Source organism: Homo sapiens, chromosome 12 (assembly GCF_000001405.40).
Source record: "Homo sapiens chromosome 12, GRCh38.p14 Primary Assembly".
In the NCBI taxonomy this organism is placed as follows: domain Eukaryota; kingdom Metazoa; phylum Chordata; class Mammalia; order Primates; family Hominidae; genus Homo; species Homo sapiens.
The window spans coordinates 15,816,693-16,105,050 of record NC_000012.12 but is presented as its reverse complement, the minus strand read 5'-3'; the positions used below and the strand labels follow the sequence as shown (position 1 = coordinate 16,105,050).

General features: G+C 38.8%; 2 protein-coding genes, 1 long non-coding RNA gene and 1 pseudogene across 9 annotated transcripts, besides 12 other annotated features; 2 read left to right on the top strand and 2 right to left on the bottom strand.

Moving 5' to 3' along the window:
• Window positions 1–67,669: 67,669 nt before the first annotated feature.
• Window positions 67,670–193,719, bottom strand: DERA (deoxyribose-phosphate aldolase). Of its 3 annotated transcripts, none has more exons than XM_024449001.2 (9): window positions 188,735–193,719; window positions 148,018–148,115; window positions 146,716–146,863; window positions 145,127–145,222; window positions 142,104–142,238; window positions 122,615–122,743; window positions 72,397–72,509; window positions 68,670–68,819; window positions 67,670–68,361 (listed from the first exon to the last, which is right to left on the bottom strand). In XM_024449001.2, the coding sequence occupies exons 3-9, from the start codon at window positions 146,726–146,728 to the stop codon at window positions 68,305–68,307; spliced, it is 693 nt and encodes a 230-aa protein (XP_024304769.1). In that variant the 5' UTR covers window positions 146,729–146,863; window positions 148,018–148,115; window positions 188,735–193,719; the 3' UTR covers window positions 67,670–68,304. The 3 variants fall into 3 exon arrangements, with proteins under 3 accessions (XP_024304769.1, NP_057038.2, NP_001287708.1); NM_015954.4 differs by having other exon boundaries at window positions 193,637–193,719; NM_001300779.2 differs by lacking the exon at window positions 122,615–122,743 and having other exon boundaries at window positions 193,637–193,719.
• Window positions 73,882–74,176: a silencer, noted in NCBI's record as "tiled region #3277; HepG2 Repressive DNase matched - State 9:DNaseU". NCBI's record gives its function as "represses a minimal TATA promoter and a strong SV40 promoter by Sharpr-MPRA in HepG2 cells {active_cell/tissue: HepG2}" and the evidence as "EXISTENCE:reporter gene assay evidence [ECO:0000049][PMID:27701403]".
• Window positions 86,161–87,395: an enhancer, noted in NCBI's record as "VISTA enhancer hs798". NCBI's record gives its function as "enhancer in: neural tube[8/9] | forebrain[9/9]" and the evidence as "EXISTENCE:transgenic organism evidence [ECO:0001131][PMID:17130149]".
• Window positions 132,249–133,233, top strand: EGLN3P1 (egl-9 family hypoxia-inducible factor 3 pseudogene 1; annotated as a pseudogene).
• Window positions 156,269–156,469: a silencer, noted in NCBI's record as "peak1581 fragment used in MPRA reporter construct". NCBI's record gives its function as "represses an SCP1 promoter by STARR-seq MPRAs in K562 erythroleukemia cells {active_cell/tissue: K562}" and the evidence as "EXISTENCE:reporter gene assay evidence [ECO:0000049][PMID:32103011]".
• Window positions 167,419–168,618: an enhancer, noted in NCBI's record as "BRD4-independent group 4 enhancer chr12:16089367-16090566 (GRCh37/hg19 assembly coordinates)". NCBI's record gives its function as "activates an origin of replication core promoter dependent on BRD2, P300/CBP, MED14 and CDK7 cofactors, and independent of BRD4, by STARR-seq in HCT116 cells {active_cell/tissue: HCT116}" and the evidence as "EXISTENCE:reporter gene assay evidence [ECO:0000049][PMID:35650434]".
• Window positions 188,361–188,574: a silencer, noted in NCBI's record as "fragment chr12:16069411-16069624 (GRCh37/hg19 assembly coordinates)". NCBI's record gives its function as "represses an EF-1alpha promoter that drives an FKBP-Casp9 reporter gene in an ReSE screen in K562 erythroleukemia cells {active_cell/tissue: K562}" and the evidence as "EXISTENCE:reporter gene assay evidence [ECO:0000049][PMID:32094911]".
• Window positions 192,541–193,284: an enhancer, noted in NCBI's record as "OCT4-NANOG-H3K27ac hESC enhancer chr12:16064701-16065444 (GRCh37/hg19 assembly coordinates)". NCBI's record gives its function as "activates a minimal SCP1, AML or CMV promoter by ChIP-STARR-seq in naive H9 embryonic stem cells {active_cell/tissue: H9 hESC(naive)}" and the evidence as "EXISTENCE:reporter gene assay evidence [ECO:0000049][PMID:30033119]".
• Window positions 193,285–194,029: an enhancer, noted in NCBI's record as "H3K27ac hESC enhancer chr12:16063956-16064700 (GRCh37/hg19 assembly coordinates)". NCBI's record gives its function as "activates a minimal SCP1, AML or CMV promoter by ChIP-STARR-seq in naive H9 embryonic stem cells {active_cell/tissue: H9 hESC(naive)}" and the evidence as "EXISTENCE:reporter gene assay evidence [ECO:0000049][PMID:30033119]".
• Window positions 193,432–193,781: a silencer, noted in NCBI's record as "silent region_4282". NCBI's record gives its function as "represses an Ori minimal core promoter by ATAC-STARR-seq in GM12878 lymphoblastoid cells {active_cell/tissue: GM12878}" and the evidence as "EXISTENCE:reporter gene assay evidence [ECO:0000049][PMID:35858748]".
• Window positions 193,802–193,861: a silencer, noted in NCBI's record as "silent region_4281". NCBI's record gives its function as "represses an Ori minimal core promoter by ATAC-STARR-seq in GM12878 lymphoblastoid cells {active_cell/tissue: GM12878}" and the evidence as "EXISTENCE:reporter gene assay evidence [ECO:0000049][PMID:35858748]".
• Window positions 201,573–222,664, bottom strand: STRAP (serine/threonine kinase receptor associated protein). Its single transcript, NM_007178.4, has 10 exons — window positions 222,232–222,664; window positions 221,375–221,510; window positions 215,042–215,123; window positions 214,382–214,454; window positions 210,908–211,004; window positions 209,555–209,692; window positions 207,033–207,169; window positions 204,998–205,147; window positions 204,039–204,104; window positions 201,573–202,134 (listed from the first exon to the last, which is right to left on the bottom strand). The coding sequence occupies exons 1-10, from the start codon at window positions 222,341–222,343 to the stop codon at window positions 202,073–202,075; spliced, it is 1,053 nt and encodes a 350-aa protein (NP_009109.3). The 5' UTR covers window positions 222,344–222,664; the 3' UTR covers window positions 201,573–202,072.
• Window positions 222,587–222,706: an enhancer, noted in NCBI's record as "active region_6072". NCBI's record gives its function as "activates an Ori minimal core promoter by ATAC-STARR-seq in GM12878 lymphoblastoid cells {active_cell/tissue: GM12878}" and the evidence as "EXISTENCE:reporter gene assay evidence [ECO:0000049][PMID:35858748]".
• Window positions 222,753–287,982, top strand: LOC102724146 (uncharacterized). Of its 5 annotated transcripts, XR_002957404.2 has the most exons (7): window positions 222,753–222,788; window positions 223,852–223,944; window positions 259,611–259,692; window positions 267,327–267,478; window positions 268,219–268,382; window positions 276,679–276,870; window positions 287,941–287,982. It is a non-coding gene; the product is annotated as an uncharacterized LOC102724146 (long non-coding RNA). The 5 variants fall into 5 exon arrangements; XR_007063230.1 differs by lacking the exon at window positions 268,219–268,382 and having other exon boundaries at window positions 222,753–223,271; XR_007063229.1 differs by lacking the exon at window positions 287,941–287,982 and having other exon boundaries at window positions 222,753–223,271; window positions 276,679–277,145.
• Window positions 223,017–223,246: an enhancer, noted in NCBI's record as "active region_6071". NCBI's record gives its function as "activates an Ori minimal core promoter by ATAC-STARR-seq in GM12878 lymphoblastoid cells {active_cell/tissue: GM12878}" and the evidence as "EXISTENCE:reporter gene assay evidence [ECO:0000049][PMID:35858748]".
• Window positions 225,362–225,656: a silencer, noted in NCBI's record as "tiled region #5867; HepG2 Repressive non-DNase unmatched - State 24:Quies". NCBI's record gives its function as "represses a minimal TATA promoter and a strong SV40 promoter by Sharpr-MPRA in HepG2 cells {active_cell/tissue: HepG2}" and the evidence as "EXISTENCE:reporter gene assay evidence [ECO:0000049][PMID:27701403]".
• Window positions 287,983–288,358: the final 376 nt, after the last annotated feature.

The window sequence follows — 288,358 nt, the reverse complement described above, 5'->3', positions numbered from 1 at the left end:
CAGCACTTCTGTGAGTTGTGGGACACCTTGAACTGGCTTAATATACGTGTAATTGGTGTCTACAAAAGAGAAAGGGCAGATAAAACATTTAAAGGTATCATGGTCAATTTTTTTCCAAATTTGATAAAAACTATAAACCCACAAATCCTAGAATCTCAATGAATCCCAAGTACAATAAAAATTAAAAAAAAATACATCAAGGAACATCATAATTAATTTGGTCAAAATGAGGGATAAACTTTTAAAATTGGCCAGGCACAGTAGCTCACACCTGTAATCCCAGTGATTTGGGAGACCACAGCAGGAGGCTCTCTTGAGGGCAGGAGTTCAAGACCAGCCTGGGCAACATGGCATGAACCTATCTCTACAAATTTTTTTTTTTAATCAGCCAGGCATGGTGGTATGTGCCTGTAGTCCCAGCTACTTGGGAGGTTGAGGTGGGAGGATCACTTGGGTCCAGGAGTTTGAGGTTGCATGAGCTATGATGGCACCATTGCACTCCAGCCTGAGCAACAAAGCCAAATCCTGTCTCACAAAAAAAAAAAAAAAAAAAAGTAAAAAGAAAAAGTTGTAAGGTATCCAGAGGTGGGGGAAAGCATATTATATACAGAAGAACAAAGATAACATGACAGCAGACCTTTTATTAGAAACAAGACAAGCAGGAAGATAGTGGAACAGTATCTTTTTTTTTTTTTTTTTTTAAGACAGAGTCACACTCTGTCACCTAGGCTGGAGTGCAGTGGTGCAATCTCAGCTCACTGCAACCTCCGGCTCCCAGGTTAAAGCGATTCTCCTACCGCAGCCTCCCAAGTAGGGGGGACTGCAGGTGTGTGCCACTATGCCTGGCTAATTTTTGTATTTTTAGTACAGACAGGGTTTTGCTATTTTGGCCAGGTTGATCTCGAACTCCTGACCTCCAGTGATCTCCCCATCTGGGCTTCCCAAAGTGCTGAGTGTGAGCCACTGCACCCAACCCAGTACTTTTTAATAACAAGAATAAAATTGTCAATCTAGAATTTTATACCCAGCAAAAATATCTTCCAAAAAATGAAGGCAAAATAAAGACTCATTTAGGTGCACAAAGCTGAAATACTGCATTAGAAACTATGTAGCTAAATATAACATCTTTTTATTATTATTAAAATCCCCCCCCCAAAAAATAGCACTTAAAGCGAAAATAATAAAAATGTATTAGATCTTAAACATTAGTAGTTAAGGAAATGCAAATTAAAACCACAATTAAATATAGTATATACCTATTACAATGTCCAAAATTAAAAATACTGATGATGTTGAGCAACTGGAACTCTTGTACACTGCCAGAAAAATGTAAAATGTTACAACCACTTTGAAAAAGTTTAACAATTTCTTAAAAAGTTAAACATACACCTGCTAGCCATTCTCCTCTCAGGTATTTATATAAAAGAAATGAAAGCCTATATCCACACAACTCTTCACAAATGTTCACAGCTTTATTTGTAATAGTCAATAACTGGAAACAATCTAAATGTCCATCAGCAAATAAATGAATGGGCAAACAATGTGAAGTATCCATACAAAGAAGTTTTATTCAATAATACAAAAAATGAACTACTGATATATGTACCAACAGGAAGGAATATCAAGATAATTATGATCATAATAATGGAAGTCCTAGCCAGAGCAATCAGGCAAGAGAAATAAATAAAAAGCATTCAAATTGGAAAAGAAGAGGTCAAATTATCTCTGTTCACTAATAACATGATCTTATACCTAGAAAAATTTTAAGAGTCCTCCAAAAGACTTTTAGACCTGATAAATCACCTTAGTAAATTATTGGGATATAAAATTAACATACACAAATCAGTTGCATTTCTACACAACAACACTCAAGCTAAGAACCAAATCAAGAACTCAAATCCATTTACAATAGCTGCAAAAATAATAAAATAGCTAGTAATACATTTAACCTAGGAATACATTTAACCAAGGAGGGGAAAGAGCTCTATAAGAAGAACTACAAAACACAGATGAAGGAAATTGTAGATGACACAAACAAATGGAAAAATATCCCATGCTCATGGATTGGAAGAATCAATATTTTTAAAAATCATCATACTACCCAAAGCAATCTAGAGATTCAATACAATTCTTATCAAATTACCAAAGTCATTTTCACAGAATTAGAGAAACAATTCTCAAATTCATATGAAACCAAAAAAGAGCTGAAATAGCCAAAGCAATTCTAAGCAAAAGAAAAAACGAGAGGCATCACATTACCTGACTTCAAAATACACTACAAGTCTATAGTAATCAAAACAACATAGTCCTGGTACAAAAATAGACACATAGATCAATAGAACAAAACAGAGAACCCAGAAATAAAGCCTCATATGTACAACCAACTGATCTTCGACAGAGTCAAAAAAAATAAACAATGGGGAAAGGACACTCCAATAAATGTGCTGGGAAAACTGGCTAGCCTTAAGCAAAAGGTTTACCATATACAAAATTTAACTCTCTTATCATATATAAAAATTAACCCTACACAAAATCCATATACAAAAATTAACTCAAGGTGGATTAAAGACTTAAACATAATACCTGAAACTGAAAATCCTAGGAAAAAAAAAAAACCTGGGAAAAACTTTTCTAGACATTGGCTTAGGCAAAGAACTTACGAGAAAGACCTCAAAAGTAATTGCAACAAAAACAAAAATAGACAAATGAGAATTAAATTGAAGAGCACAGCAAAAGAAACAATCAGCAGAGTAAACAGACAATCTACAGAATGGGATAAAATATGCATATGACATATGAATCTAACAAACTATGCATCTGACAAAAGTCTAATATCCAGAATAAGGAACGCAAACAAATCAACAAGAAAAAAAGCAAATAACCCCATTAAAAAGTAGGCAAAGTAAATGAACAGACATTTCTCAAAAGAAGACATATATATGGCCAACGAACATATGAAAAAATGTTCAACATCACTAACCATCAGAGAAATGCAAATTAAAATCAAAATGAGATACCATCTTACACCAGTCAGAACGGCTATTATTAAAAAGTCAAAAAATAACGAAGTTGACAAGAATGCGGACCACAAACACATTTACACTGTTGGTGGGAATGTAAATTAGTACAACATTTATGGAAAACAGTACGGAGATTCCTCAAAGAACTAAAAGTAGAACCATCATTTGATCCAGCAATCCCACTACCGAGTATCTACCCAAAAGAAAAGAAATTAGTATATCAAAAAGACACCTGGCATCACATGTTTATCACAGTGCTATTCACAGTAGCAAAGTTATAGAATCAACTAAATTTCCTTCAATGGTTGATTGGATAAAGAAAATGTGGTATATGTACACCATGGAATACTAGCCATAAAAAGAATGAAATTATGTATTTCGCAGCACCATGGATGGAGCTGGAGGACAACATCCTAAGTGAAATAACAGAGAAACAGAAAACCAAATACTGCATGGTCTCACTTTTAAGTAGGAGCTAAAACAGTGGGTACACATGGACATGGTGATGGAGATAACAGACACTGGGGACTCCAAAAGTGGGGATGTTGGGAAGGGAGTGAGGGTTGAAAAATTACCTGTTGAGTACAATGTTCACTACTTGGGTGATGGGTTAACTAGAAGCCCAAAGCTCATCATCACACAATATATCCATGAAACAAACCTGCACATGTATCCTCTGAATCCAAAATGTAAAAATTACTATTACTATAATGTTGAGAAAAAGAAGCCACCCCAAATAACAGTACACATATATTAAATTCCAGAAAATACAATGAAATCTATATTGATGAAAAGTGGATCAATGGTTGTCTGGGGATTAAATAAGGTAGGGAGAGGATGTCTCCAGGTTATACATATGCTAAATTATATTTAAATGAAAGTTAAATAATATACTTTGAATGTAGGCAGTTTATGTATGTCAATTACATTTCTATAAAGCTGTTTTTAAAATATAAAAGAATTGCATAAAATATAAGTGCTATGAATCAGGGTTTTTTTTTTTTTTTGGTCTATCTTAATTGTGGTATCCCAAGCATAGACATATAATGTATACTCAATTCAATATTTCTTTAAGCCAAAGTACTAGAAAAACTGGCATGTGGTTACAGTTGTCACATATATCTGCGCCATGTTGCCTTTTCACAGGGCCATGTGCAGAAGATGCCCATCTATTACGATATGCCCCTGTTACAATTTTTTACTAGCTGAGCTGGTGGCATTCTGTGATTCGGAAAAGCATTAAGTTTACCAGCACTTCATTTTGACTCTTCTCATTTGACTATTGGGGATTATTAAATAATGAATATTTTAAGATATTGACTCATATGTTTCAAACATGGAAATTTTAAACTTGGGTGGCAGAGATTACTGGCTGTCTGCCAAATATTCATGATCATCTTCCATAAGGTAGAGATGATATTGAGAAGGGGCTGCCCTGTTAAAGCCTCAGGCTCTGCTATATGATTTGTGCAGACTAGTACAAAATAAAGATGATAAAAATGCAGACCCCTCCTTAAAAATATATGTATTAAGAATTTCAAGTGGTAATAGCAGAGCATTAAACCAAACATGGAACCCTTCTAAGTGTGGGGCCCTGTCCTGCACAGGTCACGTGACCATAAAGCCATACCTGCTCAGCCCCTGTTGCATATGGGGTAGGAGTTAAGGAAAGGATGTGATTAGTTCTCGCCATCAGAATGTGAGCAGAAGTGATACGTATCACTTCCAGCCAAGATGTTTAAGAAGCAAGTGTGCCTTCTCTATCCTCTGTCTTCTGCCAGTTGGATATCCTTGATCAAAGTGATCTCAGATGCCTTGTAGTGAGCGTTTCAGAGCCTCCATAGTCGAGTCTCAGAATAACTGCAACCCACAGAGCCTGCCCTCCCCTCCTCCACTTGAACTAGTACCAACCAAAAGCACTGAATGTTATTTTAGTGAAAATAAGTGTCTGACATGATAAGCCCTTAAGATTTAGGGATTTCCTGCTACAGCAGCTAGCATTAACTTAACTAATACACGAGTTGATAATGTAAGACTTTTAGCTGAAATTCCTTAAAATCCAGAGAGACAAAAGAGTTTGCCGTTCCACTCATATCAAGTCTCAATCTCTAATTCTCCTCTCTGTTCTAAGCTCTGAATAACTTTGGACACATAGTAGATGCTCAAAGCACATTTACCCATTCATTATTTTAACAAACAGTTTCTGAGCAACACCTATGTGCCAGGTATTGGGTACTATGGATTCAGCAGTGAATAAAATAGATGAAGTCCCTACCCTCATAAAACTTACATTTAAAAGGAAGACTCCATAAAATAAATGAATGAATGAAGGGATGAATGTATCAGGAGGAAAGTAGACAATACCAGGTAACTGTAAGGAATTTTACTTCCCAAAAATTGTCATAATACATACAAAATTGCTATATCAGTTAAGGCTAACTTATACATCCATTGTAGGACTTAACTGCCTTTGAGCAGAGAATTCCCCTGTAAAGGAATGTGTTTCAAACCATCACTCAGTAGACCTGCAATCATTCATGGTGGCAGGGGAGTAGTAGAAAGTGGGAGAATTATTCATTCTCTTCTTAACCCAAAATGAAAAGCTTAGAGAGATGCCATTTAAAAGAAATCCATTTTTGCCCATTAACTAGATTGTATTGCACTACCATCACCTTTGGCAGATAGAGCCCACATTCTCTAATCATAAAAAATACAGTATTTTGGATCTTATTGTAAAACTCTTACAGAAATACCTGTAACACTACCGTATAATAGTGAACTTAAAGTGCTATGATAAGCATACACGGCTAACAGGGCTTTCAAGTTCAACATTTGAAGCAATAATCATTTTCTAATTATTGTAATTATTTTACATCTAAGTAAGCAATTTTAAGGGCAAAATATTTTAATTAACATATGCAGAAGCTATACAATTTAACTGAAGCCCTTATTTCCCAAAACTCAAGAGATTTCTGAAGGCCTTGCCCAAGCACAGACACAGCTTTACATTAGTCCAGCATTTTACCTACCCTTTCCAAATTTCATCCCAGTAGAAATAAGGTTTTCTAAAATGTTAATTCTCTACTCTGTCTTTTTAAGTGCAAAATACGTATAAAATATGCACAAATAATAAGTATGAGACTCAGTGATCTATCTCAATGAAACACGCCCATGTAATCACTTCCCAAGTTAGGAATCAAACAATCCCAGACCTCATCTGTGTTCCCTGCCAATCACAATCCCTTCTGTCCTCCTCAAAGGTAACTTCTAACACCACAGATTATTTTTGACTATTTTTGAACTCTATATAAATGAATCTTATAATACATATTCTTTGTTTTCCGAACTTTCTATTTTAAAAACTTTTAAACCTACAAAAAAGTTATAAGAATATTACCAAACAAACCCCAGATATTATTAACTTATGTTTTCTAGTTGTTAACATTTGCCTACACTTGCTTAACCTACCTCTATCTCTCTTGATAGATGATAGATAATAGACAGATGATAGATAGATAAATAGATAGTTGATAGTGATAGATAGATAGATAGATAGACAGACAGACAGACAGATAACTGAATCACTAGAGGGTAAGTTTCAGATTATGGATATGATACTCCATTTTTAAATACTTCATCCATATCCCAAAAATAAAGCCATGCTGTTATATAACCATATTACCACACCTAAAAAATTGATAATAACTCCATAATACCTAATATCCAGTCCATATTTATTTTCTTCAATGATACCAAAAATAACTTTTATAAACTTTTTTTCCAAGAGGTCTCATTACATTTGGTTGTTAACTGTCTCTTTAGCTTCTTTTAATTTAGGACCTAACCCCTACTTCTTTTTTATCCACAACATTTCCTTTTCAGAAAATCCTGACCAATTTGTCTTTTTAGGGTATGTCACACTCTGGATCTGTCTACTTCTTTATGGTGTTGTTTAGCTTGTGTCTCCATCATCTGTATTTTCCCTACATTGTAGGTTTGATCTGGAAGGTTGAGGTATTTAAGTTAAATATTTTTTGAAAATTATACTTCATAGAAGGACATTCTATCTGTACATCTAATCAATACACTTTGATATCCATTCTTCTCATGTAACTTCCTTCCTAATTCTCTGTGGCCATTTCCAAGAATAGCAGCAGTTAAGCCCCAGGAACCCTTCAGTAAAACTGAAGACATTAACAGAATATATGGAGGAGCGATGCTTGTCCATATACACATGGCAATTTGACTCAGCTGGCCATAGCATCATTTTCATTGAAGACTTAGTTCCCTGATCCTCATGATTGGCTGCTATAATCTGAATGTGTGCCCCTTAAATTCATATGTTGAACTTCTAACCCCAAAGGTGACAGTTTGGGAAGTGGGCCCTTTGGAAGGAGATTAAGTGATGAGGGCTCCACCCTCATGAACAGGATTAGCAGTCTTATAAAAGAGATCTGAGACCCCTCATTCCTTCCCTATGTGAGGTTACAGTGAGAAAATGGCTGTCTATGAGAAAGTGGGCCCTCACTAGACTCCAAATCTGCCAGTGCCTTGATCTTAGACGTCTCAGCCTCCAGAATGGTGAGAAATAAATTTCTGTTGTTTATAAGCCACCCAGTGTAAGGTATGATTATGGCAGCCCCAATGAACTAAGACAATGGCAGAACAGAATCTTTAATTCCATGAAAGAAGGACAACATACTTTTCAAAAAGTTTTTTTACAGAGAGGAGCCAAGCCTGTTTTTGCAGTGACCATTTATTAAAGACAAATATCTCTCCCTAGCACATTTCATGTCTATCTGACATCAAAAAAGGCAGGAAAATAGAAGTAAAATGAAATTAGAGAATCAACAGGGAGACAATGATAGTATTAGAGAGGTGGTTCTCAAACTTTTTAGGCCATGACTTACAACCAGTTATACATGAGTATATATAAACTGAAATAAACATTTCACAAAACTTATCCTTACTACATGTGAAGAAACATATCTTAGCCTATGTCATTAAAAAAAAAAGAATCTGTGTTTATCCATAAAATGTTCATAATCCCCAAAGGTTCATGAGTTGGAGCTGGAGGGGAAAAATGCATTAGATTAGCTAGGCTAAGTGTTTAGCAAAAAAATGAGGAGGAGTTAGAGTAGTAGCTTACCTCAGTTAAGAGTTAGCTGTTATATCTTAATTATTCAAATCCACTTTTTTTCTCAGCTACAGCATCATGCAAAGACCAATTGGAATCAAAAGACTTGAGTTTGAATTCCTACGTATCTGCTTTTAGCCAGAAGACCTTGGGCGTGTTCTTTGGACTTTTCTGGAAATGTGGAAATGTATTCTTCCTCTTTGAAACAGATAATGTCAAGTTCACAGAGTTGTTGCACAGGTTAAAGGAGGAAAGGAATGTGAAAGTGCCTGGCACAAAACAAGCAAATACTGTTTTATGTTTCCAGGGGGTAAGCTCTAAAGCCATAGTGCAATTTCCCTTTTGCTTGAAGAAATCAGAGTAAGTAAACTAAGAGAGCTTTCTCAATCATTTTCAAGTGTGTACCATCACCTTGACAAACCATCACTTCCTGTATTTCAGGCAGTCTGTGAAAAGAGTAGGTTGGACAGGGAGAAGCACTAGGCAAAAAAAAAAAAAAAAAAAAAAAATCTCAGTACATGTCTAAATCCTCCAGAGTAACACAATTCTTGGATAAAGAAACAGTGAAAATTGGCACAAATGACCAGCTCAGACTATATAAAATTCATGCCATGAAAACAGTAACTGAAAACCAGTAAAATGGTTTAGGTTTGTGCTGGTTTATTCCTCTAAGCGGATGTATCTCGCTTATCATTTGTTTTCATTATTCCTGATGTGTTGCCTATCACATCACAAGCTTCTTCAAAGGGAAAGGAATAAGCAGTTGTCATAACAACAAAGCTCTTCATTACCCTGGGAACCTTCGACAGCTTTATTTAAAATGAAGGAGAAAAAAGAACCCTAACCAATTAGCTTTATCAGTCTGATTCATGTTCTTCTTAAACTGATAACTGTTTCCTGAAGAACTTACAATTTGATGGGGAATGTGTCATGAATATTTATGCTAACATAAAACTCGGAGAAAAATTGGCAAGCTAATTATCACTTGGAAGGTGTTTCTGGTCAAATTCCTGCCCAGTGATCCATTTGATTTTTTAAAATGACTTTTATTAAACAAATCAAAGAATTAGTGGGACTTTTGCCAACATCTATCCATTGGTTCAAGAAGAGCAATGAGACCTATTTAGGTTTAAACTTTAAAGCCAAGGCTTCACCCTCACTAATTTGATTTGCGTTAACTTTTCATTCAGTTAAACCGGAAATGTTATTGCCTGCCTTCCTCCCTTCCTTCTCTGTGCCAGAGATACAGTGGAAGTCCCTAGACAGTTTTAATTCTGCCCTTCTCTGCAGAATTAAAAAAGCAGATGTTTTCTTCTGGCTGCTGGAGATAAGACTGAGAAGTAATTATTGTTCTAGTCCCAAATCCCACAGGTGTTTTCATTCCTGCCCTGTGACCACAGGAAAAATAAATAGTAAATCTGAGATGGTCTTGTTGGGGTGCTCTCCAGGTTCAGGCTTAAAGGCAAATCTTTGAATATCTCCCACAAGTGAAAAACTATGCAAGAGTCAGCAAGCTTCTTCTGTAAAAAGCTAGATATTAAATATTTCTGACTGTGCAAGACATAGGGTCTCTGTCAAAATATTCAGTTCTGCCATCTTTGAGTCAACCAGCCATAGATAATATGTAAATCAATGAATTAGGCTGGATTTGGTCCAACCATAGTTTGCTGACCTCTAAGGCTTCCCAAGAGATTAGCTATCTACCACAAAAGAAACAAGTATGTAAGTTACTTAAATAAACAATAGTGAACACCTAGAAAGCAGGCTCACAGGCCGGGTGTGGTGGCCCACACCTGTAATCCCAGCACGTTGGGAGGCCGAGGTGGGCTGATCACCTAAGGTCGTGAGTCCGAGACCAGCCTGACCAACATGGAGAAACCACGTCTCTACTAAAAATACAAAATTAGCTGGGCGTGGTGGCGCATGCCTGTAATCCCAGCTACTCAGCAGGCTGAGGCAGGAGAATTGCTTGAACCTGGGAGGCGGAGGTTCTGGTAAGCAAAGATCGTGCCATTGCACTCCAGCCTGGGCAACAAGAGTGAAATTCCGTCTCAAAGAAAAAAGAAAAAGAAAGCAGGCTCACAAACGTTTTCACAAATACTATTTCATTTAATCCTGAAATGAAGATTACCCTAAGAGATAGTAATAATCGTTTTCTTATCTTACACATGAGAAAGTCATACTTGAGTTGCTCAGGTAACTCCTCTGCTACATCAAACAGCTGATATCTTGATTTCAGTTTCAGTGCTCTTTCCACCACATACCCAGCTGTCTAGTAAGCAATGCACAGTATACAGATCAAACAGAAAGAAATGTAAGTGATAACAATTTCTATAGATACAGTTATTGGTCAGCAGAGTGCAATATATCAACACTCATCTAGCCCCATTGAGTCTCCCATGATACTAACTCAAGCATTAGACCAAGCTGTGAGTAACCAGAAAGCCAGAAAATTCTGTGTGCTGGTCACAGGGTTATTTCTGAAGTAATCATAGAGGCCTAATACACTCTAAACTGTCTGTTCTCTCAAACTGAAACCAAGAAAGACTTCAGCAATTATTTGGAGTCAAGGGAGGAATGCCATCCAGAAAGAGTCTGTGCTGAATCAAATTCAGGAACAGTATGGATCAAGCTTGGAACATACTTAGAGTCTACATATAAGTAAGAGTCTTCAGTTATGGAAGATTTTGCATGCAACTATTACTTAATTATGACAACTCTACACAGTCAGAACATTGCATTAGGAAACACAGATGCACCATCTGTTAAGAAAACATGATTTAACTGATTTTTTCATTAGACTTTAGCCTTGCAAATATTAACTCTATATTGTCCAGCTCAAACAAAAGTCTCAGTGAAAAATACTGCTGATGAGGCATCTGTTAAGTGATACCCTATGTATCTAATTCAATTAAATTCTATACCTGACACCTAGGCATTTACTGAGTGCCTAGGTGTCAGGAATAGTAAAATAATCTCTGCTTTCAGGGAGTTCACAACTTTAGCAATAAGAATAAAACATCCATAAAAATGAATATGATACAAGGAAGAATTTAGTTTGGAAAGGATTTAGTATTACCTGGATTCAAAAAAAAGCAGAGACCTGGAGAAAGACAAGGGAGATTTCATAAAGCAACATGTCTTAGTCTGTTCAGACTGCTACAAAAATACTATAGACTGGGTGCCTTACAAACAATGGAAATTTATTTATTCCAGTTCTAGAGGCTGGAAAGTCCAAAATCAAGACATCAGGAGATGCGGTGTCTGATGAAGACCTCTTCCTCATAGACAGCCATCTTCTCACATAACCTCATGGATGAAAGATGTGAGGAGGCTCTCTGGGATCTCTTTTGTAGGGACCCTAATCCTATTCATGAAGCCTCCACTCTCATGCTCTAATCTCCTCCAAAGACTCCACCTCCTAATACTATCACTGATATGGTCTGGCTGTATGTCCCCACGCAAATCTCGAATTGTAATCCAAATCATAATCCTCACATGTTCGAAGAGGAACCTCATGGGCAGTTCCCCCATACACTTCTCATGATAGTGAGTTATTATGAGATCTGATGGTTTTATAAGGGGCTTCTCCCACCTTTGCTCTGCACTTCTCTCTCCTGCCACCATGTGAAGAAGGACATATTTGCTTCCCCTTCCACCATGATTGTAAGTTTCCTGAGGCCTCACCAGCCATGCAGAACTGTGAGTCAATTAAACCTCTTTCCTTTATAAATTAGCCAGTCTCGGGCAGTTCATATATATATATATATATGTGAATATATATATTCACATATTCACATATATATGAATATGACTATATATGACTATATAGTCATATATAGTCATATATAATATATGTGTATATATGAGTATATATATGAATATATATGAATATATGTGAATATATATGAATATGTATGAATATATATGAATATATATATGAATGAATACATATGAATATAAATATGAATATATATATATACACTTTAAATTCTGGGATATCTGTGCAGAACATGCAGGTTTGTTACATAGGTATATACATGTTGGGCAGTTCTTTATAGTAGTGTGAGAATGGACTAATATGGTAAATTCATACTGAGATAGTGGGGTGCAGCTGTAAAGATACCTGAAAATGTGGAAGTGACTTTGGAACTGGGTAACAGACTGAGGTTGGAACAGTTTGGAGGGCTCAGGGGAAGACAGGAAAATGTGGGAAAGCTTGGAACTTCCTAGAGACTTGTTGAATGGCTTTGACCAAAATGCTGATAGTTATATGGACAATGAAGTCCAGGCTGAGGTGGTCTCAGATGGAGATGAGGAACTTGTTGGAAACTGGAGTAAAGGGCACTCTTGCTATGCTTTAGCAAAGAGACTGGCAGGATTTTGCCCCTACTCTAGAGATCTGTGGAACTTAGACCTTGAGAGGGATGATTTAAGGTATCTGGCAGAAGAAATTTCTAAGTGGCAAAGTGTTCAAGAGGAAGCAGAGCATAGTTTGGAAAATTTGCAGCCTGATGATGCCATACAAAAGAAAACCTATTTTCTCGGGGGAAGTTCAAGCCCACTGCAGAAATTTGCATAAGTAACAAGGAGCCAAATGTTAACCAACAAGACTATGGAGAAAATGTCTCCAGGGCACCTTCACAGCAGCCTCTCCCATCACAGGCCCAGAGGCGTAGGAAGGAAAAATGGTTTCCTGGACTGTGCCCAGGTCCCCCCTGCTCTGTGCAACTTCAGGACATGGTGTCCTGTGTCCCAGTAGATTCAGCTCCAGCCATGGCTAAAAGGGGCCAAGGTACAGCTCGGGCCATTGCTTCAGAGGGTGCAAGACCCAAGCCTTGGCAGCTTCCACGTTGTGTTGAGCCTGTGGGTGAACAGAAGTCAAGAACTGAGGTTTGAGAACCTCCACCTAGTTTTCAGAGGATGTATGGAAATGCCTGAATGTCCAGGCAGAAGTTTGCTGCAGGGGCAGAGCCCTCATGGAGAACCTCTGCTGGGGCAGCGTGGAAGGGAAATGTGGAGTTGGAGCCTGCCACAAAGAGTTCCCACTGGAGCACTACTAAGTGGAGCCATGAAAAGAGGGCCACTGTCCTCCAGACCCCAGAATGGTAGATCCACTGACAGATTGCACTATGCACCCAGAAAAGCTGAAGACACTCGATGCCAGCCCATGAAAGCAGACAGGAGGGGGGCTGTACCCTGCAAAGTCACAGGGGCAGAGCTGCCCAAGGCCATGTGAGCCAACGTCTTGCATCAGTGCAACCTGGATGTGAGACATGAAGTCAAAGATCATTTTGGAACTTTAAGGTTTAATTACTGCCCTGTTGGATTTCAGATTTACATGGGGCCTGTAGCCCCTTTGCTTTGGCCAATTTCTCCCATTTGGAATGGGTGTATTTACCCAATGCCTGTACCCTCACTGTATCTGTGAAGTAACTAACTTCCTTTTGATTTTACAGGTTCATAGGCAGAAGGGACTCACCTTGTCTCAGATGAGTCTTTGGACTTGGACTTTTGGGTTAAAGCTGAAATGAGTTATGACTTTGGGGGAACAGTTGGGAAGGCATAATTGTGTTTTGAAATGTGAGAAAGATGAGATTTTGGAGGAGCCAAGGGCAGAATGATATGGTCTGGCTCTGTGTTCTCACCCAAATCTCATGTTGAATTGTAATCCAAATTGTACTCCTCACATGTTGCGGGAGGGACCTTGTGGGAGGTGATTACGTCATTGGGCAGCGGGGAGGGGTTAGTTGATGTATAGTTTGCCACAGAGGTTAAAATTGGGAGTCCATGGATGATATTCAGCCTGGTAACTTTTTGTTTTCTTTCTTGGTCTACACAGTTTTTTTGTTTTTTGGGGATTTTTGTTTTTTGTTGTTGTTGTTTTGTTTTGTTTTTTGATTTTGTTTTTGCTTTATTTAAATGTATTGCCAACATTAAAAAGTTGGAAGATTTTACATAAGAGTTAGATTTAGGACTCCTCTTAAAAAGTCAGATGATCTAACAACCAGGGGCATTATTACATGTGAACGATTGGGGCTGTGTAGAGGCTGACCTCTAACACAGGGTGTGACCTCTCCTCTCATGTCCTTGTATTCCTTAGGACTTTACCACCGGCCTAGGTCCCCTCCAGACCCACTGCACCCATTTGCATTACTTATGTGGCCTCGGTAGGCATTTGAATTTACAACAACTAATTCAAAAGAAACACACGAGATATAGTCTAAGATAAGGTAAGAGAACTTGAAATAATTTCAATATGATTAGAAAGGTGCCTGAAATTATCCAGTTCACTTCAAAAATAAGTGACCAACTATTAAGTTATAAGCCATGAATTGCTGAAATAGGAAAAGCAGATTGAATCACCTATACTGTGAAGAAGATAATTGAGTTGCCTATAAGCTGAAAATTATGAATTTGATTCAGTAAACAATGCTGGGCAATCAAAGGTTTTTGCACAGAAGAGCGATATACCACAGCTAATTTTGGCTTTTCCAAAAAACGTTAATTCTGACGAAAATAAATTTTAAAAATTTATATGCTTTGCTTCAACAAGTAAACAGGTTATTTTATGAACTATGTTGGAACTAAATGTACTGTGAAATACATTTATGTTTTGATTTATAACTTGGATGACCTCAATTTGAACATGTGTCCTATAACTTTTTTTCAGTGTTCTGCATGAATTTCAAAACACTTCCCATAAACTCAAGCATAAATATATGTGGAACCACAATCATTAAAAGTTTTATAAGTTGTGTGTTTGCCTGTCACTTTTCTTTATACCACTTAAAGGCAATTATTTTCAAGTAGAAAATAATTCATGTTGAGTGTATTCTAAAGCACATTTATAAACAAAAAACAATCACTTATGAGACATATATATTCCAAAATTCTTCACATTTACTGTTGACTTTTTTTGAGGTTCACAATAAAATGCCAGCTGGGCATAGTGGCTCATGCCTGTAATCCCAGCACTGAGGTGCACAGATCACTTGAGACCAGGAGTTGAAGACCAGCCTGGCCAACCGAACGAAACCCTGTCTCTACCAAGAAAAAAAAAAAAAAAAAAAAAGCCAATATGTCAGTTGATGACATTAAGGAGTTTAAAGCTATTTCTTACATAACGTTTATATAGGCATAGTCAGCCTTTTGAGTCAATAGTATCTCTAGCAAGGACTATTTTTATCCTATATTTAAAATATTCATATTTCCTTTATATATTCATATAACAATTTCAGTAACTTGTGGCTTATAATGAGCAGTTATATTTTTTGAAGTAAAAAAGGTAATTTTAAGCACCTTCCCAATGATAAATTAGTTCAAGATCTCACCTTTTCTAAGAAACAATGTCACTGGATGGACACATCTCACCCTTTAGCTATTTTTTTTTAATTTCGCTTTTCTATTCTATTACCTTTCTTCTCCGAAGGTTATTAGTCAACTCTCCATTTAAGATAGTAATACATTTATTAAAAATTTCAAGCCCTTAACTTGGGCTATTGGCCAAGAATAAGTCCAGCAAAAACTATAGTTATTTATCAGCTAAGGTTATATTTCATTTCTATTATCACCATATTGCCACTATAACCATTTGTTTTTAGAACTACAGTCTCCTCAGTTTATTATAAATGAGCTTGAATTTGACAACTGCATTAGAATTACATGTATTTTTGTTTTATTTATAGGATCTGCCTGATGACAAAATAATCTTCTCTTCAAGGCATAGGATCTTACTTAAGCGAATAAACACTTGTCCCTCCCAACACAAGTACAAAGAAAACTAGTTATCTTAATAATCACTGGGTTTCTGCAAGAGATACCCACATATATGCATATATTTAGGTGGTGGTTGTGCCATTCATGCCTCATAAATCAATCTGGCAGGTCTTTATGTTAACTTGTGCTTTCATGCTTGAATCTCCTTTGTTTTTCAATGTCTTCATTGCACCGAAATCCTGAGATCAGGTGTACTTTCCAGAAGTGTTTTCATCAAAGAGACATAAACAGACTGACCTGTGTTCTTCTTGGCCTGTCATGTGATTTCTTTGCTTAGTCTTCTACCTAAAGTCATTTTGCCTTTTTTTTCTGCACCCCTTATGTTACATGCTCATCTGAATTTGTTGCTGGTTATCACCCCAGTACACTTAGCCTTACTGCTTTCCGCGTTTCCCCTTCTATATAAGTGTCAATGTTTCATTATATGTTCCGAAATAGATTCACTCCTTATTATCAAAACATCACTATTCAGAATAATCTTCTACATATCTTTAGTCAGCAAATTTTCTTTTCACATTTTATGCTCATACACATCTAATAGAAATTTGGTGATGATTTTTGAGAGTCCCTCTAATCCATAATTGAGTCAAATTCCAAATATGTTACTGATACTGAATTTATCTTATGTAGTCATTTGTATCACTAACTCATCCTTGGTCAAGTTATTAAGTTCATCTAGCAATTTTGGAATTGGGTGATTTCTACATCTACACAATCCAGAGAGTAAAGCTATCTCGTAAAGCTATCTCTATGTGAAAGACAAAACCAAAACTCCTAAATTATTCACAACAGAGATTGACAATGTGATAGGCTAAGTTGGTAAGGACAATCATTGATCGCATATCTTAAGCAGCCTGGTACATATCTTACTATAGGGTCTTGTACTGCCATTAAAATACTACACTTAAGTTTTATGCCTTATCTCCTCCAATGATTTTAAATACTTGACAACATGGAGTGTGTGTGTGTGTGTGTGTATGTGTGTGCACGTGTGCACATACACATGTGCATTTCTGGGATTTTTCACAGCTTCTAGCTCTATGCAGTTTATATAATAGGGGCCTGGAAATTTGTGAAGAAGGGAACAAGGGAAGGAAAAGGGGATCAACTAAGCAATGGGAATGAGGGCCCTTAAACAACACCAGGATAGAAATACCAGGGATCAAGGGCTTCCTGATTACCCCACCAACTCACTTAGCACTAAAATTCCTGCAGGGAAGGGGAGGATGATAGGAGAGGTAGCCCAATCTTATACTGTCCATGTTTTTTGGAAGAAAAAAATAGTAATATTGCAGAGAGAAAGAAAATTATCAACTTTTAGAAGGTGAGATAACATGAAATATAAAATGTGGCTAGACAGCTCTTGTTAAATATTCAGCACATTTTTCTTTTTTTTTTTTTTTTTTGAGACAGAGTCTTGCTTTGTTGCCCAGGCTGGAGTGCAGTGGCATGATCTCAGCTCACTGCAACCACCACTTCCTGGCTTCAAGTGGTTCTTGTGCCTCAGCCTCCTGAGTAGCTGGGATTACAGGCATGTGCCACCATGCCCAGCTAATTTTGTATCTTTAGTAGAGATGGGGTTTCACGATGTTGGCCAGGCTTGTCTTAAACTCTTGACCTCAAGTGATCCTCCCACCTTGGCCTCCCAAAGTGCTGGGATTACCAGACATGAGCCACTGCCCCCAGCCAATATTCAGCACATTTTTGATAGTCACTCAGTATATAGCAGGGACTCAACACCTGTTTGCAGGATCTATTAATATCTTACAATTTGTATGAACTCGATCATGTCAGTCACTGTGCAAAGGGCTTTATGCATACTACCTATTTTGAAAAACTAATAAAATTTATATAAGTGAATAATCAATTCATTTAATATAAATATTTCATGAATGTGACTCATCTTATTGAAATCTTACTACAGCTGTATGTCGTAAGTACTATTATAATCCCCATTTGCACATTTATACAAATGAAGAAACTTAGGCTGAAAATTATGAGTAACTGGGCCAAGCTTTTACACTAGCTACCTAAGTGGCTGTGCAGAGTTCAAACCCAGGCATTCCAACTCCAAACCTGCATTTAGGCACTACTCCAGCACCTCAGGAACTCTGCTACACAAATATTATGCCTTATTAAGACAGAATTATGCAATTCTGTTTGGCTTCTCTGACCCATGCTAGGCACCATAATAATGTTAACACTAATCGTCAAGTCCTACATGTAACAGTACCCAAAGGAATGATGTAGCTTCAGGACTTCATTAAGCGATTTCTGGGGGAATGCCTGAAATCATACAGAGTAACAAGAGCTACGTACATTATGCTGTTCTTAGACCTAATGGCAGACAACAAATTATAAACACTATACCGTGGTGATCACATACCAATTCCTCTTTGTTTGCTTTTGTGAGACAAGGCCTTGCTCTGTCACCCAGGCTGCAGTGCAGTGGCGCAATTATAGTTCACTGCAACCTCGAACTCCTGGGCTCAAGCAATCCTCCCACCATGGCCTCCTGAGTATTTGGGACTGCAGGCATGTGCCACCACGCCCAATTGCTATTTTTTTTAACCAAGTCCTTTTTGGAAACTTGAGCCTGTGTGAGGAAACGAATAGCTTATCTCTGTTTTGTCCTGGTCTCGATACTTGTCTGTCTGTTATCCCAGATATTCTACACTCTTGAGCTCTAGGATGGTCTTTATTGTTTGTTTTTCAGGTCTCTGGGATAAAGTATTGGTCTTTTCATTTACAAATGCCCAGTTGACTTTAGGTGCCCCTTTTGTAAGTTTCCTTGTGACTTTCCTCCCCTCCAATGTGTAGAGTTCAAGGTGTTTGCCTTCCTCATTTGTTTTTTGGCTCAGAGCAGTCTGTCCTGCTAGAGCTCTCTTTGCCATTTACAGTGTCTTTACCTCTTTGATAGGATCAAAGTACAGATTTTAAAGTCCACATTAATTGGCCACCAAAACAGCTTCCTGTTTTGGACACATTATTTCCCAGTGTCCCCTGCCATGATACTCTCTGTCAGTCTGCTGTTGGAAGCAGTGGTTCAGAGACATCACTGCTTATTTCCTATCCAATATTGTGACAGCTCAATATCTACTTTGTAATCCACCTTTCACAGCCTCAAATACTTTCCCTGTTCCTTCGGATGTTACCACTGGCCTATGTCAGTATATTCCTTTTCCATCCTTTGAGATTCCCCAGTACTGTGGTCCTGGAACAGAGAATAAGCCTTAGAAAAGCCTAAATTCCAATCTGTGGCACATCACCCTGTAAATCTCTGATGTGAATAATTCAGTGAATCTGCAGTGGTTCCTATCCTTTCATTCACACTGAGATTATCTTTCATTCATCGTTTGGGTGTTGCAAAAATTTGAAATACTCCAAATGCTTTATTCTGAAATGAGTGAGAATATTTGTGATCTGAACTAGAGAAGCTGTAACTTCAGCCATTCAACACAATTTTTAAGCAAAGTTTATGTTCTAGAGAAATAGCAGTGAACGAGATAAGCCAGGGCTCTGTCCTCATGGAATTCACCTATTACTTTGTCATTAGTTAATATTCATCAACTACATTTGATATGGAAAACATATGTTAGGTGTTTGGGAATGGCCAATAAATAACATTCCTTTTTCCCAGTTGAATTCAGAACCAAATTAGAGACAGAAAAGATAGACAGATGGAGATCAAACCAACAGCTTTATAACTGTTAAAGCTGATCGGAGAATGTGACTCTAAATCTGCCTTTATCATGGAATTTAAGAAACGTGTTTCCTCTCCAGTGTAGCCTGACAGCTGCAGGGCATTGTCTCTAGAAACAGAACCCTTAATGTGTGTCAGAGGGCTGACAAGAAGGCATGAACCCTGTGGACATATTCACCCTGAAAAAGAAATTTAGAGGGGACCTGGTCCAGCATGTTTGGTTTCTTCTCTTGAACTTACAAGTCAGATAGTGACATTAGAGGCTAGGAGTTTTTGTTTGTTTGTTTGTTTGTTTTTTGACGGAGTCTTGCTCTGTCATCCAGGCTGGAGTGCAGTGGCGCGATCTCAGCTCACTGCAAGCTCCGCCTCCCGGGTTCACGCCGTTCTCCTGCCTCAGCCTCCCGAGTAGCTGGGACTACAGACGCCCACCACCACGCCCGGCTAATTTTTTGTATTTTCAGTAAAGACGGGGTTTCACCATGTTAGCCAGGATGGTCTCGATCTCCTGACCTTGTGATCCGCCCGCCTCGGCCTCCCAAAGTGCTGGGATTACAGGCGTGAGCCACCGCGCCCAGTTGAGGGGAGGAGTATTAATCGAATAGAAATCCCGTCACATGAAAACACGAGGCCAGAGTGATTATACTAATAATAAATTAAACTGAAAAAACTATAGTTGAGTCAGGGAAAACTTATTTGTGCTTCGAACACTAAAGATTTATTGAGACTTAGGAAAAACTTTTCTTAAGAGTCATGGGTCCACAGGTTAATTAACGGCGATTGTGAGAGTCTGTGCTATGCAATGATTTCAGTAATGGTCATAACACGAACGATGACTTTCATTTTGAAAGCAAAAATTGCAGGCGAGGTAAAGATATGTAGATTAGGAGTTGCACACTTTGCATTCACATCTGAATTAAAATAAATAGCAATCTGAAATACAGTTTTTATAACAGTGACGAGTAATTATGACAATAATTGAAGGAAATATATTTAATGAAGCATTACATGTAGAGACAAGTTGTTTGAATAAGCCTATCAACCGAAAATTCAGTATCACCTTCTTGCAGGTTAGGATTTATTAAGCTATTTTCCAATATAATCTAAGAAGAAACAAATGGTTTTCAACCATAACAACTAGAGTAATCACCAATAAGACCTCAAGTAATGTTGGATGATGACTCCCTCACTCTGGAGGCTGCTGCAAACATAGGAATCACTTATATTCCAAAGCTGTTGCTTGCTCCTAAGAGATCAGGTCACACTGGTGAGTCCCCCAATTTATTTAAACATGTTATTTTATTTCAAGTGCTAATTGTCTCTCATAACAAACAGAGACTCCTCTCAGCTGCAATTATTGGCATTACAATAGACAATCAACAGGAAAGCTTGAAAGCACAGAAAGAAGAGTTGCCTTGGTTACAAACCTGAAATGCTTTTGGTATTACAGTTACAGCCATATTTCTAAATTTCCCGAAACACCTCAAGAGGAAAGTGTTGCATTTATTTTCTTCTTTGTGGCCCAACCAAGTCAATTTTAACCAACATGGAGACCTGGTCTTATACAAATGGTTTTACAAGGTCTCTTCAATAAATAGCCCCACAAAATAGGGCTTTCATTTAATTAGAACATTTCTATATACATGTTCATGGATTTCAGAATAATAATAAGGAATCAGAGGGTTTTTTGTGCTAAAGTAGCATGTTATTATATTTTCTCCATCCACAACTATAATATGCAGCCATTACTCTACATTATACTCTCATCTCCTTTTTCTTAAAAGCAAATGGAAAAATAAATCACTTTATGGCCCATCTCTAGTCCAGTCTCAAAATGCTATTTTCCCTCTTGAGTGCAGATTGAGTGAGGCTAGCTGGGCAGACCAAAAGGTAGACCTCCATAACAGGGCTCTGCTAGTAACTGTTTTGTTTTGTTGCTTCCCTATCTATACAGTAAATTGAGGTTTTAAACATTAGGATAATTATTCAGATAATGATCCACTGATATAACTAGCAGTTTAGAAAGCACATAAGAAAATTAATGCTATACTTCATAGGACATCTTACTGTTTTTATCAGGCTGCTTTAGTGGTCAGTATGACTTGTCCCTCCACCCATTTATCTTGGTTATGGGAAATTTTCTTGTTTACTTTTGAAATACCTTGTGCATACTCAGATGCCTTACATTTCACTACCTCAGTGAAGGTATTCAGACGTACTAATAACTACCATTTATTAAGGCCTTAATACATGACAAGCACTGTATTAGAACTTTTAACAAATAGTGTACTAGCTACAATGTGCAACATTACAATCTAATATCTACAATAAATAACAATCCCCTCATGCAAAAATTATTATCCCTATTTATAGATAAGGAAACTAACTTGTGACTTGAAGGGATTTGGGGGATTTTTTTTAATGCTTTATTGTATATTTATTATAAAGAATTAGCCAGTTTCAAGTGATGTGGCTTTAATGATAATGTATGTGAACCTTCATAGCTTGGCTTATATCTATTGCCCACCAGATTAAGTCAACACTTTTATTTTCTGGCAACGATATTCACTCTCGAGGCTGTGTTAGTTTTGTGGTGCTATAAGGAAATACCTGAGACTGGGTAATTTATAAAGAAAAGAGGTTCATCTGGCTCAGAGTTCCGTAGGCTGCACAAGAAGCATGATGCCAGCATCTGCTTCTTGGTGAGGGCCTCAGGCTGCTTCCACTCACCGCCAAAGGTGAAGGGGAGCTGGCGTGTGCAGAGATCACATAGCAAGAAAGAAAGCACAAGGGGTGGGAGGTGCCAGGTTCTTTTTAACTGCCACTCTCTCAGGAGCAATAACTTCCTACCACGAGAATGGCATCAAACCATTCATCAGAGATCTGCCCCCATGACCCAAAGACTTCCTGCTAGGTCCCATCACCAACATTAGAGATCAAATTTCAACATGAGGTCTGGAGGGGACAGATATCCAAACTATAGCATAGGCTTTCAGTAAAGATAATATCTTCTGCTGTTATTTATTTTAAAGGTCCAGCAATCATTACTAACTATTCTGTTTTGTGGACCTGCCTGTCTATGCTGAATCTCAAGCTATGTTCCCATTCTACTCAGTTTCAGCTCCATCTCTTGGCTGTTCTCTCACACCCAGCTCACACTCTGGACAAAAATTTTAATTTCCCTAATGAGATTTCTTTGTCACATTTCCTCCTGTTTAGGAAATCCTTAGACATTAGGAATTGCCCCTCTGTCCGTGACTTTAATCTTGTTTACCCATTCTCCGAGTTCCCTCCTCACAGTCCTGCATTTCCAGTGCTCACATTACTTGTTTTGTATGCTGTCACAGTCTGTCCCATTGGTAACCCCCAATGAACCACACCTTGTTATATGTACATCCTTGTATAGTCTGCTTTCCTGGAATCTTCACTGGCGCTGTGACTCGCAGGCAAGAAGATGTAGCAGAAGTGACTCCGTGTCGGTTCTCAGCCTAAACCTTAAGAAAGGCTGACAGCTTTCCCTCTTGCCCTGAGACTAGATGAAGACAGATAAAAGTCCAGCTTCCCTAGCTGGGCCCAGATTCCAGACATTCTGCCCTCTGAGTATGGCCACACAAATCACCACTGGCAAGACTGGCAGAAGACCATCCGGCTAAGCCTAGCCCAGCTTGCAAAATAATGAACACATGAAATGGTTATTATGTTAAGCCACCGAGTTTTGGTACGGCTCGTCACACAGCAATAAATAACAAACATACACTAACTGGTCCCAGGTTGGGTCCTCTTTGCTCTTACATACCATGCAACAAGTTTAGTTGTGCCATCTGAATCTGGCCTGACCCACTCTTGCCTACAACCCCTTACTGATACCATTGTGGTGACACAGACACAACACATATACTGTTTTCATCAATACATATTGACTTATTTTGCCACTTGGACTTTTGTGTTTTGCTGCATATCTTTGCTATTTTCCAATTTTGTCACTACTATGAGATTATCATCATCCTTGCTTAACTCATTTGTCTAATCTACTATGGATGTCTTCCTCCCTTGCTGTCTTTGTCAGGCTTCTCCAGAGAAACAGAATCAATAGCTTGTATACAGTACATACATGTATACTATGTAGAGAGATACAGATATAGATATATAAATAGATGTTCTGTTTCTCTGGAGAAGCCTGACAAACACAGCAAGGAAAGAAGGGAAGAATATATAGGTAGATTTATTACAAGGAATTGGCTCATAACAACGTGGGGGCTAAGTTCCAAGATCTGCAGGTTGAGTCGGCAAGCTGGGGAGACCCTGGAAGAGCCAACGTTTCAGTTGAAGTCAGAAGGCAGAAAAAAGCCAATGTCCCAGTTTAAGGGCAGTCAGTAACGAGGAGTTTTCTCTTGGGGGAAAGTCAGCCTTTTTCTTCTGTTTAGGTCTTCAGCTGATTGAACGAGGCCCACTCACATTAGGAAGAGCAATCTGCTTCACTAAATCTACAGATTTCATTTCAATTTCATCCAAAAACACTCCCACAGAAATACTCAGAAAAAGGTTTCACCAAATACTGGGCACCCCATGGCTCAGTCAAGCTAACACATAATAAACCCCTAGACTTGCTAATGAACTAAGTGATCAGTCAAGATTTTGTCCATGGTCAACTCAAATATCTGTAATTAAGAAAGAACACTTTGAGGTGATCAGCATTCACCCCAAGGTTTTGTCCTCCACTATGCTGCTGCCTTGTGAACTCCATTGTGTTTTTCCTTTATGGAATTTTGTTCCTGTCTGTCAGGCTTTCTGTATCTTTCTGTACTGCTGGAATGGCTTCTCAGTCCTGGGCCTCTGCAGTCATGAGTCGCGCAAGTCAGCAGCAAAGCACTAGGAAAACTTAGAAGAAACCAAGAAGTGTCTTTGGAACAGTGGACTGAATAAGGAGGAGCAGGATCATATTAAAATATACATGTATGTGTGTGTATGTGCATGTGTGTGTGTGTTTTATATTTTTAAAAATGGACAGTGAATTTTAAGAGTATATAGTCTTTTCCACGGGAACTGTACTAATCCAGTTAGGATACTTTCGGAAAAACTTAGACTAGGAATCAGCAAAATGGACTTCTTCATTAAGAGTTTTTTGATTACTCTTTCCTTTGTTATCTAAGTCATGTCAACAGCAAGTAAAACACAAGCTCTAGTGGTATAAAAAAATTTTAATTATTCAGAGATTGGTTGTATGGCTTCTGAATTACTATATCTCCCTTCATATCTCACACTTCCCATATCTTTTAGCATCTCCAATAAGAGTGTGGCTTCAAAAAGTGCAATTCATAACATGGGATCTTTTCAGTCTAAAAGAGACTTAGAGGCTAACTATGCCTATTTCTTAACTTTGTGGGTTAGCCAACTGTCTTAAGAAGAGAAAGTTGGCCAGGCACAGTGGCTCATGTCTGTAATTCCGGCACTTTGGGAGGCCGAGGCAGGTGCATCACCTGAGGTCAGCAGTTCAAAACCAGCCTGGCCAACATGATGAAATGCCATCTCTACTAAAAAGACCAAATTTAGCCAGGCATGGTGGCGCACGCACCTGTAATCCCAGCTACTTGAGAGGCTGAGGCAGGAGAATCGCTTGAACCCGGGAGGTGGAGGTTGCAGTGAGCTGAGATTGTGTCACTGCACTCCAGCCTGGAAGACAAGGGCAAAACTCCATCTCAAAAAAAAAAAAAAAAAGAAGAAGAAGAAGAAAAGTAAGTAAATTGACAAGGCAAGTGAGTGAGTTAGTGGAAGGGACTAAAATTAGGCAATCTGTTACTTGCAAGCAGACTTGCTAACACCTCTAAGGTGTTTCCAGAAAAGAATATGACAATAGTAATAAAAATAGGATTGGATGATTATATAAGGATGTTTATTTTCTGTCTTATTCCTACTCCTCCTATAGAAAATTGGAAATTGACTTTAATGGATTGCTTCCGTTCCTGAAAGAGTCAGAGAATGTTTCCTAATCCAGCCAGTGTCCCAGGCCTAACTGATCGATAAATGTATATGTGTGTGTGTGTGTGTGCGCGTGTGTCTGTATACATATATATATATGGAGAGAGAGAGAGATACACTGCTGTCCATTACCTTTGAAAATGCTAATGTTGACAGCATTATTTTCCTTGTTTATGAGGACAGCTAAAAAGACAGCATCCCCAGATGATCTGCCATGCTGACACATGAATAAAATGTCCTTTCAGAATGATGTCCCTTGACTCAAGCGCTGTCACTGACTGAAGCTGATACCATTTCGTGTGTCTCTGGCCAGAGTCCCTACAACACCCACAGCAAGCCAGCAGGTCCACACAGGGCATTTGCCATCATGACTGGGGAAAAGTGGAACGTAGCCTCTCAGTTCACACTGGCCATGCCCTTATGCTTCAAATGTGTTTAAGGAGAAAAGAACTGGAGAAAGAAAAGAGAAGAAGCCAGGAAATGCATACAGAAAGTGATTGACTCCACAAAGAAGAATTGGAAATTAACACTGCAAAAAGTGCACTGAATTTGGATGGCTTCCTTTTGAGGTGCAGGTACTAAGAATAATTACAGTCTGTCTGTGTGACTGCCCTTATCCTGTAAAAGGAAAAATGCCAAGCAAGGTTCTTTATGACTTTACCTTTGGTGATTTATCCAGCCTTACATTATTTCTCACTGAATTCACCCAGCACCAACTTCCTATCTCTAAACCCCAAATCCTACCACAGAGTGATACCCCACTACTTCTCATTGCTCATTCACTTTCCCATGGCTTTGCATGTGATGATGCCTTTGTTTGCAACATTCTTCTGCCCCACTTCGCTTTTTAAACTCTGACTGCCAGACTCACCTCCAGTGCTCTCTGCTTCAGAAAGCTTGCCTCTCTCCAGTTTGTTCTAGGAGATCTGGGGTACCCAGCCTTCACAATGGCCCCCAATGGTTTTTACTTTCTGATGGTAAGGTCTCCAGATGGTCTCCTCTCCCACTGAATAAAGCTGACCTGACCTATGTAATCTATGCAAAATTGTCAAATGTCTGACTTTTGAGTCTAAGTCATAATAAAAGTAGTAAGTCCTACCTTGCTCTCTCTTCAATCGCTTACTCTGGGGAAAGCCAGATGCCATATCTTGAGATTATTCAGTCATCCCTATGGAGAAGTCAGTGTAGTAAGGCCTTGTGCCAACCACCAGCATCAACTTGCCAGCCATGTGAGTGAGCCATCTTAGAAGCAAATTCTCCAGCCCCAGGCAAGCCCTCAGTTGACTGCAGCCCTGGCTGACATCTTGACTATAACCTCATAAGAGATCTCATGCCAGAATCATTAAGCTAAGCTGCTCCCAAATTCCTGACTCGCAGAAACTGTGTAAGGAAACTTCTTAAGTCTGTTTAGTGCTGCTATACTAGATTACCTGAGACTGGGTAATGTATAAAGAAAAAAAATGTTTATTTGGCTTATTATTCTGATGGCTAGAATGTTCAAGATTGGGCATTTTCATCTGGTGAGGGCCTCAGGCTTCTTCCACTCATGGTGGAAGGTGAAGAAGGACTGGTGTGTGTGGAGATCATATGGCAAAAGGGAAAGAGTCAGAGAGAGGGGAAGGGGAGTGCTAGACTCTTTTTAACAATTGGCTCTCACAGGAACTAACAGGGCAAGAACTTACTACAATGAGAATGGCACCAAGCCATTCATGCGGGATCCAGGCCAAAGACCCAAACATCTCCCATTAGGCCCCACTCCCAACATTGGGGACCAAATTTCAACATGAAGTTTGGAGAGGACAGACATCCAAACCATAGCAAATAAATATTTATTGTTGTTTTAAGTCTCCATGTTTTGGAGTGATTTCTTATGCAGCAATAGATACAGGGTCTGTCCTACATTTTTCCATAGTATCCTACATTTCCCTCCATTAAAACCTATTTCCCTTTGTCTGTTTACTTCTCTGTCTCTTCCACTAGCCTGAGATCATCTTAAGAGCAGAAACATAGCAATTCATCTTTCAATTCATAGAGCTTCAGTGGCCCCAGGAAGGGCAATGGTTGTACAAGCTGTGCACCTCCTCAAAGGTGCCTGTCCAATGTACACAAATGGAGGCTGAAGTCCAACTCTCATCTGCCCAAGAAGTTGAAGGTCTTGGTGAGAGCTGCTGTCACTGGCAGAGAGAGGCATTTATTCTTTTGCACAAAGGCACCTTTACTCAGTAAATCTTGTCAAATGGCCACTATTGTAACTCATTCACTGTGTCACTCAAGGTTCATTCTAGAGACAGAAACCATAAATAAATAATTAACTGCAACAGTAGATTGGAGGAACAGAGGGTTAGCTATTAAGCATCGAAAGAACTCTAAATACAAGGATAACAGATTTAGGGAGCAGACACTATCTCTAGGACACAGGCAAAGCACCCAAATAAGGAATAAATTAGACAAAAGACCCCTGCCTACCAGGGCTGAGATACAGGCTTTATTATAGAGAGGATGGTGGGGTCCACTGAATGTAGACAAGTTTGCTGAGGTGCAGCAAGAGCCGAACTTACTGGGAAGCCCTCTTTTGGAAAGCTGGGGGAAGATGCCAATGCAGAGGCAGAGGTGCCATAGATGCCAAAAGAGCACACACTCGAACCAGGAAGAGAAGCTCCTTCTTCCTCCAGTGTTCCTTCAGTGCCCTCTATTGACAGCTTAACTTAGTGTCAGCTGGCAAAGGAGAAATGCTCTAGTATCATTAGCAGGGCAATGAAGAAGGGATTAGTGGTTGAGTGGATGGATAACTGGCACAGTCCACTAGAAATCAGCCTTTTCCTAATATGTCCATCCAGAAGGAATGCCCTTTCCAGACTTTCCCAAAGGCACTCTATGGCCCTGGTGGGGTTTTTTTAGAGTCATGAAAACATGGTTTGGGCTACCTGGTGCTCAAGGGTTGTTCTTAGTCAAGTTTGCTCTTAGCAAACCGTTCTATTTGGATGGATGGCTCTCAAAAACAATTTATGTTAACATAATCTCCTAGCTATTTCTATTGGCCATGCCTCCAACCTGAACTCAGTAGACACTGGGCACTACTTCATGTCTCACTTCTGACTGAGTTCACCTACATGGCAACTGATTTCCTATGCTGGTGGCTCCCTCTCTGATAACACAGCAGCCTGTACTTTCTGAGCATTGATGTCAACGGAACACCTGGACAACTTGTTCTTACAAATGTGGTGCTTCCAACTGATGTTATGTACATCAAGTAAGTGTGACAGATAAAACACAAAACCCTTCCCAGTGCTGGATCTGATGAGGATACAGGACTTCTGTCATTTTGAGACTGACTGGCTGTTAAAAGCAGTTTGGCTTACAATATCTGTCAGAGAGAGGTGATATTTTGTGACATCAAATCACAATAGAATCTCCACTAAAAGGGATATAATCATAATAGAAACTTGCATAGAGTTACACAGCATGAAACTGTGGCTTGTCATCTACTCCTGTTTGTAATATTTTTCTGTGAAATTAAGTGATAGCATTACTAAAAACACCTAGCAGTCTGTTTATCCTGCTGCTCTGAAGAAATATGCTAATTATATATAGAAGAAAAACGTTCAATTTCCAATGTATTAAGGATAGAACTAAGGTCAGTTAATTTGGTCAACATTTATTGAGTGTGGTGAAGTTACAAAGAAAGAAGATATTATATACTTACATATATACTTACTATATATGTAAAATCTAACATTTCCTGTCATATTTTCTGTTGGATTCTATACACTTCACTTTTTAAAATTATTTCTCCTCTTTTCTCTAATATTTTGATATTAAATGAAAGCAGAAAAGTGGAAGAGCTGTACCCTATGATGACCTGGATTTTGTTGAGCATCACTATAAACAAGCCTTGAGAGGGACATCCTCATTTACTAAAAAATCGAGGAAAAAGTAAACAGTTGGAAAGAAAATTCAAATCTAGTACTATTAAAATGTCTTTGCTCAACAATTCCCATATTCTAGAAAAGTGTCACACAAAATAAAAGTCTATGAAAAACCTTTGAGTGTGTTGCTGTATTTCTTGGAGAAATGCTGAAAAAATTAGATTTGCAAGCAAATAAGAGGTAAAGGGCCTAACAATCATTACTTTTAAGAGAGGAAAAACAGACAGCTATTGTAAGTCAAACGTACTAATGATGTCTTTCCACAGAACTTAAAGAATATTCTTGGTTGGTACCAATCCAAAGAATGTAGGAATTATGCTGTTGAGAAGGGTCAGAGGCATAATGATGATAATAAAATGATAATTAATGCAAACATTCCCTGAACTCTTTCAGTGAGCCAGCCACTGCTCTAAGCCCATGAGGTGGGTTCTCTTGTTGTCAGCTGGCCTGACTCCACTTTTAACCACACTGCCTCACTGCACATTTCCCCAACTGAAAATAGAGACACACGCTTTAACAGCAAAGTTAACATAATTCTGCAAGAGTTAAAATTTCTATTTGTATTAACCTATAAAATACAGAACCAAGAGTTGCTATAATTTTACTGAATAAATAGAAATGAAGGAAAACAAACATTTTTCAAGACACTTACAGTAGGTCAGTTGACATATACTATCTTGTTAAAAGCCATTCCCGATCTTGTCGGTAGTAAGCAGTACTTGGCCTCTTTTTTTACTCTTTGTCAATCTTGCCTTCTGCTAACAATATCAATACCGGGGGTAAAGGGGGATAGATGTTTTGGGAGGCTGTGAATGAACACGCATTTTGATGTAACTATTCAGAGTGGTTTGGTCTGATACAGAACAGGAGAAGAATCATAATTCAAAGAAGAATCATAATTCTTAAGCATAATTTGGTTGTATTTAACAGAAACTTGCTCAAACATGGTTAAGAAGAAATTTTAAAAGGTTTTAGTAGAAGGCCATAGGGGTTTCCCATGGAACTCCATCACAAGTAGTACATCAGATCTCCTGCAGACAAGAGCTGGGGAGTAAAATGTTGACAGTTGAGTTTGCTCTTTCCTTCTCCGGCCCCTCACTCCCACTGCCCTCTATGGTGGTCCTTTCCTGGATCAGCCAATGGCCTCTTCTGCTTGCTCAGGTGCCTCTGGGTCACCCCAAGCCTAAGATAAGTCCCACAGGAAAAGAAATGTTTGGCACAATCTAGACTTTGTATAATATGATCCACCCTTAGATCCAATTTCCTATGGTCTGAGAAGAAGGGTCATAGTCAGAAACCACAAAGGTGGACTGTAATGGCTCACCTTAGGGCTGGTGAGTGTATGGGGACAGGGGCAGGGGTCTCGAAGGTTTTGCAGACAAATTAACCAGTTTCTACTCTACATCAATACTAGAAGGAGGTAACTGCTATACTCCTTCCCCAGGGACCTTAAATAAGGTGCTTGACCCCTCTGTGCCTTAATTTCCTCATCTGTGAAATGGGGATAGTAAGGTTTTCTTGCTTTTGTAAGGATTATAAATTTGAATTCACATGACATGTTTAGAATATAATACATTTTACCTATTATTATTGTTGTTGTTTCTTGTTATTATCTGAGATCAACTCCTAACACCTATAAGTTCAAGAACCTAAAATATCTGAAGAGATTCAACACCATTCACCCCACTTTCTTATTTTACTGGCTATTTCTCATTTCATACATGAAAACATATCTAGGATCCCATGGACTGGGGGGTAAAATTACTTAAAGATTCCAGAATGAGAGGAATAGAAGGTTCCACTTAAAACAAACAAACAAACAAACCCATTATTTTAGGTTGCTCACACTTTCTCTGCACCCTTTAGGAATAAATAAAAAATTTTGTGGTTGAAGAACAATGGAAAGTTTTTGGATTCCAAAGAGGAATGTGGAGAAATGAGCTTTGGGCAGTGGTCCTTAGGGCAGTTGGTTGAACTATTGTTATGAAACTGGTCAGTCAATTAGTTCTAGCAACCACTTTCACTGGCTTTTCCATTTAATTGACTGGTCTCTTGACCACTGTAGAAACACTCTGGAATGTGGGCACTAATGAACAAATCAAGACAATGTGCCCACTAAAACAGATCGCAATGAAAGAAACAAGGCTCTGCTGGGAACTGGTTTTAAATAAACTGCCCCATTTTGGATAGCAGAGGCTTTATTTTCAAACCTTCATCATTTGGGGTTAAAACATCTGGGATAAAATATCATTTTGTCACCATTCTATATCTCATGGAACAATTATCTCCTTCATTTCTAAACTTCTGTGTAGCATAGTTGACAATTATTCCCATTCTAGCAGTCTCTTAATCCTTATTTTTTCTCTGAAACCTGACATTATACACTCTGTTTTCAGAATTCAGATAATTTCCTAGTTTTTCCTATAAAACGGAAAACTGCTTCTTTTCTTTTTTTGCTAGATTGGTGTCTCTACTCCTCCACCTCCTTGTATTAACTTATCATTCACTTTGTACTGCCTTCTCCTTGTCAAAAAAAAGCTATTTTTTTAGTTCTTTCTCTCTGTACTGTCACTTCAGATTCACAGTTGCTAAGTATTCCAGGAGCCCACCAGAGGGACTTTCTCGTGGTGTGATTTGCAAACTTTGAAATAACACCCACCAGCAGAAGCACCATATGCTATGGAGTTACACAGTAAACTGACAGGAGCATCTCATTTGTCATTTGAAATTCAGAAAATGTCAGCAGTTTTCATACCCAGAGATTGCCTAAATGCCTCTCTGGTTAGCAAGGAGTAACATTTACTATAAATGCACATAAAAATACGAAACTTCATATTGTGATTCTAGAGGAATAATAATAGCAGAGCCAGTATTAAGATCTTCACAACTCCATGAGCATATGGACAGACATATCAAGTTTCTATACTCACTTTATACCCTACATGTGCATCTGGAGGTGAATGGTTCTATCCATACGGTTTATGGCATTTGGACTCTTCACATTCTATAACATTGGTGATTCAAATATACCTCTTTATGATAAAATATTCTACCAAAGAATATTTTTAATCCATTAAAGGCAAATTTAACATAAAACACAAGCTGTTTCCTTTGTGATTAATTTTTATTCAGCCTCACTTAGCTACCTATAACCAAGCCAAGAGAGAAAACTACTTGGCAATTCTTTCAAATTAAAGGATATTAACTACTGCTAAATACTATACACTTTCTATGTTATAAAGGTTCACCTAAATTAATGTTATTACAGTACTAAAGAAATTAATAATAATTTCAAATCTAGTAAGTGTGGCCAAACTACCCATTAGTTCAGACATTAAAATGACGTCACAATGAAATCTCTGAATCGGCACCGTATAAAGCTTGGAATTCTCAAGCACATCTTTCATGTATTAATCATAGTACCTGATAATGTCTCTTCTTCATAACTAAATGTGGATGATGTGATAGAAGCAGGAGCAAAGATTGCATGAAAACAAAGAATGGAACATAATAAGACTCTGGGTTTTTCCTTTACTCTGAATTCACTTTTGCCAGTATGGCCTCCCTGGAATAGAGAGTACTGGACTGGGTTCTGCACTACCTGTATAACCAGTAAATCATGATCTGTAGGGACAGGGAAACTAACATTTACTGAGCCCCAGGTTTCTCTCTCATTTGATACAACAGTCTTTCAAGGTAAGTACAGATACCCTTCTTAGCATATGGAGACTTTGAAGCTTAAAAGTGAAAGTTGCCAAGTTTACCCAGTTAATAAGTCGTACAACTACACTTAAAATCCAGTCTCTCTGACTCAGTACACAAGCGCTTTCCACTAAATTATGTTCCCTGTTATGTAAAGGAAATCTGAAAACCTCATTCGCTTTATAATCCAATTTTCTTCCATCCCTTATCACTTGACCATAAGTGCTGCTATATTTATTTCAGTTTTGGCACAAGAGGTGACTTTTCTAAGTTCATTTGTGCTGCTATGACAAAATACCTGAGACTAGGTGACTTATAAATAATAGACATTTATTTCTCACAGTTCTAGAGACTGGGAAGTCCATGATCAAGGAGCAGCCAGTAGGTTCGGTGTCAAATGAGGGCTGGCTGTCTCTGCTTCCAAGATGGTGCCTTGTTGCTGTGTCCTCATTTTGTGGAACGCAGAAAAGCAAAAAGGGGCAAACAGCTCTCCCACCTCTTTCATAAGGTCACTAATCCATTCATGAGGGGTCTTCTTTTCAGTATTTCCTTCCTCATCAGTAAACCAAAGATAGAGAGCATCGGAAGAATGTGCACATCTCAAGAAGTTCAATAAAAACACTGAAGTTAGTTTTGTGCAGCACCCGGTAGAGGTTAGCTACTACAGATGATTGTTTCTGAAGGTGTATGTTATTAAAATTATGGAGTTGCAGAAGAGGGCAGAAATTAAGAATGCATGCTCTGGAGTAAGAATGCCTATGTCTAGGTTAAAATCTATGTTCTTCCATGTTCCAGCTGTAAGATCTTGGCCAAGTCACTGAACCATTCTGGGCCTCACAACATCACAGTACAGATATCATAGGACTGTTGTAGAGAAACAGTGAATCAATATGCCCAGACTAATGCCTATAGGATATGTAACTGTTCATTAAATTTTTGCAACTATGAATTGTGTTGTTGTTGGAATACAGAAAATAAATTAATTATAGCTTGGAGAAATCAAGGAAGGCTTTACAGAGGAGGTAAAATTTGAGTTGTCCCCTAAAAACTTCACATTAATAAGTAAAGGTAGTGGAAATAAAAAGTCAGCCACATAAATGGCTTAAAAGAACCTGCACCATTTACTGACTTTGATGGCCAAACCACACTAATCAGAGCTATCTACAAACTTCAAATAACTTCTGTAAAACTATTTAGGCTGGCGTGCTATTCTCCTTATATGTTGATTTATGTTCTTAGAAAGACCACTGTAAGAAAAAAATAAAGCTTTTTAGAAACACATAGTTGTCAGAAACAATCAAAGATTCCCTCTCTGGAAGCCTGCATAAGAGAACCGCTTAGCAGAATAAACTTATTCCGAATGTGTGGGCATACACAGGAATCAATCAGCCCTTTCCTGCAGCTCTTGTCTGTTCATTTTATATAGTTGCCCAGTTTGACAAGAAATCCAGGAAAGGGCTGAGAAGTGTTGTCAGCATAAAGATGGGAGAGAAGTGATGTACTAGGCTAATAAAAGGACTCACAAAGGTCCCTGAAGTCATAAATCCTTCTCACGACTTTTAAAAGCTGTTTCCTTTGTAGGATTGCTGTGATGGAGGTTAGACAGAGTGCCCTTTCCATCTTCTCCCCTGCATGTTGGAAACCCCAAGCTAAGTGCGTGAAAGGAAGACAAAATGTAATACGACTTTCTGCCTTAACTATTCTTCTCTTCCCTCCACGTGATTATGTTCCAGCCTTGCCCATGGAGAAAGGGGCTCTGCTGCCCGGGCCTCCCCAGCCCTCTCCTGCCTGGGCTGACCTGCCCTCCCTATCAGTTCTGATGATTACTTCCTTCCCCATGCACTTGGAGAACTACCAGATTCTCTTACACATTAATCTAAATCCTGGCACTCATCCTTAGCATTTTTATTAAATAGATAATTTTTCTTGTTGTTTTTAAGTCAATTCTTCAGGTGAATCTGGCATGGGAAATATTGCAAATGATGCATTGGATTTTTGACATAGGCTAACATATGAACAGTATCCAGGTCATCTTTGAGCATGAACCATAACAAACACAGCTTCCCATCTCTATGTTTGGGATAATCTGCTTTCCCACACTGGGGAAATATAAATTCATTTTATATTAATTAAGGCAAAGGCAGCTAGGAAAATAAATTGATAAATGCTACTATAAAAATGCACTATCCAAAAGAAAAGACTAATGTATTTTAATTATTGCAGTTTTTATTTACCCATTCATTACTTTTCTTTGTACAGTGTAAATACTTTAAAGTTGTTGGAGATATATAAGAACGTGCTCTCACCCTACTAAAGATGTTTAAAACAATTAATTTTTTAAAAAGCTATCTTTTTAAATAAATTTAGTTTTCCCTTCAAGCATCTATGGCAGGCTGTATACTTAGTCTCACTCTGCCATCAGTGACCCTAAACATTTGTGAGTGTGTGTTTCACCACATCTAATTTTCCTCTATCAGGAGATGAGTCCCATCCGCAGAAGTCCCAGAGCGAAGATGACATGGAGCAGAGGTACAACTGACCTGCTGGTAGTAGCAGTGAGAGCTGAACCTTCACTGCATGTGAAAGCGGTATTCCCTACTTCACGGCAAATGATTCAATGCAGCATTCAGAGCCACAGGATAAATCCAGTCTCATTACTTTATAGCCACTTTGTCATTCTTTGTCTTCCATATACAGCGTGGGTTCAAGATGTCATTCATCAGATTTGGTACCAAATGACTTTAGGCTGTTTTAACAAATAAATTTTGTTCTTAAGGGATGGTGATGAAGTGCCACTGAGTCTTTGGACACTGCTCATGGGGATGAAGGGTGCAGTGGGTGGGTAGTCTTATATCTAGGGGTTTAGCTAGGATAATTGCTCCAGGTGTCAGGCTACACCAAAAGGTTTTTACTTAGAGCTGCCTGAAGCTGTTAGGCAGAAGAAAAATCTGAAATGTGGTCAGGAAGAGAAGTGAAGAGTACAGCTAAAATTGTGGAGCTAGTGGTCATGTCAGAACTATAAAATAAGCTGTGAATGGGAGATTGAAGAATGGATTAAAAATCTGGAGATCAGAATTGGGTAGAGGGTTTGGAGTAAGGAGACTCAGAATAAGAAGACTAAGACTTAAGGCACTAAAATGGTGAGAGTATATGTGAAGCATCCTTTTTTATAGAGCCACAGAATCCTGAAAATATTTAAAAAATGTTCCTAAGCTCTAAAGGCAATTCTGAAATAGCAATTCCAAAAGTGTTTCTATCAGTGACAAAGTGACATTGAAGTAAGCGTATACATCCCAAGATGCCTCCTTTGAGGAAAACAGCACCTATTTGGGTGTGTGGATTCTGGCATATTTGTTAAACATCAGACATATTACTTTAGAGTGACTCTTTAAATATGCAGTATGTTCAGATACAGGAAAAACCAACCTGGAACACCGAAGTGTTTTATTTCTTTGTTGCCAGAGTCCTGTACTTTTCTTTATTTTTTAATCAAAATGCAGTCTTCTTATTTGAAAACATTTATGTGTGTATGAAAGGATAGGAGATTTTGTGTACTGTTCTTTGAAACCTGTTTTTTACATTACTGCATTCTCACACATCTTTTTCTGTGGGGCAGAATGACTCTGTTTTTCTTTAAAACCATCAGTTCACAAATCCTTGGGGAGTCTACATGGCACGGCTCATGATAACTTTTTAGTTCTGAAAGATTTGGGGCGGAGAGAACTATATTAACTTTATACCAGCAGATGAAGCCACTTGACTTTATTTGGAACTTTTATCAGTCTGACCCCATTAGGAGAGGTAACTTGGTTTGTTAGGTTAAAGTAGGTCTGGTGACACCTCTGATGACTGTGATTCAAGTGACAGTCTGAACTTCATTGGTTTACTTTAAGATTTGGGCTAAGTTGCTTTGCCTTCTGGAATTTCAACTTCTCCCAGTGCTTCCTACCCACTTCACAAAGATGTTGTGAATATTAACATCAAAGGGCTTTGAGCACTCCAGAAGAAAGACATGCTCCAAATACAAGGCATTAAGAAATCTGAAGGCTCTACTTCATGATTATCATACAAATTATCAGGAGGATTTTACCAAGAGAGTAGTTACTTTATGCTAAATCCAGCCAAATAATGGAGGGAAAATGCACTGAAGAGACAGAAACTAACATGATGTCCTAAAGGTGTGTATAAAATAACACTTCAACCAGGTGGGATTAAAGGTTAATCAACATGTAAACTATTTGTAGCAGGTATTTTACAGTGCCAATGTGCTTGATTTTTAATTACAGCATTCCCTTTTGATCATGGACATAGAGTTTAGTGCAGAGGACAAAAAATTGATGGCAAAACGTTCAACGTCATTACTCAGCAGAGAAACGCAAATTAAACCACAATGAGGAAGCAACACACCCAGTTCAATGGATAAAATAAAAAAAGATTGACATTACCAAAGGTTGGTGAAGATGTGAAGCAACCAGAACACAAATAAGTTGCTAGTGAGAGGATGAAGTAGAACAGCTACTTTGGAAATCAGTGTTGTGTTTCTTATAAAGCTAAACATAACCTACACAATGACCCTGCAATTCCATGTCTACCCAACAAAAATGAAAACAAATATCCACAAAAAGGCTTGTACAAGAATGTTCACAGCATATGTATTCATCATAGCTCTAGACTGAAAATAACCCACATGTCCATCAACAGGTGAATGAATTACTAAATTGTGATATCCACACAACAAAATATTATTCTGAAATAAAAGGGACAGATTCCTGATTCAGTAACAATGTGGCCACACCTCACAGACATTATCTTGAGTGAAAGAAACCAGACAACAGAGTGTATCCGGTTGGCAAAAACCCTCTGCTATTATGTCCACAAAAATGGTTTCCAGTTTCTAGCCATATAACATATCTATTCACACACACACAACTTGGGACATGTTGGAATGTAAATCCATTACATTAAGAATAAATCTACAAAAATAATTTAAAATTTTTGAGTGCTTTCTATATGTCAGGCATTACCATAGGTGTTTTATATGCATTGTATCATTTAATGGGGAAAGTATTAATATCCCCATTTTATAGACCAGAAGACTGAGGCTTAGAGAAGACAACTGCAATCACACAGTTAAAAATGAATAGATTTGGACAAGTAAATAATAAATGTTTGAGATTATGGATATGCTAATTACCTTAATATGATCACCATACATTATATGTATCAAAATATCACTATGTACCTCATGAATATGTACAATTATTTGTCAATTTTAAAAAATTAAATTTAAAATTGTGAGAAAAAAATGAACAGAGTTGGTTACTCAAATTCACATCCATATGAGTCCAAAGCCTGTGGGAAAAAACAGTGTCCTCAGCTGACTCACTGTTTAGTGCTTGCTTTGTTTTTATAAGAATATGGAACCTAATCTATCAGCCCTTATAAACCTATAATGGTTTATATCACTTTGTGATGAAGAAGAAATAAAATATAGACCATGGATTAGCTCCTGATAAATATCTGTGTTTATCAGGACCTAGTAGTCCAGAAGGAATAAAAAGCTCTGTCCAATCTGGAAACAAAGAACACAGGTTGCTTGCAAGAAAAGATATCAATATTGATGACATAAGTTTTCCACGTTTTGTTTTCCACTTTCTTTTGTACTACAGCTCTACTGGAGTCAGTCCCTGGGCTGCCCATTTCTAGGTTTTACCCGTCTACTTTAGTTTCCTACTTTCTTCCTTCCCAAAAAACTCACAGCTATGTCAACTCATCTGCATTTGCACTCTACACAGCTAACTCAAATAACCTTTGTTCCCACATACATAAAAAGGACTCAAACTTCAGTTCCCCCAGGAATTAAGGCAAGATATAAGAAATAGGTAAATAGCCTCAATTCCATTCCTCCTGTAACACAAATACAGATACACATACATATATACATACATATGTGTATATATACATATACACATTTAGTCCCACATTTAGTGGGACTTAATATCCATCATTCTCCCATGTACTGCAGTGCTGACCAATGGGATTTCCCACATCCCTCTCTGCTCATCCTAACTGGAGATCTGGCAACCCAGAAATAACTACTGTCATTTCTTTTACTACCTTGGCTGAAACTTTCCTTGCCCCCATGTATCAGGTGTTAGGAATGAGTTGCCATCGTGGTTCTTTCTGCCCTGTTCTGCTCTTCCTAGGCCTCTTTTCTTGGGGACTAAAGTCTTGCTTATGAGGCTCATAAAATGGCTAGTGCCCTGCAAAACCATGGAGACACAGCCTAGTTAGTCATGCTCTCTGCCTACCTGGCCATAAATACCCCAAACCAGATTCCCTCCCATGAGTTTCTATGCAAGCCAAAGGTACTCTCTTTTTGAGGGCGGTGGTGTTCTTGTAAATGTTTAAAAATGGGTTCTCTGCCGGGCATGGTGGCTCACACCGGTAATCCCAGGACTTTGGGAGGCTGAGGCAGGTGGATCACAAGGTCAGGAGTTCAAGACCAGTCTGACCAATATGGTCAAACTCTGCCTCTACTAAAAATACAAAAAATTAGCTGGGTGTAGTGGCATGCACCTGTAGTCCCAGCTACTTGGGAGGCTGAAGCAGGAGAATCACTTGAACCCGGGAGGCGGAGGTTGCAGTGAGCCAAGATCATGCCACTGCACTCCAGTCTGGGTGACAAAGCAAGACTCCGTCTCAAAAATAAAAACAAAAAAAAAAGGTTCTCCTGGGAAAAAATATCTGATTTGTTGCATTTACCAATTTCAATTTCCATGGCAAATGCCTTCATTTCTAATAGCTTTATTTGTAATACAATTTCTTTAATTGTATGTTCATATAATTTAATTCTTTACCAATGGCTCTGTTTAACAACTGGCTTTCAAAATTCCTGAAAATTGAACAACTGACTCACAAAATCGAATACAAGATGGCTCCAGTACACCACTGCTTGAGGGCATGAGTCACCTTGCTATTTATCACTAATCCCTACTTTAGGGCACATATAGGCATTTAATAAATGTATACCAATCCATGAATGAACACATGAATGAGTGGCTAAATAAAAAAATTAATACCTTCTGTCTAGGACAATAAAAGGAGGCTTCAATTTAGTATGCTCTTTGGGGGTTGTGTTACTAAACATTTCAAATGAGTAAATACTACATTTAACATTTGTTCATTCCATAAATATGCAATGAATATATATCTACCCTATGTATGCACTGTTCTAGGATCTGGAATGCAACTGTGATTAAGACAGACAGTGCCTGCCCTCAAAAAGTTTAGATCCAGTGGGACAGTAATAAGTACACATATGTCAGCAAGTTTCCTATTTCCTTTTCCACTATGATGTACAACTTTTCTTCCTAATTAGAGCAGCTCTCCTTCACTCACAAAGCATCTCTTCCATTTCAAAGTCTTTGTTAGCACCCTTCTTCGGCTCTCTCAACAACCACCCCACTGCCACCTGACTCCAGTTTGTTATAAGCTATGACTTCTTACGTCTTCATTGTTTTTGCTTTTCTCCCTTCAAACTTTCCAAGATACACTACCTTTATTACCACGACGAACAACTATTGAATATATTCTCTATACTAGGCATTTATGTACTTTATTTCATTTAATTCTGATTATAGCTCACATGATGTAGGTATTATTAGTCCCATTATTAAAGAAAAAAACTAAAAAACAATTTTTCAGAGACAGGGTCTCGCTATATCATCCAGGCTGGTCTTGGACTTCTGGGCTCAAGCAATTTCACCTCAGCCTCCCCAGCCTCCTTGGGATTACAAGCAAGCACCACTATGCCACCCTCACCTCCCACTCTGAACTTTTCTGCCTTTTTTTTAAATAAGGTCAGGACTTAAGGCCAGGTCAGATTTGACTGACTGCCAAGTTTACATTCCTGTGTTTACTTAGACTTTCTCTTGCTCTGATATTAGCTTTATTTGATTATATAAATGTTTAGGTGTTCCTTACATCTTATATTTGCTTGTCTGTTAGATTACATGCCTTAAAAATATAAAAAAGTATGTATATCTGTATCAGCCAGAATAATGGGATTTTAACAAATTTGGTTGACTTATTTTTATAAAATACATTTTGTTGTTTTCTTTACAAAAGTAATACATGAGCAACATTTAAAAATGAAAATCTTGGGCAATCACAAAGAAGAAAATAAATCACACATGTTCCTCTTAGGCAAGGATATGCAATTATTGCTATTTTGTTATTTCAGTATTTTTCTATGTAGTACAACCTTCGGAAATATAACTGGCATCATACTATATATATCTTTGCACATTGTTTTTTTAATTTGATTTTTTGATACTTGACATATTATTTTCCCATGCCATTTAATATTCTTTTATAAGGATAGTATTCCCTTGTATTTATTTAATCATTTTTCTATTATTGTTCCTATGACTTATTATAAATAATGCTTGATGAACATTCTCACAGATATATCTGCACACATCCTTATTTCCTAAAGTAAATTCCTGTATATGAAATCATACCTTTCTGTGACAATCTGTGTGTTATCAAATTGGTTTCCTACAAAATTGTGCCAAGTCACCCTGGTAGCAGCAGTAGATGGAGTACCCAATTATGCACACAGTTGACAACATTTGTTATTACTATGTCCACTGCTCATCATTACCAGTCTGATAAACAGAAAGTGGTATGCCCTCTATTTGCTGTTTCTAGACTGTAAATGAGTTTGAATAATTTTTCACAAATTTAGCTGCCGTGTTTTACAAAATATCTACTTATACCTTTTGCCCATTTTACTACTGGGATGGCCTTCTTATTGATGGGTACGCTTTTTTATAGCAAGGCTATGAAATTTTTCCCTCCTTATGTTGCAAATGTTTTTTTCTAGTTTCATTCACTTTTTAAAAAAACTTTATTTTGAAACAGTTATAGACTCACAAAAAGTTGCAAAATATAGTCAGAGCTCCTGCATCCCTTTTATCCAGCTTCCTGCATTGATAACTAGTTACATAACTGTGATGAATCATCAAAACCAAGAAACTGACTTTGGTACAAGACTGGTAAATAGACTGCAGACCTTATTTGTATTTTAGTGTTTACTTTTAAATTTATTAATGGAGATTTTAACATAGATTTTATACATTTCTTCTTATTTTTATAAAATCCTTTATGGTTTGCTAGCTTGTATTATTTAGACTATACAGTTTCCAAAATTACATACATAACTTACCTGTACTTTCTCTTAGATTTGTTATAATTGTATTTGTGCATATAACTTCTGAAATTTGTTTTGATAAAGCTGTATGGCCAGAGTGTTAGTTTTTCTCAAATAGTTAGACATGTAATAATCCTTTCTTACCATTAACGCTTAAGTAGAGTTTACTGTGTACCAGTCACTGTTTTAAGCATAATAAAAACACGCTCATTTAACCTCATAACCCCATGAGGTAGGCCCTTCTAGTATCCACACTTTACAGATGAGGAAGCTGAGACACAGAGAAGTTTTAAGCAACTTGCCAAGGTTATGAAACTGGTAAGTGATAAAGTTGGGATTTAAATTCAGTTAATTCAGCTCCAAAATTCATTCTTTTCTACCATTAGGCTATGCTGACTTACTTGCTGATTTGAAAGAGCATATTTGTTTTTGTTTTAAACAGCACACCCTTTTTTTATTCTTAATTTAGCTCTCCAAGACATAGTGGAATAGTGAATAGTTCCAGGGCACTATTTTCATAGACCCTGGTCCCTTTTTACCAGAGTTTCTATTATTTTCCATGCTTTGTTCAAGATGCTTGGGTAGGAAGAATAAAAAGACATGGCTCCCTTGAGGAGCCTTCTGACTGCTAGAGACAGACTTAGACCCAGAGCAACTATGTCTGAACCCTGACAGGGACCACTGAGTGAACAGCTTTGAATCCCAAACTGGAAGGTGGTCCCAGGCCCAGAACTTAAAACGATGCTATTTCAAACAAAGGAAGGTACTTCAGAAGCCCTTCCTTTGTTTGAAATAGCATTGTTACATAGCTAGAAGGGAATTCTATGGGCCTCAAACTCCTCAGTTAAAAAACAGTAATATCTTGATTAAGAATTCTCCCTCAATCCTCTCTCCAAATTGGTTCCTGGGAAATTTATAACCAGTGGTCCCTCGTGCATAAAGCAGCTTCCAGTAGAGTATCTTTAATTTAGATTGGGACCTTGTGTCTATTTGTGTATATGTAAGATTCAGACATCTCCCAGTAAGCAGTCAACTTGTCCATCACTGATTAAATCCTCATTTTATCGAAGTTTAATGGAAGGAATATGTGAGAAGATACAGGATACTATCCGGGAAGAGACAAGGAGAGTGGAGAGTTTGTATGGATGGGTAATGAAAAGGAGAGGGGGGAATATCCCCATTTGTGCTAAAGGCCTCTGGCTAGATCCAGATTAAGAAACTGGTGATACAACTTTGGAGTTTGTACTGAATTTTTTAAATACCGATTTTTATTCAAAAATACAGCAATCACAATTTATGTTATCGCTGTAAGGATTTTAAAAATAAAAAGAATCATAATATGACTGTGTAAAGGAAATAATATGTTGTCTGCAAAATACAGAAAGTGGAATAAAAAATAAGACACGGGGATCTCTACAAAAATTGTCTGAAGTTGTCTTCATGCCCCTAATCTGAATTTATGTGTCTAAAACGAAACTCATCACTTTCTTAAATCTGCTTACCTTCTGAATTTCTCATCTCAGCCAAATTCATCACCATCTACACAGTCATCCAAGCTAAAATTCTCAAAATGTTACCAAGCTCCTCCTTGTTCCTTTAATCCTCTTAACATAAGTAATGGGTGAAGTCCTTTTCCTTCTCCCACATTAACACCTTTCTTTATCTTTCCCCTCTTGACTCCCATGCTGCTTCAGTTCACAGGCCCTTGCTCTTCTTTCCTTGAGTTATTTTGGTTTCCTCTTGTAATAGATGCTTGCTGTTTGCTACCCAGTCAATATTTCCTCTCCTTCATGGCATGAAACTCTGTTTTCTTTGGGGGAGCTGCCCCACCTCCACTCTCGGGGAGGTGTTAACTGGCTTAAACGAATCAGCCAATCACATTCCTGCATTTTGTGATTGGTTCAGGTTCAGGCCCTGACCTAAGCTGGTCCAGTCAGAGTGAACTTTTTTCTGGAAATGCTGAGACATGGGCACTCTGTTCTCCCCTACTAGATACAGCCTAGGAATCATGACACCCAAGGAGCTGTAGGCAAGGGATAAGTTATTTCAAAGAGGAAAGCCTGCCTGAAATTGTAGCCAACACTGAGAAAAAAGAGCTGGAAAAGGAGAAAGAGGAACTGGGCCTGGGTCACTTCATTGGACCCTGGATAAAGCCTCCTCTGTATTGCTGTAGCTCTGCAGGCCAATAACTATTCCCATTCTGGCTTAAGCCAGTTGAGACAGGTTTTCTAAAATAATTCTAAATACAGGTTGAGTATCCCTTAACCAAAATACTTTGGATCAGAAGTGTTTGGGATTTCAGTTTTTTTTTTTTTATTCAGGGATATTTGCATATACATAATGAGATATTTTGAGATATTTTGAGGATGGGACCCAAATCTAAACACAAAATTCAAGTTTTATGTATGCTTTATACCTATATCCTGAAGGTAATTTTATACAATATTTTTAATAATTCTGTACATGAAACAGTTTTGACTACGACCTGTCACATGAGGTTAGGTGTGGAATTTTCCACTTGTGGCATCCTATCGGTGCTCAAAAAGTTTCAGATTTTGGAGCATTTCAGATCTTTTGATTAGGGAGGCTCAACCCATACTTAATGTTTTAATACATCCTACCTGGTGGCCTTGCTTGATTCTCTCTGCTTGTAGTATGATGAAGTGGAGAAATACAAATTTGGAGTCATAGAGCCCGGGTTTGAGTCTTGGCAATTATTTTCCTTCGCCTCAGTTTCCTGGTATATATGTAAGGACTGAATGGCATAACACCTCTGACTAAACTCTCCTCTCCTTTTAAGTGCCTTCTGTTTCCTGGAAGGAAGCTACCTTAGGTACTACATGAGAGGCCCCTGGCACAGCATCTGACTGTCCGTTTTCAAAAGTAGGGCTGTCTGTTCCTTTCCCCTGACCTTCCCCATCCATCATCAATCTCAAAGTTACTTTTCTTTTATTGTTAATTTTTGTTGGTTTTTACTTGTAGTCTTCATTTCCTTATTACACATTACAGAAAAATCAGAAATGAAAAGTAGGCAAAAAGAAAATTTTAACATGTATCTGTAATCATTCAACCTAAAGATAATTGCTGCTGACATACTGGAAAAATCATCTTCCACAGTTTTTTCTACACCTAAATACACATGTAAATATATTTTTAATGAACAGTCCAAGGCTCAAAATGTCATACCATGCCCACACCCTTCTTCCAAGGTACTCTATCCTTATTCCCTTGCTGAGAAAACTGGCTGTAAGTGACTTCTTAAACGTAGGTAGCTGTTTTCTGTGCCATATAACCTTACTTCACACAACCCATCCACAGGCTATACAGTAGCTTTTTAGTGGTGTGATTCAAACAGAGAAAACAGATATTAACTCGCTTGACCAGATTTTCTCTCAAGAATTTGAATCATAAATATGAGAAGAGAGTAATGGAGTTGAGAAAAAGGTAAGTACTGGTAGACATATAACTAAGGTACGATACATATGCCATGAAGAGGTAGAAATAGAAATTAAAGGCATGACTCAGAGAAAACAGTTACCCGTGGAGGGTAATGTAACCACTAGAGTACAGAAAATGGAGCTGGATTACACTAAGAGCATGAGAAAAAGAAGCAACACTACTGCTGTAGGGCCTGTTTCAGGCTCCATGAAGCCCAGCAAGAACATAGGTCCTTTCTTGCCTGTGAAGCCTGATTGCATGGCTGTGATTCCCCTGCTTATCTCCATGTATTGAAATAATAATAAAGTCTCTCAATACTTGACATAAGCTGAGTTTCTGTTCTCTACAACCAGAGGAGCCCAATGCAATATATAGATTAATATAACAATTATGTAATCATATATGCATATTCTTTATTATATGCAATTTTTCTACATTTAACATCATATTGTAAACCTCTTACCAAGTCTATAAAATCATATCTACATTCTCATTCTGGAGGTTACTAGAAGACTATTGTATTTACATACCATTGTGTCTGGAATTGGTGGGTTCTTGGTCTCACTGATGTCAAGAATGAAGCCGTGGGCCCTCAAGGTGAGTGTCACAGCTCTTAAGGTGGCGCGTCTGGAGTTTGTTCCTCCTGATGTTCGGATGTGTTCAGAGTTTCTTCCTTGTGGTGGGTTCGTGGTCTCGCTGGCTCAGGAGTGAAGCTGCAGACCTTCGCGGTGAGTGTTACAGCTCTTAAGGCGGCGCGTCTGGAGTTGTTCGTTTCTCCCGGTGGGCTCGTGGTCTCGCTGGCTTCAGGAGTGAAGCTGCAGACTTTCCCAGTGAGTGTTACAGCTCATAAAAGCAGTGTGGACCCAAGGAGTGAGCAGCAGCAAGATTTATTGCAAAGAGCGAAAGAACAAACCTTCCACACTGTGGAAGGGGACCGGAGCGGGTTACCACTGCTAGCTCGGGCAGCCTGCTTTTATTCTCTTTTCTGGCCCCACCCACATCCTGCTGATTGGTAGAGCCGAGTGGTCTCTTTTGACAGGGCGCTGATTGGTGCGTTTACAATCCCTGAGCTAGACACAAAGGTTCTCCACGTCCCCACTTAGATTAGCTAGATACAGAATGTGGACACAAAGGTTCTCTAAGGCCCCACCAGAGTAGCTAGACACAGAGTGTGGATTGGTGCATTCACAAACCCTGAGATAGACACAGGGTGCTGATTGGTGTGTTTACAAACCTTGAGCTAGATACAGAGTGCCAATTGGTGTACTTACAATCCCTGGGCTAGACATAAAGGTTCTCCAGGTCCCCGCCAGACTCAGGAGCCCAGCTGGCTTCACCCAGTGGATCCCGCACCAGGGCTGCAGGTGGAGCTGCCTGCCAGTCCCGCGCCCTGCGCCCGCACTCTTCAGCCCTTGGGTGGTCTATGGGACTGGGCGCCGTGGAGCAGGGGGCGGTGCTCATCAGGGAGGCTCGGGCCGCACATGAGCCCATGGAGCGGGTGGGAGGCTCAGGCATGGCGGGCTGCAGGTCCCGAGCCCTGCCCCGCGAGAAGGCAGCTAAGGCCCGGCGAGAAACCGAGGGCAGCGCCGGTGGGCTGGCACTGCTGGGGAACCCAGTACACCCTCCTGGCCCGGGTGCTAAGCCCCTCATTGCCCGGGGCCGGCAGGACCGGCCGGCTGCTCCGAGTGCGGGGCCCGCCAAACCCCCGCCCACCCGGAACTCCAGCTGGCCCGCAAGCGCCGCGCGCAGCCCCGGTTCCCGCTCACGCCTCTCCCTCCACTCCTCCCTGCAAGCTGAGGGAGCCGGCTCTGGCCTTGGCCAGCCCAGAAAGCGGCTCCCACAGTGCGGCGGTGGGCTGAAGGGCTCCTCAAGTGCCACCAAAGTGGGAGCCCAGGCAGAGGAGGCGCCGAGAGCGAGCCAGGGCTGTGAGGACTGCCAGCACGCTGTCACCTCTCACCATAATTTTTACCAATTCCTGATTCCTTATTATTGACTCTTGCTGGGGATTCTTAGGGAAATCTCAAATGGGCTTGAAAATTGCAGTGCTGACCATGCAATTTTTTTTCTTCGTTTGGGAACAAATCTAATATTGTCAAAGGTCATTGTGTTCTTACACTAAGAAATCTACAATTGCCCTGTTGAAAAATGAGCCACTTCTGTGAATCTTTTATTGAAGTTTGTATAGTTTATAAACCATATTGATTTTTAAAAACAAACATGTCTTCATAATAAGTTTTGGGAAAACTCATATTTTTCTATCCCAAATATGGCAATAGGAAGATGTAAAATAATTTTACTGTAGACTTACAATTTTCCCAGGTAGGGTACCCAGTCAAATCTGCAAACTTCGAGCTGTGTGGCCATGAAAAACTGCTCCATCACTGCTGTCTCCTGGGCCCTTGGGGGAACAATATCAGTTTTGGATTTTAAAGACTTTTACCTTCAGGAGGATGCCTGAAATCAGTGCAGGTGAGTTTGAAATATTATTTGGGTGCTGAAGTTGATAGAGAATAAAAGGCGTATAGATCCTTTGATCAGCCTCTGTCTCTTAAAATGTAGAACTCTCTATCTCATTATAATGAAATGTATTAAGGCTCAGTCTGGCCCAGGCAGTGAAGTGATTCCCAAAATAGGCAAAACCTAAAACATGGGTATTTAAGTTGTTTTCTATTTTTTGATCATTATAAACAATACCACAGTAAGTATTCATAGTATTTATTGTACAAGTGGAAATTCTGGGCCAAAGGGTATGCACTTTTTTCTCTCTTTTTAAAAATTTATTTTATTCATATATAACAATTGTGCATATTTATGGGTTACATGTGATATTTTGATATATGCATATAATGTGTAATGATCAAATCAGGGTACTTAAGATATTCATCACCTCAAATATCTATAATTTCTTTGTGTTCGAAACATTTAAACTCTTCTACCTATTTTGAGATATACAATGAATTATTGTTAACTATAGTCACTCTACTGTACTATCGCACACTAGAACTTATTCCTATCGAATTGTGTATTTGCACCTATTAACCAACCCTACTTCATCTTCCCCTGCCCCACCCCCAACCTTTCCCAACCTTTGCTAACCATCATTCTATTCTGCCTCACTGAGATAAATGTTTGTTTTGTTTTTAGCAACCACATATGAGAACATGTGACGTTTTTCTTTCTGTGTCTGGCTTATTTAACTTATGTCCCCAATTCCACCCAGGTTGCTACACATGACAGAACTGCATTCTTTTTTATGTCTGAATAGTATTCCATTGTGTACATTTACCACATGTTCTTTATTCATCCATTGATGGACATTTAGGTTGACCCTGTATCTTGGCTATTGTGAATAGTGCTGCAATAATCATGGGAGTATAGGCATCTCCTTGATATGCTTATTTCCTTTTCATTGGATAAATACTTAGTAGTGAGTTTGCTGGATTGTATTTATTTCTTTTTTTCTTTTCCTTTTCCTTTTTTTATTTTTATTTTTATTTTTTTGAGATGGAGTTTTGCTCTTGTTGCCCAGGCTAGAGTGCAATGGCGCCATCTCGGCTCACCACAACCTCTGCCTCCTGGGTTCAAGCGATTCTCCTGCCTCCACCTCCTAAGTAGCTGGGATTACAGGCATGTGCCACCAGGCCTGGCTAATTTTTGTATTTTTAGTAGAGATGGGGTTCTATTTGTAATTTTTTGAGAAGGCTCCATAATGTTTTCCATAATGGCTGTATTTACTAATTTAACACCAACAGTGTATAAGAGTTCCCTTGTCTCCTGTCCTCACTAGCATTTGTTACTTTTGATCTTTTTCATAATAGCCATTCTAACTGGGGTGAGATGATATCTCATTGTGGTTTTGATTTGCATTTTCCCTGATCATTATTGATGTTGATCATTTTTTCATATAATTGTTGGCCATTTGTACGGCCATTTCTTTTGAGAAATGTCTATTCAGAGTATCTGCCCACTTTTTTTTTTTTTTTTTTTGGTTTTAATTTTTTGAGACAGGGTCTTACTTTGTTGCCCAGGCTGGAGTGCAGTGGTGTGATCACAGCTCACTGCATCCTCAACCTCCTCGGCTCAAGCAATCCTCCTCGCTTAGCCTCCTGAGTAGCTGAGACCACAGGCACGTGCCACCACAACTGGCTAATTTTTTTAACTTTTATTTTTAGTTCAGGTTTGTGCAACAAACCTACATGTGCAAGTTTGTTACATAGGTAAATTTGTGTCATAGGGGTTTGTTGTACAGATTATTTCATCACCTAGGTATTAAGCTTAGTACCCATTAGTCATTTTTCCTGATGCTCTCCCTCCTCCTACCCTCCACCTCCACCATCTGACAGGTCCCAGTGTGTGTTGTCCTCCTCTATGTCTCCATGTGTTCTCATCCTTTAGCTCCCACTTATAAGTGAGGACACGTGGTATTTGGTTTTCTGTTCCTGTGTTAGTTTGCTAAGGATAATGGCTTCCAGCTCCATCCACGTCTCTGCAAAGGACATAATCTAATTCTTTTTTATGGCTGCATAGTATTCCATGGTGTTTATGTACCACATTTCCTTATCCAGTCTATCACTGATGGGCATTTAGGTTGACTCCATGTCTTTGCTATTGTGAACAGTGCTGCAATGAACATTCATGTGCATGTGATAGAATGATTTACACTCTTTGGGATGTATTCTATGATGTAGATGTATCATAGATGTACTCTATGATAGAATGATGTACACTCTAGTCATGGGATTGCTAGGTTGAAAAATATATCTGCCTTTAGGTCTTTGAGGAATTGCCACAAAGGCTGAACTAATTTACACTCCCACCAACGGTGTATAACTCTTCCTTTTTCTCCACAATCTTGTCAGCATCGGCTTTTTTTTCTTTTTTTTTTTTTTAATATAATAGTCATTCTGACTGGTGTGAGGTGGTATCTTATTGTGGTTTTGATTTGCGTTTCTCTAATGATCAGAGATGTTGAGCTTTCTTTTGTATGTTTGTTGGCCACATGTATGTCTTCTTTTGAAAACTCTCCGTTCATATCCTTTGCCCACTTTTTAATAGGGTTTTTTTTTCTTGTAAATTTAAGTTTCTTGTAGCTGCTGGATATTAGACCTTTGTCAGATGCATAGTTTGTGAAGATTTTCTCTGATTCTGTAGGTTGTCTGTTTACTCTGTTGATAGTTTCTTTTGCTGTGCAGAAACTCTTTAATTAGCTTTTTTGTTGCAATTGCTTTTGGTGTCTTCATCATGAAATCTTTGCTTTTGCCTATGTCCTGAATGGTATCACCTAGGTTGTCTTCCAGTGTTTTTATAGTTTTGGGTTTCACATTTAAGTCTTTAATCCATCTTGAGTTAAATTTGCATATATGGTGTAAGGAAGGGGTCCCGTTTTAATCTTCTGCATATGGCTAGCCAGTTATCCCAGTACTACTTATTGAATAGGGAATCCTTTCCCCATTGCTTGTTTTTGTCAGATTTGTCGAAGATCAGATAGTTGTAGGTGTGTGGTCTTATTTCTGTGTTCTCTATTCTATTCCATTGGCCTATGTGTCTGTTTTTGTACCAGTACCATGCTGTTTTGGTTACTGTTGCCCTGCAGCATAGTTTGAAGTTGAGTACCATGATGCCTCCAGCTTTGTACATTTTGCTTAGGATTGCATTAGCTATTTGGGCTCATTTTCAATTCCATATGAATTTTAAAATAGTTTTTTCTAGTTCCGGGAAGAATGTCATTGGTAGTTTGATAGGAATAGCATTGAATCTATAAGTTGCTTTGGGCAGTATGGCCATTTTAACAATACTGATCGTTCCTATCCATGAAAGTGTAATGCTTTTCCATTTGTTTGTGTCATCTCTCATTTCTTTGAGCAGTGGTTTGTAGTTCTTTTTGTAGAGATCTTTCACCTCCCTAGTTAGCTGTATTCCTCAGTATTTTATTCTTTTTGTGGCAATTGTGGATGGGGGTTTGTTCATGATTTGGCTCTTGGCTTGACTGTTGTTGGCATATAAAAATTCTAGTGATTTTTCCACATTGATTTTGTATCCTGAGACTTTGCTGAAGTTATCAGCTTAAGAAGCTTTTGAACTGAGATAATGGGGTTTTCTAGATATAGGATCATGCCATCTGCAAACAGGGATAGTTTGACTTCCTCTCTTCCTATTTGAATGCCCTTTATTTCTTTCTCTTTCCTGATTGCCCTGGCCAGAACTTCAAATACTATAGTGAATAGGAGTGGTGAGAGAGGGCAACCTTGTGCTGGTTTTCAAGGGGAATGTTTCCAGCTTTTGCCTATTCAGTGTGATGTTGGCTGTGGGTATGTCATATCCGGCTTTTATTTTTGTGAGGTATATTCCTTCAATACCTAGTTTATTGCGTTTTTAACATGAATGGATATTGAATTTTATCAACTTTTCCGCATCTATTGAGATAATCATGTGGTTTTTTGTTTTTAGCTCTATGTGATGAATCACATTTATTGATTTGCGTATGTTGAACCAACCTTGCATCCCAGGGATAATGCCTACTTGATTGTGGTGGATACGCTTTTGGACTGGCTGCTGAATTCAGTTTGCCAGAAGTTTTAAAATAATTTTTGCATCAATGTGCATCAAGGATATTGGCCTAAAATTGTCTTTTTTTTTGTTTTAATCTCCGCCAGGTTTTGGTATCAGAATAATGCTGGCCCCACAGAATAAGTTAACAAGAGGCTGGGCACAGGGGCTCATGGCTGTAATCCCAGCACTTTGGGAGGCTGAGGCAGGTGGATCACCTGAGGTCAGGAGTTCAAGACCAGCCTGGCCAACATGGCAAAACCCCACCTCTACAAAAAACACAAAAATTAGCTGGGTGTGGTGGCACACACCTGTAGTCCCAGCTACTTGGAAGGCTGAGGCATGAGAATTGCTTGAACCCGGGAGGCAGGGATTATAGTGAGCTGAGATCGCACCACTGCATACCAGCCTGAGCAACAGAGCGAGACTCCTTGACAAAAAAAAAAAAAAAATTAAATTAAATTTTTTAAAAAGCTTAAATTAGGAAGAAATCCCTCCTCCTTAATTATTTGGAATAGTTTCAGTAATTCCTAGACTCAAGCGAACCTCCTGCCTCAGCCTCCCTAGTAGCTAGGACCACAGGCATGCACCACCATACCCAACTAATTTTTAATTTTTTTTTTTTTTTAGAGATAGGATCTTACTATGTTTCTCAGGCTCGTCTTAAACTCTTGGCCTCAAGAGATCCTCCCACCTTGGCCTCCCAAAGTGCTGGGATTACAGGTGTGAGCCACCATGCCTGGCCAGGTTGTGCACTTTTATTGCCAAAAGACCCTTCTTAAAGGCTGTATCAATTCATATTTCTACCACTGGAATACAGACATGCCAATTTCCTACATCTTTGCCAACACTAGGTATGCCATTCTTTGTAACTTTTAAAGAATTAGGTATCTAGTATAAATTGTGTTAACTCCCTGCTATAAAACCTCCAAGGGCTCTCAGTAGGCATTCTCAAACTTTTTGGTATCAGGACCTCTTTATAGTCTTAATAATTATTGAGGGCACCAAAGATCTTTGGCTTATGTGGTTTGTACTTATTTCAAATGGAAAATAAAAAAAAAATCCAACTAGTGAGACGTGGCATTGCTTTACATTTTCACAAAGCTCTTTAGTGACTGGCTTATTCTATTATAGTAGAAGTGGAAATCTCATATCTGCTTCTGCATTTGATCTGTTGCAATCATGTAGTCTCCAGAAAACTCCCTAGCACACTCATGAGAGAACAAGAGCAGAAAAAGTAAATCATGTCTTAGTATTATTTGAATGCAATTTTGGCTTCGTGAACCCCCTGGTAGGTTCTTAGGGGCTCCTAAGGGTGTCCAAAATATATGTTGAGAACCATAAAGTCCAAAAAAAAAGTCTCTTTAAAATGTCATATTAGTCCTTTCCTTCCTTTTTCCTTTTTTTTTTTTTTTTTGAGACGCAGTCTCGCGCTGTCGCCCAGGCTGGAGTGCAGTGGTGCGATCTCGGCTCACTGCAAGCTCTGCCTCCCAGGTTCACGCCATTCTCCTGTCTCAGTCTCCCGAGTAGCTGGGACTACAGGTGCCCACCACCACGCCGGGCTAATTTTTCGTATTTTCAGTAGAGACAGGGTTTCACCGTCCTTTCTTGATTTAATACTAAACCTTCCTCAATTATCCTCTCTAGCATGGTCCTTCGTAAAGCCATGCAAAATTCTGACTACTTCTCAGAAAGATGAATTTTCAGTTCTATATATTTTTGCACTTACCATTTTCTCTTCCAAGAATGCCTATCTCTGGCTGCTATATTGGTGTTTGAAGGAACTCAATATCTTCTCCAAATTCAGATTAAACTGAGACAAAGCAAAAAAGCAAGCAGATAGAATCAAGTAATGCCTTTATTACCAATAAAGTTGATTTTGAAGAATGTGAGCTAATATATGGTAACAATGGGTTTCCTGATACTCCATACCCAGAACTTTACAGACCCACCTACCCAGGTGCAGAAAGCACTAGACAACTGCAAGCTTCCCCCAAGTACAGTTCCCTGCCCCATTATTATTATTATTAGAGACGGAGTTTCACTTTTGTTGCCCAGGCTGGAGTGCAATGGCACAATCTCAACTCACTGCAACCTCCACCTCCTGGGTTCAAGTGATTCTCCTGCCTCAGCCTCCCAAGCAGCTGGGATGACAGGTGCCCACCACCATGTCTAGCTAATTTTTTGTATTTTTAGTAGAGATGGGGTTTTACCATGTTGGCCAGGCTGGTCTCGAACTCCTGACCTCAGGTGATCCACCTGCCTCAGCCTCCCAAAGTGCTGGGATTACGGGTGTGAACCATTGTGCCTGGTCCCCATTATTAAATTTTGATAATGAAGGCTCACTACAAAGAAAAGGGAGGAGGAAAGACTTCAGCAACATACAAACACCCAGTTCCTTATCCTATAGTCAACAAGGTAAATCACTCCATCTTCCCTGGGAAGTGTTGATCAAAAACACCACCACCAACAACAAACTCTAAAATATTTTTAAAGGCTTATTCTGAGCCAATACGTGTGATCATGGCCCAGGAAGCAGTCTTAAGAGGTCCTGCGAAAGTGTGCCTGAGGTGGTCAGGTTCCATGTTGGTTTTACACATTTTAGAGACACAGGAACTGCAGGTAAAATCTTAAATCTGTACATGAAAGGTATACATTCTTTCAGCCTAAAGAGGTGAAGCAGCCTTGCTGTCTGGAGTAACACCCAATGTTCGCTGTCCAATGGCCAAGAACAAGGACACAGACATGCAAAGAGTGAGATTAAGAGTGAAGTTTAATAGGCAAAAGAAAGCTCACTGCTGCAGAGAGGGGTCCCAGAGAAATGGGTTGCTGGATCCATGGTGAAATTCAGGGGGGTTTATAGATGAGCTAGTGAGGAGGCAGTATCTGATTTACATAGAGCGCAAAAGACTGGTTGAACCAGGTGTGCCATTTGCATAGGGTGCAAAAAACTGGTTAGGAGTAGGTATCCCATTTGCATAGGGTGTGAATTTCTGGCTGCCCCCACCTGAATCTTTTATTATGCAGGCAGGTTCTCTGCCTGCGCTGCACCATGTTGCCCATTTCTCTGTTACTGTACATGTAGTAAAAGGAAGATGGAGCTTCCATGTTGGGCATGCCTGGCCCTCAGGTAAGCCCTTTTCTATTGACACAGCTGCCGGCATCCCCCCGTGCAAGCTTCCAGCTTGCTTATCTATGTTTGCAGCTCTATTTTTCAGGCTGCTCTTTGTTAGAAAAGAAATGACTTGGGGGCTGCTTATTGTTAGAAGGGAAGCTCTTCCAAGGGAAGCTCTGTTGCCCTCACTATCTGCCTAAATAATTTCTTTCTACCTCCTGTATCAGAGGCACGGTATCTTGAAGTTGAGGGGTATATTAGTTCATTCTTGCACTGCTATAAAGAAATACCTGAAACTGGGTAATTTATAAAGAAAAGAGGTATAAATGGCTCACAGTTCTGCAGGCTGTACAGGAAGCATGATGCTGGCATCTGCTCACTTTCTGGAGAGGCCTCAGGAACCATATAATCATGGCGGAAGGCAAAGGGGTAAATAGCACTTCACATGGCTGGAGCAGAAGGAAGAGAGAAGTGGGGAGGTCCACAAACTTCTAAACAACCATGTCTCCTGAGAACTCACTCACTATACAGTACCAAGCGGGGATGGGGCTAAAACTCCACCCCCATGATCCAATCACCTTCCACTAGGCCCCACCTCCAACACTGGGGATTATAATTTGACATGAGAGTTGTGGGGACACAGGTCCAAATCATATCATGGGGCATATGGATCATAGACAGATTTAAAGATTTTCTGTTTGGCCATTGGTTAAGCTTCATGTAAAGAGGATGTCAATAGACTGGAATGTTTGGATTAAGATAAGGGGGGTGTTGTGGAGACCAAGGTTGTCATGTAGATGAAGCCTCCAGATAACAGCCTTCAGAGAGAATGTATGGTGAATATCTCCTTTCGTACCTTAAAGAGTGTCAAACGCTTAATCTCTCCTAGATCCCAGAGAGACCTGCCATATTAACAGAGATTCTCTATAGATGCAAATTTCTCCCACAAAAGACAGCTTTGCAAGGCCATTTCAAAATATGCCAAAGAAATACATTTTGGGCTAAAGCATTTTTATTTCCTTCAGGGTCTGCTATTTGTTATATGATGTTATATCAGAATCAGGTTTGAATTTGGTATCTTACTGCCACAAAGAGTGTGTTTTGTCAGGCTTATGATCTCTAATGTTAATGCTGCCTAGTTATGCCTAAACCTTAGAAGGGAGGGGGTTTGAGATGTGTCCAACCTCCCTTCCTTTCACGGGTGGGAATTCAGTTTTTCAGGTATCTCTGAGATCCCCTTGGCCCAGATGCGGGCCATTCAGTCGGTTGGGAGGCTTAGGATTTTATTTTTGGTTTACAGGAAGGATGACTGAAAAAGCAACCAGGAGTGGTACCCTAATTGCTTTCTTTCACACAAAAGGAAACAGGAATGGAGATGAATCATATCTCCCACTGCCGCGTCTCTCTCAGCCACTCCCCACACATACACACAGTACAACCAATATTCTCTACCTACAAAATGCCTAGTCATACTTAAGCGTGACCTCTTGTATGAAGCTTTAACCTCCTGATGTCTTCTCCCCTCCACCCGTAGAGCATTTTTTACATATAAATAAATTCAAGTCATATTAAGACATACATACATGGCACCGAGGATACAAATACAAATAAGATACTATTTCTACTTTGAAAAAGTTTGGGAAAAGATATCTATGACAGCATCTCTGATACAGTTGTCAGATTTTTGTTCCCTACATTTATTCTTTCAACAAATTTAGAAGCACCAAGTACACAGACACCCTTATTCCACCGAATAATAATTTACGCATGTCATTGCACCATCTGAAATCTTTCTACACCAGTTGACCCTCACAAATCTCTACTCAACTTTCACCCTGACCCTGAAATTACTCTCATTTCCTGTCAAGATCTAGCCAGACCAAGGTCACCAGTAATTATCTCCCAAGCCCAACAATTCATTTTTTCATCCTTCCTATCTCCCTAGTAATTTTATACTTGGGTGGATGCCTTTGAGTGTTTGTGTGTTTTGTATTTACAGCTATAATGGTAGAAACCTGCAGTACCACGGCTCATTTTATAAGGCTTTGGAAATAACATGGGCCGAATCCCAGATCCTAAGACCCAGCAGTAAATATAATAAAAGCCTGATAGAACATGTTTAACCTGGAAGGAGGGCATTGTTTCTGTCCCTTAACAGCTCATTATAGAGATTCCACTTCATTGCTATTTCTCCCCATCTCCATGGCAGCCTGCAGACTGCTTGAGAACATGATCATTGGCTAGATGTTTAGATTAAATGACCTTTGGGGGTCTCTTTTTACCCCCTGAAATGCTATAATTCTGGTGAGTTTCCTTTTCTTAGAAGTGTGGTGCAAAAGCATCATTTCAAAACAATGCCTAGCTCATAGTAACTAAAAACACAGAGACAGGAGGCAGAATAACTGGCCTCAGATCTTGTCTATATACATGGCCTTAAGACAAAGTATTTTAATTTCTCTACCTTCGTCAACTCATCTATAAAATGATGATCATAATCATACCGATCTCACAGGCCTGTTGTGAGGAGCAAATAGCTGATATATTTAAATCACTTAGAACAGTGCCCACCACTTACTAAGTGTGCAGTAAATTATGAATTACTAGTTAGCAAATACGTGTCCAAGGAATTCTACAATTCCATGAACTCCCAGTAACTTACAATATGTTACTAGGCACTCACAAAACACTGGAACCTCTTCTTAGGTCTGAATTTTATAGACCTCATTCAAACCTTTTAAATACCTGGTCTCATCAAAACAAAAAGATCTTTTAAATTAGAACGGCAGTCAGGATTTTTTGAAAACTAATTCTAAGCATAAATACCAGGTATATACATACTAAATCTACCAACTGAAATTCCATTACAAGACCATGTTTGCATAATTCTATTATATTCAAAAAATTCACATCCATTTTTTTAAAGCTCAAATCAAGCATTCACACAACTGTACTATCTCTTCTTTGCAAAATCTTACTCTAGGTGTGTCAACAGTTCTAATCAGTCCACCAGGATACAGACACTGACTGCAGTTTAAAAGACATAATCCAATAACATATTACCTAGTTCCATAAAGCTTGGAAACGGAAACAAACTTTCAACCTTGGAATGGCTTAAGCAGTGGGTAAATTTGGCACATTTACTCTTAAGTCATTTTAAAAGCATTAAAACATATTTCAAAGATTTCAAACATGCAATTATTTTTGCTGCCACTCAAAACATGAAATAAACATTGGTTTAAAAAAGACGTGTTTTTTTTATCTATCAAAACAAACAGCTTAATGAATAAAAATTGTTTCCGCAAACTAAACCATTTTTCATACATTTGCAACGTATCCAGCAGGTTTTAGCAGACTGAACTTAGAAAAGCCATTGGTAAATTGTAGCCCCCTCCCATATTAATATATATCAAACTTCAGGTGTGGTTATTTTATGAAAACTCCTCTAAAAACATGTCTCACACGTATACTTTGAAAGTTAATTCACTAGCAAAGCTGCACTTTTGTCTACCTCGATGGTACTAATATTTATGGTTATCTTGTGGACTGGGTCTCACATTATAATCACATCTTCCCTGTATTAGTCCCAAATCATAATTATCTTTTAAATTTGCTTAAAAAATACATTTGGAGCACCTACTAAGATATTTGGCTGGATGCTTTAAGGAGTTGAAAGCTGGTTACAACAGGCTGACCCCTCAAAGAGCTCCCACTCAAGGTAGGCAGAAAGACAATGCAGAGAAATAAACTTGCCACAAGATTATCTGTTCTGCCGCTGTCCATTTACAAGTTCTGGGTCTGGTGTGCCATCATGATGAAGGAAGGATACGCAGGCCAATGCGCTGTCCTAGGCCACCCCTGCCTGACTTGTTTGCCACGGGCCCCCAATTCCTTCTTCTGCAATCTCCTAGTTTAAAGCCTGGCTCCCTATACTCACCCCAAGCTTGTGCTTTTTTTGACCAATTTAGAGCCCCTTATTGACTCAGATTTCTCCTCACTCTTGAGTTCCAGACTTGCAAAGCTCCAGGTTAGAGACCCCTCTGCCAATTCTGCTTTATAAGAACTACTTAACCTAGACCCCCTCCCACTCTCCACTTCCTCCTGGCCTTGCAACCTTCCTGCCGTAGAAGAGGAATCAGAAAAAGACACAGGGCAATCATTTTATAAGAATGATACAAAGAATGATAGAAACCAGTTGTTATAGTTAAGTCAGAAAAGTGAGAGTTGGCTTCCAAGTTTGAATCTTCTTTTCTGATGTTGCTTAGTGATGAGCTTAAAAGATGCCCAGTAGGTAAAACTAAAGCAGAAAAAGCATGCTTATACTCATTAAAAAAATTATATTTGTGTTAACAATTTTTTGTAGTGTCATCATGGTGGTAGAAAGACTTAACTAGAACTTTTCAAACAGCTTCTACATCTCAGGCACTTTCCCGATCCAATTTTATTAATTATTCCCCTCCACATTCCAATGGGGATAAGTTTTATCTGAGAGAAAAATACAGAATAATAACAGATGCCTCAGGCATTGCCACTTAACCTCCCCATTTCTTAGCATTTTAGTTTTAAACTTGCTGTTGTGTCTACTACTGTTTCAACGTGAATCAGAATTTGTATGCATTCCAAACATAAATCTTCCTATTCAAATGTAACATGTATACAAATTCCAACTCCTTGGCTTCAGGCAAAGACAGCATATCAAAACAGGTGGCATCCTCCAGGAAAACAAGTGTAGAACTTCTATGAATCAATGGAGATAGGTGCATGGGCTGACAGCAGGTTTCCCTGCACCCAATCTGACATAGAAGAGAAGCAAGAGAGGTGGGGCTAACAGAAAAAGCGTATGACAACTCCATATTTGTAGGAAGCAGCCTGTTATTGAGGCAGAATCAGAGAATAGAAATGCATTGTGAGTAGCCCTAAAGCTGCTAATCTCTGGTGGCAAGGGAGAGTTAAGGCCAAAATAATTCACTCAAATACATAATCCTGTGTCATAAACAACGTATGTCTCTGTGAACAATAAGAATTCCTGCCAGCCTAGAATATGGACAGATGTAGCATTTATTCCACACAAACCTCTTGCCAGTACCTGGTCCAGAAAAAAACTTATTTCATTAAAAAATGAGCATCTATGCAAAACTACTCCAAGAAAATAAGAAAGAAAATAAATAAGGGGGAAAATAGAAGACAAAGAATACTCACCAAGAAAAATGTTTCCATAAAGTAGATAAAAATGTGGGCCAAACATATTGCCAAAGTCTTAAAAACAAACAACTGAAACAAAGCTACTATATCTATAAAACAAGTGTTCACATCAAATATACAAGAGCTCAGGAACAATAATACCAGACAATAGAAAATGAAATATAATTTGGTAGAGCTCAGAAAACAAACATTTCACTGAAAGCAACCAGATTGTGCTGAAAACATGGCAAGAAAGAAGGATGACAGGAATAGAAAATAGTACCAAATGAAGGAGGAAAAAAACCCCTCAAAACTAGAGAACATAATAGCTAGACAGGACACATATGTAATAACTGGCATCCTGAAGAAAGTTAAAAAATAGTAATAAAAAAGGAAAAATGTTAAATATATACTTCAAAGTAACTTTCCAGAAATATGTTATGGATCTATAGACTGAGAGGGCACACTGAACCCCAGGAAAAACTGATACAAAACATTCAACCTTGAATCTTGTTTTATTAAGGTTACTGGCATTGAAAGAAAAATCTGTTGTTGGACGGAGGCAAAAAGTTTAAGTCAGACTGTTAAACTATGTACAGCAGTGTTCAATGCTAGCAGACACTGGAGCAATAATACAAAGTCCTCAAGGAAATAAAGTGTGTGATCCAAGAACTGTACATGGCCAAATAATCACTAAAGTGTAAAGACAATAAAATTTTTGAACTTGCAAAAACTCAGGGAATGTAGTCCCAAAGCCCTTCTTCAGGAAACTACTAGAGGCCAAACTTTGAAAAGAATAGATAAACAGAGTCATGAGTATTGACTGCATTTAACTTGCAACTAAGACAAAAAGAATTGTGGAGATTATGGTCACAGAACAGAATTTAAATGTTATAAACTCTAATGATGTAGAATATAGCAATAGTTTGAAGAAGAGGACAAGGTGGTGGGTAGGTATGCTGATTTTCTCATCTGTAGAGAACAGATTATTATTAAAGCTGATAAATCATGTAATAGAGCTATAAGTGGCCGGGTGCAGTGGCTCACACCTGTAATCCCAGCACTTTGGGAGGCTGAGGCAGGTGGATCACCAGGTCAGGAGCTCGAGACCAACCTGGCTAACACGGTGAAACCCCGTCTCTACTGAAAATACAAAAAATTAGCCGGGTGTGGTGGCGGGCGCCTGTAGTCCCAGCTACTCGGGAGGCTGAGGCAGGAGAATGGTGTGAAGCCGGGAGGCAGAGCTTGCAGTGAGCCAAGATCGTGCCACCGCACTCCAGCCTGGGTGACAGAGCGAGACTCCGTCTCAAAAATTAAAAAAAATAAAAAACAGAGCTATAAGTACATTTCCAAGCTTCAAGAATATGTTATAAAAGCTACGTGACATCAAAAATCTGATGAGTTTGGAAGGAAGATAAGGGGGAGAAAGTAGAAATAAATAAATTCATCATGCTCTTGGTAGGAAGTCAATAGCTGTCTAAATAAACAGAAGTGTACATATTTGGAGGAAAGGGCATATTGCTGGTGAGTGCAATTCTCTTTAAACAAAAGGACTCCATAGGACTTCTCTGGACCTATTATATGGGACCAAGAAACAAGGGGCAACTTTGCAGTGTTCAGCTTTAGAGACTAACTGAAAATAGAAATACAGTAGAGGGCCAACAAGTTATTTCTTAATACAAAGCATTAACTGTCTCTCCAGTACCACCTCGTTATATTGTAGTTGACAACTGTGATGATGCTTGACCATCCTCTATCTTTTGAACATGATATGCCCCTTTCCCCAAGAAGGCAGCCAAAACTTGGCTTTCTCAGCTTCCTTTGCAGCTAAGGTACAGGGATGTGGCCAACACTGTAACAATTAGACATAACCAGACAGGAACTGGATACCCAAGAGATCAACATGAGGAATTCATCTTTGGCCACTGGGATAAACCCAACTTTCAGGGAAGGCAAAGGCAGGGGTTCTGGTATCAAGTGCCCTGAGGCAGTACCATCAGGTCTACACTTCATCTTAGCCAAAAGACCAAGAAGCGATTAAGAGCAGTTTTCTAAAGAGTGGTTTGGGCATTATTCTTACCAAGCTGCCTCTATTTCTGATGTAGTTTGGATATTTTTTCCTGCCCAAATCTCATGTTGAACTATAATCCCCAATACTGAATGTGGGACCTGGTGGAAAGTGGTTGGGTCATCAGGACAGATCCCTCATGGCTTGGTGCTGTCTTTGCCATAAAGAATTCTCTCAAGAGCTGGTCATTTAAAAGTGTGTGGCACCTCCCCATTCTGCCTCTTGCTCCTATTTTCACCATGTGATGTACCTGCTTCCCCTTCACCTTCTGCCATGATTGTAAGTTTCCTGAGGCCTCTCTGAAGCTGAGCAGATGCCAGCACTATGCTTCCTGTAAAGCCTGCAGAACCATGAGCCAATTAAACCTCTTTTCTTTATAAATTACCCAGTCCCAGGTATTTTTTTATAGCGATGCAAGAACGGTCTAATAAAATTTCCCACTATCTGGCCATCCTGCATATTCTGTAAGACAGCATGATTTAAGAATTTTTTTTGCTTAAACTAGGTAGAGTTCTGTTGCTTACAATTAAGAACCGTACCTACGTGCAGTATAGCACTGGCAAAGCAAACACTTAAAAGCAAAAACCAAATTTAAAACATGCTTTTATATGGAAAAGACCAAGGAACTAACATTTTCATGTGCTCTAGAGACCATCTACACAGTACTTTCAAAATAAGCCAAGTATCTGTGAAACATGCCATTCCCTAAAACATCTTATCTATTCTAAGTTAAAGAATGGGCTCTGTTAAAATATGTCTTGATTTTAATGTATATTATAAATAAATCACCAAAAATTATAGCATTCCAGACTGGCAGAATCAAATACAGCTGAATCTTACAATCTTGGCTTGCTAAAATCCTTTGGAGATTTTATGGATAATGATTCTAAATTCATCTAAATTCATCTAATTTATTCTAGGCTCCAAAGCTTGCTTTTAAACCCAAAGTGAAATCAAGTTCATTGCCTAGTGTGAAAGGATTAAGGGATAATGTCATTTCCATTGTCCCCTCTCCTGTTCTTGGCTATGAAAAGCAGCAAAATATACACATTTATCCTAGAGCTTCATGATAAAGAAGTGCTGCAGCTGGTGGATTTTACTGCTTAATAGATGCATTTAATTTGGAATCCAGGTATTGAGTGCAAAGATTTCTAATGTAGTGGTTCCCAAAGTGTGGTTCCTGGAGCACAGCATCAGCATCACCTGGGCACTTGTTGGAAATACAAATTCTCAGGCTTTACAGCTAACTTACTGAATTGGAAATTCTGGGGGTGGAGATCAGACTTATTTCATATAATCCTCCCAGTGATTCCATTTGAGAAACACTTTTTTTGGCAGCACAACTAAACCATCAAACACAAAGACAAGTCTACTACTGAGAATAGTAAGATGTACCTTCTTAATAACACATTCTAGTCCATTAAGGGAGTCCTTACCTAGAACTAACCTAACTTCACATGTAGCATAAATTCCATTTCTTCTTCAACAGAGGAGATACAGGACTGTGTTACTAAACTCTAATATAGAAGTAACTTTTCCTGGGATTGTCAGACATTAAGTACCCTTTGATCTTCTCTTCAGGCTAAATAATCCCAGTTCCTTTTACTTATCATCACTTCTTATAAGATACTTAGCACTTCTTAAAACTCGTTGCCAATCTCCAGAATAAAGTATAACCTTATTTTATTGTGCAAATGAAAACATTCCCTGTCATTGGAAAACAGAAACTAATGCCATATGACCTAGGTTTCTTATATTCTACCTGTTTTACAAGACGTACTTCTAAAAATATCAAATTTTAGGTCTGTCCTTTCTAGATATTCCAATTCTTCCTCCTCATCTGTGTTCTTTTTCCCAATAAAAAGTTTTAGTTCATTGTTAAGGTCAGTAAGTATTTCACGTATATTGCATTAAACATCCTGATCCTCATCTGTCCTATTAAGTGTGAATTGACCAGATGGATATTCCTCTGACTCTCTCCTGAGCAGGTTTTAGTTAATTAAAAATGATTATTTTTACTACATATTTTATGTATCAGCCAGATGTTACCTGTGGTCATTTCTAAAAAGGATCATTTGGTGGTGGTTATAAAATACATATTTTCTTTGGGAGGCAGAACTCCTGAGTGTGATCAGGAAAATAAATGTAGAAATTGATTTCACCTCATACCTTTTTCGTAGCACCAAAATGGGCATAACATTTCACTGTCTTGGAAGGTAAGACCTACTCAAATTATTTCTTCTTCTTTATACCTCTGCACTGTGGCCCTATTTATGATGTGTACAATATCAGGTTGATGGAAGAAAAATTAATGCTGGCTTCTCTCTGTACTAGAAGTGTAAGTTAATTTTTCCAAAGAAACAGATTTGGTTTCTGTAAGACATGTATGTATGACATAGCAAACTGTTCTGCTCAGAGACTGTGTTATGTTGTTGTGAGGATGCACTTCCAGATATCTGTAACAGTTCCCACTGCTACCACAGGTCTCTTTACAAATTATTTTTCATGTGAACCAATTTGTCTGAATTTCTCATTAGTGTTCAAATAATCCAGAATGAGGCAAGAATACTTTAATTATCAAACTGTTTTGTGACTACATGTCATTTCCTTTCCACGTGTATACAAATTAGAATCCAAACAAGCCCCCGTGTCTTTTTCTTCCTTAAAACAAAACAAAGTAACATTCAACCTTTAAAAAAAATCAGTTCTAGAGGTCATCCAAAATTCTGAGATTCTAACAGATGAAATCAACCATGCTATCAAACTATCACTTGGGCTAGATTGAGAAGGTTGGTCTCTAAAACACCATTTTGAAGACTCAAAAGTGAATCTCTTGTAAGTCTTAAGTTCACATGCTGACAAACATGATTAGGTATAGCAGGGTGCATAAACAAGCAAGGAATTTTCAGTTCCAAAGACCAGGGTATGTGTTGTAAAATATTTCGTCATGTGGTAGGGATGTACGTTCTGGCATCAGCTCTGACATTCTATGTGACCTTGCACAAGTGACTTCTCCAGTCTGCTTCTTTTCTCAATGTAAAAAAAAGACAGTGTTACTAGATGTTCTCTAAAGTCTCTTTATGCTCCCAAATTATGACTGATAGTTTCAAAAATAACTTTAAAGCCTAATATGCTTTACTGAACAATTGCAACAAGGCAGGGTGCTTTATTAACTTAGAAGCTTTAAACACAGAACATAGAAGGTCGTTTTCTGATTGTGTAAAGCATCTGATCCCAATGTTCTGAAGTACACAAATCAGCTTGTAGTAAATCATAGTCACCTCAGAAATGACCTCTTCCTCTTATGTTTTCATAGCAATCAACATTAATGAGGGTGTTCCTATTAAAGTCATCTGTGTTACATTTGATTTCAAGAGCCAGGTAAGGATGGGCAGACATTCCCAGATGAAGAGCCCCACAGTCCTTGGAATAAATTTGCCCCCCAGATATAACATTACTTACCTTTAGATCAGGCCATGCTCATCAGCCTCTAATAGGTCTGAGGGACTCACTAGTCTTAATTTCCTATGTGAATCTGTAATTGTCCACAGAGGTCAATTTCAGTGGATGCCTCATATAAATTAAAATTGAAGATAATGATACCTGTTCACTTGATCAACTAAAATGACCAGCTGGGTTTAATGGGAGGAAAACAGAAACCCCTGTGAAATTGGAATAGCTTCAAAGGTGATAGACTGTAATTATTTTTCTGGAATGTTTCTTCTCCAAAGGTGACTGGCCATTGCACTGGTGGGCACCTGGGCTAGCATATTGTGAGGCTGGATATGGCGTTCGGAGCCACTGACCATATCCAAAGGCACAAGTCAAAAGTTGGCATCCTGCTAAGGCACTGGGGAAAAACAGAATTTCTTTTCTATTCTTATTTTAGTCATTTCATTTACAGTTAGAGAGGTGCTCTGAGGGACTTGCTAAATTGTCTCCCGAGAGGCAAATTCTAATTTAGATTGGTACAAAAGTGTTTTCTCTTTTTAGCCATAAAACATTTTCTTGAATTTGTTCTAATTATCCTTAGGGTAATATAATTTTAGGTCTGAAAGAACTTTGATATCATTTGCCCCAACCCAATGACTTTACAGATGAAGAAACTGAGGTCAAGAGATGTGAACTGACTGGACCAAGGAGTCAAAGTCAGAAAGAGGGAGAGTTCAGGCTAGAATTCAGCAGGTGAGAAGATGAAACCAAAACTGACTTCCAGTCCAGGTTTTTGCTTATGAGCAACTAGAGAGCCATTCAGGGAAGAAAAAGACTCTCCTGATGAAAATCACCATTCAAAGAAACACATTCTGTAACGTGGTAGAGGTGCTAGCAAGCAGAATCTCCGGAAGAGCGAGGCTGGGACAGACAGAGAGCAAAAAAGCCAGCCACCATGAGGCAGATTACCGTCCTCTCAGCTGATGGGGAGCTCTGTTTATGTACACCTGACTATGTGTACCGAGGGACAGGGAGACATGGGGGTGACTGCACGCACTTGGGAGCCAGCCTGTCTGCTTGGGCTTGATTTTTAACTCTGCTAATTTTGAGCAACCTTTGGCACGTTGCTTAAACTCTTTGTTCCTCATTCCCCTGTCTGTATAAAAGGATGTTTACATGAGTACTTACTGCTATAAGAAGCAAAACCCTTAACTGTATTTACCTTACTATTATGAGGATTAAATGAGAGTTAAATAAATTGATATATGTAAAGCTTATTACACAGCAAGTGCTGTTAATATCTACTGTTTTCCTCCATTCACTATACCAGAAAATTTGAAGTTTCAGAACACATACATAAGTTGCATTCATTAATAACATACTGGGGTGTTTTACAGATATATACCCAAGGAATCAACTAGAGAGATTCAGAGACTCACTGATCAAACCTCTTTTTATGTTTAATGGATTATTTTTTCATTATGTATTGTAACAATTTTTAAGTTTTTTAAAAAAATAAACTATAGGAACTTTATTATTTTAAAAATTTTAATGATATTCATCGTTGTATATGACAATGTCAGAAATTTCATTAGGACAACAATTAATAAAAGCGCCTATCCACGGCAAAAATGAAAGATGAGTTTTCACAGCAGGAAATTAGTGCTGAATCAGTGACTCCTGAAGTCGTTACAGCAGCGCTTGCGAGATGTTGCATTTTCCTCTGCTAGGGCACACTGCTTGGGCGGTTTAATATTGTTTTTTTCTCCCTTAGAATTTGATGTTATCAAAGCTACCATTAACATTTTACTTAAAGTTTTTAGGAGAAACTCTTCACAAAGTTAATAGTGCAGATCTTCTAGTAATTAAGATCATTTCAGATGTGCCTGAAATGAGTACCACATGTGGATGAGTTTGCTTTTTCCATTCCATTAAGTTCGGTAGAAATTTTAAAGAGAGGAATGCCAGTTACCTACTGCCCAATTTTTTAATTAAATAATTTTAGCAATTACGTAGAAAAATAATTTTTAAACATTGTCGTAAAGAACTTTTCTGGAACTGGTGACTGATTTAAGACATTGGAAGATCATGATAAGCTGCATATCTTCCAGTCACATGATGGTAAATCTGTGAGGAAAAGCAGAGTTTAATTAACAATCATTCTATAATTATACACATCAGTTAATAATTATACTATCAAATAATAATAAATAGTTTTAATGAACATTTCATTAGAAAGCCTCACTAGTATGTGCTTCAGCAGAATCTCCACCCTACTCACTTCTGATGGCGGTTTGCTTGGAAGAAAAGGTAGAGGATTGGGTAGGATGAGGTCAATCAGATGAGTTTTTATCTCCAGTTCTCAATTTGACTTTTCAATTCCTTTCTCAAAAAACACTTGTTAATTTATTCCAAAGACAGAGATGATTACTCACCTGCCTCTCAATGTCCGAGAGCAGAGTACTGGCACCTATTCGAAAGAGTTCTGGCTTCAGCCACTCATCTCCAAGCTCCTCCTTTACAAGAGAGAGCCAAGCAAGGGAATCCTTTGCACTGCGGATGCCTCCTGCTGGTTTAAACCCTATCTAAATGGGAAGGCAGAGAATAGAACAATCTTTATTGTTATTGGATTTCTTTTAAAAATAGTACTATGTTTATCAGAGTCTTGATTCTCTCTCTCCCTCTTTTGTTGAAAAAAAATCTTTTCACTTCATCCAGTGAAAGGGCTTAGATCAGTGACTCATGCTCATTCACACTACAAAACAACTTTTCCAAGATTTTTGGAAGAATGTCACTACTTCCAAACAGACACTAGTGAGGGTTAATAACCCTCATTAACATTTCACTTATTGGAAAGTCATAAACCTCCACCATCTAGACTATAGCTGTGAACCTGGAATAAACAAGGAAGGTGTCAATAAATAGGAAAACAGATCACAAAAGCAAAGCCCACTCATTCTACATTTCCACAAGTAAGCCTGTAGAGTCACTTCTCAGCCTTCATCTTGAGGTTCAAAAGACACGTGCATTTAAAATCAAAGGACAGAATCAGCAAGGCTGCAAGGTTACCCTAACCAAACTGGCAGCAAAAAAGCAAGGAAAGTTGACAGTTGTTTTAACCAATTTAACTGTGGGATTTTTTTTCTAAGTTGCAGGCACACACAGTTCTAAAAAGCTGGCAGACCAGTTACATAAGGGCAGTAGAAAAACACCGTGAGGGGCTCCTCATAGTCCAGTAGTCTTTAAGGTTGATCATAACACAGCTGAATTCAGCCAATATCTGATATTCGTAAATGATGTCCCTGGATCCATTAGGAAATGAAAGATATGTTCCATATACAATAAAACTCTGATTATCTGGATTTACATGTTTCAGGAACCTGACTATCCAGTAGAGTTGGGAATCTGTAGATGGTAGTGGTCAAAACAACACCTCAGAGCCTGAGTACTAAATCTCTCACGTTTTATCACTCAGGGCTATGACTGGTTGCACCAGCAGATGACTGCTAACAGAATGCTAGAGAAGGGAGACATTAAATGAATATATTCTATTATCAACCCAAGCAGGAAACCTTATAGTTTAATCCAAACTCCACCATTCCCTGGCCACACCACACCCAATCAATATTTAAGTCCTGACAATTCTACCTCCTTACCTTCCTTACCCCCTCACATGCACTCTTTCCACTGCACTCTCACTTGTTTCAGTTTAGACCCTTATCAATTCTCACAGGAAATATCAGTAAAAGTCTTTTAACTGGTTTCCCTGCCTCAATTACACAACGTCACACAACTAAGCAGTAGCAGTGCACGGATTCCAACCATATCTGCTATTACTCTGGAGCCCAAGCTGTAAGGTAGTAGGGGGTTAAGTAGGATGAGGTTATTTGTTGAGAATAAGCCAAAAAAATCAATTAGTTGATATTAGCATACATGTTAATCATAGGACCATTTTTGTCAATTAGGCAGTGCTTCTTACAGATTTCCTATACAGTTCAGTTTGTGTCAGCAAGTCTGTTTCCAGAGAGGTTCTAACATAAGTTTATCTTTTTTTTTTTTAAAGAGAATATGGAAGACATAAATCTGCAATGAAATCAGTTATGAAATATTAAACCTCTGCTTCTCAGGAGTGACACTAATCATGGTCTGGAAGCTAGCCTATCGCATTTTAAAACACCCTTAAATCAATGACGTAGAAACTTTATAGTCTAAGGGCTGCCCAAGCAACTTGTCAAGCAACCCGAAAGGCTGCACCTGATTTGCAAACACATACACAGAACCTATTTGTTTGAAATCGAATATGATTAAATGAATACAATTTGGCTTGTACCTGTCTTTTTCTTAATAAAACTAGGATGGACTTATTTATTACCGAGGAAAAGAATCAATACAATTAAAAAGAAAGGACTGAAAGACAGCAAAGTGTCCCTCCCTCTGTACTCTGGCCTGGAACACTGAGCACTTAAAAATTTCATTGACATTCTTTGCTTGTTGTCTAAGAGCTCTCCTGAGAAGGAACATACTCATTTTTCCATTCCTAGCATTTAACACAGGTTAACATGGCACATGGTTAACTACCCAATAAATGTTTGTTGAGAACAAAACAGGACTGGGTCCCCAATGGCAGGTCTGAACCCTGGCAATGGAACTTAATGCAAACAGATGCCTGAAGACTATGCCAGACCCAAAACCACCAGGGATGGGGGCCCAGGCATCTGTAAGTATGAAAAGCTTCACATTTGGTTTTGATATTCTTTGGCTAAGAATGAGAATCACAATCAAATGAGTGGTGGTAGTTTCAACTGAGGACCAAAGATAGATTTATCATTTTTACAGCTTATCTAAACAAAAACTCTTTTAACTTATTTGGATTGTTGCAGAAAGGATACCAGGTAGAGGTTATTCGAGTTGGGTCAGCTTTCTCATGTAGTTCACAATAGATATTTATCCTATTCGTAATTAAGATGTGAAGTTATTTTAAGTGAGAAAATTCTGGAAGGAGTTTATTTCCTCTCATAAAACAGTATATTAAAAAAAAGGTCACTATTCCAAAATAAACTGAAGCTACACTTACATATAAAGTCATCACATCCAATGGACAAAGGATTAAAGGTCTTTTTTGGGTTTCTATTTGGCACAAATCAAGAGACTGGATTTAAAAGATGCCTCTCAGGAAGGGAAAGTGTCATTAAACACACACACACACACACACACACACACACACACACACACACAACCTTGCTCTCCAATCATGTAAAAAAAAAAATCCTTTGAGATAATTTGCAGCTAAACAAGTAACTTGAGATGAAAAGGAAAATCCAAACTCATTTTTAAAAAAGCAACTCATACGCATTTTTCCTTTTAACTTCATATGTTTCAAAAAATATGTATCATTTTTCGAAAAGCTGACAAAAACTAGTATACACCCTCCTCAGCTTAACAGTCTTCCAAAGAGCACATCCAACTTCCATAAAACGCAAAAATTGATATTTAATTCAAGAGCTATATAACGTCTAGCTACCTTTTCCCTGCTGTTTCACAGCATTTCATTATTTTGTTTAATAAGTTCATCTCCTCGAGAATTTTCTCTTCACCTCATATTATTAAAAGTAATAAGTTTTTCTGGACCGGGGGTTTCCCAACAGAAAAACCAATTTATGTGTGTCCTTCAATAATGACAGGAAAAGATTGTTTCCCATTATATTGCATACCTTTCATATCACCACCACAGCTTATCATTCAATAAATGTTACTCTGCAATTCTTTCCATTCCTCAAGGAAGTTTAATTTCTGCATTAACCTGTTTTCACTGGCCAACACCTTGTGAGAAAGCCTCTGTGTTGCAGCAGAATTAGTTCGTTAAAGAACCCATTTAGGAATCTCTTGTCAGTGACAAAATTGTCTTCGGTTAACAAAAGGACATAAAGTGAGTTTACATCTTGATCACACATACTCACTCCCACACTCACAACTCACTTTCTGTTCATCACAATTTTTCTCCATCAGTGTGTTCTTTTATAATGAAAGGTAAATTAAACATTTATCTTAATAAAGGTAATTCATTCACAACTTCTCCATATAAAGACAGTTATTGTGGCTGTAACTAGTATTATAAATAACATTATCTTTACTCTGAAGAAAGATTTGCTGGCAATAATATACCTTGTTTCCAGTTTTCCAGAAGAAATCTCTAATGGCCCGCAGCATTACTATAGCTACCGGGAAGGTGGCATTTACTGTTTCTTTTCCAGTAGAGGTCTTAATAAAATCTGATCCTAAAACAAAAAGAGGAAAAACTCCATGTTAATTAAAGATTCTTTTTTTACACTTTTGAGTCAGTGGGAGAAATGAGTTGTGTAAATTTTTTCCCGAAGAAACCCAATGTTATTTTTCATTAATTATTGGAAAAACTAAAACCAAAATCTCCCTTTAAAATGATTATGTCCATACTTTTTCCCCCTTACCATCACTGTATTAGGCACCAAATATATTCTCACTGACCTCTGATACTCTTGCCTCCATATTTCCACAATGCCAATTAAAATCAAGTTGGTTCATTTAATACATAACTGAGATGAATAAAAACAATTTTATGCCCTATGCTTAATATTATACATCGTAACATTTTACTACAAAACAGGAGTGCCTACTCATTTTCTCCTAATTTGCTCATGCTTAATGAAAAGTACACAGTATACAGTTGTGACAGCTCAAGAAGAATCACCATTAGCTGATTTCTATTGCATTGTTCATTAATGAAAGAACTGTCTTCCAACCAGATTAGCATTTCCATGAAAGAGACCACGCTATTTCATACCTTGCAAATATCTTAAACAACTTCCTTCCTTCAAATGTATCTTAAACCTATTAATGTAGTTTAACAAAATAACACAAGGAGACAAAGAAATGATCACAGTAGTTAAGATTCATTGAGTGCCATGCATTATGAATCTAGATGCTTTACAAGTATTAATTCAGTCAATACCTGCATGAGCTACAAATAGAGATCATAGTAATACGATCTCTACTTTTAAAGAGGAAATTGAGGCACAGAAAAGTTAAGTAAGTTACCTGAGATCACACAGTAAATGGAAAGGTAGGATTTTAACCAAAGTAATCTAGCCTAAACAATACATCACAGCGTCTCCAATAAACTTACCTAGGTTCACACAGTCAGATACCCAAACAAAGAATACCTCTTTCACGTGTTACAAGGCCCTGAAATAGTCAGTGTGGAAGATGTACCAGCAGCACGGGCACTACCAGAGGTTGTTAAAAATGCATAATCTCAGGCACTACACCAGACCAACTAAATCAGAATCTAACATAACCAAAGTTCCTAGGTGATTTGTGTGCAAATTCATGGCCCTAACCTATGGAATCTGTGGCACCATACCTAAAACAAGTCTCTGAGATCCTCCCAAAGTCCATTAACGAAGTCAAAGATAAAAGTTGAAGTGGCCTAAAGGCCCAAAGCAACACACCTTTATTAAGCACACTGTGTATAAGGCATATGGAAAAATATAAATACAAAAAATTCAAGACCTTGCCCTCAAAACCATACAATGTAGACACGGGTGGAGATGAAACGTAAACCCCGCATAATCACCAAATGAGCTAGAAGTCAGGAGATCTGGTTTCTAGCTCTGGCTCTGATAGTTACCTTTGAAATTCCATCCCCTTACATTCCTCATTTGTACGACAGGTCTAAGAAATTCCCACTTGCTTCATAGTATTACACAAAGCATCAAAAGGGACAATCGCATAGCAAGCACTTTGAAAACTGTCAATTATTATACAAAGAGAAATGAAGCAAGGACTTAAGTAGGACTGCAATCTGTACAAATTCCATGGACACTGATGCATCAGAGCAGGTCACTGGAAGCCTTCATTTCTTTGGGTCTGTAAGGCTGCCTGGGAGAAAGTGGAGACATGACTACCATGCATGCATTTGTTCAACAAATATTTACTGAGTACTACCATGTGCCAGACTCTGCTCTAAAGCTGCTGGGAATAGAGCAACCAATGAACAAAAAGTTCCTGCCTTTGTGAGCAGGTGTTCTAGAAGAGAAAGACAATAAAGAAACAAATGTCAAGTGGAGATAAGTTCTATGGAGAAATATAATACAATGTAATGAGATAGAGAGTGATGGAGTTGGTGAGGGGCAGCTATATTTAAAGAGTTATCATAAGAGCATCTCTAATTAATCAAATCCAAATAGAGATTGAATGAAGGAAATGTGCAGATATAGCATTACAAGCAGGAAAACAAAGTGTAAAGGCCTTGAGCTAGGCATATACTAAGTTCATTAATAAATGCATAGATGAACAGACTATAGAACAGGTGCCTGATGCCTACAACATCAAAAATGAGACAATCAAAAAGAAGAGATTAAAGCCTCCACATAGATGTAAGAAGGTGAGGGAAACATCCCCCAAAGAATCCATAATGATATCAAGATGTGTTTTTCTAATATGTGGCATCTTTTGATTCACTAGAAGGCTTTTGGGTATAATAATGGATATCACCTAAATTATCTTAAGCATCTTGGAAGAGAAGATTAAGACAGAAGACCAAGGCTACTGGCTGGACGTGGTGGCTCACAACTGTAATCCCAGCACTTTGGGAGGCCGAGGCTGGCAGATCACAAGGTCAGAAGTTCAAGACCAGCCTGGCCAACATAGCGAAACTCCATCTCTACTAAAAATACAAAAAAAAAAAAAAAATTAGCCGGGCATGGTGGTGGGTGCCTGTAGTCCCAGCTACTCGGGAGGCTGAGGCAAGAGAACTGCTTGAACCTGGGAGGTGGAGGTTGCAGTGAGCCGAGATTGTGCCACTGCACTCCAGCCTGGGCAACAGAGTGAGACTCCATCTCAAAAAAAAAAAAAAAAAAAAAAAAAAAGACCAAGGCTACATTTGGAGGTCTGAAAACAAGGCATGATCTCTTAAAAACCACACCATCTAAAGTTAATCAAAAGAACCAAACTCCTTCAGAAGGGCGGGGTGGACACTCTCTTTCTAATATATTTGGGAGAGCAAAGCAGAAGATCTACTATGGCAGCAACAGTAGCCCAGCAGTAGCTACAGTGGCCTACACATTATTTGCATGTCTATGCCCCTTTCTGGACGTTTAGGGGCAGGTGCTGCATCTTTCTTATACTCTTCTGTATCCTCAGAGCACGACACACAGGAGAAGCTCAATAAATAATTTCTAGATGGATGGACACAGCTACCAAGAAAAAAAAAACTACAGTATTTTCCACCTTTAACTGACTAATGAAGAAGGGAAAATAATCTTGTGTTTCATTCCAGTCCCAGTAACAAAACTGGGCTGGTGGCTCAGAACAAAATAGTTTGTTTATTTATTTATTTATTTATTTATTTATTTTGAGACGGAGTCTCGCTCTGTCACCCAGGCTGGAGTGCAGTGGCGCGATCTCGGCTCACTGCAAGCAAGCTCCGCCTCCCGGGTTCACGCCATTCTCCTGCCTCAGCCTCCCGAGTAGCTGGGACTACAGGCGCCCGCCACTACGCCCGGCTAACTTTTTGTATTTTTTAGTAGAGACCGGGTTTCACCGTGGTCTCTATCTCCCGACCTCGTGATCCGCCCACCTCAGCCTCCCAAAGTGCTGGGATTACAGGCGTGAGCCACCGCGCCCGGCCAGTTTGTTTATTTTTAAATAATCTTTTAGTTTTAGAACAAAATTCAATATACAGAAAAATTACAGCGATAATACAGAGTTTCCATATACCCCACACCCAGTTTTCCCTATTATTACTATCTTATATAATTATGGTACATTTGTAACAATTAAGGAACCAATGCTGATATACTATTAACCAAAGTCCACACTTTATAGATTTTTTTTAGTATGACTCAATAACCAATCCCATCTAGCATACTACATTTGTCAGGCCTCCATAGATTGCTCTTGGCTGTGATAGTTTCTTAGATTCTTCTTATTTTATTTTGATGATCTTGACAGTTTTGAAAGTACTGGTCAGTATTCTCAAAATACTCTCCCTCCCTCAATTGGGATTTGTTAAATGTTTTTCTCATCACTGGACTGAGGTTATAGGTTTGGTAAGACCATAGAGGGAAACTGCTATGTTAATCACATTATGTCAAGGGCACATACTAGCACCATGATTTACCACTGTTGATGTTGACCATGAGCACTTGGCTGAGGTAGTTAGTGTTGGCTCGGTTTCTCCACTGTAAAGCTAATCTTTTTCCCCCATTTTTCATACTGTACTCTTTGAAAAGAAGTCATTATGGGTATCCCACATTTAAGGAGTGGGAAGTTATAATCCACCTCCTCGAGCAGGGGCTTGGCTACATAATTACTTGGAATTTTATATGGGAAGGTTTGTGTCCTCTCCATTTTAAAATTTAAAATAATTTACTTAATATCAGTATACACTTGAAGATATTTATTTTACACTTGGGTTTATAATTCCTCACTACCTTATTTATTTTATTGTTCACACGGTTCCAGCTTTGGCCACTGGGAGCTCTTTCAGTTGCTTCCTGTATGCCTTTGCATCATGTGGATTTTTCTGTTTTTTAAGCACTTACTTTCTGAGACTAGAAGATGCTCAGGGCTTATCTTGTGTGTTTTCTGCACCAGTCCTGGTATAAGCCATTTCTCCAATGAGCCCTGGCTCCTTTTACTGGAGAATGGTATTGGAAACCACTATATGGGTGCTAGGTATGCTCACTGCTGCTCTAGTGTTCTTGCTTTTAGCTCTCCTAGCTGACTGAGCAGGGAAATATATCTGTGTATATTAATGCATTTATATACACATATCTGTAAATATATGGAATCCATGGATACTGGATGCTTTTGCAAATAGTTTTCTAAATTTCAAATTCCAATTGTACACTGCTGCTAGACAGGAAAGCAACTGAATTTTGTATATTAACCATGCATCGTGCAACCTTGGTAAACTCATTTAGCAATTTCAGGAGTTTGTTGATTTGGGGGGATTTTCTACGATCATGTTTGTAAACAAAGACAGTTTTATATCTTTCTTCTCATACCTGTTTCTTATTGTTGTTGTAACAAGGGATCACAAACTTGGTGGCTCAAAACAACAGAAGTGTATTCTCTCACCATTCTGGAGGCCAGAAATCCAAAATAAAAGTGTCAGCAGAGCCATACTCTCTGTGGAGACTCTAGGGATAATCTGTTCCTTGCCTCTTCTAATGGCTTTCAGCATTTCTCAGCTGCATCACTCCAATTCCTGCTTTTGTCTTCATACAGTCTTTTGTTTATGAGTCTAATCTCCCTCTGAGTCTTTCTTACACACTTGTCATGATGCCTTCTACAGCCCATCTGGATAATCCAGAATGATCACCTCACTGCAAGACCTTTAAATCAATCACACCTGCAACAGCTCTTTTTCCCAAAGAGGGTAACATTCACAGGTTCCAGGGATTAGGATGTGAACCTATCTTCAGGAGTCATCTTTAGCCTACCAAACTTCTTGACCTGTACACATTTTATTTCCTTTCCTTGTCTAGCTAGGACTTCCAGTACAATGTTGAATAGCAGTGGTAAGAGAGAATATCCTTGCCTTATCCTTAAGAGGATCTTAGGAGGAAAGCACGCAATTTCTCAATATTAAGTATGTTGGCTGAGGTTTGTTTGCAGATGTTCTTTATTAAGTTGAAGATATTTCCCTCTATTTCTAGTTTGCCGAGGCTTTCTTATAAATGGGTGTTGGAATTTGTCAGATGCCTTGTCAGTATCAATTGATATAATCATATGATTTTTCTTCTTTGGCTTACTGATATGGATTACATTATGTTGAACCAGACTTGCATACCTGGAATAAATCACACTTGGTTGTGGCATATAATTAGTTTTATACATTGTTGGACTCATTTTGCTAATATTTTGTTAAGGATTTTTATATGTATGTTCATTAAAGATGTTCATCTATAGGTTTTCTTTCTGGCAGTGTCTTTATCTGGTTTTGGAGTAATGGTTTTGGAGTAATTGTCTCACAGAATGAGTGTTCTCTCTTCTATTTTCCGGAAGAGATTGTAGAAGACTGGTATTATATCTTCCTTAAATGTTTGGCAGAATTCACCAATGAAGCCATCTAGAGCTGGTGCTTTCTTTTGGAAGGTTATAAATAGTTTTTAGTAATTTGTTAAATTTTTAAATAAATAATTTTATATAATTAAAATATGTTATATATTTACATAAATGTGTAAATATATTTACAATTTATGTAAAAGTCACATTAAATATTTTATAAAAGAAATTAAATTAAATTTAAATAATTTCTTTAATAGATATAGACCTATTCAGACTATTTCTCCTTGTGAGTTTTGGTTGTTTATGTCTTTTGAGGATTGATCCATTTCACCTAAGTTATCAAATTTGTGAAAATAGAGCTGTTCACACATTCCTTTATAATCCTTTTAATATCCATGGGAAGAGGAGATGACCCTTCTTTCATTTCCGATATGGGTAATTTATGTCTTTTCTCTTTTATTCTTGATTAGCCTAGCTAGCTGTTTACCAATCTTACGGGGGGAGAAAAAAAAAAGTAGCTTTTAGGATATTTAAAAAAAAAAATTTCTCTGTTGTTTTTGTTTTCAATTTCATCATTTCTGTTCTCATTTCTATTCCTCCTGTTTGCTTTAGGCTTAAATTGCTCTTCTTTTTCTACTTTCCTAAGATGAAAGCTTGCATATTGACTTTATTCTTTTCTAATATATGCATCTAATGCCATACATTTCTTTCTAAGCACTGCTTTTGGAACATCCTACAAATTTTGGTGGTGTATTTTTATTTTCATTTAGTTCAAAGTATTTTAAAATTTCTCTTGAGACTTATTTGACCCATATGTTATTTAGGAGTGTGTTGTTTAATTTCCAAACATTTGGGGATCTTTCAGCTAACTTTCTGCTATTGAATTCTAGCTTAGTACCATTGTGGTCTGAGAACATATTTTGTGTGATTTTCAGTCTTTTAAATCTGTCAAGGTGTGTTTTATGGACCAGAATGTGGTCTATCTTGGTTAATGTTCCATGTGAACATTGAATATGTATTCTGCTGTTGTTGGATGAAGTTTTCTATAAATGTTAATTTGATCATATTGAATGACAGTGCTGTTCAGGTCAACTATATCCTTGCTGTTATTCTGCCTGCTTCAGCCATCAGTGACTAAAAGAGGAGCTTTGAAGTTTCCAGCTACAATAGTAGATTTGTTTATTTCTTTTTTTCAGTTCTATAAAATTTTTGCCTCATATTTTGATGCTCTGTGGCTAGGTGCATACATACATAGGATTGTTATGTCTTCCTTGAGAAATGACCCCCTCATCATTATAAAATATCCTTTTTTATCGCTGATAGTGTTCCTTTTTCTGAAGTCCGCTTTGTGTGAAATTCATATAGCTACTCCCACTTTACTTTGATGAGTGTTAGCATGGTGCATCTTTCCTATTTGTTTATTTTTAACCTTCTGAGTCTTCACATTTAAAGTGGCTTTCTTACAGACAACATATAGTAGGATCTTGATTTTTTATCATCTCTATCTTCTAATTGGCATATTTAGACTACTAACATTTAAACTAATTACTGATGTAGTCAAATTAATATATACCATGTTTATTACTTTTCCATTTGTTGCATTTTTTTGGTTAATTTTGACACCTATTTTTCTGCCTTTCCTGGCTTAATTGAGCATTTTATATTATTCCATTTTATCTCTTCTCATATCAATCATACTTTTGTACATATTTTAGTGACTGCCCTAGAGTTTTCAATATACATTTTTAACTAAGTCCACCTTCAAATAACACTATACCACTACATAGGTACTGCAGGTACATTTTAACAAAGTATTCCCAATTCTTTTCTCCTGTGTCTTATAACACTGCTGTCATTCATTTCAGCTTACCTATCTGGTAATATAACAATTCAATAAATTGTTATATTATTACTTTAAATTGTTATCTTTTAAATCAGTTAAAAATTTATTTTTATTTTTCATTTACTCCTTCTCTAATGCGCTTCCTTTTTAAATGCAGATCAAAGCTTCTGATCTATATAAGTTTTCTTCTCCCTGAGAAACTTGTTTTAACATTTCAGTGTAATAAGAGTGGATTACAGCGTAATAAGAGTGGATTACAGCTGACAGAGCTAAAATACACAGGCTCTCTGAAGCCTTGGGAAGCTTTGCTGGCAATTAATTACTTCAGTTTTTGTTTGTCTGAGCTCCTTCAATTTAGAAAAATAGCTTCATTGAACACAGAATTCCATGTTGTTGGGTTTTTGTTTTTGCTTTTTTCTTTAAACCCTTCTAAGTATTTCACTCCACGCTGACATGTTTTCCAATGAGAAGTCCATTGTAGTAATTTTTTCTTCTCAATGAAAAGTGTTTTCTTTCTCTGGCTTTTTGCAAGATTTTCTATTTGTCTTTGGTTTTCTTCAATTTGACTATAATATGTCTAGGTGCACAGTTTTTAAATACTTGTCCTACTTGGTGTTCTCTGAGCTTCCTGGATCTGTGGTTTGGTGTCTCACATCAATTTTGGAAAGTTCCTGGCCATTACTTCAAATATGTTGTCTGCTCTATTTTCTTTCGTCTTCTAGTATTCCAATTATACACCATATGTTATGCCTTTTGAAACTGTCCCAAAGTTTTTGGATGTTCTGTTCTGTGGGGGTTTTTCTTCCCAGTTTTTTCTCTTCACATTTCAGTTTAAGAAGTTTCTATTGACCTATCTTTAAGGTCACTGATTTTTTTCCTCAGCAGTTTCCAGCTTACTGATGTACCCATCAAAAGCATTCTTCATTTTGTCCCAGTGTTTCTGATTTCTAGCATTTCCTTTCAATTCTTACTTAGTTTCCATCTCTCTGATTCTATTATGCATCTTTTTTCATGTTGTCTGTTTTTTCATTAAAGCTATTAACATACTAGTCATAGTTATTTTAAATTCTCTGTCAGATAATTCCCAAATCTATGCCATATCTGAATCTGATTCTGATACTTGTTTTCTCTATAAAGACTGTTTGAGGCCGGGCGCGGTGGCTCACGCCTGTAATCCCAGCACTTTGGGAGGCCGAGGCGGGCGGATCACGAGGTCAGGAGATCGAGACCATCCCGGCTAAAACGGTGAAACCCCGTCTCTACTAAAAATACAAAAAATTAGCCGGGCGTAGTGGCGGGCGCCTGTAGTCCCAGCTACTTGGGAGGCTGAGGCAGGAGAATGGCGTGAACCCGGGAGGCGGAGCTTGCAGTGAGCCGAGATCCCGCCACTGCACTCCAGCCTGGGTGACAGAGCGAGACTCCGTCTCAAAAAAAAAAAAAAAAAAAAAAGACTTTGAGTTTTTTTTCTTGCCTCTAGCATCCAATGTATTTTTTGTTGAAAGCTATGCATGATATATTGGGTAACATGAACAAAAACAAATGGGCCTTTGGTGTAAGGTTTTATGTTAATCGGGCAAGGAGTTGGGCTGTGTTTAAGGTTTGCTGTAGCTGCCATAGTCTTCAAATTTCTATAGTATTCTTGTTTTTATCTCCCCTCTTTATTCTGGGCTTCCCTAAAATTCCTCTTCAGAGAGCCTATGTATTTTAGCTCTGTCAGCTGTAATCTTATACTGAAACCATGTTGCTGTGGTGGTAACAGATGAGGGAGGAGTATTCTATAGCCTTAGTATTAAATCTCAGTCTTTCAGTGGTCCTGTGTCCCTGGGCTGTAACTGTCACAAATGTTTCTTAGCTTTTCTCCGCCCATTTTGATGAGACAGAAAGACTAGAGAGGAAATGCCCTTCTCTCAAGCGGGAAAAGACTTAGTATTTTGTCCTAGAGTAGGCTTTACTATAGGGAATATGCTGGGCATATTGCACAATGATTATCTTCTCCTTCTCCTGCCAGAGCCAAGAAGGGACCTTCTTTGGCTCTTCACTGTGAGAACCTGGTGGGGTTCTTGGAGGTAAAACCCAAAAAAGAGTGGGGGCCACACTCAGCCTCCAGTAATTTGTCAAAATTACCATTTAAGTGTTCCTACTAGGTTTTGGTTCTAGTAGCTTCTGCTCCAGGTAAGCAAATTTCAGCTGAGACGCTCAGGATTTATCTGTCTCTCTGGATTTCAAGCTGACAGTTTACCTTGCGACCTCAGGTCTTTGATGGGTCTGAGAAAAGTCACTCATTTTCAGTTAATTCTGCTTTTTCTTGCTCTAAGGACAGGAGTGACAACTTCCAAGCTCTTTATATGTTAAAGCTGAAACTGGAAGTCCTTAAATATCAAGCCAAGCCTTTATTGTCTAGAGATTAGGTGTGGGGGGAAATAAGAATGTATCTGGTAGTTATGGTGTTTCTGAACATATGCTGTGTTAGTCCATTATTGCATTGCTATAAAGGAATACCTGAGGCTGGGTAATTTATAAAGAAAAGAAGTTTAATTAGCTCACAGTTCTTCAGGCTGTACAAGAAGTGTTGTATCAGGATTGGCTCCTGGTAAGGGCCTTGGGAAGCCTACGATCATGGCAGAAGGCAAAGAGGGAGCACACATGTCACATGGCAAGAGCAGGAGCAAGAGAGAGAGAGGGAAGGTGCCACATTCTTTTTAAACAACCAGATCTTGTGAGAACTCATTCATCACCAAGGGGATGGTGCTAAGACATTCATGAGGGATCTACTACCATGATCCAAACACCTTCCACCAGGCCCTGCCTCCATCATTGGGGATTACATTTTAACATGAGATTGGGAGGGGACAAACATCCAAACTATATCATTCTGCGTCTGGTCTCTCAAATCTCATGTCCTTTTCACATTGCAAAACACAGTAATACCCTGTCAACAGTTCTGCAAAGTCTTAACTTGTTCCAGCCTTAGCTCAAAAATGCCAAAGTCTAAAGTCCAAAGTCTTATCTGGAGATGAGTTCCTTCCACCTGTCAGCCTGAGATCAAAAACAAGTTATACTTCCAAGATACAATTGTGGCAAAGGTGCTGGGTAAACATTACCATTCCCAAAGGGAGAAATCAGCCAAAAAAGGGGGAGGGGTGCGCTATAGGCCTCATACAAGCCCCAAACTCAGCAGGGCAGTCATTAAGTCTTAAAGCTCCAAAATAATCTCCTTTGACTCCATGTCCTGCATCCAGGGCACACTGGTGAAAGAGGTGGGCTCCTAAGTCCTTGGAAAGCTCTGCCCTGTGGCTTTTCCATGTGGTAGTTGCAAACTGCTGGTGGCTCTACCATTCTGGGGTCTGGAGAGTGGCAGCCCCATTCCCACAATTCCACTAAGACAGCGCTGCAGTGGAGACTCTGTGTGGGCTCCACCCTACATTTCCCTTCAGCACTGCCTTAGTAGAGAATCCCTGCCTGGGTACCCAGTCTTTCTGACACATCCTCTGAAATCTACATGGAAGCTGCCAGACCCCCTTCACTCTTGCATTCCATGAACCTCAAGGCTTAACATCACATAGAAACCAGCAAGGCTTACAACTTGTACTCTCCACAGCAGCAGCCTGAGCTGTATCAGTTGTCCTTTCAGCTGAGGCTTCTAGGATTCTGGTGGCAGCATACTGAGGCTGTGCAAGGCAGTAGGGCTCTGGGCCTGTCCCCTAAAACCATTCTTTCCTCCTAGGCCTCTGGGCCTTTGATGGCAGGGGCTGCTTCGAAGACCTCTGAAATGCCTTCAAGTCTTTTCCCCACAGTCTTATATATGAGCACTTGGCTCCCTTTTAGACAAGCTAATCTCTCTAGCAAGCAGTTGCTCCACAGCCTGCTTGAATTCCTTCTCTACCACAGGGAAAGGCTGCAAATTTTCCCAACTTTTATACTCTGCTTCCCATTTAAATATAAGTTCTCACATTAAGTAATTCCTTTGCTCCAGCATGTGACTGTAGGCTGTTAGAAGTAGCCGGGCCACATCATGAATGCTTTGCTGCTTAGAAATTTCTTCCTCCAGATACCCTAGTTCATCACCCTTAAATTCAAATTTCCTCAGATCCCTAGGGCATGAACATAATGCAGCCAAGTTCTTTACTAGGACATAACAGGGGTGACCTTCACTCCAGTTCTCAATAACTTCCTCATTTCCATCTGAGACCTCCTCAGCCTTGACTTCATTGTCTATATTTCTGTCAGCATTTTCTCACAACCATTTAACCAGTCTCTCATAAGTTTCAAACTTTCTCTCATCTTCCTGTCTTTTTCTGGGCCCTCCAAACTCTTCCAACCTCTCCATTACCCAGTTCCAAAGCTGCTCCCACATTTTCAGCTATCTTTATAGCAACACACCACTCCTGGTATCAGTTTTCTGTGTTAGTCCATTCTTGCATTGCTACAAAGGAATATCTGAGGCTGAGTGATATGGTTTAGGTCTGTGTCTCTGCCCAAATCTCATGTCAAATTGTAACCCCCACCCCAATGTTCAGGTGTCTCTGGTAGGAAGAGATTGGATCATGGGGGTAGATTTCCCCTTTCGTGCTGTTCTCGCAATAGTGAGTTAATATGAGATCTGGTGGTTTAAAAGTGTGTAGCACCTCCCCTCCTCTCTCTTCTTCCTGCTCCAGCCATTTAAGACATGCCTGCTTCCTCTTCCACCATGACTAAAAGTTTCCTAAGGCCTCCCCAGCCATGCTTCCTGCACAGCCTGTGGACTAATACATTGGGTAATTTATAAAGAAAAGAGGTTTAATTGGCTCACAATTCTGCAGACTGTACAGTAAGTGTGGTGCTTGGATCTGCTCCTAGAGAGGCTCCTGGGAGGCTTACAATCACAGCAGAAAGCAAAGAGAGCAGGCATGTCAGATGGCGAGAGTGGGAGTGAGATGCGGGGAGGTGCCATGCTCTTTTAAAAAACCAGATCTCATGTGAGCTCAGAGCAAGAAATCACTCATCACCAAAAGGGATGGTGCTAAAGCCATTCATGAAGGATCTACCTCCATGATCCAATCCCCTCCCACCAGGCCCCATCTCTAACACTGGGAATCACATTTCAACATGTGAGTTGGAAGGGACAAAAATCCAAACTATATCATATGCCCAGTAAGTATTATGATCAATAAGAATTACAAAGGATCAGAGAAATAACTTTAGCTAGAATAATACGGGAAGGCTTCATGGAACAGATGGAATGTGTTACAGACCTTCAAGGAGAGACAAAATTTAAAGATGAGAGGGCACACATGGAAGAACACCACCATAAAAAGAAACACCAAAAGCAAAGAAAGTATATGGCATACCAAATAATGAAAGAATACATCTAAGAAGTCTGTGTTGGAGGTGAGGTGGGAGGAGGGACATATACACAGATATATGAATGTATGTTTTAGAAGATGTGACTGTAAATATCCCTTAGGAAAATATTATAGAGAGCTTTGAACCCACAGACATTGGGCTCTGTTCTTTAGGTAATGTGAGGTCTGATCACATGAAATCAGTGTTTTAAGATGCTAAATTTAGTGTCTGTATTGGATGTGTTGAGAAAGGACAATTGAGAGTCAGAGACCACAAGATATTAAAAATAGTTCAGGCATGCAGACACTGGCTATTTTTTAAGTGAGGAATAAGACCTAGCTTTAATTACACAAAATATTTTAGAAAGTACATCATTACTTTACTGCTGTCAAAAGAAAAATGGATTTTCCAATGGGACTAAGTAGGACACACTTTTGTTTTACTTCTCATTTTAACATTGCTTCCTTTGCCCTTCTGCTAAAACGAAATTACTTTAGAGAAATAAATGCTACATTTTGAATTACCAACACCACACAGCACTACAGACTCTCTTCAGAGCTCACATAAATCTAACATTAGCCAAGCTTACCTCTGCTCAGCTTGGGGACAAAAATCTTATGAGAAAATATCTCAAATTACAATAGCTATCCCTATAAATGTTCTTTCATCAGTGCCCACAATTTCAACTAAATGACTAAACTAAGAGATGAAAGGGCTGAAAAAGTCAAAAGGAACACACTAAGTAGACTAATATTCAACTGTGATTAGTTGAAATTAAAATTAATAATAAATTTATAGTATTATATTAAATTGTATTTTTTATTTTCCTAATTTGAAATCTTTAGCACAATACTATTTTTGTGGTCTAAGGCAACTCAAAGCTTTTCTAAGGACTATAATTACAAGTCTCCATGGTACAGTTTCATTAAAAACTTTCATTAAACAACAGCTGCCCTTGTATATGGTCTTCTAATCAATTTGGTCAAACAGAATGACTTCTAATCAGCTGTTGATAAAAATAGAAGATGAAATTTTAATTCTAATAGATTAACCACAAACTCAAGACAGTCTTCAAAATCCATCTAGCTCTATTCTCCAGTGGATTTAATGACTATTCAGCAACTCATTACTAAATAGAACAAGATGAACATTTTCCAGTTCATTAAAGAAATGTACTATGTATTTTTGCATTGTCCTCATGATTCGTTACAGGGAGTCTTAATTACAAGATAATGGATAATTGTTATTAAATGCAGACTGCAATAATGAAGCTCTATTCATTTGCGAACCTCAGAGACTGCAAAGAGAGGAAAATAAAATTACTAGCTTCAAAAGATTAACGGATCAAATTATTATTCAATTTTGAAAATCTCATTCAGACTTCATAGAAACAAGAAGAGATTAAAAACTAGTATTAAGACCAAAGTAGTATATTTAAAAAAATAATATCTTAAGGCTACTACTGTATAATAAGCTTCGGATGTGATTATTAGAAAAACATATAGCTAACAATGGGAAAACACACATTTTTATTTCTTGAACAAATCTTATTTATGTTATAGGAAGTTACTAGTAAGATCTTAAAAAGAGTCCATGGTGAACAGGGAAGATATATGCTGCTATGCTACAAAAGAACAGCACAGTGGAAGGTATTATTAACATTTTATACTTCACTAATGAAAAGTAGGATTTCAAATCAACTGCTGCTTGAGAAAGCTTGTCATTAAGTGGAATTCATACCAACCCTATAATAAGAGCTTTTGGGTACATTATTCATTAGCATCATGTTTTCTATTGCTGAGAAATTACCGATTAAAGTTAGAAAGAGAGTTTCGTATGGTAATTCCGACACTAACTTATACTTGCAATCTGCAATGGGACACTTGGAAAAAAATTAAGCAGGGTATGCAAAGATATAAGCCCTCAAATTAAAAGTCTTCAATATTGTATTCTTTTGTTCAACATAGGTTTGGAAATCACTTAGGGCAATATAATAAAGATGCAGTGTTACGGTTGAAGCACTGGCCAGAGTACATATGGAAGCAGAAAGCCCCTCTGGAGGTATCAATGTGATACTAATACTAAATCTGGAGACTGTGATTCCACAAAGACATGCTTACATGATCCAAGGATAATTAGCTACCCATGTGAGAAAGGGGGTAAAGAGAAAGAGAGAAAGAAAAGCATAAGAAGAAAAATGAAAAATTCAAACACCTGCTCTTTCCAGTGCTTTCTTCCAATCTGAATAGTGAGCTACAGAGTAATTCTCTGTCGGTCCAGTCCATCACGTTAGCAATGCAATAGAACACGATAACTAAGCAATGATGCTTGTTTAAGCATAATGGCAGTCAGAAAGAAATCACAATTTTAGGGTTGGAAAATATCTCCAATGCCCCAAAGGAAAGATGATCTTATGATAACCACATTTCTTCCGGATGCCTTCCCCTCAATAAAAATAAAGTTGCAACCATTTAAAATAATGCAAAACAGTATGATTTAAGTGGAATACAAAGTGGGGACTCTGACTGTATAATCCTTGGTTACTGACTAGGAGAAGATTCTGCATAATTATGCAAACCCTTCAAAATACTGGTAGACGCACCTGATCGAAACAAGCACCTGATTGAAACAAAAGTCCTTGAGTATGTCCAGTAAGTCAGATGTTCCCTTTCCTTTTAAAACTTAAGGTGTTCAAAATGAACTGTAGTAATGCCAGAAATAAGTTACTAATCAAAGTACATAACTTCTATTTTTAGAGTGGGTTTAAGTTAATCTTTCTTTCTTTTTTTTTTTTTTTTTTTTTTTTTTTGAGACAGGGTCTCACTCTGTCGCCCAGGCTGGAGTGCAGTGGTGCAATCATGGCTCACTGCAGCCTTGACCTCCTGGGTTCAAGAGATCCTCTTGCCTCAGCCCTCCACGTAGCTGGGAGTACAGGTGCACAGCACCACACCAGCTAATTTTTTTGTAGAGATGGGGTTTTACCATGTTGTCTGGGCTGGTCTCGAACTCCTGAGCTCAAGTAATCTGCCCACCTCGGCCTCTCAAAGTGCTAGAATTACAGGCATGAGCCACCACACCCAACTTGTTTAATCTTTCAAACAACTGTAAGGTTTTGGGTTTTAACGCATTTGGAAAAAAGAAAGGGTTATTTAATTCAAGTGTTTACAAGACCACTTCTCTAATTTTTAATATTGTATTAGTTCTCCTGAGGGTGTTTTTAAATATCTACATAGAGAACAATTCAAATATGGGTTCTCCAAAATAATGCTGCACTTCTCCCCTTCCCCTCCCCTTTTCTGAGTATGTCTGTCAAGGAAGGAGAGTTATGTGAAGGGAGCCCTAGAAGATTTGTAATTAAAACAAAGGCTCTGATTTGGAGCAATATAATAAAGATCCAGTGTTATGGTTGAAGCACTGGCCAGAGTAAATATGGAAGCAGAAAGCCCCTTTAGAGATATCAATTTGATACTAATACTAAATCTGCAGACTATGATTCCACAAAGTCATGCTTACATGATCCAAGGATAATTAGCTACCCATGTGAGAAAGGGAGCAAAGAGATGGCTGCACAACTTTGTGAGAATACTAAAACCGCCTGAAGAGGGTTCACCATAACTTCAGTTTAAAGGGTAAACTTTATTGTACATAAATTATATCTCAATTTAAAAAAAGGAACACAGCAAGTGAGTTCATGAGGGAGAAAGGAGGAAAAAAAATTGCCTAGTAAAAGTAACTACAAGGAAAAGTATCATTAGCTGACAAATGGCAAACACATATAATCAATTTGTACCTTTACTCTTTTCCCTGAATTTATATTTTAAAGTTGTTCCTCATCTTCTCTGGACATGGTTTCCCATTAGCTGCCAAATATGACATCCATAATCCAGGCCTCCTCTCTAATCAACAAGATGTAACCCGTCATTGGTTTAAATAGATAGTTATCTATTGATGATACTTCACTCCATAGATAAGGTTGACCAAATTGTATTAGTCCGTTTTCATACCTCTATAAAGAACTGCCCAAGACTGGGTAATTTATAAAGGAAAGGGTGTTAATTGACTCACAGTTCAGCATGGCTGGGGAGGCCTCTGGAAACTTGCAATCATGACAGAAGATGAAAAGGAAGCTAGGCACCTTCTTCACAAAGGGACAAGAAGGAGATGTGCCAAGTGAAGGGGTAACGAGCCACTTATAAAACCATCAGATCTCGTGAGAACTTCCTGTCACAAGAACAGCATAGGTGAAACCACCCCCATTATTCAATTACCTCCACCTGGTCTCTTCCTTGACATGTGGGAATTATGGGGATTACAATTCAAGATGAGATTTGGGTGGGGATACAAAGCCTAACCCTATCATTCTGCCCCTGGCCCTTCCCAAGTCTCATGTCCCTCTCACATTTCAAAACCAATCATGCCTTCTCGACAGTCCCCCGAAGTTTTAATTCATTCCAGTTTTAACCCAAAAGTCCAAGTCCAAAGTCTCATCTGAGACAAGGCAAGTCCCATCCACCTATAAGCCAGTAAAACCAAAAGCAAGTTAGTTACTTCCTAGAAACAACTGGGGTACAGGCATTGTAAATACAATTGTTCTAAATGGGAGAAATTGGCCAAAATGAAGTGGCTACAGGCCCCATGCAAGTCTGAAATCCAGGAGGGCAGTCAAATCTTAAAGCTACAAAAAGATCTCCTTTGACTCCATGTCTCATATCAAGGTCACGCTGATGCAGAGGTGGGTTCCAATGGTCTTGGGCAGCTCCACCCCTGTGGCTTTGCAGGGTACAGTACCCCTCCTGGCTGCTTTCACGGGCTAGCATTGAGTGTCTGTGGCTTTTCCAAGCCCACGGTGCAAGCTGTTGGTGGATCTACCATTCTGGGGTCTGGAGGACGGTTGCCCTCTTCTCACAGCTCCACTAGGCAGTGCCCCAGTGGGGACTCTGTGTGGAGACTCCAACCCCACATTTCCCTTCCACACTGCCCTAGCAGAGGTTCTCCACGAGGGCTCCCCTCTGCAGTAAACTTCTGCCAGGACATCCAGGCGATTCCATACATCCTCTGAAACCTAGGTGGTGGTTTCCAAACCTCAATTCTTGACTTCTGTGCACCTGCAGGACCAACACCATGTGGAAGCCACCAAGGCTTGGAGCTTACACTCTCTGAAGCAATGGCCTGAGCTGTACATTGGCTTCTTTTAGCCACGGCCGGGATGCAGGGCACCAAGTCCTGAGACTATACAAAGTAGCAAGGCCCTAGGCCTGGCCCACAAAACCATGTTTTCCTTCTAGACCTCTGGCCTGTGATGGGAGAGACTGCCATGAAGATCTCTGACATGCCCTGGAGACATTTCCCCCACTGTCTTGGTGATTAACATTTGGCTCCTCGTTACTTATGCAAATTTCTGCATCTGGCTTGAATTTCTCCTCAGAAAGTGGGTTTTTTTCTATCACATCATCAGGCTGCAAATTTTCTAAACTTTTATGCTCTGCTTCCCTTTTAAACTAAGTTCCAATTCCAAATGATCTCCTTGTGAAGGCATACATCTGAATGCTTTTAAGAACACCCAGTCACCTCTTGAACACTTTTCTGCTTAGAAATTTATTCTGCCAAATACCCTAAATCACCTCTCTCAAGTTCAAAGTTCCGCAGATCTTTAGGGCAGGGGCAAAGTGCCACCAGTCTCTTTGCTAAAGCACAGCAAGAGTGACCTTTGCTCCAGTCCTCTACAAGTTCCTGATCTCCACCTGAGACCACTTCAGCCTGGACTTCATTGTCCAAATCACTATCAGCATTCTGGTCAAAACCATTCAACAAGTCTCTAGGAAGTTCCAAATTTTCCCACATCTTCCTGTCTTCTTCTGAGCCCTCCAAACTGTTCCAACCTCTTCCTGTTAACCAGTTCCAAAGTTGCTTCCGCATTTTCGGGTATCCTTATAGCAGTGTCCCACTACCTCGGTACCAATTTACTGTATTAATCCATGTTCATAATGCTATGAAGAACTGCCTGAGACTAGGTAATTTATAAAGGAAAGAAGTTTAACTGACTCACAGTTCAGCATGGCTGGGGAGGCCTCAGGAAACTTACAATCATGGCAGAAGGTGAAGGGGTAGTGAGGCACCTTCTTCACAAGGCAGCAGCAAGAAGTGCCGAGCAAAGGTAGGAGAACTCCTTATAAAACCATCAGATCTCCTAAGAACTCACTCATTATGGTAAGAACAACATGGGGGAAACTGCCCTCATGATTCAATTACCTCCACCTGGTCTCACCTTTAACATGTGGGGATTATGGGGATTACAATTCAAGATGACATTTGGGTGGGGATACAAAGCATAACCATATCACAAATGAACAGCATGTGCAGTCACACATTAAACTAAGCATTACTACTGAAGAAAAATACTTCAACACATTCATAATTATGGTTCTTTAAAATGATTTTTAAAGACTGGTATCAACACTGGAAATTTCACACTGGCCAAAGAGAGAATTCTGGTTAAAGGACCTTTTAGGACCAGCTCAATGATGCCAACTGGGAGTCACTGACTCTACTGATTTGTCTAGGGCTGCACGTCATAGTCCAATATGATAGTTACACACCATATGTAGCTACTGAGCACTTGAAATGTGGCTAGTTTAAACTGAAGTACGGGGATTTGAGGAACTAATACAAAAAAATACAATGTAATAAATCTCAATAATTTTTATATTCACTACACATTAAAATGATATATTGCAGATTTATTAAATAAAATATAATTACTGTTTCACCTGTTTCTCTTCATTTAATTAATGTGGTTATTAAAAATTTTTAAATTAAATATATCTGTTCAACAGCATTTTTACAGAGCTTCAATGAGACACCAAAACATGTAATCACTCTGTAGGTTAACAATTTGACACCATTTTACACCAATATCTTTAAAATGTTGGTTTAAAATTTATTGAGAAAAAAGGCTTAATTCTGCCTAGAGGTAGAATAGAATAAGAAGATCCCCTGTGACAGCACTTGACTATTCTCTCTTGTCTAAACAACTCGGCTCTGCTCCCAAATTTGAATATTTCACTCAGCAATGCAAAAGATCTGTAAGTAACTCAACCTGCCCTCCTTAGAAAAAAACAGAATATCTCTTTAAGGGACAGGGGAGCACAGCCCTGGAATGCCTTATGTCTAATCCCAATGACAGACAGTAGAGAAATTCTAGGAAATACAGTTTCCTCTGTCATGAGTATTTTCAGTGGTTTCAATGTCTCTTAGAGATTAGCACACTGGGAAACTGCCCAGCTGGCTGGCCCCTTAATCCTGTTCTGGAACTGGCTTTGCTTTCAGTTTTCAAATACACAGGAGTAACTCTAAAACTACACTTATAAACTCATGACTGTGTAGGACTTGTATCACATCTCTGTGCTCAACTCAACTCCTCTCTTTCCCAACCCTTCAACATCCATTTAACTAACACTTACTGAGCACCCACTCTATGCTAGTACTTTTCTATAAAGTGCATACACAGCAGTGTACAAGACAAGGCTTTTCTTTACCAAACTCTGCCCCTTTTGAGGAAACACTGACTTAGTTATGCATGTTTTATGTGTTTTTTCTTGGTTTGATTGCCTAATTTAGAAAAATTCTTTATCTGTCTCTATCACATTATCCTCTGTTTTTTAGAGAGCCAGTGGCATTGCTGAGAAGAAAAAAAATGAGACTCATGGCAATTAGGCCAGTACCCTGTAAACAAAAGAAAATGCCAGAAATATCCACAGGCATTATTATTATATAGGTATAATAGTTTGAACAAAATATTAAGGTATTTTAGACTCAGTATAAAATGAAAACATCTATCCGTAAATACAATTACCCATGCCAAATGCCTCAAAATCAAAATATTTTTCCTTCTTGGCCAGTTCCTATAGCTGACCTTATTGATGAAGGGATTTGCTATGTTAGGCAAATGCCTTTCATTGATTAGTTTTAAAGTCATCTCATGTTAAAATGACAAAATCGTATCTAACACATTCTCTTTTCTTTTACTTTTGCTGAGAGGGAAGGGGGAAATGGAACCTCAATACAAGCAAGGTACAAGTAGAGCATCCCAAATCTGAACGTCTGAAATGCTCCAAAATCGAAACTCCGTTGATACAATACTCAAAAGAAATGATCACTGGAGCATTTCACATTTCAGATTTTTGGATTTGGGATGCTCAACCAGGTTAGGGTAAGCATATGCAAATATTCCGAAATCTGAAAAAATCCAAAATCCAAAACACTTCTGGTTCCAAGCATTTAAGATAAGGGATATTCAACCTGTAAAATATGATTTGGTATCACTATGCTTTGGCAAAGATGAGTAAAATGAAGAAACATTTTAACAAAATAAGCCAGATATGCTTTAAACAACTGAATTTCCTTTTGATTGTGCTTTCTACTGTCACTAGCAAGTTTGGAATATATAGTATATATTAACATTAAAAGTCAGGTATGCTTGTGTGGAATCTATTAACTTGAGAGAAAATTACTCAAATTGAAGAAATAGCTGCTTAAAATGGATTTAGAAATACATTTTACTGAACAAAGCAAGCTAGAAAATTAGGCTACTTTATCAGGATTAGAAAGTGCTATGAATTTTAAACACAAAGCTTTTAAAAACAATGCAGAACGTATTTGAGATTATCATACCTCAATGTCATCATAAATCTTTTTTTTCAACAATTGATGATAAGTGGGTAGAGTTTCTTTTTACAGTGACCTGTCTTTCATAAAAGAAGTTGTGTTAATTTTTCTGTGGGGAGTCTTATCTCCAAGTGATTATTTCACTGTACCTGGAGACGTATGTGCTTCCCATTAGCAGATCCATAGACAGGTGAACTTTCAAACAGCCCTGAATGGAAAGCATTTACTATATGGAACCCTGGGGTTGGCCATCTAGGTGACTGCAGTCTCCACTTACTAACCACTTATAGAGACAATGCAGCCTCTCTCCTTCTGTTCATAAACAATTTTCACATTAAAATTCTGTCTCTATTTTTCAACTAGTCACGCCTTCATTTTTATCTTTATTCCTTTTCACTTGGCGACCACCGGAGACCTTGATTCCTCAACAAAAGCAGTATATGCTGGCAAAGGGGAAAGCAGCAGAACTCGGAAAACCTCATCTATGGGTAAAGGTACAAGCAGAAAAGGTCACCATCAAATTTTGCCAGATCATGTTTTATATCACTGGGATATCAGAATCATTCACAAATTCCTGAAGACACATGAGGCAAGGAGAAAGCAAGGAGAAGGTTGTGAAGGGGGCAGGAAGAATGGTCCTGACCTAGACTCTGCAGAAGTCATGCATTAATACTAAGCATGCACGCAACCTGGATCCACTCTGCATATGAACTAGAACTCATCTAGGATCTCCCTGGATGCCACACACTTGTTTTCAAGGCACTGCCTTGCCCACGAATATATATGCTCACATGCTATATTTCCCTCACAGCAGAAGGGCTTGGCTTCCTTTACTAAAACTCTTAAATGGAAATAACACACAACCATACAGTAATCATGTATATTTCAGATGAATAGGTTATACTGCACACTTAATACAGAGGTTTTATCTGTCTCTCACAGAACTTCCTATTACAAAACTAATAGGTCTGATTTAAAGGCCATTTGTTTTTAGATTTCTGCTCAGCAGAAAACAATATAAATAGTTTCTTAACATGTATACTGCCAAAGTTAGGGTTTTTACCTACTTTCTTTTAAACCTGCATTTTAAATTTTTGATACATATTTAATATCTTTAATACTTCCTGTATAATTGCTTTGAGTGTGGCATTTATTTCCTCCCCTTAGAGTACATGTTAGAGTCTTCTACATTGTAGATATAATTTCTCCCATGTATTTCAGGAAGGTTATTAAATGTCAAAATCCAAAATGAATACATGGATAACTTAAAAATATAAAACCTTAGTGAGAAAAAAATTCAGCTGTTAAATTTATTACCAAAATGGAAAATGAGATTCACAATGATAACCTACAAAGTAAAAAGGCATTTGGGAAACTGGGTTAGAGACAGTGAACAGTGTCAACATATGCTGGAGATCTGTTTATTTGGTTGTTTGTCACAAATATCATAAATTTACTCTTGAGAAGAGGTTTTCTGGGTTGACTTGGCCCAATTTTTTGTATTTAATACATGGAAACTAAAGATGATGAAAAATTTAAAGTATAAAGATCTAAAAAGTATTGTATATAGGATGAACAGTTAAGACTGGTTTGATGGTGACATTTTCATCACAAAACCTGCTAAAAGAATAAAACCCTAGGATTTCCACTCTCCAGGGGCTGAATTTAATCCAATATTCCATTGTTCTCTTCTGCTACTCACCCAAAAGCATCTTAGATTCTAGTTCATTCTGATTGACAACCATACAACAGTAAGAGAAGGAGGAGGAACAGAATAAGTCTCCCTTTCTGAAAATTACTAAGTGCTTGGCTTCACCTTAAAACTTCCCTAATTTGATCTTCACAATACCTTAAAAAGCAGATACTCCTGTTACCAATTAAGAAAAGAAGACTTTATAGAGACTAAGGAACACATTAAGACAACAGCTTGTAAGTGTCATGAATCCATGTTTTTCTAACTCAAAGTCCAGGCTTTTAACTGCTATGCACTTCTGCCTCTACATCAGACCAGCTATTGTTTTGCAGTTTCTACCTTATCAAGTTTGTAGTTCTCTACGTCCTTTCTTTCCCAGTCAAAATCCTACCTAGCCCTGTTAAACTATTTCCTTCAATACGAAATGGCACCTTCATTGCTTTTCTTCCTATTCTGAATATAAACATGACTGGAGCTGTGGCAGCCATCTTGTAACCACGAGAGAAATGCCAAGAGCGGCCCCAATCCTGACACTAATGATGAGCCAACAGCGGTGACTGGCTACACCTCAGAGTTCCTTCTTACACAAGAAAAAACAATTTAAGCCACCGTTATCATGTTCCGTGCTATCTGTGGCCACACTCAATCCTAGCACAGACCCTGGACTGTTTACTTTCACTCTGCTGACCTGGACATCCAAATATATCCTACATTAGTTTACTGGGGGGATCACTCAGACTCTGCAACCAGGGACACGAGTTATCCTTCCCTCACACACTCTGCTCTGTGCAGCTGACACCCCTAAGACACCACCAGCTATGCCTATGCAGGTAATTCCCCACCCCATCTACACTGGCAAATCAGACAGGAGTCAGAGTCCAACTGAATAAAATGTGGAAGGAAAGGACCAAGGCAGGAGAGATTTGAGAAAGCTATTAGGAAATATTAGGAAAAGCTAAAAGTGAGAAGCCACGGAGTAGTAGGATTCCTGTTTGAGAAACAACCATCTGAGGCATTAGCGAATGAAGCATCTGTACACCAATGTGTCTGCACGTTGCTGAAGAAACAGAGAAAAAGAAACTGTGTTATCTGGCCTGTTGCAGTGGCTCACTCCTGTAATCCCAGCACTTTGGGAGGCCAAGGCAGGCAGATCACCTGAGGCCACGAGTTCAAGACCAGCCAGGCCAACAGGGCAAAACTCTGTCTCTACTAAAAATACAAAAATTAGCCGGGCACACAGTGGCACACACCTGTAATCTCAGCTACTAGGGAGGCTGAGGCATGAGAATCGCTTGAACACAGCAGGCTGAGGTTGCAGTGAGCCAAGACTATGCCACTGCACTCCAGCCTGGGTGACAGAATGAGACTCTGTCACAAAACAAAACAAAACAAAACAAAACACAAAACAAAAAACTGCATTATCAATATACAGAAAATATAAGGAGCTTCAGCAATAGTAGAAAATGAAGGAAGAGACTAAGGTACAAGTCTTAAAAAGCTAACTGAAGAAGACACTGGGCCTGAATCAACGAGAAATTTTTCTATGTGCCTGCCCTTCATGGGGAGACAACCCCCATCCTAATGAACTACATACTCTTTGAGAGCCATGCCTGCCTCACTAACCATCATTATATTGACCATACAGCTAGCACAATCTACTATCCACTTTCTACTAAGTGGATACTAGAAACTTAATAAATACTTACAAAATCTAAATGAATTCTGTATTAGACCAGCTTTAATGAAGAATAATGTCTATTGGCGGGGCACAGTGGCTCACGCCTGCAATCCCAACACTTTGGGAGGCTGAGGCAGGTGGACTGCTAGGAGCCAGGAGTTCAAGACCAGCCTGGCCAACATGGTGAAACACCATTTCAACTAAAAATACAAAAGCTAGCCGGGCATGGTGATGCATGCTTTTAATCCCAGCTACTCAGGAGGCTGAGGCACAAGAATCACTTGAACCCCGGAGGCGGAGGTTGCAGTGAGCCAAGATCGCGCCACTGCGCTTCAGCCTGCGCAACAGGGTGAGACCTTGTCTCAAAAAAAAAAAACAAAAAAAAAAAAACAAAAAAACCCCAAAAAGAGTAAAAAATGTCTATAATGAACATAACTAAGTTTTACAATGACTCTATGGCTGCAATTGCCTATTTGTATAAACAAATGGGTTTTTATTTAAAGATTTTCTCTAATACACTTATCTAGCACTTACTATCGGCGAGGTACTGTTCTAAGAGCTTGATACATAACGTGACAAATATTTAAAAACTAAAGCAGTTACATGACACTTCAGGCTCCCACTGAGGCCATCTGGCTGAGAAGGCTGTGGAAGTACACACGGAGAAGACATATTTTCAAGCCTAAAGTAACCAAAGAAGGAATTTCCAGAATTTCTTGATAGCAATACAGGCTTACATTTCCTAGCTCTTAGGAACTTTCCTTAACTATTGTGTCCCATCAGAAATATCTGTGAATGACTACCATGTTCTAGGCTATGTGCTCAGCACTGATAAATAAGTCTCTGTCTCTGAGTGGACACTCATACTCCATTCTGAGAGATAGGCAGACACATATGCTGAGAGACATGTCCAAAATGCTGGAGAAGAGAGGGATAGCTAGGAGGTGGGATCAGGAGCGGTGACAGGTTAGGAATTCATGTCGGGTACGACGTGTGGAAATGAATGAGGTTTCTGTCTCCAGATGGCAGGGCTGGAGGGGCCAAGTGTGGAGAGAGGGTAGTTGAGTTTCAGCACACTATAAATGAGGGCCGCTCACTAACTAATAGGTAACGTTTGGGCTTTGTTTTCTTGATTTTCGTCCCAGACAGTCATTTAACTGCATAAATTTGTATTACATTTTTCTGCTATTTTTTTCCAGCTATTTCTTTAGTCAGAGCATTAATACAAAAAAATCTCACTGGCAACGCAATTTTCAGCCTAAAGAAAAACTTCCTCTTTTCTTGGTTTCTGGTTTTGGGTTTCTGATTTGGGTTGGACAAATGTCCTGACTTCTTTTCATTGGGAGCAAGAGGGGAGAGGGTAAGGAAGGGATTGTCACCTACAGTCTCAGCTCAATGGATTTTGTTTTTATTGAATATTTTCACAAAGTCCACATCTAGTTCTCATCATCTATTAGCTGGTTTTCCACAAGTAAGGCCACACATTTGCTGAACGTGTTACATCCTTTAAATAGACTTAACTTTTAATAGGCTTAAATGAAAGTGTAAGGACCGAACAGCAGAATTTCAGACAATGGCCACAGGAATGGGGAGGGGGTGATGTTTAAAGAGATTGTAAGGAAGGTTTTCTAAAATTGACCACTTATACCTGCATGCTTATGCTCTTACAGTTATGTGTTCATAGTAATCTTGTCTGCTTAAAAATTTATATTCCCACAGAGCATAATCTTCTATGTCTACAGGACTTAACCTAATAACTATTCACTTGCTCTATTCTTTGGTTCAATATTAAAAATGATACACGAGAAGAACTTAGCCATACTTAAAATAAGTTTGGTATGATGAATTTATCCAAAAATATAGAAGTTTTTTCTTTTTGTAAACTTGCAGGGTCTTTTCTAAATGCCTGTGCACTGTGAATGGCTTGCAGGGGTATATTCATGCAGCATTCCCCAAACTTGCATGACCATGAGATGTTTTTGTCAAAGAAGTTTTGATTGAGATATTGTCTAACAGAACACAACTCAGAAATCAGTTTTAGCAGAAAATAGTTCCAAACATAAAAGCTTTCTTCATTCACTCGGTTGAAGCGAGCTGGTCTTCAGAATAAGCTTTTTAATTTTTTTTCTCTCTGTTACCCAGGCTAGAGACCAGTGGTGCAATCATAGCTCACTGCAGCCTCGAACTCCTGTCCTGGACTCAAGTAATCCTCCCATCTCAGTCTCCTAAGTAGCTAGGACTGTAGGTGCGCCTTACCGTGCCCTGCTAATTTTTAAATATTTTTTGTAGAGACAGGGTCTTCCTACATTGCCCAGGCTGGTCTCAAACTCCTGGCCTCAAGCGATCCTCCCACCTCAGCCTCCCCAAAGCACTGGGATTGCAGGCATGAGCCACTGTGCTTGGCCCCTTTTCAACTCTGACGGTAACTCTTCTAGTATTCCAAATCATTCCAGGGCACGTCTGTTGAGTTCATTATGGTGACTAGTTCTGAAGTAGACTGCGTGAAATGAAAGAGAAGTTAATCTTTTAAACTTTTAAACTGCCTTTTAGTAAAATTTAATTTGAACTCTACAGGGCATAAAACCAAATCCTCAGTTGCTCTGTTTCTTCTTTATCTAGTTATTCACAGACTCTAACTCTTAAAATAGGTTCATAAATCCCATTAAATTATCAAAAGTTTTCTAACTCCTTGAACTAGGAAACACACATATGCAGACGATCTTTATAAATCAATGGTTCCTAACCTTGATTTTGGAAACTCCCAAGGTATCTCCTAGTTTTTAGTAGGATTTTTTTAAATTTTTAAAAACATTTAATAAACATAATCCACCTTGGTTTTTGAAAAAAGAATGTAACAAAGAACCAAAGCCCCACTAAGTCATTTGTTGTCATTGTTGTCATCGTACAAAGGATACATGCATAAACACCCACTTGTTTCTTGAGAGCATACAATTTAATAAGTTAATATGACTACTATTAAACATTTAGAAAGGTGGTTAGTCCTTTTCTTTCTTCCTCTGTCAGAAAGTACTGGGATGCCTCTTTTCCTTACTAGCTTTAATTTTTTTCAATGTACTAAGAAAAATTAAGAATTGTGACATTTAAAAAGTCATTTTTTATTAAGGATTCCAGAAAACATGAGGCTTCTAGATTTATAAATCAAAGATTGGTGGGAGAACAAATTGTTAAGGAGGAGTTGGGTTTTTCTTTTCTTTTCTGCAGTGGTTCCTTTTGCTTTATGTAGGGTCTGGGGGAATTATATGTGCTTTTGATTTTTTCTCTGCATCTATTTATATTTTGAATACTTGGCTGTACATTCAGATTCAAATTATCTGCATATATGAAATTGCTATTTGACTACAAAGATAAACCAATTATATTTTCTACCTCTAATTATTAAATTGAGCAGTTTAGTAATGCCATTCTCCAACCTAGAAATAGATTGCATTCCAAAAGTTTGTAAATTCACAGCCGGCTGGAAATCAGAATGTACTTTTCCAGATTTCATGTGGTAGTAAGTCCCAGCCAGCCCAGAAAAGCATGTTTTACTCTTACTGCACTTAATGAATAGCCCTACCAACCCCTTCTAAGCATTCTGCACAATGATGTTTTAGGAAACAGAGGAAGGCCCGGATGCCTCTGAGTGGCTAGCTCTACAACCCAGAACACCTCTCTCCTCTTCCAGGTTGGGATGAACTTCCTCAGAGCTTTAAATTACTAATGGAGTTTAAATTTGGATAAGGAATCTCAAGATGGTGATACAAAGAGGGTTTTGCGGGGAAGGGGCAGTGAGGAGTTATGGAAGCTGGGAGCTTCTCAGGCACAACTAAGGAGGAATACTTCTCACTCATGAGCCAGAAATTGACACTCTTGTTTCCTGGCGCTCCCCCAACAAATGCAAACTCACCTGTTTTTCTTACATCAACCCTGCAGTCTACTTCCCTCTCCACTGCCCCCAGCAGTTGTTTTTAGTTGGCATCTAGCCTACAGTAGTAGGCTTCTCTAACCCAAACCCTAACCCCTCACAGTTTCTCTCTTACCTAAAACGAACACTCAGCCCTTAGGCACACAAGCAAAATGAGCCAAAAAGATTCTCTCTGAACTCCAGTTTTGCTTTCCTCATTTTGAACTCATTTGTTGTGGATTGAACTGGAGCCCCCCAAAATTCATAGGTGGAAGTCCTAACCCCTAGCATGTAAGAATGTGACCTTATTTGGAACCTGGGTGCTTGCAGATATAATTAGTCAATATGAGGTCGCAATGGAGTACGGTAGGCTCCTACTGCAATATGATTAGTGTCCTTATAAAAAGAACACCAGGTGAAGAGACAGACATACAACATGAAGAACACCATATCATCACAAAGGCAGAGACCAGGGTGAGGCTTCTACAAGCCAAGAAACACCAAAGATAGGCAACAATCCCCTGCAAGTAAGGGGAGAGCCACAAAACAGATTCTTTCTCATAGCCCTCAGAAGGAACTAACCCTGCTCACACCTTATCTCAGACTTCTAACCCTCAGAACTCTCAGATAAATTTCTGTTGTGTAAGGCACCCAGTTTGTGGTGATAAGGGGTTAGGAGCATAAGGAGTGGGTCTCAAATATTTCAAAGACTACAGTTAGGTCATTTATATTTCAGAATGAATCCAAAATCAACTCTCCAGGGTATTTCAGCACAAAGCTGGGGCAGGGGAGGAGATTTTAAAAATGACATGACATGAGGAAGGAGGACATAGCCAAGAAACTGGCACTGGGTCTAAGAGATCAACATTTTTAGGGGAAGAGAAGAGAACAGCACTACTGCCCTGTCTAAGACAAAGTGGAGGTTCAGGAGAGGTAAAGAGTCCTAGGTGGCAACTAGCTAAGGAAATAAGAGAAGAGGATGTACAGCATGGGACTCTAATTAGTAATGTTGTATTATACACTTAGAATTTGCTGAGAGGATTTGTGTGGTTCTTACCACACATACACAAAAAAATGGTAACCACATGAGGAGATGAGTACGTGACTATAAAATTATTTCACAATGTCTATCAAAATGTCACATTGTATGTTACAAATATATACAATTTTAATAAATAAAAATTTAAATTTAAAAAAAGAAAGGAGAGAAAAAGGAAAAATCCTGTAGGGCAGCTGTGAGGAGCGAGGGTATTCTTAATTTCTCTGCCACAGTTCTTGCTAGTTCCTGGTCACACATAAGAGCCACATTTAACTAAAGGTTATATACGTTGGCTCCTATGTGGTATTTCTTTCTATGTTTGTAATTTCTCTAGCAAACAATTTAGAGTTTAGAATAACCTTAACTTTAGCGTTAAGAATAACCTTGCTGTTCACATGTTCTCACTCATAGGTGGGAATTGAACAATGAGAACACATGGACATAGGAAGGGGAACATCACACACCAGGGCTGTTGTGGGGAAGGGGGAGGGGGGAGGGATAGCATTAGAAGATATACCTAATGTTAAATGACGAGTTAATGGGTGCAGCACACCAACATGGCACATGTATACATATGTAACTAACCTGCACATTGTGCACATGTACCCTAAAACTTAAAGCATAATAATAATAAAAAAAAAGAATAACCTTGCTGTTACAAAGTGCCTGGTAATCATTATCCTAACTTTACTTGATTAGGCAAAGAAAGCAGTATTTTGTCTGAAAAGTCCATACCGGGGTTTGTTTCCTCTCTAAGCTCCCAAAGCACCTGAATTCTCAACAAAGTCTCCAGCAAAATGCTGCTTCGTCTAGTGTGCCTGCCACTTCTGACTCAGGGAAGCAGGAGACAGAGCATTCGGTCTTAGTGTTCTCCTAACTCATGACCTCGCCCTCCTGGGAAAATTTCTCCTCTGATACCATTTATTCTTGTCCTTCCTCAGTTGTAATTTTATTCCAACTACTCTACTAAGCCTGTTACTACTATCTAAAGGATATAAACTCAGGCAGATCCTCCAGAAATTGGTGGTGTCTAGTCACCCCAGAAACTGACCACCTTGCAGAGCATCAAACACGTCACACAGACCTAAGACCATGACTCCACAAGTCTGTATTACTCTCTCTTTGTTACTGAGCACGAATCTCTTTCTGGTCTCTGTGTGAGTTGTTCTTTTCTCTGAGTCAATTGTCTCGAATAAAACACTGAACTTTTCCACTCTAGCCCTGAAGGAACAACCAAAGAAAACAGCCAGTGGAAAGGGGTGGGTTTAGCTGAAAAGTATATTCAATTATAAAGAAGTACCTGATCACCTCATGGGAGCCTGAATGGTTTTTTTTATTTCTTCTAAAAACAAACAAACAAACAAAAAAATAGGATAAACATGTGCAGAATGTGCAGGTTTGTTACATAGGTGTACGTGTGCCGTGGTGGTTTGCTGCACCTACTGACCCATCCTCTAATGGGAGCCCGAATTTTAGCAGGAAGAAATAGAGTATCAGCTCTGCCTGGGTATGCGTTTATGGACAGAAAATGAAAATGATAGATGTACTTCAAAAATAACTCCAGCAGAAAAATGTATTTAATAACCACTCAATTTAGAAAATACTGACAATAATGAAAATGTCTCAGAGCACTTTTAAGGATTTTTATTTTATATTTTTGAATGGCATTGTAATACTGAATACTGTAAAACAAGAATGCAGAAAAAGGCAGAACAAAACCTGCTTTTTAATTGTCTAAGTTATCTACTCTACAATCCTAGTAAAAAAAAACTCAACATCTGATGGATGCAACTATAGGTATCATTACAGACTCTGAGGTAACATATATGCTTTTTCTTTTTATTAAAAAATAAACAGGAATATTTTAATTATTCACTAGAATGTTAATATCAAGCCAGTGTGATAGCAGCTAACGTTCTACAAACAGCCTTTGCTGGCTTTGTGTGACATGGATGATCTAAATTCTTTCCAATTTCATTGACTATTCAGTTCCTCCTCCGTTGTCCCTGGCCAATTTAGCAGCCGCGTAACATAGGAAACTTACTTTCAATGCCCCAGTTGGTGATAAATTTTTTACAAAAAGCATACTATAACACTCATTCTTGGGTCACTGGTAAAGCAAAGCATCATCCTGATAATTCAAGTAAAAGCATGAATTTCCTTTTCCTCCTGAATCACTAAAACAAATGTATTAGTTCTGCATTTTGATTTACATGTGTTATCTTGCTAATGTTTTCTAAACCAAAAAATAGCCTTTCTTTCACCTTCATAGCCTTCATCAGATTTCCTTAAAAACGTTACTATGTTTTTCCTTGTTGCAAGAACAGAAAAGTAGAGGAAAAGCGGTTAGACTGCGCTATGTTCTGCAATAAACCAATAATAGAATGAACGGGTGCAGGTCTTATAAATGGAAACAGAGGCGCTGGTTCCTGGGCTGGGAAAAAGACTTCGTCCTCTTAAATTCCCTATCCTGACAAATGGCACCATTAGGAGTTGGATCTGCCCTTCCCTTCCCTGCTCAGCATGCAATCACTCACCAAGCACAATCAAATTTGCCCCCCGATATGTCCCACAGGCATCTACTCTGCTCCATACCCACTGCATTGCCTGCATTGCATCTCAGTTCAGGAGCTCGTGATGGTCAGCTGAAGTGTTATCACAGCTTCCTAATGGCCTTCCTGTCTCCAGCCTAAACACATTGCCCAAAGGTTATGTCCCTAAAATGAAAATCTGATCACTGCTCTGCTTCTACAAAGCATCTGGATTGAGGGTGTCATAATAATCTTTGTCATCCAGTGTCTGACATACAGCAAACTTCCAATAAATCCTAACGACTGAATAAATGAATGAATGAATGAGTTACTCAGTCAATCATTCATTCCTCAGGCTAAAAATTTCCTGTACCCCCAAACACGAAACTTCAATTCCTTAGCATGGCCTTAAACTCCAAGCTATTTACTAGCTTCATCCCCACCTCTTCTGCCACTTTCCATTTACTCTCCAGCCCAACCAGACCAGCTTTCTCACCATGACATGTTCTTTCACATCTCTCTATGAGAGCCAGTGACTCTCAGCCCAAAATGCCTTTCTCTGTATCTGCACCTAACAACTTCTATACAAATGCCACTTGCTTTGTGAATTCTTCTATGACTCCTCCAGAGAAGGTCAGCTGTGTTCCTGAAGTGCTTGGAAAACGTGTCCCCACATCACCTGCTTTCCCAAAATGACAAATCATAAACCCTATTTTTCACTTCTTCACCACACTAAGAGATAATGTCACTTTTTTAAGGCCAGGAACTATGTCATGCTTACTTTACTCTCTCCATTCTCTCTTCTAATCCTCCTCCAATGCCTAGAATAGTGTCTGATAAACATTATGCCTTCATCAAATATTTGGATGAACCCATTCGAGGGAAAGAAATATCCCCAGGTACTGATGGCAGAGAACCCTGGCCCTTCTGTTCTTGATTGGCCTCCTCCTCGCTCCCACAGTGCCTCAGTCTTCCCTCCAGCCCTCACCAACCCTCCATCCCTCATTTCCTCCCATTCCCCGACACAGTTTGGAATTGGGGAACTCCCTATTCAAATCCTAAATCTAATATGTTGAAGATGAAAGGAGGTGAAATCTTGATAGTGCTATCAGAACAGTAGAAGAATTACAAATGTCCTGAGAGACCTAAATTTAAAATATAAATTCTTGCTCTTAGAAAAACACTGTATATGCGTTGGTTAGGACCTATAGTGCAACTGACACAGGCTACATTTCAGTTATTCTGTAAGCTAATCTCGGGGCTGGCCTAGACACCAAACAACAATGTACAATCTTGTTTCTTTGGGGATGTAAGTTCAGCGGTCCAAATAAGCACATTGCAATGAAAATAACTACTAGAACAATTGGTTTGTTAACTGTGGACTGCCTATGCTAAAGGTGCTTCCTACCTCAGAATCTGAAGCTCTTTAAGCCATCTCTGAACTACAAATGTGAGTTGAAAGACTTCCTGTGTTAGGCCAGGCGTGGTGGCTCACACCTGTAATTCCAGCACATTGGGAGGCTGAGGCAGGCGGATCACCTGAGGTCAGGAGTTCGAGACCAGCCTGGCCAATATGAAGAAACCCCATCTCTACTAAAAATAGAAAATTAGCCGGGCATGGTGGTGGATGCCTGTAATCTCAGCTACTCGGGAGGCTGAGGCGGGAGAACTGCTTGAACCCGGAAGGCGGAGGTTGCCGTGAGCCAAGATCCGGCCATTGCACTCTAGCCTGGGCGACACAGCTAGACTCCGTCTCTAAATAAATAAATAAATAAATAAAGGAAAGACTTCCTGTGTTAACATTAGGAAAGCTAGATCCTAGATCAGAGGTTCTCATTCCTGCCCACACAGCAGAAGCAACTGGAGAAGTTTTAAAATGCATGTTTCTCAAAGTATGAATTTCCTTGGCTCCGTTCATGACCCCTGAAATCACAATCTCTGGTAGGAAGATCATTGCAACAGTTCATTAAAGAAGCTTGCCAGGAAACTCTAATGTGCAGCCCAGGTTGAGAACCTTGTTCTAGACTCTGTGTTTTGACTTTAGTTATTTGTCCTCGGGCAAATTTCTTATGAATTTGACCTTTCTGGATCTTGGTTTTCTCACCTTTAAAATGAGAGGTTTGAGGTTAATGGAGCTTCTTTACACTTTATAATCTTTATAGTTTTCTAAGCATTTACAATTTCTCTGAGTTCACTTTCGAATGTTTATTTGCTCTGTTTCTCTTGGCTTATATCTGACAATGTACAAATAATGGGGAAAAGGCAATGAATTTGTAAACACCTTTTAGTGATTTTTGACAAAAGGGGTGACAGGCAAAAGTTCAATTTGAAAAGTATGTTCTCTACATAATTTACTAGCTGCTGGGCAGACTAAACGTTACATATACAATCAATGGATTTTATGGATTTTTTTAGAGCCACGTTAAAATTTAAAAAGAGAAAAAAGTTCCATGCTATATTTCCCTGTCTTTAGATATGTAGTTTCCTCATTCTAACAATGACTCTTTTGCATACGATTCCGTTAAAGTCATGACTGCAGAATAAGCTGATGATTTCAAGAACGCCCCCTAACTCAAGTATTTTTACCGAACACCTTGCTGAGCAATGTAACACGCAGGGCCCTTCATTTCTTTATTCTAGTGATGGCAATGTAACCTTTGTCTTGCTTCAACCAATTTTTCCCTGTTAACATATCTTTCCAAATTAAAAAAAAAATCATTTTTTTCATTCATTTGGCTTATAAAGTAATCCTAGAAGCCTGCAAATATTTTTTTTAAACAGCAAATAAAGAAATATTCACCCATGCGGAGGAAAAGAGAACACAAGAGAATTGCCTGCTCCATTTTATAATATTATGGTACATTGTGTAGTCTTGTGTCAGTATTTATTATCAGTCATTTAGTTTATGATAGAGAATAACTTTTGATTACTGATGCTTGTAGTATTACTCACTCTGTCTTGGACTGTTTGAAGATCTGTATTTTTATTACAAAGTCCAATAAAAATAAAGTGAAAAACCCATAGGTCCCAAAACTGATTCCTGGCTTGTGCTATATGTCACTCCTTTCCAATCTAAAAAGTATTTCCTTCTACTGTTAGTATCTGTCTCTTGCTCATAAGCAAATTTATCTCCTAATGCCTCATTCTTTATTTTAGTCATTAATCTCCCATTGAGAACCTTACCAAATGCTTTTTGCAGATAAAAATATTTAATATCTACTAGATTTCCCCTATCCACAAAACCATTCAACATTGCTGAGAGGGAAAAATCAATCTTTTGTACCTGAATTCAAGTTTGCTGGGTTTGAGTCAAAATATTTTTCTCTAACTTCTTCAGGTCTTCTTGACAGAAAATAATAAGACCATAAAGCAAGAATCCTATTTCTCTTTGCTTTGAATTGTTTCCCCCAAAAAAGAGATGTCAAAATCTCACCCCTCAATACCTCAGGAAGAGACCTTATTTGGAAAGAGGGCCACTGAAGATGTCATTAGTTAAGATAAGGTCATACTGAGTAAGGTGGGCCATTACATTACTGGTTTCCTTATAAGAAGAGGAGAAGAGACACAGACAGAGACACACAGAGGGAAGACAGCCATCTAGTGACAGAGGCAGAGACTGGAGTGAAGCCAAGGTATGTCAAGCATTGCTGGCAAACACCAGAAGCCAGAATAAGCAAGAAGGGCTTGCCTACAGGTTTCAGAGGGAGCATAAGCCTGCTGACACCCTGACTGCGGGCTTCTGGCCTCCAGAACCTTAAGAACACATTTCTGTTGCTTAAGGCCATCTAATTTGCGGTACTCTGTTACAGCGAGCCCAAGAAACTAATACACTCCTCTTTTCCCATGTTTTCTATATTTTGGGGCCCTGTGTATACTGGATTGTAATCTACTCTTAAATTACACACACACACACACACACACACACACACACACATGCTCTGTGTGTGTGTCTGTGTCTGCATATGAAATAATTTTCTCTTCTGCATAGAATCACATTAACTCTGAAAGAGAAGGCATCTCTAATGTTTGCTGAGTCTGTCTTAGTGTAGCTCCATCAGGCTCACTCAGCCTGTGCCTCGAACGTCTCCTACCTCCTGATGTGGCGCACCCAATTTCCAGGTGATTCAGACACTGACGAAATTCTTCCTATAATAACTAGCTCAAAAGCCATCTTCCCACAATGTCTAAAAGTTGGTCCTAGTCCTACTACTTTGAGTTAAGAGAGAAAAATCTTCCTTTATCAGGAAAATCTTCCAAGTATTTGAACATAATATTACAACCCCAAGGATTTTCCTCCTCCTAATTAGATGTCCACTTTCTTTCCAACCACTCTTCATGAGAAGGGTTCAATTTATCTCATCCTGTGCTGTGACTTCCCTCTAAATATTCTGATACCACTTCCATTCTCCCATACCCCTCCATCCTCCCTACTCTATTCCTTCATTTTCAGACTGCCTTCAGCTTTAACATCTCTCCTACTCCTCCATCAGGTGGAAAACAGAAAGATCTGCTTTTCTTGTCACTCCCTAGCTGTTCTCTGGGCACCCTAGGTAAGAGAGTCTGGAAGAAAAGTACAGAACTCAAGTGGCAGTTGTATCACAACCCTGGTTAATTTTCTAAGTGCATCACTACAGGGACATCAACAGAGTAGCTAAACACAAATAACAGTGGAAGCAGCCTGAGAAGAGATCTTTTAGCTCTGGGCACCCTACCTTTTCTTTTCAACAAGGAGTTACTGTGGGCCAATCATAGGCAGGTGGCCCCGGGCTTGCTGTCATTTTTCTCTTTTATATTGATTTCATGTTCACCAACTCCTATAAATTTCTGCAAACACCTTGCCTCTCTATAGAAACACCTTGCCATTATGTCTTCCTTTTCTTGCCCTCAACAGAAAAGTAAAGTGCAACATACAATCTCATTCAGGGCCTCTAGAAACATCTGTGCCTCCAAAAGTTAAACACAGCTTATAAATATTATCTGATATACAGATCAATTGCAGGATAGAGAGCAGGGTTGTGCATTAATAAAAGCATGGAGTTTAGAGTCAAAAGTCCTTCAGAAAATTCTGCCACTTACTCAGTGTGTGGCCTTGGTCTATTCACTTAACTTCTGAGCTTCAGGTTTTCATCTACTAAAAGATGATAATAAGATACCTCTCCTCCCTCCCTCCCTCTTGGGATTACTGCAGAAAGAATTTATAAACTACCAACTTCACATGATTTATTACTCTTTTTTCATTTATTCATTCAATAAATATGCATAATCAAGCATCTACCTGGTACAATATACTGAGGGATCCATTCAAGGATTCCAATTTCCCACCATTTTAAGAATTTTCTGGCCAGGCGCGGTGGCTCACGCCTGTAATCCCAGCACTTTGGGAGGCCGAGGTGGGTGGATCGCGAGGTCAGGAGATCGAGACCATGCTGGCTAACATGGTGAAACCCCGTCTCTACTAAAAATACAAAAAATTAGCCAGGCGTGGTTGCAGGCGCCTGTAGTCCCAGCTATTCAGGAGGCTGAGGCAGGAGAATGGCGTGAACCCGGGAGGCAGAGCTTGCAGTGAGCAGAGATCGCGCCACTGCACTCCAGCCTGGGCGACAGAACGAGACTCCGTCTCAAAAAAAAGAATTTTCTAATAGATCAGTAACCACGTGGCACAGATATTAAGGAATAAATAACCAAGAGTTAATATGCTAGGAATTACAGATAAAGGAATAACAGAATCTCAGACACATGAACACAGGTCTAGCCTCTATGTCATGTGCCAGAATTTCACTTAGAAAATAAAATCCCTTAATGTTTAAAGGGGAAATACAGCTTTATTTAAAAATTGGTTTCTATACAAGTTGATTACAGATATATCATTGATGCCACTGTACTCATATGTGTGATACCTGAATCTATCAGCAAGCATGTACTAGGCATTTACTATGTACCAGTCTTTGCACCTGTGAATTTTTCTAGGCAAGTTAGGTCTGCAAGAAGCAGTTCTGTGATTTTGGAATATGTTGGGCTACATTTTTCACAATTTCAGACAATAAAATTTTACACAGACCAGAAAATATGCCACATAAAAAACTAAGCTTTTTCTTTTCTCTCTTTTTCTTTCTTCACAGAAGCCCAACCATGAAGAAACAAAGAAAACATTTTATGTTTAAATGTCTGTCATATACTCAACCTTTTCTTTAAAAGGATATGCATGTACCAAAATACACCATCAGTAGTTCCTGCATTGCTGGGAAGCCAGAAAATACGATAACTTCTTTCCTCTACAGAGCTCTGTGTTTTCCACTCAACAAAGGATAGCGAGGGGCCAGGTGGGGGTAAACTTTATAAAATTTTTGCTTGGGGACCTGAATTTAAATCTATTCCATGGATGAGACAGCAAGTTAATTAGTTTTCACCCTATAAGTAGTCTAATTTCCAGGGCTAGTTTAAGGAACTGTAAATAAATGTACACTTTAAATCTTTTATCTCTTAACCCAATACAAACTATGGTCTTATGCTTTCCCCAGTGATGAAGTTTCAGTTGTAGCATACCTTTTCATAAATTAAATGCTTTTTCCTATGAAAGGCAAGATCTTATTTTTTTTAAAAAAAAAAAAAAAGGCCACAACACCACAGGAGTCTAGATGTGCCATCTGGATCAATACTCCTTGAGTATACAAAGACTTGCAGCCTAAGAGGAGGGATTCCATGTAACTTGTGACAATCTTTAGAAAAATAAATCGACATTGTCATTTACTTTACTATTTGATGCATATTTAAATTTTCAAAAATATATTTTTTAAAATCTTAGATACTAATTTCCTATTAATCACCACATTTTTTTAGTGTTTTGGTTTCATTCAGTCATAGCGTTTCCCACTACTTTTCCCCTTTATTTTATTTTTTGATGGCTTCCCCTATATTCTCTTATTTCTCCGCTTCCTCTCATTGTTTCTGTATTACTTTGATCTTATTGGGTTGAATTTTGAATGTTCCCTCCCCTGGATTCTACCTTTTTCATGTTTCATTTTCTACACGTTGCAAAATTCCAGCCAAGTTCAAAACTCATTTTGTATTCCTTCAAGGTCTGCTTTTCTCAAGCCCCATATTTTTGTGTTAGTACTCTTCCCACAGATCTTCATCGGCAATTCAAACCTGATGACATTATGATTGCATCTTTAGTGCTTTTCTACTCCAACCTTATTTATCATGCCTGCATTATTTCCAAAGATAAGGTCTAGAATAACTTCAGAGCGGAGCTTGTTAACTGTTGAGTGTGTGCGAACAGTCCACCGCTACTGAAAGATAAAGCCACTTTTCTACATTCTGGCATTATTCTTAATGTGTGCATTTGCTGGGCTGAAATCCCTTAGCAGTAGATTGACCTGCTTTACACTTCTCTTTTCTGTAAGTATGTTTCCCTATCTTATGTCCTATCATCTTGTTCTTGGATTGTTCAAGGAAAAAAGTATAGCTCTCTTTTTTCTTCTCTGATTATACTCCCTTCAAATTGTTTGCTCCTACTTTAGTTCCTCCTGTATTTGTACTTCCCTTACCACATTTCCACTAATGTACATGGAAGATCAATTTTTCTTCAACCCCAAAACCAAAGCAAAAAGTTCTCCCTGGTTCTTCCTTGCCTCCAGATCCATCTCCACATTCTTACAGATCATTAATATCCTTGTCATACCTTACATTGCTTTAGAAATACAATATCCTTGTTAAAATATAAATTGTCTCTCTTTTTGTTCAACTAAAATAAGAGTTGCCCTCTAAAATAACATGTTCAAATTCTACAAGATTTTGGCACATCTGGAAAGAGGCATCTAAATTTTCAAATTTCTTTTTGCTTCTTTTCACTTTTCCTTATCTCTATCTTTTTTCTCTCTTTCACTCATTCATTGGTGTATATGGAAATATATTCTTAGGCTCTACTATATGCCAGGTTTGATAGTAATCGCAGAGGAATAAAGTTAAGGAAGGTGTGGTCCTTAGCCCAGGGAAGAGCACAGTTTTGAAAAAAAAAAAAAATCTAACAGGTAAAACAGTTGATGCTGATACTATGTTACAAATGCTACTGGTATTTGCAACTGTCCTAAGAGTATAACAGCATGATCAATTAATTCTGCCTTTGCATAATCAATAGGAGGTTTGACAGAGTACAGAAATTTTATTTAAATCTTTTAAAATGGCCAAGGAGTGGGGACAAAGCTATAACAGAGAGAGGAACTGGTAAAACAAAGACAGAAGTACCTGGAATGTTTCCAAACATCAATAATGACCATATAGAACAAAAGCAAAAAGATCTTTCTGACTAATATTCTAATTGTATCATGTAAGAGTACCTACTTCATAGGGTTGCTGTGAAGATTAAATGTAAATGTGCATAGATCATCGAAACACTGTCCAACTCATAGTAAATGCTCAAAAAACTTGAGCTATTATGACATTGTTGTTGTATGATAGATTCGATTATATATTTTTCATCTATTTAAAATGCTTTTATTTGTTTCTGGTTCCTGCCTTGGTTCTGGATAATTACAGCTGCTGATTAAGTGACTGTCAGTTAAAAGATTTTTATTTGGATACATGTCTGAAGAGCTGATGTTGCTGCTATGGCATCCAAAATAAAAAATTTAAAAGAACTGTTACATAAACATGGCTAAAAAAGAAACTATCAACAGAATAAACAGACAACCTACAGAATGGGAGAACATTTTTGCAAACTATGCATCCAAAAAAGGTCTAACTTCCAGCATCTCTAAGGAACTTAAACAAATTTACAAGAAAAAGCAAACAACCCCATTAAAAAGTGGGCAAAGGATATGAACAGGCACTTTTCAAAAGAAGACATACATGTGGCCAACAATCATGAGAAAAAGTTCAACATCACTGATTATTAGAGAAACGCAAATCAAAACCACAATGAGATACCATCTCACACCAATCAGAATGGATAAAATTAAGAAGTCAAAAAATAACAAATGCTGGCGAGGTTGTGGAGAAAAAGGACCTATTTTACACTGTTGGTGGGAGTGTAAATTAGTTCAGCCATCATGGAAAACAATATGGCGATTCCTCAAAGATCTAAAGACAGAAATACCTTTCGACCCAGGAATCCCATTACTGTGTATACACCCAAAGGGATATAAATCATTCTATTGTAAAGACACATGTATGCATATGTTCATCGCAGCAATACTCACAACAGCAAAGACATGGAATCAATGTAAATGTCCATCAATGATAGACTGGATAAATAAAATGTGGTGTATATATATGCACCATGGACTACTATCCAGCCATAAAAAAAGAATGAGATCATATCCTTTGCAGGGACATGGATGGAGCTGGAGGCCATTATCCTTAGCAAACTAACACGGGAACAGAAAACCAAATACCAAATGCTCTCACTTATAAGTGGGAGCTAAATGATGACAACACATAGACACATCAAGGAGAATAACAGACACTGGGGTCTTTTGGAGTTTGGAGGGTGGAAGGAGGAAGAGGATCAGAAAAAACGACAAATGGATACTCAGATTAACATCTGGGTAAGGAAATAATCTGTACAACAAAACCCCATGACACAAGTTCACCTATGTAACAAACCTGTACTTGTACCCCTGAACTTAAAAGTTAAAAATAAAACTAAAAACAAAACAAAACAAAAAAGAACATGGAAAGTAGCGTACCACAAACATATCATTAACTAGACCACATCTAATTGTGATTCTCAATTAATCATTCTTTTGTACCTTTCTTTTTGAATACAGAGGCAAGTGTTAGCAAAGTAAGTTCAAATATAAGATTCATTGAACAATTCTGCTAATATAGTAAGCTTTGGAATCAGTACAGAAAGAAATCCAGCTCAATGTCATTTGTCTCCCCTACAGCTACACCAAATGGTTTTGAAGGGTTATGCTCTAAATAATGCCTTGAAAGAGTATAGAAAAAAAAAGATTTCATTATGTTTCCTTTCTTATTGACGTAGGATGGAGAAGGAAGGTATACTAATATTTTTCAATAACTTGCAAAGTACTTTATTTACAGTTTATGATGCACTCACATACCTTGCTGCATTTGAATTGATAACCAGATTAATTTATTTGTTCAAGGTCACAAAATATGCAAGACAGAACAAGAGTTCTGGTCTTCTGACTGTGTTCCTTGCTCTAAAACATTTTGAAAGATTTCTAAACAAGATTAAACCAATAATCCTTACAGTTTAGACTACTAACATTTAGTTGACCAAAGTTGTTTAACACAATTTTACTTACAATGATGTGTAAGACCAGACTAACATAGTTAGATATCTCTACCTGGTCTCCAAAGAATTTCTTTTTGACCATAATCTAAATGGCTACAAAAATTATAAAATAAATTGTTATGAATGTAATGACAAATGGTTTCCCTTTGAGATTCTGATTCTAAATTAATGGGAAAACAAAAACAGAGAAGAATAACAGACATAACAGAATGTCACCAGACTCGCCCTCCTGCTATAAATAACAATAAAACTCAGGCACTAAAAAATTAAAAGCTCAAAATACAGACCCTTGAAATAACCCAGCTGTACAAATTAGCACATAAGGCTTTAAATCAGCTATTACAAATATACTCAAGTACTTAAAGGAAAATATGATCTCAACCAGTGAAAAAGTGGGGACATGTCAGTAGAGAAATAAAAATTATAAAAAAGAATCAAATGGAAATTCTAAACTAAAAATGTACAGCAGCATACATTTCACTGGATAGGCTTAAAAGCCAATTTGAAATAGAAAATAAGGATCAAAGTGATGGCAGCAGTGGCCTGTCTGGAGCAGCCACCGTGGGGATGCCAGTTGCAGCGGGGGAGGCGTGGCTAGGGCTGCACACTCCGTGGAGCTGGTGAGGTCTGGGAACAGGTGGGAGCTCCACCCTCTACCATGTTGGTAGGGCAGGAGCCCTGTGCTCCCAGGGGCAGCTGCATCCAACAAGCCACATCTCCAGACCCAGGCATTCCTGTGCTCTTAGAAGCCTGGGAAGCCCTCTACCCCTGCAGGCTCAGAAGTACCTGGTCCCACTCCCTGGCCTCTCCCTACTCCTGGAGCCTTCTCCACTGCGGAGCAAAGCTGTGGCTGAGCCTGGATGCTGCCGCAATCTGGCTGAGTGTGCACACATTCAGGGCAGCGCTGACACGCCAGCCTCCCACCGCCTTGGCCCCCTCTGGACTTTGGGCGACAACAAGCATAGGAGAAAGGCCAAGGGGCTGAGGGCAGCTTGGTGTGGGTCTGCAGGCGCCCCTCAGTGTGAATAGCCTGGGTGCCGTGGACAACATGATGATGGTGGTGGGAGGCAGACAGGTTCCTAGGCAGGAAGGGATGGGTCCCTGGTGAAGCCCCACCTTCATGCCAGGGATGGCCTGAAGCCTGGGAACCAGGCTGCCAGGTCTGAGTGAAGGCCACAGCCTGGAGTGAGAACTTCATTGATGACCATTCAGGCAGTCCGATGGTGCTTTTTCCAGGCCCATCCATGGCCGCCCATGGACCAATCAGCATGCACTTCCTTCATTCTGAGCATATAAAAACCTCAGACTCAGTCAGACTCACACACTCACAGGGACGACCTGCCTGCAAAAAGGAGCTACCCACTACAGGTCTCCTCTCTACTGAGAGCTGGACACTTGTTGGGATGACCTGCCTGCAGAAAGGAGCTACTTGCTTTGGGTCTCCTGACAGCTGTTCTGTTGCTTAATGAAGCTCCTCTGTGCCTTGCTCACCCTCCAGTTGTCCAAGTACTTCTTTCTTCCTGGACACAGGACAAGAACTCAGGACCCACCAAATGGCGGGACTGAAAGAGCTGTAACACAAACAGGGCTAAAACATGCCCCCGACTCACCACATTGCAGGTAACGAGAAGGAAGAAGGAGCTGCGGCCCTTCTGGGAGCCCAGAACTCAGGGCTCCCCCAGCTAGGCCTGTGACATGCTGTAACACCCTCTTTGGGGCTCTGTGGTTCCTGGTGTCTCCAAGTTTTTGGGCACCATGTGTTCCCCTTGTCCAGATGCTGGTGCCCACAGCAGAAGCTGCTTGTGGTACGTCTGGTCCAGCCACAGCCTCGCATGGAGTCTGCACCTGGAGCTGCCCACCCTGCCGCAGCTGATGTGCCTGGCTGTGCACAGTGGCTGGACCCCGCGTGCACTCACTCACACATCCCTTGCCACTCCGCGCCTGGCTTGCCCTTGGCAGCTGTGCGACCCAGGCCAGCAGTGTGAGCCAAGTGCAGCCTGCCGGGCCAAGTGGGTGGAACAAGTCCAGCAACCAGGAGCAAAACTCAAGCAGAAGTGCACGGAGGTTTCTGACTGGCAAAGCGACACCCTAAAGATCCTGTGACAAAAGAACTTGAATAAAGATCCATGTAACCAATCAGGAGAACAGAGGAGAAAAGAAGATTAAAAATAAAACAAACAGGACCTCAGTAACCTATAGGATAATATCAAATAGTCTAACACTCATGTACTTGGGGTCCGAGAAGGAAAGACCAATAGAATGGGGTAGAAGATGCATTTAAAAATATGGTTTTAGGCTGGGCACAGTGGGTTACATCTGTAATCCCAGCACTTTGGGAGGTCAAGGTAGGCGGATCACCTGAGGTCAGGAGTTTCAGACCAACCCGGCCAATATGGTGAAACCCTGTCTCTACTAAAAATACAAAAATTAGCCAGGCGTGGTAGTGTACACCTGTAACCCCAGCTACTCAGGAGGCTGAGGCAGGAGAATCACTTGAACCTGGGAGGTGGAGGTTGCAGTGAGCTGAGATCACGCCATTGCACTCCAGCCTGGGTGACAGAGCCAGACTATGTCTCAAAAAAAAAAAAAAAAAAAAAAAAGTACATATATATGGTTTTGAAAACGTCCTAAACTGTTAGAAAACATCAACCTCCAAATCCAAGCAGCTCAGAAAAGTTCAGGATAAATACAAAGAAAACCATACTTAGGTCGGTTGTGGTCAAATTACTGGGAAAACAAAAAAGACAAAAGGAAAATATTGATTGACCATAGCTAGAGTAAGATAAGATATTACATACAAGGAAACAAGAAGAAATGGGATTCCAAGAAATGGAATGACTTATTTAAAGGCTGAAACAAGAAAATGCTCAACCCAGAACTCTATATTCAGCAAACTATCCTTAGAACATGGGGGTGAAATAAAGACATTTTCAGACGAATAAAACCAGAAAGAACTCATCATCAGCAGACCTGTACTGCAAAAAATACCCAGGGAAGTTTCCCAGACTGAATTATACAAGATGGAAACTCATATTTATAGGAAGAAATAAAGACTAAAGTGATACATTTAGGGAAAACATAAAATACTAGCTTATCTTAGTTTTTTCTTTGTTAATGTCCTCAAAAGACAAGTGACTGTTAAAAATTCGTATCATTGTAGTAAGAGGTTTGTAATATATATAGAAAAGAACATTAAAATAACTCAAAGAACCAATGAGGATGTAAATTAAACTGTTGTAAGGTTCTTCCATTTGTGACATGTATAGTGAAACAACATTAATTCCAAGTAGACTGTGAAAAATTAAGGATGCACATTGTTAGAGCAACCACTTAAAAATTTTGTGCAAAGAGTCTGTAGATAAAAAGCCAACAGAAGATACAAAATGTTACAAGATAGCTAATGAACCCAAAAGGTTGCAAGAAAAGAGGAACCAAAAATAGATTCAAACAAACAGGAAAAAGTTTGCAAGATGACAGACTTAACTCCTACTATATCAATTACATGAAATGTAAATGAATAAAACACTCTAAAAAGTAGAAACTGTCATAATAGATTAGAAAAGAAATGCCTACAAGAGATACATTTTAAATATATAGCCACAGATGGGTTGAAAATAAAAAGATGGAAAAAAATATATACCATGCAAGTATTAAACACAAGAAAGCTGGTGTGGCCAGATGAACATCATTAGTAGACATTCAGACAAGGACTAGTATCAGAGATAAAAAGGGACGTTTCATAATGACAAATGTGCTACTTCAACAGGTAAACATAACAATCCTAAAGGTATATATACATAAGAGAGCTCCAAAATACATGATGAAAAAACTGACAGACGAAAGGGATAACCAGACAAATCCACAATCATGTTTGGAGACTTTAACACTCTCTTAGTAATAAACAGAACCAGTAGACCAAAAAGAAAACAAAACTAGATCTGAAAAACATTATCAACCAATTCGATCTGACATTTGCTCTAACATCTGAAATACACATTCTTTTAAGTGCACTTGAAGCATATAACTAAATACAACCATAAAATGAGCTACAAAATAACTGTTAATTCCAAAAGACAAAAGATTCTTACAATGGATACTCTCTGAGGATAACAAAATCTTAAATTATAAAGCAACAATAGGATATCCATAAAAGCACAAAATATTTGGAAAGTAAATATCTCATTGTAAATAGCACTCTAAATAACAAAAGAGATCACAAGGGAAATTAGAAAATAACTTTCACTGAAAAGTAATGAAAAAAAAACAACAAAATAAAAACTTGGCTCTCTGAAAAGATTAATAAAATTGGCAAAGCCCTAGCATGAACAAGCAGAGGAGGAAAGAAAAGCAAAAACAACAACAGGAAAGGAAACAAAAATGACCAATATCAAGAATAAAGAAAGAGATATAACTACAGATCCCACAGATATCAGAATGGAAGAACATATTATAAACAACATTATGCCAACAATTTTAGCAACTCAGTATACTTACACAGTGAAATACTTCTAGGCAAACTCCTTAAGATCTCTTATCTCTTATTTTTAGTGAGGGCAAAACAAACCAAAAACAAAGCACCCAAGAGTTCACACTATGTGATTAGATAATGTTCTAATACTGGCAAAGCTAAGCATGGTGATAAAAGTAGAAAAGTGGTTGCAGCGGGGACAGCAGGTGAGCTGAGTGGAGGCGACTATAAAGGGACACAAAGATATTTCTAGGAGGATGGAAATGATCTGTGTCTTGAAGGGAGTAGTGGTTACAGGTGTTTGCAAACTGCCAAACTCATCACACTGTCTATCTAACACCTGAATTTTACTGAATGCAAATCTGCCTCAATGAAATTGATTTAAGAAAAAATTTTTTATACCACCACAGAAGTAGAATACAGAATTTAGTCAGAAATTTGTAAATTACTTTTGGGGAGATTAGTTTGTGCAAGTTACATATAAAATTGGGACAAGAATATAAAAAATATTTCAAAATATTTCAAGTTCATCAAAGAATACTTCAATTCTATTATATACCTTCTTAACAGAGTAGGAAGTATAAACTATAGGCCAGGAAGTATGCTACATGCTTTCATATATTATGCCTCACAAAGATTGTGTCTTTCATTCATGATAAAATCTAGTGTGTGCCTTGGGAAATAGCCATGTTACAAGTGAAAAAGCAATAAATCTGGAGCCAGAAGACCAGAGTGTTCAAATAGTGATACAGGTTATTTATTAGCTTTGTGACCTTAAACAAGTCACACAATCCTAGATTTCTTCCACTCCAGGACTGATGTGAGGACGAAGGAATATTGTTTCAATGTACCTGGTAAAGCACACCATGAATACGGTTTTATTACTCATACTAAGTGCTCAACAAACACTGCTTAAATGAAGAAATGAAGTGGATAAACAACATGAACAGAGAAACAAGCAGACAGGAAGAAATAAAGGGACATGTTTATAATCACATTTTTTTCTGTGGACAGGATGGGTGGAGGGTGGGACACAGCTTCCAAAGCGTGATGACCTAATACCACATTTGTATCATGAGTAGTAGGTGCTGTGCGTAGGACAGGGTTGGCTGACCTCCCAGAATGAATACACTTTCATTGTGACCAGGATAACAGCTGGGGTAACAGGTATCACAAGATTGGCTCCGATGTGACCCTGAGGAGTATCTCAGCTCCATGTGCACAACCAACAGCGTGGCTACCACAAAGTATGTCCTATAAGTGGCTGCTGTTATTCGTTTCCAAACTTTTACTTTGTTACCTGGGCTAACAATCACTTGTGCTGGCAAGCAGCATAAAGGGGGGCTACCTGTACACCAAGTAGCCTCCAAGGGGCTTTTCCCAGGTTCCTAAGAGGCACAGTGAGTCTTCTACTGTGAATCTTTGAAATGCCAACATCACTGATGAACAACTGTTCAAAGTGTTCCATCCCTTCTCATCCTTAGGTTTTTCTGAGATTTTGCTCTCAGATAACAACTGCAGATATTTTCTAGATACAGCAGTTGTGCCCAGAGCAACAGCACCATTGCTGACTAGTAGGCTGATTTTCAGTAGAGTTCCAAGGAATGATCTACTAGGCCTGACAGAGCACTCAAGAAGTACACAAGAATATGGCTGGCCCAGATTCAAGACCAGAGAAACCAGGTATCTTCATCCAAATATAGGGCCCCTAGAAGGACACCTAGAAATTCAACACTCAATCACAATGTCATGTGATAAGTTATATGATAGGGCTTTTACTTGAATGCCGTGGGGACACACAGAGGAGATAATGGGCCAAACAGCAGGGGGAGAAGCAGTGTCAGGGGAAATAATTCCTGAAAAAGGTGGTACCTGTGCTGAACCCCAAGATGTGGAGTTATTTGGGCAAAAGGCATTCCGGGCAGGAGGCACAGAACGTACAAAGACTCAAAAGGTTGGATGGCACCATCTGCAGAGAAGTGCAAGTAACTCTACCTGGCTGGAGAACATGGTGTGAAGGGAAAATGACACAGCAGAGGCACAGCCAGGGTCTTAGGAAGGACCTTTTTAAAATAAGAATCAAGGAATGTACACTTTACCATAAAGATGAAGGGAAACCACTGAAGGAATTTTAAGCAAGCAGTACCATAATAAAATTAGCATTAAAAAAAAATTGTGGTGACAGTGTGGAGAACAGATTGGAGGGGAACAAAAGTCAGGAAGACAGGGGAACAGCTGAAGTAATCCCTGTGGAGGAGGATGGTGGCCTAAGACAGCAGCACTTAGAATGGAGGGAAGATGTGTCAGACACAGCAAAGAGGTCTAGAGAGAACTCTCAAGGCTTCTTCACTGATTTATGTGAGGTGAGAAAAAGAAAGAACCAAGCATGACTCCTAGGCTGCAAGCTTGGATGTCTAAATGGATAGACCTGCTGTTCACAGAGATAAAGAATAAGTCAACTTATATTTGAAAGTATAAAAATCAATGATACTGCACTAAATTTTAAAACATTAACACAAACAAAAGCAGAGGCTGTCTCAGATAGTATGGATATATATCTCTGAGATAAATGAAAAGCTTAAATTCAGAGAGGAGTAAGTCAAAGAAATTCCTGTCTAACATATGTTGATGAGTGAATAATCAAAGAATAAAACAGAAGGCAATTCACTAACAAGAGAGCCATCTACTGCCTTATAAGCATAGTGCAGCAATGAAATGCCACACACACACAAAAAAAAATGTGGAAGAAAGCCAGGAGTTTTTGACCACTTCACATTGAACATGTTTTTACAAAATATCCGATTCCTCCCGCAAAAAAATTCCAAGTGGTTAGCACGTTTAATAATAGCTAAATGCTTTCACTTACTTAATTTCTCCTAAAAACATCAATTCAATAGAAAACATTATTTGAACATAAAACACTTACCTGCCATCATTGCTATCATACTGGCTTTATAGACATTAGTAAGAGTTCCAAGTTCTCCTGTCGCTAATATAGTTTTAAGATGAGCCTCCCCACAGGCCTTGCGAAACTGACGAATCTCATCATACAGGGCTGGGGAAGAAAATAATTGAGGCAGTTACAAAGCAGGCAAGTGATAACATAACTTGGCAGCCGTTTAGAGCTGGTGGAACCCATTTCACATTTAGGAAACATAAAACATTTGTCACTTTCTAAAAATCACCCCAATTTAACATTGCCTGGAGCATTCTGTTGCAGTTCACATCCTGTTACAAGGAATGCTTAGTTTGCTACCATGAAACCGTTTCTAAGCCCTGGCCTGAGGTCCAGAGACATAGAGCTTTTTAAATATCATAATGACATGCAAATTATAAATAATTTCTGTCTTGTCCATATGATGGTTGCTTCCAACAAAAAACAAATGTAGCTACCATACATACAGTGGTGTACCCCTTTGCAAAGTAATAAAAAAAAATCTTAGGTTCTTATTAATTCTTCCATTCACAAGTAATAGGTTCTTTGGTTGGATATAAAGCACACCTTTCTTGAGAGTTATGTTCATGACAATAAAGACACAGCAGCTTGCCCCACTGCCTGCCAGAGTATGTTTATATATCTGACTAAAAAGTGTTAGGCCTGGCCAGGTAGTGCTGGACGCATGTGTACAAAGCCATCTCTGCAGGGAGGCTCAGAGATGCTGCCTTAAATCTGTTAACCCCTGAGCCCATGACCCCAGTACCACATCTGGCTTTGGAGGGTTCCACATTGGGCCCAGATTTATTTCATATTTCATATTCAAGGTAACATTTTACATGAAAGGTAGCAGGATTTTAGTAAGCAAATTAGACCAAAATCATGTGTATTAAATCTTTAAAAAATTATTTAAGTCTTTTGTCAATGATACTAGTGAATTTTGGCTTTTTCAGGCCGGCCACTATCATTTCTTGAACTCAGGCTACTGCCATGGTAACAAGACCAAGGCTTTTTCTTTCCTTTGTATTTGAGTATCTTTCATAGGAAGTAGGTTTTTTTGTTTTTTGTTTTTTGGTTTTTGAGATGGAGTCTTGCTCTGTCACCCAGGCTGGAGTGCAGTGGCGTGATCTCAGCTCACTGCAACCTCCGCCTCTGGGGTTCACGCCATTCTCCTGCCTCAGCCTCCCGAGTAGCTGGGACTACAGGCGCCTGCCACCACGCCTGGGTAACTTTTTGTAGTTTTAGTAGAGACGGGGTTTCACCGTGTTAACCAGGATGGTCTCGATCTCCTGATCTGGTAATCCGCCTGCCTCAGCGTCCCAAAGTGCTGGGATTACAGGTGTGAGCCACGGTGCCCGGCCCATAGGAAGTAGTTTTATAAACATACAGAGTAAACCAAGCAGGAGGGAAACATTCATAATAAGGGTTGGGGTAAGCATTTCTTAAAGCTAAAATGAGAGTTCTATAATTCACAGGCTTAGTAAAGTACATTTAGAAAAATGAAAAATTAGTCTCAGTTAAAACCACAAGTTATAACAGCCAAATAAAGCTTGCCTTCTCAATCACAGAAAACATGAACTTGAAGCTCAGAAGTGAAAAATGAAGAGAAATGAAAGCAAATATTCTATTCCAAGATGCTCAGTAAGTTTAGAAAGTTTGTTACCACTGAGAGATGGTACCCACAGAAGGTTCAATAAAGAACAGACTATTTTCACAGATCCTTAATAACGTGCAGTTCTGAGTACTAGGGATGATCTGAGATGCCACACCACCTACCTTACCCTGCCCATCTACCTAACCTGGGAGAAAATCATCCTACTTATGCCTCCAATATGACAACCTGTGTAAGAATGTTAAAAATAGTAATAGACTATGGAGCGAAAAAAAAAATTATATTCTTTTAATTCAGAGAATGAATTGGATGGAATGACATTTCTTAAGTTATTGAATCTAAAAAAAGAAACTTGTTTTCTAAGAACAAGTGACAAGGAAAATCTTCTGATCTAAAAATCCAAGAACGCTAATCCAAGTTAACTTGTGATTTAATTAATGATTTTCTTCCACAAAATAGTGTTGTCATTAAAAGCAGGCTTTAGAGTAGGACAAATGCAGATTTAAAACCCAACTCCATCATTTCCTGTGGGACCTTAGGCAAGTTATTTCTGTCAGCATCAGCTCCATCCTTAAAGTGTCAATAATATTTACTTTACAGGGTTACCAGGAATGAGAGAGAGATATACAAAGTACTTTGCATACTGCCTGACATGTTATAAGCACTCAAAAAGTTTAATTATTAAGTTCAGAATTCTAGTAAAATGAATTTCCACTAAGTGTTGTGTTATAAAAGTCAAATCTTATTTCATGGCCTGACCCAGTTCCAGTAACCAAAGTTCTGTTGGATTACTGCTTACAATCAGTGAGCCATCAGACAAGGCTGGAAAGTATTTTATTACAGCAGTTGTTAAAGTGAACTTTGGCCTGTAAAACAAATTCTTAAAACACTGATCACGACCATATTTGTGAACAAAAAAACACCATCCTTTTTCTAGAGTACTACCTTCTGATGCCAAGTGAATTTCTTGAAGTATAGTTAAAATTAACCACGAAAACCAGAGGTATTTTATGATTCAGTCATTTGGAAGTTATACTCTTTAATCCATGATCCAAACAGAATGAACTGCAAGTGGTCACTTAGAGCATAACTGGATTTACAAATATGCAACCAATGTCTTCTCATTCTTTAACTGCCAATTTCTAAAATCATTTTACTGGCCTATTTTACCACATAACAGGATCAAGTTTTTCTGAGAAAATATCTTAATCTTTAAGGTTCAACAGGTGGAAAGTTGTCATTTCTTTCTGTTACCATTCTGCCCAAAATATATCAGAACAATTAAATCAAAAGTTATACCAAATCTGGTCTTTTTAAAATGTGACCTGGGCTCTATCAAGTGATTGCTTCTACTCAGGCCTTTGAATCTTAAAGAGTGAGGCAAAGATGAAAGAATAGTTAGATATTTTCTTTATTATTGTGGCATCAGCAATAGCAGGAGATCCAAAAGTCCAGTGTCCCAGGGGCCAGCCACCAGCCAACAGTGTGGTACCTGTGCTGGCCAGTAGGAGCAGCACCAGCAGTGGCCCTGGGCCCAAGCTCTTCCTGTGGCACAATCTGACTGTGTTCTCTGCTCCTTATTCCCTCATGGTCCTGCTTTTTTTCCAAGCAAGGCTTCCTACTTATTCAGTGAGCTTCTTTATGTCTTCCTAATATAATAAATTCCCTTTCAGCTTCACTTAATCAGAATTGGTTTTCTTCAACTCATGAATATTTACTGAAGAAGTATAGTATTGTAGACAAAAATGTGGATTCTCCTGAGTATATGGATTCACACCCCAACTTTACTACTAGTTTATTGTTTGATTTGGGTAAGTTACTTAACTCTAAACCTGTCCCATGTTCCTCATTTACAAAATGGGAATGATAGAAGTATGCACACCTCACGGAGTTATTTTCAAACAGGTTAACACACACGAATAGATAAGGACAATATCCAGCACATTGTTCATGCTCAAGGAATGTCAGTTCCTGTTTTCAAAGTTGTTGGTGGCAGCAGTGATGGTGTTCCTGTTATTATTCAGTGCTTATCAGGCTCAGATTACAGAGGGACTTACAAAAGCAGAGGACACCATGATCTATGTTCCTTGAAGAACATAAAATAAAACCTCTTTGGGCCCCTAAAAAAACAGTCTGGGGGAAACGGCTTACTATATATCACAAACAAGTTTGTTTTTAAGCTAAGAACCCATGCTACTTTGAATAGCACAGACTCTTGAGATAAGACATTTTTGCTACTTGCTAGTTGTGTAAACATTTAGGAATTATTCGATTTCTCTAAGCCTAATTACTTAGGGAGGCTCAGTTTGCTCACATATTTTTGTGATGATTAAATAATATATGTTGCTAGAATAGAACCAGGCATTTAGTAGGCAGTTAATCATTCAATACTAGCTTCCCATATTTTCCCTTATACACTTCCAGAAACCCAAAAATAACTTTAACGAACAAAAAATAGCAAGCACTGTCCTAATACTTATGAAAGCACAACTAGAATTTGCCAGTCTTACATATAAGAAAAAATAGACCACTTCACTCCAACACAAGCCATAGAAACCACAAAGAAGCATTATTAGTGTTTAGGTCGTTTTGAGGACTTTGACAGTACCATGATAGACACCTCAGAAACTAGATGAATGACATATGCTAATCAAAGTGGCTTGATGGCTGAAATGTAACCCAGTCAATCTCAAATTATGTCCTTTAACAAACTCAGCTGACACTTTCCTTTCAATACAAATAAGCCAAACAATGGAAAAACGAATGAGCAGGTTTTCCCCTATGTTGGTAGGAAAGGACAATGGTGGGGTATGGAGTTATTATAACTGCTGCTAGACCACATACACAGAGGAAATTACAAGTGAAGCAATAAGTTCAACAGATGCCCTTTCCAAAAAATTTTTCATGAGGAATAATTACTCTAAAGGATGAGAAATCCCCTACGTTTTCAAAGCCTCTTCCCTCAAAAATGCTCAGTGTTCTCCACACGCTATTTAACCATCCATCGTGAGACAATTTGCAGTTACCTCCACACTTCCCATGTGAAGCATGAGATGTAGGCTGGGTGCAGTGGCTCACGCCTATAATCCCAGCACTTTGGGAGGCTAAGGCAGGTGGATCACCTGAGGTCAGGAGTTCGAGACAAGTCTGGCCAACATGGTGAAACCCCGTCTCTACTAAAAAAATGCAAAAAATTAACCAGGCATGGTGGCAAATGCCTGTAATCCCAGCTACTCTCTGGAGGCTGAGGCAGGAGAATCACTTGAACCTGGGAGGCGAAGGTTGCAGTGAGCTGAGATTGCGCCATTGCACTCCAGCCTAGGCAATAAGAGCAAAATTCCATCTCAAAAAAGAAAGAAAGAAAAGTGAGATGTGGAGAGATAAATGACTTGCTCCAAATCTTACTGTGGGTCAGTTATAGAACAGAGAGGAGGAGTCATGTCTTCATACGTGGAATAAAACTGTATTTCCTCAAAATTTTCTGCCTCTATCCCAGCACACACACACATGCATGCACGTGTACACTCACTGCAGTTACAACATATTCCCAGGGAAATACATTGCAGTGCTTCGAGCAACAGATTCGTCAAAACTCAGAACGTAGAAGGATGTCAACTCCCTTCTAGTTCAAACTACTCACTTGACAGATGGGCATTAGAATCCTAGGACCTGGTTTTCATTCTTCTAGGGGAAAAAAGCTGCATAAAATGAAAAGTTCCAAGGTAATGCAGAAACATAAGATACTAAATTTTGTATAATACACTAAAAATGATCTCTAAATTGCTCTTTGTTCCAAGGTAATTCAGAAATATAAGATACTAAATTTTGTATAATACACTAAAAATGATCTCTAAATTGCTCTTTTAGCCCCCTGGATGGGAAGAAAACCAGGGTATGGTGCTACAGTAGAGTTCATATATTTGAATCAGGACTTCTCAGCCCTTGCTTGGCCGCTGATTAGTGGTGTTACTTGGGAAAGTTACTGAACCTCTCCAAGCTTCATTTTTCTCCTCAAGATTAGATAGGAGAGCTTTATTTTTACAGCTCAAACCCTTCTCAAATTCTGCCAATAAATATAAAAGTATTAAAACGGTTAGGAAGGTAATCAATCATTTTTCCTTCAGATCCACCTTTGATAATAAGCACACGTAAAATGATGGTAAACGTTGACTTACTCTAAAAGTTTAAGCTGTTATAATTAAGATGAAAGAGCCTCTTGTTGATTTAGAAAGATGATTCTGAACTCTATCTTTGGGAGCTCTCAACCACAGACAAGGGAGAGCAGGGATTTTCTCAGCCACACACTGCCAAGAAGGTGGAGAGAAACCTAGCCCCCATGTCACTGGGGCCTAGAGAAATTCTTGGCCTGCATGTTGCTACATCATGGCAACATGATGGAGGCGAGGTGAGGGGGACGTGCAGTCAGCTCTGGGGAAAGTGAAGGTCACCCTTACCAGCGAGGACTGAAAATTCTAGGGGTTGGGGAGGACTTGGCAAGTAGAGCCAGGAAGACAACCCGCAGGTTCTAGAGATTGTCAAACACAAAGCAATTGATAAAAAGGCAAATATTGATAAAAAAGATGAATATACTGAAGATAATGGATAATGGGAGCAAGATATCTCACTGACGGGAAGAAGGGGTATAAATATGGAAGGGGAAAGTAAGAATAAACCATGCAATGCTGGAGTGTAATAGAGGTTATAGTGTGAAGTTGTAAGTTCTAAGACAGATTTATAGACTGATATATAAATAAATAAAAATGAATGTGTGTTTCTATGTGTGTGCTGTGTATATGTGTACGTTCATGTATTTACTAGATCTGTCTGACAAGAGGGCCTAGAAACAATAACATCCCAATAGCAGTGAGTTATACCTAGCACCCAGATCTTGGTTTCTAAATACAGTTAATCAATAAAAGGAGCAAGAGCTCCTTGGAGAAATGACTGATTCCAAAGCTGGAGCAGACAAAGTCAAAGATACGCCTGAAACATCTATTACAAGAAAGCAAGGAAGCTCTCAAAGAATGATGGGAACATAAAAAGGATAGAGGAGCCAGTGTGAAGCAGGTCCCGAAACTGCCTTTGCAAAATTATGACTGAGACAGTAAAAGAGATCTAACTTAACTGACTCCACCTTGTTTCTAACCTTTAAGCTGTCCTTGTTCCTTCCTGTGCACAGGCTGAACTAATTTTGGGAGGAACTTAGTTTATAGTTCATAGTTTAAAACATAGATAATAACAGCCCTTTCCCAAAACAAACCTCCTTCTTGCCTGGGGACTAGACTGCCTTTGTAGAACTAACAAGTTAGCTCCAAGATTAGAAATTACGGCTTAAGAGTCATGCAGCTAGGGGCTGCAAGATTCTCACCCTCCCTAAACTGCTCCTAAGATCAATGCTTGAGATAATTTGCAGACCCTGCACTTGATGGATCAGCTGGCACCACCCAGATCGATAAACTGGCTCATCCGATCTTGTGGCCCCCACCCAAAAACTAATTCAGCACAAGAGGACAGGTTCAAATAATTCCCTAGGATTCCATCTCCTAGCCAACCACTCAGCACTCCTGGCTCACTGACTTCCTCCACCCACCAAGTTGTCCTTAAAAACTCGGATGCCCAAATGCTCAGGGAGACTGACTTGAGTAGTAATAAAACAAAACTCTGGTCTGCCACACAGCTGGCTCTGTGTGAATTACTCTTTCTCTACTGTAATTTCCGTCTTGAGAAACTAGCTCTGTGTAGGCAGCAGGCAAGGTGAACCCACTGAGCGGTTACACTCCCAATGGCCAAATCTGGGACTACTTGAGTATCAAAATAAATAATGATGGTAAAGGATTATAACCAATTGAGTAAAATAAGAATCAATGAGTTCTTACAAACAGGAAGGAAGGAAGGGAGGGAAGGAGAGAGAGAGGGAAGGACAGAGGAAGGGAGCGAGGGAAGGACCTCAATACCACATCTGGCTTTGTAGGGTTCCACATCATGCCCAGATTTGGTAATGCCAACTCTTAAGTATAGAAGAAATGACAGAATTAGAAAATCAGAGTAATAGCTGAAAAAATCATCAATGGATGCTAAAAGAGTGAATAAAAGTTAGATGAGGAAAAGGATATTAACATAGTCTCAAAATATCTCCATTCATAATCTATATTAATTACTTATTAAAATGCAAAATACTTATTAATTTTACAATGGAGAAACTTGGCAGAAACCATCTTTGCCAAGTAAAAAAAGGAACATCATCAATAATGGGACAAATTAACATCTTGTGACTCCTGAAATAATGCATTGAGAAGAACGGAGCAAAAGTTCTGTGGTATACCTGCCAAAAATGTGCAACCTGAATCTAACTGTGAGAAAATACCAAACAAACCCAAACTGAGGTATATTTTACAAAACAACAGGCCCGTAATCGTCAAAGACAAGGGAAGACTGAGGACTGTTCTTAGTATTCTTAGGTTAAAGAATATTAAAGAGATATGAAACAACTGATACTACACCTAATAAAGAACACTATTGGGACAATCTGCAAAATCTGAACAATCTGTACATTTAATGGCCGTATGGTCATCAATGTTAATTTCCTGATTTTGATGCAGTACTGTGGCTTGGTACAAGAGTGTCCCTGTCCTTGTCCTTGTTCTTAGGAAATACACACTGAAGTATTTAAGGGTAACAGGTGAACAGGTCTGCAACTTATTCCCAAATGGTCCAGAAAAATATGTATATAATACATAATTTATATATGTATGTACACACTTCACAGAGGAAATAAGTCAAAAAAAGGAAATGGGATAGCACTTTATAATTGGAGAATCTCAGTGATAAAACTGTAGTTTTGCGTACCAATTTTACAACTTTTCTGTAAGTTTAAAATTATTCAAAAATAAAAGTTAAAAAATAATTTGATATGTTTGTTGTAATTTAGCATCCAGATATTTTTCTTACAGGAGGGCTTTTTAGACTATCAATCACTCTATGGCTTCTATAACTTAAAAAAAAGTGATTACATATGGTACATATTATTCTGTAACATGCTTTTTTCCTTCAATATATCCTTGATATATTTCTATATTAATAAATATAGGTCTATGGAGCAATTATTAATGGCTGCACAATATTCCATCACATGGACATAAAAAATGTATTCAATCATTTTCCTGTTATTGGATACTTAAGGTTCCAGATTTTTTGCTATTATAAGTAATACTTCAGTAAATGTCCTTATAGTTAAATATTTGCAAACATCATGACCTTATTCTCCAGAGCCCTTACTATTTTTTCTGCTTACATATTCACATGTAATATATGTCTGTTGTTAAAAATTCAAACATTATGAAAACTGGAAATTCTCTATTATAAAAAAAGCAATTCTTGCCATATATTATCAAAGATGCCTGACAAATGAAAATGGAATTCCAATACCACGACTGCAAATTAGTCAGAATAATGCAAAATTTAACAAAACACATACACCAGAGAAGTGGCTGGCATAGTGATGTCACATTAAAAACCTATTAATAAATGTTTTGACTTATAATGAGGTTTTCAGGGGTAGTGAAAGTGGGTGTGCTAGAAGCCCAGGATATATTACATTGCAGATGCTTAATCAATATAGTGGCACAACTAGCAGAAGAGTTGTCTCCCGTTTGTCTCCCCGCATCCCTCCTACTACTGCCACACTGAGAAGAAGTAGAGGTCATAACCTGACCTCTGCCTGTCGTTCCCAGCTGAAAAACAAGTGAGGCTGTGTCAGTGGAGTGCTCACTGACAGGAATCAGAGCACTCGGCCACAATGAGAAAGGCCTGTGTGCATCAGAGTGTGGATCCAAGGAGTGGAAAGGAGGGAAAGGGGTCAGACTGCATGTTTGAAACAGCATCCAAATCAGGTTGACAACTGGCCCTACCTTCTGCAATGCTGTCCCCGCACGCCAGCAGGAACTTGCATCGATAGCATTTTAGTTTTCTTTATTTAAGATTAACTTCCAAGTCCAGCACTAGATCGTGGAGTCCCGCACCACTCCCACTGATCCCTGAACGCAGATCCCTTCTCCTGAGAGTTGTGAGCAACTTTCCCCTGTCCCCAGTACTGACTGCGGTGGCTCGGGACCATGGCCACACTCCCCACACCTTGGCTTCACATCACATACATCGTTCCCTCTCTGGGTGCACGCTGGAGGTCCCCGACTTCTGCACTATGCGTGAAATGCCCCTGGGACACATCATGAGGCAGGAATTGGAGAAAATTTCCCTAGAGTACATCATGCGCTGTCTGCGGGAAGTCAGCTTCTGCTACCCGCAAAACTTCCTGGGCAAGGAGGTGGTGGACAACTGCATCCAGGAGCACATTAAACAGCTGCATTGCAAGGGGGCCCTGCGGGACAGCCAGCTGGCTGGGATGTGTGCAGTGTCTCTAAAGGGTGAACTGTGGGGTGATCAGTTCACCCCACAGTTCTGGGAGCAACAAGAAGGGCCGCGAGGCCATTGGCTTCCTCCTGTCCCTCACTGACAGGCTAGTCCTCTAGTGCAGGAGCCACTGGGAAAATACTATGTCAAGGAGAGGTCCAAGGCAATGGTGGCTTGCTATCTTAAAAATGGAATAGGTTACATTCATCATGTGGACACCTCAACAACGATGGCTGCTGCACCACCTGCATCTACTATCTGAACAAGAACTGGGATACCAGGCTACACGGTGGGATCCTATGGCTATTTTCAGAGGAGAAATCATTCGTGGCAGATGTGGAGGCCAATTGTGAAAAAGTCCTGCTCTCCTGGTCAGATCGCAGGAAGCTACACGAGGTGCTGTCTTCCTATGAGACCAGATGTGCTATACTGTTTGGTACTTTGATAATGAAGAAAGGACAGAAGCCAAAAAGAAATTCAGGAATTTAATTAGGAAACATCTGCCCTCACTGAAGATTGACTGTGCTCCAAAATCTGCTGGCCTTGTTCACTTTAGCAATGGTTCCTGAATTATCTTTAAGAGTTGAGATCCGGCTGGGTACAGTGGCTCACGCCTGTAATCCCAGCACTCTGGGAGGCCGAGGCAGGTGGGTCACCTGAGGTCAGGAGTTCGAGACCAGCCTGGCCAACATGGTGAAACCCCATCTCTATTAAAAATACAAAAAATTAGCTGGGCATGGTGGTGGACACCAGTAATTCCAGCTACTCGGGACGCTGAGGCAGGAGAATCTCTTGAACCTGGGAGGCAGAGACTGCAGTGAGCCAAGATCGCACCATTGCACTCCAGCCTGGGCAACAAGAATGAAACTCCATCTCAAAAAAAAAAAAAAAAAAAAAAAAAGAGTTGAGATATAAAGATGGCCTCTTCAGTGACGAAAAACTCCCCATCCCTGTCTTATGTGTGGGACTTAGTGTTTTCTTGCCAAGACTGCATGGACCTTCAGATGCTCTCTTTGCCAGATGAACTCATTTGCTATTCCACCTCCAGAAATTCCAGCAGACATACCAGTTGGCCAGCAGTTTACCTGATAGATTTGGTAACGCTGGCTATCAAGACAAGAGCCTAGGAGCACATGTGAGGAAAATAATCTTGTATTTTATGTATATTTCCTGATTTGAAAGGTTTGAAAAAGAAAAACAACGGCAGATGCCACAGAAAGGCACAATGGAAGCCTTAAAACAGAAAACAGAAATTTATGTCATCTGAACAATTTCCAGATGTTATTAATCCGGGGCTGTTGAAGTCTCTGGAGAATTGTCACAACCTAATGACAACATTATTACCTCTATAAAGGGCTGCTGTCATAGTGATCAATCTGTACATGTCCCATGGTGTGGACACTCCTTTTTCCAAATCTTACAACCTGGATTTTCTGCCTTGGCCCCATTTTGCTAAAAATAATGACTTTCTGAATAAAGATGGTAACACCATTTATTCTCTATTTTCACTTCTTACCTGAAGAATGTAATCCCCAGAAGCTAAAACTAGACATTAGGTTTTTTCATGTTGCTTTGGTGGAATGGAATCTGAATTTAAACCAAAGGATAAATATCTACTTGGTAGTTTGGTGTCAACCTCTGAAAACAACATGGAAAGAATCAGGTCTACAGATATACCAAGTACATGTGTACATCTTGAACAGTCTGAAAAGAGAGATGGAGTTGGAAATGTGGGTGTACCTGTTTTTTTTCAGTTTTCTTTTTTAATGAGCTCATTCTTAACATTATTTTCAAAAATAGAATGGTGTATTTTAAAAAAAGAAATGAAAATTTAAAAACCCTCAAAAAGCTAAAAACACTTATAAATAAATAAATAAAATTAACTTTCTTCTCTCTAGGATCCACCTGAAAGGACGGTATCTTCTCAATTTTGAAGCGGCTGGCAATCTGCTAAGTATTCTGGAAAAGCACTGCTCTAGACATCAAAAACTCTGTTAATAAAACTTATATGTATAAAATTATGATTTAAGTAAGAATCCAAGCGTTTAAAGACTGTTTCCTATCTAAAAGTCATAAAGTATATTTCCTTCTATATTTCCTGCTATTCAAAGGCACTTAAAAATAATTGTTAACGAACATATCTAAGCAATTATTTTTTGAGTATCAGAAAGATGTTCAACACTGCACAAGAATGGCCTGAAAATAACTCTTAAGATAATTATATGTACAGTAAAACACTTAATATAAAATTGTACAGCAACCTTTTAAACTAAAAAAGTCACAAAATGTTCAAGAACACAGTTTCATCCACCAAAGCAACTAATTAATCTTGTAAGACTAAGGCAGAGATGAGCTAACACACCAGATATTATAATAACCTACAAGAGATAAGATGCACATTTTTATCAATAGTATCTGAAGTTTTGAAGAATTGTAGCATAAAAATGAAAATCATAAAAGCATACAGTTGTCGTATTTCCAGAATTTCTGTTATATACAACTTCCAAAACAGAGAAATCACAAATTATAGATTATGTAATTCCTCCCCAAAAAGTAGCTATCGATTTAGAGACTGCTTTTCTAATAAAATATGATTAACACTCTATAAAAGAAATATACCAATTTATTTTTGAGATGTTCTTTCTACCATCCTTCTTGTGTAAAAATCAGCAAATAAGAAAAATAGATTATTGCCCTGATTCAAGGTCTTTAGGATTCTCTTCATGTAAGAAAATGAAAAATAATGTGACTTTGGTGCTGATATTTCATTCTCTTATCCTAAAATGTTTGATAGCCATGATGTATGTACTTCACAGGCCAGATTTAAGAGAGCAATTCAGGGGTAAACAATTGAAGGAGATGAAAAGTACATGAGGCTCTGGATACAGGAGACGAATGGTACTTCCAATTGCCCATTGAACATAAGATGCTGCAGAATGTCAGACAATCCTAGCCACCTTTGGAACTACGTCTGCTGGTGCTCCAGTGTGGAATGAGTCTCCCAAAGCTAGTAAAGCCAGCTCCAGGTCCTCAGCTCATGGAGCTAGATTCCTGAACAAGGTGCAATCTGATAGCATTTCCCTGTCACTGGTAAATATATTAGGTAAATAGATGCAACAGAAAGAGGTCATAAAAAAAGTAAAATGAACACCTCTGTATATTTACAGAGCATGGAAACTATTCAATTTTTAAAACCTGCTCAATAAGATTTATGAAATGATGAACAACTTCTGGTGAATGCTTTCTTCAAAGAACTGTTTAAGGAGTGCATCTTAGATGTCAACTTCAACACCACCATTAAGAAATACTGTATTACATGTACTAATCATGGGAATAATATTCACTGAAAATGAAAACACTAAACATAAAATTAAAGATCATTATAGCTCTAAAGGGTTGTAAAAATCATTATGTCCTAGCCCCTCATTTGTAACATTTACATGGAAGCAGAGAGAAGTGAAGTGTTTACCCAAGGTCTAGGTATAAATTATCAAAATCATAAAGACTAAAACCCAAATCTTTAGAGTTCCACTTTATTCACTTAACACATGTGCTATGTGTCACTTCCCTTGACAACAGACCATCATCGGGGCAGGAGGAGGGAGAAAGAGAAGGCAACACTGCAGCTGGCAAGGAGGGCTGCATCTGGGCCAAGCAACAGGATGATATTTTACATACATTATCTAATTTCTTCCCTATTGTAACCCTGTGAAGTAGATGTCATTATCTCCACTTTACATAGAAGGAACAGAAAGCACAGAGAAGAACCTGTCCAAGAGTAAACGGTAGAGCCAAGATTCCAGCCAAGATCTGTCTAATGCAAAGATGCAGCTTTCAACTATTCCTGCTTTCCCAGTACTGTCCTCCCTTCTTACCCCATGGTGCATTTGTTCTGGGTCTGACTGTGACACCAGCAATGACTGGGTGGCCTGGCTGCCTGGCCGGGTGATGTCCCCACTTGGATGCTATCTTTATCAGAGAGCACAGCCATCCCAGGGAGAGGAAAGTCTTCTTTTCTCAAGAGCACAGGAAGCAGATGCACTTCTTAGCTAAATTCACCAGAATAACACTTTATTCATCAAACTCTCCTGTTTACAACTAACTACAGATCCAGGCTAACGGCATAGAAACATACAGGAAATACAAGATGTACTAATTAATCAACTGATTAGTATTAGTAATACAATAAAACATACAATATATAAATGTATTCAATGTATGAATTTACGTACATTGTTGTATGTAAATTCAACAATGTTTCCATTATCTGGCACCTAAAGTATATGCAACTAAGAACTGGAATTATGTCAAAAAAAAAAAAAAGAAGAAGAAGAAAGAGTCCTGAGTTAGTACTTCTTAATAAGGACATGGGACTGGTGGGGAAGGAGAACAAAATCACCTGGAGGGATTTTCCCCATTTAGAAGCCTATTCCTCCCTCACATACACACCTCAATTCTTTTATCACAAATGCCCAGGGGGATATGCTAATCCTGTCAGGAAAGCAGCTGGGGCAAATCATTTGAAAATGTTTGTCAGGTATTGTAATTTTGAGAGCCTACAATACATGCCACACCCTATAGGGTTAAAACTATGGTGGTAAGTGAGAAATGTAGTTATCCACGTTTCCATGTCCAGCTAGACAGGAGTGACAGAAGGATTGGCAGGGAAGGACAGTGTGCCGTCACGAGCTCAACATGATCTGACAGTAAAAAGCTTAACCACTAAGGAGTAGGCAAAAAAACAGTAACAAATAAGAAGATACATAAATCAAAAAGCACAAGAGTCTGGACTGTGAGCTATGAGGCCAATCATCTCAGAGATTCCACTGGCCCCTGAAAGCATCACTGTATTCTGGGATAATATAATCAGTAATGAAACAGTTTGGAATAATCAAGAAAAAATTAAATTGTATTTAATAAAAATTGTTAAGAAAGTCAGGGAAATGAAAACACTTTTTAATAGTTTTTGTTTGTTTGTTTGTTTGTTTGAGACAGGGTCTCACTCTCTTGCTCAGGCCATTTCAGAAATAAATCTATTAGGCCAGGCGCAGTGGCTTATGAGTGCAGTGGCACAATCATGGCTCACTGCAACCTCTGCCTCCCAGGCTCAAGGAATCCTCCCACATTCAAGGAATCCTCCCATCTCAGGCCCAACCTTGAGTAGCTGGGACTACAGGCGCATACCACAACACCAGGCTAATTTTTGCATTTTTTTTTTTTTATGCAGAGATGGGGTTTTGCCATGTTGCCCAGACTGGTCTTGAACTCCTGGGCTCAAGTGATCTGCCTGCCTCAGCCTCCCAGAGTGCTGGGATTACAGGCATAAGCCACTGTGCCCGGCCTAATAGATTTATTTCCAAAATAGCTATATTTCTCTGATTTTGTCAAGGGTCAGTGATATTTGAATGTCTACTTATATGTAAATGATGGGTAAAATGCAACATGGTGTAGTGATACAACGGAATACGAGTTCTGGAGCAGGTGGCCCCGGGTCCAGGTGGTCCTGGTGCTCAGGAGGTTTGGTTGTCTTTGCCATAAGGAATGTAACTGAAATCAGCAAGGACATGACGTTTCCAAAGGAAAGCACACCAAGGTTGTGGAAAAGTCACACTGGGACAGAATCTGAGAACCACAGTTCTCAGATTCTGAGAAACATGGACACTTCAGGGATGACAGAGGAGGTGAAGGAGCTTGCAAATGAGACGCAGGGGTAATCAGAAACAGAAAGGAAGACCTCAGGAATGTAGGCACCAAAGCCACAACAACAAAGCATTACCAGAAGGAAGGAACAGTCTGCTGTGTCATATGTTGCATGGTAATGCTGAATAAACAACTGGGGAGTATGCCCTGGACATAATGAGATGACAGGTCATTAGTATATTAGTTTGAACTTCTCAAGACAAACAAATAAATATAACTCTTTGCAGAATTCTTTTTTTTTTTTTTGAGAGGGAATCTCACTCTGTCCCTCAGGTTGCAGTGCAGTGGCGCAATCTTGGCTCCCTGCAACCTCTGCCTCCCAGGTTCAAGCAATTCGCTCACCTCAGCCTCCAGAGTAGCTGGGATTACAGGCATGTGCCACCATGCCCAACGAATCTTTGTATATTTAGTAGAGATAGGGTTTTGCCATGTTGGCCAGGCTGGTCTCAAACTCCCAACCTCAAGTGAGGAGGACGCCTCACTCCAGAGCGTTGCTGCGGAACCAGAGCTTAGGGCGGCAGCAGAGCAAGAGGTGATGAGGCCTCCCAAAGTGCCTGTTTCAGCCTCCCAAAGTGCTGGGATTACAGGTGTGAGCCACCGCATCGGGCCTTCTTTTCAGAATTTTAGTCATGAAGGGAAGAGAAGAAAGGAGGACGTTGCTGGGGATGAAGGAAAAGGAAAGCCAGCATGTAGGTTCTTTCATAAATGGCTAAGAAAAGCTTGAGTATGTCTAAATGCTTAATGGGAATGAGCTGGCAGAAAGGCTGATGACACGGAAGAAAGAATGCCCAATAGATAGAGCAGGGCTTCTGAAAATGCAGGGGGAGATGAGAGCCACAGCACAGTCGAGGGAAGGAATTTAGGAGGAAGGAGCAAAGGAAGAAGCAAAGAAAAGCAGCCCTGATGCAAGGACCTGGAGGGAGCTCCTGTCTGATGATTTTATTTTCTCTGAGAAGTAGGAGGCAGTTCATATGCTAACAGTGAAGGAGCTTCAAGGAGGGTGGAAAAGTTAGAAATTTCAGGAAAGTGGACATTTTAAATGGTCACTAAGGAGAACCCAGAGAGGAATATCAAACCTCCCCCACCCCCAAACTCCAGTCTCCTCGAATTCATACCCTAAACTGTGGACTCTCACATCCATGAGAAATGGTTAAGACCACTCTGAAGGGCCAGGTTTAAAAAATGGGGCTCTTAATGAGAACACATGGACACAGGGAGGGGAACAACACACAGTGGGGCCTGTTGGGGGAGGGTGGAGGCAGGTAGTGCATTAGGGAAAATAGCTAATGCATGAGGCACTTAATACCTACCTAGGTGATGGGTTGATAGGTGCAGCAAACCACCATGGCACACGTTTACCTATGCAACAAACCTGCACATTCTGCACATGTACCCCAGAACTTAAAAAATAAAATGGGGTTCTTTCTATTGTGCTTTACCAAATATCCTACAAACCTCACTGCACAAGGGAGAGGGCCCTGGATTTAAAACTGCAATTGCTTGATAGACATTTCCATCCACAAATTCCAAGAAATTATTTTATGCTCATATTTTAATAAACAGCTAATATTAAAACATGACACTGAAAAATACAATATGTAATCAAATTGAGAATCAAAATTAAGACAAAATATTGCAGCAAAAAGTCCTAAGTCATTTCAGGTTTCTATTTAGAATTAAATTTCTAGTATTAAATGTTCCTTTTCAATTTGTTTGGGTCAAGAGGTTATTAACACTAGAAAAAGAGTTAATATAAAAGTATGGTCCAGGACAAAGATCTGTCATTACATTTTGCATAAACGCCTGTTATTGGGAAATTATCAGTTCTTAAAAACAACCATTCCTAGTTCATTAAGGGGCAGTCAGCTACATCAAAACCCATCTCCTATTGTATTTTATTTTCCAATTAGTAGCATAATATAAACCATATTTCTATATCCACAACTGCTTAATAAAAGGTGTAAGTTATAATATAAACCCAATTTCTACATCTACAATTGCTTAAGATATAAAGGACATATAGGTTTGTATACAACTAAATCACATAAAGTTTATTGCCAGATTTGTTTTAAATACTACGCTTACTCACTTTTTCATTTTACTCTAGCCTTAAATCTTAGTGAAATCCGTGACTAAAAGCAGATAAGCAAAATTAATATATAGGAACAGAGATATCTATTTAAAATACGCCTTTTCAGAATGACTGTAATTGGCTAAAACACACACATGAACAATCACAAAAAAGGAACACAAAATACAAAAAGATATTTGTGAACTGTCAAGAGTTTAAACCTGGCAAGAATTATAAATGTTGATGAGTATTAATGGGGAACTTGGGGGGCAGTGGGGTGAACGCAATGGAAATGGGAATGTACAGGAAAGTAGTTAATATTCCAAGCTAAAAACTCTATTTTCCAGCTTACTTGCAGCCAAGAATGGCCACGTCACTCAGCTCAGGCCAACGGGCAAAGGTGTAATAAACAAAGGTGTTGTGTGAGACTTGATGAGAAAAGCCTTTCTTTCCTATGGTCTTGGAGATGAGTGTAAGGTGCTGGAGCTTCAGAAGCCATCTCAGACAATGAAGTGCCCTTGACATTAACAGCAGAAGCCACATGCTTTGGAACTGGAATATAAACGTAGCCCGGGTCTCCAAGAACTTTGTGGAGCTGCCACACACCCCTGAAATACCTACCCCTGGACTTTATATAAGAGAATAAATACTGAGGGTTTAAACCACTGACTGAACATTTGCTACTTCATAACCAAAAGCAATTCATAATTGACAATCAATGGAATTAGGCTTCACAAATAGACATAGGCTTTACAGATACAGATGGATAGAAACAGTCACAGGAAAATACCCATGAGAAATAGGCAAGTCCAATAAGCAGGTTAAATAAGAGATAAAATCCTATCTCTTATTTAAACTTTAAAGGAGTGTGGGAATAGCCTCCATAATTAGTATAAAATATGCCATTTATTTGATATATAAAGAGACAATATACTATCCTGGCTTTAACTTGTGATTTCATTAAAAATTTTTGGTTAAACTATTTATTATAATGACTTTTTTGAAAGAGAATTTTACTTTTCTAGCTACCAATGACCTCATCTTTAGTACACAAAATATATTTAAGACAGAGGTAAAATCTATTTGATTCTTTAATATCTGTTTAAAAAAACAAAAGCTTGTTGCTGGAAAGGGCAATGTCTTAGTGTATGCTGACGTGATAGTGAATCATTAATTTCATGATAGTCATCAGAGCTGTGTCTAAGAATGCTAGAAGTAAAAATAAACTTAGTCAACTTAATAATCCCATACCTTTAAAGACTGCAAAAATTAACATAAAAAAGGGAAGTTTCCTCCAATATATTCAAATAAACTTTGCATAAAAGACTTGCCTGGAGTGAAGTATGTATTGAGTAACAAAACAGTATAGAATAGTAGTAACTTTTCCCTTCTGAAGAAAAAGCATGTTGGTAAAATAAAATTGTTTTAAAAGTTATGAATCTATTGCATGGAAGTAACTATTCACCTAAGCACTCAAAAGGATCTGAAAAGTTCATGTAGGTAGGCAACTGCCTAGATTTATGAGGGGCACAAGGATGGGTAATCTTAGCCTGCTTTCTCCTAAACTCACCATTTGATCTACTAACTTGTCACCTAGAACAGTGACCTCTAAAACATACCACATCTTACCTCATCATCTGATTCACCAGGGAAGAATGGTGAAACTCTCTTAGGTAAAAGCATGCACCTACCTTCCCACTGGCCTGTCAGCACCAAGCTTCTGTTAATTACCACGTCGATTTCTGTAGCTCCATCTTCCACAGCCAATCTGATCTCTTCTAATCGTGTCTTCAAATGAGTCTGTCCAGCTGGAAATCCAGCGGCCACTAATAGAGTTAAGAAAGGAAATGAAGAAAGAGGGAAGGAGGGAAGAAAGAAAGTAAGCAAGGGGGGGAGGGGAAAACAAATTTCAATTGGTCAGTAGTAGTTCATCAAAGAATTCCAAACCCCCAAACATCAGCATTTAAAGACCAATGCACTGACACTTAAGAACATCACTTATGCATAAGTGTGAAGAAATTGAATGTTCTCTCATATTAGTGTTAGGACAAATATCATTTTCTGGAAGACCTGAAATTAAGATGCTGCAGAGATGCTCATGAAGGTGGATTAAGTAACCAGCAAAGATGTTTTATCTTCACAGTGATAGCCATAAAATAGTAGTGGTAGCCCTATCTTAATGAACACTAGTTATCTAGCACACTAGTTCTGGGTCCAAATCTTGATCAAGTTAGCTATCTTGATTTACTCATTTACCCTTGATTTATCTTGATTAATTCTCTCATGAACCTCTTTAGCTGTGGTAAACAAACTGTCCTATGTGTTCCTCCCACTGCCTATGTTAAAAACAACCAGCCTGGCAGATGAGCATAAAGAAAAGAGAATGCAGGAGGAAAACACACCTAATTAGTCCACCAAATTGAGGCAGGGGCAGGGTTGGGAAGAGCAGAGCCAAGTGTAAATAAGAGGAAAATGAAAACACAAAACACAACTACACTCTTGAAAAATAGTAACATCTTTTACATGCACATCATTAACTCTCCATCCCTGTTTCTAAAAAAACCTGTCATGTTACCTTGATATTAAATTCCTTGGGGCTGGGCACAGTGGCTCTTGCCTGTAATCCCAACATTTTGGGAGGTCAAGGCTAGCGGATCATCCGAGGTGAAGAGGTTGAGACTAGCCTGGTCAACATGGTGAAACCCCATCTCTACTAAAAGTATAAAAATTAGCCTGGTGTGGTGGTGCACACCTGTAGCCCTAGCTACTTGGGAGGCTGAGGCAGGAGAACTGCTTGAACTCAGGAGGCGGAGGCTGCAGTGAGCCGAGATCGCGCCACTGCACTCCAGCCTGGGTGATAGAGCGAGACTCTGTCTCAAAAAATAAAAATTAAAAAAATTCCTTAGGTCTGTTACCTTAGAGGAAAGCATGTTTCTCTGTTGTTTAAAGCAAAAACTGAACTGACTGAGGCTGATGAAAAATTAAGGTCTATACAAGTGTAGCTGCCAAATACTTCAGGAATCCTCATAAATCAATTCTATATAAATACTGTGCACCATGTTTCTTTTAATATATTCCTAATAAGCTAATGACCTTTATAAACTCCTTTTAAATTTTTACTTATTTTATTTTTTTGTAGAGATCTTTGTTGCCCACACTGGTCTCAAACTTCTGGCTTTAATCAATCCTCTCGCCTGAGCCCCCCCAAAGTGTTGGGATCACAGATGTGAGCCACCATGCCTGGCCTAGACTCCCTTTTTAAAGCATCAGGATATTCCTCTAACATCTCTTAAAACTAGAATCTAATTTTATATCTGTCTATTCATCCATCCATATACACACAGATACACATTTACCAAACTAATGTTTTAAAGACTTTTCTGTCATACCAAGTCCTACCGTGTCTATCTGAAGTCAGTGACTTCTGAATGCACTCTCTCCTTTATCTTCTAGGTTTTGTGTGGCTTTTATCAGGTCCTGCATGTACTGTGACAAGTCTCCCCTAACTCCATTTCACTCCTTTTCTAATTTATCCAGTACCATCAGGTAACTTACTATGCCATGAAGCTGATCACGTCACGCCTCTAACCTTTCAGTGTCTTCCCTATCATCAGAATACAGGCCAAATGCCCCCACATGGCATGGATCCCCTCTGCAATTCTGCCCTGATCTCCCTCTCTAGCTTCAACTCCTGTATCTCCCCCTTTGCCCTGTCTTCAGAGCCCTGCCTTTGTAGTCAACAACAGCAAACCTTTTCCAGTTCCCTGAACATGCTTTGTGCCTTCACACGTGCTAGTGCCTCTGTCTAACATGTGGTTCCCTACCTTATTAACACTGTGAACTCCTCCTCATCCTTTAAGATCCAATGCAATTATCTCCACGACGATGCTTTCTCTTACTTTGGTGTCACCAACCTCTGCAGAATATATCATTCCCTGCTCAGAACCGCAACTACACATTTTGCACATATCGTTGTTTTTTTTTTTTTTTTTTTTTTTTTTTGAGACGGAGTCTTGGTCTATCACCCAAGCTGGAGTGCAGGGGCATGATCTCAGCTCACTGCAACCTCTGCCTCCCAGGTTCAAACGATTCTCCAGCCTCAGCCTCCCAGCAGCTGGGATTACAGGCACCTGCCACCATGCCTGGCTAATTTTTGTATTTTTAGTAGAGATGGGGTTTTGCCATGTTGGCCAGGCTGGTCTCGTACTCCTGACCTCAAGTGATCCACCTGCTTCGGCCTCCCAAAGTGCTGGGATTATAGTTGTGAGCCACCGTCCCCAGCCCGCATATCATTATTATTATATTTTACATATATATGTATAACAGAACATGCATACATGTGTGTGTTAGTATGTATATAGTTATATATATAGTTAATATGTATATATACATATACATATATAGTATGTATATGTGTGTGTGTGTGTGTGTATATATATATATACTATATGTCATGCCTTATGACTTTTTTCTTTACCTGACTATTCCTCCTAAACTGAGTTTCTTTAAGGATAGGAATACAGTTCTATATTGTTGGGAATAAATGTCTTCCACTTACTAAGCAATTAGTACATACTAAAATCATGAATAAATACAACTAATTAAATACATAAACTAATTTAAATCATAGTACAAACCTACATATAATACCCCATTGTATGAAGAACTGGAAACATGTTTAAAAAATAACAACAAAAGCCACAACACATTTTACCTGATGCCACAGGGATATTACAGCCTGCAGCCTTGAGTGCTTTTACAGCATCACACACCCGGGCGGGATAAACACAAACGGCGGCTGTAGTAATGCCTATCAAGAAAAAATAGGAATAGCCAACTTTCAATGAAGTTCAACTCATACAACATGCTTTTAATTATTATTTATATCGCAACACTGGCAAAAATCAAATGAGAAAAAAATAATTCCCCCACAATACTGCAATAAATTAAAAGATTTTTATTTTCCACATTCCCTTCTAGTTCTTGACAATATGGATTATTTTCTTATCGTTAAAGTCATAAAAACAAGTTTGATATACTCATCTTTGAGATTAACATAGTACTGTTTTTTAAAAATGTCTAAATAGTAAATTTGGTGATCATTACTAAATGCAAATATTTCATGTAGATAACAAAATCCATATTTACAGAGCATTCACATAGGACATACCTGAAGAAAGGACAGTTTGAAGAAGGACAGATGAAGACAAATATAAGTACAATTTAGAGGGTGGTACCACAAAAATGACATTTAACTAATCCTATTCCCTCTTTTGCAAGAAATAATAAAATCTGAAACGGAAGCCCTGATTTTAAGAAATAAGTTCATAAATTTTAAAAAATTTAGAATTCAAATAGTCACTATAAAACAAAGCAATATCATAAGACCTTACATCAAGTTGTTACCTTTAAGTGCAATAAATAAGGTGATATTTTTATGGCCAACACGAAATAAACATAATAAATACTTTTCAAAAGCCGTAGAGTTGTTTAGGTTTGTATGTTACCTACAAACCTAAACGTGTTTATTTGGGATAAAAGACCTGCATTGGGCCAATTCAACGTCTCCAGTTGCACTCACAGCAGATAGGCACTCGGGGGCCATGAAGCATACTCCATGGGAAGGAGACCTGGCTCCCAAAACCAGCCCAGCAAGTAACAAGACGTGTAGCCTTGGGAATGCCGCTTAGCCTTCCAGGTCTTTGTTTCTTTATTTAGAAAACAAGGGAATCAATTCTTACAGGTGTCCAACATCTCCAAAATGCTAAGGTTCTAAACTTATGGCAACTCTAGAAAAGTCCTTCTTTTCATGTATACTAAGGCAGTGAATATGACTTTTTTTGAAAGATCTAACCTAATATATAAGCAGGCTATATTTCTCATTTGCACTTTATTTTCAAAAGTATTTCATATACTCACAGAAAATACTTTATGTATGAGATGTGATTATTAAGTAATGAGACTGGCTTTTTCACGTATGGCTAGGGAATCAGAAAGAGTATTTCAGTGTCACTAAACAGAAATTTTCCAAAACTGAAGAACTGAAAAGAAATAAAGTCACTCTCTACCAAGCATTTTAATCCATTGATGGAAAGAACTGACCTCAAAAAAAAAAAAAAAAAAAGACTCAGATTCTCTTCCTGCTGTTTTTCAGAGAAGAATCTGTCTATGTATACACAGCAAGAGTTTCTATCATGGATTCTATCACCGCTATCATTAGCAGCTGTATCTTAAGTCGTCTTTGATTTAGTAATCAGTATTGTAAGCACTAAACACCACATAGATCACACACAACAACATTACCTTTATCATGCATATTTAAAGCTTTTAAGAGATCTTCCCGGATTGGGTATTTGGCTTTATAACAGAGCCTTTGAATGTTGGAAGATGTATCATCACCTGAAAGTGTAGTAAGATCTATAAAGGTAACAGCTTTCAGGAGCCAAGCAGCCTGGTTTAAACAAAAGTGAAAACAAAGTAAATTTAATAAATAAACAAACCAACCAACCTCCAACCCAGGTGGTTAGTAGAGAATCATTAGACAAGTATGGGTGTTAATATCTTATGCCTACACTGTTCAATGGAATATCCTGATACATGATATAAACACAGCTCAAGAGCCACTAACAAGGTGAACACTGCCCAAAATAAAAGGGAGGAAGAGTAGGCTTAAACATTTTTTTTCTCCCACAGATATCCCAAATTGAAACCCCTATTAGCCCATGTCTCCCCACTTCTGACTACTCCATCTCAGCCAAAGGGAGAGCCCATCAGAGCCACCCTGACAAAGAAGAACTCCGAAAGAAGGTTTCTACCTTACATTTTACCTCCCGCTCTGGGATCTGGGATGAGATTATCATTTTTAAAAGTTTCCAAGTTTTTTGGTGTTTTTTCAATTTAATCCAATTCCATTTTTAAAACAATATTCATATTTCACAACTCAGTCTGATGAATTTTATTTTACCTTTTCAACCAGAATATTTCTAAGGATGAGCAAAACGTGAACTATCACTCTCAAGGATTCAATCACAGTATTCTGTCTCACTTGTGAAATGAACTCTGAATTCCCTTTAATCCTACACAGCACGTCTTTGGTTGGGATACACTGAAGAAAATGCTGACCGCAAGTACTCTACGAAACATCATTTTTGGAATTTTGAAAAATGATTTATAGAAAGTAATAGTAAGGTAAATATGATGGTCAAGAAAGGTCAACTCTTATACCTAAGGGCCTCAACAGTGGACACATCAAGTTTAGATGTTAGGGCTTTAAAATTAAAACAGAAGACAACCAAAGAAGGCATGTCTAAAAAACTGAATAAATGTGTTGAGAAAATATGCCATTTAATTCACTCATGAATAAAGATGCCTCAAATTCATTTGCGGTTTTGCCACTCAAGAGTGATAAGATTTTAACTTGTTTGGATAAATGTGTTATCTTTCTCCAACCCATCATCATCATATATGAATTATTAAAATAAGTCATGGACAGCTGCAATCTTTTAAGTTTAGATGCATCTTGAGTGAAATTCAATATTGTGGCCTTGAGGGAAGAGACCATGCATTGTAAAATACAGGCACAGAATGCTCAAGAAGAACCCTTACCTGCCACTCCTTTTTCACGGTTCTGCGAGCCTGGATTTGTTCCGCACGCCTCAGAACTGCCGGGTGATTCACTTGTATTTTGGAGATCCAGCTAAGGTCTAAAACAGACAGAAAAACACTTTCTGAAACCTAAAGTTTCATTAAATATAGTCACCTATTTTTACATGGTCCTTGAAAGGATACATTTATCATTTGACATCAACCTTTTTTTAAAGCTTATATTTCTTTTTTGTACAACTATAAATAAACAACCTTATTGATGGAAGACCAGTCAACAAAAGGCATACTTCATGCAAAATCACTCCATTACTTTCAAAGGCAAAAACCACAATTGCTTCTGTACCAGCCTATACATTTGGAACTGGAAGAACCTGTATTGATTCATCACACAGACATGTCTAACGACGTGGGAAATGTGTGTTACCCATGCCACGTACCTCACCTCTGAGAGCAAAGACTTACTGGTGAGTGTCCAGCCCAGGAGAGCAAATGATTAACAAATCTTAAGTGAACTAATGGTGGGGCTTACAGAATCTGTGCTCACTACCCGCTTACTGGCAAGATTAATACCTACTGCATGCTGACAGGATACAGCCCATTCTTTCTTCAAAGAAAAATTTTTCAAAATGTATTAGAAATAACAACATTGACTGATATAACAGAAGTTAGAAAAAAAGAAAAAACAAATTATTTAAAGTTTCAGGAGCTATCTCTGTTGCTTTTGTTCTGAAATGCTCTCTCCTACCTTGATCTACTCTCTCTTCTCTTCCAGTTAACTGTAATTTCTACCTTCAGACCTAGTCTAAATATTAGCTGTTGTGAAAACACTGTCAGCTCCCCAGACAGAGCTAACATTTGGATAGATCTCTACCACAGAACTTGTAATCAATTCATCAAGGATTCCTGGTGAAACCATTCGTTGTACTTAGTACATTGTCAGCCATGATGTTACTCATCTTTGGGTGTCTAACATCCAACAGTGTTTGGTACACATATTTCAACTTCATCCACCAATATCCTATAAACATAGGTGGCCTCACGGTAAATCGGACATGAACATTATTTACCTTCTATAACTAACCTCACTTCTATATCTCTCCAGCAATTCCATGTTTTTAAAAGAGCCTTAAAAGAGTACTGTGGAAAAAAAGTTATCCATTAGAAAAAATGCACTAATTACAAAACTCTTTATAATGCAATGAGGAAAACTGCTAATCACATACTGTATCATGTAACAATACAAATTGAAGTATTTGCATCTAAACTAATGTTTACAGATGACATTCTTTCTCTCACTCATTTTCATTTCATTCTTCTTAAAAGTATCAGTATTAAAGGTATAGAGATTGCAAGGTGGACTCTGAGTGATTAATAATGATCTTATTTAAATTTCACTGAAGAAGGAAGAGAGTTTGGGTGCTTCTTTTTCTCTCTAATTATTTTGTTAGCTGAAATCATTTAACAAACCAGATTTTTAACATTTCAATCCATCTGCTCCTGCTCCTCAAAGATATTGTATGTTTTCTTGCTTGTTTGCTGAGCCAACTTCACAGAGAAAATGGGAGTCTGGGGTCAGGCCGATGAAATCTGCCTCTGCTTTCCCACTCAAGGGCTGTTTTTGTTCTAGCAGAGCCCGAGAAAATCAGACCAGACACTCTAGACTTCGTCCCAATTTATCTAAGACCTGTAAGAAACACCCCCTACTCAAACGCAGGGGAGCCTCTTTTTTTTTTTTTTCAGACACAGTCTCTCTGTCGCCCAGGCTGGAATGCAGTGGTACGATCTTGGCTCACTGCAACCTCCACCTCCCGGGTTCAAACGAACTCATGCCTCAGCCTCCCAAGGAGCCAGGGCTACAGGCGTGCGCCACCACGCCAGGCTAATTTTTGTATTTTTAATAGAGACAGGGTTTCACCATGTTGGCCAGGCTGGTATCGAACTCCCGACCTCAAGTGATCTACCTGCCTCGCCCTCCTAAAGTGCTGGGATTACAGGCATGAGCCACTGCACCCAGCCCTAAGAGGCTTTTTTTTTTTCTCCTCAGATGATTGATAATGCTGATTTGGTTCATGGTAAAGACTGTTTCAAGCAGATATAGAAAAATGAGTGAAGAGTATGTGAACTCCAAGACTCACTGCCAACTAATTGTTGACCGTGATCAAAAAGAGGTAGGCCTATTACTCAGTGGGGCAAGGCTTTGACAGGCTGTCCTTTATCGGTCACAGGACACCCCTGAAGTCCTTCCCATTCTCTACTCCCAACGCACCACTACCACTACTGTCGCCACTGGAAACACTGGCACCACTGTTGGAGAGGGGTCTCAGGCAAACACAAGCCTCTTCCTTCACCATCTGGCTCCTTCCTCATTCTCAAGCCCCAGCTCCTCCCTCACTGCTCCTCTGCCTCTGTGGTGCAGCCTTCCTAAACTACTGGCAGTTCCCTGACACATTATGCCAGGCTGTCTCTGGATCTGTGCATGCTGCAAGCTCCTTCTACCAAGAATGCCCTCCCTGCTTTGCGAACAGTGAACTGCTGCTCATCCTTTAAGAGTCGATTCAAATGTCACCTTCTCTGGGAGCCTTCCCTGAACCTCACAGGTTGAGACATCCCTTTGCTTCTTCGTGCTTCCATGAAACTCTGCATTCCACCTTTAGTACATCCCCTTCACTCAGAATGCCACTGATGTGTCCAAATGTTTATGTCCCCAAAAGATTTTTTAAAACTCCAAGCGAAGGACCTGACGCACGGGTGGCATACGATAAATAAGTCGAGTGGTTCCCAAAGACCAGAAAGGATTTAATTCTGGGCAATGTCTTTCTCCACTGCTTCAGACTAGAAAGGGCTTTTGGATCTCTACAAGAAAATATGGGACTGAGGTATGAATGGGATGCCTGGGAACTTTCCCCTTAAAAACCAATTTTGAGTACACCAAAGGTTAGAACTCACAAGGTCTGCTCTTGCACTTCTCAGAAACCTCTTGCCAGAGGTCCCTGCAAACCATCTACTGGAGAATGTAATAGGATTTCTTCTCTCACAGTATCAGCCTTGACTGCTAAAAATATCATTAGCGGTCATAAAATTATCCAGCCCCATATTTAATGTAGCCACAAAATTTGCCTCTGTGACCTCCCATGGCAATGAATTATGTAAGTGACTATCTCGTTTTATTAGCACTTAATTTGCTACTCTTTAATTTCATCAAATAACCCATGTTCTCCTATTATGGGGTCTGGGGAAAAGAAAGGACTGATTGGCCTTTGTTATGTCCTCCATAATTTTTAATATTTTATTCAAGTACCCTTTAGCGTCTCCTTTCCAGGAGAAGTGATTCTAATGCACATAATCTCATCAGGACCAAAGAATCTTCTTATGGGGCCAAGAGGGGTTTTAAGTACACATGCCTTTGGGGAGAACAGATATGAAACCATAATTGGAAGGCAATGATATCTTCTCTTAAAATTCTCCAATGAAAAAAGTCCCACTATTTACCTTAATATGTCATTTTGGTGGTTTTTAGGCCCTTGTGTTGGTTATAAATTTGTCCTCAAATACTCTTCTCACAATTTATTATTATTATTATTTCTGGTTCAAGTCGTAGTGGAGATGGAGGTCATTTTCCCTGCAACTTTACTTTCTAGACTTTCCATCATTTTCATTTGTGTTTCTGCAGAAGTTCCTGTATTTTTCACAGTATTCCTAAAGCATGTAACACCAAATGATAACCCTACAAAAGGAGGCGCTTTTTCTATTTTGATTTTAACTTTGTTCCTCATACACAAAAATAAAAACTTACCACACTGGCTGGATAAAAAGTCAAGTTCAGAGGAAGGGTAGGTCACAGTAGGCTTATCCAGTTGGCTAAAACAACCCTAATGGATAAGTGGAGATTTCTGATTCACCGTAAAGCATTGTTTCTCAGTCTAGAGACATTTTTGGTCACCACAGATGGGGTAGGGGGATTCTAGAGGAGAAGGTGCCACTTGTATCTAGTGGGTAGAGGCCAAGGATACTGCTCAGTATCCTACAAGGCACCCACAACTTAGAATTATGTGGTCCCAAACTTCAACAGTGCCAAAGCTGAGAAACCCTGCCCAAAAAACTGGGCAGGATGCAGGAAAAATAAACCGGAAGCACTGCAAGTTTGTGGGGCTGTCAGAAGCAAAAGCAGGTTGGCTAAATGTGACTGAATGTGGCTTGTTTGACTGACTATGGCTTACTTGTAAAGTGCTGTAAGCACCAGGCTGAGTGTAGACATGCGCTGTCCAATCAGGAGCCACACACTTGTGCCTACCTGAGCCCTTGAAATGTGGATAGTCCAAATCGAAATGTGCTTTAAGTGTAAAATACATAGATTTCAAAGATTCAGTACAAAAAGAAGGGTGTAAAATATCTAATTACGTTTTAACATTGATTTCACAATGAAATTATAATATTTGGGGTACACTTGGCTAAGTAAAATGCTATTAAAATATTTTCACCTGTTCCTTTTTATTTTTTTTATAATGTGTACACTTGAAAATTTAAAATGACTCCATGTCTCACATTATGTTTCTATTGGCTCTAGGCTCTAGTCTAGACTTTATGATACAGGTGACCAGAAGTCAGAGAAGATCTCCAAACAGGGCTGTAACAGAATTAAAGGAGTATTTTAAAAAAGTAATCAGTACACAGAATATGTCCCATGGAAATACGTACATAAGTTTGCAAATGCAAACATGAAAACGTATGTGTGGCAGCACTGTTGGAAATGACACCAAGATCCATGTCCAGTTCAATAATATATAGCAAATCCAAAAAACAGAATACAATTCAGCCATTAAAAAGAATGAAGTACAGGCCAGGTGCAGTGGCTCACGCCTGTAATCCCAGCACTTTGGGAGGCCGAGGCAGGCGGATCACGAGGTCAGGAGTTCGAGACCAGCCTGGTCAATATGGTGAAACCCTGTCTCCACTAAAAGCACAAAAATTAGCTGGGCATGGTGGTGCAAGCCTGTAGTCTCAGTAGTCAGGGGACTGAGGCAGAAGAATCGCTTGAACCTGGGAGGCGGAGGTTGCAGTGAGCTGAGATTGCGCCACTGTACTCTAGCCTGGGCAACAGAGCAAGACTCCGTCTCAAAAAAAAGAAAAAAAAAAAGAACGAGGTACATCAGTAAGTACTGTTGTAGAAAACTGATTATGATACATTACTCAGTAAAAATAAGAAATATGCACAGCAGTGTGCTTTTTAAAATAAAACTGTTAATAAAAACAAAAAGAACACAAAACATGTATCTGTTGGTGTATGTGCAAAGAAAATAAACTATATGCCAAATTGATAGAAGTGTTTTTCTTCAGAGGTAAGATTATATTCCTACTTTCTCACGTTATATATTCCCCTAATATTTAAACATTCTTACAAAGAGCATGCATTATCTTATTGAGCAGGAAATATAACACATAATAATACTTGACTCTTGAATTAAGAGGAACTGCCAGGCAGCAGTGTGAAGGACAGGTAGAATGAAAGGCAGACTACAGTAGGTAAACCAGTAAGGCAGCTGTCTGTGGTCCAGGCACCAGCATTATACAACACCTACCTGGGGCATTTTCACAGCTCTAAACCCTTCGTGATCAATCTTTGGCCACTGAGCTATTCCAGAAAGCCAGCCTGATACAGCTACACAATGTCAGGCAGAAATGATGATGTCAGAATGCCCTGTTTCTGTTCCCATAGAAAAGATCACCAAAATCTTCACCACAGGCCCCCAGGTAGAAACTGATAATTATATTGCTCCTACATGATGCCAACATTACAAAGGGATGAGATGGGCCCACACTCTACTTAGAGCCTGCTCTGGCCCACCCATAGCTGTGCTCCTACCCATGGGCAGGGGTCTGTGGGGCCAAGGGCACAGACTGTCCCTGGGCCAACATTCCCCTCTAGTCCATGCTCAAGGTACACAGGACCCAGAATTCCTAGATCAAATGGCTCCAGCCTTGTTTACAGAATCTGCAGGGATCTCTACCCAAAGTCAAGACTTACACAAGATACAAGACAGACAAGGGACAGAAAACCTCCTGGAGAGTTTGATAAATGCAAGTCTGTCTATGAATACCATTCATTCATTCAACTAATATCAAAGGGCTATCCAAAATGGTGCCAGACACCACTGGAGGCTCTAGAGAGTGAGCAGTGCTGAAAAAACAAAATCCTTATTCTCATAGGCCTTTCCTAATAAGAGATAAACACATAAATATCTATTAACTATATTATACATCTGAGCTACAATGAAAAGTTATATAGGGTAAGAAAATGGAGAATGTAGGATGGGCATGAGCCAGGAAAATCTGATAATAAAACATTTGAGCAGGACCCCACGTGAAATAAGCAATGAGGCCATCATATAGGGAAACAGTGTTCTAGGCAGAAATGTCAGAGGCATTTGAACCAGAGCAATTCCATCTTGCACAGGGGCTGGGTAAAATGAGGCTGAAACTTACTGGGCTGCATTCCCAGATGGTTAAGGCATTCTAAGTCACAGGATGAGACTGGAGGTCAACACAAAATACAGGTCATAAAGACCTTGCTGATAAAACAGGTTGCAGTAAAGAAGCCAGCTAAAACCCACCAAAACCAAAATGGCTATGAGAGTGACCTCTGGTCCTCCTCACTGCCACACTCCCACAAGTGCCATGACAGTTTACAAATGCCATGGCAACATCAGGAAGTTACCCTATATGGTCTAAAAAGGGGAGGCACAAATAATCCACCCTTTGTTTAGCATATAATCAGGAAATAACCATTAAAAATAGGCAACCAGAAGCCCTCAGGGCTGCTCTGTCTATGGAGCAACCATTCTTTTATTCCCTTACTTTTTTAATAAACTTGCTTTCACTTTACTCTGGACTCGCCCTAAATTCTTTCTTGTGCAAGATCCAAGAACCCTCTCTTGGGGTCTGTATCAGGACCCCTTTCTGGTAACAGAAAGAGGAGAAGGCAAGAGTGAACAGTCATATCTAAGGCAAAGCAGGGACACAGTGTAATCAGGGGAAAGTAGGCAAGGCCAGGTACGGGAAATGGAAGAGAGGGTGACAAGGCCCAGATCATATAGTAACATATTTTCCAAAATGAGGGTAATAACTCACAGATAAGTCATGAAATCAGTTTTGTCAGTGGCAACCGGCATTTTTAAAAAAGAAGAAACAGGTAGGTGGTTCCAAGATGGTAGAATAGGAACAGCTCCAGTCTACAGCTCCCAGCATGAGCAACGCAGAAGACGGGTGATTTCTGCATTTCCAACTGAGGTACCGGGTTCATCTCACTGGGGCTTGTCGGACAGTGGGTGCAGGACAGTGGGTGCAGCCCACTGAGCGTGAGCCGAAGCAGGGCGAGGCATCACCTCACCCAGGAAGCACAAGGGGTCAGGGAATTCCCCTCCCTAGCCAAGGGAAGCTGTGACAGATGGCACCTGGAAAATCGGGTCACTCCCACCCTAACACTGTGCTTTTCGAATCGTCTTAGCAAACGGCACACCAGGAGATTATATCCCACGCCCGGCTCAGAGGGTCCCACGCCCACGGAGCCTTGCTCATTGCTAGCACAGCAGTCTGAGATCAAACTACAAGGTGGCAGTGAGGCTGGGGGAGGGGTGCCTGCCATTGCTGAGGCCTGAATAGGTAAACAGAGCTGCTGGGAAGCTCGAACTGGGTGTAGCCCACCACCGCTCCAGGAGGCCTGCCTGCCTCTGTAGACTCCACTTCCAGGGGCAGGGCATAGCCAAACAAAAGGCAGCAGAAACCTCTGCAGACTTAAACGTCCCTATCTGACAGCTTTGAAGAGAGTAGTGGTTCTCCCAGCATGGAGTTTGAGATCTGAGAATGGACAGACTGCCTCCTCAAGTGGGTCTCTGACCCCTGAGTAGCCTAACTGGGAGGCACCCCCCAGTAGGAGCAGACTGACACCCCACACGGCCGGTTACCCCTCTGAGACGAAGCTCCCAGAGGAACGATCAGACAGCAACATTTGCTGTTCAGCAATATTCGCCGTTCTGCAGCCTCTGCTGCTGACACCAAGGCAAACAGGGTCTGGAGTGGACCTCCAGCAAACTCCAACAGACCTGCAGCTGAGGGTCCTGACTGTTAGAAGGAAAACTAACAAACAGAAAGGACATCCACACCAAAACCCCATCTGTACGTCACCATCATCAAAGACCAAAGGTAGATGAAACCACAAAGATGGGGGAAAAACAGAGCAGAAAAGCTGAAAATTCTAAAAATCAGAGTGCCTCTCCCCGTCCAAAGGAACGCAGCTTCTCGCCAGCAACAGAACAAAGCTGGACAGAGAATGACTTTGACGAGTTGAGAGAAGATAGCTTCAGATGATCAAACTACTCCGAGCTAAAAGAGGAAGTTCGACCAGTCGCAAAGAAGATAAAAACCTTCAAAAAAAAGATTAGACGAATTGCTAACTAGAATAACCAGTGTAGAGAAGTCCTTAAATGACCTGATGGAGCTGAAAACCATGGCACGAGAGCTACATGATGAATACACAAGCTTCAGTAGCTGATTCGATCAACTGGAAGAAAGGGTATCAATGATTCAAGATCAAATGTATGAAATGAAGTGAGAAGTTTAGAGAAAAAAGAGTAAAAAGAAACAAACAAAGCCTCCAAGAAATATGGGACTATGTGAAAAGACCAAATCTACACCTGATTGGTGTACCTGAAAGTGATGGGGAGAATGGAACCAAGTTGGAAAACACTCTGCAGGATATTATCCAGGAGAACTTCCCCAACCTAGCAAGGCAGGCCAACATTCAAATTCAGGAAATACAGAGAACGCCACAAAGATACTCCTCGAGAAGAGCAACTCCAAGACACCTAACTGTCAGATTCACCAAAGTTGAAATGAAGGAAAAAATGTTAAAGGCAGCCAGAGAGAAAGGTTGGGTTACCCATAAAGGGAAGCCCATCAGACAAACAGTTGATCTCTCAGCAGAAACTCTACAAGCCTGAAGAGAATGGGGGCCAATATTCAACATTCTTAAAGAAAAGAATTTTCAACCCAGAATTTCATAACCAGCCAAACTAAGCTTCCAGTGAAGGAGAAATAAAATTCTTGACAAGCAAATGCTGAGAGATTTTCTCACCACCAGGCCTGCCCTAAAAGAGCTCCTGAAGGAAGCACTAAATGTGGAAAGGAACAACCGGTACCAGCCACTGAAAAAACATGCCAAATTGTAAAGACCGTCAATGCTAGGAAGAAACTGCATCAACTAACAAGCAAAATAACCAGCTAACATCATAATGACGGGATCAAATTCACACAGAACAATATTAACCTTAAATGTAAATGGGCTAAATGGTCCAATTAAAAGACACAGACTGGCAAATTGGATAAAGAGTCAAGACCCATCAATGTGCTGTATTCAGGAGACCCATCTCACATGCAGAGACACACATAGGATGAAAATAAAGGGATGGAGGAAGATCTACCAAGCAAATGGAAAACAATAAAAAGGCAGGGGTTGCAATCCTATTCGCTGACAAAACAGACCTTAAACCAACAAATATGAAAAGAGACAAAGAAGGCCATTAGATAATGGTAAAGAGATCAATTCAACAAGAAGAGCTAACTACCCTAAATATATATGCACCCAACACAGGAGCACCCAGATTCATAAAGCAAGTCCTTAGAGACCTACAAAGAGACTCAGACTCCCACACAATAATCATGGGAGACTTTAACACCCCATTGTCAACATTAGACAGATCAACGAGACAGAAAGTTAACAAGGATATCCAGGAATTGAACTAATCTCTGCACCAAGCAGACCTAATAGACATCTACAGAACTCTCCACCCTAAATCAACAGACTATACATTCCTCTCAGCACCATATCACACTTATTCCAAAATTGACCACATAGTTGGAAGTAAAGCACTCCAGAAATTATAACAAACTGTCTCTCAAACCACAGTGCAATCAAACTAGAAATCAGGATTAAGAAACTCACTCAAAACTGCTCAACTACATGGAAACTGAACAACCTGCTCCTGAATAACTACTGGGTACATAATGAAATGAAGGCAGAAATAAAGATGTTCTTTGAAACCAATGAGAACAAAGTTATAACATACCAGAATCTCTGGGACACATTTAAAGCAGTGTGTAGAGTGAAATTTATAGCACTAAATGCCCACAGGAAAAAGCAGGAAAGATCTAAAATTGACACCCTAACATCACAATTAAAAGAACTAGAGAAGCAAGAGCGAACACATTTAACAGCTAGCAGAAGGCAAAAAATAACTGAGATCAGAGCAGAACTAAAGGAGATAGAGACACAAAAAACCCTTCGAAAAATCAATGAATCCAGGAGCTGGTTTTTTGAAAAGATCAACAAAATTGATAGACTGCTAGCAAGACTAATAAAGAAGAAAACAGAGAAGAATCAAATAGATGCAATAAAAAAAAAAGGGGATATCACCACCAATCCCACAGAAACACAAACTACCATCAGAGAATACTATAAACACCTCTATGCAAATAAACTAGAAAATCTAGAAGAAATGGATAAATTCCTGGACACATACATCCTCCCAAGACTAAACCAGGAAGAAGTTGAATCCCTGAATAGACCAATAACAGGCTCTGAAATTGAGGCAATAATCAATACCTTACCAACCAAAAAAAGTCCAGGACCAGACAGATTCACAGCCGAATTCTACCAGAGGTACAAGGAGGAGCTGGTAGCATTCCTTCTGAAACTATTCCAATCAATAGAAAAAGAGGGAATCCTCCCTGACTCATTTTATGAGGCCAGCATCATCCTGATACCAAAGCCTAGCAGAGACACAACAAAAAGAGAGAATTTTAGACCAATATCCCTGATGAACATCGATGCAAAAATCCTCAATAAAATACTGGCAAACCGAATCCAGCAGCACATCAAAAAGCTTATCCACCATGATCAAGTGGGCTTCATCCCTGGGATGCAAGGCTGGTTCAACGTACACAAATCAATAAATGTAATCCAGCATATAAACAGAAGCAAAGACAAAAACCACATTATCTCAATAGATGCAGAAAAGGCCTTTGACAAAATTCAACAGCCCTTCTTGCTAAAAATTCTCAATAAATTAGGTATTGATGGGACATATCTCAAAATAATAAGAGCTATTTATGACAAACTCACAGCCAATATCATACTGAATGCACAAAAACTGGAAGCATTCCCTTTGAAAACTGAAAGAAGACAGGGATGCCCTCTCTCACCCACCACTCCTATTCAACATAGTGTTGGAAGTTCCGGCCAGGGCAATCAGGCAGGAGAAAGAAATAAAGGGTATTCAATTAGAAAAAGAGGAAGTCAAATTGTACCTGTTTGCAGATGACACGATTGTATATCTAGAAAACCCCATCGTCTCAACCCCAAATCTCCTTAAGCTGATAAGCAACTTCAGCAAAGTCTCAGGATACAAAATCAATGTGCAAAAATCACAAGCCTTCTTATACACCAATAACAGACAGAGAGCCAAATCATGAGTGAACTCCCATTCACTATTGCTTCAAAGAGCATAAAATACCTAGGAATCCAACTTACAAGGGATGTGAAGGACCTCTTCAAGGAGAACTACAAACCACTGCTCAACGAAATCAAAGAGGACACAAACAAATGGAAGAACATTCCATGCTCATGGATAGGAAGAATCAATATCGTGAAAATGGCCATACTGCCCAAGGTAATTTATAGATTCAATGCCATCCCCATCAAGCTACTAATGACTTTCTTCACAGAATTGGAAAAAACTACTTGAAAGTTCATATGGAACCAAAAAACAGCCCACATTGCCAAGACAATCCTAAGCCAAAAGAACAAAGCTGGAGGTATCACGCTACCTGACTTCAAACTATACTACAAGGCTACAGTAACCAAAACAGCATGGTACTGGTACCAAAACAGAGATATAGACCAATGGAACAGAATTGAGCCCTCAGAAATAATACCACACGTCTACAATCATCTAATCTTTGACAAACCTGACAAAAACAAGAAACGGGGAAAGGATTCCCTATTTAACAAATGATGCTGGCAAAACTGGCTAGCCATATGTAGAAAGCTGAAACTGGATCCCTTCCTTACACCTTAGACAAAAATTAATTCAAGATGGATTAAAGACTTAAATGTTAGACCTAAAACCATAAAAACCCTAGAAGAAAACCTAGGCAATACCATTCAGGACATAGGCATGAGCAAGGACTTCATGTCTAAAACACCAAAAGCAATGGCAACAAAAGCCAAAATTGACAAATGGGATCTAATTAAACTAAAGAGCTTCTGCACAGCAAAAGAAACTACCATTAGAGTGAACAGGCAACCTACAGAATGGGAGAAAATTTTTGCCATCTATCCATTTGACAAAGGGCTAATATCCAGAATATACAAAGAACTCAAACAAACTTACAAGAAAAAATCAAACAACCCCATCAAAAAGTGGGCGAAGGATATGAACAGACACTTCTCAAAAGAAGACATTTATGCAGCCAAAAAACACATGAAAAAATGCTCATCATCACTGGCCATCAGAGAAATGCAAATCAAAACCACAATGAGATACCATCTCACACCAGTTAGAAGGGCAATCATTAAAAAGTCAGGAAACAACAGGTGCTGGAGAGGATGTGGAGAAATAGGAACACTTTTACACTGTTGTTGGGAGTGTAAACTAGTTCAACCATTGTGGAAGACAGTGTGGCGACTCCTCAAGGATCTAGAACTAGAAATACCATTTAATCCAGCCATCCCATTACTGGATATATACCCAAAGGATTATAAATCATGCTGCTATAAAGACACATGCACATGTATGTTCATTGCGGCACTATTCACAAAAGCAAAGACTTGGAACCAACCCAAATGTCCATCAATGATACCCTGGATTAAGGAAATGTGGCACATATACACCATGGAATACTAAGCAGCCATAAAGAAGGATGAGTTCATGTCCTTTGTAGGGACATGGATGAAGCTGGAAACCATCATTCTCAGCAAACTATCACAAGGACAAAAAACCAAACACCGCATGTTCTCACTCATAGGTGGGAATTGAACAATGAGAACACTTGGACACAGGAAGGGGAACATCACACACCAGGGTCTGTCGTGGGGTGGGGGGAGGGGGGAGGGATAGCATTAGGAGAAATACGTAATGTAAATGACGAGTTAATGGCTACAGCACACCAACATGGCACATGTATACACATGTAACAAACCTGCACATTGTGCATATGTATCCTAGAACTTAAAGTATAATAAAATAAATAAATAAATAAATAAATAAATAAATAAAAATTAAAAAATAAAAAAGAAGAAACAGAAAATAGAAAATGTCAAGATACAGCACATGTTATACAGGTAGGATCATTCGTGGAAGTTCTGTTTCAAACCCGTGTGTACTGTGTGGCATGTACTGTGTGGCAATATAAAATACAATGCATATGGTGAGCCATGGCCAACAGGGTTTAAAAGGTCCTTAAGGAGAACTTTTTTCAGCACAGAAAGGTTTTCCCATGTGAGATGGGAAGTCTTTTAGAGAATTTTCAGCAAGGGCTGAAATGATCTGATTTACATTTTTAAATAACCCCTCTGGCTGTGGTGCGAAAGTCAAGTAGGAAGCTCAAGCAAGAGCAGGTGGTGGCCTGTACCAAATCACTAAAAGGAATACAGTGGAGGGGGTCAAAATCTCATCAATCAACTGACTATTGCTTTTCTACTCTGCGTTTAAAATTTGTCTTCAAACAAATAAGAGCTACTCAATCTCTGGTGCTGTTATTCTCACCTGGAGAGTGAAAAGTCAAAGATTCAGAAGCATCTGTAAGATTCACAAAGCACAAAATTCAAAGAAGAGCTTCCTCTGCTCACTACCCATAAACAGCCTCAGGTAAGTGTGTGGAAGAGTTTACAGATTAGAACACACTGTCAGGGGTGACATCGCTGTCCCTCTCCCCAACCACTCTATGCTCTAAGTAACTACTGAAGTCAAATTTGATAGCTCTTCCCAATATGGTCCAACTACTGCTGAGCTTTGGTCCTCACTAGAGTGACCACCTCATCCTGGGTTGCCCAAGACAAGCCTGGTTTATGCCTCCTGTCCCCTCTGTGTTAGCATTCATCTTCTATATTTCATTTCTTAACAAAGTTGAAAATAAACCAAGATGCATTTGGGAGACTCCAGCTTCTCTTCTCTCACGGTCTCCAGCAATGTCGCACAGCACGTGAGAGCCCGGTGCAGTGAATAGTGTTACTTTACCAAGTGTTTCACTCTAAAAGAAAACCAAAACTTGACTCTCTTCCCCACTCTCCTGGACATAACAAAACTAACACTCCCAGCATGCCAGGCATTCACTGATTACTGAGGGTACTCAGAATATTCGTGGCTACTCTATTCAATAAATGGTGCTAGGAAAACTGGCAAGCCAGATGTATAAAAATGAAATTGGATCCCCATCTCTTGCCTTATACAAAAATCATCTCAAGACAGATGAAAGACAAATCTAAGATCTGAAACCATAAAAATGCTAGAAGATAACATCAGAAAAACTCTTCTGGATGTTAGCTTAAGTAAACAATTCATGACTAAGACCCCAAAAGCAAATGCAACAACAACAAAAATAAATAAATGGGACCTAATTAAACTAAGAAGCTTCTGCACAGCAAAAAAAAATTAGCAAAGTTAACAGACAACCCACAGAGTGGGAGTAAATATTCGCAAACTATGCATCCGACAAAAGAATAGCATTCAGAATCTACAAGGAACTCAAACAAATCAGCAAGAAAAAAACAAGTAATCCCATTAAAAGTGGGCAAAGGACATAAATAGACATTTCTCAAAAGAAGATATACAAATAACCAACAAACATATTTTTAAAAAGGTCAACATCACTAATTATCAGGGAAATGCAAATTAAAACCACAATGAGACACCACTTTACTCCTGCAAGAATGACCATAATTAAAAAGTCAAAAAATAATAGACGTTGATATAAATGTGGTGAAAAGGGAACACTTTTACATTGGTGATGGGAATGTAAATTAGTACAACCACTACAGAAAACAGTACGGGGATTCCTTAAAGAACTTACCATTCAATCCAGCAATCCCACTATTAGGTATCTTCCCAAAGGAAAAGAAGTCATTATATGAAAAAGACAACATGCACATGTATGTTTATTGCAGCACATTTTGCAAATGCAAAGATACGGAATCAACCTAAGTGCCCATGAATCAATAAGTGGATAAAGAAAATGTGGTATATATACATCATGGAGTACTGAGCCATAAAAGGAAACGAAATAATGTCTTTTGCAGCAACTTGGGTGGAGCTGGAGGCCACAGTTCTAAGTGAAGTAACTCAGGAATGGAAAACCAAACATCCTATGATCTCACTTATAAGTGGGGGCTAAGCTGTGAGGACACAAAGGCATAAGGATGATATAGCGAACTCTGAGGATTCAGCGGGAGAGAATAGGGAGGGGTGAGGAATAAAAGACTACATATTAGGTACAGCGTACATTGCTAGGGTGATGGGTACACTAAAATCTCAGAAATCACCACTAAAGAACTTAACCATGTAATCCAAAACCACCTGTACCTCAAAAACTATTGAAATTAAAAAAAAAATTGTGGCTACAGACGGCTAAGTCCTTCTACTCTTGGGTGGCAGTAGGAGAAGTATTCAACACTGTTGTGTCTCTGTTATACCCATTTGCTATAGCAGCTAGTTGAGCCCCGGCCTGAGCTCAATCATGCAAGAGACACAAACACACAACACCCACAGTCAGTAGGTCAATGAGCCGCTACTGTAGATTAGGTGAACATGAAATATGTACGGGAAATCACTAGGTTCCTTGCAGAGAGCACACTGAAAGCAATGCTTTTATGATTTATCAAATTCTGTAAATCTAAACTATTTTCTTTGGGTCAGGCTTTTTAATTCTACAACAACAACAAAAACTATCAGTTACAATGACCTCACAAAAAGTATGTTTAATAAAAAATTTTACTCTCAATTCCCATTTCTCAGGAAAGTTGATTATCTGCAATTTGCACAAAATGTTTTTCAACATTTGCCACGTGCTATGGAAACCAAAGATATCTATCTATCTATCTATTTATATATCAGACTCCAGGATGACCTAAATCTGCTAAAAAGCATCGGTATCTACCTCAAAAAATTAGTAGTTATGTTAGGATGCCTGTGTCCAAAGATGGCAATTTAACACATATTCAGAAGATACAGTTACCAGAAAACTCTGAAGCATGACTTCCATTTAAATAAATGACTATTCTAAATATTGCTCACTTTTAGATCTAAATTTTCTAGTGAATGTGTAAGAAGTAAAGCAGGCCGGATGCGGTGGCTCACGCCTGTAATCCCAGCATTTTGGGAGGTCGAGGAGGGCAGATCACGAGGTCAGGAGATCAAGACCATCTTGGCTAACATGGTGAAACTCTGTCTCTACTACAAATACAAAAAATCAGCCAGGTGTGGTGGCATGCGCCTGTAGTCCCAGCTACTCGAGAGGCTGAGGCAGAAGAATCGTTTGAACCCGGGAGGTGGAGGTTGCAGTGAGCCAAGATCATGCCACTGTACTCCAGCCTGTGTAACAGAGCCAGACTCCATCTCAAATAAAAAAATAATAATAAAATAAAATAAAAAAAGGAAAGCAGTAGTTATTAAGTTGTTGGCTCCAAAAATACTAGAAAATATCAGTTTCATAGCAGAGTCATAGATGCCTCAAACAGAAAATCAGTTAATTTGAATATTGACTCATTTTAAAAATCTAATTTATCAAATAAAAAAACCGGAAGTCTATTTTGCTGAAGATAAAATAACTGACATTGTTGTGACTACCACTATAAATTCAGTTAAAGAGGTTAGGATAAACACATAATTATGTGATTTTGCAGTGACAACATGGATACAAATTTTGTTGTAGTATCATGGTAAAAATATGTTCTTATTAAATTAGGAAACCTATGGAACAGAAATATACCTGGATCTCTTTGTGACAGACACATAATTCATAATTTCATCCAAATATGCTTCCATAGTCTAACAACTAAAGTAAAAGCTGTCATTGCCAAATTTTAAACATTTTATTTATACACAGAATAAAAGAACGATCTGATCTTTGTGAAAAAGGTGACATTAAATTAAACATAAATCTTTCTTCATGGCAATACACACACTCTCTCTGCTGATTCTCATCAGCTGAATACTAGAAACATCTGATTCTTTGAAGAGTTAAGAGCCATTCTGTCAATTAATCTAAGCTGATGTACACTGGTCTTGAACTATCTTCTAAATGAGGCCTTTAAATGTTGGCTTTTTTTTTTCAAAATCAGTTGAAAATCTTTTATTTAAAAAAATATTAAATAAAACACCAAAGCCTCTTGTTTTTGAAACTGTTAGTGAACTTCAATTATTAATGACAATTTTGCAAAGAGGGAGACATAAAATTTACTCCTACAAAAGAATGGATTTGAACAAATTAAATAATGAGATTTCAACTAGTATACATGGGGTTAATTTTAAAATTCTAAAGTTGCACTTTGGAATACTTCAACTTGTCTCTTTTGACTGTCTTTTGTTACATAACAACCACCACAAAACATTGTGGCTAAAAACAGCAGTCATTCTATTTCTCCTGACAGGTTGACTGGGGCTCAGCTGAGTGGTTGTGCTGCTGCTTTCACTTTAGATCTCTTGTGTGGCTAAACTCAGATGGTGGCTGGGACTGGGAAATGCAAGATGATTTCACTCATATTTCTGATACCTTGAAGGGTACGGCTGGAAGACTGGGCTCTGCTGGGACATTAAGTCTCCTTCTTTCTCTCCATGTAGTCCTCAAACCTCTCCCTTTCCAAGTGCCTTTTCCAACAAGGTAGCTGAATTTCTTAATAGGCAGCTCAGAGCACCCAAAATTGTTGAAGCAGCTGTAGAGCAACACTTCTACCATATTCCATTGGTTAAAGGGACTTACAGGGTCAGCCCAGAATTAATGCAGTACAGGACTACACAAAGGCATCAATACCAGAGACGTGGTCCATCTCTGGAGACTAGCTACCACAAGCTCCTATTTTAAATTAGATAAGCTTACATTCTGTACTGGAAAGAAATGAAATTGAGAAGACTTTTAATTTTACAGTATTTGAATTAGCAAAATATCCCAAAGGATCATAAACAGAAACATCTTATTTGACAAGTTTTGTCTTATAAAAATATTTACTATTTTGTCTCAGAATGGAGGCAAAAATATATTAGCTGTGAAAACATTTCTGGTAAAATATTTACACATTTCAATTAAAAAATGTGAATTGAAAATATCCTCCATTTATAGAATGTGCTAAATTTACCAAGTATCTCAACACTTATAGAGAAAATATTTTCTCAATTTTAAAAACACATTTCATGGGTAAGAATCAATTGAAAACTATCAAGAATTTTAAACTTAATAAACACAAAATGCAACTTAGACACATAGATTGATACAGCTAAGAAGCTTATTAAAGCAGAGTAATAATTCAACTTGTGTTGTTTTATAATGCTGAGATAATATAAATACATTTTTTGGCTTTGATGTACATGAGTATATTTTAGTGTTAGAATGAATTTTTTACTGTTTGAATGGAACTATTTTCTCTTGAACAGAAGATCTACCAATAAAATAAAGGCAATGTATCATTCAATATTTTTAATTATATAATTTTAAGTATTTTTAGTGCTCCCTTTTGCTGTCAAAAGTGTCTAATTTGCATGCTAAGTCACCCTAACAAATATCCAAGTCAATGTCATTTCTGAGCAACTTTCTCCAGCTCCTCAACCACTAAGTCTTCCTCTGGGCTCCACTGAACCTTAACAGATCAATATTACAACTCTTACCCAAGTCAGTAAATAAATATTTAGGTGTTCATTGTCTATCAGGCCCTGGCACATAATCCAGTGGTTATGTTGTGATAGTTGAATTATTTACTTGGATGTTGCCAACAAGATATTAGAGCTTCCTCAAAACAAAGGGATTCAGACTACTTCATTAATAACAGCCCAGCTCCTCATCACTGTACTTAACTGACACATAGCAAATGTTCTACAAATATTTGATGAATTGATGACAAAAACACATAACTTAATGAAAAAGGGAGCTGGTAATTTGGGGAAGCCCTGATACACCAGAATAAAGGAAGTATAGCCATTCACTTAACCAAGATTAATTAAGTAACTACTACTTGATAAACAAACTTAAAAAGAAAGGGACATCTAGGGGCAAGGAAAAAGGATTCAAAACCACAAATATTGTGCAGTTAGTGTTAACCACCAAAGGAGAAGGGAGAAGAAAAACATGTAATTTAACAACATAAGAATCAAACTAAAGCAAACTACATTATTTTGTAACCCTTAATGAAATAATACATTAGCATTACCAATGGATGCTAAAGACACTGGGTAAAAAGTTAATGAAAAATGAGACATTCACATGGTATTGGAGTATCAACTCATACAGGACATGCAGGTCAAAGCGGGAAACTGGAACTATACTACTGGCGGATGTGGCTATAATCTCCTTAAGCAAATGATCAAACTTAACTTCACTTATAATGGGATAGCCAGGCACTCATTCTGTGCCTCATGATATGATATGTAAAATACACAGCATCGCTTCTGAAGTACTTTTACCAGAACTGTTTAATCTGAATCGAATCAAGTTTTAGATATAACTTCCAAATTAAAGAAAATACAGGCTGGGCACAGTGGCTCACATATATAATCTTAGCACTTTGGAAAGCCAAGATGGGAAGATCGCTAGAGCCCAGGAGTTGGAGATCAGCCTGGGCAATATGGTGAGACCCTGTCTCTACAAAAAAATTAAAAATTAGCCAGGTCGTGCTGGTGCATGCCAGTGGTCCCAGCTATACAGGAGGCTGAGCCCAGGAGCTTGAGGCTTCAGTGAACCATGTTCATGCCACTGCACTCTGGCTTGGGCAATAGAGCAAGATACTATCTCAAAAAAGAAAGACAAGACAGGGCAGGGCAGGGCAGGACAGGACGGGACAGGACAAGACAGGACAGGACAGGACAGGACAGGACAGGACAGGACAGGACAGGACAAGACAAGACAAGACAAGACAAGACAAGACAAGACAACACAAGACAGAAGATGCAGAAATAAGTTAAATGACATCACTAGAAAATAATCAGACAAATCCGGGTGGTGAGACAATCTACACAAAACATAACCCAGTATAATGATACTAAAAAGGGAGTTCTGCTCTAAAGGAAGACAAACACAACTGAATAAAATACATAGTCTTCATTTGTATCATGGCTTGGATTAACCAGCTATAAAATACATTACATTTTGGGGACAACTGAACAAATTTAAATATGGTCTCAGTATTAGATGTTAACCAGGAATTATTTCAAATTTGGATACTGTGACAATGATGTTATGGTACTGTAAGAAAATATATTAATTTCTTTAAAGTGCAAACTTTTTATGTCTATGAGTGAAAGAAAGAGAGGGCGGCAAGGGCCAGATCATATAGTAAAATGTTTTCCAAAATGTCTATAATTTTAAGATATTGCAGAAAAAACTGCCAACACAAACAGTAAATTATTAATGTGTTAGGTCATGACAGATATATGAGTGTTCTTTATACTAGTCCTACTTTTCTGAATGTTTGAAATCTTTAGCCATAGGAAGAAACTAATACAAAAGCAAGTTAAAATAATTAACATAGCAAATAAGGGAAACGGGTAGCTAGCCTCAAAAATGACCCACAATGATTCTCTCCTCCTAGTATTCATGCCCCTTCCATAATTAACAGAGCTGACCTATGTAACCAAGTGGAGATTGTGGAAATACCCACGTGTGACTTCAATATTTGGTAAGAAAACACATGGTGGCTTTTGCCTTCCTACTTGGATCACTCGAGAAGCCAGCTGCCATGTCATAAGGATACTCAAGCAACCCTAAGAGGGTGTTCACATGGTAAAGGGCTGAGGCTTCTCACCAGGTGTCAGCACTAAGCTGCCAACCATATGGGTGAGCCACTTTGGAATCAGATCCTCTAGCTCCAGCCAAACCTTCAGGTGATGGCTGCCTGGGCCAATAACTTGATTGCAACCTCATGAGAGACCCCAAGCCAGAACCACCCAGCTAAGCCATTCTCAAATTTTTGACCCAGAGAAATGTTGTGAGATAATAAATGCTTATTGTTTCAGGCCCCTAAATTTTGGAGTAATATATTACACAACAACAAACAACATATAGAAACCAATATGAAAAGATTCTAGTAGCAACCTGCTTCATAAAAATAAAATGGCAGACTAGGAATTATTTTATTTTTATCTTCCCCAACTTTAAAATGTAAATATTTAAAATCCCACTAATAAAAATAAATAAATCAAATTACACTGAAACTGGTACAGATATGTGAAAACTGAACATATATTATACCTCAATGAAATTTCTTTTTAAAAATTATAGTGAAACTTTTTATTTTTTTGAGACAGGGTCTCACTCTGTTGCCCAGGCTGGAGTGCAGTGGCATAATCATTGCTCACTGCAACTTCCACCTCCCGGGTTCAAGCAATCCTCCCAGCTCAGCCTCCCAAGTAGGTAGGACTACAGGTGGATGCCACCACACCTGGCTAATTTTTATATTTTTTGTAGAGACAGGGTTTTGCCATGTTGCCCAGGGTGGTCTTGAACTCCTGGGCTCAAGTGATCCACCCACCTCAGCCTCCCAAAGTGCTGAGATTACAGGCATGAGCCACCATACTCAGCCAAAAAATTACAGTGAAACTTTAAAATATCATAGCAATGGATGTCCATGTATTTAAATTCAGCTCAATTTATTTAGAAAACTAGTATATTTTTAGTTTTTCAAAAACCTTAACTTGATGTCTGTCAATTGTTTTTCCAAACTCTCCTCCAAAGAGTTTTGTTAGCTCTGGAAATATTTGCTATAAAAAAAGTGGTGTCAACCAATGACTGACCTCTCTGGGAGGAACAGCAGCTTTATCATAATCTTTTTCGCTATTGTTTTAATATGTTTAAACCTATGAAAAAGGTAGTACTTTTTACTCTGCTAGCATTTTCCTTAAACTCTTAGGGGAAGCATTATCAAAAGATTTTTCAGAAATTAAGTACTTCTACCAGGTTCCCAGCATGAAGTATTTCATTAACAATTTCAAAGAACTCTTAACTTGCCAGGTTGGGACTATATAGTTTTCCTCAGCAATTCACATATCAAAAGTTGTTTGAGAAATGTACTTCTTGTCTTGAATCAAGAAGTCGAAGAAAGAGGCAGTTAAAATATCTGTTAAGTTTCCCACCCATTTTGTTTTGAATTTACTATAGTTCCAAGTGAGTTTATTGTAAAACTTTTTTTTGTTTTTTTTTTAAGACAGAGTCTCACTGTCACCCAGGCTGGAGTGCAGTGGCACGATCTCGGCTCACTGCAACCTCCTCCTCCTCCCAGGTTCAAGCAATTCTCCTGCCTCAGCCTCCTGAGTAGCTGGGACTACAGGTGCCCACCACCACGCACAGCTAATTTTTTGTATTTTTAATAGAGACGGGGTTTCGCCGTGTTAGCCAGGATGGTCTCGATCTCCTGACCTTGTGATTCACCCGCCTCGGCCTCCCAAAGTGCTGGGATTACAGGTGTGAGCCACCGCGCAGGGCCTATTGTAAAACTTCTAACAGCACAGTTCTAATACATCCAAACCCGCAGGCTGTCTACTGAGGCCAAGTACTGGGTAGCCATGGATGGAGATTCACAGGAATATGCAAGGCACCAGCACTGGGAACACAGCCTTGACCTGGAAAAAGGGAACTCTAGGTTCTGGTTCTGTGATATGGGCCATTACTGGATTCACAGTTGAAAACCATGGATAACAATTTATGAACCACTAACTCCACCAGGCACTTTATTAGCTGTTTTACAGTGCTTTATCCTAGTACAACCAACTTGATGTTGGAGGCCTTCTCTGAGTAACTTAACCACAGAATTAGAAGGCAATCACTGACAAAAAGGAAAGAACCAGCTTACGTGGCCTGACAGTCATCATTTAATTGATCTGAGCAGCAGTGCTAAATATAGGGCATAACAGTATAGAACAAAGCAGGAAACTGGATTCCAGCTCCAACTCTGTCACTATGAAAAGATGAGGCTGGTCGGAGAAGGTTTCAACAAGCCGACAGACCTGCCCTGATAGATTAGTAGAAATTAACTGAGAATCAAGGAGAAGACAGACATTTCAAACACTGAGTATAAAATGAAGACCAATTTGGGAATGGTGACAGCCTGTTTCCAAAACAGTAACAACGGTAAAAGTTACATGTGGGAGTAAAAATATGGTTGCATGGGTATACCGATATGAAGTCACAGAGAATCCTGAAATTCAAACTCTAGACTTGAAATACCAGTGGATCACAGTCATCGATTTGATCAGATTGGTGTATAAGATAGACTGGAAAAAGGGAGAAACTATAGCCAAGTTTCTGCCAATTTGGTATAACAAACATTTACTTATTTTAAAATCTAGGAGGAAAAAATTAATTTAATAAAATAGGAAATGGGAAAAATAACAAAATCAGAGGATCAGTGTGGAAAGTCCAATATCTAAGGAGTAGGAATTCCAGAAACAGATAATTTAAAAAAATGACAGGATGTGGAGAAAAGGGAACCTATGTTCACTGTGGCTGGAAATGTAAGTTAGTATAGCCATTATGAAGAATGGTATATAGAGGTTCCTCAAAAAATTAAAAACAGAACTACCATATGATCCGGCAATCCCACTACCGGGTATATATCCAAAGGAAGTGAAGTCAGTATGTTGAAGAAACATCTGCTCTACCACGTTCACTGCAGCACTATTCACCATAGCCAAGATAAGGAATCAACCTCAGTGTCTGTCAATGAAGAATGGATAAAGAAAATGTAGTAAACCTAAATAACAGAATACTATTCAGCCTTGAAAAAGAAGGAAATCCTGTCACTTACAACAATACAGATAATCCTGGAGGGTATTACATTAAGTGAAATACCACATAAAGGGTTCACTTAATATGTGGACTCTAAAAAAGCTGAATTCATAGAAACAGAGTAGAATGGTGTTACCAGAGGCTGGAGAGAGACGACTGGGGAGATGTTGGTCAAAGGGTACAAAAATTTCGGTTAGAAGATCTATTGAGTTCAAGAGATCTACTGTACAATATGTTAACTACAGTTAATAACAATGCATTGTATTCCTGAAAATCGTTAACAATAGACTTTAAATGTTCTCACCACATATTACACCTCAGTGAAATTTCTTTTTTAAATTATAGTGAAACTTTTTTTTTTTTAAACAGGTTCTCACTGTTACTCAGGCTGAAGTGTAATGGCACAATCATTGCTCACTGCAACCTCCACTCCTCCCAGGCTCAAGCAATCCTCCCACCTCAAGTAGCTGGGACTACAGGCATGCACCACCACACCCAGCTAATTTTTGTATTTTTTATGGAGATGGGGTTTTGTCATGTTGTGCAGACTAGTCTCAAACTCCTGGACTCAAGTGATCTTCCCTCCTCGACCTCCCAAAGTGCTGGGAGACAGGAATGAGCCACCATGTCCAGCCAACAAATTATAGTGAAACTTTAAGGTAAAGTATCATATGGGTTCATACATTCTTGTCAAATATGGAAAACACACACACATATTTACACACCTAAAGTTGTGAGTTAATCCTTGAACTAACAATGCTTTGGAAAGCTGTCATCTAAAAATCAGTTCTCTTTCATGCTTTTCAGTCAAATTAACATCTTGGATAAATTTGGTAACAGACAAAAGTTTTCATATCACAAGATGGTTATTGTCAATATCTTGGTTACATTATTATATGCTCTTAGTCCATTTTGTGTTGCAATAAAAGAATAACTGAGACTGGGTAATTTACAAAGAAAAGGGGTTTATTTGGCTTACAGTTCTGTAGGCTGCAAAGTTCAAGAGTGTGGTGCTGGCTTTTGGTAAGGGCTTTTCTGCTGAGTCATAACATGGCAAAAGGTCAAAGGGGAAGCGGACACGTGAAAGGTAGCAGGTATGTGCAAAAAAACTCACAAGATCTTCCTCAAGAGACGAAGCAACAGAAGAAAAAACAAGGAAGCCAGATTATTTTTAACAACCCACTCTCATGAGAATTAATCTATTCCCAAGAGAGCAAGAACTCACTCACCCACTCCCTCCCCAGAGAGAGCATAAATCTGTTCACATAAATCCACCTACATGACCCAAAGACCTCTCACTAGGCCCCATCTCCCAACACTGCCACACTGAGGATCAAATTTGAACATCAGCTTTAGTGTAGACAAACCACATCCAAACCATAGCATGCTCTCATGAAGATAACTCCATAAAAGACTTAATAAAGCACATTTAGATTTCCAAACATGTAGTTTTTCAACTTAATGTACTCTGGGAAAACTTCTGATGACAGTTTTGTCAAGCACCTAAATGTGCCTAACTTACAGAGAGAATCATTACACCTTAGAGAAATTCATCAAGAAGCTGGATAACTTTGGCCCCCTGTTGGGTAAAGAGTCAACTCTCAGTGCTTTGAAAAGATTTAATCAATTATTCTAGGAACCAAGCGCTTCAGAGAAAATCCACTTAACTCTTTCCTCTCAATGAAAACTACTAGATGAAGAACTTTCCAAAATTAAAATTTTAGAATGTCCAATAATGCTCTGTTACTTATTGAATTTATACTATCGGTCAACTGAAAATGTTATTCCTAAAGCTGCTATTTATGCTGGATGTTGTGCTAGTCACGCAAGTTAGAGTGACTGCAAGAATACTTGCATGCTAAAACAGATCCGCAAACAATAAATCCTGTGAAAATATCCTAAATATTATTTATATCTCCATAATAGAAAACACTTAAAACAATTTGAAAACTATTTCATTTAAATTTAAATAAGTATATTAAGCTCTCAAAAAAAGAAGAAACAATTAATGGAACTTGAAGATTATACAATATCTGTACCTATTTTTCCTGAAACTTACTGCCCTATTACCACAGCTCAGTACTCAATGTCCTACTCTTACCACAAACTACCCCACTTAAGTCTCATTTCAGGAAAAAATCTATTTTTGGTCATTTATACTTTACCATGAATTTAAGGTAATACAAGACCTCTCCCAGGAACATTTACTTTTCATACAAACTATGAAAAGCATATCTTATGAGGGGTGTTAACAACTTCATTTCCTGAAGTTTGTGAGTTCATACTATTCCTGATGCCTAATTTTTTAAGCAAATATTTTTTAAATGACCTACTGAGAATTATAACAGTAATTTTGCTATTAAAACTTATATATTTAAATTCTGAAACCAATGTCTATTTTGGCAACGACAAAAAAGTGTTACTGTTCTTAAGTAATAGTGTATGAACACTTGTCTATGATTATTTATCTAAAATAGTCATAGGATGGTACCAATGAGACTTATCAAATAAACACCTACTCTGTTATTTGGCTATTGATTAATTTTAAAGATGCTGATCAAAAAAGAATCTGAAAAATAAAAGAACTTGGGATGGATAAATTCCCTCAGGAAGAAAAAACAATTGATAACTACCCTTTAATCACATTTCCATATGAAAGAAAATCAGCATAAAGGTATTGAATACGTGTCTAGTTTCAACTTCCATTATATCCTAGCACACATTGAGGCTCCAACTGCCTACACTCTTTGAATTTTTTTCCCTCACAACCTCATGTTATATTCCAGTCAGCAAATACCCCTGTTCACAATTATTCTTTAGCTTTAAGGTCAGAATTTTCCAACATTCCTAATATATTTTGAGTAAAGGGAAGGGTCTGTAATTCTTATTGTGGCTCACTATATTCTAGGCACCACGCCAACTGCTCTACAAATAATACCTCATTTAATCTTCACAGTTACTCTATGACCTAGCTTTTATTCACTATTTTTTACTTACAAAACTCAAAAATTATAGGTAGAAGAACCAGGATTTGAATGCCCGTCAGTCTCACTGAAAGTCCAATCTCTTTTCAAAAAAGCTACAGGTAATTAAATACTAACATCCCAACATATATATTTATTTGTGAAAATTTTAATCAGGATGGGCTCAAACTCTATAACCAAATTCTCTAACTGGGATACAGGGTCATCCTTCGAAACTGAAGTGAGCTAAGTTTTCAAAGAAAAATTTAAAAAAGAAAGATTTGTTGTGTAGCTACTGTATATGTACATACTGTATATGTACCTTTGCACTACCTTTGACTTGCAGAAAAAAATCAAATACTCTCCAGATCCCTACTTAACAGTCTCAAGATCTCTGGTAATGCCTTTTTCTGTGCTTAAATATATATTTAAACATGCACACACAGACACACACACAGAAGAAGCTTGGAATGTAGGTGTACCCCTTAAACAGCAGGCATCTAACATGTGCTAAAATACTGTGACTATAAGCAGACAGGGCTTGAGCTGATATTGTCTCCCAAAACAAACAAACAAACAAGCCTCCGCTACATTATGGAGCACAGTGATTGCCAACACTGTCTGGGAGTATCTGTTCAAAACCGAATTAGAGGGGAAATCACCACCTGCTGGGTGCTGATTCAAAACACTGCTTCCCACGGCACCTGCTCTCTTTCTGCAATTTCTCCTCTGGAAGAAGTGACACAGGTTTTGACAAGGCGGCTGGTTTTCCCAGTGCTTTCAAATGCTCTGACAAGTCATCAAAAACTTTAAAGTACCCCATTCCACCTTTAAAAAGGGAGTCCTTAGATGTACCCACTCAGAAGTTAGTGTGGGTTAGCTCTGCGATCACTGTGGCCTGGATGCTGGTTGCTGGGAGACATTCTCCCTAGTGGGGCTCCACAGGGACACAAGCTTCCCGCCTCTGCTCCCCTGACCCAGCTGAACCCGAAGCCCTGGTGGAAGAAGTCACGTGGCTGAGCCAGTGCTCTAAAGGAGCTGACTCCTGTCCAGTTTTCACAGAGAACGCTGCTCCCGTCTGCAGGACAGGATTTAACAGCTACAGATCTAGAAGGCTGAGAAAAGTAAGGTCAAGTGTACAAAAACCATGATGGACAGAAGTCAAAATGGCAAGATTTCAGGGACACCCAAAAGGCTCCCCACAACCAAATATTCCCTTTGGTTAAACATTTTAAACTGCACATATAAAGGGTCATTCCTTGGTACCAACCAAACTTACCTTTCCCAGGAAAAAGCTATTTACACCAATAGGCTTTCACACTTTAGTGAGAGCCGAATTTTCTATTCTTCTCCCAGACAGCTTTTAATAGGGGAAACTCTCCAAGTAGACACCTCGGGGGTGGGAAAAGCATGCAATAAGAGTCCAACACACCCACAGGCAAAATCTCCCCTACTTCATAAGGGCTGTCCTTGCCATCAGCTGGCTCAATGACTCAAGGGTTAAGTAGTCCAAACAGGGTGATCTCAGCCCTTAGCCTTTTCCTGTGCTCACAATTTGCACATGGCATGTCCACCATATAGTCCAAAATGCAAATACAGAAAGAGTTGAAATTTAAAGTAATCCTTTCTGTTTCTTGTTCAAAAATCTCTGTAAGTGGAATAATGGGCAAGAAATTTAAAATTTGTTAATTAAAATAACACTTAGAGATTACCTGTAGATTTCATATCTACCTTCATTTTGGTCTTCCAATTAAGGCAGGTAATTAGAGATGATGGTCAAAGGGTACAAAGTTTCAGTCATACAAGAAAAGTAAGTCTTTGAGATCTACTGCACAGCATGGTAGCTACAGTTAATACTCATGTATGTTTCAAAACGGCTAAGAGAGTAAATTTCAGACATTCTCAACACAAAAACTAAGTATGTGAGGTGATGAAGTCACTCAGCTTGATTTAATCATTTCACATTGTATACATGTATCAAAATATTACATTGTATCCCCTAAATAGATAATTATTATTTTCCAATTTAAAAAGTTTTAACTATTTTTGAGCCAAGAACAGTTTCATTAAAAGTTAGCAAGAGAAATATAAATTAACTTCTAATTCGTCTGCTACTTTTTCTTCCCTTATATGGTTTTTAGCCACTATTCCATGCCATATCAATCTAAATCTCATCCGTGTAATCTCATTATATTTTGAATTCCTAATTTTTAAAAAAAGCATTTTAAAAAAGACAGATAATTAGCAGCTAGTTGTATATGGAATGTGAAGGTTATATGAATAATAAAACATACAAAAGTATATAAAGTAATTTTCAGATTGAGAATGCAATCTCCGGAACCACATACACTACAGCTAATTCCTGGCTCACCATTCTCTTGCTAGCCGTATGACTATGGGCAAGTTGATTACTTTTCATACAAACTATGAAAAGTTTGTATGAACTTATGTGGGGTGTTAACAACTTCATTTCCTGAAGTTTGTGAGTTCATATTACTCCTGATGCCTAACTTTTTAAGCAAATATTTTTTAAATGACCTACTGAGAATTATAACAGTAATTTTGCTATTAAAACTTACATATTTAAATTCTGAAACCAATGTCTATTTTGGCAACCACAAAAAAGCGTTACTGTTCTTAAGTAATAGTGTATGAACACTTGTCTCTGATTATTTATCTAAAATAGTCACAGAATGGTACCAATGAGACTTACCAAATAAACACCTCTCAAAATATCAGCTCCCACATTTGTAAAATCAGGATAAAAATCGGAATAAAATTGTTGGGAGGAGTAGAAGACAATGCAGGGACCTAGAAAAGCCTAGCATGTTCTAAGTAATCAGTAAATATTAATCTTTATTATATGTATTACCATCTTCATGAAGAGCATCTCCCTTTCAAAATGTTTTAAGTAAACCAACTTTAACAAAATCAATTATATTATTATGTAACTACTTGATCAGTATCATGTGTTAGCATGATAGACATAGCAGATAGTTTATGTACTTGACTATTCAGAAGGACCCCAGCAGCCTTTTCCAACAAAGGTTTCTCATTTGAACCACAAAACAAAAACACTCAAGAACAACTATTTCCTCAGTTCTCCAAGTGAAGAACTGGTATCCTTCTAGACACACTGGAGAGTTAATTCGTTACATATAACGGGTGCCCTAAGGCATGAGGGCTGAATTCCAGTTGTTGAAAGCTGCTAGAACTCCACTCAGAACCATCGTCCTGTTAGTTTACCCACAATTCTGGTAACCTGGATTCTCTTGTTTCTTTTTTTTTTTTTTTTTTTCTTTTTGAGACGGAGTCTCGCTCTGTCGCCCCAGGCGGGAGTGCAGTGGTGGGATCTCCGCTCACTGCAAGCTCCGCCTCCCGGGTTCACGCCATTCCCCTGCCTCAGCCTCCCGAGTAGCTGGGACTACAGGCGCCCGCCACCACGCCCGGCTAATTTTTTGTATTTTTAGTAGAGACGCTGTTTCACCGTGTTAGCCAGGATGGTCTCGATCTCCTCATCTCGTGATCCGCCCGCCTCGGCCTCCCAAAGTGCTGGGATTACAGGCGTGAGCCACCGCGCCCGGCCAATTCTCTTGTTTCTTGCCTACTGCATATTCGAAATACCATATCTGAAGTGGAAATTGCTATGATAGACGAATGAGAGCCTGATCACAGGGGAGGAATCGAAAAGTTTATATCAAAATACACTCAGTGAGCCAAGAGCAGTGGCACACACCTGTTGTCCCAGCTACTGAGGAGGCTGAAGCGGGAGGACTGCTTGAAGCCAGGAGTTTGACACAAGCCTTGGCAACATAGCAAGACTTCATCTTGAAAAGAAAAAAAAAACAGTGCCTCAGAAAAGAAGAGCAGTACTGGCCACTTGATCAGAGGAAAGTGGCTGTAAAAGCCTCAGGAGTTGACCAGGTACAGTGGCTCACGCCTATAATCCCAGCACTTTGGGAGGCTGAGGCGGGCGGATCACCTGAGGTCAGGAGTTCGAGACCAGCCTGGCCAACATAGTGAAACCCCGACTCTACTAAAAATACAAAAATCAGCCGGGTGTGTGATGGTGGGCGCCTCTAATCCAGCTACTCGGGAGGCAGGAGAATTGCTTGAACCTGGGAGGCGGAGACTGCAGTGAGCCGAGATCGTGCCATTGTACTCCAGCCTGGGTGACAGAGTAAGACTCTGTCTCAAAAAAAAAAAAAAAAAAAAAAAGCCTCAGGAGTTGATGAGGGCCTCACTGCATGAAAACACAGCAGCTTTGATGCTTGTAAGGTCCTCTAAGTCAGCAAAAATGATTAAATTCTCCCCATTGCACTGCACCTCCCACAGGGACTAAACCTTCAAAGTTCTACTTCTTCAGGAGATGATACTAGGCAATTCTGATTTCCTTGAAAATCTGTGAATTTTAATTTCCTTGATAATTTACAGATAAGTTATAAAGGTAATCTATGTATACCTTTACAATTAGGCAAAAACATTTTTTAAAGATACTTAATTTTAGAACAATTTCACTCCCAGATGGTTCAAGTTTTAAACATCTTTTTTTTTCACACTTAAAAGAGTAAAGCTGCCACATTGATTCGTTCTCCAAAGTTTACAGATAGGTAGGCCTTTTTTATGTTCTAGTTATTGTCTTTGGTGTTAAGGGGCATGTGTTCAAAATAATAAGAAGAAAATTTACAGAGAAAAAAATAATTAAGCATTAAAACTTAAGGAACAAGAGGAATAAGAGAAGGGTTTATGAAAGTGAAGGAATTTAAGCTTCACCTTCAAGGCTAGGGATAATTTCCAATAGCAGAGCAGATAACATCAAGAGGCATTCTAAACAGGACCAACATTCCCAAAGAACAAAGACCAAGACAGCCTGACAACAGCAAAGGGGTTGGGGCTCGGGGGTGGGAGGGTAACAGGAATGGGGCCAAATGACCCAGGATCTTCAAAGAGAGAGAGAATGAAGTGTCTGGGCTTGGTACACCAGGCAGTAAAAGGCCATTCTAACTTCCCAGACAAGGGGAGCAATGCTTCCTTATTCATTCAACAAACACTGATGAAAACAAGTCTTCACATTATGAAAAGTACTGTTCAAGGTGACATAAGTGATACAGACGCCCGATAAGCACAGATCCTACCCTCAAGCAGCCTATTAATAAGGCAGCATTAGAACATAAAAACACAAGGCTGAAATTGGTAGGTACCATAAAAGAAGGCAAAGTATCTTAGCAGATCAGTGTTGAAAAGTCTAGCAGAGGAGACCAAGTAAGCCTTCAGGGAGGAGGTGAAATGGTGAAAGCCAAGTATTTTCACAATATAGGATCGATTGGAATTACAATAATGGCTACCATTTATTGATCACTCATCAAGTTAAAGGTAATTTAATTATATATCTCACTTAATAGTCTCACTAACTCTACCAGGTAGCCATTAGGTCCATTTTACAGATAAGGAAACAGCTGAAGCTCAGATATTAAATTACTTGTTCAAGGTCACACCATACTTGTCAGGGCTAAGATGGAAACACAGATCTCTATAATTCAAAAACCCAAGTTATTTCTAGAATATTGTATTTGTAATCTCTACAGTGAAAAATATATTTACTGAGTTCAATTATTTAACTTTTATATATATACATTTTAATTTTAGAAACAGGGTATTGCTCTGTCACCCAGGCTACAGTACAGCAGTATGATCATCACTGTAACCTTGTCCCGCCTCAGTTTCCAAGGTAGCTGTGACCATAGCGGCATACCACCACACCCAGCTAATTTTGAAACTTTTTGTTGGAGTCTGCTATATTGCCCAGGCTAATCTCAAACTCCTGGGCTCAAGCGATCCTCCCACTGCAGCATCCCAAAGAGTTAGGATTACAGGCATAAGCCACCTAACCCAACCACATATATAATTTTAATAGAATTTTATAGACAACTCTATTTTCAGTCTTTAGAATTCTTACCTGGCTAACATCATTCAAATATTTCTGGATAGAATTATTTGGCTGTTACTCACTAACTCAATTATTTTCTTCAACTAAAGACTGAGAATACAGTAATTTGTTTAAGATTATATACTTTTCATGAAATGAAAGAACATTCTGAAGAAACCAAATAATCAGAAAAGCAAATTGGAGATGAATAAATGTGTTCTATTTGAAAAAACAACAAGAAAAAGTTTAACCAAATATGGATTTTCCAGGGGCAGATGAGAAAGCCCAGAGGTAAAGAAACCAGCTATGAAGCCACCATTGTGATTCAGATGTGTGATAGAATGAGCCAAGCCTAGGGAATAGAAGAGAGGAAGAGATGAATTCACAAGATATTTTTATGAAAAAAAAAAAAAGGAAGACTATAACCAATATTCTGCCATGCAGAGGAATGAATACAAAATAAAAGGCTCTGTTCACATAAGAATTTTTAAGTCAAGGTATACATTCATGAGACCTTGACTTAAGATCTAGAGAAAGAGAAAATATAATGTGTCTAGTCATCAGAGATAGGGCTGAAAATGTAAACTGATCACTGGAATTCAGAGCCTTGAAAGCCAGAGAAGATTATGCTGGCCAGAGAAGGAAGGAAAAGGTCTGAACTGCAAGCACAGGGAACATTCTAGACCTACAATTCCACCAAATGGTCATTTTAAGGAATGATCAGAAGACTCAATGAAGTTCAGAACCAGAAGGGTTTTCAGAAATCTGTGTCTGTTTTTTAAAAGCAAAAACAGGCCGGGCGCGGTGGCTCACGCCTGTAATCCCAGCACTTTGGGAGGCCGAGGCGGGCGGATCACGAGGTCAGGAGATCGAGACCATCCCGGCTAAAACGGTGAAACCCCGTCTCTACTAAAAATACAAAAAATTAGCCGGGCGTAGTGGCGGGCGCCTGTAGTCCCAGCTACTTGGGAGGCTGAGGCAGGAGAATGGCGTGAACCCGGGAGGCGGAGCTTGCAGTGAGCCGAGATCGCGCCACTGCACTCCAGCCTGGGCGACAGAGCGAGACTCCGTCTCAAAAAAAAAAAAAAAAAAAAAAAGCAAAAACAAAAACCACTATTTTTTAGAGCAGTTTCAGACTCACAGCAAAACTGAACAGAAGGTACAGAGATTTCCCACACAAGCTTTGCCCCACACATGCATAGCCTCCCCCATTATCAACATCCCCCACCAGAGTGGTATAAACCTTACAACTGATGAACCTACATTCTCGTGTGTCTGTTTTACAGACTTGGAAAGTACAAGCCAATGTACTGAAGCCCCTCCCCACCCCGCAAGGTTCCACAGCTAGATGCTATCAGGTCTACAACTAAAGTGCCTGGGTCCCAATCCTGTATCCTTCCCAGATAAACCACAGTGCATTCAATGAAGCACAAATGGGCAGGTACACATTCCCTGACATTCTTTCCACAGGATACCTAATTTCAACTTGGCCTGTAAAAACAACTACTGTCAAGCACCAAAACAACTGAACTTTCTCTAGGATGCTTTTCTTTCAGACGGTCTTCAGTATTATCAGCATCAATGCCTATTTTCTAGACTCTACATGCTAATCACTGTGTCCCAAAATTTCTCTATATTAGTAGTTTAATGCAACACTCAGTCAAATATAGCATTCATCTGCAGACTGAAATTATGATTTTTTTCTTGCTGGAGACAGATCTATGGAAATGTTTTCACTAATAAAAATCCATATGAGATCTTTGCCTAGCTCAAGAGATTTCCCACAGCATTTTTAAATGATTATCTAAAGGTTAATAATACAATGTTGACTGGCTAATCATTTCAAACAGGGCAAGTGCATATCCTGATGATGGCCACAGTTTGCTTTCCTTGACAAGAATAAGGCAGCGTACTTCCCCGGGGATATTTTAAAATTTGATGAAGGTAAGCTTCTCAAGGGCAGGGCTCCTAAGTTCTATTGCTCTTATAGCTTTCACAAAGACATGGACAGTGATGAGTTCACAGTACTCAACATACACATGCTGAATGAATGACTTTGAGATTATAATAATGATTGCCTCCTAAGAAGTCAAAAGTTAAAAAAGGAAAACTCTGCTTATAAAGACACAAAACTAAAATACATTTCTTGTTTATTCCTTGGAAAATTATTTATTATTATTATTATTATCTGAGATGGAGTTTTGCTCGTCACCCAGGCTGGAGTGCAATGGCGTGATCTCGGCTCACTGCAACCTCTGCCTCCTGGGTTCAAGCGATTCTCCTACCTCAGTCTCCCGAGTAGCTGGGATTACAGGCGCTCGCCACCAAGCCCGGTTAATTTTTTTATGTATTTCTAGCAGAAACAAAGTTTCACCATGTTGACCAGGCTGGTCTCGAATGCCTGAACTCAGATGATCTGCCCACCTCAGATTCCCAAAATGCTGGGATTACAGGCATGAGCCACCATGCCTGGCCTCTTTGGAAAATTATTAGAAGCACTTAAGTTTCTTGCTACTTACTGAAGAAAAAATAATCTCCCTCAAAATACCACAATATACAGATCTTGAGCTCCTTCACCAAATACAATAGGAATTGTTACAACCTACTTTCTTCCCTGAGTCCAAAATACAAACTTAATCCATAATCTCAAGGAAACATGAATATGTTTTTTTCTACCAGAAAATTAACGGAATTACTCTTTCTGGTTAATCTCACATCTTCAGCTAATGGGATTAGAGGTCTATCTCCTCCAGTCTCTGAGACCACAGAGAAGATATCCTTATGTCAATTTCCAAAATCATCAAGAACACTGATTATATCCTTCCACTAACCACTGGCATCATTTGAATAAAGTATGTCCCTTTTCAGACACAGTGCACTTTTCAGATATATGCACTTACTTCACTACGTCACCCCGATGTTTCCAACATGCCTTCACATTCACTTTAACACATTTCTTCACTTATCTCAATCAAATAAAAAGGCTTATTTCTTTCCATATTTGCTTAGAGAAACTTTGCTTATCAGTGTAAAATATATGATATATAAAGATAATAAGATTAAGGTAAAAATGACATAAGATTTATCAAAAAAACAATAGCTCGTAATTAAAGATTCTCTGAATCTGAACCTGGGTCTACTCCACAGCTTACTGCATGGTTCTGCCCCTGCAGTATTCATTCATAAGAGCTATCTGGGAATCTTATAAAAATGCAGACTCATGGGCTTTCTCCCCATAATACAAATAATTTGGTATTTTTGGGGGGGGTATTTTTGAGACGGAGTCTCGCTCCGGATGTATCACCAGGATGGAGTGTAGTGGCGCAATCTCGGCTCACTGCAACCTCGCCTCCTGGGTTCAAGCAATTCTCCTGCCTCAGCCTCGCGAGTAGCTGGAACTGTTACAGGCATGTGCCACCACGCCCAGCTAATTTTTATACTTTTAGTAGAGACGCGCTTTCACCATGTTGGCCAGGATGGTCTCAATCTCTTCATCTCATGATCCGCCCGCCTCAGCCTCCCAAAGTGCTGGGATTACAGGCATGAGCCACCACGCCCAGCTTCCATAATACAAATAATTAAAGCTATTGTGGGGCTCAGGAATCTGTGTTTTTTAACAAGCGTCTTAGGTGATTCTAAGGCAGGGTCAGAGCCCAGCCAAGCTCATGGTAAACTAGTGGAAAAGAAGGTAACGCAACGTGCTAGACTAAACCAGCATAGACAGAGCCTGAATTTCCATTCCAGGACTACCTCTAACCAGCCATGTGACTACAGGCTTAACTTCCCTAGGTCTCAGTTTTCTTACCCACAACAGAAGGGGGTTGGACTGATAACAAACATGCCTTTCTGCTAGGAAATTCCATGACATGAAAAACAACAACAAAAAGAGGTAGCCTTATAAGTGTGGACACTATTATTTTCCTAGAAAAGAGTATCTGAAATATTCATAAGAGGTAATGTTTATTCAAGAATCTCTACATCACAGATAAGGAGTCTCTATCTATACCTTCAGCAGGCCAGATACCTAGTTCAATGTCAAATTTTAGACATTTGAATGAAATCCCTTTTCTGTCTCTCTCCCTCCCTCCCTCTCTCTCTCTTTCTCTCTCACACACACACAGACACACACACACACACACACACATTTCTTTCTCAGGCTGTGGGGCAGTCCATTAGGCGGACAGTTGAAAACCTTATCTGAATCTGGATTATGAGAGCAGTTAATCTGGATATTTTTCCAGACTTTAAAGACCTTAGCATCATTAACCACCTTCCAAAAGAACAAAGACACCAGTTAAGTGGCACCTTTTTAGGAAATAACTACCAGCAGCTACTCTTGTCTTAGACTTTGCTTTGCGGGAGGAAGGCCTGACTATACAGAGAGCCAGAAGTTGCAGCCAGAGTGTCTCAACATTTAAAAAATCTGTATAGTTTGCTGGAGCCAAGATTAAACATTTATCCTTCCCTTGCAACCACTTTGGTTTCTAGGGAACTCACTGTTACAGCTGAGGCAGGCTGAGGAGAAGTACATTCGTAGACACATACACAACACACATCAAAGTTAACTGAAAAATTTCAAAGTGCCTTTTTATGCCTTTAACTCAAAAGATGAACACATTTCAAGGTGACCCAATCCTCAAGTGACAGACAGTGTTTTAAAAGGGCCAGAGCTCTCCACTTAAACAATTTCTGGTGACATGTTTAAATCGCATCCTCAAGGGCTCTGTCTGCTGTCTCATTTACTAGTCTTTCTTTCCTGGCAGAAGCATCCCATTTTAAATAAGTGCTTGAAGTTTTTCTTCCTTCCTAATAATCAAAATCCACCGGGCTTAGATGCTTTTTAAAAAAAAAAAAATGTTTTTTAACTTAGCAGGCACCGCAGAGGACTTTTAATTATTTAATTATACAACAAACCCAAATTATTACTTTATAGTTTTTCTATTTATCAAATAGTATCACAATAATAAAAGACAGCCTCATCATTTATGCTTACAAGCAAAAAGTAAAAGACTTCTAAGGTAAAATCAAAGTAGTTAGCATTCACAAAAGGATGCCCCAGTTAAAATCTAAAATGTACATAATTATTGACTCTGTGTATGTATTTCACACATAGGCTATGAAGGATTTTTTTTCTTTCTTCATGAAAACATTACTCTTAGCCATTATAGTATAATGAGAAGATTACACTAGATACCTGAAAATTGAGTTCCTATAGTTAATGAAACATGCCAGGCTGCTTTTGCTAGTCCCTTTGTAGAAACTACTCCGTCAGAAACATCCTCTCCAAAAAAACCCTCCCTGGACTGTCTGTGAATTCGTCTTTATCCTTCCAATCCCACCACGTTCCTGTTGTCAGTTTTAACATGCCGTATGTGGTGATTTACATAAACATCTCCCTTAGTTGCCTGTGAGCTCTGGGAAAGCAGAGACCAAGTCAGGCTCACCTTGGCATCCCTGCCATGACCATGAGCAGCAAGTAACAAGTGCCAGGAACAGCAGGCACTCCACATAAAGGTTTTTAAAATATTCTTATATATTTACATTTTAAAAATTAAAAAAAACAAATTATTCTGGCCCCCTTCCCCTTCCCAAACGATTGTCCTAAACCGTTGGGGTGGGGCACTGAAGAGGAGGTGAACAACGTAGTCATTCAAGCCGGGTTGAAATGGGGGCACCACTATGGCCCAGAGTGGGCCAAACAGAATGGGGTAGCCCAGAGTCCAATCAGAACAAGGAGGGGATCTGCACAAAGCGGGAGCAAGACATAGGGAGTGGAAGCGCAAGCAGGGTAAGGAGGGTATCCACCTGCAGAGGGAGGCGAGGCGGCCGGGCACAGAGGTCCACAGCCCCACACTAAGGTAACAGGGAGATTTGTGTAGGCAGCAGCCTGCTGTGGGGGACCAAGCACCAGCGGGATGAGGAAGGCAGACTCACAGGAGGGAGGCCCAGCTCAGGGGTCAGAGCCTGAGAACAGTGAGAAGAACATCTGCTGGGGCCAGGGGAAGCATGTGGAGTGTTTCAAATATGGAAAGGGAGAACACTGGGATAAATCCTGTGGTGTTGGACCAGAACTGGTGGTATTAGTGTGAACTCATGGTTTTCACTATGTAGATACAGAGAGATGATAGGTAGATGAATCTAGAAGTGTGTGTGTATACAGTACATACATTTTTCAGCTCTGCCAGCTGAGGGCCTTGGGAACAGAGTCACCCATCACAATGAGCATACCTAGTGCTCAGATCTTGGCTTCTCATATCGTTATCCACTGAAAAAAATGCTGCCTGGAGAACTGGCTGACTTTGGTGCTGGGAAAGGGAAATTATAAGATAAGCCAGAAATACCTTGTTGAAACACCCACCCCTACCCCAGTCTGTGGAAAAACTGTCCTCCACAAAACCACTTCAGTCCCTGGTGCCAAAAAGGTCCGGGACCGTTGGTGTAAAGCAAAGGGTAAAAAACTTGTAATCAGAAGTTCTGCATTTGAGTCTTGACCTCAACTCTTACTAGCTCTGAGGTATAATAAGCAAGTTACTTGTGTTTTCTGAGCCTTAGTTTTCTCATCCATGAAATGAGAATGATAATGCCTAGCACAATGGATTCCTGGGAGAATTAAAAGAGATTATGTTAGAAAAGCACTCTATGAAATCTAAAGTAACATATGTATGTTAAGTATTAAATATTAAAGAGAAAAAAATTAGATTCAGACATAAAACCCACATTAACTTAAAATTACACAAATCAATTTTATTGTTTAAAGAAACCTCAAGTTAACTCCAGTTGGGAAATTCCCTGCAGAAATCTAAAAATTTTTAAATTCTCTTACCACCTGAGCTAAGAGCTAGAGTCAAATTTTCATATGCCACCTAATGAAGAATACACTGCCTTATGTTTTAGTTTTTTGTTTTTGTTTTTTCACTAGGAATTGACTTTTTTAACTTAAAGGCAAAATTTAAAGGCCTCTATCTCAATAAAAGAAATATGGGGACTTTGTAAGGTGTATTAGGTCACTTCTCACTTGTGACCCATAGATTCCTTAAACTGTTTATCTTGTTTACAGCTAAAGAGATTCCAGTTCTATTTTTCAGGAAACTACTAAGAGAAACTCCAGACGTAGAAATTCGGGACAAAAAAGTCACTCTAAATTAACAAAATTATCAAATACTTCACTATTTCTACTTAATTTTTTTTAACCTAAAGAACAAGAGCCTGGCACATTGACTACAGCCTATAGTCCCAGCCACTTGGGAGGCCACAGAGGGAGAACTGCTTGAGCCCAGGAGTTCAAGACCAGCCTAGGCAACACAGCAAGACCCCATCTCTTATTTTAAACATTTTTTAAAAGAATACATCAAGAAACAGGATTGTGCCAGGTGCGACGGCTCATGCCTGTAATCCCAGTACTTTGGGAGGCCGAGGCAGGTGGATCACCTGAGGTCAAGAGTTCAAGACCAGCCTGGCCAACACTGTGAAACCCCATCTCTACTAAAAATACAAAAACTAGCTGGGCATGGTGGCGCATGCCTGTAATCCCAGCTACTCAGAAGGCTGAGACTGGAGGCTCACTTGAACCCGGGAGGCGGAGGTTGCAGTGAGCCGAGATGGCGCCACTGCACTCCAGCCTGGGTGACAGAGTGAGACTCTGTCTCAAAAAAAAAAAAAAAAAAAAAAGAAACAGTATTGGTTTTTAAACCTAGAAGCTGAGGCCAGCCCAAAGACTGGAGTATGAAAGGTAACGTTTTACAAAACTGCAAGAGACGAAAACAAACACACACACAAAGAAAAGCCCCACTCTATTCACCTTGAGGTCACTCCCTGGTCACCATCACATGATGCTCTGAGGCTCATCAGTATATCCACATGAAGCAGTTCCTGAGGAAGTCTGGTTTTGACATGCCATCCTTGAAAACTTCACTAACATCGAACCCTACTCTCATAATCTACCAAAGTTTGGACTTTTCCATTCTCCCTCAGGATAAATTGCATCTTCTCTGAAACAAACTGCAATGGTTAAGATGTGGGTTATGGCAATAAAACAGTAACCTTTATGTTTTAAACAGACAAATCAAACCTAAAAGAGTAACATTAACAGTATTCACCAGTTATCTATTTGACTCTTCTGACATCAGGGTGTAGTGCTCCCAGTTAGCACCAGTCGACACAGTGTGGTTGTTTAAGCATGTAGCATTATTAGCACCAAATCACCTGGGCTTGAATTCTGGCTCTGCCACATTAGCTATACCTAACTGGTTTTCGGCAGGTTACTTAAAACTCCCTGTACCTCAGTTTGCTCGTGTGTAAACCTGGATCATGCTATCTCCCTCACAGGGCCATTGTGGACTAAATGAGAATTTCAAGCATTCAGCATAGTGCCTTACAAGTAGCTAGAGCTCTGTGTTGACACTATCATTATACCCAGCACCTAAGCACAGTGTCTGCACACAGTAGGTATTAAATAAGGTGAAGAATTATTATGCAAACAGATAGCCTTTGCCTATTGTTGAGGTTTAAGATGCCATTCTAGGCCATGCACGGTGGCTCATGCCTATAATCCTAGCACTTTGGGAGGCAGAGGCTGGAGTATCACTTGAGGCTAGGAGTTTGAGAACAGTCTGGTCAACATACTGACACACGGTCTCTATTGAAACAATAAATAAACAAATAAATAAATAAATATCCATTCCAAAAATTAAACGTTAACTTTGCAGTGGAAAATCACCATCACCCAAATCAGAAACATTCTGTACCCAAGTTATACTTTAGCAGGAATGCCAAAAATGAGCTCCCTAAATCCCTAATTCATAGGTTCTTTTAAAAGGAAATTAAAAATTATAATGCAAAAGGCCCAGGACATTCTGTTTTCACAACCCATTTAAAGCACAGTCTAGGTACATCTATCTAATTTTAGACAAAAATAAATGAAAAATAATTGCACATCACACTTGCATTTAATTGTAGCTCTAGCTTGATGTCCAGGTCCTGAACCAGACCGATTAATAGCTCTGTGAAGGCAGTGACCATCCCTGATTATCTTGTACCCCCAGCCTAGGGTAATACTACCCAGTACAGATTGGTACTCAATAACTACCTAAATAAATGTGCTTCTTAAAATAAAAAAATCCCACCAACCTGGCCAACATGGCAAAAACCCGTCTCTACTAAAAATATAAAAATATTAGCCGGGCTTGGTGGCAGGCACCTGTAATCTCAGCTACTCGGGAGGCTGAGGCAGGAGGATTGCTTGAACCTGGGAGACGGAGGTTGCAGTGAGCCAAGATCACACCACCGCACTCCAGCCTGGGCAACAGAGGGAGACTCTGTCTCGAAAAAAAATACAAAATCCCATCATGGTTATTTTTCAGATATCTTTGAAATGTTGCTTTTTGAACAGAAGAGTTTTCAGACACACAGAGACAGAGCAGGGAGATCCTTAGAAGTCATCTAATAACACCCGCATTCTCCAGACGCCTCCAAAGATAACATTTGCAAGGAAGTTACACTATCTACATCCTTTATAGGCTTCTTGAGATAGCTCTGAAGACGGATGTAACAAAACTGAATCTTAATAATACTTACAAAGAGGAAGAAGGTGCCAAGCTTCACAGCATCTGTCCATGCAACCATACACGGGGACCAGGTAGATTCCCCAGTTCCCCCAAGTAAGAAGCAGCTCTCAATTCATTCCTTCATTCAACAGACTTTTTCTTTTTTTTTTTTTTTTTTTATCTTTTTTGAGACACAGTCTGTCTCCAGTCTGTTGCCCAATGGAGTGCAGTGGCACAATTCCAGCTCACTGCAACCTCCACTCTCTGGGTTCAAGCGATTCTCGTACCTCAGCTTCCCAAGTAGCTGGGACTACAGGCATGCGCCACTATGCCCAGCTAATTTTTGTATTTTTAGTAGAGATAGGGTTTTGCCATGTTGGCCAGGCTGGTCTCCAACTTCTGATCTCAAGTGATCCGGCTGCCTTGAGCCTCCCAAAGTGCCAGGACTATAGGCATGAGCCACCATGCCCAGCCTCAAGACATTTTTGAGGGCCTTCTGTGTACCAAACACTATTCTAGGTACTTGGGACACATCAGTGAACAAAAGAAAGATCACTACCCACGTGACACCTGCATTTTAGGCAATAGTTAAGTGGCATCTAATAAAATAGAAGAATATCTGTACATTTTAATAGACTATATAGGGCATAATAGTCTAGGTACAAAACTTGATAGTACCTTGGAGATCATTAAGCCATTGGTTCTCAAACTTGGGTATGCTTCAGTACTACCCACAGGATTTGTTAAAACTCAGAATGCTGGGCCCCATCCTCTAATATGAAAGCTAGAGGGTACATTCCCTATTTGGAAAACATCTTTCATACATCCAAATGCCAATGTTTTCCTTAAAGACTTTTTAATCATGAGGGTCAGGTTTAGTCTCAAAGGAACTCAATGTTTTTTTAAGTCCATGAACTAGAAGTACATACACCAAATCATAAATAACAGTGATTGGACTAGTAATAATATTACAACATTTTTGTGCTAACTGTATTTTCTAGAATTTTTACAATAACCATGAATTCCTTTTGTAATAAGAAAAGGGAAGCAAAAATGTTAATTTATTTTAGAAATTAGTTACGATGTTTATTAAAAAGACTTTCAATTAGAAAACTATTTTAAAAATCATCAGTTAATATACTGCATAAATTAATACTGAAAGATTTTTTTCCCTAGTACCTAATTCAAATAACTTATTTTAGCATTTCAGTTTAAACCTGTTTGGATTAAGGATTAATACCCGTGAAGGAAAAAAATCTGATTTTAACAAATAAGATAATAAATACAAAGCTATGATCATTTCGATAGCTGCATAAAAACCACATTTACTATTGTTCTACCTGGCAATTATTTATGTCTATTACTTTTCAACAAATGAATGGAAGTGATTGATTCTAATTACTGCAAATAAATAAATTTAAAAATGGTTCAATTATGTTTTTTGAAAGAAAAATTTAAAATGTCTAAGTTTTGGGAAATTTAGGGCACATCCTTGATGTATGCATAGTCACATGGTCATATTCCTGGGAATACCCAGGTAAGACACCACCCCAAACCTGCCCCATATCCACCACCTTCAAGGATATTCCAATCTAAGAAATAATGCCGTTATTACTAAAGACCACGTTCCAGAGATAGGACTAGAGTTTAAAACATAATCAGCTAGAGGACAGTGACTAAAACAAAATCAACCAGGTTAGTAAATCAACTGTCTTTAAAATGATAGATTTACTCTCTTACCATTCGACAAAAAATCCAGAACACCTCTTGGAAGTGCAGACTGTTTAAGTACCAGTCACTTTTAAGGAGGGCGAAAAGGACCTACCTGTATGTGTTACATATAATTTACAGCCAATTTTCTCAAAATTAGCCCCTAAAACCATAACTCCATATACTAATACTATCTATACTGAAGACTTACTAGGTGTCCACAATATACCAAACTACTTTACATGTATCCTATTTAATCTCCTAACGGCCTTATAAGGTAACTACCACTAAAATAACCATTTTACAGATGAAGAAACTTAAGCGCAAAGTTATTAATTTGTCCGAAGTCACACAGGTAAGAAGTTAAAGATCCTGGATACACAGATATCCAAGCTATAATACTTAAACGAGACGCTTAAACCTTCTCTTGATCATGGTTTTGCTGTTTGAATTATAAATTTTTCACATGTTAAGAAATCTGAAGAAAAATTCTCTTCTGCCTTGGGATCCTGTTGATCTGTGACCTTATCCCCAACCCTGTGCTCTCTGAAACATGTGCTGTGTCCACTCAGGGTTAAATGGATTAAGGGCGGTGCAAGATGTGCTTTGTTAAACAGATGCTTGAAGGCAGCATGCTCGTTAAGAGTCATCACCACTCCCTAATCTTAAGTACCCAGGGACACAAACACTGCGGAAGGCCGCAGGGTCCTCTGCCTAGGAAAACCAGAGACCTTTGTTCACTTGTTTATCAGCTGACCTTCCCTCCACTACTGTCCTATGACCCTGCCAAATCCCCCTCTGCGAGAAACACCCAAGAATGATCAATAAAAAAAAAAAAAAAAGAAATCTGAACTAAGGTTTCTTGCCAGTATTTGAACAATATAAAAAAAGATGAAAACTGGGAAATAATACAGGTACTTTAACAAATCTTTGTAACTCTAAAATCCCATGAATCTGCAGTGTTACATTTTGAGCACAGACGGCTGACAACTTTTCCACGAGCACGGCCACTTCAAGGTTACGGTTAAAATTATCTACGGAAATACTGCATTAAATTACACAAGTATTCTATTAAAAGGAGGAGAAAGAAGGTTTTTATCTGTTTTTACCTGCTTGGGGGTTGTTTGTTTTGGGTTTTGTTTTTTGGGTTGTTGGGTTTTCCAACCAGCGAGCTAGAGTGAACGAAAAGGCAGGAAGATAATAATCTAACCCTTTCCTACTCCTTCCGCATACAAGAGTAAAAGCTTAGGTGCAAAGACAAGCGGCGCGAACGTGCCGGGTTCGGCCTTTACTTGGGGTGAGGGCTGACCAGACGCCACTGCTTCCCGCCCCAGCGAAAACCCCTCGGGGACCCACAGCCAGGGCACTGGGCGGCAGCAGGCCCCGCGCTAGTCCCGGCGGCGCTGAACGCGAGGGAGAGGGGATGGGGAGCCCCGCGGGCCCCTTACCGAGCTCGGTGCCCCGATTGTGCGCGGACATGGCGCGGGCAGCTCCGGAGCTGCCGGCTGGTAGGCGCCCGCCTCTGCGCCGCGCCCGGCCCTTCCTCCTTCCCGCCAGCTGGAGCGCTCGCCCCGCCCCTGCCCGCTCCCGGGGCGGAGTCGCGGGCCCGGGCTACGAGGTCTGTACCCTAGGAATATTGCTCCGCAAGGAAATCTCGCTGCTCCCCTCCCCCGTCTTCTCCACGAGGTACCGAACCGGAGCGCTAAGTAGCTCCCGGAAATAATGCTACCAACACCCTTTAAAAAATACTGAAGTTGCCAATTGCACGTAATAAAAATATTCCTAGAAACTTTTAACTGTAAGATTATATAACAAGAAGGAAGAAGATCCAAGTGCAGAGCTCTGCAACTTAAGGTCTGAAATGTCAGCAGGGATCCCATATCCTTGTTAGGGAAACCAAGGTGCAATCAAGGGCCCCGGGGCACACTGACTTTTCTAATCTACACATCATGAAAAGAAGCAGCTATGTGGCCTGAAGAAGGCAAGGGCTTAGGAGTCAGAAGACCTGGTTTCTTAGCCAAGCTCGGGCAATAATTAAATGTGTGACCCTGGGCAAATTAACTGCTTTTCCGAGCTTCATTTTTCTCATCTGTAAAAGAAGACCTTGACAATTTCTTGGTTCTTCAAAATACTATGATTCTATAAAGGTAAAATGCTTCAGCCTGATTTCTCTGTGACCAAGAGGTTAAAATCGTCGAGTCACTCCACAATCTCAATATAGTTAACTTATCTGTACTCACGTTTAGAGGCACCTCTGCTATGAAAACAGTACAGTTAGTTATGATTTGTCTACCATGAGCCAGTTATTGTGCTAGGTGCTTTCATACATCATATATAGATGTATGATAGCATTTGAGTCTCTGAACAATCCTGCCAATAATGTATTTTATCTCCATTGCTGTAACTTTAGACATCAAAGTTCTGAATAGAAAGGCATCCTGGTATAGGGGAAATACAGTGAGCTCAAAATGAGCTGAACCCATTAATATACCAGCTCTTCCATTTAATAAATGTAACTTGGCAGTTCTGGAAATAATAGTCTGTCTACTTACCTGTAAAGTGGAGATGATCAAAATATGTTCACCTTGCAAAGCTGTTGAATGTATGCAAGGCACCTAGTACATAACATGGCATACAGTAGATACTTAAAAAATGGAAGCTGTTAATGTTATTGTCAAGTTCACACAGTAATTACTGAGCTGTTTTAAATAGGAATAGTAATATTTGTATACTCCTCTACATTGAGCTTTCAGCCTTGTCCACACACAGCCACTGTTGAATGTTTCGGATGTGTGTAGATCTTACTCATACATACTATAGCACTTTTCTTTTTTATATTAACCTTGAAAAAGAGAAAAGCAGGCCCTGAAAGCCTGGAGCTGGCCTGAAACTCACAACTGGACCATGGTTTTCCCTGGTTAAACGTATACAATTTCACAGCACAGCATCAGCCAAGGCCATTGTGACCACAATGAATCAACAAAAACATAATCATAATCATGTCTGATAATAGAAAACCATGAATATTGTTCAAATAGCCCCTATCCTAGCTATTATGACTTCTTTACCAATCAGTTCTAGCTTCACTCCATTCCTATGTTTTAGATAAGAATTAAGATGCACTACTATCACCAGTTCCTACCATCATCCAGTCCAGATCCTTCCTTGAACTTTCCCCAAATCACCTACGACAGGCCCAAATCCTATGTAGTTTCTAACATCCTCTTACTGAGACACCTCACATTAGGTGCCCATGGCAAGCATTCTCCCTTGTTACAATGTCAATAAACACAACTTTGTCCACTTGTAGGTGTGTTACTGGTGGTCTCTGGCTGGAGATCATTCACATCTCTAGAAGATACAAAGGCAATACATGAAATTCTATTTTTAGAAGTAAACACAACTCCAAACCAGATTCCATACCATTCATTACATAAATGTTTGTTTGTTTGTTTTTAAATTGTGATATCCTAAATTAGTTGAAAAATCAGAATTAGGGCAGCCTCTTAAAGCAATGTTTTAGCAATGTATCAGTCAAGAATTTCTCAAGGACTTTTTCTAAAATGGACCTGTTGAATGTATTAATCTCAAATTAATCTCTGCAGTTTAAAAGTATGTTAATTTGGCAACATTAGGAGAGACAGCAGGGATAGTATGCAAAAAATGAGTTTCTTTCACAGAGAAATGTTCCTATATTTCATTTTGTGAAGATTCCTTTTACATTTATTGCCTTATGAAACTTCTGAAGTATCCCTAAGGCAAGTCCCCTCAAAGAAAGAGCTATAGACCACTACATGGGAATCACCCAAGAGCTTTTTCTAAAGCAGTTCTGGGCTTCCTCACAGCCCTACTCAATCAGAGTATCTAGGACCCTGGAATCTGTAATTTTAATATTTCTTCAAACAATGTTTATGCAAACTAAACGTAAAGAACCACCAATGAGAAGCAGAGGAAAATAAACTATGCATGCCAATCTGGAGCCATAGCCCAAACTGACTCTTACAAGAGTAAAATTGCTTTTAAAGTATTACATGTTGTATTTTTTAAGCCATGTAAATTTTGCATGCTATTCCTATTCATTGATGTTTTTCAATGTAAATTTTAAACTGCCAAATAAATTACCTAATTATCCTCCCACCCTCACTCCTCCTTTAATTAAAATTAAAGCTCTAGGAATATGTAATATTTATCTTGAAGCTTCTAAGAACCTACCAGTCCTGGGAGATAGGAGTAAAACAAATTTTAAGGTCCAAAGGGCATAGATCATTTGTGTTTGGTTCATCATATGTAGGATCTAGTACAGTAGTTGGCAATTAGTAGACTATAAATATTTGTTAGATGAATGAGTGTATATTGCTGTCTTTGCTACTTTTCTTATACTGCCTACTGTTTTATCCAGTCAAATTTCATTTGATATAGTCTCTACTCCTATGATTTCTAAGAGCAATTATTCACAAGTTCATTAGGTAAATAACCACTTAGACTACAAACTGTCAGCCAGCATTTCTAGGTCAGATGGAGAAAAGTGTAGGAGCAGGGAGGACTATGAAAAATTGTGAATATTAGAGTCAAAATATTTTAGAACTGGAGGGAGACTAATAGAACATCCAATTCCTAGTTCATGGTAAAATAAAAAAAAAATAAGAATTATACTGAGTGTTTTATGAAGCTAAATTTATTCAATTTAAAGAACACTCCTTCATTCTGAGACTACGTTGTTCACTACCAATTTGAATTTTAAAATGTCGTTTTATAAAGATCGTGGCGTTAGATAATTATTTTTTCTTTTTTAATAGCCTCAGTTGGCTAGAAGCCGACCATTCCATCTCCTCTCCCCCATTTTGAAGTCTATTGGCCACAGAATCCTAAAGCTTGGGAATCACTGATACAATATATAATACTCGCTAATATTAAGTGCTTCCTGTGAATTAAGTCCTTTCCATAAAGTATTTGGTATTTCATATTTATGAGATTTTTCCTGAAAAAAATCTGTGAGAACTCTTTTCTCCCTGTACAGATAAACTGAGGCTAAGAGAGATTTGCCTGTAAGTGCTAGACGATTGCTTAAAACCTGGCAATATATAATCATATAACAATATATAACCTTAGACTACACACTATTCCCTACTATCTCTTGGAAGCTAAACTTATTAGACAAACCATTAAACCTCTCTGAAATTCAGGTTTTCCATATATGCAACGGAGACAATTACCTATCTCATTGGATTACTGGGAGAGATTAAAAAGTGACACACGTGTTAACATTAAAACCTAACGTAAGGCACTTATATCATTTCCATACTCGTCCTTAAACTAAAATCAGTTACCTTCCACTTGACCATGTTCTATTCTCTCATTAAAGTGATTCAATCTATAAAGTATTATTATTGTTCATTAGCTATCATTTAGACGCATACTTGGGCCTTGTTTCCAAAGGTAAATTTGTTAGATGCCTCCGAGAACTCTACTGATCTAGTCACCTCAGTCTAAGTGACACTATAGCACACTTGCAATTAAGCATTTCTATATTAAATAGATAACCAATGAAAAGCTAGGCCCCCTCTTATCTGAGAATGTTCTTGCTTTAACAATGTTTTCATGGGTAACCCCCCAGTGTAGCAGACAGACATGCACAGTAACATATAGTAACCTAATAAGAACCTCTTTTTAAGTTGTTAATCCCCTAGGTGTAAAGCATAAGCAAGGTAGCTAGTTGAGAAATATTTTCCATTGGTCTGCTTTTTCAATGCATCTTGTTGTTGCTCCCTTCTGAAAAATTGCATCCATTTTTCCCCAACCTTGGTCTCAAAGAAAAGGCAGCTAAATACTTCCATGGAATTTGAGCAACTACTAAAAAATGTAATCTATAATTTGTTATAAATTATGGTGCATCTATATGCTATTTGGTGCATCTATGCTATTTTGTAGACGTTATAAAGAATGTGTTGAACTTTACTGACATGAAAAATATTCTGAAGAGAATTGAATGACCACACTCAATCCTGGCTTCCTGGAAGAAAACTCTGGATGACACTAAAATAGAGAAGTAATTGATTCATAAAAAGGTAAATTACTAATATTAGGTGGGAACTTGGGATACCATGACCTACTGGAAATTAGGACCTAGAGAGGAGACTCCAGGGGATGAATTGGATGAGAAGGCAAGTGAAAGCTGGATTCTTCCTGGGTAACTTCAGTCTCACACCGGCTGAAGCTGTACACGGGTTCACTGGAGAGGTAAGAGCTTTGTCTTGCCATGTCTGCCATGCCTGCCATGTCTCACTCTTCAGTGGAGGATGGCCTGCTACATATGAGATAACTGGAAAACAGTCTTCCTGGTCTGACATGGATTACTGGGAGAGATTAAAAAGATTTGGTGAGGGACTTGTTTCAACAACTATTGAGCACTCACAACATACCAGTCACCTTTCCAGGTAAAGGGAGACTATCAATGAAGCTGAAAAACATGCAACAAAATTTCAAATAGCGTTAACAAGTATGAATAAAATAGGACTCAGTAAGAAGTGACAAGAGATGGAATACAGACCAGCTGGAGAACTGAATGCAAAGAAAGGATCCAGCCAAGCAAAACATTAGGTAAGAGTGAACCAAGTAGCAGAAATATCAAGTGAAAAGGACTTGAGACAGAAATGAGGCCACTGTGGCTAGAGCAGGGCAAGCAAGGGAAATATGAAAAAGTCACAAAAGGTATCAAGAGCCAACTAATCATAAGAATTTCATATAATGGGAAGCCATTACAGATCTTAACAAGGAAATCACCTCATCTCTTCAAATCCTAAAGCAATTACCTTTCCTACTGTATGGAGTATGGATGGGATAAGAGCCAGACGAATGAGTAGGGGCAAGAGGGAGCAGTTATGAAGGAACTGAGAAATAAAGGTAGCCTGCCTAGGGTGGTAACAATGGAGAGGAGGCAAAGCACAGCTTCGAAGAGCCCACAGGACTTGCATATAGACATGGGCATGAGAGAGAACACAGTCAAGGATTTACATGTCTTTTAGTTTGAACAAGTAAGTATAAGTTAGTACCAGTTAGTGGAATGGGGAAAGGTTGAGGGAAACAGGTTTGATTTAAAAAATCAAGACTTACGATAGGTAAGTCTGAGTCTTATGAAAGGTTAAGATGGAGCACTCAACTATGCTGTCAAACTCTGGTGCTCAAAGAGGCAGACCAGGTAGACAACATATAAACAACGATGTAGAACCTATCAGAAGATCTTGAGTAACAGCAGATATTTTTCTTTAGACAACAGAGCTAGAAAGTGCAGCCCAGATCTGAAGTCAAGAAAAAAAAGGAGGAACTGGCAAATACAAGAGTCAGTAAGGTATAAAAAGACCCTGCCGGGCACGGTGGCTCACATCTGTAATCCCAGCACTTCGGGAAGCCGAGGCGGGTGGATCACGAGGTCAGGAGATCAAGACCATCCTGGCCAACATGGCAAAACCCCGTCTCTACTAAAAATACAAAAATTAGCTGGGCGTGGTGGTGTATGCCTGTAGTCCCAGCTACTCAGGAGGCTGAGGCAGGAGAATCGCTTGAACCTGGGAGGCAGAGGTTGCAGTAAGCTGAGATCGCACCATTGCACTCCAGCCTGGGTGACAGAGCGAGACTCCATCTCAAAAAAAAAAAAAAAAAGACCCAGGAGTGTAGTTTCATAGAAGCTAAAAAAAAAAATCAAAAACCAGGAAGTGGATGATTATTGAATGCTGCTGAAGGTTTAGTTAAGATGAGAACAGAAAAGTGACCACTACTCTTGAAAGTTTTGTTAAATTCTACTGTAGGATTCTACCATTACCAAGTGTGGTAAGCAGACTAATAACTAATGGCCCCCACAAAGATGTCTACTTCCCAATCCCCAGAACCTGTGAATATGTCATCCTATATGGCAAAAGGGACTTTTGCAGATGTGATTAAATTGAAGATCTTGAATTGGAAAGATTATCCTGGATTATTCAGGTGAGCCCGATATAATTACAAACCTCCTTATAAATAAAAGAAGGCAGCAGGAGATAGAGTCACATTCAGAATAAGAGATTAAAAAACGGACACTGCTGGACGTAAAGAAAGAGGAAGGAACCATGAGCCAGGGAATGCAGCTGGCTTCTAGAAGCTAGAAAAGGCAAGGGAACAGATTGTCCTGTAGAGCCTCTAGAAGGCTTGCAGCTCTGCTGACACCTTAATTTAAGCCCAGCAAGACCTACTGTGGACTTCTGACCTCCCTAACCGTAAGATAATAAATTTGTGTTGTCTTAAGGTACACATTTGTGGTCACTTGTTACAGCAGCAGCAGGAAACCAATACACAAAGGACTGTACCTGTACAGGGTCATTAGACTTTTATGAAACCTAAGGAGAAATTCCCTTGGTTCATAAATAACAAGCAACTTCATGATTCCAATCTGATGCGTACAGAACTTTATTGAGGGTAAATCAGACTCTGATTAGAGTCTGAGCAACTGCTGGTACAATGACAACACTGCTGCAATCCAGAGGTTCAGGCATGTAACAAGCTGACACAAAAATACTACCACTCTATGAAAGCCAATATGGATCACCAGTTGGCTCCCCTGTATTTCTCTCGGCCCTCACAGGTTGTCACAGCCTACAGTGCTTTCTTCTGGTTATCACAAATCCTCAAAAATTAATCTTATTCTTTGGTTGACTCATATTGCTTTTAAGAAAAGTTATCAAGGGTCACTCACAGGACTGATCAGGAGAAAAAGGAAGTTGCAGAGATGTTATTTATTCATCTGAAGTATTTCCAAATTACTCATTTAATATGCCCTCTTTGTTTTAAAAAATAAATTACAAGTCTAAACTCAGCTGATCCAATTTATTAGAAGGTTTTAGAAGGGCTTTCTGAATGCCACCCAAATTTAAAGAATGAGGTAAAATTCCATACTTCTTAAACCACTGCAGGACTATAGTAATCCCATTTTTATAAAATCCATTCTATCTATCTGTATATACATACAGAGATGCCCTAACATGCATTCATGGTCATTTGATTTTAATAGTTTTTTGAGGAGTGGTAGGATTTTAAGTGATCTTTCAGCTTACTGCTAAATTTCAGTTGATTTTTTTTTTCTTATAACTAGCATGTATTATTTAAATAATTGTTTAAAAAGGCATGTCAAGCACTTCTATCCAATCTGGGAATAGAGAAGGTAAATGAAACACTAGTAAAGGACATAAGAATTTCAAAAATTCAGGACAAGTAACTGAATCTCAATATTATAAAATAATGTTTACTACAGATTAATTGGCTTACCTTTTGCTATGGTTATGATACAGAAAAACCTTCTGGCTATTTCCACTTATAAAACTCACATTAGTAGTTTTTCCCCAAAAAAACCAAACATTGTTTTGTTTTAGAGGCATTTTATTTAGACAACTAAAAACAATTAGATGTTCAGAGGCAGTGTACAATGAACGAGAAATCAAACCAGTTACTTTATCATGTATTCCCTCTTCTTTACAACTGAAGCAAAAAAAGAAAAGGCATTCTGCTTTAAGATCAGAAAAAATCAGCCAATATAGTTTTCTTCTCCATATTAACATAAACAGCTACAAGAACCCTAATTGTAATAATAGAAATTGGATGTTGGCTTGTATATATTCATTAAAAAGATAACAGGCCACTGTACTATAAGAGGATAACTCCACCTCCCTTCATCTGACACTTGAGTTTTCACTTACAGGTAACACCAAGTTAGTTAGTTGTTCCAGCACTGGAGCTAATTCATTTTCCTCATTATTTACTGCTGTTTCTGCCTTAAGCAGACAGTAACTCTGGAAGGCTGATGCTTTTCTCTGCTTGCTTGTTTTAGTCAGTTGTATACTAACTGCACATATGATTGACGCTCAGGCCTTAACATCAGGAGCTGAAGGAAAGATGCAATCTGAATTCTCTGAAGCAATTTCTTCTATAAGTAAAAAAAAAAAAAAAAAAAAAAAGTCACATTAGTCAACTTAATGAAAGAAAGAAGCAAATCTACATTTCTGTGTAATGAAGGAATGAAAAAGTGTTTGTAAAGCATACTGTGGTAAGGGAAAGAAGAGAGCAACTGCACATGCCACTAACAACTAGACTCATGTCATTGAAAAGGCAAAGAAGAAAGAGTTCATGTGTTTTATCCACTAGATTCTCTTACACCATAACTCAACCTCCAAGGGTCCCTTTCTGGCCTAAATTTTCAAAGACTCCAGCTATATAACAAACCCGGAATTAAAGTCATGTCTTCGAAGGATCTGGCCCTCTCTTTTAGTGATTCAAATCCTAATATTTAGTGCTATTTAAAGCAAAACATTAACCATCAACATTGTTTTAGCAAGAAGGTGCTTAACAATAAAAAATTTAAGGAAAACTCTATTGGGTAAATGGTAAACACCTTCCCAACCTCCCCCAAAATCATCATACCCAGTTTCTCATGGCAGCAATCTGCATATTTCTTCCTCATGATACCCCCACTCATCAATCTCACAATTCTAACAAGTCTAACAAAAGACTCTCAACTCCATCTACCTTTTTCTGTTCTCATTGCAATACCCTTATTAAAAACTACATGATAGGCCGGGTGCAGTGGCTCACGCCTGTAATCCCAGCACTTTGGGAGGCCGAGGTGGGCAGATCATGAGGTCAGGAGTTCAAGACCAGCCTGATCAACATGGTGAAACCCCATCTCTACTAAAAATACAAAAATTAGCCAGGCGTGGTGGTGCACCTGTAATCCCAACTACCCAGGAGGCTTACGCAGGAGAATTGCTTGAAACCAGAGGCGGAGGCTGCAGTGAGTCGAGATCATGCCACTGCACTCCAGCCTGGGCAACAGAGCAAGACTCCATCTCAAAACAAAACAAAACCTACATGATCACTCATCTAGACTACAATGCCCCCTAACTGGTTTATGTTCACTCTTGTTCCCAGTCCAATTCTTTGTACGTGCAACAGCCAAGGCAACCTTTTTTTTTTTTTTTTTTTTGAGACAGAGTCTCTCTCTGACACCCAAGCTGGAGTGCAGTGGCGCAATCTCGGCTCGCTGCAACCTCTACCTCCTGGGTTCAAGCTACTCTCCTGCTTCAGCCTCCTAAATAGCTGGGATTACAGGTATCTGCCACCATGACCGGCTAATTTTTGTATTTTTAGTAGAGACAGGGTTTCACCATGTTGGCCAGGTTGGTCTTGAACTACCAAGGCAATCTTTTAAAGTCCTCTTCTTAAAATTCAAAGGTTTCTCATTGCTCTTAGTATAAAACTCTCCAAGTCCTAATACAGCAAATGAGGCCCTCAGATGATCTAGCTTCTCCAGCTTCACTTTGCCTTTGCTCTTTAACCTGGAGGCATGGAGAAGTTCTTTTAGTTCCTCATATGCTATGCTCCTTTTTGGTTCTGAACTTTTAGTTAACATAGTTTTCCTGCTATGAACTTTTCCATCCTGTCCCTACCAACACCCCCTCTCATGACCTCACCTAAATCATTTCTGCTCATCCTTAGTTCCCAGTTTAAATGTCACTTCTCTAGGAAGCTTTTTTTAATCCCCCTTACAATAATTTGTGTTTTGGCATGTCTCCTAAGTTAGACTCTAGCTCTGAAAGAGTAACCACATCGGTTGTGTCCATACTACATCTCTGTGCCTATTACTACTATGCAGTAGGTATTTAAATATTTAGCTTATAAATATGTATATATACATGCATAAATATTTAAAGTTTCCATTATTTAAATATGTTCATATTTAATAAATTTCTTCTGCCAATGAGTAAAACTTCTGTTACAGTTCAATTTTAAATCCCCCAAGACTCTTACAAAAGTCAATTCCATAGCATTTACCTAGCTCCTCTTCTGTTGTCTCTGGAAAACCAATCTTTGGCTTTGCCAGCTCACCACTATCTTCTTCTGTAAAAAGAAAAGCAATGACGATTATATGACTTACACTATTAAAGTAATTTCCAGTGTTCAATAAGCAAGAAGAGCAACATAAGACTATTCCAGGAAAATGGCTACAAAATATAATAAAAACAACTCCTTTTTAAATAACTGTGATTCTAAAAATAGTATGTCTTTCTTTAAAATTACTTTTAGGTTCATACTGCAACTACTTAGGGATTAGTAACTAGGTATTTTTTATTAAGAACATGTCTATCTTTATTGGTGTGGATCAGTGAGTAATACTATTCAGAGATTAGATACATTTACTTGTAAATTCTTTATATTGCCTTCCAGCAAATTTTGAATTAGATCTATTCCAGCCACAAAATGTGCTAGTATAAAAATTTAGGAACAGACTAGATTGTACAACAAATTTTTCTTTTTTTTTTTTTTGAGACTGAGTCACTCTTGCCCAGGCTGGAGTGCAGTGGCGTGATCTCAGCTCAATGCATGGCTCCTGGGTTCATGCAATTCTCGTGCCTCAGCCTCCTGAGTAGCTGGGATTACAGGCATGTACCACCACACCTGGCTAATTTTTGTATTTTTAGTAGAGATGGGGTTTCACCATGTTGGCCAGGCTGGTCTCGAACTCCTGACCCTGTGATCCGCCCGCCTCAGCCTCCCAAAGTGCTGGGATTACAGGCGTGAGCCACCGTGCCCAGCCATACCAAAAAAAATTTAAACAAAGGAACATGACCCTTTCTCTGGCCAATTTATAATCCTGGGCTTCTCGCTGCTTAAACCATAATATATAATTTAAAATTTATAGAAAACAGGAACCCTGAAATAAAATTAATGATTAAAAATGACATAAAATCATGCATTTTAAAAATTTTATTATTCTGAATAAAAATTCTTACCAGGAAGCACACATTTCCAAAGGCCATACGTTTTTCCTACCACAGTTTGCCATAGTCTCAATGTTCCATCTTCTGAACCACTGGCATAGAGTTCTCCATCAGGACTAAATCTCACACAGTGAATAGGACCAAAGTGTCCCTTGTAGGATTCTGAAAAAGAAGAGGGCTATTAGATAATTTTAACTATTAGGTTAAATATTGATATGCTAAAAAAAAAAAATACTGTCTGTGTTACTGGGGAGATGGAAAATTCTTAAGGCAAACATTAAAACCTGTACTTAATTAATTTCTCATCACAAAAGTGGTATATCATTGACCCTTTCTCTGTAAGATTATTCCTTTCCAAATCTAGCACACATTCTAGTTTCAAACTGTCCCTCTAAAAAAAGCAAATGAGGCTTCATGTCTCATTAAGGATGGAGAAAAAGAGGTAAATGAAAACCCCATTAATTCTATAGAAAGTAGATTTAAAGTCTTACCAGTTCAACCTCCAATTTCCATATCCTAAAACTCACTGCCTATTTCTCAGGGAATCAATTTTTATTATGACTATAGAGAGCCACCAGGTGGAGCTCTTTTACACACTTTGCCTCTTAATTTCCTACAGTCCACTAATTATTCTGTCACACAGAAAGGTGAGATATAGATCAACAATGATCCATAAATATTTTAATCCATGGAACCTAATGAGAAAATGTATAGATTAGGAGCACTGTTATATTCAAGTAGTACCTTTAAGTATGAACCTTTCTCATTTACTTTCTAATGCCTCATCACCTTATTAGTTCTCAAAGCCCTTTACTAGACCAATGTTCCTATTCTGTCTCCCATCTGTGTCCCACCAGAGAATAGAAAAGTTGTAAGAGTACAAAGAACACAAGGTTTTGGAAAGAGAAAGGCTAGGCAGATCTGGTATTCACTGTGACTTCAGATCTTGGGCAAATAATTCAGTTCTCTCAATCTTGAAAAAGAATAAAATATGAAACCAAAAACATTCTAAAACTTTGAAAACTAGCATTAAATAAAAGTAACAGAAAAGAATATCTTATTTATAAATCACTTGTATTCAAGTAATAAAAACTGAACCATAAGCAATTAAAATAGATTCTACATGGTCCATCACCAAGGTTCCATTTGTGCAACCCAGATGCATCAATGTTCCCCAAGAAACAAAACGTAAAATTGTCTTTTGTTCTTTGGGTGTAATCTAGCAAGCTTCGTTCTTTGGTAAAGCAGGGCAGCTAGAAACAGACAAGAACAAGAAGAGACAGCTTATAGATAAAAATATATATTTATAAAAACTAAACATATTTTTGACCTAAAAGCAAAAACTATTTGGAAAGGCTAAAAGTAGATACTGAGAACCACATGTAACTATGTGAAATACCTGGTCCATCAGATAAATATACATTAACTTCAAATTAATCCCCATGCCTTTCCCTTTCCCTTACTAAGGACTGTTATCATGAAAATGAAAGCAAAACTCAAACTCCAAAACAGAATAAATAAAAAGCTGATAAAAATAACTATCCAATTCAGATTCCTAAAGGTATCCCTGTAATATGCTATACTGATTTTTCCCCCACACACTGTTCTTTACGGAGTCTTAGGAATTCCTAAGTTGGCAAAAAGGAAGACGGGCCAAGTAGATGGGGTTATACACCCACAACATAGTTCAGAAAGAACGGATCTCCTTGCATGTGTTTAGCATATGACTTTGACATAAGATTCCCCCCTCCCTCCCAGCCAATAAAGCCTAAAACTCACTGTACCATAATACATAACATCAGCATAATGATGAACTTTAGTTAAAAGGATAAATTTCTGCATACTTTGTTTACAGATCTATAAAAGCATCTGACCCAAATGGTTAAAACTCCTTTACTTTTTCACTTGTAAGCACCAAGCTTAAGTTAGCTGAAAAATTTACTTTCAACATATATATGTAACATATATATATATATAAATGAGGTGTTAATTACTGGGACTTAACATATGATAAAGGTAACCACATCACTGTAAGGGGACAACTCACCTAATTCTTCTCCACTATTATAATCATACTTATAAAGTTTAAAATCTTCACCGCCTGCAACAAGAAATTCTTTCTCAGGATGAAGAGATGCAGAATTGATGGTTGCAGGAGCTTCAAAGGATTTAATTGGGTCCAAACTGAAAAAAAATTTAAGTAGTATTTACAAATCTTGAATATGGTATAAATAACGAGTTACATTTGAACTGTTCTTAAATTCTGAAACCCAAGGAACAATTAAATACTCATTTACTCAAACATAAACACTGATGTAAAAAAAGCTGTTAGCAAAAAAAAAAAAAAAAAAATCAAATGGATACTATGCCCAAGTGGAGCTCATCTCAGCAATACAAAGACATCTTGATGGAGGGATATCCAGTTTATGCAGTGGATGTCTTCCCGGAAATGAGTGTGTTGGCTAATTAAAACAGTATGAATAATACACTGGGATTTTTGCTCTTAAATAAACTTCACCTGTATTGTTTCATTTTTCTACAACCACATATTATCTTTGTAAACAGAAAAAGTTTTCACAGTAGGTAATTAACATAAAGGATTATTTATATATTATTATTAATTGCTGAAGGTTTAAGCTCCTCAGCAAGATAAACTTTCTATGTCATAAAATATAAACTGCTGAAAACAGTTTCTACTATAAGGCAGTAAAAGACTAACAAAATTTGGGGCTATAGTTATATAATAAAAATCAATGCATAATAACAGCTTCATCTGAAATTCAATTACAGTTTGGACATTAGCTTTTTCAGTTTAACCCTAAAAATCATGAAAGGCCTCCAATACAAAACATTATAGTATCCCAGCTCCTAAATACTTCCCATCATCATATACTTTAAAGCATGTTAATTAAAGTTAGTCATGACTTATGCAGGATCACTACATAGCAACTTGCTGGCTCAAATGCTAGAATATTCAATGGTCCAGAAAATTTCTGCCACCAACATGGGATTTGCCTAACTGCAGGAGTGAGTGAAGAGCATTAATAAACCAATTGATGGCTCCAGGCCATAGTATTCTACTACTATCAGTTTACTGTATGTGTATAAACTCCTTGACATTGCTTAATTGCTCTCCTCCAATTTTACCGCCTTTTCTTTCTCCCAGTTAGCCCTTTAGACACAAGGTTAAGACACTGGTCAAATATCAAAGTGTAATGTGGTATAATCCTTATGGAAATCAATTAAGTGTCATGTATAACTAAGAACTTTAAACTCATTTCTAGCCTTTGAACTGATAATTCTACTTACAGGATCCTATCTACTGTAAAGAAACACTCAGAGATGTGCTAGAACATTCACCGTGGTGCTAAAACAGGGAAACTAACCCATAATTTAGTACAACCTATGATGCAAATACAGTGTATCAAGTAAAAATGTTTTCAAAGAAGTTTTAAATGGCTAACAATATTTTTAAACAAATCAAAATGGTATTCATTATGGTCCTAGTAATTAAAAAAAAAAACACAAATACTGTACACCCACATATATAACATAGAAAAATGGACTAGCAGAAAATATAACTACCATTATCACTCTTGCACCTATGGGTATAATATTGTGGGTACATTTTTTTCAATTATGTTATATATTCCAGTCTTTCTCCAAGAGTATTTACTACATTTAAAGTCGCAAAATTCAAATCTGTTTAAAAAATTCATTAAGTCTGCAAATACTCAGGAACAGAAATAAGATTATTCCTTCTCTAAAACTTTAAGGTGAAAATAAATAGTAGAATCAAGATCACACTGTTTTTTTGTTTTTTGTTTTTTTTGAGACAGAGTCTCACTCTGTTACCCAGGCTGGAATGCAGTGGTGTGACCACAGCTCAAAACAACCTCCACCTCCTGGGATTAAGCAATTCTCCTGCCTCAGCCTCCCAAGTAGCTGGGATTACAGGTACTCACCACCACACCCAGCTAATTTTTCTTCTCTTTGTATTTTTATTTTAGAGACGGGGTTTCACCATGTTGGCCAGGCTGGTCTCAATCCCCTAACCTCAAGTGGTCCGCCCACCTCAGCCTCCCAAGGTGCTAGGATTACAGACGTGAGCCACCACGCCCAGCCCACACTGGTTTTATATAGTAAAAAACATTAATGACAGCACCATTTCAGTAGTTTTTGCTTTTTTTTTTTTTTTTTTTTCAGAGGAGGTTTTGCTTTGTCATCCAGACTGGAGTGCAGTGTCAAGATCACAGCAAAATGCAGCCTCAACCTCCCAGGCTCCAGCAATAGAATACTCACCTCAGCCTCCCAAGCAGCTGGACTACAGGCGTGTGCCACCACACCCAGCTAATTTTATTTTTTGTAGAGATGGGGGTCTCACTGTGTTGCCCAGGCTGATCTCAAGCCATCCTCCCACCTCAGCTTCCCAAGGTACTGCGATTATAGGCATAAGCCACCACTCCTGGCCTCTTTACTTTTAAAAAAAGTAAATACCTTCCCATTTTTAAGTAGCCAAAATGTCTTTTGTTACCTAAAAAAGAAAATGAAAGTATTTCTTGGACATACCTTACTGCACTATGAAAAGCAATAGATCGTCCATAAGTTATAACCAAAATCTCTCCCTCAGGAATATATTCCATACTACTAACAGACATATTAAAATTTAGAGATTTCACTTCTGTCATAGTAGCATGATCCCAAAGTCTGCAAAATAAAGATAAAAATATGATGTTTACTCATGTAAGAAAAAAGTTTATAAATTCTAATTACATCTGCAGATTAGCCAACGAAAGAACAATCACAATTACAGAAAAACAACATTCATTCCAAGTCACAAATTACAGATGATTAAAAAAAATTCTGGGTTTCTATATACAATGTCAAATTATGCATGATAGCTTGTAAGTAAAATCAACTTTAATACCTACATACACTTCCCAATTTGGCAAAACTACATTATTAAGACAAGTTCTAATCTAGTCAATTTCAGCATTGCTATAAATAGTGGTTCTTACACTCTGTTTTTGTGAATCTAGTAATAGCTACACATCTTTCCAAAGAAATATACATCAGGTGTCAGCACACAAGATTTTGTATAGAATTTCAGAGGCTTCATGGTCCCTCCCTTTAACCATTCTGCCCACAGACCCAGGTTAAAAACACCTGCTTATAAGGTATCAGCAATTTAATTTTCTTCTGAATTTTGCTGTCTGTATACACAAGGTGAGCATCCCTTAATTGAAAATACTTGGGACCAGAAAAAAGTTGGATTTCAAACTTTTTCGGATTTTGGAATATTTGCATTAGACACTTACCAACTGAGAATTCCTAACCTGAAAATAGGAAATTCAAAATGCTCCAATGAGCATTTCCTTTAAGCATCAAGTCGGCACTCAAAGTCTCAGATTTCAGAGCGTTTCAAATTTCAGATTTTCAGGTTAGGGATACTCAACCTGTATTAGTAAATAGATAGCTCCAGATAAATGTGACCTGGGTGCAACTTAAATTTTAATGTTCAGAACATTTTTCACACATAATATTAAATGTATTTAAAATATAAGCTCTAAGGTAAAATATTTTGCAAATTTTAAGTTTGTTTTTCTTTTGAGACAGTCTAGCTCTGTCGCCCAGGCTAGAGTGCAATGGCACGATCTCGACTCACCGCAACCTCTGCCTCGCAGGTTCAAGTGATTCTCCTGCCTCGGCCTCCCGAGTAGCTGGGATTATAGGTGTGTGCCACCGCGCTTGGCTAAGTTTTGTAATTTTCATAGAGACAGTATTTCGCCATGTCGGCCAGGCTGGTCTAGTACTCCTGACCTCTAATGATCCACCCGGCTCGCCTCCCAAAGTGCTGAGATTATAGGCGTGAGCCACCATGCCCGGCCTTAAATTGTAAATTATTAAAGAAAAATTACTTACCGAACAGTTTTGTCATCAGCAGAAAGAATCTGTTTATCCTCACTGCACCACAGAGCTTTTTTTATACCAGAAGTATGACCACTAATTTCCTTAGGTTCTTGAGATAAAACAATTTAAAGTACATTTGTTAATATATGATTTTTTAAACTGAACAATATCGGAACAATTATATATTTTTAAAAACACACATTTTAAATTAGACTGCAACTTTTCAAAGCCCAGCCCAATTCAAACTTGATGTTTATATAGAATACAGTTAGTTTTTCTATATTGGAACATAAATTTATCTGCATGACAGGGACCCAAGGAACTACCATGCTTGCTATATGTAGCTGAGTGAATGCACCACTCACTCCCTCTAGGCTAAATTTCTGCACAACTGATAATATTCAAAAGCATTATTGTATAATAAATAAAAAGTATTTTATATTTATTATATGTATAATAAATATAAAAGCATTATTGTATAATTGTATAAGTATAATAAATATAAAAGCATTATTGTATAATATACAATATTTATTTGTACAATAATACAAATATTATTGTATAATATAAAAGCATTATTGTATAATTGTATAAGTATAATAAATATAAAAGCATTATTGTATAATAAATAAAAAGTATATATTTATTATATGTATAATAAAAAGAATTTTATATATAATAAAAAGTATATATTTATTATATGTATAATAAATAAAAAGTATTTTATATATAATAAAAAGTATTTATTATATTATTAATAAAATAATTAACGTGGCATAATTTAATAAGAACACGGACTCAGGAACAAAACAGTTGAATCTGATTGCAGTACTATGGCTAACTCTGGGACGTTTATCCAAGCAGCTATTGATAGTAAATAATGAGAAATAAGGGTTGGAAGGAAAAAAGGGAAATAGAAAGTGGGACAGCAATTCCCAAGAATGTTTCTACACTGTGAGGAAAACATAAAAAAAAAGGAAGGGAGCTTAAATCTGTAGGAGATTATCCTTTCGAAGAACTTCAAAAAACCCTCACTGCTGTCTCTAGGGGCAAAAGCAGACACTGGAGGCAATGCCATTCAACACTATTTTCACCTTTGGGCATGTTACTTAACTTTTTAACTTTATTTCCTCATCTGTAAAATGAGATAACAATGGTTACAAATGCGAATAGGGCTTAACAGATACCCGATACACAGTAAAACCTCATTTTATTTTCTGCTGCCAGCACAGCGAAAGAGCAACTTTCATAAAACAGCTTTGGGAAAGGTAAAGAGCATGAAAAATGTCAACCCAATCCCTGAACTACCTTGCTTTGACCCAATCCCTGAACTACCTTGCTTTGTTGAATGGGTTCATAGAAGAAGTGAGGTCAGAGTCCTTTGCTATGTTTTGGCATAGATTTATCAAAAAAGAAAGGAGAAAAAAACTTCTACATGCAATGGAGAATAAAAAAATCTGCAAATGCGCTTTGTTTCCTCACCTTAAAAATGTTTTCATAACAAATTACTGTAACATTAAAATGTAAAATATTTTAAAAAGTTCTCAGAAATGGAAGGTATCTCAAGAGAATAACCGCTTAATTTCCAATGTGGTTCTGACTCTCTTATTACTCTTTAAAATTTTATAGATTTATGACTACATAAATGTCCACATAATAAAATCTGAAAGATACCAAATATATAATAAAACAAAATTATGTTTGTCATGTTTTGGTAGCTAAGTATATATATGGTGAGGGAAATTATTAAAATATTATAAAATAAACATGTAGACTGGGGAAGACACCTATAACTTCTGTAAAATGAGAGAATGCATAAAGAATTTCACCACCAAAATGTTAAAAACATATATACCATAAAACCACCTTAACAAAATTTAAAAGCAAATGATAAATTAGAATTCAATAAAGAACCTTTAAAAACCAGTAAGAAAAACATGAATAACACAACAGATAAATGGACAAAAGGTAGACAGGCAATTATTCCATAAAAAAGGGAATATATTAAAATGGTATTCAATAGCATTTTAATCTCATGAATATTCACATTAATACAACAGAATTATTTTCTTAAATTGACAAAGAGAAAGTTAGTTATCAGTGCTCACTAGAACATGTTGGGTATAGATACATACATATATACCCATACTTTGTTGGAAGACACTTTGGTAGTATCTATCAATGGCTTCCAACAATTCATTTTTTTTTTTTCTTTTTGAGAAGGAGTTTTGCTCTTGTCCCCCAGGCTGGTATGCAATCTCGGCTCACTGCAACCTCTACCTCCCGGGTTCAAGCGATTCTCCTGCCTCACCCTCCTGAGTACCTGGGAATTACAGGCGCCTGCCACCATGCCCAGCTAATTTTTTTGTACTTTTAGTAGAGATGGGGTTTCACCATGTTGGCCAGGCTGGTATTGAACTCCTGACCTCAGGTGATCCACTCACCTTGGCCTCCCAAAGCACTGGGATTACAGGCGTGAGCCACTGCGCCCGGCCACCTTCCAACAATTCCACTCCTCTTTGTCCCACCAATTCTACTTTTGCTTAGTTATCTTAAGGAAATCATTGTGAAAATATTTGCAACTGTAAGGATGTTTAGCATAATACTGCTTTTCATATTTAAAATCTGTAAGTAGCCCAAACGGGCCAAAACAGGAAACTAGTTAATTCACTTATGATATAACCACAGGATGGAAAACCAGAAAGTCATTACAAACAGTTCATAGACTATTTAGTGAAATGAAAAAACTGTAACTGCAGATTTTTTAAAATTCTTTCGAATAGCTAATATATTTACATGGTTCAAAAATCTAAGCAATATGTGCACACAACTGAGAATTCTCACCATCACCAACTTCTATAAATAACCAATCTTTCTTACCAAAAAATAGTAACACTGTTCTGCACTGTTTTAAAACTTAATGATAAAAATTTGCCATAATAAATTTTCAGTTTGGAAGAAGGTTATACAATAGCAACATAGCAAATAAACTTATTTTTTAAAAACTGTGCAGAAAAAAAGACTGAAAGTTTATAAACCAAAAACTGATGAATTACGTTTTAATTTTCTTCTTTGTTGACTATTTTTTTTTTTTTGAAACTGAGTTTCACTCTTATTGCCCAGGCTGGAGTGCAGTGGCGCAATCTCGGCTCACTGCAACCTCCACCTCCCGGGTTCAAGCGATTCTCCTGCCTCAGCCTCCCAAGTAGCTGGGATTACAAGCGCCTGCCACCATGCCTGGCTAATTTTTCTATTTTTAATAGAGACGGGGTTTTGCCATGTTGGCCAGGCTGGTCTCGAACTCCTGACCTCAAGTGATCCACCCGCCTCAGTCTCCCAAAGTGCTAGGATTACAGGTATGAGCCACCGTGCCCGGCCATGACTATCTTTATTTTCCAAATTTGAGTACTGAGCATGAAATTCTTTAATCAGTTATTTAAATTAAAAGAAAATAAAACTAGAAGCTGATGTTTAAATTATGCTTACCTGCTTCAGGTTTGTTCAAGTCATATATGCGTAACAGTTTATCCTGTCCCCCGGTTAACAAATAATTACTATCCTGAAAACACAAAGTAAAATGTGAATAGATTAACCATTTTAATAGTTATTTCTCTTTCAAATTTCAACACCAAATAAAATCAAAATCTAGCTCACAGACATCACAAAGAGATGCCAAGACATAACCAATTACTTCTGAGAAGATACTGTGGAACAGCTGACCTCTCATAACTGCCAAGACTTGTAAGCTTTCCACTTCAAAAGCGTTACACTACACTACATATACATGAACTCTCCCATTCTCCCCTGATCCTACTCCTCTCCCTTGTGAGAGGCCCTTTTCTGATTATCTCAAATTTATCTTCTCCCTTCTATTAGTAGTTGGGGAAGGCTACTTGAGCTTTTCAGATGTTTTTTACATGTTGAAGGACTGGTACTCGTTCCACAGTATCTTAAAAGCTTGACAGGATTAACTATGAAACAAATTCATAGAGCTTAATACACAATCAAATCAAATATGAACCAAGAAATAACAAATATTCCACACAAAACATATCAATCAAATATACACACCAATCAAGTATAAAAGCATTATCACACTATGTACCAGCAACTTAACTCGCTAAAATAAATTCCATTTTCTGATACCTGCGTGAAATCCACAGTCTTGACAATGTGTTTATGAGCCAGGGTCATCAATTCATCTCCTGAGACAGCATCCCACACTTTGCTAAAAGTAAAAAAGAGAAAATTAGTAGGATAAATATTACCCAATATATTAAAAGGATAAATACAATTATAATATTGATGAGTACCAAATAAGTTAGATATGTGAAATGTTACATAAATGTATTATAAATCTCCTTTATCTCTAATATCCCTCACAGACTTCATTTGATAAAATATTTAAATAAGCTTAAGGGAAAAGAAATTTCTCTGTAAAAACTTTATAACCAATCTAATTTTCTTTGACAGTGGAAAAGATATGAACAATTTAAGCAAGTAAGATTCATGAACCAACCCATCCTCCTTACTTTTATTTTAGCTGACAGCCATAATATCCCTTTAGCAAGCCTGTCATACATTTTAACCAATTTTTAGTTTCACCATGCCAATTTTTTCTCTATTCTCCACTCAGATGCACAATAAAAAATAAAAATAAATAAAAAAACCAGAAATCCTTAAAAATGTTACAAGGGAATGAAAAGCCTTGGTACAGGCTAAGTAAAATTTTAAATTAAGATAGTGGAGAGACAATGTCCACTTCATCTCTTCTTCAAAGCTGACTTAAAATTTCAAACTCTAGTACAGTTAACTTCCCCCAAACTATCAGCCTTTGATTATATAATGCTAACACTGACTATTTTAATCTTTACATTGTTTTTTCTGTCCCACCCCACCCCAAAATACAAGTTGGTTATAGGTATACATACATTTATATGTGTATGTATATTCTGGGCGGGTAATAGTTGAGCAATACTTTACAAAATTACTCTAAAAGGGTTCCCCCAAATAAAAAAGCTTAAGGAAGGGGGAAAAAAAAGTTGATTTTAGATCAGAACAGGTCAGTGAAAAATAAACAAGAAAACTTTGCAGACAGGGAAAAGAATTGCTAAGAGTGAAAAAGCTATGTTCCATAGAGATTTCCATTTTAATGCAACTGCTATTTATTTTCAGGAACACAGTGGGCAATAAAATGGTAGAGGGAAAAAAATCAGAGAAAAGCAAGATGTATCTTTTCTTTTGCTTACCCCAATACATAATAAAATATATTAAATATATATCATTCTATACTTAGTGCTAAGGCACAAATGGGAGACAAAAAATACCCCACAGTAGGTTCTTGCCATAGTAGAGCTTTAGCTGAGGAGAAAAACATGCATTAAATATCACATTTAAGAAATATAATTAAAAGACATATATATGGCTATAAAAACTCAGAAAAAAGCACCTAGATATTGTCCAGAAAATGTAAGTAACAGAGCTAGCCGTCGGAAGAAGCAAAGAGAAATATATCAGGGGAAAAAGAAGGGAAGGCTATTCTAGATAAGCATTAATAGCATGTGCAATGTGGTTAATGAATATGAAAGACCATCTAACAGGAATGCTCATGATACACTACCAAAGCTTGCAATATTTAATAATGTGGGTCATGTGAGTGGCTGAATAAATATGTTCTGAAAGAAATAATGTCAACTATAAGTAGCCTTGCTGCTAAACTCCCTAGTATTCATTTCTCTTTGCCCAGGAAACTTGCTCCTCTCTCTGTCATTCCAATGCAACTCTCTGGCCCCAATCTACTTTCCCAACCTCATTTTGTATTGTTTCTCTGAATCTAGCAACACTAGATTATAAACCACTCCTCAAATAACTTACGTATTTTCTTCCAGGCTCCTATGTTCTTGTTTATATTATTCTCTTAAGTCTGTATTTTACATTCTTAGCTATTAAAGTTCTACTCACCCTTAGGGCTCATTTCAAATGCTATCTTTTCTTTGAAACTATTTATCCTCAACTCCAATAATTAACCATTCCTTTCTGTTCTCCCACAGAACTCCACTTATTACGGTGCTTAAATTTGCTTTGTTTTTTGTTTACATATATCCTTAATCACAGTGAAATGCATTTCATGGTTGTGGTAAGGGTTCACAAGTATTAGAATGACAGAAAGCATCAAAAGTGAAGAAAACAACAAATGTATCTAAAATTACTATTCTAATTATTCACAAGTCTCCAAAGAAACCCGGGCAATGTCCTTTGATATGCTAATTTCAAGTTTATTAAATAATCTCCCATAAACTTAAAACCTCTCTCTCTTTTTTTTTTTGAGACAGGATCTTGGTATATTGCCCAAGCTATACTTGAACTCCTGGCCTCAAGATCCTTCCACCTCAGCCTCCTAAGTAGCTACAGGCTAACGCCAACATGGCAGCTCTAAAATCTTAAGATTCTGCTTAGACTGTGTCTATTCAAAGGTGAGAAGAGAGTTGGAGTGACCAAAGTAGTAATATTAACCAGAGAGGTAATGTGTCTGTAGTTTTTCCTCCTATTTAGAAACAGTACTAAAATAGAGGCATGACATTTTCTGACAGGGCATGTACTAACTCTGGCAGATTTCCATTATTCACAGTAAGAGCCCTAAAATGGATCTAATCTAAATGTTTCCTAATGTATTATTCAATCTCCAGGCAAGAAATTGACATATATTAGTTGGCCACAGGGCTCAAATCAAGACAGTAAAGCGCTATTAACAATACCCTTTCAGCAGCTAACCCTCCAACATTTTCTTCACATCCCACGAAGTACTTGTCATCTCCTTAAACTACTGTTACCTCTTATACCCCAGTTTCTTGCAAATAATAATGCTGCCTGATACTTTCCATATCCTCAGAATGAACTTACCGTAAGTCTCATAATAGGAGCTGCTTAACTTACTTATTTAAACCTTCAACAAAACAGGCCAGTTTAAGATTTTTAAAAAATTGCCCAAATACCTTAACATGTTGACCAAGTCATCTAGGAGATAATACCATTTTCGATTTATCAAGAACCTTATTAAAACTAAAATTAGATATTTCTATTGGCTTTACAAGAAAGAAAGAGTGATACATTGTGATTACCTATAAATTCCTGGACCCAATCCCAGATCTACTTAAGCCCTCTTGGGAGCACAGCACAGAATTGTCTTTACTTTGGCACTCTTCCCAAATAGATACAAAGAGATGGTGTTTTAGGGACACTGTACTCAACACTGGACTCAATTGCCCGAATTACTCCAAGATAACATTCTACACTAGTCCACAGACCTATTCTGCTAAATTTCTCCACAAGAAACGGGACCAAATTCCACTTCTAAATGACCACACCATAAATGAGTTTTCCAAGAAACGTAAGAATGGAGGGAAAAAAAAATTGTTTCTAAAAATGCTTTATACCAACCATGACTAATCAGGTAGGCTGTGGGGAGTAACTTCTTGGAGAGAATACACACACACACAAACACGCACATGAAAACACGCTCCTACACCCCACAGACAAGACATAGAGGAAATGAGGGATAAATCTCAACTAGCATTTATTGAGCACCTACTATGTGACAGAGATCATATTGGACTTCAGGGATATATGGTGGAGAAAGATCTCTCTGTTCCTCCAATAATCTCATGGGTCTTAGTCCCATTTTACAGATATGAAAGCCGACATTTAAGAAACATCCTGCCATGGTGGGCAGATCGCTTGAGCCCAAGAGTTCAAGACCAACCTGGACAACATGGTGAAGCCCATCTCTACAAAAAACACAAAGATTAGCCAAGCATGGTAGTACACGCCTGTGGTCACTATTCAGGAGGCTGAGGTTGGAGAACTGCTTGAGACTGGGAGATAGAGGCTGCAGTGAGCTATGATCACGCCACTGCACTCTAGCCTAGGCACCTAAGACCCTGTTTCAAAAAAAAAAAAAAATCCTATGATGATCAAACTGGAAATACACAGCATAGTTAGCACACGAATGCAAGCCCACCTAGTGCCAATGCTTGTTATTATTTTCCACTCTAACACAGCACCTAAAGCCTTAACTGAGGAGGGGGAAAAAAAAATCACAAAAATCTTCCTTCTTGACATTTAAATCTATTCAATCTTCCTTATATGAGGCCAAATAGTTTGAAGGCTTTAGCCATATTAGTTTCAAAATAATATGTGATTTTGATCAAGTGCGGGTGGTGATAGTTTACATGGTAGCTATCATCGTTACTTTACATATGTAACACTTTCATAGGTGTAATAGACTTCAGGCAATGTTGTAAGTATTCGAAACATATTAACTTATTTAATATTCAAAACCAACCTATGAATTAGGTACCATGACAGAAAAAAAAATGGTTAAATAAAGTGCATGAGGCCACCAATTCAAATTCAGGTCATCTGGCTCCAGCCTTCATGCTCTTAATACACCACTTGTAAACACAGACATTGAGACTTGAAATGTTAAGAAAGCATAAAAACAACACTGTTTCAATAAACAAGAGCATACAGTCACGTATCTGCCACCACAGTCAATCAGCCTTCATTTTTTCATTCTAAAATTGGTATGTTTAATGTACTTAAAATGAAGGAGGCAGCAGATTTACAATTGCTCCTTAGTGTGAGGTTGTTAAAAAAAAAAAAAAAAAAGGCCAGGCACGGTGGCTCACACCTGTAATCCCAGCACTTTGGGAGGCCAAGGCGGGCAGATCACTTGAGGTCAGGAGTTCGAGACCGGCCTGGCCAACATGGCGAAACCCCGTCTCTACTAAATATACAAAAATTAGCCAGGCGTGGTGGCGTGCACCTGTAGTCCCAGCCTCTCAGGAAGCTGAGGTGGGAGAATCACTTGAACCCGGGAGGTGGAGGTTGCAGTGAGCCGAGACTGTGCCACCGCACTCCAGCCTTGGGGACATAGCAAGACTCTGTCTTTAAAAAAAAAAAAAAAAAAAAAAAAACACCACTTGTACTCTCTAGCCTCTTAAGTCTAATAAATCTGTGTATGCACAACAGTTCTTGATATTGCCTTCATCAGTTTAAACAATGAAGTGTCAAATTCCTAAGTTACAAATACCAAGTAGGAACTGGAGATAACAAGATTTATAAAATATGATACATTCCCAAAAAGGCAACGAGGGCCACTGCAAGTCAGTTTAATAACATAATTAACCGCCAAAAGTCAGAACAGGTAAGGTATATTCTGGCAACAATAAGATTAGTATAATTAGATTGTAGGTTTATGGTGTGCAATGGCAGAGGATGATGCTGATGAACTAGGATGAAGCAAACTGTAAAGGGCCAACAATTGAAATGTGTCCTTTAGGTCAGCAATTCTATGACTGCACATCAGGAAAGAAAAGGAAGAAAGAAAAATAAAAAAACACCAATAATCAGTATGACCAGTACTCCATCCCCAGACCAATCAAACCAGAATTTCTGTACCAGGCACAGTAGTTCACCCCCGTAACCCCAGCTCTTTGAGAGGCTGAGGCATGGAGGCCAAGAGTTTAAGACAGCCTGGACAACATAGCTAGATACTGTCTGTATAGTAAAAAGTATTAAAAAATATTTTTAAATGTAGTAAAAAGTATAAAATATAAATATATAGTAAAAAAGTAAAAAAAAAAAAAAGTTTTAAAAATCCGAATTTCTGGGACTCATACCATTTGAATATTTGAAAAGCTCTCCAGATATTCTAATGTACATCAAAGGTCATGAACTACTAAAATGGCAAAGGGAAGACAGGAAGATCATTAGTAGAGAAGTGACATGATCAAGTATGTTTTTAGGAAGACAACTGGCAACAATATGGAAAATGAATAGGAGGAAAAGAAACTACTGAAAGTTAAAAATGATCCTGAACTAAGGCAGCCACAGTTACTACATGAAGGAACATTGGAGTCAGGAGACATCCCGCTGGCAGAATCAAAAAAGATGATGATAATCTAGATATAAGGGAAAATCAAGAATGCTTTAGATTTCAACCTTTAAAAACTTAGGAAATGACGAGCAGCTGAGTTTTGTTTTTTTGTTGTTTTTTTGTTTGTTTGTTTTTGACACAATGAGTTTTAATGATGCCTAAAGCCAGTTAACAAAAACCGGGATTGAAATAAAAACCTAGGGCCATCAATGTAGGATATCACTAAGGAGTACACACAGAGCAGCATTCGTAAAGGAGATCAACATTCATTATCTGGTGCGTTTGTTAATGCAGATTCCTGAGTCTCAATCAAAATATACGGAATAAGTCATTTAGGCCTCTGAAAATTTTGAGAACCACTGAAGACAAAGAAGCACACAGGACCACGATGGACCACGATGGAATTTTGGTGGGATCAAACATGCGTTCTGTATGGCAGCCAGTGAGTCAGAATTTTATGAATATCTGACACTGAAGTTTTTGATTATTTCAGGACACAAGCTACAGAGAACACCAAAGTTAGCCATCTTGGCTACACTTACGCTGTGAAATCTGCAGCTGCTGTAGCTGCTTTGGTGGCATCCTTATTCAGTGTTGCACCCCAAACAGCACCTTTATGACCCAAAAATGTTCCAATCCAGTCTCCTGTATCTCCCTGGCGTAGCATAGGTTTACCATCTAGAAAATATTTTTTAAAACATGTAATTTATAAGTTCAGATTACTTAAAGTCTAAGATTCAAATGTAAATATACAATGATGTTCAATGACAAAGTGGAAAAATTGTTTCAGCTATTTAACTACCACCACCCACTGAAGGCACTAAGGAATGTGCAGTAATAAATTAACTGAAGAGCTGAACAGATCATTCTCTCTGAAAAGCATCTGTAATTGGCTGGGAATACTGATCTGCGTCAAAACAATCTAGATTTTAGTCTTATTTTGGACAGACATCTTAGCCTGAATCTCAGTTTCCCATTTGAAAAATGAGGCTAATACCACAAAGGAATATCCAGTGAGACAAGAGCGAACGTCTTTGTAAGGTATTGCACGGCCTGGCCTAATTTCTCCTTTCCCCAAATCCTTGAAAGCTATTTACCGTGTTGTCCCGAGAGTCTAGGCAAATGCTGACCAGCTCCTTCAAAAATAGCAATAAAAATAAAATAAGGAGAGAGGTCTTAGTTGGAGGTAATAGTTTCTACAAAAGCGTCCTCTCGGCTCCAGCTGCGGATTCCCTAACACACTCCTTTCTCCACCGGACCAGTGTTGGCTCTCATCTCAGATGTTAATATCGCCCCCTCCCCCCTCACCACACCACCGCTTCGGCACTGGAGCGTGCGGGTCCCGATCCCTTTCAGCCCAGTCCCAGCCGTCGAGGACCAGGATTGCGGCCTTGCTCACCTTTGCAAGCGCTGATTAAGAAATACCCATAAGGCGTGATGCCACTGAAGGCCAAATCAACCACGGGTCGCGTGTGGCCAGAGCAGGTGAGCGGCGTCTGTCTCATTGCCATGGCGGCGGCGAAGCCAGCGACCGGACTGGCGAGCTGAGGGTCGTCGTTGTCTTTTCTCTCTTCTGCTGCAGTGCCTCGGGCTGCTCCAGGCCCCCGCCCTGACACTAGGGCTGGGCTGGGCAACAGGAAAAGAAGGGCAATCCGGTGGCACCGAGGTTAGGGAGGGGTGAGGGAGGGGTCAGGGAGTCTGCGACCAGCAAGCAACAGTCGACGAGGGAGGGAAAGGGAGGGAGGGAGGAAAGTAGGGGATGGGGAGAAGCGGAGAACCGGGCCAGCCACGATTCACAGCGTCCACACCGGCATCGGCAGGAAGTGACGACGTAAATGACGCAGAGCACCCGCCGGAAATGACGATTGGCGGGAGGGCGGGCTCGCCGGGTAGAAGTGACTTGAAGAAAGAGCGAGAAGTATAGAAGGGCGCAGGCGCTAGTTCAGTGCTCGTGAGGTAACTGGCGCTGGCCCACGCCGACTAAGGGAGACGCTCTAGGCACCGGGATGGGGTCCCTGTCCCCGAGCTCTAGCGGGTCAGAACGCCTTCCTGGTCCGCGGCCGAGTTGAAAGTTGTTCCCACTCCCATAAGTCCAAGGACCAGCGTCAGCTGTGTACCTGCCGAGCAGCCCTACTGAGGACTGTGCTCGGCCTCTGAATATCTAGACGGACACGAGCCATACCCAGTGACGGCCCAAACCAGCGAACGCTGTCTGGCAACGTTTTTTGCAATTTGTCTTATTTAAAAACCATATACGGGCTTGGAGTGGTGGTGCCTGTGGTCCCACCTACTTGGAAGGCTGAGGTGGGAGGATAACTCGAGCCCGAGAGGTCGACACCGCAGTAAGCGGTGCTCGCGCCACCGCACTCCAGCCTGGGCAACAGAGCGAGACCATGTATTAAAAAAAAAAAAAAAATCCCCAGTCATTTCTTCCGCTGTGTAAGTTTTCCTATGTTGCTAATGTTTTAGGAGTGGATACTATATAGTTTTAAATGCGATTAAATTCAAGTTACTTTTTCCTTGGTGGACTTCGGAGAACTCTAGAGTCGTAGATCCCCAATTTTTTTGATGAAATACTCTCATCCGTAAAGTGAGCCTTCACTCATTTTATAAGCGAATGAATGCTGAATTCTATCAAAAACTTTTACACCTTTTGATATGATGTATATATGAGTGATGATTTGCAAATTACATAGATGTGCATTATAATACATGGACAAAAATAGAAATATTAAAATAATATTTAAATATAAACAAACTCTGATATTGTCTGCAGCAGGCAGCCCACTGTGGCTCTGTGAAACCACCAGAGCTGTTAATTGTTGATACTGTTTCCTAACCAGGAGAGGGCTTTTCTCTGGGCAAGTTGTATCTTTATTGATAGAATGTAAACCCAATACAACAGAGATTTTTGTGTTTTCTTTGCTACTTTATCCCCAAGGTCAAAACGTCTGGGCACATAGCAATAAATATGTAATCAACATAAATGTCTGTGAATGTTTTCTTCATCTTTTTGCAGCAAACACCGTCTACAAGATTCGAGTCAAACAACGTGAGAACTTGAAATACGTCTCCATTCTTTTTCCTTAGTACTCTCGTTCATTCACTTACGGTAAAGCACTTACTATATATGTTTTTCATTTTATCTTGTTCGACTCCTCCTTTGTGCCATCCTCTCCCTTTTGTCTCACACATACGCACCACTCACACATTTATGAACTCCTTAATGGCAATGGTTATGGCTTTGTCATTTGTACTCTAGTGCCAGAAAAGTGAATGGCATTTAGTGAATACTCAGCATGACTGTTTACTGATTAAATAGATTGTTGCATTACTGATGGAGGTAAATAAAAGACCCACTCAAAATGACACAACTGGTCAGATACTGATACATGTTCATTTATTGCTCATTGTGTGTAGATAAGAATATAATTGGTAAGTTATGGTACATACTTGGCTCTAAAGAATGTATTATTTCCTGCTCATTTGGATTCTGAGTTCTAAGAGTATTGTGTATTATGACCAATTGGGTAGGCTTCAAGGTCAATTTAATATTAGAAGACAGGTTAATGTAATTGATATAATTAACAATATTAAAAGATTAAAGAAAATCATATCAAAAGATGTGTAAGAAGTTTTTGATAGAATTCAGCATTCTTTCACTTATAAGAATTCTGAGACACTAGAAATAGAAGGGACTTTTTTAACCTCATAGAATATCTGAAACCCCACACCTAATGGTGAAATACAGAAAGCATTCTGTATTAGATTAGGTACGAGACAGATGATTGCTACTGCCTCTTCAATACAGCATCGTACTAGATGTTCAGGTAACTTAAAAATGCATAAATCTTCCAAAGAAAGTTGTAAATCTGTGATTAGAAATTGTTTTAGAGGTTATATACAAAGAAAAGAGGCAAGGTGTGGTGGCTCATGCCTGTAATTCCAGTTCCCAGTACTTTGGGTGGCTGAGATGGGAGGATCACTCCAGCCCAGGAGTTCAAGACCAGTCTGGGCAACAAAGTGAGACCCAGGCTCTACAAAAAAATAAAAAAATTAGCCAGGCATGGTGGTACACTACTGTGATCCCAGCTACACGGGACACTGAGGCAGGAGGATCGCTTGAGCCCAGAAGTTCATGGCTGCAATAAGCCCAATTTCTGCCACTGCACTGCAGCCTGGACAATGAGGTAAGACCATGTCTCAAAAGAAAAAAATAAAAATAAAAATTATTGGAATTAATGAGAGAATTTAGAAAGGTTACTGAAGTTGTTTTTTTCTTTTTTTAGAAGAGATGAAGTCTCACTATGTTACCCAGGCTGGGTGCGATGCCTAGGTTACTGGGTTTTGTTGTTGTTGTTGTTGTTGTTTTAAGTGTAATGAAGAAATCACATTTCTATACATTAGCAACAACAAAAAATGTAATTTTAAAATATGCCATGTTAAATAGCATCAAGAATTATAAAGTACATAGGAATAAAAAAACAAAGTGTACTCCCCAGCAGAAAAAAAACTGGCACGCTGAAATGTAGAAGTTGAGAGCAGTGTAATGAAGGGATTAGTTACAGAAGTGTGGCCAGGATCAAAAGTAAACAACAAGGAGAAAATAGGGCACTAACCATAGATCTGAATGAGAAACTGAAAGGGAGCAGTTATCTGAACCTGATTTATTTGAGAAAGGTACGGTTGCAGGAGAAGGCTCTGGGCGAGAGCTGGAATAATCAGTAGAAGAACACAACTGCTCCCAATTATCATCAGCACAGCCATGGGGAAGAAGTGGGGAAATGAATATCTACTTTTAGATCTCCCATGCTTCCCATTGGTCAAACCCAGCCAGAGCCCAGAAGACAAGGGAGCCCTTTAATGGGGTCCATAAATGTCAACCTTCTAGGACTTAAACCATAGTACAAAAAGGAGAAAAGGGGATCTCGTTAAATAAAGGAATACCCAACATGATGTTCAATATTATTTAATGCCTCTCAGCAAAATGTATCGTTCTCTATTAAAGGCATTAAATAATATTAAAATAAATGGAAAATGGATATATTGTGTTTGTGGGTTGGCAGGTTCAATTTTGGGAAAATATCAGTGCTCTCCTGTTATGGACTGAATTGGGTTCCCCTCCTCCAAATTCCTATGTTAAAGTCCTAATCCTCACTATCTCAGAATGTGACTGTATTTGGATAAGTAAGGTAAAATTAGGTCATATGGGTGGGCCTTAATCCAATGCAACAGTTATCTTTATTGAGAAGAGGAGATGAGGACACAGACAACACAAAGGAATGACCAGATGAGGACAGAGTGAGAAGGTGGCCATCTGCAAGTCATGGGGAAAGGCCTCAGAGAAGAAAGGAAATTTACAGACCTTAGTCTTGGACTTCTAGCCTCTAGAACTGTGAGAAAATAAATTTCCATTGTTTAAGCCACCAACATCTGTTATGGCAGACCTAGAAAACAAATACATCTCCAAAATGATTTACAGTTTCAATACAATTGCAAATAAAAGTTCCAGTTTTTGGGGGGGAGGGGCAATGACGTTTTTAAAATTATTATTTTTATTTTTCCATAAGTTATTGGGGTACAGTTAGTATTTGGTTACATGAGTAAGTTCTTTAGTGGTGATTTGTGAGACTTTGGTGCACATATCACCTAAGCAGTATACACTGCACCATATGTGTAGTCTTTTAATCCCTCGTCCCCCCTCCCACTCCTCCCTCCAAGTCCCCAAAGTCCATTGTATCATTCTTATGCCTTTGCGTCCTCATAGCTTAGCTCTCACTTATCAGTGAGAACATACGATGTTTCGTTTTCCATTCCTGAGTTACTTCACTTAGAATAATAGTCTCCGATCTCATCCAGGTCACTGCAAATGCTGTTAATTTATTTCTTTTATGGCTGTATAGTATTCCATTGTATATAAATATACCACAGTTTCTTCATCCACTCGTTGATCGATGGGCATTTCGGTTGGTTTCACTGTTTTGCAATTGTGCTGCTATGAACATGCATGTGCAAGTATCTTTTTCGATTAATAACTTCTTTACCCCTGGGTAGATACCCAGTAGTGGGATTACTGGATCCAATGGTAGTTCTACTTTTAGTTCTTTAAGGAATCTCCACACTGTTTTCCATAGTGGTTGTACTAGTTTACATTCCCACCAGTAGTGTAGAAGTACTCCCTGTTCACTGCATCCATGCCAACATATACTGTTTTTTGATATTTTGATTATGGCCATTCTTGCAGGAGTAAGGTGGTATCGAATTGTAGTTTTGATTTTCATTTCTGTGATCATTAGTGGTGTTGAGCATTTTTTCATATGTTGGCCATTTGTATATCTTCTTTTGAGAATTGTCTATTCATATCATTAGTCTGCATTTTGATGGGATTGTTTTTTTCTTACTGATTTGTTTGAATTCATTGTAGACTCTGAATATTAGTCCTTTGTCACATGTATAGATTGTGAAGATTTTCTTTCACTCTGTGGGTTGTCTGTTTACTCTGCTGACTGTTCTTTTGCCGTGCAAAAGCTCTTTAGTTTAATTAGGTCCCAGCTATTTATATTTGTTTTTATTGAATTTGCTTTTGGGTCCCTTTGTCCCTTGTATGCCAGTTTTGCTGAGAGTTTTAATCATAAAGGGATGCTAGATTTTATCAAATGCTATTTCTGCATCTATTGAGATGACCATGTGGTTTTTGTTTTTAATCCTGTTTATGTGGTGTATCACATATTTGTCTGAAAATGACTGTATCTTTCCTTCGTATATGATGCTTATTTTTGCTGGATACAAAATTCTTACCTGATAATTGTTTTGTTTGAGGAGGCTGATGATAGGGCCTCACCCTTCTAGCTTGCAGGGTTTCTGCTGAGAAATCTGCTGTTAATATGAAAGGGTTTCATTTATAGGTTGCCTGGTGCTTCTGTCTCACAGCTCTTAAAATTCTTTCCTTTGTCTTAACTTTGCATAACCTGATGACAGTGTGCCTAGGCAAAGATCTATTTTGTGATGAATTTCCCAGGAGTTTGTTACGCTTCTTGTATTTGAATGTCTAGGTCTCTAGTAAGGCTGGGGAAGACTTCCTTGATTATTCCCCTACATATGTTTTCCAAGATTTTAGAATTCTCTTCTTCTTCAGGAACACCAATTCTTCTTAGGTTTGGTCGTTTCCTGTAACCCCAGACTTCTTGGAGGCTTTGTTCATATTTTCTTATTCTTTTTTCTTTGTCTTTGTTGGTTTGGGTTAATTCAAAAACCTTGTCTTCAAGCTCTGAATTTCTGTTTTCTACGTATTCAATTCTATCGCTGAGACTTTCCAGAGAATTTCGCATTTCTAAAAGTGTGTCCAAAGTTTCCTGAATTTTTGATTGCTTTTTTTTAAGCTGTTTCCTTGAATATTTCTCCCTTTACTTCTTGTATTATTTTTTTTTTTATTTCCTTGCATTGGGCTTCGGCTTTCTCTGGTCCCTCCCTGATTAGCTTAATAACTAATCTCCTGAATTCTTTTTCAGGTAAATCAGGGATTTCTTATTGGTTTAGATCCACTGCTGGTGAACTAGTATGATTTTTGGGGGGTGTTGCAGAGCCTTGTTTTGTCATATTACCAGGGTTGGTTTTTTGGTTCCTTCTCATTTGGGTAGGCTCTGTCATAGGGAAGGTCTAGGGCTGAAGGCTGTTGTTCAGATCCTTTTGTCCCATGGGGTATTGCCTTGATTTAGTACCCTCCCCCTTTTCCTATGGATGTGGCTTCCTGTGAGCCAAACTGCAGTGATTGTTGCCTCTCTTTTGGGTCTAGCCACCCAGCAAGTCTACCCAGCTATGGGCTGGTACTGGGGGATTTCCGCGCAGAGTCCTGTGATGTGAACCATCTATGCATCTCTCAGCTGTGGCTACCAGCACCTGTTCTGGTGGAGGTGGTGGAGGGTGCAATGGACTCCCTGAGGGTCCTTGGCTTTGGTGGTTTAATGCTCTGTTTTTGTGCTGATTGGCCTCCTGTCAGGAGGTGGTGCTTTCCAGAAAGCATCAGCTATACTAGTGTGGAGGGGGACCCGGAGTGGGCAGGGCCCTAGAACTCCCAAGATTATATGCCCTTTGTCTTCCACTACCTGGGTGGATAGGGAAGGACCATCACATGGGGGTGGGGCTAGGTGTGTCTGAACTCAGACTCTCCTTGGGCAGGCCTAGCTATAGCTGCTGTGGGGGATGGGGGTGAGATTCCCAGGTCACTGGAGTTGTATACCTAGGAGGGTTATGGCTGCCTCTGCCAAGTAATGCAGGTTGTCAGGGAAGTGGGGGAAAGCTAGCAGTCACAGGCCTCACCCAGCTCCCATGCAAAGTGAAAGGCAGGTCTCACTTCCACCATGTCCCCGCAACAGCCCTGAGTTTGTTTCCAGGTGGAGGGTAAGAGGGGCTTGAAAACTTGCCTGATGCTGTGTCCGGAATTGGTGGGTTCCTGGTCTCACTGACTTCAAGAATGAAGCTGCGGACCCTCGCGGTGACTGTTACAGTTCTTAAAGGCGGCGTGTCTGGAGTTTGTTCCTTCTGATGTTCGGATGTGTTCGGAGTTCCTTCCTTCTGGTGGGTTCGTGGTCTCGCTGGCTCAGGAGTGAAGCTGCGGACCTTCGCGGTGAGTGTTACAGCTCTTAAGGTGGCGTGTCTGGAGTTGTTTGTTCCTCCCGGTGGGTTCGTGGTCTCGCTGGCTTCAGGAGTGAAGCTGCAGACCTTCGTGGTGAGTGTTACAGCTCATAAAGGCAATGTGGACCCAAAGAGTGAGCAGCAGCAAGATTTATTGCAAAGAACAAAAGAACAAAGCCTCCACAGTGTGGAAGGGGACCGGAGCGGGTTGCCACTGCTGGCTCAGGCAGCCTGCTTTTATTCCCTTATCTGGCCCCACCCACATCCTGCTGATTGGTCCATTTTATAGAGATCCAATTGGTCTGTTTTGACAGGGTGCCGATTGGTGCGTTTATAATCCCTGAGCTAGACACAAAAGTTCTCCACGTCCCCACTAGATTAGCTAGATACAGAGTGCTGATTGGTGTATTTACAAACCCTGAGCTAGACACAGAGTGCTGACTGGTGCATTTACAAACCTTGAGCTAGACACAGAGTGCCGATTGGTGCATTCACAATCCCTTAGCTAGACATGAAGATTCTCCAAGTTGCCACTAGACTCAGGAGCTCAGCTGGCTTCACCCAGTGGATCTCGCACCGGGCGCAGGTGGAGCTGCCTGCCAGTCCTGTGCCATGCACCCACACTCAGCCCTTGGCAGTTGGTGGGACCGGGTGCCATGGAGCAGGGGGTGGCACTCCTCAGGGAGGTTCAGGCTGCACAGGAGCCCACAGCGGGGTGGGTGGGGGAGACTCAGGCATGGCGGGCTGCAGGTCCTGAGCCCTGCCCTGTGGGGAGGCAGCTAAGGCCCAGTGAGAAATCGAGCACAGCGTTGCTGGCCCAGGTGCTAAGCCCCTCACTGCCCAGGGCTTGTGGGCTGGCCAGCCACTCCAAGTGTGGGCCAGCGGAGCCCACGCCCACCCAGAACTCGCGCTGGCCCGCAAGTGCCGCACACAGCCCCGGTTCCCGACTGCACCTCTCCCTCCACACCTCGCCGCAAGCTGAGGGAGCCGGCTCCTGCCTTGGCCAGCCCAGAAAGGGGCTCCCACAGTGCAGCGGTGGGCTGAAGGGCTCCTCAAGCGTGGCCAGAATGGGCACCGAGGCCGAGGAGGCACCGAGAGCGAGTGAGGGCTGCAAGGGCTGCCAGCACGCTGTCACCTCTCAATGCTATCTGCTTCCCAGCTGCAAAATAAAAGGGATTTAGTCCTTCCCCAACCTGTGAAGTCTGCACGCAAGATTTGCACCCTCCCCCGAGTTCTGGCCAGGAGGCTTCTCACCCTGTTCAAATTGTTACAAAGTTCAGCTAGAGAATTCCTTCTCTCTGTGGAGTTTTACTTGCTGCTCCTCTGGCCACTCTTCCAGTGGATCCCTGTGGTGCCAGGCAGGAACGGGCTGCTAGGGGACCCAGCGAGCCCCCAGGGCCGTACTGCTGCTTCCTCTACCCCTGTATTTCACTCGGCTCTCTAACTTGACTCAGCTCTAGGTAAAGTCAGAAACTTCTCCCGCAAATGGACCTTCAGCTTCTCCAGTGGGGATGTGTGTTCGGGAGAGGAGGAATCTCTCTTTCCCACTTCCACAGTTGGGGCACTCACATTATTTGAGGGTCTCCCAGGTCCTGCAGGAGCAGTTGGCTTCCTTCAGAGGGTCTGTGGGTCCTCTTGGGATTGCTGGTTTGTTGTTGCAATCAATCTGGAGCTAAAATTCACAATGCAAGCCTCCAAATGCTGCTCTATATGGAGCTGCAATCTAGTCCTGCCTCCTGTTGGGCCATGATCCCAGGAGCGCCCCTGACTTTTTGGATCTAATCCTCCATTGTTTTTAAATAAAACTTTTCATGCTGTTGTTAATAGTTACATAGAAAATAAAAAGGCCAAGAATAGCTAAGACACTCCAGAAAAAGAAAACCCAGGGGAAATAACTTCTCCAACTAGATATCAAGCATAATTTGAAGTTATAAGATATTTTGGCAATGACATAGGGATAAACAAGTAGAAAAAGGGTAGAGAATAAGTAGTCCATGTATATAGAAATCCGGCCACACGCGGTTGCTCACCTTATAATCCCAGAACTTTGGGAGGCCAAGGCAGGTGGATCACTTGAGGTCAGGAGTTTGAGACCAGCCTGGCCAACATGGTGAAACCCCGTGTCTACTAAAAATATAAAAGTTAGCTGGGTGTGGTGGCTCGTGCCTTTAATCCCAGCTACTCGGGAGGCTGAGGCAGGAGAATCACTTGAACCCGGGAGGCAGAGGTTGCAGTGAGCCGAGATCGTGTCACTACACTCCAGCTTGGGCAAGAGAGCGAGACTCCATCTCAAAAAAAAAAAAAAAAATCCAATTAATGATAAAGCAGTACTGTGATAAGTGGGTAAAAAATAACTTCATTGAATCTGGTCAAAAAAGATTATTCATTTGAAAATGAGTGAAATTTGAGGCCTATCTTAAATCATACACATTAGACAAAATATAAAATATTTCATAATTTGACAATCAAATGTATAAAATATGTAGAAGATGAGAATGTTTATGACCTTCAAGTAAAGAAATAGTTTATAAAATAAAGCTCAAAGTGTGCAAACCATAAAAGAATTGATACATGCCTATAGCAAAGTTAAGAAATTATATTGCAATATAACATAAAGAGTTGAAATAGCATGTCAGAGCAGAAAAAAATATTTGCAACACATATAGTTGACAACACACTAGTACAAGAGTATATAAAGAACTCTAAGCATTAAGAAGACAGGCAACCGAGTAGAAAAATAGGGGGAAATGCTTAAACTCAGCAGTAATCAGAACAATACAAATTAAAATTCCCATGAAATACCATTTCATGTTGGCCATTGGTAGAAATTCATTTCCTGGTGTTGGCAAGGATATAAAGCAAGGGTGTGATAAGACTGTAAATTATAACTTTTTTTTTTATTTGAGATAGGGTCTCACTCTGTCATTCAGGCTGGAGTACAGTGGCATAATAACAGCTCACTGCACCCTTGATATCCCCAGGCTCAGGTGATCCTCCCACCTGCACCTCCTGAGTAGCTGGGACCACAGGTGCATTCTGCCACACCCACCTACTTTTTGTATTTTTTGAAGAGATGAGATTTTGCCATGTTTCCCAGCCTTATTTTAGAAAATAATTTGGCAATACTAATGATACTGAAATTGTACATATCCCATAACACATCAATTTCACATCTGCATATATAACCTACAGAAACATTTCCACAAGATATACAGAGCCATGTAAAAGAATGTTCATGGCCAGGATTGTTTGGAATAGCCAAAAATTAGAACAGAAATATCCATCCATAATAGAGTAGAATATAAACTATGGTATATCCGTACCACGAAATGTTACACGGAAGTGAAAATGAACAACATGGTTGAATCCCAGAACCATGATATTGTCAATACATACAGATAATTTCATTTCCATAAGGTTAAACTTTGCAAAACAAACCATATATTGTTGAGGGATACAAACATGGCAAAAACTATAAAGAAAAGCACATACTAATGAATAGGATTGAAGATCGATGGACAGGAAGTGGGATAGGTATATGGAACTTCAAATTTTATAATACTTTTTTTCTAAAAATGAATAGTGGGTACTCAGGTGTTTGTTACAATATCTTTATTATATCTTCCATATACATTTTTATAAATATCCTATGATATTTACTTAATATTTACTGTATGCAGAATTCTAAGATAGCCCTCAAGATTCCAACTCTCTGGTGTACTTGCCCTGTACAACCTATTCCCTTTGAGTATGGGCTGAAGTTCTGTATGATGTGGGCAGTAGTTGCTGCTTTGATTAGGTTACATTATATAGCGAAGGTGATGGGAAAGTCACTCTTGTGAGCTTTATATAAGACTCCGTTTCAGCTGACCAAAAATAGAAATTCTTATGTTGGCCATGAAGAAGCAAACTGCCAACAGAATGACCCCAACAGAATGAAGCTAGAAATCAATGGCAGAAGGAAGACAAAACAAATCACAAATTTCTGGAAATTAAACAACATACTTTTTTTTTTTCAAGATAGAGTCTTGCTCTGTTGCCCAGGCTAGAGTGCAGTGGCATGATCTCGGCTCACTGCAACTTCCGCCCCCTGGGTTCAAGAAATTCTCCTGCCTCAGCCTCCCAAGTAGCTGGGATTACAGGTGCCCACCACCATGCCCAGCTAATCTTTGTACTTTTAGTAGAGACAGCGTTTCACTATGTTGGCCAGGCTGGTCTCGAACTCCTGACCTCATGATCCGCCCGACTCACCCTCCCAAAGTGTTGGGATTACAGGCGTGAGCCACTGCGCCTGGCTACAGCACACTTTTAAACAACCAATAGATCAAAGAAGAAATCACAATGGAAATTAGAAAATACTTAGAGACAAATGAAAACAAGAACAGAACATACCAAAACTTATGGGACACAGTGAAAACAGTGCTAAAGGAAAAATTAATAGCTATAAATTCTTGTGTTAAAAAGAATGATCTCAAGTAAACAACCTATCTTTTACAACTCAAGGAACTAGAAAAAAAGAACAAATAAACCTAAACCTAGCAGAGGGAGGAAATAATATAAAGATTAGAGTAGAGATAAATGAAATAAAGAATAGAAAAATAATAGAGAAAAACAATGAACACAAAGTTGGTTTTTTGAAAAGATTAACAAAACTGAAAAACCTTCCGCTAGATGGACTAAGAAATAAAATAGAGAAGACTAAAATTACTAAAATTAGAAATGAGAGTGTGGACAGATCTGGCCAGGCGCGGTGGCTCATGCCTGTAATCCCAGCACTTTGGGAGGCCAAGGCAGGCGGATCACGAGGTCAGGAGATTGAGACCATCCTGGCTAACACGGTGAAACCCTGTCTCTACTAAAAATACAAAAAAAATTAGCCGGGCATGGTGGCAGGTGCCTGTAGTCCCAAGTTACTCAGGAGGCTGAGGCAGGAGAATGGCGTGAACCCAGGAGGCAGAGCATGCAGTGAGCCAAGATCATGCCGCTGCACTCCATCCTGGGTGACAGAGTGAGACTCCGTCTCAAAAAAAATAAAAAAAGAAAAAAGAAAGTGTGGACAGATCTACTGATTCTACAGAAATAAAGGTAATATACTGTGAACAATTGCACACTAATAAATTGAATAACCTAGATAAAATGAACACATTCCTAGAAACGTAAGACCTTCCTAGATTAAACCATGAAGAAATAGAAAATCTGAATAGACCTATAACTAGTAAGGAGGTTGAACCATTAATCAAATACCTTCCAACGACAACAAAAAAGCCCTGGGCCTGCTGACTTCACTGGTGAATTCTACCAAACATTTTATGAAGCACTAATCCCAATTCTTCTCAAAGTTTTCCAAAAAAATTGAAGAGAAGAAAGAATTCCTAACTCGTTCTGTGAGGCCAAAATCATCCTAATACCAAAGTAAGAGACACCAAAAGAAAATAAAACTATAGACCAATATTCCTTGTGGTCACTGATGGAAAAATTCTCAACAAAATACTAGCAAACCAAATCCAGTAGCTTATTAAAGAATTAAGCTCCATTTTAAATGGAATTTATTCCTGGCTTATAAGGATGGTTCAGTATACACACCATGAATAATGTAATACACTACATTAACAGAACAAAGGAAAATTACCACGTGATTATCTCAACTGATGCAAAAAGCATTTGACAAAACTCAAAACACTTTCATGATGAAAAAAAACTCAATAAACTAAGAATAGAAGGAAACTATCTCAATGCAATAAAAACCATATATGGAAAAAACCACAGTAAACATCATACTCAACTAAAATATAGACCAGTACAATAGAATACAGAGCCAGAAGCAAACTCTTGCATCTATAGTCCAATGATTTTTGACAAAGGGACCAAGAGAATTCAATGGGTGAAAGGACAGGCTCCTCAACAAATGAACCTGGGGAAGCTGGATAGCCACATGCTGGATATAACACCAGAGACACAGACAACAAAAGAAAAAAAAAAAAAACAGATAAATTGGGCTTCATGCAAATTTTAGAAATTTACGCATGAAAAAACATTATCAACGGAGTAAAAAGGCAACCCACAGAACAGGAGAAAATACTTGCAAATCATTTATATGATAAAAGATTGCTGTCCTGAATATACAGAGAACTCCTAAAAGAATATATATAGAACTCAACAAAAGAAACCAAACAACCAGATTTAAAAAACAGGCAAAAGTATTGAATAGATGTTTCTCCCAAGAAGATACAAAAATGACCAAGAATATGAGGGCCGAGTGCAGTGGCTCACACCTGTAATCCTAGCACTTTGTGAGGCCAAGGCAGGTGGATCATTTGAGACCAGGAATTCAAGACCAGCCTGGGCAACACAGTGAGAACTCATCTCTAAAAATGTAAAATTATTAGCCGGGCGTGGTGTAGTCCCAGCTACTCAGGCGGCTGAGGCATAAGGATTTTAAGTCCAGGAGTTGGAGGCCATAGTGAGCTCTGATCGTCCCAGTGCACTCCAGCCTGGTGACAGAGTGAGACTCAGTCTCAAAAAAAAAAAAGGAAAAAGAAAGGTGCTCAATGTTACTAATCATTTGGGAAATGCAAATCAAGTCAAAATTACAGTGAGATACCAGCTCATACTCATTTGATGACTACTATCAAAAAAACAAAAAATAACAAGTGTTTAACCCTTCGCCTATTTGTATGTTTAATCATTCATACATTGAAGGACATCTGGGTTGTTTCCAGTTTTTTGTTGTTGTTGTTGTTATGAATGGAACAGCTATGAACATTCAAATACAGGTTTCTGTGTGAACATAAATTTTCATTTCCCCTGATAAATGCCAAGAATGCAATGGCTATGTCATGTGGTACTTGTATGTTTTTTTAATTTTTATTTTTTTATTTTTTTAATTTTTTAATTGTTTATTTGTTCCATCGCCCAGACTGTAGTACAGTGGCCCAATCTTGGCTCACTGCAACCTCCGTTTCCTTGGTTCAAGTGATTCTTGTGTCTCAGCCTCCGGAGCAGCTGGGACTACAGGACCCTGCCACCATGCCTGGCTAATTTTTTGTATTTTTAGTAGAGACAGGATTTCACCATGTTGGTCAGGCTGGTCTTGAACTCCTGACCTCAAGCCATCCCAAAGTGCTGCGATTACAGGTTTGAGCCACCACACCCGGCCAGATGTTTGTTTTTTAAAAGAAACCACCAAACTTTTTCCAGAGTGGTTGCACCATTTTATATTCCCACCAGCAATGTATAAACAATCCACTTTCTCTGCATCCTCACCAGCATTTGGCGATGTCACTATTTTAGCCATTTTGATTGGTATACAGTGATATCTCACTGTGGTTTTTAATTGAATTTCCCTAATGGTTACTCATACTGAACATCTTTTTGTTTGCTTATTTGCCATTTGAATAACCTTTTGAGGGAAATCGCTGTTCATTCCTTTTGCTCTTTTCCTAATTATTTGGTTTTCTACTGTTGAATTTTGAGAGTTTGTCATATATTCTAGATACAAGTCCCTTGTCAGATATGTGATTTGCAAATATTTTCTCCTAGGATGTAGCTTGTCTTCTCTTCCTCTTAGCAGTGTTTCACAGAGAAAAAAGAAATTGATGAAATGCCATTTGTCCATTTTCCCTGCTATGAATTGTGCTTTTGGTGTCAGGTCTACGAACTCTACCTTACCCTGTATCATGTTTTTTTCCCTGACAGTGTTATGGTTTTTTGTTTTACATCTAAGGCCATGATTCATTTTGAGTTAACATATGTATAATGTGTGAGGTTTGTTCCATGTTCATTTTTTGCCTGTGGATGTCCAATTGCTGCAGCATCGTTTATTGAAAAAAACAATCCTCCTTTCATTAAATTGCTATTGTATCTTTAAAAAAAAGAATCAATTGGGGCTGGGCGCAATGGCTCATGCCTGTAATCCCAGCACTTTGGGAGGCCAGGGCGGGTGGATCACGAAGTCAGGAGATCGAGACCATCCTGGCTAACATGGTGAAACCCCGTCTCTACTAAAAATACAAAAAATTAGCCAGGCGTGGTGGCAGGCGCCTGTAGTCCCAGTTACTTGGGAGGCTGAGGCAGGAGAATCACTTGAACCAGGGAGGCAGAGGTTGCAGTGAGCCAGGATTGTGCCACTGCACTCCAGCCTGGGAGACAGAGCGAGACTCCATCTAAAAATTAAAATTAAAATTAAAAAAAATCAATTGGGCATATTTGTGTGGGTCTGTTTCTAAACTCTCTGTCTGGTTCCACTGATGTAAGTGTTTATCTCTCCACCAATATCACACTGTTTTGATTATTGTAGCTCTCTAGTATGTCATAATATCGGGTAGTGTGTACTCCTCCCGTTTATTCTTCTATAACATTTTGTAGATCAGTATTCTCAACAGGTATTATTCACATATTCAAAATAACTCCTTAATAATAGTAATAAAAACAAAACAAATATTTTGAAAATTATTAGTAGAGGAAGGACAAATCACTTTCATTATCTAAGCTACAAAAATAATATTATATAGTTGCATTTTAAATACTTGATCGTAACAATTATGTCTCTTTTCAAATTTTTTCCTGATTAATTTCTCACTGATAACAAAGACACCATTGGCATTTTATTTTTCATTGGCATATTAGGTGTATTCTGTGGGATTCCAAATACTAAGCAAAACTATGTAATAGCATTAATAATCCCTGTTGATAATAACTTAAAACGTTAAACATAGGCACGTAACAAAACTCAGGTTTACCCGCTCACAGCTCAAAAGCCAAACTTGAGAGATAAGAGTTGTTGGGAGAAAAAGCAGGTTTATTCAGGAGCCGACAACCTGAGGAGATGGTGGACTCATGTCACAAAGATCATCTCAAGTTTCTCAGGCTAGTTAGAGAGTTTTTATGGGAAGCAGGGATATGGACTATGCACAAGAGTTTACTATGTGAGGGGTAGTATGTCTGGTCTTGATGACTATCTTGAGCAGTGGGCCAGCTGGTGGTCTAGCTGGTGTCTGGTTGATTGCAACAAGAATATAGATGAACTACACACAGATGAAATACTTCCTGGGGTGAAACATTCCACAACCTTGATTTCATGCTTAGTTTTTCAAGGCCCGTTCCTGGAGTTCTTTAAGCAATGCATGTAAGTTAAGCGTTATTAAAAGCTCAGCATAGAAAGAAGTGAGGGGGAAGAAAAACAAAGAATAATAATTGTTTTTCTAAATGGGGTGGTAGTTTTAGTTACAGGCATTCATCTTCAAAAGAAATGAAACCAATTGGAAACCAATATAGGTTTAAGATTAAAAAATTAAAATTTTATTGAACAGTTTTTAAATTCTGAGTTTAAGACCTTTAAATTAAAAATGACGTATGCATTTTATTCCCCATGATTATTTGATTTTCTCAGTCCCTTAGGAATGGCTTAATTCATTTCTTTTTTTATTTTGGAGTATTACTTTCTCTCCTCTCCTCAAAAGCAGTGTTACTGCTTCCCAGATAAGAAAGAATACAATATCCACCAAACAATTACAACAGAAGTACAGAATCCATCTGGAGTATAATAACAAGACTAAAACAATATAGCAACTATCACTGTAAAAAGGACTTTGGGTGAAGGTCATCAATAGATGCCTAATCTAGAGGGATGATAAGTATGATAAGAGTAAATAATTACTATACAGGGGAGAAAATATACAACATCTTGACCAGGTGTTGGCAGAAAATTTTCCATGGATCCCCACTATTTCTGCAAATCTCATGAGCAGAAACATGCTGCATTTGGTTCTGGATTCCCTTTTAAATAATGTTTTTATTGCAAACAGCTTTAGAAGATAGACAGCTTCTCCCTCCATAGGAAAACAAAATAATGTTTATTGTTCATTATAAAACATTTGAGTTCCCTAAGCTCAAGGTCTTTCTTCTGTAATGCAACCCACTGCATATGTGGCTACTCATCAGAACCTATTTGTATTATCCCTGTGGAACTTGGGGACATTGAGAATAGATGTAAATATGCTGCTTCTCATGCTTCCAGCAGCACCATGAATAATAATATCCTTTGTGTCTGACTCAAGAAGTCAGACCAGCATCTTTCACCAGCATCAGTGAAATGTGGCAGGTTAGGTTTGTTAGCTTGCAAGTAGGGTAAAATCTCAGACCTTTCACAGTGCTTGACAACAGGATCAAAATTGACATCACCCATGAGGGATAGACTTTGCATGCTTCCAAATACTTTGAGAAGGATACAATATCACTTACAAAGTATCTGACCAGGGCTGCATAACTAAAATCTGATTACAAGGAATCATCAGGCAAACCAAAACTGAAAAACAGTTTCTTTCTTTCTTTTTTTTTTTTTTGAGACAGGGTCTTGCTTTGTTGCCCAGGCTGAAGTGTAGTGGTGCAATCACGGCTTACTACAACCTCTGTCTCCTGGGCTCGAGCGATCCTCCCATCTCAGCCTCCCAAGTAGCTGGAACTACAGATGTGCACCACCATGCCTGGCTAATTTTTGTATTTTTTGTAGAGACGGGGATTTTCACCATGTTGCCTAGGCTGGTCTTGAATTCCTGGCTCAAGCAATCTGTCCACTTTGGCCTCCCAAAGTGCTGTGATTACAGGCGTGAGCCACTGCGTCTGGCCTGAAAAACATTTTCTAAACTGACCAGTATTCTTCAAAAATGGCAATATCATGAAAGATTCTTTTAAAGTCTAGAAAACTGTTTCTGAATGAAGAAGAATACAAAGGCATGGCAATTAAATGAAATATATGATCCTAGACTAGATCCTGTGCTGGAGGGAAAAATGCTATACAGGACATTATTGGGACATTGACAAAATTAGAATATGGATTTTAGATTAAAGTATTGTATTAGTATTATGTTTCCTGAATTTGATAACTAGATTATAATCATGAGGAGAATGTTTTTGTACTTAAGAAAAATACATAGTATAAGGAGATATAAAAGCATGATGCATGAAGCCTAATCCAAAATGGTTCAGGAAAAATGAATTATGTTTTTATATGTGTATATATACATCTATACAAAGATAGGTGATAAATAATAAAGCAAATGTGAAAAATTTTAAAAATTGGAAAATGAATATGTGAATGTTCTTTGTTCTATTCTTGCAACTTTCCTATAATTTCAAATTATAGCAAAATAAGTTTTTTTAATACATGTGGAATCTATAGGATTGTATAAAACAGTCCTTTACTTCTTCCCTACTGTTGCTTATCAGTTCATTCAGATGCCGTTAAGTAAGCATCAGGAACTCTGTCCTCTTTTGTTTCCCTTTTTAGAGATGAGGTCTCGCTACATTGCCCATGTTTGCCCCAAACTCCTGGACTCAAATGAGCCTCTTGCCTCAGCCTCCCAAGTAGCTGTGGTTTCCCTTTTTATCCTTCCCTCCCCACACAACTCACTGTTTTAAAACCACATTGCCCATCTCTTATGGTCCACCTTCCTCTTTTTAATCTTTGGCACAAGTAGCTAACGCTTTCATTTTCGACAGTTTCTCCTCCATCGAGCTGCACCAAACTCCTAGTACTTTGCAAACTCTATCATTGTTGACTCAGAGCAAATGACCACTTAATATTTTTTTTAAAATGTAGTAGATACGGTCAAGTTGCCATCCTAATTTATGTCTATGCACACCTTTGCCAGTATTGTGTGTAAACTTTACCAATCTGTCAGTGGGAAATATGTCATTATTCAAATTTTATTTGCATTTGTAGTTATTAATGGTGTTGAACATTTTCATGTTTATTAGCTGTTGGTATTTTGTCATTTGTTGTAGGGGTTCAGTCAGGATGGTGGGAAAAATTGTAAAATAAACACAAACCTTCTTGGAAGACCAGAAGGTTTTTGCAAAAGCCTGGGGATAGAGTTATGGCTGAAGGCAGCCTAATCCTCTTTGAGCTATAGCATGAGTAATTAACATAGGAATGTAGAGAAGTCTATCTAAATAGCTTGTTTTGACCATCCGCGGGTGCGTGATTACTCCGGGGGAGTGCGGAGTTCCAGCAACCGCAAAGGTAATTACCTTCTAGTGGTGTTTACTTGAGACTTTTGTCATTTTATGTATGCTGAATAAATGCGGGCAGGGCCAGTGAGTGGAGAGCCTGGCTGCTACTCTTTACAACACTCTCCTTGGAGTCTGTAGTGGCCCAGATGCTCAGCTGGACTGACAAACATAATATCTGTGTCACTGTACATCATTCATCCGTCGTGGGGTCAGGGTCTGTGGGATGGACTCCCGCAATTTGTGAAATACCTTCTCATTCAGTCTTTTGACCTCTTTTAATATTGCCTTTAGGCATTTTTTAAAGAAAAATCTAACCTAGTCTGGTAGTGGGTGCCATTTAATGAGGAAGAAGGATGAGATATAATCTGCCAGCTGAAGAATAAGAAAAAGAGCTTTCCAGACAGATACTGCTCTATGTTGGGAAGGTATCTGACAAGTTTGAGGGACAGAAGGATGGGAAAGGTAAGCAAGGGTGAGTGAAAGAAGACAAGGATAAATATTACCCAGGACTTCACAGGCCAAGTTCAGAATACTAGACTTTAACCTTTGTGCAACTGGAAGCAGTAGATGACACAATCAGATTTATTTTGTTAAAACAGAACTTTGGCTGCTGCATAAAGAATGGGAATGGGAGCAGATACCAGGACAGCAGTTAGAAGTTTATTATATAATTGAGGCCAGAGATGACGGAGGCAACAATGGAGATTGTCACATTGGATTATTCAAATGTGGTTAGCAGGAAGAATTTATAGCACGATTAATGAAGGTTAGGAGAGGAAGGGAAAGGAATTTGTCAACCGATGCCTCGATTTCTCATCTAAACAACTTGATAATAGTGTTGCTATTTAACAACAGGGGACACTGAAAGAAGAGCAGTTTTGGGGAAGAATATTATACATTCAGTTTGGGACATGTTGAGTTTATGATGTGTGTAACGCATGTATAGATGATGAATAGGCTATTGGATGTCAGGTACAAACTTGGAAGAGAAGTCTGCACATTCAGGAAACTCTCTTTTCATTGTTAAATGTCACATGTGCTGCAGGTATTGTCCCAGTTCCTCTTTTGACTTGCTTTATTTTTTTATTTTTATTTTTATTTTGAGATGGAGTCTCACTCTTACGCCCAGGCTGGAGTGCAGTGGCACAATCTGGGCTCATTGTAGCCTCTGCTTCCTGGGTTCAGGCGATTCTCCTGCCTCAGCCTCCCGATTAGCTGGGATTACAGGCATGCACCACCAAGCCCAGCTAATTTTTGTATTTTTAGTAGAGACGGGGTTTCACCATGTTGGCCAGGCTAGTCTCGAACTCCTGACCTCAGGTGATCAACCTGCCTCAGCCTCCCAAAGTGCTAGGATTACAGGTGTGAGCCACTGCATCTTATCATGACTTGCTTTATTATGTTTCTAATCATACAGATGTTTTACTTGATATGGTGTGGTACAATTTGTCAATATTTTTCTTTGGGGCTTCCAGATTTTATGTCATGCTTAGAAAGGTGTTTCATACTCTTACATTATAAAAATATTAATCCATGCTTTTTAAAGTAACTTTGTGGGTTTTTTTAAATATCTAAATCTTTGATGTATATGTATTTATGTAACAGGCCAATCTTTTGCATATATGCAAGACATATAATGCAGGACAAAATAAAAAAATCAGTACTTGGAGGCACTGACAAACAACTAAAACCAGGGCAACTGTAGAGGAGAATGTACACTGGAAGAAGGAAAGGGCATTGGGCGATTTTCCCACTTTTATGACTCCTGGCCTAAAGGTAGACCACACTCACTGCCTGGTAGCATGGCAAAAACTCAGATAGAAAATCTACATTTTACCAGCTTAAAGACCCAGAGGTCATCATTCAGGAAAACCACAGCAACTAGGAAATGAGGAGACACATCTTGGAACCGAGATTCACAGAGACAAAACACTCTAAATACTGTGTACAAAGTCTGCCAACACCATGTGGGTGACTCCTGACCTACAAATGCATTGTTCAGACTACACAACCCAGCCAAGGTTAAATGACTTTATGGATTTGTGCTGCTGCCCACTGTTGAAATGAGAGTTGAGAGTTTCTTGCTTTAACAAAATATTAATAAGTAAAAGAATTTCAAAGAATTTAGAGACTCCAGAATCTCTAACTATATGATTTACAAGTTCCAGTATAAAATCCAAAATTACCGTCCATGTGAAGCAACTGAAAAATATGAAGAATCCTGAAGAGAAAATCAATACAGAACTACCCAGAGACAACCCAGATACTGGAATTAGCAGACAAGACTACTTAAAATAGTTATTACAGCTCTGCTTATAAACATAAAATATGCTCATGAATGAACAAAAACAAAATCTTCAGCAATGCAACAGAAATTATTAAAAGGAACCAAATGGAAATTATAAAACTGAAAAAATACAATAGCTGAATTAAAAACTCACTGGATGTGTCTGTTGAGTCTTCTGAGAAACAAACACCAAGAAGGAATTAGAAACACAAGAAACAGATGCAATGGGCAAAAGACCTGTGAATGATGAGGAGGAAGGGTGGGCAGGATTAAGCAGGGAGAACTTAAGGCCACAATACTGGTCTGACATTTGTGAGAGGAGAGAGGGAAAGATGGAGGACTGGGTAGAATGAGACCAGGACTGCAATGCAAATCTGAACAAGTCTTGTCCAGGGAACTACCTTGCACACTTCACTTCTGCTCACATTTCATTGTTGACAATGCACAAAGAGAAAAATTTCAGCAGAACAATTTCTAAATACGTAAATACATGGCCATACATGTAGACACAAAAAGGGCTAGAAAATATAGTTTAGCTGTGCATCTGTGTGCTCAGGAAGATAAGGAGAGTAAGTTTGAAAGGCTCAGGCACAGTTACCACAGTTACCTATTTTCACCTGCTTTTCTCTTTTTAAGTTACACCTTTTCCACTGCACTCCATCTGCTTTTTCCATTCTGTTGACTCTGTTTTGAGTCAGTTGTCTCTCAGTGCTTCAAATGTAGTTTTCACATAGAATAATTTTTTTAAACTCTGGTTTCTCTACTTAACTCTGTCAGCTACTATTGCATCTCCAGGTGTATTCACATAATTTTTTTTACAATTTTAATTTAATTTAAAAAACATTTAAATTTTTTTGTCTCATAATTTCCCCTTTTTTTTGAGTGTAGGAATATTTTTGCATAAACATTTCACTGTTTTTTTTCAGTAGTTCTTTATGTCTCTTACATTTATGTTTCTATTACTTACCTTTAAATGGTGAGAGTTCTATTGAGTTAGTCTGTTATTTGTGCAAGAACAGTATAAGTGTATTCTTTTTATTTTCCTCCCTCTTCTATTGCCCTTTGTTTTGGCTATATCCCTAGAACTTTAACTAGAGGAATGAATATCAAATTATTATTTTGGTGTGAAATTAGCAGCATATGGGGTGGGAGATCCCAAGTTATATGCCAAGTGAAGAGAACACAGAGATCTACCATGGATACTTTAGGTATTGCTTCTACCTGAACGTTTTAGACAAAAGTCAGTTGTCATGGTTTTGTGGATGGAGATATAGTTTGGTAGGCTAACTCCATCTTCCACCACGATCACCCACACTTTTCTGAGAGGAAATAGTACATTATCAGAATTAATCCATTTGAGGCTGGCAACATTTTCTCAAATGATTCACACAGAGTAATTTCAAACTAAACTGATGGTTCCAGTCATATGGACATGTTCAGGAAAAAGCCAGAAGATTCGTTTTCAGGAATTCCAGCATTATTATTTTCTAAGGAATGGGGTCAAAGCCACATTAATAGGAAAATTATAACCCCCTCATATGATGCTAGATTGTGTTGTCTTGGAAAGAAAATTAAGACTCATGATGGTGAGTTGCCCTTTTCCTTAGATAAATCAGGTAGAAAATGGCAGCAGCCTTCACTGATTAAGAGACCAATCTGGAATCAGAGCCCTCACTACCTTTACCCCACTTACAACACCAGAACCCACAGTATTCCCTTGCCAAACTCCTGTGTTTCTCTGGCAATATGCAGACCAAGGAAAACTGAAGAAAATACGTGGGGACCCTAGATGGTGGAGGATTGCATAGGGTCTGCAGGAGGAAGGTCAGGATTTGAACAGATAGAGTTCAGAAACAAGGGACAACTATATGAAAGCCTAAATCCGAGGACTTTCCGTGCTTCTTCTCTCTCTTGTGTGGTATAAGAAAAAGAATGAGATAAAGTCGTCACAACTCCTGGGTTCTTGTATTTTGCAATCACTGGGAATGCTTACTTAACTTTTCTATAAAAATAACTGCTTAAATTGCCACTATAGTTCAATGTTTATTTAGTCTGGAAACATGGAGTGGTGGTCCTTAGAAAGGCTGCCAGGCCAAATTAGTGCTGAGAGGGCACGTTTTATTCATAGTGGCCCTCCAGGGTCTAATCAGGAGACAGAAAATATACCAGTTATTTGAATAGAAACAGCTTAATATAAACAATAGTTATATAGCTATGAAGGTGTTAACTATGAAATGGTAAAAAGAGAACTCTAACAAATCATGGAAAAAGCAACTTCAGGAAGCAAGTATCACACTCAAGCCTGAGGGATCAAAGAGAGCAAGGAGAAAAACTTGAAACAGAAAAGGGCACTGTGGTCCTGAAACCCCAGCCTCCCAGGAGCAGACACCAGCTAGTTGATACTGGTGTCAGTGGTGGCGGTTGAAGTGGCTGGTGGTGGTCCTGAGGCTGGTTCTGCAAGTGGTGAAAAAGTGCAACCTGGATTCTGCTGCTGCTACAGAAAAAAATGCTACAGGAGTTAAAAAAAAAAAAAACGACCAAAAAACACAACAAACAAACAACAACAACAACAACAACAAAAACTGCAGCAGGAATAGTTTTTAATAGAACCACAAGCAGATGGGAAGCCATAAAGCAGCAAACAGGAAAAAGCTGTCCCTCCTTCCTCTCCAGCTTTGCAGTCCTCCTCTCGAGCCCCCTGCTGGAAGACCCTACCACAGAACAGCCTGGGGAAGCAAAAATGAAGTTTGGTAGAGTTCTCACCACACCATCACAAAGAGAGTAGGGTGGAGCTAACAGACAATATCTGGCACAAGGATTTAAAACAGGGCAACAGAAAATATGTCTAAAAGTGTTTGTGCCATTGATGATGCATCTAAAGGAAAATGGTAGCTTCTTAATGAACACACGTTCCTTGCCTCCCAAACACTTAGCTAATCAGCTCTCTTTCCTGTCAACGCCGCCATTTACCAAGGCACTATTAGAGAATAATCCTTGAATCTTTTATTTTTTCATACCTTGTGCTCAATTAATTAGCAACTTGTGTCAGTTCTGCCACTTAACTTGTACACGTTCAGTCACTAACCCAATTTAAGCACACATCATTTTTCACATAGTCTAAAGCAACACCCTTCTAAATGGTATTTCTGTCTCTAGTTTCATCTCCCTTTAGTGAATCTCAACCCTAGCAGCATAATAGTATCATCTGAGAAACTTTTAAAGTATCTCATTTCCAAGGACCCTGATTTAATTTGTTTGGACTGAGGTCTAGGGATTAGCACTTTTAAAGCTCCTTGGGCAGTTCTAAAGTGCAGCCAGCTTTGACAGCTATTATTTTAGTCTATCCTCCCCATTAGTGTCAAATCATTTTATTATTTTTTTGTGGTGTGCAAATCCAGTAACCTTGGTTCATTACCCAGAATTCCTCAATAATTATCCATATAAACATACAATGTAGATAAATGACAAGCCCGTGGTTCTTCTTGGTCAGTGTTCCACATACCTCTCCAACGCCTGTTAATTCTCCTCCCAGCCACTCTCACTGAACTGGAAGTTTCCAACTTCATTTTCCAACAGCATTGAGCTACTTGCAATTTCCTGAACAAAGGATACTGTCACCTATTCATGCATATGCATATTTTATTCTCTCCCAGGAAAAGAACCTCTCTCAAATGACAGCAAACTTGAAACATAGTTTAAAAAAAAAACATAATGTACTGGTAATGTTTTTAAAGCACTGTTCAAAACTAAATACTTCTTATGATATCAATTATATGAAAAGAATGTGAATACATAGAAAAAAAGTTGCAGGAAATTTATTAAAATGTTCATTGTGGGGCCGGGCACGGTGGCTCATGCCTGTAATCCCAGCACTTTGGGAGGCCAAGGTCAAGAGATCGACTAACTGGCTAACACGGTAAAAACCTGTCTCTACTAAAAATACAAAAATTAGCTGGGCGTGGTGGTGCACACCTGTAGTCCAAGCTACTTGGGAGGCTGAAGCAGGAGAATCACTTGAACCCGGGAGGCGGAGGTTGCAGTGAGTCAAGATCGTGCCACTGCACTCCAGCTTGGGTGACACAGCGAGACTCCATCTCAAAAAAAAAATGTTCATTTTGATTGTCTCTAGGTGGTGGAGTTATAGATTTTGTTTCCTTCTCTATACTTTTCTGTAGTTTAGAAATACATGATATATAAAAATGTATATTTTCCACAATGTTATATATTACACTTCTAAAGAGAAAGAATATGTAACATTGAGAAAAATCATTTACATATTTAAAAAACCACCACATGTACCTCTATATCTTATTTGATACTTGAATTAAGATAGAAGTGTTTGGTTAATAAAATAGGATAGTGGGCTTAGGCAGGAGGATGGCCTCAGGCCAGGAGTTCGATATCAGCCCAGGCAACAGTGAGATCCAGTCTCCATAGAAATTAAAAAAAAAATAGCCGGGCGTTGTGGCACTCACCTGTAGTCCTAGCTAGTTGGGAGGCTGAGATGGGAGGCCGAGGTGGAAAGAAAGACAACTTGGCCTGGGAAGTCGAGGCTGCAGTGAGATGTGCTCGCTCCACTGTATTCCAGCATGGGTGACAGAACGAAATCCTGCCTCTAAGATACAAAAAAAAAAAAAAAAGTTAGCAGGGAATACTAACATACTAACATTTATTTGCTTAAACAAGTTTTTTATACCTGTCCTACACAAAAATGCACTTTTCCTTCAGCCACCAGATGGCAATCTCTTCCCATGTATTGTTCCATTTACAACTTGCTGAAGCACCCTTTCAGGGATTGTGCATAATTTACATAAATATTTTTAATTTTCAACTAGCAAATTAAAATATTTATATTTAGAGCATATTTTAATACACATTAAGAAAATTATGAGTTTTAATTATTTAAAAATCAATTTTCTTATAAACACCTCATGTAGTATCATCTCAAGCAATTCTATCCCACAGGAATTATTCAGTCTAACTGGTGTTGTTGAAGGAAAAGCAAACTGCCATCCTCCTTCCATGTATGCCAACTAACTCCACATTGGCAGAGACCTAAGAATTGGCATTCGTAGTGGGGGAAGGGAGTCAAATTGAACCAAGCTTCCCAAGCTCAGAGCCTGGTAGGAGAGGGATATTCCTGTGGGGAATGTCCTGGTGGCACATATTCTAAATGATTCTAAAATCTTGCCTGCAATAATGTATTCAGGAATATTAATGAATATTCCTAAGAGTTTAGAGGATAATGGCTCTTCCAGCAATATTTTTCTTAAATGGCCATTTTGCACCACTGTTTTTATTTAGGGTATTAGAGGCATCAAAGAAATCTCAAATTCTCTCCAGAGTTTTCTTTTTCTCTATTCCTTTCTTTCCAAAGTCTGATTGCTTGTCAAACATGATTCTTCTTTAAGTTTCACTTTTGTTGGGTGATGACACATCTGCCTGGCATTACATTTCCAATTTATAATAAACAGTACTCAGGGAATTGGTAAATTTGGTAAACTCAGAGCTGTTTTTCTGCTGGATCAGCCAAGGCTTTTGCTTTTGAACACGTGAGGTGCATTTCTAATGTCTAAATTTTAGGCCTGAACATTACATTCAAGAGTGATTACTACACATTAGAGAAGACTATATAAGCATGTAGTAATTTTTCATAATTTTTTTCTGATTACAAAATACATTATCTTTTTAAATTTTTTGCAGTACTCTAAAAGCTCAAGGAAGAAAAGTTGAAATCATTCATAATTTCCCAACCCAGCAAAAGTGTCTGATAAGTGGCTATAAAATTGATTATAAGGATTTGTGTCTAAAAACATCAGTACCTCTGCATTCCCATCATTTTCCATTGTGAAACTTTAATATTTGGAGTTCTGTTACAATTGTGAGTGATTTTAAAGGTAGTAACAGAAAATTCACTGGTTTGGTCTTTAAACTAGATGTCAACCTATATTTTAAAACAAACCAATTTTATTCACATTTTTTGTGTATGTTTGTTTAGGGTTAAACATTTTTCTTAACTTATGTTAGTTAATACCTAGGGCTACAAATAAACTCTGTATCATGAACATGCAGCTATTTGACTGATTGATCTTCCTTAAGATAACAGAAACTCTGAATGCTATTCTTGCTATTCCACACATTTCTGTGAGACCTCAGCAAGTTAATTATCTTCTTTGTGTGCTTAATCCTCTTAGAGCACAGCCCTCATCACTTCTGTATGCTATGCCATTCTATGAGGATGAATGTTTCTCTTTATCCTCTGTATATAGAAATGGATAAAATAGAATTAAATACAAGAACAAGAAGCCTAAGTGTTTGTATCAAGCTAAGAAACATGGGTTCGATATCTGGACAATTCAATGTCTGCTTCAGTCTTTTTGTAGGTTTTAGAGCACAATTTTAATTTGAAAATAAGATTGGAAGTCAATATTCAAATGGTTTTCTTTTTAATTATTTTCCTAATCTATTCAAGCAAACTAACAAACATCAAAATAATACCATCTCTGCCATTAATTGCTACTTGGTGTGAGAATAACATGAATTTCAAAGTAACAAATGAAACTACAGATTTCTTTTCAGAACATTTCATATTAATTCATTAAAAGAACATTTGTGGAACACTGACACAGAGGAATAAGACGCAGTATTTACTTGGAGTCTAGTGAACGAATCAGAGAAATATGCAATTATACTGTACTGAAAAATTATTTATTGAGTGCTACTGTATTCAGGTAATGTTTTAGAGACTGCAGATAAAGCAGTGAACAAAACATACAAAAAAATTTCCACTTCCATGGAGTTTACATTTTAGAGAAGGCAGACAGACAGTAAATAAATAATCAAATAATATATATGGTGTGGCACACGGTGATGAAAGCTGCAGAGAAAAATAACAGGCTATAGGAAGTACCGTTGATAATGTCACATTTTAGCAAAGTCCTGAAGGAAATAAAGAAGGAAGCCATGTGGATATTTGCATGAAGAACATTTCAGGGGAAGATAAGAGCAAAGAGTCCAGCAAGGTTTGAGTGCCATAATCGACCTGGAGACTGGTAGGAGACGAAATGAGAAAGGCAAAGGGGACTAGATCATATAGGTCTTCGTGGGTGTTGTAAGGACTTTGGCTTTTACTTAAAGTGAGATTGTCAGAGGCACTCTCACCAGAGCTACTCCATCTTGAATAGGGGCTAGGTAAAATAGGGCTGAGACCTACTGGGCTGCATTCCCAGGAGGTTAAGGCATTCTTAGTCACAGGATGCAATAAGAGGTCAGCACAAGATACAGGTCATAAGGACCTTGCTGATAAAAACAGTTTGGAGAAAAGAAGCCAGCTAAAACCCACCAAAATCAAGATGGCGACAAAGTGACCTCTGGTCCCCATCATTTCTCATTATACACTAATTATAATGCATTAGCATACTAAAAGCCTCTCCTACCAGCACCATGACAGTTTACAAATGCCATGGCAACATCAGGAAGTTACCCTATATGGTCTAAAAAGGAGAGGAACCCTCAGTTGTGGGATCTGGGAATTGCCCTCCCCTTTCGCAGAAAACTCATGAATAATCCACCCCTTGTTTAGCATATAATCAAGAAATGACCATAAAAATGGGCAACCAGCAGCCCTCGGGGATGTTCTTCCTATGGAGTAGACATTTTTTATTCCCTTACTTTCTTAATAGATTTGCTTTCACTTTATGGACTCGCCCTGAATTCTTTCTTGCTAGAGATCCAAGAACTCTCTCTGCGGGTCTGGATTGGGACCCCTTTCTGGTAACAACATGAGAAGCCAACTAGAGAATTTTGAACAAAAGAGTGAGGTGATCTGACTTTAACATAGGAACCCAGATTAGGAGGATATTAATATTCCTGAGGAGAGAGGATAGAAATCCAGACCAGGGTGGTAGCAGTGGAGGTGTTAAGAGGTGGTCAGATTCTAGGTATGTTTTGAGAGAAAAGCTGACAAAAGATGCTGATGGGTTTGATGTTGGCTGAAAGAGAGTCAAGATTTTTGGTCCAAGGAACATTAGTTTTAATGAAAAATTGAGTTGATACTTTTACACTATGACATAGCCTATGTAATTGCTTTGACACTGAAGTCATAGATTTCTGCCAAAAAGGATTTATTTCCTGTATAAAGCCTAATATATGCCACACTCCATGTCACTGGGGGACTGCCATAACTGTCAATCAGATGAAGAACAAGAAACCCTTGTTCTATAATGATTATCAGGCTTCAATACTATCTCTACCAAGGGCTCCACCAGGTTATTATTTTTTTCTTTTTTTGAGATAGGGTCTCACTGTGTCACCCAGGCTGGAGTGCAGTGGCCTGATCTCAGTTCCCTGCAGCCTACCCATCCCGGGCTCAAGTGATCCTCCCATCTCAGCCTCCTGAATAGCTGGGGTTGTAGGCATGCACCACCAGGCCCAGCTAATTTTTGCAGTTTTGTAGAGACAGGGTTTCACCATGTTGCCCAGGCTGGTCTTGAACTCCTGGACTGAAGCAATTCTCCCTCCTCAGCCTCCCAAAGTACTAGGATTACAGGCGTGAGCCACCGCACCCCACCCCTATCAGATATTTTGGATCTGTTCAAGGCATCATGTTGTTCCCCAGACCCTGAGACATATTTGAGAATGAGGCAAGTAAAAGGCCATCCCCATGTATTACATTACATAAATGTAATTCAAATGTTTGTTTGCATCATTCAAATGGTGCAATGTCCTTGCCGTCTTCTAGTGAGTCAGAGTCTTTCACTACGTAGAGTAAGAGAGGACTGTTGCCTAGGGAATATGATTTGACAGACCCTCCCTGTAGGCAAACCTTGTCTAACCATCCAGATATGATGAGGCCTCACTAACTCGGTTTCAGTCACAGCTCCAGCAGCTGCTTAAGGCTTTCCTTCCTCATGCCATGATTGGTTTGGAAATTGATTTGGGTTTAAGTTGGCAGGCCATGCTCTCTGTGGGCATGGGTAGCTGGGGACAGCAAAGGTAAAGGAAAGGAGGCAAGACTAACACCTCATTCACAGTTGTTCCTGAATATCAATCACCTTCTAGAGCTTCAAAAGTCATCACCAACTTTACGAGTTCTTTAAACAAAGGGCCCTGGAACACATCTCTTCTACTGCCTTTGTCATACCTAGGTCCTAGGAGATATGATTCATTTAAGAAATACTCCCTGGGTATTTAAATTGATACTTACTATCCTGGGGCTAAAGATTCCATGGTGAGCAATGGCTCACATCCAACAGGACACTTACAGTCTGTCAGAAGGAACAAACAATAAACAAGTACATATGTTAATTCGATAATTTCCAAAAGCAGTAACGACTGTGAAAAACATAAAACAAGATGATGTGATAGAGTTCCTTTTGTGGGAGGGGAGAGGGGAGAGTGGAGAGGCTTCTTTAGACTGAATTAGCAGAGAGGTGACATTTGACTTGAGCCTTGAAAGATGAGAAGGAATCTGTCATTTTAACTTAATAAGCATTTATTTAAAGTCTAGTGTGTGTAAACCTGGTGTTGGGTTTTGGGTATTGGGAAGAGAGTAGTGTGAGAAAAATACAGAGCGAAGAAGACATGGTCCCTGCCATCTGAAAACAATCTCCAGTGAAGAAGACACGCATATGTATTAGTAACCAAAATTCACAGAAGTGCTATAGGAGAGGTATAAACAAAGTATTGGAAGTAGGACGGAAAGAGAAAGATAGTTCTCTTTAAAGTATATGAAGAGATTTGGGAGATGGGCTTGGCAATAAGAATAATGACTATTGAGCCCTCTCTATCATCAGCTACTGTGCTAATGGGATTTAAAGGAATTCTCTCACTTAATTTGGCCAACCCTAAAAGGCACATAGATGACCTGGGATTTGAGCCCAGTTCATCTAAGTATGGAATTCCTTCTTACAGAGATACTGCAGACCTTAAGATAATCTGCTTATTAGCTGTGTTTTTCTCTTTTCAACTCATTCTTTCTGTGTTATATATCAACTAGACAGCTCTCATCATTGTTTACTCTTTCTTTTTTGAGACAAGAGTCTGGCTGTGTCACCCAGGCTGTAGTGCAGTGACATGATCTCAGCTCACTGCAACCTCCTCCTCCCGAGTTCAAACGATTCTCATGCCTCAGCTCCCAAGTAGCTGGGATCACAGGGACCAGCTACCATGCCTGGCCAAGTTTGTATTTTTAGTAGAGAGGGGTTTCACCATGTTGGCCAGGCTGGTCTCAAACTCCTGACCTCAAGTGATCCCCCTGCCTCAGCCTCCCAAATTGCTAGGATTACAGGCGTGAGCCACCGTGCCTGGCCTGTTTAGTCTTATTCGTAGCATCATCCCCAAAATATGTGCACATAACAAAAACATTTGAAACCATGAGGGAAATCTTATAGTGCACCAGACTTGAGAATGCATAAGTTTTTTGTTTGTTTGTTTATTTGTTTGTTTGAGATGAAGTCTCAATCTTTCGTCCAGGCTGGAGTGCAGTGGCACAATCTCAGCTCACTGCAGCCTCCACCTCCTGGGTTCCAGCGATTCTCCTGCCTCAGCCTACCTGGTAGCTGGGATTACAGGCTTGCACCACCACGCCTGGCTAATTTTTGTAATTTTAGAAGAGAGGTGGTTTCACCATGTTGGCCAGGCTGATCTTGAACTCCTGACCTCAGGTGACCTGCCCTCCTCGGCCTCCCAAAGTACTAGGATTACAGACGTGAGCCACTGCACCCGGCAAGTTTTTAGAATAAAGTATATTACTTGGTTTACTGTTTAAGAGAATTGTATTTTATTTATTTAATCTAAAATTGATACCATAAAGTAAATGCATATGTTTAGACAAAAAGGGAAAGTGAATCACTTTTTAAATTCTTTCTGTAGACCATCAAGCTAAGTAAGTTACAGCAAGTCCATATATCCATAGAGTCCACAAAGGATCCATAGCCTGGGCAGGGTGCTACTGGGTAGAATTGGGGCTCTTCCTGGAAAGCTAATGTGAGAGTTTTGGACTCAGGAAAATGCTTTTTTGGGAAAACAATATTATAGTTTGTATAATTTTTATTTGGAAATAAATAACATTCCCTTTGCTTTCTTTTGTCTTTTATGAAACAGCAGTATTTTTATGACCCTGGAAATATGAGAATGTTGACATGTTGATTTGTTATTTTCTATCTGTAGTAGATGACAGATGATCCTAAAAGTTACACTCTGCTATTTTAGGCAGGGAGGCTGAGTTAAAATTAAAACAATATCAAATCTTAAAAAGTGAGACATTAAGTGTTAATTTTGAGGGTCACTGATTTAAATTTCCTTAGGTGCTGACTGTAATTCTTTTGAATCTTTTAAAATTTACATTTTCACAGAAATAAACTGAGGAACACAATTTGCATGCTTGGAAATTGGTGACCACTTCTAAAAATTGGCCATTTCAGCAGAAAGAACATAAACTGAATAGATTATCTATTTGACTACCTCACTTATGTAAGATTTATTCTTTGAAGCTATGTTGGGAAGTTTTTTGTTTGTTTCCTTCCTTCCTTTTTCAAAACCTGGGCAGGGGGAAAGATGATATGCTGACTGACAAACAGGGGTATAGATTTGACTCTCACTTGACAGTTAACCTAGATACTGTTTTGGGAATATATATATACTCCCCCACACATATACATACCATACATGTATACACACATGTACATACATACATTAGATTTGATATTATGGTATAGGAAATTAAAGAAATTTCCTACTATCCTTAAACATCTGGGCAGATATAGGCAAAAAGTTGCACTGATTAGAATTGGAGAGACAAGGCCTGGCACGGTGGCTCACGCTTGTAATCCCAGCACTGTGGGAGGCCGAGCTGGATGGATCATGAGGTCAGGAGATCGAGACCACCCTGGCTAACATAGTGAAACCCCATCTCTACTAAAAAAATACAAAAAAAATAGCTGGGTGTGGTGGCACGCACCTGTAGTCCCAGCTACTTGGGAGGCTGAGTCAGGAGAATTGCTTGAACCCAGGAGATGGAGGTTGCAGTGAGCTGAGATCATGCCACTACACTCCAGCATAGGCAACAGAGCGAGACTCCATCTCAAAAAAAAAAAAAAAGAATCGGAGAGACATACAGATTAGTTGGATTATGTGACTGATCCAGAATTAACCTACAGATAGTGACTTGGTCTTTAGTCACTGTAGCAGACTTTGAGTTTTTTTTAAAAGGCAATCGCAATGGTATCTCCTATCTATATGTTCCTCTATAACCTTGCCACTATCCAAGAGGTGAAGTCTGTGTCCCCTTCCTGGGCCATTGTGGCAGCTTCAAATAAGGTAAGTTCATAAAAATGGCATGCATATCCATTTGTTTTCATGGGGCATTCACTATGCAAACAGTGACTATGATGTGAAGTAGCCCAAAAAGTCCATAGAAAGACCCATGTGAAGAGGAACTGAGTCTCCTCATTACTGTCACAGTTGAGCTGACAGCTGACAGCATCAACTTGCCAAGGACATGAGTGAGCTGTATTGAAAGTGGACCCTCCAGCTTCCAGTCAAGCCAACCCAGTTGAGGCCACATGAAGATGAGCTACCCAGCTTAGCCCAGATTGCAGATTTTTGAGTAAAGTAAATGACTGTTGTTGTTTCAAGTCCCTGCGTTATGGCATAGTTTATTATAAGGCAATAGATAACTAATACAGTGACCTGATAATTGCATCAGAACATGACTTTGGAAAATAACTTTCCTTTAAATCCCTGAATGTGCCAACCAGGGAATATTAAGAAATTAAGTATTTCCTATGCAGGTAATATTATTGCAATCCCAGTATTTTGACAATGTTAAAGTGTTAAAGATAATTTTTAGCTATATTCTAAAACTTCCACCTGAAACCACTCCTGACAGCTACAGGACAATAGAAATCACCTAAAGTAAAAGAGATATATGGAGAAAAGGCCCAGAAAAAAAGCTCCCCAGGAACCCTGGTTTTTGAGGGCTGTATAGAGAAGATGAAGTCAGCGAAGTTGGCATAAAAGAAACTGTGAAGTAAGCAGAATCAGCAGAGTTTGTGGTACCTAAGAATCCAAGGAAATAAAGTATTTCTTTTTTATTTTTTTTCCCCTCAGAGATTCTTGTTATGAGGAAGAGAGTATTTTAAGGATGAGGCATCTGTCAGAGCTGAGCATATTTTATTTTTATAAGAAATGATAATTGAAAATTGGGATGTTGTATAGATAATACTGTATGTTAGTAGAATGAAGGTAAAATCAAATTGATTTTATGTGTGAGGGATATTTTAAAAAGTAGTATATATACCTGCCATTTCAAAGTCTACAAGTATAGTTGAGAAATACATTTTATGCATCATGGCACAGCAGTGATATGGAGGAGAATATAATTAGACTTAGGAATATATTATAGCTCAAAGACAATTAAGAACTATCTAAGTAAGATGGTTGGAGGTGGGGCTAAAGATGTAGGAGTCAGAATAGCAGAGAACAGGATAGGAACAGAAGGATCGATGTGTGCAAGAAATCCATGTAGATAGATAGCAATGAAGCCATAGGTACTATAGTTACCACCAAGGATCAATATAGTAGCACAAAGGATAAAGATTTGCAGAGAATTGAAAAGCCTGTGGAAGATTACCTGATGAAAGATCTTTGAAGACATGGTAGATTTTTGTTCAAGTAGCTCAAAGAGTAAGGAAAGCCTTGAAAGAATTAAAACCTGAGATATTACAAAGAGATAATCAATGATATCCAAAAGTAGTCTGAGTTAGTGAGAAATGCATTTTTCTAGAAACAGTTAATTTTAGCATTTCAATATCAAATATGTTTATCTGATATTACTAGAATTTTGTAATTCTATAGCTAGTGAACCATCAAGCTTGAGTAGTACCAGGCCAAAGAGTTGTTCTTTTTTATATAGCATAGCTTTATATGATCCAAACTTTCCACATAATAATTCAACCCTTTATTTTAATTGTGCATATATAAGTTTTACAACCTTTCTATCTAGCCTTACTCCTATTTTTCCGTTCACTTTAACTGTGAAAAAAATCAGAGAATATTAATTTTTCTAAGTCTTAAATTTTCCCATGTGTTCAATTCTTTTTTCTAGATGTCAGAACTAATCTTGTTGGCCTTAAGTTTAGCTCAGAACTGGGCTCTGATCCCATGACTTGTCTGGCCAAAGAAACTCCAAATCATTGGCTAACTTTTAAGAGATCAACAGATGTTCCTGCTAACATAGTTTGTTAGTCTCCTGAGTCTAAAGGCATCCAATGGAGGCAGAATTAACAACATACTAGATTTCCAAACCAAAGCCTGATGCCAAAGAGAAAATAAACAACTCCTAAGAATGCGAGAATGTGAAAAAACAAAAGTTGTTAAAGGCTTATCCATACAATATTTTCCTTCCAGTTAAATTCTAACATCTGAGATACCCTATCATAGCTCCAGCAACCAAAGTGTCAATTCTCATCTGACATTGGCTTTTAGAATACTCACATCAGTATACCTGAAAGCCATAATTGCTTGAATGATTCAGATGATAGCCTAATTATTGTATTGATTAAGCCATTTTGTTTTGATTGATTTGAAGTCATACATTTTTAGAGAGCATAAATTTTCTTTTGAAACAAGGGTGTAAGAGAAACCTTAGATTATTTGCTGCCTACCAACAAAAAACCTTCAGTGTTTGCAAAACTTGCTGTACTATGCTACAGTGGGTAGTCAGCTGAATTGTAGGTTTTGTTGTTGTTTTACATATTTGTCTTATTTATGAAATTCATATATTATCAGAATATATTTTTAGTATTACAAGCAATTATGTGGCACAAAGGTTTTAAGAACTAGCTGAAGGGTGCTGAAGAACAACATAAATGGGACCACATCTTTCTGAGTAGGTGGAAAATGAAAGATATATTTTGTTACCTAGGGTTTTCCATTGCCTCAAAGGTCACTCTTATCTGTGACTCCAACTCTGTGTTTCATAATTCTGGGATATTTACTGCAGGTTAAATATAACTGCCCACTAGAATTTCTTATAGTTATTTTTACCTTTTCCATCTAAAATAATCTTCTAAAATATAAGTACAGGTCAGGCATGGTGGCTCACTCCTGTAATCCCAGCACTTTGGGAGGCCGAGGTGGGCAGATCACAAGATCAGGAGTTCGAGACCGGCCTGGCCAACATAGTGAAACCCCGTCTCTACTAAAAATACAAAAATTAGCCGGGCATGGTGGTGTGCGCCTATAGTCCCAGCTACTCAGGAGGCTAAGGCAAGGAAATCACTTGAACCCGGGAGGTGGAGGTTTCATGAGCCGAGATTGTGCCACTGCACTCCAGCCTGGGCAACAGAGCAAGACTGCATCTAAAAAAAAATAATAATAAAATAAGTGCAGAACATCCTCACTTAAAGGTATAACCTATGTTACATAATTTTATACTTTATGATTAAATTTAATAATTTAAAATTGCTTTAATGATTTAAACTTTATATTGAACATTAATTCTAATTGCACAAAATGGCATATGGAATATAGATCACTTCTCTTCAAATAACTAATGTTAATCTGGGTGCTCTCATAAGCAGATGTCAAGACAGCATTAAACGGTCAAGTATTTTAATGCTGGTGTAAAGTGAAATGGCTGTGTTAATAAAAAACAAGGAGGGAGCCAGAGAAGGCTGGAAGACAGATTAGACCAGGATGCAAGTCTGATCCTAGGCAAAGGAGAGAAGAAAAGATTGGATAGTGGAAGATTGAGTGGCAGCTGTCTACACTGCAGCACAGTCACCAGGAGGTTCAGCAAAGCCATTGTTGAGTTCTGGAGCTCACAAAGGAATTCTTTGTCTTCTTAGGAACTGATCTGCCTTACTATTTCCACAAAAACTAGTCATCAGCAAGAAGCTACCTGTGGGGTGCACATTCTCAGGTCAAATGGTAAGGTGGGTTTGAAGTTCAATCCCTGGGCCCTCAGTTAACGTACTTTCCCACTGTTACGGTTGTGTTGGGCATAGGCTCATGGCTTCCACAACCACCAAGTCAGCATCTCCAAACTTGGCCTCCTTTCTGATTTCTGCTTCTAAGCTGGTTCAACCACCTACTGGAGAGCTCAATCTGAATGATCTTTTGACCCCTCAAGTTCAGTAATTCTGTGCATTCCAAAATGAGCATAGTAGTTCAGTCCTAACTCATACCACCATTATCTCAAATACCAAGGGAATTTTTTACCTCTTCTCTCCATTTTTTTTCCCAGATCCAAATAACTAGTGGATTCTTTTGATTCAATCTCTACCCCGTCTTTTCCTTCTGCCCCTTCTATGGGTTTTCAATGCACCTGCTCTAGTTTAGACTCTCACTACCTTTATGGCACATTGTCTGCACTATTGGCCTCTCTACAGGTGTCCCCACCTGCCAGCTCTCTCCTCTCTAATTCACTTAAAGTACTGTTGCCAGATTAATCCTTTTTGAAGGGCAGTGTGATTGTATTATTTCTGTTCTACAAAAAATCAAAGAAACCTTCGATGGCTCCCAATTTCTTACAAAATACACTTCTGTATCCATAGCTTGTCATTCAGGGACCTCCATGACCTGGCTCCAGTCGAGCTTTTTAATTTTACCTCCTAAAATTCCTTTTACACACACTGATTTTAGTCTTCTGAGTTACAGCAGGAACACAATTATGCTCTGAACTTTCCTACCTTTGAGAGATTTCCTCAGAGACCTGCTTTTATTTTCTCAGTTAGTTCTATCTCTGTTACTTCCAGACCATCAACCACAGTCCAGCTCAAACGTTACTTTGAGATCTTTCACCAAACCCCCTAACCAGAAATACCCTATTAGCTGACATTTGCTGGTATATAAGTTATACCTCCAGTTTATAATGAAATTCGTGTATGAGAATGGGGAAGAGTGCATATTATCCAACATGTATTGAAATTGGTAGTGTGAGGAAAAATGTAGTATTTGGCCCATGTAAATACTGAATACTGTAATGTAGCAGGAAGGCATATGTTCGGAACATGCAAACCTTTTAACCTTTAACCCTGAAAAATGGAAATTACAAATTTCAAAAGAAATGTTTTGTCGTCACTGAACACTGATATATAGCAGGAAGCTACCCAGCAAATTCACCAGTAATTGGAGATCGTATAATACAGTAAAGCAAATGCCACTACAGTATTTCAGTGAGTAGTTTAAATACCAAGCCACAATACAAACTAAATGTGGCTGAATTATTGTACAGATAGCCGAAGTACATACAGGAAAATAATATTTCATTAAGAACCAGAAGTATAAAGCAAAGGCAAACAAATTTTAATGTCATATTTATGCATGAAGCAAGTATTTGTTGAATATTAGTACCTGACACAAGACCATAAAGATACAAATAAATACATTAGCTTGTATATGATGTTGCAGCAATGCCTTTGTTGCATTTAGCTATGTTTATCAGTCATAAATTTAAATATGGAATGTTTGAGGAATAACTTCAACACCACATTGGATCAGCTTTGTGTTCTGTAGGGTTTTTTTTATTATTATTTGTTTGTTTGTTTGCTTTTTGAGATGGAGTCTCGCTCTGTCGCCCAGGCTGGAGTGCAGTGGTGCGATCTTGGCTCACTGCAACCTCCGGCTCCCAGGTTCAAGAGATTCTCCTACCTCAGCCTCCCGAATAGCTGGGACTACAGGCACCCGCCACCGCACCTGGCTAATTTTTTGTATTTTTAGTAGAGATGGGGTTTCACCATGTTGGCCAGGCTGGTCTCAAACTCCTAACCTCAGGTGATCCACCCGCCTGCCTTCCAAAGTGCTGGGATTACAGGAGTGAGCCACCGTGCCAGGCCTAAAAGTTTTTTTTTTTTTTTTTTTTAGTACAACACATTCTTGCTTGACTGAATATTGAACTGTTCCTCCATTCAAAAGCAAACATACTTGCTAAAAAATTTAAATCTCAGTTATGATAAGCTCACAACCAACATTAAACAGCTCACTGTCTTAAAAAAATTATCTTGTAAGGGATACGTTTATCTCCGTGGGGCCATAAGTAAAGTTTTTTCATGAGTAAAAATTCTGAGACATCCTATCCTACCCTGCGTCTTACTATCACAAACTTGAAAAAGTACCTTTTTTCATTATGCAAATGTGTTTCTAATGAAAAAGAAACATTTCCTTTACAAGGCACTTTTCTGTAATGCCCAAAAGTCGGTCGTAACCCTGCTGAAATCAGCCCGTAGTACACTGAATCTTTCTTCACTATCAAAGAGTAAGTTTATATGCATCTGTTTCATTCATAATACTTGGGATCTTGAAATGGTCAAGATCACTTATAAATTTTAAAAGCCAAGGAACTAAAATGGTGTCTGTGAGTGGGACTATTTATTTTTACAAATGATATAAAACCATCTCTGGCATCGTACAAACAGATCTCAACTAGTAGCAGTTTGATGCATAACTTTGTTTTTTGTTTTGTTTTTTAACAGACAGGGTCTCACTTTGTCACCCAGGCAGGAATGCAGTAGTACCTTCTTAGCTCACTGTAGCCTCAAATTCCTGGGCTCAAGCAGTCCTCCCACCTCAGTCTCCTGAGTAGCTGGGACTACAGTCCTGAACCACCACACTTACCTAATTAAAAAAAAATTTTTTTTGTAGATGTGGAGTCTTGATCTGTTGCCCAGGCTAGTCTTGAACTCCTGGCCTCAAGACATCCTCCCACCTTGGCCTCCCAAAGTGCTGGGATTACAGTTGTAGGCCACTGTGCCCAGCTCAAAACTTCTCTTAAAGCAGAAAGTGAGAAGCTTTAAGCTACAGGAGAATTTCTAAATTTCAGACAGCACACGCTTACATTGAAATGTATCCCAAAACCTTGCGACCAGTGCTCGAATTATCTATGATACATAGGCCAGAATTTAAACATTTGAATTCTCAACACAGAGATCATCTTCTATACATGACAAAGAGATTTACAGCTGCCAAGTCTATGAGTCAGTCATGAGACAATTTGTTGAACCCTTTCCCATGATCTCAGTATCTTTGGCCTTTAGTGAGTAAAAGACTGGGAAGTTGGAGAAATAGCAATATTGCCAACTAATTTAAAAGATTAAATATTACATTTCTGCCTTTTAAGAACCAGGATTAAAAGCTTGAACTCTTTTTATTCCAATTCTAAGACATGCAGATAAAGTTTAGTGACTTTCTTTGTTTTGATCCCTGGATTATCACAGATGTCCAAGGGATGGTTTGACAGTGCTGTATTTCAATAGATTACTGCATAGTATTTTGTGTTTAACTTGTTCTGGATGGTGCACACTTTTTCTTGCAAATGTTATCAGATCACTTTGACAATGACGGAAGAAGAAATTCTGTATTTCAGAAGTCCTGTGGGAAAAAAAGTCCTACAAATATTTAGTATCTTCTATATTCCAGGCATTGTACTGAATATTTTCATGATTTAATTGAAATGGACTCAACTTACATCACAAATGAGAAGTATATATGTTTTCTATTGCTGTGTAACAAATTAAGCAAATTATTATGAATTTAGCAACTTAGAGAACACCATCCACTTATTAGTGCACTATTCTATAGGTCAAAATTCTGGGCACAGTGTGACTGGATTCTCTGTTCAGGGTCTCACATAGCCAAAATCAAGGTATCTTATGGACCTAAGAGTCCTTTTCCAGGCAAAATCTACTTCCTATGGTTATAGAGATGAGGCCTGAGTTTCTTTGCTGGCTGTTAGCAAGGGGGAGTTCTCAGCTCACAAAGGCTTTCTGCATTCTTTGCCACAAGACCCCCTCAATCTTAAAGCGAGCGATGGAGAATCTCCTATGTATTGAATACTGCTCACACATCAAATCTCTCCAGGAAGGTCCCAGTCCCTTTCAAAGGCTCACCTGATTAGATTAGGCCAGCACAGGACAGTCTCTCTATTTTAAGCTCAACTCATTTGAGAATTTAATTGCATCTACGAAGTTCCTTCATGGTAGCACCTAAATTAGTGTTTGATGGAATAACTGGGAGAAGAGGTGTGTATGCTGGGGTGGGGAATCTTGGGAACTATCTTAGAATTTTGCGTATCACAGTCTCACAAGTCTGCAATCAAAGTGTTGGTGAGGCTGTGTTCTCAAAGACTTAAATTTACTGAATTGAGTAGCACCAATTTTGTGCTCAGCTCTACACCAAGCTCTATACAGAAACAAAAAGGAGATAAGCTTCATTTCCTATGCTGGGGCTTACAGTGTTGCTAGGGAAACAAGGCTCATACATATTAACAGACATAATCTAAGATGGCATAGGATTGCATCAAAATTAAATGACTATAAGGATATAAGTGACATGGGAACTGGGAACTCCAAAGAGGGAGGACAGGTTGGGGAAAGCTTGCTAGAGAGGCTTCAGATAAGTTTGGATTAGGTAGGATTCAGAGATGTAGGAAAAAATGAAAGAGGCTGGGTGTGGTGCGCATCCCTATAATCCCAGCACTTTGGGAGGTTGAGGCAGGAGGATCACTTGAGTCCAGGAGTTTGAGACCAGCCTGGGAAATACGGCAAAATCCTGTCTTTACAAAAAATACAAAAATTAGCCAGGCATGATAGCGCACACCTGTAGTCCCAACTACTGAGGTGGGAGGATCACTTGAGCCCAGGAGGCAGAGGTTTCCGTGAGCCAAGATCACACCACTGCACTCCAGCGTGGGTGACAGACTCTGTCAGAAAAAAAAGAAAAAAAGAAAGAAACATTCAAAAATGGAAATATTTTTAACACAAATTTGTTTTTAGGACTATCCCAACCTTTCACAAGACAGTGAGGAGGGCAAATGAATGATTTGTGTTAGGGAGAGAGTTGTAAGGCATTTACTTGACTTAATCATTATGAGGTTACCACTGCTCTCATTTTGTCCAGTAGATTTTAGGATAATGGGGATTAAAATATCCACATGAAACAAGGAAAACAAAATGCCAACATCTGAAGTGTGATCAGTGTCACAGTGCAAGGTGTTAACATAGGATCCAGTTTTCTAGTTTGTTTAAAAAAAAAAAAATCCTACCAAGAATTTTAAAAACTATTTTATCTCAAAAAATTGCAGCTAGCCTTACATGTAACTGCAAATGAGTATTAGAGACAACAAAAGAGGATATTGATTTTCCATCTAATTACAACATATCAAAAAGTATAAAATGCTTCATCTTATCTTGCAATTAGGTATGCTGAAAAAGTACTTTTTGGTCTACACTTTCTTTTGAGTCCCACAATAAGTCTACCAGTAGAAAGCATGGTTTATACATAACTACATTCTATTGTAATAACATATCTTCAAAATTATATTTCACTATATGTAATGGGACAATGTATCTTAACTGGCTGTTTACAAATTGCATTACATCATACAAGGCAATATTATCAGTTGAGAATGCTAGTAATTGAATGTCATAATTCAATCATTTATGACCTTATCATTTCTCAGACTCTCTTACAAACCAGTTTTCTACAATGAACTATTGGACTGAGTTGAAAGATAGAAATTCTCATAAGCTGAAATCTACTTCTCTCAGCTATAAATTCTTTGGCTAGTAAATACAAGCTCATCTTATGTACATACAGTAAGTCACTACAGTTCTATTCAACTATTTTAGTATATCTTGAATGTGCTTTCTTTCTAACTGAAAAAAGAATTGTGCTCATAAATTCTCCCTGAACTCCTCAAAGCCATAGTGAACACTGCCTACAGAGAATCTATTCTGTAGATGCCCTGGGCTCAATATTGATTGTGACATTAAATAAATGGGTTTGATCTTCTCTTTTAAACACTCAAGGCTACAAGTAATGTAATCTCAAAGTAACAGAGGAAAAATAGACATAGGGATAGGAAATCTAGGCTTATATCTCATTGCACCAGAAAATAGCCCATTTGAAACCTCTATCTGTTCTCATGTCAGCTGGGAGAGTGGGATGGGGCCTCTCATATTCACTTTAAGTATGGCTAGATGTCTTAAACCCGAGGGCTTCCTTATTTTTTTCGTGAAGTTTACACATTACTCAAGGGCACATGACTAGTGGCAAGTAGGTTTAAATTCAGCTCACACTTGTCTTGCCAATCTATATGCCTGCTTGAGCCTGTATCTGTTTGAATAAAGGAGCATCTTTTTTCTCATTCACATAAAGGCTCTTTATGGACTGGTTCTGTCCCTACTAAAGAACACCCTGCTGGCTCCCAAAGCAAATGCATTAGCTCTGCCTGGAGGATCTTGAACAACTGTGATACATGTCTTCACTCTGCCTACTCTAGCTAAAACTGTCTTTCTCTGTGTGAAGAAGAAATTTCTCAATTCATGTTGAAGACAGTTCTCAACTCCCTTTAACAGGGAAGAATAGAGAAAGCATCCCAGCTTCATTAAAAGGCTATTGTTTATGTTAATTCTCTCTTTCTGCCATAAAACTAAAAAAAAAAATTTAGCTCCAAGACAAAACATGATGTCATTAGTCCCTTACGTGAATTCTCATCACCTGCTAAATGGGTTCTACTGACTCCCAGACACGCTTTGTTAACTCCATAGTTGACAGTTTTATTCAGTCGCAGGAAATTCTCCTTTACTTTCTCTGTGTTTCAAAATCTGTCTACTCCTACCACCACCATTTTTCAAAGCTCAGGGCAAATTCTGCCTTATCCAAGAACCATTTCATTTTTGCTTCTTCAATTCTTTAATGTTCTTTTGCCCTCTCTGCTCATCTCCTTAACACACACCCAGTCTGTAGCAAAAGACCATACATCACACGTCTCAGAGCACAACATCGTGTATGTAGCTGGGGTGACAGCAGCAGCCTCAGTAGGAAGAGAGATTGGGAGAAGAGGCAAAGTTGGCAGCAGCAACAGCTTCAGGGCAATGCCATGGCAGTGAGGAGATGAGGCATTTGTCGTAAGGAACAGCATTGCTTCAGTCCATAGGCTCGCAGCAGAGACTGCTGCAGTGTCCATGAACAAACATGGGGAGTTCCTAAATCCCTGTGATATGCCTGGGAGGAGAAAAGAACTCAGAGTGGCTAGGAGAATAGCTTTCATCTGGTGGATACTCATCTGGAAACTCTGTAGAGCATCTACTGTCCTGCTCCTCTGTTTCTCATAACCCCTAGCCTCAGGCTGATGAACGGGGAGTCATGGTATAGATCATCACCAACATGCCCACATTGCCTTTGTGCAATTCTGTCACCCTCTCAAGCTCTTTCCTGCTTTATTTTACTGTGCATTTATTTTCTTCTCCCATTTCCATTCCCTTTTCTGGCACAATATTATTCCTTTTCCGTAAAAACAGGTTTAGTCCTTGAATGTGAGGATGATGTGGGTAAAGCTTGGGGGAGCCAAAAAAGCCCAAGCACACCAAACTACTCTATCCACCTTTAGGGGCATATGTCCTGAGGTTTTCTCTGCTGTCTGCTCATATTAGTTCCTCTGCTTTAATTTTGTTTTCTTCCAATGTTACTTGCATGACTGCTGGCAGCATATTTAAATCAAATGCTAACTGTTTCTTAAAGTATTTCCTGAAATATGATTTTTTATTTCCTTTTAACATGCACAGACTTAGAAGCAACTTGAGGCAGTATGGGAGCATAAAAGACAGCCAGGATGCCAAAGTCTCCGAGCAGTGAGTAGGAGTCTAAGAAGTTGGAAAGATTCATGGACCTCTTCCAGTATGTGAAAGCCACAACTGTGGAGCAAATGGGAAAGCAGGTCAGGATCCAAGAATTGTGACCACAATTTTGGATATAATTAGGGCACTGAGACCAGTCGGGAAGAAACCAAGGATGATCCGGGTATAAACAAGGAGCAAAGCATGCTGGAGAATTTTGAATGTTGAAGTGCATGTCCAGCTCTAGATGAAAGTTTCCTGCTAAAAGAGTTAGTGCCTGTGAGAGAGTCCCAGACATTGCAGTCCTCAGTTTGTACTTCTTTCATAATGCTTATGTTGGGCTTTGAAAGTGCTCATTTCTCTTGCTAGTTTGTAAACTTCTGGAGGCCAAAGCCTGTGATTCACCCTTGTTCACATCACCTGCGTTGCCTAGTGCAGTGCATTTACACGTTGAAATTATGGACTTGCACAGTGATAAAGTTTGGATATGTGTCCCCCCACAGATCTTATGGAGGTGGGGCCTGGTGGGAGGTGATTGGATCATGGGGATTGAATTTTCATGAATGATTTAGTGCCATCCCCTTGCTACTTTCCTCTCAATAGTGAGCGAGTTCTTGCAAAATCTGGTTATTTAAAAGTGTGTGGCACCTCCCTTAACCCGGCTCCTGCCCTGGCCATGTGATGTGCCTGCTCCCTCTTCTGTCATGATTGTAAGTTTCCTGAGGCCTCCCCAGAAGCTGAGCAGATGCCAGCATCATGCTTCCTACACATTCTGCACAACCATGAGCCAATTAAACCTATTTTCTTTATAAATTACCCAGTCTCAGTTATTTCTTCACAGCAATGTGAGAACAGATTAATACACAGAGCATCCAGAGAGAAATACCCAGCAATCAGTTGGAGCTGAAAGGCCCAAGAAGGAGAGGGAATAGAAGGATGACATGCATATTTGGATGAAATTCACATATAGGAGGAATCCAAAAAAGTGTCCGTAGAGATAAAAAGGTAATACGTTGAGGGTTGAATATAGGGGTATATAAATTTATTTATTCAACCAACATTTATTAATAATTACAATGTTCCAAGCACCGAGCTAGGCACAATTATACAAATATACTTGAAGAGTAAGCAATAGTCTGTACCATCGAGGATCTTCAGTCTTCCAATTGTAGTGACAGTGTAGAAAGAATCCTCAAGGCCGGGCACAGTGGTTCATGGCTGTAATCCCAGCACTTTGGGAGGCCGAGGCGGGTGGATCACAAGGTCAGGAGTTTGCGACCAGCCTGGCCAATATGGTGAAACCCTGTCTCTACTAAAAAATACAAAAAAAAAATTAGCTGGGCGTGGTGGCAGGCACCTGTAGTCACAGCTACTCAGGAGGCTGAGGCAGGAGAATCACTTGAACCCAGGGGGCAGAGGTTGCAGTGAGCCGGTATTGCACCACTGCACTCCAGCCTAGGTGACAGTGAGACTCTGTCTCAAAAAAAAAAAAAAAAGAAAGAATACTCAAGAAACTGGGTATGACTAACAATGATATACAATACTTAAAAAAATGAAGACAAAAGAAAGACAACTTTATTTGTCTGTCATAGGATCACTGTTCACCTTTAAAAATTCTGTTTCAGAGCTTCAGTGAGGCAAATCTGCATAATGTTTGTCATCCTGGCTATGTGATGACATAGGAAATAGAGGTACATTTTAGGAAGACTTGCATTGTTATTATGTGAAACACCTACTAGGAAAACTTACAACTCCGTGTTTCTTTTTCTTCCAATGGAACTATATTTTTAGCCCATTGTAATGATCTGAATAATGTTAATGATTTCTTTGACATTCATTTATAAAGATGAGATTTTAATGGCCAGTAAAGCAGTGATCCCCAACCTTTTTGGCACCAGATAGCGGTTTCATGGAAGACAGTTTTTCCATGGATGGAGTTGGGGGGATGGTTTTGGGATGAAACTGTTCCACCTCAGATCATCAAGCATTAGTTAGATTCCCATAAGGAGTGCACAACTGAGGTCTCTCACAGTTCACAATAGAGCTTGCACCCCTATAAGTATCTAATGCCATTGCTGATCTAACAGGAGGCAGAGCTCAGGTGGTAATGCCCTTTCACCTGCTGCTCACCTCCTGCTGTGTGGTCCGGTTACTAACAGACTACTGACAGGTAGTGGTCCATGGCCTGGGATGTGGGGAACCCTGCAATATGTCCAAATCCCAAAACTCCAGAATTCTCTGTGAATAAATTGTTTTGAGAGAGTGGTGGTAAAACAGTGTGAGGAGGTTATCTACAGGGTCTTACTTTATTCTCTCTTTGTAAAAAAGTACTTTTCGGGCCGGGCATGGTGGCTCATGCCTGTAATCCCAGCACTTTGGGAGGTCAAGGTGGGCGGATCACCAGGTCAGGAGATTGACACCATCCTGGCCAACACAGTGAAAACCCATCTCTACTAAAAATACAAAAATTAGCTTGGCGTGGTGGTGGGTGCCTGTAGTCCCAGCTACTCGGGAGTCTGAGGCAGGAGAATCGCTTGAACCCGGGAGGCAGAGGCTGCAGTGAGCTGAGATCGCGCCACTGCACTCCAGCCTGGCAACAGAGTGAGATTCCATCTCAAAAAAATAAAAAATAAAAAAAGTACTTTTCATCTACAATATAGTTTTAGACACCTAGAAGAGATTATTCAGGAAGATCCTTTCAAGGCAGTCGCCGTTCTTAAAGATTTGAATTAAACATTGATGATCCATTTTGCCTGAAATTTTGTTTCAGTGTTACTTGTGGCCATGCTAGCAGCTTACAGTGTCACATTACTTGAAATGAAAAGGAAGTTCTGCATTTCGGTAAAAACAAATTCCATAACCTCTCACCAGGAAAAAAAAAGGTTGCTGTTCCTGTAAATTACTAAGTGTTTAGAAAGGTGTGGAATCCACATGCAAAAAGGATTGCAACATATTGAAAAAAATACAATGAGCCAGTTACAGAGACTTAACGCTGGCCATGTGTTGCCAAGAGATTTTGTATCACTGTTTATATGAAAGTGCATAGCACACAGATGGGTACACAATTATTAGTTCAAATATTAGTTCAAGTCTAAACTGTTTAATTTTTTATTGTGTAAGTGGAAAAACATTCTGTTGAAAGGTATAACTAATCAGAGGTTATTTTATTAATAAATCAATTATAGACACAAGTGAGAGGATTACCCCTGAAATCTTAATGGAACTCAGAGGACTTTGAATCAATGTCTTCCTTAGACCAAAGGGGAAAATTGAGTTGCTTATTTTTCCAAGGCTTCTCAATCTTGATTCTGGTCTGGGTACACTGAAAAATTAATAATGAAAGATTTTTTAAAATTTCCTTATTATTGGTATTTATTATCTTCATAAAATGGCTATCTTTAGAATTAAACAAATGAATTAAAAACATGATGTGTAATGCAATTAAAATGCTGATGCTCTTTCCCAAATATTTTTTGGTAACTGTTTAATATATGATTTGACAAATATTCAGAAATTATTAGAAACATTTCTTAATGGAAATCCCGTTAATTTGATTTAATTAAATTTGAAAAGCGAACACCTAGCACAAACTTTTAACCACCAATAAATAGGATGCTATGTGATTTTACTTTTCTAGGTGCTGGGGATATAGCTGTCAGGAACTATAGACAGTCTGGGATTTTACTCTACTTTCAAGCTAATAGGCTAGCCTGTTACTGTATCATGGACACTGGGAAAAGGTATTAGACTCTTGAATCGGAGATAAAGGACTCTATTACTTATGATGTAACAGGCAGCATGATCTTCACATTTTCTTGTATCAATTTTCCACGACCCCCAAATTTCATGGGGATGACATAGGGGGGCCTGTACAGATGCCTACACACTCATTAGAGAGAGGAACACTGTGCTTAGAGAACTTTGAGTGCAGGGTAACAAGTCTGTTCTTTGTCTAGGAGAAGATACTACCTTATCCCTCCAAGGCTGTTGCTTGCTACAAACATAATCCTGAAGAAAGGCCCAGGTGAAGACCAGTGAGAGCCGTGAATTCTTGGTATATCCAGCAATACTGGACAGGGACTCTTAGGGCCTGTTAGCACGTTGCCTTTCCTAACAAAAGCCTTAGTTTCTTGCACTTAAAGAGCTTACATTTTGAAATTAGAAGGATTCTTCCTGATTAAAGGATTTCATCCTGGGCTGTTTTACTCCTTCTCAACTATGGCAGCGTGACCTCGAAGCTTGCATTGGCCTTTTCCCCAATTTTAGTTTTATACTCACTGTTTCTCCATCTTCCATTGCTATTTACATCTTCCTTGTTAAGTCTCATGCATTAGTCAGATTTTGCCTACATCCCAGGAGCTATATTGCCGTCACAAAGGCTGGACTGAGTTTCTCAAGACATTCCCAGGCAATTTCCTTAAATCCTGACCATCCTTTCTGCATAGTCAGTTACTCTTGCCCAAAGCAATTGCATAGAGCAAGTGCCCCATGTAGACCTGAAGACTCAGGCCAGTCACAGTTTTGTAGGCCATGATACAACCTGGGTCACCCTGAGCTAGGCTTCAAGATTCTGGGCATCTGTGTCTGCTGTGTCCAGCTAGATGTTACATGTGTGTGGCAGAAGAGGACTGTCTTCTTCATCTATTGTTGTAAAACAAAATGTGGAGTTTAATTGAAATCAGAACAGGGATACATTAAACAAACACAAAGTAGTTTTCTGATTATCAATTTTTGGACTCAAAGCATCTTCAAAACATTGGGGATCCAGCTTATCCCTGAGAGACATCATCAAGCATTACTAAAAGTTTTCACTCTTTGAACTATTCATTCACATTTTGTTGCAGAAAACAGGACAAAGTTCCAGACATATCCTTCCTTTCTTCTTTCTAAAATACACTCACAAACAGGGACTTTTCATAGTTCAAAAGAAAAACAAATAGCTTTCTTTCTTGACTAGTTGGCCTGTTACTCTCACCCTGGAATCTCATCTCTCAATAAGAGGGTCCAGGGCACCAAATTCAAGCAGAAATTCCAAGGACATCACTTTACTTGTCTTTCTATGAAGTTAAGTATGCGTTAGTCTTTCTATGAGGGAGACAATCTTCTGGGATTATTAACACCAGTCAATAGTCCCAGGAGGGTGGGGCAGGGAGTGGAAAGGAGGGTGAATGCAATAGTTAAGGTGTAAGGGAAAAGAATTTCTTGCTATCATCAGGTCTAGTTCTTTAAAGCATGATCGTGCATTGAAATTTTGCTATGAGTGGTGACCAATATTAGAAAGAAAAAGGTTCGTTTGTCTTACAGTTGCTTGACTCTGAAGATTCTGAGCTGCCCAAGCCTATGTCCGTGAAGGATTGTAAAGAGCCCTCAATTCACCTGTGCTCTCCCAAGAGAGAGCTAGCATGTTATGGGGTGGTGGCAACCCACCATTTTTAGCACCAACTGCTGAAAGATAGAAAATAAAAGAATTGAGGATTCTTAGAAGAGAGAAGACTTGAAGGTGACCATGTAAGGCTTATTCTATAGCCTCAAGTAAGATGATATAATATAGAAATTTTTTTAAAAAAATTTGCACCGTTCTCTGGATTCCAGCTGTGTTCATTCTGCAAAGCAGTGTGTCTAAATGTTTTTCCAGATATATTGGGCATGATAGCCAGTTTACCCAGTATGTCATAGTCCTGGTTATGATGAACATAGTTAAGAAGTAGAAGAGACGGAGAAAGATTGGAAGAAAATGGAAATGTGAGAGATTGTGGCTGTGCAGCAACAGTTAATTTATATGCATGGCTGTGTATATGAATGAGAATGTATATGATTCATGGTTTAAAGATGGTAGTGTAATACATGTACCTGTATGTATGTATGATGGAACTAACTAGCCCATTGTATATTAGCTCCAAGCTACTATTGTGGTTTTAAAAAGCTGAAACAGTCATTTCCTTGCCAGCTTCATTATGTCACATATAAATATATGTTCTGTGTGGGAAAGAAAAATATTGTATAGGCAAAGGAATTTCTATGAGAAAGATACAGAGTCTTTGAAAGAGACTTAAAATCTATGACTAAATGAGAGAAATAAATGACATTTCTACTACAACGCCCTTGTCAGGTTATATTAGAGAAAATTTATGTCACTGACAAGCCAAAGAAGGAGGCATTTGTATGCTACTGACAGTTGGTACAATATGTGTGTAGAAATGAACTTAAGTGTGGGAAACAAAAGAAACAAAAAACCTGGAAGAGAGCTGACTAGAAAGAGAACAAATAGGAAAAAGTGAAATACTTAGCTATATGAAACAATTTTTAAATAGTATTGTGTTAGATTCTCAAGGACGGATATGTGCTGACACAGTGTCTGGGATTTCAGACCAAGTACTCAGGTTCACATTGGATTAAACTTATCACCCCAGACTTGAGCCAAGAGCTCACCTTCGTCATGACCACTCAGCTATTAGCATCATGGAGTATAGCAGTGTAAATCGATCATACAGAAGTCCTTCTGGTTTTAGAATAAAATGGCAAAGTTGGAGAGAGCCCCCATGAAGATAATGCTCTAGTCAGACCTGCAAATATTGGCTGAATAGATGGTTTGGACAGAAAGTTTCAAGCAAAGAATCTGACTAAGTACTATTATGGGTTAACTAAATTGAGGAAATCTAAAAATTTCTCATAAAGATGCCCAGTTTCTTAAGAAATTGCCCTTGTTTTTGGACAATGAGCCACATCTTGTATTCATTCGAGGCCTCCATGTTGCTCCACTGGATGAAGCTGACTGCCCTGGCAATATGGCTGTGACTACACAGCTTGCAATGAAGTAGGCTTTGGACCACTGGTAGGAGAACTCCCTCCTAGAAACCAGAGAAATTCAAGAGGGGTTAGAGAACTATGAGTTATATTTGGCACCTACCAAAAAGTCATGCTGAAAACGTGGGATTCAGAGGCCAAGGAATGAGGGGGATTGAGAGTCCACACCGTCCAGTACTGGGGATTATTTTGCTAACATGTACTATACACAAGCAGGAATTTAACAAATACTTGGTTGATGAGCTCATTATGTATTTTTTATCCTCATGAATTGTGGAAGCTAAAACTGGATTTGGTGTATTAATGTCATTATCATTTTTGTATTACAACACTGAGCAAACAAGTAAGTAGTTTTTGTTGGTAAGACATCTTTTTTTAAAAAATGACAAGGATAAAAAGAAATATTAGAAATGACTCTGTCACTAAGGAGTTATACCTTGGGAGACAAGACATACTGGCAAAGAAATAATAATGCAAGTCATATTAGATCAGTTCCAAACACATTTGTTCCCCCACTCCTTCCGGAGACTTGAAAGGCAAAGCCTTACTCTTTTGAACTAGTTTCTCTTTTCTTTTATCCCTCTTCTATCGTCTCTCTACAATCCTCAATCTTCAGTGTTGAGTTGGAAAACTTAGATCATTTATAAGTTCTCATGATAATTTGGTTTGAGAAACACAGTGTAGGCAGCAATTGTGGGGGAGGAACAGTCCCAGGGGAGTGGTAGTTGCTGGGCCTTTTACAGAAAGAGCAGGACTCTGATAACTAGATATAAATGCGATGGGTATTTCAGGAAGGAGGAAGAGCCTGAACAGATCATGTCTCAGGAATGAATGAGACCTGTTTTGCTGCAGTGAGTAGTGAACTCTGGAAAAGAAAAACTGTGGCAGAGAGATGGGGCAGTGGGCAGGTGGTTAAAGGTCTCTAATAGGGCCTTATTTAATCCCTAAGCAGTGAAAAGTCAATGCATGCTTCTACATAAGAATTTAATTTATACCAAACAGGTTTTAAGAATAATTCTGGATTGATGTATAGAAGATGTGAGGAAGCAAGAAACAGACTGCAAAATGGTACTAACAAGAACTAGAAAGAAATGTAATAATCATCTTAGTCAACTTACTCAATTTCTGGTGTCTGGTGTGTATGTGTGTTTGTGTGTGTGTGCACACGTGTGTGTGTGTGTGTGTGTGTGTATTGGGGTGGAGAGCAAGGAAATTTAGCAGAGAGGTTGCCTAAGGTCATAAGCTAATTAACAGCAGAAATAGACTAGACCTGACTCACAGTTTAGGACAAGATCCCCTATATCAGGGGTCCCCAAGCCCTAGGCCACAGATTGGTACCGGTCTGTGGTCTGGTAGGAACTGGGCCACACAGCAGGAGGTGAGCAGTGAGTGAGTGAGTGAAGCTTCATTTGTTTTTACAGCTGCTCCCCATACCTCCCATTACCACCTGAGCTCCACCTCCTGTCAGATGAGCCCTAGCATTAGATTCCCATTGGAGTGCGAATTCTATTGTGAATTCTGCATGGGAGGGATCTAGGATCTAGGATGCAAGCTTCTTATGAGAATCGAATGCCTGATGATCTGTCACTGTCTCCCATCACCCCCAAATGGGACTGTCTAGTTGCAGGAAAACAAGTCCAGGGCTCCAACTGATTGTGCCTTATGGTGAGTTGTATAATTATGTCATTATATATTACAATGTATTAATAATATAAATAAAGCACACAATAAATGTAATGTGCTTAAATCATTGCAAAACTATCCCCCACCCCCTGGGTCTGTAAAAAAAATTGTCTTCAATGAAACCCATCCCTGGTGCCAAAAAGGTTGGAAACCACTGCCCTATATCATTGTTAGGAATCTATGGCAACATCCAGGAGCTAACAAATGAAGGCAGAAGTGGGGCCTGCCATTTTATCCAGATTGTAAAGCCATTTGAGAGGAAGTAGAACATAAGAATCAATTGGCCAGGCATGATGGCTTACGCCTGTAATCCCAGCACTTTGGGAGGCTGAAATGGGTAGGTGGCTTGAGCTCAGGAGTTCAAGACCAGCCCGGGCAACATGGAGAAACCCTGTCTCTACTAAAAAATCCAAAAAATTTAGGTGGGTGTGGTGGCTGGTGCCTGTGGTCCCAGCTACTCGGGAGGCTGAGGTGGGAGGATTGCTTGAATCCAGGAGGTCAAGGCTACAGTGAGCCAAGATGGCACCACTGCACTCCAGCCTGGGTGATAGAGCAAGACCCTGTCTCAAAAAAACAAACAAACAAAAAAAGAATCAATGAAGATATGATTAGTAATTGAATTGTGTATTCGTTTCCTATTGCTGCTCTCCTAAATTACCACAAACTAGATGGGTTAGAGCAGCATAAGTTTATTATCTTACCATCCTGAAAGGTCAGAGGCCTGAAATTGGTTCCACTGGGCTAAAATCAAGGTTTCAATGGGGCTGCCTTCCTGCCGGGGGCTGTAGGAGATCTGTTTTCTTGCCTTTTCCAGGTTCTAGAGGTTGCCTGCATTCCTTGACTCCTGAATCTCTATCACCTTCAGAGCCAGATATTTCCTGCTGAGTCTTTCTGAGGCTGCATCACCCTGACCCTGACTCTTCCATCTCCATCCTTCATGCTTAAAGGATCCTGGTGATTACATTGGACCCTCCCGTACAATCTAGGATACATTTTTAACCTTAAGGTCAGTTTATTAGCAACCATAATACCCCCTTGGATATAACATAGCATACTCATAGGTTTCAGAAATTAGGACATGGACATCTTTGGGGGAAAGGGAGGAAGCCATTATTCTGCCTACCGTAGATAGAGTATACAGAGGTAAAATAAATAAAAGATAACATCAAGCTTTTATAATTGAGAAACTGTAAAGACAAGGGTACACATGACAGAAATAAAGAAGCTGAAGAGGGGAAGCTGATAGGGGGCGCAAATCATCTGAGAAATGTCGTGTTTTAATTTGTGGTGTTCTATTCAGATGAAATATCCCAACAGGCATTACAAAAGCTGAGGGTTAGAAATGTTCCTATTTAGTTAGTGCTAATTCCTACTGTGTAGTAAGACGTTTTTCATGTTCTTATTTTTTTCTATCAGTATGTTTCCTCATATTCAAAACTTTTTGGCAGTAAAACTTAAAGACAGAATATATATAAATGTCTGCTATGCATGACAGATTTCCTATTATGATTAACATGTCTTACTATTCCAGAATTTAGTTATCTTGCCTTTAAAATGGTTTTCTCATGGACACATAGTGTTATATTATGTATAAGAAGCTTTAAAAAGGTTCTGTGTGTTTCTTATAGCTCCAGTGTTTTAATGGTATTCTATACAACTTCAGATGAAAACTCTTCTATTTAATAGATGCAGTATTCAAAGTCCAAAGGCAGTTATCTTTATAAACTAAAATCATAGCAGTTGGCTGTGATTAAAAACATTTTCAGATAGTTGCACATATCACTAACAGGTACCACGGTAAATTATTCCAAACAGCATTCCAGAGCCAGTGCCAACTTCTTATCATTTTGAGAAATTTATTTCCCCAAGTATACTGCTTCTCAAGTTTATTCTGATTCTGTGATTGGTCAGTGCTGATAGGGTACAAGAAAAAAACAACAAGATAGCAAGACTTATATGGTATAGCAATTAAAACAGCATTTTATTAACATAAGGCAAGACAAATAGACTAAGGGGAAAGAATAATTCAGAAACACAAAAATCTATACAGGAAACTTGATATACAACAATTATAAATCAGTAGGGCAAGGGTTCTGGGACAAGTAGCCATTTGAGGAAAAGAATAAAAGTATTTATCTATTTTATAAATACAAAAAATAAATTTCAGGTGGATTAACATCCATATATGACAACAAAAACCTTACAATGTTTAGAAAAAATACAGCAGAATATGTTCATATCACTAAAATTCCTGGCCATTAGGACATGGATGGTTAAATTTAATTATATAAAAATTTTAAATTTGCATCTGACAAAGATGCTATTTAAAAATTTAAAATGCAAGCCAAAATTGGGAAGGATTTTTGAAATATGTATAACTAACAGAGGATTATTATCCAGACTATATAAACAGTCCTTGCAAAGGAAAAGAAAAACATTTACAGAAACAACACCTAGAAAGCAACAAACACATGAAAAAAAGTTCCATCTCACCAGAATTCAAGAAAATAAAATTAAAATGCAATGAGATATTATTTCATTACCATCAAATTGACAAAAATTTGAAATGATGGTTTTAAATCATGGCCAGGGGTTGGAGGTAATAATATTTCAACCACTGCCAGCAAGATGTAATTTGGTATAAATGATTTGAAAATAAGCTTATACTGTACTTTATTTAAACTGATCATAACCTATAACCTAGAAACTTCCAACTTCAGGTATATACCCCTAGATAAGGATATGTAGACATGCCCACAGAAACATATTCAAGGAATGTTTTTTTCCCAGTATTTTTTGTACTGCTGAAAATTTGGAAACAACTTATATTTTCACCACTAGAACAATAGATATTAATTGTGTTATTTTAGCACAATGGAATACTATACAGAATTTAAGTACATAACTAGATCTACATATGTTTATATGGACAGATTTAAACTTCTTAAACACCACGCAATGTGTAAAAAGCAAGCTGTGAAGGCTATTTTTTTCATTATGCTATTTATGTAAAATGTAAAAAACATTCAAAATAGACTCATGTTTTATTTATAGACACACATATAAGTAGTAAAAGGACAAAAATATGGACTGCATACAGTGATGCATGCCTGTAGTCTCAGCTACTCAGGAGGCTGAGGTAGGAGGATCCCTGGAGCCCAGGAGTTCAAGACCAGCCTGGTTTATACAGCAAGACTACATCTCAAAAATTATAACACACATGAAAAAGACAAAAATATAGATGGAAATGATGTGTACCAACTTTATGATAGTGGTTCTTTCTAGGCAAAATGGGCAAAGTGAAAATAGGGGATTTCAACTTATTTTGTAACTTTTTGTTTCTTAAAAAAGGGGTGCAAAATTGGCAAACAAATATATTAAACTATATATATTATATAAATATGTATTTTTAGACAGAGTCTCACTCTGTCATGCAGGCTGGAGTGCAATGGTACGATCTTGGCTCACTGCAGCCTCTGCCTCCAGGGTTCAAGTTATTCGCCTTCCTCAGGCTCCCAAATAGCTGGGATTACCACCACGCTTGACTAATTTTTGTATTTTTAGTACAGATGGGGTTTCGCCATGTTGGCCAGGCTGGTCTCGAACTCCTGACTTCAAGTGATCCACCCACCTTGGCCTCCAAAGTGTTGGGATTACAGGCGTGAGCCACCGTGCCCGACCTGGCAAACATATTTTTAAATGTTGGAGATATTTTAATGAGTGTCTACTACATATTGCCTATGTAATTATTTAGGGTTTTAAAAATTATTCATTTTATTTATTTCCTAACATTTCTACTGAAATATAACATATTCCATATATATTACTCAATTTGAATTGTAAAATTCAAAGGTTTTCAGGATACTCACAGAGTTGTGCAACTATCACTATGATCAATCTTAGAACATTTTTGTCATCCCAAAAAGAAATCATGTACCCACCAGCATTCACTTCGCAGTTTCCCCCAACCCTTAACAACCCTAGAAAACCACCAATCTACTTTTGATCACTATAGATTGACCTATTCTGGACATTTCATATAAAAGGAATCATACACATGTAGTCTTGTGATTGGCTTTTTTTTCGCTTAGCATGATGTTTTCAATGTTTCATTTCTGTTGTGGCGTATATCAGCACTTCATTCCTTTTTGTGGCAAAATAATATTCCATTTTGGGGTATATTACATTTTGTTTATTCATTCATCAGTTGATGAACATTTGGATTGTTCTGCTTTTGGCCATTATGAATAATGCTGCTATGAGCATTTGTGTACAAGTTCTTATGTGAACATATGTTTACATTACTTAGGAGTGGAATAGGTAGGTCATATGAGAATTCTACATGCAACCTAGAGGACCTGCCAAACTTTTCCAAAGCAGATGCATTATTTTACGTGCTCACAAGCAATGTGTGAGGGGTCTAATTTCTTCACATCCTGACCAACACTTGTTATTGTCTGTCTTTTCTAATTACAGCCATCCTATTGAGCGTGAAATGGTACCTCATTGTGGTTTTGATTTGCCTTTCTCTGATGACTAATGGTGTTGAGCATTCCATTTGCTAATTATCTCTATCCGCCTTTAAATGTATGAAATATTTTATAATTAAAAAATAATTTAAACAACTGTTGCAAATGAAATCTTGGTATGGGGGCTGATGGCATATAGAGCCTGTTAACATTGACTTGGGTGAGTGTTGAAAAAAGAATAATATTTTTAATACTTTTTCGGACACATATTTGGCGAAAATTGCACAGACCATGAAGTGAGAAGAATACAAAATCAGTGGTAAAGTAGTTAGTAGATTGTTAATGTAACTACATAAAAACACAAAACTTCTATTCCACAATTATAAGGAAGGAGTGTGTAAGGTTGTCAACCTCATTAATGAGTCATTATTCATAATCATTTTTATGCAATGAAATACTAGCAGAATAGTAGAATTGGAACACAGTGAGACAAAGAGGCTAGTGGGTGCTCTCCCCCAATAATTAAAAATAGAAAGATGAAGCCAGTTGTGGTGGCTCATGCCTCGAATCCCATTACTTTGGGAGACCGAGGAGGAGGATTGCTTGAGTCTGGGAGTTTGAGCTAGCCTGGGCAACACAGGGAGACTCTATCTCTACAAAATAAAAAATTAGCTGGGGATGGTGGCATATGCCTCTGGTCCCAGCTACCCGGAAGGCTGAGGCAGGAGGATCACTTGGGCCTGGGAGGTTGAGGCTGCAGTGAGCAGTGATTGTGTGACTGCACTCTAGGCTGGGTGACAGAGGGAGGTCCTGTCTCAAAAAATATGCATATATATAGAGAGATCATAAAATCTGGGACAGAACTTCTAGTGAAAACAGTCTGTTCTGTAAAAATACATTGTTTAGAAAGCAAGCACCAATCTCTATTCTAGACTGCTGTAAATCAAATTTGTATAAAAGTTTGATGAAATTTGATTATTAGGTCAAGAATCAGATCAATACATTCTTTTACCCCATGAACAGGATGAGCGTGCCAGGAAATCACATGATTGTGAAACCCTTATTTACAAAGAGCTGTGTTGAAGTCACAGTTGGTATGAATGGGGAGAGTTAATCCAACCTTTGTTTCCTAAAATACTCTCATTCATTTCAAGTACTGTACCTTGTTTAAGGGGACCTTTTTGTGTGTACCTTTTTGTGTGCATGAGTGATAAAGGGGCACTAGGAAAGTGTCCATTGTGAGAAAAGCAGTGAGCAAGCGAAAAGAAAGATCCACCTCCTCTAGCAGCCATAAAGGGAGCCACAAGCAAGATATCTATATTTTAAACATTTGAACATGGTCTAAGAATGATCAATTTAGTTAATATAGTACATGAAAGAATCAGCAATAATGTCAATGACTGCAGCTAAAGAAGGAAGATAAAATATTGTCAGAATGTTTAAGTCCTTTATGCCCTCCTCACTAATTTCAATTTTGGTTAAGTTAATTTGCAAATTAAAGGAAGAATCAGCCTCCAGGATACATGATTTCTCACAAAAGAAACAGCACATGCAAATCTCTGAGGACTACAGCAGCTACTGTGCATGATCAAGAAAATTACCAGTCATTCATTCACTCAACAAATATTGTTGCATCCTACCATGGGCCAGGCACGCTAGAAGCACATGATGCAAAAAGGAAGCAGATTGTAAACATAGCATAAAAATACAGAGTGATCAATTCTGAAGTTTTCTAGCCGGGTGCGGTGGCTCACGCCTGTAATTCCAGCACTTTGGGAGGCTGAGGCGGGTGGATCACCTGAGGTCAGGAGTTCGAGACCAGCCTGGCCAACATAGTGAAACCCTGTCTCTACTAAAAATACAAAAAGTTAGCTGGGCGTGGTGGCGAGCACCTGTAATCCCAGCTACCAGGGAGGCTGAGACGGGAATTGCTTGAACCCGGGAGGCGGAGGTTGCAGTGAGCTGAGATCACACCATTGCACTCCAGCTTGGGCAGGAAGAGCAAAACGCCGTCTCAAAAAATAAATAAACAAATAAATAAATAAATAAAGTATATGTTTTCTTAGGATCTTAATAGGAAATTGAAGAGATCACATAAGTTGCATTCTAGTCAAAGACTCTTTTAAAAAGGAACTTTTGAGTTAAGCTCTAAAGAATGAGTTTTAGGGCAGAAGCAGTATGGGGAAAAGAATTAGACACAGAGAAAGCATCATGTGTTCAGAGGCAAAAGAGGACAAAAGCCCACATTTGGAGAAATGCTCATAATTTAGTACATTTGAATTTGAGGGCCTCTGTGTGGTGTCAGAAGGCTGGTGAGAGAGGACATTAGCAATGGGGCTGTTCATGAATTGCCTTGTTTGTGGGATGCTCAGGAACTTGAACTTCCGTTTGAAGACAGTAGGGAGGCACAGAAGATCTTAAAGCAGGGCGTCAGTACGATGAATGTGATTCAGCGGTCTAAGCCTCAATGGTCTGCAACTAAAAATAAGATCACATTTACTTTCAATGATCAATGTATGCTGAACCATTTATTAATTTGTTGAATCCATCCTTCTCTACTTTGTATCTGTTGGGCTGTTCTGTTGCCCCTGACCCTCATGAAACATCAGCCTTGCTGGGCACAGTTACCTTCCCTTGTTCACTGCTTTTGTAAGCTGTACTGCTCTGTACTCTTTTGCTTTGTTGAAAGCAAGGCCGCAGGCTTCTTCCTGATTTTTTTTTTTTTTTTTACTCCTTACAGAAGAAGTGAGATCAGACTGTATGGGCAACTATGGAGAGGGGATACAACCCTGAGAATTAAGTACAACTTTGGCACCAATCCCTGTTCTTGTCCCCCATTTCTGATCAGGCATATGCCTTGACTAGATCTATGTGTCAGGGGCAGCTCCTCAATTCCCACAAAACCATTCAGGTGTGTCCTTTATTGGAAGACAAAAATCAACCACTTTCTAGCCCAAGAGAAAGGAAGCATCTCTTCCTTTCTATGTCCATCTAATGTCGGCTGTCCAATCCTGTGAGCCTGAGATTTATTTAGTGGATAGGTGATCAACAGCGGAAGCATGTTCCCTTCAGGGAAAAGACCATTCCCACCTGTTGCTCTTATGATCCCAAGAGCAAGGTCACAAAATTTCATCTCATCCATCCAACTACTGAAATTACTATAAAGTTTGGTTCTGATATGATTCTTAATTTCTCCTCATAAGAGACTGTAGAAACATGGTCAAACATGGGTAAGAAATTGTCTCTTTGTATGTAATAGATAAGAGCTTGGGTTCCCAAGTCAGAATTTAAGATGTGGTACTGTCACTTACTGGACTATGTGACCTTGGTAAATTAAGTTGATCAACCCTTCTAAGACACAGGTTCATCATCTACAAAATGAGATAAATAATAATAATATCTACATTCAACATTACTGTGAGGATAGAAAGATAAGATTGTAGAGTTGCAACACAGTGCCTGTCATGTCATAAGCAATAAATAGTAGTGATTATTATTACTATTATTATATATAATTTTGGTTCTTCCTTTTCTGTATTATTTTATGTGTTTCACATTGTTCTGCATTATTATTTTACTAATATCAAAGCTTTCATATCATAACAAACAATTTTTAGTCTTTTCTGCCTCTACAATTATTCTAATACCAATTATTTTCCTTTTTTTCTAATACATGTTTTCTGAAAATTTCTGGCTTTGTTACCTAGGAAAGCATCTGATGTTAAGTATTAAAACCTGATAGACTTTTTTTAAATTGTGACTGGATTTCAAATTGTTACTTCTTCTGGATATTTGAAGTTGAAGGCTTTTCTCTGTCAAAGTATAAGGTGTCTCTTACTCTTGCAACATAATTTCAGAAATTAATAAGCATTTTATAATTAATGTAGTTTATCTTCATATTTTTCTTTCATTCATTCTACACAGCTTAATTTATAGGTTTTGTAGAGGGTAATGCCTCTAGATGCTGCTAGTAAGTAAGTCATGTTTCCTATCTTTAAACAATTGTAATTTTTGGCCAGGTGGGTTGGCTCATGTCTGTAATCCCAGCACTTCTGGAGGCCGAGGCGGGCGGATCACTTTGAGGTCAGAAGTTCAAGACAGCCTGGTCAACATGGTGAAACTCTGTCTCTACTAAAAATACAAAAATTAGCTGGGTGTGGTGGTGTGCACCTGTAGTCCCAACTACTCAGGAAACTGAGGCAGGAGAATCACTTGAATCCGGGAGGTGGAGGTTGCAGTGAGCCGAGATCATGCCACTGCACTCTAGCCTGGGTGACAGAGTGAGACCCTGTTTCAAAAAAAAAAAAAAAATTATAATTTTCTACAGAAGACAGACATGCAAAAGATAATAGAAATACAATCTTGTAAGTGCAATAATAAAAGTCATGTTTGATTTAGGCACACTTAGCAGCACAGTGTAGGGAGTGGTAATAGTGTAGCAGGCAGCAGAGGTGGAAGAGTAATAGAAAACTTCAAAGAGAAGGTCATGTTTACACTAGATCTTGGCAGAGACACTCTGTATACCAATAAAGAGAGGGAAGTCATTCCATTTAGAAAGAGTGTGTGTGTGCATTTATATACGTATACATACATATTACATGTATGTATGTGATGTGTGTGCACTTATATACATATACATTATATGTATATATGTGATGTGTGTTTCTGTGTGTATGCATGCATGAAGGCATAGGAGCAGGAAACAATATGATGGATCTTTCAGGAAATTGGAGGGAGATGATAATAGAGAGGAAGACGTATCATGGAGAATTTATTCTATCTGATGACAGAGATTGGACCCTGCTCTGTAAACAATGAAGGATGATGTTTTACGTATGGTTGTCACATTATCTTCTTTGTATTTTGGGGACAGTCAGTCTGGAAGCAGTTTGAGGGATGGCTTAGAGTGAAACTGGATGTGGTTTGACCTGTAAGGAGACCTTTGTAACAACCTAGGGAAGAAATGCAAAAAGCCTGAAATAGGTTAGTGGTCATGAGGATGAAAAAGGATGGGGCAAACATGAACATATTTTGAGAAGGAATTGATAGGACTTAGTTACCTAGTAAATATGGGTGAAGAGTAGCAACTCTTAATTAATGATTTTGGAAGAAGGATGATGATTTTAATCTGGGGCTGACGAGTTGGAGATTCCTGTAGGATATACAGATAGCAATGTGGCTTATATGTATGGAACTCAGTAGAGAAGTTTGGATTAGAGATACAAATCTTGAGAACTATGATCAGGAAATGTAGAATTATAATAGAAGACCAGGAGGAACACTCTGCAGAACACCAACACTCTCCAGGGAAAAGGAGGACAAAGACCATCAGAGACTGTGAAGCCATTGAATAGACAAAATAAAGCTCAGGTGAAAAACCCCAGAAGCATAGCATCATCAAAACATTCAAGGAGGAAGTAGTCTCCTAATAGCACCAGAAACTCTGAAAAACTTATCCTTGGAAGGAAAGACACTACCAATCCCTACTCATTTTTTTCTTATTCTTTCACTTTGTTCTTCTGACTGTTCAAGCCTAACCTTGCACATTGTTGTTGAACAATAACTGACAAACGATATTAATGATGCTTGTAAAACTAGAGAACATAGAGTTTTCTCACAAATCAAAGAAATAAAATGGCATTCTCCTCTTCAACAAATAGAAGAAAAAGCCATAAGCTTTGTCATTTACTGTATCATGAAATCTTTCAATTTCTATTAAATCCAAGCACATCATCCTCATAAAAATAAAAAAGTAATTGAAAACTACCTCACTATGCCTCATATTTAGTACTATTCTCTCACTACATAATAAAATTTTTCATTTATCATCAGAAGTGATGTGCTGTGTTGCATTTAACTCTACACAGAAAATTTTTCTATTCTTGTTTACTTTTTACTACATTATCAAAATACAATTTAAGAATATTCAACAGAAAGAGAATTAAAATACTGCCTTTTAAAAGAAAAAATGGTCTACCCAATAAAAAATGTTTAACAAAAATTAAAAAGTATAGCAAGGAACATTTCTTACTTTGTTTTTATTACCATAATAAATACAACACCATTATTGTATCCTGGTGACACAATATTTGTTCTGACCAGTTTTCTGAGTAGAAAAGCATTAGTTATACATGAAACTTGAATCCTGACTCAAGTTTAAGTAATCCTGATTCAAGTATAACTTTGGACCTTACAACTCTGCTATATTTTTATTGTGGTTACATAAACCACAATAAAAGTCTGCCATATTTTTATTGTGATATAAAAATAAATAAATTTTTTAAACCGTGATATTTTTATTGCAGTTTTATTTACAAAGCAAGTCATCTTCACAGTTTGACAGTATTATATAATAAAGAAGAAAAATTTTCCATGGGAATGAACGTTGAAAATAAAAACGAATCCTCTTTCAAGTCTATAGAGATTAAAGATGGTTACATTTAGTTTTCATCCTCTTATCAAAAGAAGGAATTTATGTCCACTTGCTTTAAATCTGGGCAGAGTCTGTGTGACTGCTTGACCATTAGCATATAGCAGGATTGATGCTAGGCTGAAGCTCTGGGCCCAATTTGTAAAATACTGATAGTTTCAACTTCCTATTGGAATATTTGTTTCTGGAACCCAACTGCCATGTTGTGAGGAAGCTCAAGCAATCTCATGGGGAGGTCCACATGGAGAAACTCATGTGGAAAGGAGCCAAGGTACCCATCAGTATCTCTCTTTCTCTCTCTCACTCCAACTTGTAAAGATATAACAAGAGCACAGCCATCTGTCCAGGAAGAGGGCCTTTACCAAGAACACAGTTATGCTAGTACCCTGATCTCAGACTTCCAGCCTCCAGAATTGTGAGAAAGAAATGCTTGTTGTTTAGGTCACCTATTCTGTGGTATCTTTGTTAAAGCAGACACTAGCTATGTAAGTGAACTAACTTGCAAGTGGATTCTGTCCCAGGAAACTGCCTCAACTGATGCCATGGGAAAACAGAAACTCACCATCCCAACCCAACCTTTCCAAAATCGTAAATTTATGAGCAAAATAAATGATAACTATTTTGTTTAAAATTTTAAGTTGAGGGGTACACTTGCAGGTTTTTTACCTAGGTGAACTTGTGTCATGGGGGTTTGTCGTACACATTATTTCATCACCCAGGTGGTAAGCCTAGTAGTTATTAGTCATTTTTTCCTGATCCTCTCCCTCCTCCCTCCCTCCACCCTCCTATAGGTCCTAGCATGTGTTGTTCTCCTCTATGTGCCTATGTGTTCTCATATTTAGCTCCCACTTATGAGTGAGAACAAGTGGTATTTGGTTTTCTGTTCCTACATTAGTTTGCTGAGGATAATGGCCTCCAGCTCCATCCATGTCCCTGCAAAGGACATGATCTTGTTCTTTTTTATGGCTGCATAGTATTCTGTGGTGCATATGTACCACATTTTCTGTATCTAGTCTATCATTGATGGACATTTAGGTTGAGCCCATGTCTTTGCTATTGTGAATAGAGTTGTAATGAACATACACATGCATATATGTTTATAATAAAATGATTTATATTCCTTTGGGTATATAGCCAGCAATGGGATTCCTGGGTCGAATGGTATTTCTCTCTTTAGGTCTTCAAGGGATCACCACACTGTCTTCCACAATGGTTGAACTAATTTTCACCCCCACCAATGGTGAGTAAGCATTCCTTTTTCTCCACAACCTCACCAGTATATAGAAAACTGTGGTTTTAAGTTAGTAAGTTTTGGATGGTTTGTTATAGAATAATAGATGACTGAAGTATAATTTTAGAAATATTGCAATAAAGCCAGGCGTAGTAGCTCATGCCTGTAATCATGAGCTACCACACCTGGTGAGGGCAGGAGAATCACTTGAGCCCAGGAATTTGAGACAAGCCCTGGCACCATAACCCCATCTCTATAAAAAATTTAAGAATTTAGTTGTGTGTGGTGGCATGCACCTGTAGCCCCAGCTACTAGGGAGGATAAGTCAAGAGGATTGCTTGAGTCTGGGAGGTTAAAGCTGCAG

Coding starts and splice junctions, on each gene's coding strand:
- DERA (NM_015954.4), bottom strand. CDS start 193,667: ATGTCCGCGCACAATCGGGGCACCGAGCTCG. Junction 142,239..145,126: donor TAATATCCCTGTGGCATCAG/GTAAAATGTGTT, acceptor TAACTCTATTAG/TGGCCGCTGGATTTCCAGCT. Junction 68,362..68,669: donor TCTCGGACATTGAGAGGCAG/GTGAGTAATCAT, acceptor TTTTCCTCACAG/ATTTACCATCATGTGACTGG.
- STRAP (NM_007178.4), bottom strand. CDS start 222,343: ATGGCAATGAGACAGACGCCGCTCACCTGCTCTGGCCACACGCGACCC. Junction 215,124..221,374: donor GCAGCTGCAGATTTCACAGC/GTAAGTGTAGCC, acceptor TTTTACTTTTAG/CAAAGTGTGGGATGCTGTCT. Junction 202,135..204,038: donor GACAACAGAAGAGGAGCTAG/GTAAATGCTATG, acceptor TTTTACTTATAG/AAGAAATTGCTTCAGAGAAT.